At 52.3% G+C, this 250,555-nt stretch overlaps 3 protein-coding genes across 10 annotated transcripts; 1 reads left to right on the top strand and 2 right to left on the bottom strand.

Moving 5' to 3' along the window:
* The first annotated feature begins 57,517 nt into the window (after window positions 1–57,517).
* On the top strand, window positions 57,518–167,827 carry LOC144722577 (protocadherin Fat 1-like). 2 transcript variants are annotated; one of them, XM_078600775.1, is made up of 31 exons: window positions 57,518–57,578; window positions 91,112–94,421; window positions 118,377–118,691; window positions 124,809–124,870; window positions 125,452–125,766; window positions 126,669–126,879; window positions 129,742–129,828; window positions 130,673–130,812; window positions 131,023–131,298; window positions 132,230–132,440; window positions 133,616–137,208; window positions 137,990–138,253; window positions 139,205–139,442; window positions 140,299–140,519; window positions 141,509–141,662; window positions 141,937–142,170; window positions 142,460–142,849; window positions 143,379–143,593; window positions 144,768–144,905; window positions 145,439–145,582; window positions 146,081–146,278; window positions 146,811–147,329; window positions 148,076–148,358; window positions 149,117–149,266; window positions 150,487–150,641; window positions 152,125–152,346; window positions 152,770–153,013; window positions 154,071–154,230; window positions 156,043–156,590; window positions 157,171–157,305; window positions 163,667–167,827. In XM_078600775.1, exons 2-31 carry the CDS (start codon window positions 91,148–91,150, stop codon window positions 164,332–164,334), a joined length of 13,764 nt encoding a protein of 4,587 aa, XP_078456901.1. In that variant the 5' UTR covers window positions 57,518–57,578; window positions 91,112–91,147; the 3' UTR covers window positions 164,335–167,827. The 2 variants fall into 2 exon arrangements, with proteins under 2 accessions (XP_078456901.1, XP_078456900.1); XM_078600774.1 differs by lacking the exon at window positions 129,742–129,828.
* A 10,735-nt stretch (window positions 167,828–178,562) lies between these two features.
* On the bottom strand, window positions 178,563–200,081 carry LOC144722576 (F-box only protein 10-like). Its single transcript, XM_078600773.1, has 13 exons — window positions 199,476–200,081; window positions 198,391–198,752; window positions 197,944–198,116; window positions 197,179–197,314; window positions 196,463–196,724; window positions 195,566–195,715; window positions 193,890–194,026; window positions 192,815–192,885; window positions 191,615–191,767; window positions 184,001–184,297; window positions 182,641–182,951; window positions 181,372–181,556; window positions 178,563–181,066 (listed from the first exon to the last, which is right to left on the bottom strand). Exons 1-13 carry the CDS (start codon window positions 200,079–200,081, stop codon window positions 180,895–180,897), a joined length of 3,015 nt encoding a protein of 1,004 aa, XP_078456899.1. The 3' UTR covers window positions 178,563–180,894.
* A 7,979-nt stretch (window positions 200,082–208,060) lies between these two features.
* Window positions 208,061–250,122, bottom strand: TBCK (TBC1 domain containing kinase). 7 transcript variants are annotated; one of them, XM_078600772.1, is made up of 26 exons: window positions 250,001–250,122; window positions 247,517–247,741; window positions 246,843–246,915; window positions 244,997–245,111; window positions 244,090–244,163; window positions 242,369–242,495; window positions 241,418–241,478; window positions 240,164–240,225; window positions 237,861–237,922; window positions 235,974–236,107; window positions 235,078–235,231; window positions 230,090–230,189; window positions 229,525–229,574; window positions 228,384–228,513; window positions 227,777–227,875; window positions 225,498–225,560; window positions 224,064–224,190; window positions 222,254–222,304; window positions 220,756–220,839; window positions 218,592–218,677; window positions 217,915–217,951; window positions 214,164–214,325; window positions 213,157–213,326; window positions 212,215–212,435; window positions 210,492–210,651; window positions 208,061–208,917 (listed from the first exon to the last, which is right to left on the bottom strand). In XM_078600772.1, the coding sequence occupies exons 2-26, from the start codon at window positions 247,707–247,709 to the stop codon at window positions 208,807–208,809; spliced, it is 2,706 nt and encodes a 901-aa protein (XP_078456898.1). In that variant the 5' UTR covers window positions 247,710–247,741; window positions 250,001–250,122; the 3' UTR covers window positions 208,061–208,806. The 7 variants fall into 7 exon arrangements, with proteins under 7 accessions (XP_078456898.1, XP_078456891.1, XP_078456893.1 ...); XM_078600765.1 differs by having other exon boundaries at window positions 249,991–250,110; XM_078600767.1 differs by having other exon boundaries at window positions 249,981–250,051.
* Between the last annotated feature and the right edge of the window lie 433 nt (window positions 250,123–250,555).

Below are 250,555 nucleotides of genomic sequence, written 5' to 3'. Positions count from 1 at the left end.
ATAAAGCGACGCAAAGCAGGTAGTGGTGTCAATAAAGTGACGACGTGTTTGCGAAACAACGTAAAAGGGAGGAAGACGCGAAGCGAGGTATCACCCTCCACACTGCGCCCAGAGACATCGTGAGCGCAGCCAGCGTGGCGATGAAGATGCAGCGACGTGGAGGTGAAGCGACGTGAAGCGACGTGAAGCGACGTGGAGGTGAAGCGACGTGGAGGTGAAGCGACGTGGAGGTGAAGCGACGTGAAGCGACGTGGGGGTGAAGCGACGTGGAGGTGAAGCGACGTGGGGGTGAAGCGACGTGGAGGTGAAGCGACGTGGAGGTGAAGCGACGTGGAGGTGAAGTGGGGTGAAGCGACGTGGAGGTGAAGCGACGTGGAGGTGAAGCGACGTGGAGGTGAAGTGGGGTGAAGCGACGTGGAGGTGAAGCGACGTGGGGGTGAAGCGACGTGAAGCGACGTGAAGCGACGTGGAGGTGAAGCGACGTGGAGGTGAAGCGACGTGGGGGTGAAGCGACGTGAAGCGACGTGAAGCGACGTGGAGGTGAAGCGACGTGGAGGTGAAGCGACGTGGGGGTGAAGCGACGTGGGGGTGAAGCGACGTGAAGCGACGTGAAGCGACGTGGAGGTGAAGCGACGTGGAGGTGAAGCGACGTGGAGGTGAAGCGACGTGGAGGTGAAGTGGGGTGAAGCGACGTGGAGGTGAAGCGACGTGGAGGTGAAGCGACGTGGAGGTGAAGTGGGGTGAAGCGACGTGGAGGTGAAGCGACGTGGAGGTGAAGCGACGTGGAGGTGAAGTGGGGTGAGCGAGGACCGAGGCCGCTTCAGGAGCTGAGGTTTGCGCGCCGGGGTCAGGGGTCAACGGGCATTGATAACGCGGAGTCCGAGGGAAGATTTTTGCGGATAATCAATGAACGCGGTGCACCTGGAGGAAGACGACGTGGGTAGACTACGTGGAGCTGCGTGAATAAGCGCGGAGGCCGAGGCACGCGGAACGCTCCTCGCTCTCCCTGCCGCAGTCACTGACAATGAGCACGCTGACACCTCGCACGACGGCGCATCGATGAGACCGCGTGCGGGTCGCCATTGAAGGGTCAATGGCGCGCGTGAAGTTCACTCACCAAAAACCGCGAGCTTTGCCTTTAGGCGCAGACGTAAGCGGCAAGCGTGGCCTGTTCGCGTTCGCCAGACGGCTGCTGTCCCGGGTCCAGTTTCGCATTGGGCTGATCCAAAACACGACGCAGCCATTACCCTGGGGAGAGTAGACACGCACACAGCCGGGGGGGGGGGTTGAGATTGGATCGGTGTCTTCCCGGTGAAGGAAGGGACTTGGGAGTCTACAGAGAGGAATGTCAGGCGCCCGTAATTCGCACGCCGCCGAAGAGTGCAGGCCGAGTGTGAACCCACCCCTCCTCCCTTGGGGACGTCGGCGGGAGCGATCAGAGTGAGGTGTGATGTGATGTATAAATATATCAGTAATGCTGCGCCAATTTAGTTGTACTTCCGGCAGCCGCCACCGCATAATGTCTGGATGTCGGAACGCGTGAGCTGATAAAGGTGGGACAGTGGTTGACGCTGTGAGACCTGTCACTTGCGTTTGATTCCGGACCACGGCTAACGTGGGGGGCGAGTGGCTTCCGAACCTGCGCCAATTCTCCATCCTTCACCGAGCCACACAGACCGGCGTGGTGAAGTATGGTTAAAAAGCACGCACGATGACAGACGGTGGGGGGTGTGGAGGCATTCATCCAGCAGTGGATTGACAAAGGGCTGTAAATTGTGATTGAATATTGTTGTAATGTTATCACCACGATGTGAAGAAGTGACCGTCTCATCCAAGCCACTGGCCCGTGGCTGGCCCTCCCTGTCTCTGGCGGCCACGTGCTGGTGTGTTTGCTCCGCGCTAAAGTCGTGCGTTTGTCTATCGCAAATTCCAGACCCACGCTGGGCAAAGTTGGTTTGAGCTGAAAGCCCCCCCCAGTGTTTGGAATGACTTGCGCTCCGTCAAAAAGCATCGCATCAGTGAATGCGTTTACAGAGCGCTTATGGAATGCACTATGTAATCACAGTGGGTTGATGTCGTGTTTACACAAGGCAATGATGACTCCCTCTATTAGACCATTGTTTTACGTGCATGGTTAGTATTCAAGCCCTTCATTTCTTCCTCTAATTACAACGAATCACAAGCTCTTTGTCCGTCCTGCCACTATTTTTGTTTTACTCGGTAAGGTCCACTGAGCGGTGTTGCTCTTTTTCCTATGCTCGGTTGGTCACAAATGATCGCTCACCGAAGTGGCTTATCACGTGGAAATGTATAGCAGCCTAAAACTAAAAACGCATTTTTTTTTATATTGACGGAAAAACCCGAAGTCCCGGAGAAAAATCCACGCGACCGCGAGGAGAGAGACACGCAAACTCCAAATATACAGCAGCAAGAACGAACCCACGGCCTCCTGTATACGAGACGAGGTAGGTAACATCTCACCACTGCGGCACCCCATCCACTGCTGGATGAAGGCCCACGCCGTGCGAGGTGTGTGGTTTTACTTCACCACGCTGGTCAACGCAGGTCGGGTGAAAGGTCGATTCAGATGCCACTCGCCACTCATTTAGTGCTGGGAATCGAACTCGGGTTGCTGGATCCGCAGCACCGTGCGCCAACCACAGCCCCACCGCTCCTCCCACAGTTCTCAATTTATAATTGCATGACGGCAACGTTCAAGGAGATGCTCACATCTCCTTCAAACATGGACGATGCAAGACAAACACAGCAATGCGGTTGTGGCCATTCAACCCAAACTATGGACCACATCGTAAACACACAGAGACACGTAGGGATGCGTAGAGACACGCTGAGATACACAGGGACGCATAGAGACCCATAGAGACCCATAGAGGTGCATAGAGACCCAGAGAGATACACAAAGACTCATAGAATTACATCAAAGGCAAGTCACACGAGTGCGATTGTGGCCATGCCATTGCAATGTGCGCTCTTTCTTTTCCATTGGCGATCACTCGGACCACCTCGTGAGAGAGGGAGGGTCCACGCGAAGCACACACACGTGGCTATCCTCTGCGGTAGAGGCAACATTGAACGTTGTCTTCAGATGGCCTTGGTTGATAATAACCTGATTACTAAGGTTCAGTTGCATCGGACCAGCTGCGTTATACCGGCAATATGGGTCAATATTGTTACTGTTGCTCATGCGTAGTGTTGGGAACGCATGCGGTCATTCTGGAACAATGCTCTTCAATGTCGAGCTGCTGGCTTGGCTTATCGGCTTTGAGCTCATTCATCGTTTTTTTTCTACTTCCGATAGATAAGCAAACACGAGAGATGTCATCCATCGGGCGGTGACGCTGCCTGCAGCGGGAGCGCGTCCACCGCTCCTTGCGGTTCGATCCCAGAGGCCGCCCTGCTCACGGTGGCTAGGAGATGTTCACTACCTCGCCTGGTGTACAGGAGGTCGTGGGTGTGATCCGGACCCTGACGCCTGCTGTGTATGTGGAGTGTGCGTGTCTCTCTCTCATCATCATCATCACGGTGGCTAGGAGATGTTCACTACCTCGCCTGGTGTACAGGAGGTCGTGGGTGTGATCCGGACCCTGACGCCTGCTGTGTATGTGGAGTGTGCGTGTCTCTCTCTCATCATCATCATCACGGTGGCTAGGAGATGTTCACTACCTCGCCTGGTGTACAGGAGGTCGTGGGTGTGGTCCGGACCCTGACGCCTGTTGTATATGTGGAGTGTGCGTGTCTCTCTCTCATCATCATCATCACGGTGGCTAGGAGATGTTAACTACCTCGCCTGGTGTACAGGAGGTCGTGGGTGTGATCCGGACCCTGACGCCTGTTGTATATGTGGAGTGTGCGTGCCTCTCTCTCATCATCATCATCACGGTGGCTAGGAGATGTTAACTACCTCGCCTGGTGTACAGGAGGTCGTGGGTGTGATCCGGACCCTGACGCCTGTTGTATATGTGGAGTGTGCGTGTCTCTCTCTCATCATCATCATCACGGTGGCTAGGAGATGTTCACTACCTCGCCTGGTGTACAGGAGGTCATGGGTGTGATCCAGACCCTGACGCCTGTTGTATATGTGGAGTGTGCGTGTCTCTCTCTCATCATCATCATCACGGTGGCTAGGAAATGTTAACTACCTCGCCTGGTGTACAGGAGGTCGTGGGTGTGATCCGGACCCTGACGCCTGCTGCTGTATATTTGTAGTTTGCGTGTCGCTCTCCCCGTGGTCGCGCGGATTTTTCTCCGTGTCCTCCGGTTTTCCCCTCCACATTTAGAATCAACATCACGCGGTTAGAGTATTTGGTTACTATAAATTCCCACGTGATAATCCAGTTTGTTGAGCTATCATTTGTGGCCAGGTCGCTTCTGAAAAATAACTTTTTAGCTCAGTGGGTCTCACCTGGAAAAATATTTTTTTAAATCGTCTGGTTACATGACGTGGTTTAATGCTGCGGCATGTAGTTACAGTTCGACAAAGATGCCACCCGCCATCTGCTTCGATCCCGTGACGTCGTTCGCAAGAGTGGGCCATCGTGTGCTGGCGACACAGCCAACAAGTAAGGGTTGTCACGTAAACAGAACGCGGCCAATTCGTCACTAGTACAGCACACCGGTGTGTTGGAGAGCCAAGCCGCAACGTTTACAATCTGACATTTCGCCAGTAATTACAACTAGCTTCATCAGGCGACAGACAGATTTGTGGAGAACCCTTACTGTGCAAAGTGGGGGGGGGGGGGGTTACTGAGTCAACGTCCATTACGTGGGGAAACCCGTGCAGACTCCACGCAATCATTGGAAGGACGTAATAAACCATTTCGGATCTTAACTGATTGTGTTCACGTTTACGGTGACTTTCAGACCGCGTTCCACTCACTGGCATGGTGCAGTGTGCAGAGTAATGTATGGTGTCGTAATTGTATAGTAAATATATAGCAGTGTGATACACATTAGGGTGGGTAGAATAATACATAGTGTTATATTAAAATGGATAAGGCAGCAACTGCAGCAGCAGCAACTGCAGCAGCAGCAGCAACTGCAGCAGCAGCAGCAACTGCAGCAACAGCAGCAACTGCAGCAGCAGCAGCAACTGCAGCAGCAGCAACTGCAGCAACAGCAGCAACTGCAGCAGCAGCAGAAACTGCAGCAGCAGCAGCAACTGCAGCAGCAGAAACTGCAGCAGCAGCAGAAACTGCAGCAACAGCAGCAACTGCAGCAGCAGCAGCAACTGCAGCAGCAGCAACTGCAGCAACAGCAGCAACTGCAGCAGCAGCAGAAACTGCAGCAGCAGCAGCAACTGCAGCAGCAGCAGCAACTGCAGCAGCAGCAACTGCAGCAGCAGCAACTGCAGCAGCAGCAACTGCAGCAGCAGCAACTGCAGCAGCAGCAACTGCAGCAGCAGCAACTGCAGCAGCAGCAGAAACTGCAGCAACAGCAGCAACTGCAGCAGCAGCAGCAACTGCAGCAGCAGCAACTGCAGCAACAGCAGCAACTGCAGCAGCAGCAGAAACTGCAGCAGCAGCAGCAACTGCAGCAGCAGCAGCAACTGCAGCAGCAGCAACTGCAGCAACAGCAGCAACTGCAGCAGCAGCAGCAACTGCAGCAACAGCAGCAACTGCAGCAGCAGAAACTGCAGCAGCAGCAGAAACTGCAGCAGCAGCAGCAACTGCAGCAGCAGCAACTGCAGCAGCAGCAGCAACTGCAGCAGCAACTGCAGCAGCAACTGCAGCTCCCTTTGATGCTGTTAATCCTGCATAATGCACATGCATATGTAGTACTAATCACATTCCTGCATTTCCCATAAATATGCTCAATTCCTCTTGATATGCAAATTCCTTTGTCAAGACGCCCAGCTTATATATATGCTCCAAGCTCGTGTGCTGTTTCATTCAGACTCTGTCGCCTCGACGGACCTGGTTTTCACCTGAGGACGGCTGCTTGCGTTGTGGCCGAAACGTCGTGAGAATAATTGTATTATGTTTTATTTTTATTATTTTATTACTTCCCTTCTACGTGACTTTACCGAAAGAACCAAGAAGATTATTATTATTGTTCTTACACCACAGTTGTGCGAACAAACATTCTTCCGGAGAAAATAATTCGGCCACCGGTGAGGAGGAGCTTTATCGGTCACAATTTGATCGACACCTTGGCAATGTGGAGATAAAGTCTCTACGCACGTGACAATCTCGTCGGCTAGTGGAGGGTTTAATTAGAGGAATTCTGGGAGAGAAAACAGCTACCACGTGGCCTAACCCACGAGCAAATATGGATCTGATTGCATTGTATGTACCATGTGTTGAACTTCTTTCGCACCGTACGTTGCCAACCGTGGCTTTAAAACCCGAGTCATTCGTAGGAAAGACTTTGCTGTTGCAATCCCGATCGGCAGGTCACGTACGTTACTGACGTTCCATGCCACTCGGTCGCATCGTAGTTCCCTAACGTTCCTAATTGGCAGCAGTGTAATCAAACGTTGGGGACAATGCGAGGAACGCTTTGCTTCGAGTGCATCGCTGCAGCCCGCGCTGCTATTTATAAACGCACCCCGCGTCCGCGTGGCTCGCGTGTCCATTGTCTCGCACTTTAGGGACGGATCCTGCAGCGAAGGAGCGGTCCCCTGTCACTCGCGCGGCGCTTCCTCCCGCACGGGCTCCGTGAGCTACGGTCCCCACGAGGGGGTCGCCGTGAAAGTTGGAACTTTGCAGCGGCTCTGGCTGAGAACCGGGACTGCTCGAATCGCTCCCCGCGTTGAACCGCAACTCTCTTTCATTTTAATTTCATCGCCGTTTCTACCGCAACGGCGCTCCGCAGGCGGGGGTGGGCCACGCGTGTGGCCCTGCAGCCCAGCGCCGTGGGTGGTGGGGGCCATGGTTGGTGGGCCACGCGAATGTTGAAAATGAGCTGCTAAAATCTACGTCTTGGACCTTGACAGATTGATTCCGGATCTTCGTCTTATATATGTGTAGAAATATATACACGTGTAATTACACAATTGACGTTTTGCACGGATGCCGTCTCAGGGGAGTGCATGGGGGTCCCTCTGGGGTGAGGGGATTCCCAGGGGAGTGGGGGTCCCGCTAGGGTGAGCTGATGTCTTCTCGATCGTGAATCGCTCCGTGTCTGATTCAGTACAACGCCTAAACAAAAACGAGCCTCACATATGAGCGCTGTGGTGTACATCTCACGGAAGATTTAACCTCGCCTCGTTTAGTGTTCATCGTGCATATATTTTAATACATCTGAAGCTGTCCAGGGCAGAGCTCCAGAAAATATTTCATCCCTTCCTGCTGTGTGATTAAATGACTGCATGACAAATGAAGCCCTGATCCTCATCATCATCTCGCATCACACATTTCACGTTCAACTTGTCAAAAACGCAACACAATCGTCAATATGTAACTGGCAAAGTTACCTGGAAATGACACCGCGAAATGTCACGTGCGTTAGCGACAAATCCTCCGCGCGACGTTGACTTCAGCACATTGCCAGGCCCGGTGGAACACGCTGGCGGCCTGGGGCGTGTTCACGCGCCAGGGGTTTGGCGGGTCGTGCAAGACGCCTTCACACACAGCACTCCCAGTCCGCAGAGCCAGAGCGGGGCAGACGACGCAAGTCGATTGCTCGCCTACCACGTTCGCCGAAATCGACACAACACGGAGGAGTCTGTGGCACGTCCCAAGCTGAAGCGTCGTGAAGACACAAAACAAATGGAGTCACGCGATTTCACCTGGGCTCCGCGGAGACCAATAGAGACACAATTCCTATTCAGGCGACAGCTTCTTTGTCTGCGTTCAGACCTCATCATTCGCAGCGCTCTCTTGCGGCGCGGGCCCCTTCAATGTGACCTCAGGCGGCCCATCGGGCGCGCCCAGGGTGCTCGTTCCCGTGCCCCGCGCCGTCTCTCAGCGGCTCGGCGCTCACAATCCACTGGCTGCACACGCCCGCGCATGCTCGAGAGCGGCGGTGTCGCGGTGAGCGCTACGCTGCGCTACGAACCCGGCGAGCCGGGTTCGATTCCCGCTCACGAGCAACACCGTGACGATTATCTGAACCGGTCCCGGGCCTCCCTTCCCTAAGTCGACTCAGTCTCAAACGAGTACCCGGTGTGGTGTGTAAACATCGCCACTAGGGAGACAAAGGCGGTCGGGCGTGGTGTTGGCCACCCACCCCCTCGTGTGCCGTTCCGGCCTTCATAGGTGCTCGCTAACAGCACTTGCCCCTACAGTTTGTTAAGGCTATTTTGGGGATATTTGTCTGTGTACGTATTATGCGTTTCATTTACACCCGCGTGTAATTGCATCGGTGCGGCAGATCTGCTGTGAAAGGAACTGTGTGGACGGCCACACTGCAGCGTTGGGACGCGTCCTAGAGACCCAGTGGCGCGTCTCCGTCTCACCCGGAGATGTCCAAAGATGGGGCGAATCTCACCCCCAGGGCTTCGAGAACTCGTGTTTTATTATTCCACGTGTTTACCCAGAAAATTCTCACCCGAGTCCCAGGAGTAATTTTCAAGAGGGTCCTGCCAAGTTTGTCGCAGCAGGAGGCGATGTTGCTGCTACTGCTCTTGCTGCTGCTGCTGTGATCCCCGATTGAGTTATTCGCAATAAATGTTTCAGCATTGGGATGTGTGCGGCCAATACCAGTCACGTTGCGTCTCTTATTTTAGGCCGTGGGAGGAAACCGAAGAACCAGGAGAAAACCGCACGTAAAACGGGGGGAGAGAGAGAGAACAAAACCCCACGCAAAAACAAAGTCACCAAAGTTGGGAATCAAACGCATGCGCGTCTTGAGGCCACGCGTTGTTACCAACTGCGGCGCTCCAACCCTGCTGCCCACATTCGTGTGAACGCTTCACGAAGTCCGGCGTCTGCTGTGATGTTCACACCACCGCCAGGGAGCACAAACCATCATCACGCGAACTCCGGCCACCCTCGCAACAGCAGCGGCTTTTGGCCAACCATCGAACACAGACGGCGGCGACCGCATCACGCGCCCGTTCCGATGCGCTTCTGCGACCCGTCTGGAATGTTCTTCCTTCCGATATTGGGACGTCCACTGGGAGCTACGTACTTTTAAATCGTCATCATCGAGATTGGAAACGAATTTCTTGAGGACCAATTTTTTGTCTTTCGTTTGTTGTCCTCCTCGCACCGCCGATTAAGCACGGTGCGAAAGAAGTTCAACATCCACACACACCTCGCCACCTCGCCACGTGGAAAGCTCTCAGCGAGAGCGGTTATCTCTCCTATAACCGACACGACCAGTACACGCCTTACAGTATTCACATGTCACAGGAAGCAGTATAATTATATGGTGTCCATTATCTCGTGTGGTTGCTTTTTTTTCTCCAAATTGTATTGTAGGTGTCGATGTCTATTTTACGGAGGATGTTAAATGAATGAATGCTCTTTTGTGCCTTGTCCCCCCACCCACCCATCCCCAACTTTATTGCCGCTTATGAAAAATCCCAACACTTTGACTCGACTCTTTGTAACGTTCACCCGGCCTGGGGCGTCGGTGGCCGCGCGCTCACGCGCACGCAGCGGGGGCCGGACACTGCGCGAGACCCCGTGGCACTGAGTGAGTCACTGCGTGAGTCCCCGTGGCACTGCGTGAGTCACTGCGTGAGTCCCCGTGGCGCTGAGTGAGTCCCCGTGGCGCTGAGTGAGTCCCCGTGGCACTGAGTGAGTCACTGCGTGAGTCCCCGTGGCACTGAGTGAGTCACTGCGTGAGTCCCCGTGGCACTGCGTGAGTCACTGCGTGAGTCCCCGTGGCGCTGAGTGAGTCCCCGTGGCGCTGAGTGAGTCCCCGTGGCACTGAGTGAGTCACTGCGTGAGTCCCCGTGGCACTGAGTGAGTCACTGCATGAGTCCGCGTGGCACTGCTCACTCGGTGTGGGGTCCGCCTGGCAGGCGCGTCTCTTACTCTGCCGAGTGTGCACCCATCGCTTGTGCGCCCATCGCTTGTGCACCCACCGCTTGTGCACTCACAGCGCGTAACGCCGTCGCAGCACCCTCGTCCACGTGTCACAGAGCCAGTCGCACGATGCACTCGCGGGCGGGTTGCACGCCGAGGCTGCACCCGTGGACGTGGTCGCGTCTCGTTCCACAACCGCTCTGCAGGTGCTTGTCACTGCGCGGTCAGCAACAATTTACGTCTCCCGTCTACGGGGCCAATGTCGCAACGGTTAAGGGCGGCATTTTAAAGTAACTTGTGATGGGTACAACGAATTTCACTGTGGCGTCCTCACAAACTCGTGGGTGTGGGTTGGAACGCCAACTCTCTCTATGCTCTGTACCTTTATTTCACAGATATAAAAAACAAATGTATTCCACTTGGTCCTGGCAAGTTCTTGCAAATTCGTGGGCATTGATGGCTTTATACTTTTCAAACCCAATCATTTGCTGGTAAGTTGTGAAATTTTGCTGGCTGGTGGGAATGGCCATATTTTGCCCAACGCCTTCAGCTGGTGGTCTCAACGAAAACATGGTCACGCATTCAGTTCTTTTGAACCGGTGGTCTGGGCAAGGGTGAATGATTTTTGTACGTGCGACGCAAAAAACCTCACGCCACAGGCTCCCCCCTCCTACCCAGCGAGCTCCATCATCCTGTAGCGGAGAGGTCACGCTTAGGATTTACGCTGATACGGAACGAGGCGACCATTGATTAGAGAACAAACAATTATATTCTTGGTTCTTTCGGTAAAGTCACGTAGAAGGGAAACAATCAAATAATAAAAATATAAAACAATAAAATTCTCACGAAGTTTCGATTGCAACACAAGCAATCATCATCAGGTGTGAAACCCACAGCAAGACATTTTGAAAAAAGTGTTTTTCACACCTGATGATGATTGCTTGTGTTGCAATCGAAACGTCGTGAGAATTTAATTGTTTTATATTTTTATTATTTGATTGTTTCCCTTCTACGTGATGACTTTACCGAAAGAACCAAGAATATGAATCCCTGCAGTCACGAAAGCTTTAAATCAAAACAAGCAATTACTTCGAGACGTGGTGGCCGTGAATGCGAGGCGGGCTTGGGCAGGACGCATCGCTCGCACGGGGATGACGGCCGGTGGTCAAGACGAACGGTGGCGTGGCAGCCAACGGAGGGAGCGCGATCACCACGGGGAAGGGGGCGACGAGATCGGCTCGTTTGCAGAGTTAGACGGATTGATGCATTCTAACAAAAAAAGACGTGACGGATGGTAACGACTTGGTGGGGGGGAAGCTTCATCCAGCAGTGGATATATCACGCCCGTTGATTACGATAATTACAAAGCGAGTCTGAGATGTTCCAGTGACTCCAGCGACTGCTACAGGCGTCGCGTCAGGGCGTGACGTGACGTGCCATTCAGTTTGTGCGCATATCAAAATGAGACTGCATTATTTATATATTATATATCTTTTATATATCGGTTCCACCAGAGCACTTTGATTTCCACATTGGAGCGGTGCACATTCATGCGTTCTGTGCGCAATAATAATTATTAAATAATTCATGACTTGTGGTGCAAAGCAGATTAATTCACAATTCTTGACATCTCAATGTATTGACATGCTATGTTAATGTGAATTGCATCGTCTCTGCCCACAGATTGCTGCTCCACCACGCCGTTTCTTCCTCGCCACGTCCCCGGCGTCCATGCACGGGTGGGTATTGAGGGTGGGTATTGAGGGTGGGTATTGAGGGTGGGTATTGGGGGTGGGTATTGAGGGTGGGTATTGAGGGTGGGTATTGAGGGTGGGTATTGAGGGTGGGTATTGAGGGTGGGTATTGAGGGTGGGTATTGAGGGTGGGTATTGGGGGTGGGTATTGAGGGTGGGTATTGAGGGTGGGTATTGAGGGTGGGTATTGAGGGTGGGTATTGAGGGTGGGTATTGAGGGTGGGTATTGGGGGTGGGTATTGAGGGTGGGTATTGAGGGTGGGTATTGAGGGTGGGTATTGAGGGTGGGTATTGAGGGTGGGTATTGAGGGTGGGATTTGAGGGTGGGTATTGAGGGTGGGTATTGAGGGTGGGTATTGAGGGTGGGTATTGAGGGTGGGTATTGAGGGTGGGTATTGAGGGTGGGTATTGAGGGTGGGTATTGAGGGTGGGTATTGAGGGTGGGTATTGAGGGTGGGTATTGAGGGTGGGTATTGAGGGTGGGTATTGAGGGTGGGATTTGAGGGTGGGTATTGAGGGTGGGTATTGAGGGTGGGTATTGGGGGTGGGCTGCATGTCGTTGCGAGGGATGATCTCTGGATTATCTTCCTGTGATCCGTGACTTGGGGCAGACTTTGGGAGAACATCAGATTTACCACCTCGACTTAGGGCAAGGTGACGCGAACTCCACGCGGGGGGGAGAGCACGAAAAGCCGCGTCTCCTCCTCCTCCTCTGGGGGAATCATTCCACGGCCCCACGTGGCCATCGCCAGCATCGCCGGTGCGGTCTGCGGGCCTCACACATCGAGGAAGCGATGAGGATCCACCTGAAGAAGGTCGACGCGTCGTGGGTTTTTATGCTTTTAACTTTGATTTTTGTTTCTATCTACGTGACTTTACCGAAAGAGCCAAGAATATGGATCCCAAAGCAATGGCGGTACAAGGACCTACTCTCTGGGGACTGAGCGACATTCGGCGGATATGTGGCATTTGGAAAAAGGTCGGATTCGAGAACAAAAAATATATCCTGACGCAGAAGATTAGTGCTGGATACAGCAGTCACATTTTGCCAATGTGATTGGTGACTTTGATGCTTATCGTTGTATCGATAGTTAAAATTAATGTGCGATTGTATGGAGGGACGACTGCTGCGTGGTGTTGTCCTGGTGTGGTCTGGGAATGAGTTGTTGTTGTTGTTCTTGTTGTTGTTGTTTTTGTTGTTTTTGCTGCCTTGTCCAAGCGTGATAAATCAGACTTATATGAATACGTTATTTATTAATTATTTACATTTCACGCCCAGCTTATTTGTTTCTCTATTTTGCACTCCTATCGTGGGTTGGTTTTGTTTGTAACTCGCTGACCCGCCCCCACAGGATGTCGGTGAAAAACGCTTCATAGCTCATCGGATTCCCCCTGCAGTCTCGTTAAAGATTCCGATCGATTGTGAAGAGGATCGCGGGGTCGACACCGTGCACGTGTGCTGCTCTGGGATTGTTGCTCTGGGCGGATATGCGACGTCGCATATCGTAACAATGTAGTTTATTGTCGCGTGGTGAAAGGCATTTCGCCGTGGCCGTGCCCCGCAGGTCCACACTGTTGCTTCCCGAGACGGATGACGACCGCAGTGTTTTCCACTCTCGCTAAAGGGCAATGGCGAAGTGACTGATAGAGACGCGTGGTGATGGATTGTTACAATGCGGCGTAATGTTCCGTGGAAATGAGGAACAAAAAATAGTGAAAGATGATGCCAGCAAATCCAATCCATTCCCATCCACGTGTTTATCCATTTAGCATATTTTTTTTTTATAACGGAGCAGAGAAAATCTAAATTGTTCCGACGACTATGTGCTCCCATCTCAGCCTTTGCCGGTGACGTTCATGCGAGGAATTGTAAGACGTGCCTTAAGGACCTCAGCGGTCCATGCGCCTGGCCCTCTGAAGTGTTCAACTCCACCAATCTGAACACTGCGATAGTCCGGCTCAGTGAGTCTCTCACGGAGCCCCGTGTCAGAGGCATCGTTGCAGTTCAAGGAAGTGATGTCAACGTCGTCATGATACACGTCAAGTGTCCGGACACGCGCGTGAGCGATGAGCTGGTACCCTTTGCGGAGTGCAAGCGACTTCACAAACGCGGCGAGCGTGGCACAAGTTGCGTGAGTCGGAGCTGGGCACGCCTTATTCAGAAGGCGGAAGTCGCAGAGGACAACCCAGAGTGCATCTCCATTCGATTCCACATCTAAGTGCAATTATCATTGAAGGGAATTCCCCATCGCACGTTTGATGCAACCTAGTCACAATAATCCTCGTTCTATGGGAGTTTCCCAAAGAATAGTTTTTTTTGGGGGGTTAGATCGCGTACATATAAATGTGTCGTTAAACCCGCCACCACCCGACAATTAGTAAGGTTTGTCACGGAAACAAAACCTGCCAATTACTTGCTAATTCAGCACACCGGTTGTGTGTTGGAGAGTAAACCCACCACAACATTGACAATTCGAGTACCGTGAAGCTTCCCCGGTAATTACAACAACCAGCGGCATCAGGCGACAGCCAGAATTGTGGGGAAATCCTCCCGCTTCGGCCTTACATAGAGGCATAGGTGGGACAAAGTCATTGTTATGCAAGTCCAAGTCGAGTCGCAAGTCATCAAATTCATGACTCGAGTCTGACTCGAGTCCAAGTCACATGACTCGAGTCCACATCTCAGAGGTGGGACAAAGTCATTGTTATGCAAGTCCAAGTCGAGTCGCAAGTCATCAAATTCATGACTCGAGTCTGACTCGAGTCCAAGTCACATGACTCGAGTCCACACCTCTGCATAGAGGGGATGCAAGTGATGAGACAATCAGGCGCGAAGGCCAGAGGGGAGGGGGGGGGTTAATGTTCTGATATAAATTACAGTGGATATCAATTATTTGGTTGGGTTATTCACAGTTTGATTCTTGCAGTGATGTTCAAGGGCGAGGCGTTGGGTGGGGGGGCTGCAGGCTCCCGGCTGTTTCCTCCTCGCTGCCCCGCTGGCTGGCTGGCCTGCAGGCGCTCTTGCCGCCCTGGTTCCTGCCGGCTGAGTTCTCAAGCAAACCCGGACGGACTTGGGCTCGGAGCGGAATGTGCAGTGCTGGATTATACCAGTAGCAAAAGCATCATATGTAGTAGCTACACATGTAGCTACTACATATACATAGCTACACATGTAGCTACTACATATACATAGCTACACATGTAGTTACTACATATACATAGCTACACATGTAGCTACTACATATACATAGCTACACATGTAGTTACTACATATACATAGCTACACATGTAGCTACTACATATACATAGCTACACATGTAGCTACTACAAATGCTACGGGCACCGCACTTCCAAGGCCCCCCCGCGCTAAATGCTTTCAAGCAATCAATTCCGGTTCAGTGATTCTGCACTTGCTCCATTACTATAGTACTATAACGCCTTCAACTTTTATGAACGACTGGCTGTTTAAGGTTAGCGATTTGTCGTATTATCCGGCAGTATAGCAAATGAAAAAACACAATTAATTTACTGTGCAAGTTAAAAATTTGTGTTTTAATATTCACGTGGTTTTTTTTATTTAGGCCCCCTTTATAACACATCCCAGAGGCCCCGCAGCAGCTTCATGCGGCACGTGCACGTGGGAGGAGCAGCAGCCGGGACTCCGCTCCCTGCGGCAGCCCGAGGCGGCCTCCCAGCCCTGGGTGACGTCAGGGGCCCAACCACGGGGGGCCTCGAGCCCCCAGCAGCCGAGGCACGTCACATCTCCCGGATTGAAAACACACCTCGTGGCGCTGACACAAGGAGGCCAGTGTTCCTGCGACGTTGTGTTTTTTTAAAACACAGTTCAATAATGAGAATAGGTTTTCCCCTTTTTCTCTGGCAACAAAACAGGTGTTGAGATGTTAAAACACCAAACTGAAACCTTTTACGAGGAATCATGTCTGCATTAACCACAATACTTGTGGTCAGAATGCAAAGTAAATACGTTCTCTGATAATATTTGCATTGTCTTTGAAGTTGATTGGTCCACACCAGAGACAGCTTTCTTTTGAGCCTAGTCTCAACACGGTGTTAGACCAGAGGACGCCAAAAGGCGTACAGCCCAAAGACAATGCACTATCAGAGTAATGAGGGCTCGGGGTGAGCATCTACATCATGGGACCTCCTTTGCCAGTACCAACATATGAGAAGAGGCTTTCCCCTTTTTTCTGGCAACAAAACAGCTGTTAAGATGTTAAAACATCTCAACACCTGTTTTGCCAAAGGAGGTCCCATGATACAGTTAAATAATAATCATCTACACCAACCACCCCGCACCCCCCCCCCCAAACCCTCAAAACCCTGCGACCGGCCGGCATTTCATCGCCCTCCGACTGCAGCTCTCGGCCATCGGGGACGCGCTGCGCTCGTCGCACGAGGAGCCTCGCTCGCGGCGCCGTCATCACGCGGACACAACAATAACAACAACAACACCACCACCGCTGTTGCTGCGGCTAGCCCGCGGACACAACAACAACAATAACAACAACACCACCACCGCCACCACCACCGCTGTCGCTGTTGCTACGACTCGCCAAGCGCGTGGCCGCTGCACGGAAGACGCCCGCACCCATCGCCACTCAACGGCGACAACGCCAGATCAACAACAACAACAAACAACAACAACAAACAAAATCCACCACAGAGGCTGACGAATCGAGTCGCTTCGAGGGCGCAGCGGGTATGGGGCTGGGGCAAGCCACACCTGGCAAGAGGGAACATCGGGGCCTGTGGGCAGCCTTGGGTGAAGAACAAGGCCGTAGCTATGGCGTCAACATTGGGGGGGACCAAATCTTCCAGGGGGTCTGTGGGTCCCCTCCCCCAGAAAAAAACATCTAAATCTGAAAACGAATTTCCGACCATTTCCTGCCCTAAAATAAAATAAAATTCACTAACACAGAGGATGGACTTTTTATTTCGTTTTTACAATAATGTCTAATAGTGTATTGTATTTATTACATTGCTGTTTTTTTTCTTTTTTACCTTTTCTTGTTTCATTGTATGTAATGGCAGAGATTAGGGATTAATACAGTACAACCATAACCACAATCATATAAACACAAATCTATTTTATAGCAATATATTGGGGGGAAATATTTTGAGCACATTTGAATATTAGGGGGAATGTGTCCCCCCCAATATATATTATAATTATTACGGCCTTGGGTGAACACCAACCCGCACCCCCTCCTCGTCCCCAGGGCCCCTCCCCAAGACGACCCGCTGCCTCCACCGCCCCCCACGCCGCCGCTCATTGTGGCGCAGGGAAGGCGGCTCACGAGGATGACCCTCGCAGGAGACGGGGGGGGGGGGTCCGTCAGACGCCCCCCGGTGTTGTGAGCACACTCGGCCCCACGTCTCACTCAGGGAGCGCCCATCACGGCAGAATTCGCCTGAACGGCTGCGTTCGACACCACACTAAATAATAATTCTCGCCGTCGCGGAGAGTTTATGATGATGATTGCTTGTGTTGCAATCGAAACGTCGTGATTTGTTTCATTTAAATTTATTTCTCACTACGTGACGTTACCGAAAGAACCAAAGAGTGTGGATTCCTGCGGTCACGAAAGCTTCAAATCAAGATAAAGAACAACATTGAACATATTTTGGCTGATTCCAGTCCTACACGATGCAATGTATTCGTTTTTTTGTCGAGAATTTTGCGTGTCACGAGGATCCGTATCCTGCCGACACCCATCTGAGAGCTCGCCGGCATTGATTCGAGAGTCAGCTGATGAGACCCGGACTGTCGAAACCGGTCCAGAGCCTTTTTTGCTTCGACCGAATCATCGGCGCCGCTGAAATGTCCGACTCCCGCAAGGCAGTCGGGATGATGATGGGCTGTGTCTGTTTGTTGCGGAGAGACGGATAGGCGAAGGTGGGGTATTGTCCGCTTCTCTCTTTTGTTTCGGCTGAGCTGGAGGCCTTGTGCAGTGTGTGAAGTGTCCATGCTGCTCGCCTGCAGAATGGTTAACGCGCGCTATCGTAGACCAAGCACGCGCCGTCAACGCGAGTCCGACAACTTAGCGCTGCCGTGCCCCAGCGCAGAGCGACTGCGCGTTGCGTTAAATGCTGGTACACATGTTGACGCGTTTTCTGCAATGATTTTGTAGAGAATGTGATGGACGCATTGATGTTATTATCGAAATAGAAAGGTTTACAGGGGGCGGAGGGGGGGGGGGAGTTGCAGACTTTGTCTATATTATTATTCCAAGTGATTAAGAGCGAGCTGACTTGAGTAAACAAGGACTTGGCAGGAATTGACAATTAAATGACGTTGGCAAATGTACGAAACTTGTTGACATCGTGCCACGCATTGACTGCCAACAGCAGCGAGGTTGAGTGAGAATAATGACGACAGCAATTATCATCATCAGCCCTGGTCGATCTGCTGCTGGATGTCGGCGTCTCTCAGGGGTCAGACTGCAGGGCTGTCATGCCTCATCTCGTTTATGGCTTTATTTTGGTGATTTCGAAAAGTTGTTTGGTTTGGCCATATTTGTTTGTTGTAGTACGGAGTTAGAATGATGGCTTTAATCTAAGTTGTCTCGTGGTTGTTGTTGTTGTTTGAATTGCATCCCACTGGGATTTTTGCACAGCGTTGGTGTACGGTGCTTTTTTTCTGGAAGACTTTGCAGTTTTTTCCTGGATTTTCTTTTTGCACGTAGTTATATAGTCACTTTAAGATATTTGCTTGTTCATGTTTTTGTTTCATGTTTTAGTTTTTTGTTTGTTGCGGTTGCACCCGATTCAAGAGCCGAATGGCTCACAGGGCTATACCTAATAAATGAAACTGAAAACTGAAATGAATGTCTCAGTCTTAAGACTCCTTTTCAGGAGGGTCCTGCATTTGGGCCGTTTGGCCAACTTCATGAATGAATGGAGAGTTTGGGAAAAGCGAGAGGGAGCCGCAGTACCCAGAAACAAGACAACACCGAAACCCACGCATGGGAATAGAATGACACTGAGCGGTCCCCACAGATGGGTTCAAGATCCCACTTGCTGCTGGCAGCACAGATCAACATGCGCGAGATTCTGACTGTCTCATGAAGGTCGCTACAGCACCAATAACGGTTGTTACAAAGACAAAGATCCCCCTATAGCCTGAACATACTGGCGGGGCAAGTGCTGTTAGTGAGCACTTATGAAGGCCGGTAAGGCACTTGAATGAGGGGGTGGGTGGCCAACACCACGCCCGGCCACCTTAGTCTCCCTATTGATGATGTTTACACACCGCACCAGGTATTCATTTGAGGTTGAGTCGACCTATGGTCGGCTCAGGACCGGTTCAGGTTATCGTCACTGGTTTTGGCAGTGAGCGGGAATCGAACTCGGGTCGCCAGGTTCGTAGCGCAGCGCGCTAACCGCTACACCACCGCTCCCCACGGTTGTTACGCACAGACACACACAGACACACACAGACACACACACACACAGACACACACACAGACACACACACAGACACACACACAGACACACACACAGACACACACAGACACACACACAGACACACACACAGACACACACACACAGACACACAGACACACACAGACACACACACAGACACACACACAGACACACACACAGACACACACACAGACACACACAGACACACACACATACACACACACACAGACACACAGCAGCAGCAGCCACGGCAGAGAGCATGTTCCTGTCGGCAGTGCACCTCCCCACCCCACACGAGGTAACTATCTACATCTCAGTCGCACCTCGCGCGTGACGTTCACGCGAAAGAAAATTGTTCACAGGTCATGATTGAAGCGACGTCGGTGCGAAAGCCACGGGGTTTTTTTTTATTAAGCAGCAAAGCGTAATTGTTGCAGTGATTTTAACACCTAGTTAGTCGTAGGAGGCTTTCACGACCAACGTTATCCATAATAGGGGTTGTTTGGGTTAGATCGCGTAAATATAAATACGTCGTTAAACCCGCCACCACCCGACAAAGCCAATGAGTAAGGTTTGTCACGCAAACCAAACGTGGCAATTCGTTACTGGTTCAGCACACACCGGTTGTGTGTTGGAGAGCAAATCCGCAACATTTACAATTCAAGTGCCGTGGCGTTTCGCCGGTAATTACAACAACCAGCACCATCAGGCAGCAACCAGAATTGTGGAGAAAATCCTCCTCCTGATTCGCTCTTAAATAAAGTGGGGGGTGGGGGGGTGGAGGGGTGGGGGGGGTGGAGGGGTGGGGGGGTGGAGGAGTGGGGGGTGGAGGGGTGGAGGGGTGGGGGGTGGAGGGGTGGAAGGGTGGGGGGTGGGGAGGTGGGTAAATGTCATTAATTGTGCGACAATCAGGTGCGAAGACCAGGGCGGGGTGGGGTGGGGGGGTTAATGTATTCACATCAATTACCATAGTTATCTGTTATTGGTTGGGTTATTCACAGTTGACTGTTGCAGTGATGTTGAAGGGCGAGGCTTTGGTGGGGGCGGCTGTTGATGCCACCCGTGCCCTCTGTGGGCGCGGGTGCCCTCACGTTGGTGTACGGTGCTTTTTCTGCAATATTTCGCTGTCTTTTCTTGGATTTTCTGCTTGCACATAGTCACATAGTCACTTTAAGATGTTTTCTTGTTCATGTTTTTTGTTTGTTGCGGTTGCACCCGACTCAAGAGCCGAATGGCTCACAGGGCTACACCTAATACATGAAACTGAAAACTGAAACGCTGTTTGCGCTGCCGCCGCTGCAACTTACAGAGAGGCCTTTGCCGTCCCAGTCCTGCACGAGAATCGTGGAGGGCACACGGACTCACCCCTCGCTCACAGCGGCAGCAATGGGTGCTTGCGTAGTCCAGCTGGTGTGACAGGCAGGGCCTCCCAATGAAGACCGCACAGGCTCAATCCCTGATATCGGGTTGACTCGTACCGCTTGTCCTTCCGGGGTCAGAAAAAAGTGTGAAGAGGCCGCAACACTCGCGAGAGCGCTTGCAATAGCAGTGCTGTGAAGTTACTTGTCTCTGCCATATGAATATGGAGCTTCGAACACTGGCTCAAGTTCACGCATGGAGATGCACACCGCCAAACACTTTGAGCAGTTTGATAATCCTGACTGAGCGCCATATGTATAACTCAAGAGATAAGCTGTTGCAATGGGTAAACCAGTTGCATTACGCCACCTTCGCTGAGATCATGCGTCAGCATCAAATTGTTTTGGCCAAGCGTGCATTTTATTACGCGAGACAAGAATCGACGTGACTTCCATGAACGCGTTGTGCAGTTTGGTCGCACGACTCAAAGGGTCTCAGCACTGAGCCCTGCACCGTTCACAGCTTGTGGGTTCAAATCCAGGCTTCAGCCACCTGTGGATAAACTCGGCACTCAAGTGGAGTGAGCTGATGGTCTCAGCCAAGGCCGTAGCCATGGAGTCAACATGGGTGGGGACCAAATCTTCCAGGGGGTCTGGGGCTCACCCCCAGAAAAAAAAAATCTAAATTTGAAAACGAATTTACTGCCATTTCCTGCCTAAAATATTTTAAAAAATTCACTAACACAGAGGATTGACTTTTTATGTATTTTTTACAATAATGTCTAATAGTGTATTGTATTACATTGCTCTGTTTTTTTCTTATTTCCCTTTTCTTGTTTCATTGTATGTAATGGCAGAGATTAGGGATTAATGAAGTACAACCATAACCACAATCATATAAACATAAATCTATTTTATAGCAATATATTGGGGGGGACATTTTGAGTATATTTGAATATGGGGGGGGGGATGTGTCCCCCCAATATTTATAATGATTACGGCCTTGGTCTCAGCCCATAACACAACAACAACAACATCCCATAGCATTAGATTTGGTTCTGCTTTCAATTTGACACGAAAAAAATCGTCTTTTGAGAATTCAAATTTTCGATTTGACGATCATGCGACGAGGGTTGTCTGTGAGTGGCAGAGCGGATGGGAAAAAGCTGCCCCCAACAGTGTGGAGCAGAGGTCACTTAGGGCGCCAGGGTGGCGAGATGTTAACTACCTCGCCTGGAGTGCAGGAGGTCGTTGAATCGATCGCGACCCTGACGCCTGTATATGTTCTCCTTGTGGCCGAGTAGATATTTCTCCAGGCTCTCCAGTGTTCCACCATCACATTTAGAATCAACATCACACGTTTAGAGTATTTGTCCGCTATAAATGTCCACATGATGTTAAGCCACTTTTGTTGGGCTATCATTTGTGGCCAGGTCGCTTCTGAAAAAGAGCTTCATAGCTCAGTGGGCCTGACCTGGTGAAATAAAATTAAAAAAACACATTCCTGCGGAGGGAGCTGGTAGGAACGTTGGGTTGCTCGGTCAATGGCCAGGGTCAACGGCGGCGTGGTGTATTCCGCAAATATGCCCGACTGTGAGGGCGGGCACAAGCCGGCGTGAGTAGGTTAAACGTTGAGTTTTATAAGGGCACCACGGGGTGACCAGCCCCTCCCCACCCAGCCCCACCCCTCCCACCCAACACCCAGCCCCACCCTCCCCACCCAGCCCCTCCCCACCCACCCAGCCCCTCCCCACCCTCCCCGCCCCACCCAGCCCCTCCCCACCCTCCCTACCCAGCCCCTCCCCACCCTCCCCTCCCCCAGGTGGTTCCTACCAGTATAACTCGCTAAAATAGCCGTTGAAGAAGGGCCGTCCGAGGTAGTTCTGTGATACCCACTTCCGTGGGTCGATCTTCATCGCACGCAAGGACGCCGCTGCTCTCTGAGGGATTCAAACGGAGCGCACAGTCGGATAGAGCTGGAGAAAAATGTGATTTTTTTAAACCAGATTAAATAAAAATAACTAATTATATTTGTTTGTGTGTGCCGCGAAACGTTATTAACGGTTCGCAATGGCCTGGTTATTTAGTCACCATGTTGGGAAATATATCGACAACAGTAACTTTCTCAATCCTTACGTTACCAAATCCGAGAAGTAACTTTTGCTCCCAAAAACGTGAATTTATAATTGCAGTGTCAACCGAGACTCTACAAAGTTGCTCACTTATGAGTACTGACAGTTACTTTTAAAGCCACTTTAGCAAAGTATCAAGTGTACACACATATATCGAGTACTCACATCGTCAACCATGATCAATCCACTGCTGGATGAAGCCTTCCCCTATGAAGGTTTCTATTATAGGAGTTTTCAGATGTGCGTTTTAATGCATTAACAAATTAGCCGCACAACTTGAAAGTTAAGTTTGAATGAACTCTGTTTTGTTTAACTTTTCTAGAGCCTGTTAATGGTATGCAATACATGTATATTGTGTGTTCTGTGAACCCCGTGGAACAAATTTGAATAGCATAACTGTACAGCATACTCCTCCATGCAAACAGCGGTGTGTACAGAGCGGAGTTGCAATGTTTGCGTACTCGCTGAAAAATCCTTGATGACTCCAAACCAAATCAATGTTGAGTCATTTTGTGTTTTATGATCGCCAACGCCGAACCGCACTGAGGCAGCATGGGCCGGGCAAGTCCGGGCACATCCCGGGACCACCGCCCAATCCACCTGCAGACAACACTCCTCTCTCTCTCTATCACTACTACAAAGACAAAGACAAAGACCCCCCGTAAAGCCTTCACAGACTGTTGGGGCAAGTGCTGTTAGCGAGCACCTATAAAGGCCGGAGGGGGTGGGTGGCCAGCACCACGCCCGACCGCCTTTGTCTCCCTAGTCACGATGTTTACACACCGCACCAGGTACTCATTTGAGGCTGAGCCGACCTAGGGGAGGCCCGGGACCGGTTCAGATAACCGTCACTGGTGTTGGCCGTGAGCGGGAATCGAACCCGGATCGCCGGGTTCATAGCGCAGCGCGCTAACCGCTACACTATCGCTCCCCACTACACACCTACACACACCTACACACACTCACACACACCTGCACACAACAACAGCAACAACCGCCATTCGCCACTAAGTGGCGGTGACGTCACCACGACGCTTGTGCCAGGCCATGTGCACCTTGAGGCCACGTGAAGTGTCGAACGCCCGCTGGCAGGAGGTCACGGGGCAGACCCAGGTGCCACGGGTCGACTGACCGAGATGACCGAGATGACTGGCTGATGCACCACCTGTGCCCCCTACTGTACCAACTTGCTGTGCTTTAGCCACCCGGCGCTCCGCTCGTTGTTGTGAGCGTCGCTCCTCCGCCCTCCGTTGTTGTTGGAGGGCGACTGCCTCCAACTGCCCAGTAGCGTCCTTCACGAGCCTCCTCCACTGAGGCCGATCTTGACACCGATGGTACCAGTCATCGGCAAGTGCACTCAGCTCCACGTCCTCCTGTACCACATCACTCCATCTCTTCTCTAGCCCGTGCCGCGCCCGTTTAGCCCCCTCGATCCGGCCGAACAAAAGCTGTTTAGGCATGCGGTGGCTGGGCATGCGGGCTACATGACCCAGCCAACGCAGCCTTGCCTGCCGGAGGAGCTCACTGATGGGACTTTGCCCAGATCTTTCAAGGACTTGTGAGCTCCTCACACCTGCACACACTCACACCTACACACCCTACACACACCTGCACACACTCACACTTACACACACCTGCACACGCCTACATACACCTACTCACACATGCACACAACTACACGCACCTACACACACATGCACACACTCACACACACACCTACACACACCTACACACACCTACACACACCTACACACACTCACACACACCTATACACACACCTACACACACACACACCTACAAACACCTACACAAACTCACACACACCTGCACACACTCACACTTACACACACCTGCACACGCCTACATACACCTACTCACACATACACACACCTACACACACCTACACACACCTACACACACTTACACACACACACCTACACACACACACCTACACGTACACACACCTACACACACCTACACACACCTGCACACACACACACCTACACACACTCACACACACCTACACACACACCTACACACTCACACACCTACACACACACCTACTCACACCTGCACACGCCACGTCCTTCATACGCCCCTTGTCCCCCAGCTCCCAGCGGCTCAATTCCAGTCCCATCCATTCAGCTTCTCAATCATTTATCCCGTTCCTGTTGATTCCTGTGCGAGAATAATTGATGTCCCCGACCATTCGCTGTCCTCATATCACCTGTGCGCGAGTGCCCGAGTCACGGTGGTCTGCGCGCACAACTTTGTCTGGCCTGCAATGGTCTGGCCTGCCTGGGTTCTGGCCTGCCTGGGTTCTGGCATGCCTGGGTCTGGCCTGCCTGGGTTTTAGCCTGCCTGGGTTCTGGCATGCCTGGGTCTGGCCTGCCTTGGTATGGTCTGCCAGGGTCTGGCCTACCTGGGCAAGCCTGCCTGGGCAAGCCTGTCTGGGTCTGGTCTGCCTGGGTTCTGGCCTGCCTGGGTGTGGCCCGCCTGGGTCTGACCTGCCTGGGTCTGGCCTGCCTGGCCCCGCCTTCCTGGGTCTGGCCTGCCTGAGTTTGGCTTGCTTGGGTCTGGCCTGCCTGGTCCGGCCTGGCTGGGGCGCCCGTGCCGAGCCGGCGGGCACGCCTTGTGAAGTGCTCGTGTTGTTGTTGTACTCCCAGTCGGTTGGATGTGGCCTGGGGTGACACAAACACATCGCAGCGCTGCCGTTACGATTGAACGTTTTCAATTTCATTTGCAAATTAACTTTTCGTTTCACGTGCCACAGCTTGTTTGGTTGCAGCACTCCCACGATTAAAGGGGTGTTTCTTTTTACAGAGATCCACCAGCGATGGTTGTTAAACTCGAATGCTCTCTTACTTCAGGGGGATCTCATGACGGTGACTCAACTTTGTACAGCGTATTTGTGGTCAGTACGAGGTGGCAGAGTGGCCCAGCGGTGCTAAAAGGCCGAGCTGCCCCTGCTGTGATTCTGGTTTAGAATCCAGGCGGATGCCAATTGTTCATCCGTGCGGCGGTTTGACGGTCTCAGCCGATGAATGCACCAAAAAAGTCACGTACAATTTGCGTTTTAACTTAGTTTTTTTTTATCAATTCTGGTGATGGTTCTTAAGACATTTTGGATTTCTGTGCGAATGCACACGCTTTGTGGAGCACATGGACAGTTTAACGCTCGTGTGGATTAAAGAGGCCTATCCGTCCAGGTGACAAGATACTCATCTCAAGGTGCGATTCCGATCGCACAATTGGAATCCGACTGTGGTGGGGAAAACCCCCCAAAAACGTTGAATTAAAATCGCTGAAATACATCGTAGCCAACGCACGCGTAGTATGTGTTTGACGTCTGTGGTGAAGGCAAAGCTTCAGTGGGCAGTGCTCATCTCGATTTAACGGCCAGACGCAGTGGGGGACAAGGTCCACGTGCCTCGTGCGGGAGCCGGAGCCTGCGTGCGATAACGGGGCGGTCGCATGCCGACCACGCGGTCCGCACCGTCACAATTGGATGCTCGACTTCTGTAGGCCGTGGAGGGGTGATGGGCTGAGTCCTGGCTGGGGTTTTAAACGAATCCCCGTTTGAAAGTCTCCGCTTCGCGTGTTTTCGCACCTCTCGCATCCCGATCATAAAGTCTCCCCCACCAAAATAAAATCCCCATTCTCACAATTGCAGCGTTTTCTTTAAAATTTTCCAACATCAAACATTCAATTCGACTCGTCCCCTGAAAAAAGACACGTTATATCCACATGTCACCGCATCTAACAAATCAAAGGCTGCTGGTCCGTCAGGCGAGCTGCACCCCATGCGATGCAGTTATTCAGGAACTGCTAATGGGTTTTTTCTCCTTCATAATACACAAAGGCCGAGTGCTGTTTGTGCACGCGTCTGCGTGTTGTTTGTCACCTGTCGTTTCCGGCCTGCACTATTTTCTGTTATGATGATGATGATGATATCTATGGGACCCTTTTGCCAGTATCCAAGATGATTAGAAAATAAGAACAGGTTTTACCCTTTCTGGCAATAAAACAGGTGTTAAGATGTTCAAACACCAAATAGATGCATTTTTCAAGCAATCGTCTGCATTAACCACACGTACTCGTGGCAAAGGAAAATTGGCACTATTTGAACACATTTGTAGGATGGTCAAGAACAGGAAAATTAAAAGTGCGTTGTTCGGAAATATGGAAAGAACCAGGAAGAGAGGAATAAATAACAACAGACAATGGCTTGACAATGACGTAAGAAATTGGTGCCAGAAATATGTGGCCCTACTTGCGCACAGTGGCACAAGACGGAGAGGAAAGTGGAAACAACAAGTGACGACACGTGCAGTGGACACCTACGGGGCTATCTGCCCATGGATCGTGATGATGATGATGAGTGGCGGGGGCCAGTTTGTGCTCAGAACAATAGCTGTCGCTTGATGGAAGAGGGCTCTCTCAGACGAACACTGTCCATGCGTATACAAGAACACCCAGACGTGGCGTGTGCGCGCGCCTGTGCCTTTCCATGCATCGGTGCACGTAATGACAATCTCAAAGCTCCCGTTATCGCGGTGGCGACGTTCCTGGATAGGCGCAATCTCGCAAGAGCCAGGGTTATCAGGGAATAAAGAATGAATAGAGTTCCTCTTGTGTTTGGCTGTGGAAGAAAGAAACCCGCCACATTGTACCTGGATATCCGCCCTATCGCTCAACTGCAACGCGGTGTCGTCGGCTGCGCTGCTGCTGCTGCTGTGATTGGTGTATTGGCCGGGCATCAATGTTTAGGCGAATACTGTTTAGTTACTTATTTATTTTTCTTGTTTCCACAGTTGGTGTTTTTCCATCCTCGTAAAGGTGAACACAAGTTGAATTGTTTAATCGACTTCGCCGTGAGTGCAGCACGCCGCTGTATCTTGTGGGGCCGTTGTGGGCTGCTTACCTTGATTACATCGGCTGTGACTTGCACGCGAAGTGTGTGCGTGTTGTGCACACCACGGATGCCAAATGATGATGAGAGTGAATGTCTTTTTCAGTTTCATGTATTTGGTATAGCCCTGTGAGCCATTCGGCTCTTGAATCGGGTGTAACCGCAACAAACAATTTGAAGTTCAAGGCAGTCTTCAGCAGATTGCTAAAACACATCTGCAATGGCGGGTATGAGCGGGCACGCGCGCGTTCAGGCACAGAAGGGGGCGAGCGACCGGCAGCTTGGAGCGAACTGCACTCACTCGTTCAGGGAACGACGTCGCCACGAGTCCCCTTCGGCGGAGAGGCAGCCAGACGTGGAACGGGGTGACCATTTTTGTTATTGGAATTCTGGAGCAAACTCAAACGCGAATTAAATTAAGTAAAGGGTGCCCCTAGAAACAGATCTCCGAGTAGGTGAACCGTTCACTTGTGGCTGTGAAGCTGTTCAAGTGTCCATGTTGGATGATCTAAGGGCCCGCGTTGTCTGTGAACTTCAGTGACAGGCCATCGCACCGTGAAAGCCCGTCACATTATGGATGTTGTACAGCGCTTTGTCAACCCACCGCTAGTTTGTAGGTGCTCACCCCCACGCTGTGTCGATCTCGGGGAAAGTTTGACCATACTTCACCACGCTGGTCACGGTGGGATGGTGAGGCCAAGTTATTCCCATCAGATGGTGGATTCTAAACGTTATTCTGTTTATTGCGTCAGCCTCGCCACCCAACGACGAAGTTAAACTAAACATATTTTGGGTGTGGACCAATCAACTTCCAGGACAGTGCATATCATTATCATAACCAGATGTTTTCTTTTTGTTTGCATTTTGACTGCTTATGTTGTGTTTATTGCAAACATGATGCCTTGTATAAAGGTATCAGTTTTTGTACCAGTTGAAAGGGTAAAAACCTATTACTATATTTTGTTTTACCAGTTCAGAAGCGACCTGGCTACCACAAATGACAGCTCAGCGAAGTCGCTTAGCACGTAGACATCTATAGCAGCCGAACGCTCTAAGCGTGATGTTTTTAAATGTGGAGGGGAAACCCGGAGGACCCGGAGAAGAATCCACACGGCCACGGTGGGGCGACACGCAAACTCCAAACATACAGCAGCAGCTGTCAGCGGCCGGCATCGAACCCATGCCCTCCTGCATGCCAGGCGAGGTAGTTGACGTCTCGCCACCGCGGCGCCCCCTACACACGAAGCGATCGTCCCCGAGGGTCGCCGGGCACCGCCGCCGCACGCGACGCGACTCAGCGTCGGCGCGGGATGAGAGGGGGGGGGGCCGGGCGGAGTGACCCCTGGAGCCCCCCCCCACCCCCCGCATTCCACCTGCGGCCGCGGAATTTCACGCTGCCGCCCCGGCAGGCCGCCCCGCTTTGCTGGCTTTGATAGCTCCAGAGCAGGGAGTTTATATCCCCCGCGCACCTGCCATTGCTTTGTGTGTGTTTGGTCTTGTCCTCCCCCCCCTGCCCCGCCACCGATGGGCACGGTTGGTTGCGTACGGCGCGAAAAAAGTTCAACGCACGTACGTTGGGACGGTGGTTTGAATACGAGCGGCGATCACATACAACGGAAAGGGTGGCCCGCGGGGAAAGTTTACCCTCTCAGCGCCGAGGTCTTGAGACTCTCGCCGGCCCTGCCCGTTGCAAGTCGTTTGAGCATTACAGTATCTGCAATTACAGTACATTACAGTATCTGCAATTACAGTACATTACAGTATCTGCAATCAGCAGTATCTGCAATCCCTGGGCAGCACTGCGACACCGCCGCTTGCAGGCTCCGCTGTGGGCAGCACGGCGCTCGGAATGGACAAGCGCCGGTTTCGAAGGGAATCTCTTCGGTCAAGAAATCGTCCACGCCACACATGTGGTAAGAAGGCAGGGACAGCCTCCTTCACAGCGACCTTGGGATTTCTCTTGTCGGCAGCGACCGACCCGCATTCGGCACTCCTCAAAGCTGCTGCTCGAATCCTTCCTCGGATAGACGGCTCGCAGACTCCGTGGCACGCTTCGGGGGCACGAGGCCAACTCTGACTGCCAAGAGCGGAGGCTGTGGAATTCTCACAGGATGGGGCTGAGCCGTAGCACGCCTCTGCGAAAACCCCGCCGTTGGCTGCAGCGTTCATCACCGGCCACGTGATTTTCCATTTCGCTTGGCTCCCTTTTGACGTTGGCCTCTGAGACGAACTCATGGTGTTGTGAGCGGTGTCTGGGTCTTATTAAAGTCTCCTCCCGTTACACAGATCCTCGTGTGCGTCACTGCAACGTGGCCCGTTCCCAGTCACTGGATGATTTCCATCTTTGCCTCCAAGTTGAGGGCGACACTTCTCCTGTCGCTTGGTGGTCACAGTCAGTTAAAGGTTTTTTTAAAATCAAATATGCAAAAGCACAATACATAAATGAAACAATACGTCTCAAAGGAGATAAAACCAACTTCAATCAGGGTGTTGCTGCGATGTAATATACTCTGCGGGCGTTAGTCAACCCAGTGCTGGATGAAAGCCTCCCCGTGTCGCTTTGATTGTGGGAGCTGCTTGTACCACACTTCACCATGCCGGTCAACGCGGGTTGATGAAGGAGGTTCAGGATCAGTTCAGATGCCACTCAGATCTCACTCGCCACTGATGTTAGCGATGAGTGGGAGTCCAACTCAGCTCACTGGGTTTATAGGACAGTGCATAACCGTTACGCCACCACCCCAGCAGGAAGGAACCCCAATTAAATACGAACATCAACCATAACCTGCTCACACCGGCAGAAAACAAAGAAGTTACAAAACACAATCGAACCCGATAATTGGTTTTTTACCATTTTATCTGCCAACAAAACTGACACCATTTTTAGAAGGAGTCATGTTTGCATTGACCACAATACCTGCAGTCGGAATGCAAACAAAAAACACAACTCTGATAATGTATGTACTGTCCTTGAAGTTGATTGGTCCACACCCGAGACAGCTTTCCTTAGAGCCTAGTCTCACATGGGTTGGACCAGATGACGCCAAAAGGCGCACAACTCAAAGACAATGCACCATCAGAGTATGAGAGCTCGGGGTAAGCATTTACACCGTTGGAACCTCCTTTGCCAGTAGCATTGGGCTCAATGGAGGCCCGTCGCGAAGCGATTAGTCGTTGAGAGGGATTCGACTGTTGGAACCCCCTTTGCCAGTAGCAAAATAATATTTTGCTTCGCGACGGGCCTCCATTGAGCCCAATGCATTCGCATATCGACCCTGTCAACGACGGGCTGTTGTAGGTAGGTAAATATTAATGAATATCTTTATCAACCATGTTTATTGCAATGTTATGCGTGTATAATGCTGTTAGTATATTTATGTATTAATGTCTGTCGTTTAAATATTATAAAGTACTTTGTATGGGTGAAAAATGTATATCTTTCGATGCTATCGGAACGAATTAAGCCTTTAACGTGTATTTCCTATCCTCGCTTAACAACCAAATCACTTGACCACCGCTTCTGCGGAACCAATTACCGTCTTTAAGAAAAGGGGTTCTACTGCAACTAAAAAATATCAGCAATATTTTATTAACAATGGATAATAATAAATCTATGAGAGAGGGACACGTGGTCGCAACGCACGCGGGCCACGTGGCCACAATGGGGGCATCTCTCGTGGGAGCACCGAAGCCTCCTCCTCGTTTGAGCTCCGCGCCTCTGGATAGAAACCTCGATGATCAACTAAATAATCGCCGTATAAGTAAGGATGGTGTTTAATACGCGAACAATAACGATCGTGATCTCTACTTTCTCGAAGCGCTGTACATATAAAAATAAAACCGCACTTGCAAATATAGAGGTACAATCTAAGCGAAATCGAAAACCGAGAATAACAATGTCAACGACTACTCTCGAAATTCCAATAAAATGTATAACTATGATAAGAGCGAATAATAATCATTGCCGAGTAATCCAATCAGACAACAAAATAGCTTTTTTTTTTAAGCTTAAGTTACAAAGCAATACTGCAGTACAAATAAGTGAGTTTTAAGAGGTAATTAAAAAGTGAAGCCTACTCAAAATCCTCAATGGACCGAGGAAGTGCCACATTGAATGGCGCCACATTTAAGAGCGCCACCTTGCACCAGAGCCTTGCACAAAGCACGAGACAACGAGAATAGTTTTGGCACCGACCACGGACACGGGACACCGATAAGCCACCTTGTGTCATCGGGAAGGTCCATCTCGTGTCAAGCGTCGCGGGAAAAGATATAGGTTTGCATTCTGTTATCCGTGAGCATGGGTTCGCGAAACGGCCTCTCCTCTCTCCACGACGACGCGAATCGTGACGTTGTGTCCTAGCGGCCGTGTCGCGGGTTCCGTGAAGAAGCAGGCTCCAGGGGTTAATAAGAAGCACAGCCCGTGAGCTGCTCTGCTGCTGTGGATGTCGAGGGGCCTGGCTCAGAGGGCCGCAAGGGCTTATAACTGTGTGAGTTAATGCGCCCGTCGATTTTGAATGCGTGGGCAATTGTTGGGCGGGAATGAACGGAAAAAACAATTCCAGGTTCGAATGTGACCTTGAATTTTGCCGTAAAAAATTCGTTGACAAAAAATGCAATTGTCACGCCCTCGTGTACATTTGTTTTAGATATTCAATGCGCAGTATAAGGCAACCTTAAGTACACAGCCTCTGTTATTTTACAGCACGCTCACAGCGGATGACATTGTTTTCATTGCTCGGTTTCGATGCGGAGCGATAAGAACTGGCCAGGGCAGATTAGACGGCTCGACGGCTCGGCCAGGTGAGGCTTTTAGAAGGGGCGGGTTGGGAGGGGCCGCACCTCGACGCGGCCTGCGTTTATGGCATGCGGCGGAGGTCGCCAACCGGATTGGCATCGTCAAGTCCCCGGGGGGGGGGGGTGTTCATCGGCGCGTTCACTCGGAGGGTTTGAGAAAGTGAACTGTTTCCATCGCGGACAAGGGGCGTTTGAAATAGACGCACAATTGCGAAGGTAAACAGGTTCAGGCTGGGCTACCTCATCACAGAATTAGTGCAGACTGTTCTCATATAAAGCCGCGTGTTGTTTTCATGACGCAAATTGGATACAACACGATTCGTATATTAGGGAACACATTTGTTATAACGCGGATGCGAATTGGATATAACGCGATTGAGTGAATGGAACTCCGTCACGCGAGTCGGACTAAGCGGCCGTTACGGCTGCCTCGGCGTAGCATCGCACAAGGCAGTGGGATGCTGCTGGATGCTTCTAGACGCCACCCACGCGCCCTCAGTCTTTCTTCAGCCTACGTACGCATCTCACGTGTTGTCACGGGCTGTGCTTTACTCCCTATATTGTTTATTATAACGCGATTTTTCCACAACACGGTGTTCTTCAGGAACGCAACTGCAGCATGATAGGAGAACAAACTGTAATTGATTACTCCGCTAATTATTATTGAAATCATTCACTACGGCAGCTGGGATCTAAGCTGAATATTTAAAGCATTATGGCTAAGAAGCATCAGCTATCTTGGGGAGACTCTTTCTCACCCGTACCTGTTCAGATGTCAAGGTTCGTGGCATCGTCAGTCGTGCGACACTGGGGTAGCTTAGAACGGGTTTCCCACCTTCGGAACGTGGGGTGAGCCACCATCTGCAAATAATTATTATAATCAACCATTAAAAAGTAATCGATTACACATTTTTGTCGATTAATCAACTTCATGAAAATAATTAACATTTTTTAAGGCGCATTTTATCCGTCGATCCAAATGCGGAAATAAACAAGACCTGCGGGGCAAACGGCCGGAATCAGCGAAGTAAATGCCGATTTAAAGAGGTGAGTTTTCAAGCCAGACTTAAATAGCCCTAGTAACTATGATTGTCGTATTATCAAAGACAAAGCGTTCTATAGTCTAGAGCAGGGGTGGGGAACCTTTTTTCTGCCAAGGGCCATTTGGATATTTATAACATCATTCGCGGGCCATACAAAATGATCAACTTAAAAATTCGCCTGTTTTATTTGGTCAATCATTTAATTAACTCACCCCTAATGTGATGGCTGGAACTGCTTCTCTTTGGTGAGGCGTGTGATGTTAGCTGGTATCGATGATGTTGCTACTCGCAACTACTTTTCCAGGTTTGCTCCTAGATTTATTGAATTTCGAGTCCCGCCTGCGCTTGCCTTGGCAGGGCCAGATCATACGGCCCGCGGGCCAGACGTTCCCCACCCCTGGTCTAGAAGCTGCGCTGGCAAAAGCTCGATCACCCCAGAAACAGCGCCTTGACCTCGCAGTACTTAGAAGAAGGTGATCCGAAGCTTCCAGGGGAGCTCACTGGAGAGTAGTAGCGGGTCAGTTCCCATAGACATTGTGGGGCTAACCAATTGAGAGCCATGTCGGTCAGCAGTGGGATCTAAGTCCACTTGATACTTGACTGGTAGCCAGTGTCGAGACAAGGGAGCGAGTGTGTGATGTGCTCACAAAACGGTGTGCACGTAAGGACTCTAGAAGCCGCATTGTGAATGAGTCGGAGTCTAGCCCAGGACCTTACTCAGAATCCCGAACAGTTATACGTTGAAGTAATCGAGTCGGGAGAGCAGAAAAGCGTGGACCAGTCTCTCTGAGTCATTAGGTGACAGGAAATGATGCAGCCGGACAATATTTCTAAGGTGAAAGAACCAAGTTATATTCACCTGCACGTGCCTCAGAGGGCAGGGACCGGTCAAACTGAACACCAAGATTTCTGACCTCCTTTGATGGGCAGACATCGTCAGACGTGGCGATCCGATTTGCGACAATTGTAGAGTCGAGCCATTAAATGTGGCCTCAGTCTTGTCAACATTTAGTGCAAGAAAATGTTGTTGCAAGCAAGATTTCATAAAAAAAATTGATGACACGAGCAGCGCAAAAACTGCAATCGCAGAGTCAGAGTCTAACAGGACGTACATGTGTGTGTCATGAGCATAACCGTTACAAGGAAAGCCCACATATTATTGGTTCTTTCGGTAAAGTCACGTAGAAGGGAAATAATAAAATAATAAAAATAAAACAAAATACAATTCTCACGACGTTTCGGCCACAACACAAGCAGCCGTCCTCAGGTGAAGAACAGAGCTGTCGGAAAGACAGCGTCTTACAAGCTCTGTTCTTCACCTGAGGACGGCTGCTTGTGTTGTGGCCGAAACGTCGTGAGAATTGTATTTATTTGTATTTTTATTATTTTATTATTTCCCTTCTACGTGACTTTACCGAAAGAACCAAGAATATGAATCCCTGCAGTCACGAAAGCTTCAAATCGAAATTTAAAGCCCACATGTCGTGGCAAAGTGCCCAAACGAGCCATACAGGCATTTAATAAACTGTTTTATTTTACAAGGTAAGGCCCACTAAGCTACATAGCTCCTTTTTAGAAGCGGCCTGGCCACAAATGACAACTCATGATGATGATGAAACATGTCATACCGTGAAGCCTAAGCAACCGTTAAAGGAAACGTATTTCAAGATAGGAGATGTAATCAGACTTGCTGTTTACTTTCTAGGCTCACTCCTTGTGCCCAAACAGTACTAAACTTTTTTCTTTATTTTACCAGGTAAGATAGCTCAACGAAGTAGCTTATCACGTGCAAATTTATAGTAAGCACATACTCTGAACGCATGTTGGTTATAAATGTGGAGGGAAAAACAGGAGGAACCGGAGAAAAATCTACGCGGCCACGGGCAGAGAGACACGCAAACTCCAATTATTGAACCCGCGATCTCCTGCACACTAGGCGAGGTCGTTAACATCTCGCCTCGTGCCGCCCGGACCATCATAGCAACGGGCCAAGTCCACATCAAGTACATTTTTGCTGCTACATACATGGAGCCACTCCGGCACGAATGTGCCACTCCAAGCGCCAGATGCTTGCGGGACTCCATATCGAACCGATCTGACAGGAGATCTCGATTTGAAGCTTTCGTGATGGCAGGAATCCAGACTCTTTGGTTTTACGGAAAGAACCAAAGCGTACTGACAGGAGATGTAAAGCACATTGCGTTGTGTTGTTTCCACTTTCCTCTGTCTTGTACCAATGTGCTCAAGTAGCGGCCGCGTCTTTCTGGCACCAATCTCTGATGTCCTCGTCAAGCCGTTCTCTGAGGTCTTCCTCTCTTTTCGGTTTCTTTCCTTTTTCTTAACAACACACTTTCAAATGTTCATGCTGTTGTCCATTCTACACATGCGACCAAAGAGTGCCAGTTTCCTTCTCGCCACTGGCTGCATCATCAGGCTGTATTCTTCTACGTGAAATCGTTTTCACACTTCTACATTGGTCCCCATTTGCGTCCAGCGTAGATGCAGTGTCCTTCTGTAGCAATACATTTCTAGTGCCAATATCTTACAAGCTACATTTATTTTCCACAATTCGTGTATTTACAATACATTAAATGCCCAAGGAATGTCGCCTAATAACATCAGTGATTTTTTTGTTTGTTTTTACGTTGTGAAACAGAAAGGTGGTTTGTTTACATGATAAAACTGTACGCACAAGAAGTTAATGTCCACGTAATGACAAGCCACTTCGTTGGGCGATCTGTTGTAGCCATGTCGCTTCTGACAAAGAGCTGCATCGCTCAGTGGGCCTTACCTGGTCAAATCAACAAATAGTTCATAAATAATTACATTCACATCGTAAATCTTCCTTCAATAAATATCTTGAAACAGCAGATTAGTGCTGGACGCAGCCACATTTTCCAATGTGATTTGTAACTGTGATCATTGCCTGTGTATCGAAGGTAACATTTTAGTGTGCAATTGTATTGAGGGGCTACCGCTGTGCGGTGTTGTCTTGTTGTGCTCTAGGACTGCTGCTGTTGTTGTTATGCTACCTTGCCCAAGCTTGCATTTAGTGTAGAGAAACCGACAGGAATGTAAAAACTTTTGCAATTTGTACTTATAGAATGTATTTTTACTTATTTATTTTAGTGACTTGCTTACATTTGTAATAATCCTTCAGGAGACGGCTTCGGAATCGGTCCTTTTATTTTCACTTCACGATACACCTTGCTCACTCACTCTCCGTTGCTGGCAGACAACGGAGAGAGGACAGACCACCCACTAAGTCCCCGCCGCGCACGTGGCAACCCCCGGCCCCGTCCGCGCGTGACCCTGCTCTCCTCCTGCTCCAGTCTGCTCCCGATCGTTCTCCTCCCCTCGCTCTTAACACCTTCGTCACGTGGTTCCCCCAGCCAATCATCCATGGACAGCTCCGACCATTCTCGATGGTTCCCTGTCAATCCCGGGACCACGCCCCTCATCCGGCTCCCCATTAGCTGGGGCCCCGAATGGCTAAGCCCATCCCCCTGATGGCCTGTCATGATGACGCATGGGCCATGGTCCCTATCTCAACCCTTATTGGCTACAAGCAGGACCGGCAAGCCAATCCCCACGTGAACCCTCTGTGGCTGTTATTACATCACCCCCCCCCCCGGTGAAAAAAATTTAGCCGTCTCGGCTGGAAAAGGGGTGAAGAACCAATTCCGCAAAATCTTATTAGGGCACCAAGGTGCATTTAACAATTTGAGGGTGAACCAGCGTTTCCGCGCCTAACAACATTCAACAGTCACCCATAATAATAAAAAAAAATCACAACATACATTAGGGCGCCCCTGCAGCGCGGTAACGACAGGGAATTAGCAAAACGATCAGACGTTAACGAAACGGAAGAGATCTCGACCGCGTACGCGACGCGGGACCCTCTCCGCTCCCAGCGCAAGGTCGCTTTGCCTCCGGATGGACAGGAGGTGGCAGGCTCAAAGAAGAAGTCGGTTGTTGGTGCTCGGTCGCGTCCAGGGCGGGCCCCGTTGGAGGGGGGGGCAGCGGGGGCTTCCTCAGCCCTCAGAACCTGTTCATCTGCAGGAGGCACAACACAATCCCCCCTGGGATCAACGGGCGTATCACGCGGCGTAGTCGGCCCAGCAGAACCCGGCAGGTCAGCTATTGGGGATGAAGGACCGACGCGCGCATCAACATAGGGTTTAAGTCGCGAGGAATGAACGTACCACCGACGTTTGCCGTATTGAACACGGATACTTTGCGAGTTCCGAATATCTACGAGCGTCACAGGCCCCCGCCACGGCCTGTGCAGTTTAGGGGACGTGCCCGCCGGTACTTGGGGGCAGTGGAGCCACGCCAGGTCTCCCACCGACCAAGGCATGCGAGTGTGCGATCGACGCGCGTACCGTTCGTTCCTTGCCTGAGCACGGCCCGTCGCACACCGGGCGGCCTCTCGCGCCGCCGTTACTCGTTCAAGCGAGTCACGCACGTGGTCAGGCAGGGAGCGGGACGGTTGTTTAGCCGGCGTACCCAGTTGCACATCGATGGGTGGAACATTTTCACGGCCATACATAAAAAAAAACGGTGAGTATCCCGTGGACGTGTGCGGAACCATGCGGTATGCCGCCAAGACGCCTGGTATGTGCAAGTCCCAATCGGTTTGCTTTTCACTGACCGTGTGACAAAGCATAGCGGAAAGGGTACGGTTGAATCGTTCCACCATACCATCTGTTTGTGGATGGTATGGGGAAGTGCGAACTTTCTTTGTACCCAGCGCGTCACAAACTTCCCTAAGCAATTTAGAGGAGAAATTCCGGCCTTGATCTGTGAGCAGCCTTTCAGGTGCCCCCTTGTCCATGACATACCCGTTCAAGAAAGCGTCGGTGATGGACGCCGCCGTTTGGTCGGGCAGAGGCCAGGCCATCGGCCATCGAGAAAAATATTCCACCCCGACCAGAAGGTACTTATTGCCCCTAGCCGACGGGGGAAACGGCCCCAGAATGTCGAGAGCCACTAATTCGTTAATACGGGACACTTCAATGGAACGCAACGGTGGTACATAGTGGTTCCGAGGCGGTTTCCTTTTCGCACAGTCATGGCACGAGCGGACAAAATCATTGATGTCTGCCGTCATACCGGCCCAGAAAAAATCCTTTTGCATCGCGGCCACAGTCTTTTGGACACTGAGGTGCATCAATTTGTCAGCGTGCAGAGCACGGAGCAGGTCGTAGCGAAGCGAAGTAGGCACCACCAAGCGTGGTCGGTCAGACACCCCGTCGGTGCACATTAGCAATCCCGACTTACCCCGAAACATCTGCCACTTCCAGCCTCCCAATCGCGATTTCTGTTTCCCAACCAATTTACGTAGTGGAGACAGCGAGGCGTCGGCCTCCTGCTCGCGCAACCAGACCGCGTGCGGCAACCGTAAGGTGTCATCGGTGTCCACCGACACATGCTGGTCCTTCTCTTTCGCTTTCGCCCCTGCGTCGTCCTCATTCGCTATCGCCCCCATAACCGGGCAGGGCGACGTGGGCGGTACGGCGCAGCGGTGCGTGCCCGTAAGGCAAGTGCAAGGAGGAGCGGGCGGCAGCCTTGAGAGTGCATCAGCATTCGCATGACGGGCTCCCTTCCGGTACGTTATATCGAAGGAGAATTCCTGTAACGATTCCAACCACCGGGCCAATTGGCCTGACGGCTGATCTAATTTGAGGGAATATTGCAAAGCCGCATGATCAGTGCGGACTAAGAATTTCCGTCCATACAGGTACGGTCGGTACAGTCGAACAAAATGAACAATTGCCAAAAGTTCCCGCCTTGTCACGCAATATCGCGTTTCCGCAGGGGACAGAACCCTGCTGCCATACGCCACCACCCTCTCAACCCCGTCTTTGCGCTGCGACAAAACGGCCCCTATGCCGATATCACTAGCATCCGTATCAAGGATGAACGGCTGTGAAAAATCAGGGTAATCTAACGTAGGTGCCGTGGCGAGGTGTTCCCGAAGTGCCTTAAAGGAATTTTCTTCCTCCGCCCCCCATTTAAACCTTTGATTTTTGCCAGTCAGAACGTGTAATGGTTTTGCCAACGTCGCAAAGTTCTTAACGAAGCGGCGATAATAGGAAGCGAATCCAATAAACCGCCGAACATCACCCACTGAAGTGGGTGTGGGCCACTCACGTACACACTTCGTTTTCAGAGGGTCAGTAGATACACCGTCCGAGCTGACAATATGACCCAGGTAACGGACGGAGTGTTGCAAGAGGTGGCACTTCCTCGGTTTAAACTTAAGGTCAGCCGCACGCATTCTTTGAAAAACTGTCTCAAGTCTTTGGAGATGTTCCTCAAACGTGCGGCTAAAGACAATTATACCGTCCAGATATATGAGGCACGTTTCCCACTGCAGTCCCGCCAACACCAGTTCCATTAGCCGCTGAAACGTGGCCGGGGCCGCGTTCAGGCCCATCGGCAGCCGATTAAATTCAAAGAGGCCTTGCGGTGTGCGGAATGCCGTTTTGGGTTTTGACTCGTCATCGAGGGGAAGCTACCAAAAGCCCGAGGACAGGTCAAGGGTGGAAAAGAATTTAGCACCCGATAACGCATCCAATGAGTCATCCATCCTCGGTAAGGGGTATGCGTCCGCCACCGAGATTTTATTCAACCGGCGGAAATCAACGCAAAACCTCGTACTACCATCTTTCTTCTTAACCAAGACAAAGGGCGCGCCCCAAGGGCTATTGGATGGCGAGATAATATCCGCCGCCAGTAATTCATCTACCGCCCCACGCACGTGTTCCCTTTCCGCGGGGCTCATGCGGTGAGGGTGCATACAGACAGGTGGCGATGCACCGGTTTCAATATGGTGCGACAAAAGCGATGTGCGTCCGAGGTCCAAATCATTCCTGCTGAACACATCAGCGTACTGCAGCAACAGCGAACGCAAAGCGTTCCTCTGTTCATTAGACAAGGACGAATTCTCTCCGCATAAATCCGCGATCCAGCGTTCTTGTGAACGATCATGCGAAGATCCATGAGCAGGCATCCGCACGCGCGGCGGTTTCTCACAAGAGGCGAAATCGGTAGTGGCGTGAGCCAGCACCGATCCCTCCGGAACAACAACGCGATCAGGTCCTCCATTCAAGACTTGCATGAAAGGTGCCTGACCCGGGCGCACAATCGTTTGTGCCGCCGCCAAAGAAAAAGATTTCGATACGGAATTCGATGGGGATAACAGCACGCCTTTCGCACCCCTTCCCATTTGAAGCGGTTTTCGGTAACGTAGCGGAATGAGCATTTGCGCTCCCGATGGAACTTCCACGGTAGCCGCAACTACAACAGTAACTGCGTTACCTGTAGGCGCCTTGGCCAGCAGGGAAGGCAGGAACGCCATCCTACGACCCCCCGGCATTTCCAAACAGTCCTGGTCGAGCCGTATTCGCAACGGCATCCGGCGCAGGAAATCCGTCCCCAACAAGCATGGAACAGCTAGCGAGCGAGAAATCAATACAGGTCCTGTGGCGGTGATATTTCCAATAGCTATACTCACATCCACCTGTCCGCAGATACCATTGGCGGCAACACACGCATCATTAACCTTGCGTATTCTCGACGCAGGAATGGACAACAAATGGAAAATCACATCCGAAATGATGGTAGCCGACGCGCCAGTGTCCACCAAGATACGGACGTCAACGCCGTCGATGGTACCCCGTACCATCGACGAGCCCGACGCCGCAGCCACAATCCTGCGAGCCAATTTCTTCCACTGTGTCGCAGAGCGTGTCAATGGAGCAGAAGTAAAATTGGCTCTAGGAGTGTACGAATGAGTGCAAGTGGATGAATGATGTGACACGACCTGCCGGGTGTCCGTATTGTGCCGACTCGCCCGAGGTTGTTGCAGCTCCGCGGTAGGTAGAGGAGATGGAGGTCCCCTTGACAGAGGAGGCGATAGCAGAGGTCGGCAGCGGCAATCACGGGCGAAGTGGCCCCGTCTACCACACTTGAAACACGCGGCCGACGTCGGCCGGCGGTCAGACGACCCGGCCCTCGCACGTGGTCGGCCCGTGTAGTCGCCCCGCTGGTCGTGCAGCCGGCGGCCTGGAATCCTACGCGGAACAGCCGCTGCCAACATGTCGTCGTCGCCCGAGTCGTCGGAGCAGTGGACCACCAGTCGCGGAGACCACCCCAGCGGCGGCCCGTCGATCTCGGGTTTCCCCGTCCACGCCGCCATCTGGTCCCATCGCTTGATATTAAACTTAGCGTCCAGGCAGCGCGCCACCCACCGCGATGAAAGCGGTTCGTGGCCGCACACTGGTAGCGAGATGTTGAGCTCCTGAGACAACTCCAGCATGCGGGAAAGGATGAGTGGATCCAAATGCTCGGCCGTTGCGTCGGGGTAGGCGGCCATGGCCATCGCCATCAACGCCCCCCGATAGGCCAACGGCGATTCCTCCGGTGCCCGGCGACGCGACATGAATTTCCTGGTGGCCAATGTCGGCGGGTCGTAAAATTCTGCCATCTCTGTGAACGCATCCCGCAGTGTCTTCTTCTTGGACGCCGGGATGGCGCGGAAGACCCCCAGAGACACATCATCGAGCAGCGTAGGTAGCGCTGCCAGCGCTTCTTCCTCCGTCCAGTTGACAGATCTAAAAGCCGACTCGAAGCGCCACGTAAAAGCACTCCAATCACCTCCGGCGGTGAATTCTTTTATGTGTGGAAGGCGATGTCCACGGTGGCAGGCGCGCGCCGCGGGTGTCTCCGGCCGCCGTTCCCGCTCTCCGCTCGGTGCAGGCAAAATGGCGTCCGGCGGCCGCGTGGTAGCAGGCGCGCCTAAAATGGCGGCTGACGACTCCGACGCAGCCGCCCCACCCAAGACGACGGTGTCCTCCCGCGTGGCAGGAGCAATGGCGGGGCCCGATTCCTTAGCAGGACCCTTTCCCGCGGCGTCCAGTTGATCGGCGATCTGGCGACCAACGGCTGGTGAGGACGCCACCGCGGTCACCAAACTGAGCAGAATTGCGCGCAGCGACTCAATCTGCTCCGCCATCAGCCGCCATTCGTCTCTCGATCCCGCAGTAGCCGCATCTTCTCCCAGTCGGCGCTGAGAGGCGTCGAGGCGAGCATCGTCGGCCGGCGGCACCAGGGCTGTAGCTCCCAACAGCTCATCTTCGTCCGTCTCCGCCTCTTCCTCCGACAGAGGCACGGGCAGGTTTTTTTTTTCTGAGGTGTTTAGACATCTTGACGATCGTCCAAACAGTCACAGAATCACTTCTGACACCAATGTAATAATCCTTCAGGAGACGGCTTCGGAATCGGTCCTTTTATTTTCACTTCACGATACACCTTGCTCACTCACTCTCCGTTGCTGGCAGACAACGGAGAGAGGACAGACCACCCACTAAGTCCCCGCCGCGCACGTGGCAACCCCCGGCCCCGTCCGCGCGTGACCCTGCTCTCCTCCTGCTCCAGTCTGCTCCCGATCGTTCTCCTCCCCTCGCTCTTAACACCTTCGTCACGTGGTTCCCCCAGCCAATCATCCATGGACAGCTCCGACCATTCTCGATGGTTCCCTGTCAATCCCGGGACCACGCCCCTCATCCGGCTCCCCATTAGCTGGGGCCCCGAATGGCTAAGCCCATCCCCCTGATGGCCTGTCATGATGACGCATGGGCCATGGTCCCTATCTCAACCCTTATTGGCTATAAGCAGGACCGGCAAGCCAATCCCCACGTGAACCCTCTGTGGCTGTTATTACACATTTACTATACTTACATTTACTATACTTACATTTACTATACTTTGCACTCCTGTCGGTTTTTTTAAAATTGTTCTTTCAATTTTGTGACCCCCCCTCCCTACTGGACATCGGTGAAAAGAGCTTCATAGCTCATCGGATTCCTGCATTAGCCGCACGGCCTTCTGGGAGTGCGTGATTTCACAAGGCCGTGAGGCTGATGGATTGTGTAACATATCATTTTGTGGGTTTTTTCCCGGTGTGGTGAAACGGATGTGTTAAGGAAACAGATCGTCTGCATATGTATGTTATTATTTGTATTCTCCGTAATTATTCAGAGTTATGGATTATCCAATAAAGAATAGTTTTCCTTTTTCGCGCAGATCGTGAATGTTGGTTTCTGGACGCTTACACACAACGTGATTTGAGCGGCACCCAACTGCATGGCCGTTCTTAAGCATTGCGGGTCTGGTTTGTTCGGATATTATCTTACATACATTTATATAGCGCATTATTCCAAGGTGTTGTACCACAATTATACAATTGTACGTGAAATCATACTGGTTGACATAGAGAGCAGGGTTATTAAAATCGGCGGGGTAGTTATGGTGACAGGTGAGAGTGGTTAAGGAGGGGTTGGGGTAGTGATAGGGGGTAGTGATAGGGGTAGTGATAGTGGCTGGGGTAGTGATAGGGGTAGTGATAGGGGGTAGTGATAGGGACAGTGATAGGGGGTAGTGGTAGGGGTAGTGATAGGGGTAATGATAGGGGTAGTGACGGGTAGTGATAGAGGTTGGGGTAGTGATAGGGGTAGTGACAGGGGTAGTGATAGTGATAGGGGTAGTGATAGGGGTAGTGACAGGGGTAGTGATAGTGATAGGGGTAGTGATAGGGGTAGTGACAGGGGTAGTGATAGAGGTTGGGGTAGTGATAGGGGTAGTGATAGGGGTATTGATAGGGGTAGGGGTAGTGGTAGGAGTAGTGAAAGGGGTAGTGATACGGGTAGTGATAGGGGTAGTAATAGGGGTAGGGGTAGTGATAGGGGTAGTGGTAGGGGTAATGATAGTGGCTGGGGTAGTGATAGGGGTAGTGGTAGGGGTAGTGATAGTGGTAGTGATAGGGGTAGTGATAGGGGCAGTGATAGGGGGTAGTGGTAGGGGTAGTGATATGGGGTAGTGATAGGGGTAGTGATAGGGGGTAATGGTAGTGATAGGGGTAGTGATAGGGGCAGTGATAGTGATAGGGGTAGTGATAGGGGTAGTGATAGGGGTAGTGGTAGGGGTAGTGATAGGGGTAATGATAGGGGTAGTGATAGGGGTAGTGATAGGGGTAATGATAGAGGTAGTACTTGGGGTAGTGATAGGGGTAGTGATAGGGGTAATGATAGGGGTAGTGATAGGGGTAGTGATAGGGGTAATGATAGAGGTAGTACTTGGGGTAGTGATAGGGGTAGTGATAGGGGTAATGATAGGGGTAGTGATAGGCTTGCTCGGAGCTGGGGGCCGGGCCAGAGAGTAGCAGTAACAGCAGGATGGGCTCGGGGAGAAGATCTGGCGGCTGTCTTCAAGGGGTATCAGAAGCAGCTTCTAGCGAAGATGACCGCTTTCTGTGCTTCAGTGGGAGTGGGCTCCAGTGGGGTGAGCTAGAAGGAGCCAGGAGCGAGGGAGCGAGACTGGGCGCAGGGCGAGGAAGCCAGAGAGAGGGGCGGTGTAGATTGGCAGGGACATGTTTTTTGAGCTGAGGTTACACTTTTGAGTGTTGTGCTAAAAACTTGCCGAGCGGAGAAGATGTAAACATTCTGAAAACGAAGGTCAAAGTTAATTTAAGTGAGACTTTATTTCATTCTTAATCAGAAACTGGCAATGAACCAGGAGTGTACGTGCAAATAAAGCTCGTTGAAGAGATGGAGTTCGGAACACTCTTTCGTCCACAAAGAAACCCCTCACGATGCTATAATCACCGAGGACCGGCTTCTTGAGAGGCGTTTATTTGAAAGTGCGAGAGGACCAGCGGATAGCGCAGAGAAAGGTGCTCACACACGCATCGTGACCTTTGGAAATCAATGTCAATCGATGATCTGATGCAGTGTTCCCTCCTCGGCAGTGAGGGCTCTGTTCAACTGTGGACGGCTGCTGCTGCTGCTGCTCACGCTTGTCGCCGAGCACGTGGTCTGGACATGGCATTCGGCCCCTTTCGGTGCGCCCTGCTCTCTCCCATGATTGATATTTCTGCAACTATCCGACGCCCACGTGACGCGTCCTGCGCGGCTTGCCCCGTCTGGTGCAACGTCGCCTGACATTGCACCACTGCAGGGCGAGCGGTGAGGGGCCGTCCATAAATGACGTCACGCACCTGGGGGGGGGGGGGGGTCAGACATTTGTGACGATGTGTGACGAAGGGGGGGTTTGAGAAATCTGACGGCACATCAAAATGCGCAACTTTAAATAAATATAGACAACACGTTCCACTTCATTAAATAGACTTTTTAATCAATGTTTTTAAAGCGATTTGAAGCATGTTTTTTGGGGGGGCGGGCAGAGCTTTGTGACGTCATATTTGAGGGGGGGTCTAACTTTTTGTGACGCTGTGTGACGATGGGGGGGGGGGTAAAAAATCGCGTGACGTCATTTATGGACGGCCCCTAACACTGTGTAACACGATGTTTGTCCCAGGGTACTAAGTGTTATTTTTTAAAATTGCTTATGCCTCAAAAGTATATAAAATGGCTATTATTCCCCACAAACTTTGCTTTTGTGACCAGGACTTTATGTGAAGGAATGACACAAATGCACACCACGTTTTCTCATTGAAAATAGGTACATTTAAAAATATCGCTGTCCTGGTCACAAAAACAAAGTATGTGGGGAATAATATAAATTTTCTGTACTTTTGAGGCATAAGCAATTAGGAAATAACACTACCAAGGAACACATTTTTTTTGTTACACAGTGTTATTAAATAAACAAAATTATCAAACTAAACAATACAAACTAAACTATTAAACATGTTTCTATTAACACCAGGTAAGGTCCCCGACCTGCAGAGCTCTTTGTCAGACGCGCCTTGGCGATCACAAATGATAGCTCACCACGAAGAGGCTCATCGTCATCACGTGGAAACCTATAGCAGTTGCCAAATTACCTTAAACGCGTGACGGTGATTCTAAATGTGGAGGGGGGGAAACCGGAGGATCCAGAGAAAGAAACATCCATGCGACCACAGCGAGAGAAATTTTATTTAAAGCTTTCGTGACTGCAGGGATTCATATTCTTGGTTCTTTCGGTAAAGTCACGTAGAAGGGAAACAATAAAATAATAAAATTATTTTCTTATTTCCCTTCTACGTGACTTTACCGAAAGAACCAAGAATACACAGCGAGAGAGTTCGAGAACATGCAAACTACAAATATACAGCAGCAGGCGTCAGGTCGGGGTCGAACCCACGACCTCCTGCGCACCAGGCGAGGTAGTTAACATCTACTAGCCACCGTGATGATGATGAGAGAGAGAGACACGCACACTCCACATACACAGCAGGCGTCAGGTCGGGGTCGAACCCACGACCTCCTGCGCACCAGGCGAGGTAGTTAACATCTCCGAGCCACCGCAGCGCCCTGGCAGCGGAGTTCCCCCACCTCAGGGCGGGCGACATCAACCAGGCGAGATCCAAGCGGACATCGCCCATCTGGCACAGAGCTCCCGACAGTGGCCTCCGGTTGAAAACGAATTTCTGTAGAACTGTTTGTTGTACCCCACCCCTGCACCCTTCGATTAGCGCGGTTGGCTATGTACGGTGCGAAAGAAGTTCAACATACAGTACACGCGCGCACGAGGTGGCGCGCCTTACCCACGCGCGCGCGCGCTCATCAAGGCGAAAGTGCTTGAAGTCCTCAAAGCTGTAACAATCCGAATAGTGCGAGAGAAGACATTTACTGTAAATGTGGTTTTGTGTCTGTGTGTGTGGGGAACGGTGGTGTCGTGGTTAGCGCGCTGCACTACGAACCCAGCCACCCGAGTTTGACTCCCGCTCACGGTCAACACCGGTGACGATCATTTGAACTGGTCATGGGCTTCCTCTAGGTGGACTCAGCCTCAAACGAGTAACTGGTGCGGTGTGTAAACATCGCCACTGGGGAGACAAAGGCGGTCGGGCGTGGTGTTGGCCACCCACCCCCTCGTGTGCCACAGTGCCGGCCTTCATAGATGCTCGCTAACAGCACTTGCCCCAACAGTCTCTTCAGGCTATACGGGGGATCTTTGTATATGTCTCTGCAGTCGTTGGTGCAGGCTTGAGACCATCGATTAGTTTCCCTTGAGAACACGGATGTGATCACGAGGGGCGGCTGCCTCCTGCATTGGGAGCCAGGGAGTGAGCCGTGGTGGCTCAGCGCTCTGTCCACAGAGGCAGTCCGTGAGCCACCTGGCCGATGAAACAACACAAGGGGTAGAACGGGGGGGGGGCCTGATCCTCCTGTACAGCAGCGGCTCGCCATTGGGGGTGTGGGTTGATTTGAACACCCACTGACCCATGGCACGAGGTCACGGAAGTAAATTGCGCAGCGGTGCTTCACACTCTGGAAAAATAATTTTTAAACACCCATTTTTGAAATCCCTGAATGCTGGCAGGGATCAAACCTGTGTCGATCCCGCGAAGACTGGCACGGCGGTGAGATTGCCGACAGCCGCGTGGGCGAGCCGGCTATCTCGTCTCTACGAATGGGTGTGTTGGTGAATGTGTGCCGCTGCCGTAGGCGTGCATACAGCATACCCGCTCGTATAACAGCGATAATAATAATACTATCCTATCAAAGCACCGGTTTTCAATGATACCTTGAAAAAGGTCCACCGACAAAGCCAGCGCTTGGAACGAACGCGAGCACGCGGACTTTGCGACGCTATCGCGGCGTTATCGCTCCGCGCGGGTCTCGCTGGACGCGGTCTGCGCGCCCTCGCCGGTCATCGCCACTGAAAACTCCGAAACGCTCCGCAGGAAACTCGGCCGCACGCTCCCTGGGATTTGCTCAACTTACAAACCGTGCACGAGGACACATCCATACAGTTTTGTTTTAGTCCCATAAACTGCTCGGTTTTAAGCCAGGGCAGGCTAAACATGGCCTTAAGGGAATACACAAAACGATAACATCCTCAATCCCTCTCCCTCAAATCAAACGCAGCCTGGTGGGCAGGCAACGGGGGCTCGTAGACGAATCTGCTTGTTTGGATTTTTTTTTGGGCAACTCAAATCTGTTCAAAAATGCACATTCCGATTAATCCGTAACGTTAGCCTCGGAACGTAAGCCTCGAAATCTTCGGGCGCGGCGATGGCCCTTCCACCAGACCGTTGCAGCTACGTGCCATCTGCCGCGAGACATTGTGGGATCACGCTCCTCGTGGCGTGCGCCGAAACGGTTCTCCGCTGCATCTCCAATCGCCGCGCCTTCAATCGAATTATTAGTTTTTTTCAAGAAAAAAACATCCACCGAGGCCCCCGGCAATAGGAAGCGTGGGCTCTGCAGACGACCTGTTGCTGCCTGGCAGCGGCGCGGGAAACGCCGGCGCCCACGTGAATACAGAACCCTCGTCCCGGGGGGTCCGGATGGCCCCACTTACGAGTGAATGAGCGAATTAGAAGCTGTCTGCCCGCCTTGCCCATGGCACGGTCAAGGCTGCACAGACGCCGCTCATCCCCGTTGGTGGTCCTCGGCCAAAGGGGGAGGTTTCCAAACGGTCACAGCGGGGACCGCTCTGTTCATAGCACGGCCACTGTTTGACTCTGCCGGTGTATGGCGACTTGACCAGGTGGGCCCTCGGTCTGCTGACCCTTACAGCAAGTGGGCTCAGTGAACCCCGGACGGAATGTGAACTCATTCTCACAGCGAGGTGTCCCCTGCTCTGCCAGTCACTAAACTTGATAATGCATTCCGCAGAAGAGCGTGCCTTTGATAACGTGTCTTATCGCTGAATTTGCTTACTGTGATTCTTTTCAATGCATTTTTGTATTGTTTGTTTTGCCTAAGTTCTACAGTATAACAGCAACAGAATCTGTATTTATCCTGGAGGAGTCTCATGAACTATGAAGCTCTTTTTTCACAGGTGTCCAGTAGGGTCGGGTTAGCAAGTTACATCAACAAAACATATAAGAAAGGATACTATAAACTATTTTTATTTTACCAGGTATGGCCCACTTAGTTATATAGCTCCTTTTTAGAAGCGACCTGGCCACAAATGACAGCTCATGATGATGATGATGAAACATGTTATACCGTGAAACTTAAGCAATCGTTAAAGGAAACGTATTTCAAGATAGGAGATGTAATCAGACGTGATCTTTACTCCCCAGGCCCACTACTTGTGCTCAATCAGGACTGAACTATATATTTTTTTTTTATATTACCAGGTAAGATAGCTCAACGAAGTAGCTTATCATGTGGACGTTTATAGCAACCAAATACTGGAAACGCATGTCGATTATAAATGTGGAGGGAAAAACAGGAAGAACCGGGGAAAAATCCACGCGACCACGGGCAGAGAGACACGCAAACTCCAAATATACAGCAGCAGGCGTCAGGATCGGGATCTAACCCACGACCTCCTGTACACCAGGCGAGGTAGTTAACATCTCCTAGCCACCGCGCAACCACCCATCACAGCTGACATGGCCTTGCGGAAGCGCGTTCCCAGCTTGTTGCAGATGTTCATGGTTCAAGCCCAGCCGCCGCCCTGATTAATATTGCGGTGTGCATTCACCGGATACATATACGGTATAGATATATACGCGACACCGGCTTCACAGTACTGGCCTCCCAGCACGGCGCGGGGGGAGGGGTGTTGATGCGTCTTTCAGATGAGTCCACTGAGGTCCCGTTTGCACTGTGCACATCAATCAACTCTGCAAAAATTGGAGAACCCCCCCACATCATAACAGAAATATAGTGCAGGCTGGAAAGCCATCAATTTTAAGGAACAACATAGAAACGTACAAAAAAAAACACACACACTCAGCCATTGTGCATTGTGCACATCGACAAGAGGGCCGCAGTGCAGTTCTTCAGGAACTGTGTTGATGGCTTTGCACGGCGAGTTGCTCGACGCCGTCGCGTGCCGCACCGCCACGTGGGCAATGGCTGTCCGGCCCGTGTGGTGACGCCGGTCGCCACGTGACATTTATATCATTACTCTTTGGTTCTTTCGGTAAAGTCACGTAGATAGAAAATAAATTAAATGTTTGAATACGACGTTTCAATTGCAACACAAGCAGTCGTCATCAGGTAGAACTAAATTTGAGAGAGAGACAAAACACAGACACGGAGACACACAGACAGACACACAGAGACCCAATGCCTCTGTGTCGTGGCCTTAAATAAAGAGAGGGGGGGGGGCAGAGAGAGAGGTGGGTCTGCTGGTGCAGAGAAATTAGCATGTCAATGAGAGAGCTGTCTGGAAATCCACCCCAGGGCGGCAGGGGGAGAGAAAGACCCAGCAAGTCTGGTAAAGCCTGATACTTTTTTTTTATTATTTACACGCTTTTATTATTTAACCCACTGTCTGTTGTTGTTGTTGTCGTATCCTCAAATCTTGTAACTCAATTTTAACCCACTTCCCAATGTCGTATAGACTGCAAACTTGGTATACTTATGTAATATTAATGACAATACTATATTCTATAATTAAAAATAATATAAATATTTAAACCATCTTTTTTATATCTTATGTTTCGGCTTGGGTCTAATTGTCCACGCTCAACTCACGTTGGCTGTAAATCACAACAGTCCCTCACGTTATGGCAAGCCTCAGGGCCACTTCCTGGAGTCGTGGAGTTCTGCCATTACTCGTACGGTACATTTCATTAAAGCGTGTTTTTAAACAAAAGTATTTTTAAATATTACTTATTGATTATATCATTGTTGTTATTGTTCCGCTTGTTCACCCAGGATGGTCTCGCCGAGTCCCAGCACTATTTTGTTTCCAGAAGGCCCTGCAGTAGGGGGCGATGTTGCTGTGGGAGATTCAATAGAGTAATTTTCAGCATTTGGGATGTTTGGCCAATAAGCCAATTTACATTGTACGATTTATTTATTTTTAGCTGTGGGAAGAAACCGGAGAATCCGGCGGAAGCCCACGCGCAACTGGGGGGGGGGGCAGAGAAGGTACAAACGCCGCACAGAAAGGGCCCCCGAGTTGGGAATCGAACCCAGGTCCCTTCTTCTTCTTGTTATTGCGGGGCGAGAGGGCCCCCGTCTCGCGGCCGCCTGGTCGCCCTTCCTCAAGGTCACAGGGCGCGAGGCACGGCCCATCGAGAGGCTCTCACACACCACCAGAGCCGCGCGTCGTCAGAGTTGTCCACGAGGCCGATTTCACATGACACTTTGAGCCTTGAGGTTCCTCCCCACTGAAAATGTCCGCGTCTTAAAACCTGTAAATGGCAGCAAATTCGATTTCTCGCCGAGGTAAAACAACAACAAAACCCCCGAGAGGGTTTTTTTTATTATTAGCTGCCACCTTTTGCCACGTTTGAGAGCAGTTTGCGGGGACTTTAAGATAATTAATAGTAAATATTTTTGGGTTAGATTGCGTAAGTATAAATGTATCAAAACCCTCCACCACCCGACACAGCCAATTAGTAAGGAATTTGTCACGTAAACAAAACGCCAATTAGTTACTACTTCAGCCCACCGGTGTGTTGGAGAGTAAATCAACAACATTTACAACTTGAGTAGTACGACGTTTCGCTGGTAATTACATCCAGCATCATCGGGCGATTTACCAGAATAGCGAAGCCCTCCACCTGCTCCCGGTCTTAAATCGAGCAGCAGAGCGTCGTCATCACCTCAACATTTATACTTACGCGATCTAACCCAAAAACCTTTATTATGAATAATTTTGGTCGCGAAAGCGTGCCACGTGTTCAACTTTAAGAGAAGCGGCTGAACACACAGACGCACCGCGGGCGGGAGAGCTCCTGCGTTGAGAACCGAGACGCTCGCCGAGCGACTCAAACATTCATGCGGCGCCACAAGTCGCCAGGGGCTGATCGCGTTATCGTCACAACGGGCAATGTCCAACCGGCAAGGCTTTATTGCATCCGCAGCTGCGTGGGGCTGAACTCCCACAAATGTCCACCTGCGCGGTCACCCCGAGTTCGATTCCCGGCCACGGCTGATGTCAGTGGCGAGGATGATCGATACCCATTATCGATACCCATTATCGATACCCATGTCAAACTGACTCGGCCTGCCACGTGTTTACCTATCGTGTGGTGTGACGCCATCAGCTCTGCGCCTCTGGGGAGACAAAGACGGCCGGACGTGTGCTTCAGCCACCACCTCCTTAATTGGCTTAACAGATGTGAATGCGTGGTGGGTGCGTGAGCGTGTGATGTGTGATGCGCGCGTGTGTGTGTGTAAACGCGTGTGTCTGGTCCCAGCTGTGTGAATGTGTGTGCTGGTGTTTCATCAAACACTCCACCCCCTCGACTCCCCATGAGTGACGACGCAGTTGTGGAGGATTTCCCCCATACTGTACCTGGGCTGTGTCATCATTATTCATCTCACTCCGAATCAGTCCAGCGGCATTATCTATCCATCAGCCCCATAATGCTGTGTGTAAGCTACCTGGCCTATCGCTCCACACTACATTTCGAGTCTTCTTGTCCACAGCCCTGCCCCCTCCCTTATCTATGCTTGCGAAACATGGACCCCCTCTAATGGAACACCTGCGCCGGGTTGAAACACTCACGCTGGCCTGCTTACGATGAATTGAGGATCTCACAGACCTTTCAAAGATCTGGACACAGTCCCCTCTGGTGACCTAGCCCGCATGTCCAGCCACAGCATGCCCAAGCAGCTTCTGTTTGGCCGGATCGAGGGGGCCAAACGGGAGTGGCATTGGCTCGAGAAGAGATGGAGCTGATGTGGCGCAGGAGGACGTGGAGCTGAGTGGACTTGCCGATGACCGGTACCAGCGGTGTCAAGATCGGCCTATGTGGAGGAGGAGGCTCGTGAAGGACGCTGCTGCTGTTGCTGGGCAGTTGGAGGCAGTCGCCCTCCAGCAACAACGGAGGGCGGAGAAGCGACGCTCACAGCAACGAGCGGAGCTCCGGGCTTGTTAATCACGCAGCGAGGCGGCACAGTGGGGAGCAAAGGTGGCGCGTCTATCAGTTGCCTCGGAGGTAGTCAACCCATGGCACCTGGGTCTGTCCCGTGACCTGTTGTCAGCAGCGAGCCTTCAACACTCCACGTGGCCTCAAAGTGCACCTAGCCTGGCACACAAGCGCCGCAATGACGTTACCGCCACTGAGTCGCGAATGGCTGCGGTTTTTGTTGGCGAGTCCGTGTACGTTGTCCTTTGCGTGTGTATTTGAGATGTGACTGGACGTGTGAGTGTGTGATTGTTTATGAGTGGCTAAGTTTGTATAACTGTGTCAAATATGTGTGCGTTTCAGGGATGTGTGTATCAGGGATGTGTGTGTGACAGTGATGTGTGTGTCAGTGACGTGTGTGTCAGTGACGTGTGTGTCAGTGATGTGTGTGTCAGTGACGTGTGTGTCGGTGACGTGTCATGGATGTGTTCACGTTGATATTCCTGTTTGTGTGTGGAGGCCTTCATTAGCGCTCGCTAAGAGCACTTGCCCCACGAGCCCGTTAGGGCTACACGGGGGATCGTTGTCTTTGTTGGGAGAGGGGGTAGGGTAGGGGAGGGGGTTTGGTTGGGGGTGGGTGAGCGGTGGGGGTTGGTGAGCGGTGAGGGTGGGTGAGCGGTGGGGGTGAGTGAGCGGTGGGGGTGGGTGAGCGGTGGGAGTGGGTGAGCGGTGGGGGTGAGTGAGCGGTGGGGGTGGGTGAGCGGTGAGGGTGGGTGAGCGGTGGGGGTGGGTGAGCAGTGAGGGTGGGTGAGCGGTGGGGGTTGGTGAGCGGTGGGGGTGGGTGAGTGGTGAGGGTGGGTGAGCGGTGGGGGTGGGTGAGTGGTGAGGGTGGGTGAGCGGTGGGGGTTGGTGAGCGGTGGGGGTGGGTGAGCGGTGAGGGTGGGTGAGCGGTGGGTGAGCGGTGGGGGTGGGTGAGCGGTGGGGGTGGGTGAGCGGTGGGGGTGAGTGAGCGGTGGGGGTGAGTGAGCGGTGGGGGTGGGTGAGTGGTGGGGGTGGGTGAGCGGTGGGGGTGAGTGAGCGGTGGGGGTGAGTGAGCGGTGGGGGTGAGTGAGCGGTGGGGGTGAGTGAGCGGTGGGAGTGGGTGAGCGGTGGGGGTGGGTGAGCGGTGGGGGTGAGTGAGCGGTGAGGGTGGGTGAGCGCTATGAACCCCACCTGAATTCGATTTCGGGCTCTCGCGTCAGCAGTGGCGAGTGACATCTGACTCGGTGCCGGGCTTCCCCTAGGTTGACTCAGCCTCAAACGGGTACCCGGGGTGACGTGTAACATATCACCACTGGGAGGCAAAGACGGAGGACCGTAGATCCTGTGAGTGGTATGTGTAGACCCAGTGAGTGGGTGTGTGTAGAGGTGAGTGTGGGTGGGGTACGTGGGAGTGTGTGTAGAGTGGGAGTGTGAAGGGTGTGTATGTGTAGGGTGTGTGTAGTAGTGTGTGTGTGTAGTAGTGTGTGTAGGGTGTATTTGTGTAGGGTGTGTGTAGTAGTGTGTGTCGTAGAGTGTGTGTGTAGGGTGTGTTTAGTAGGGTGTGTGTGTGTAGTAGAGTGTGTGTGTGTGTAGGGTGTGTATGTGTAGGGTGTGTGTAGTAGTGTGTGTAGTAGAGTGTGTGTGTAGGGTGTGTTTAGTAGGGTGTGTGTGTGTAGTAGAGTGTGTGTGTGTAGGGTGTGTATGTGTAGGGTGTGTAGTAGTGTGTGTGTGTAGGGTGTGTTAAGTAGGGTGTGTGTAGGGTGTGTGTAGTGTGTGTGTGTAGGGTGTGTGTGTAGGGTGTGTGTGTGTAGTAGAGTGGGTGTGTGTAGGGTGTGTGTAGGGTGTGTGTGTGTAGGGTGTGTGTTTAGTAGAGTGTGTGTAGTCGAGTGGGTGTGTGTAGGGTGTGTAGTAGTGGGAGTGGGTGTAGTGTGTGTGTGTGTGTGTAGTAGTGTGTGTGTGTAGGGTGTGTGTGTGTAGTAGTGTGTGTAGGGTGTGTGTGTAGGGTGTGTGTGTAGGGTGTGTGTGTAGTAGTGTGTGTAGGGTGTGTGTGTGTGTAGTAGAGTGTGTGTGTAGGGTGTGTGTAGGGTGTGTGTGTGTAGGGTGTGTGTGTGTAGGGTGTGTGTAGTAGTGTGTGTGTGTGTGTAGGGTGTGTGTGTGTGTGTAGTAGAGTGTGTGTGTGTGTGTGTAGGGTGTGTAGGGTGTGTGTGTGTAGGGTGTGTGTAGTAGTGTGTGTAGGGTGTGTGTGTGTAGTAGAGTATGTGTGTAGGGTGTGTGTAGGGTGTGTGTGTGTAGAATGTGTGTGTGTAGGGTGTGTGTAGTAGTGGGTGTGTGTGTGTAGTAGGGTGTGTGTAGAGTGTGTGTGTAGTAGTGTGTGTGTAGGGTGTGTGTGTGTAGTAGAGTATGTGTAGGGTGTGTGTAGGGTGTGTGTGTGTAGGGTGTGTGTGTGTAGGGTGTGTGTAGTAGTGGGTGTGTGTGTGTAGTAGAGTGTGTGTGTAGGGTGTGTGTAGGGTGTGTGTGTGTAGGGTGTGTGTAGTAGTGGGTGTGTGTGTGTAGTAGGGTATGTGTAGGGTGTGTGTGTGTAGGGTGTGTGTAGTAGTGGGTGTATGTGTGTAGGGTGTGTGTGTGTAGGGTGTGTGTGTGTAGGGTGTGTGTAGTAGTGGGTGTGTGTAGTAGTGTGTGTAGGGTGTGTGTGTGTGTAGTAGAGTGTGTGTGATGGGTGTGTAGTAGTGGGTGTGTGTGTGTGTAGGGTGTGTGTGTGTAGGGTGTGTGTGTGTGTAGGGTGTGTGTGTGTAGGGTGTGTGTAATAGTGTGTGTGTAGGGTGTGTGTGTGTAGGGTGTGTGTGTAGGGTGTGTGTAGGGTGTGTGTGTAGGGTGTGTGTGTGTAGGGTGTGTGTAGTAGTGGGTGTGTGTGTGTGTAGGGTGTGTGTGTGTAGGGTGTGTGTAGTAGTGGGTGTGTGTGTAGTAGGGTGTGTGTAGAGTGTGTGTGTAGTAGTGTGTGTGTAGGGTGTGTGTGTGTAGTAGAGTATGTGTAGGGTGTGTGTAGGGTGTGTGTGTGTAGGGTGTGTGTGTGTAGGGTGTGTGTAGTAGTGGGTGTGTGTAGTAGAGTGTGTGTGTAGGGTGTGTGTAGGGTGTGTGTGTGTAGGGGGTGTGTAGTAGTGTGTGTGTGTGTGTAGTAGGGTATGTGTAGGGTGTGTGTGTGTAGGGTGTGTGTAGTAGTGGGTGTGTGTGTGTAGGGTGTGTGTGTGTAGGGTGTGTGTGTGTAGGGTGTGTGTAGTAGTGGGTGTGTGTGTGTAGGGTGTGTGTGTAGTAGTGTGTGTAGGGTGTGTGTGTATGTGTGTAGTAGAGTGTGTGTGATGGGTGTGTAGTAGTGGGTGTGTGTGTGTGTAGGGTGTGTGTGTGTAGGGTGTGTGTGTGTGTAGGGTGTGTGTGTGTAGGGTGTGTGTAATAGTGTGTGTGCAGGGTGTGTGTGTGTAGGGTGTGTGTGTAGTAGAGTGTGTGTGTGTAGGGTGTGTGTAGTAGTGGGTGTGTGTGTGTAGTAGGGTATGTGTGTAGGGTGTGTGTGTAGTAGTGTGTGTAGGGTGTGTGTGTAGTAGAGTGTGTGTGTAGGGTGTGTAGTAGTTGGGGTGTGTAGGGTGTGTGTGTGTAGGGTTTGTGTAGTAGTGTGTGTGTAGTAGAGTGTGTGTGTAGGGTGTGTGTAGGGGTGTGTGTGTAGGGTGTGTGTGTGTAGGGTGTGTGTAGTAGTGGGTGTGTGTAGGGTGTGTGTAGTAGTGTGTGTGTGTAGTAGTGTGTGTGTGTAGGGTGTGTGTGTGTAGGGTGTGTGTGTAGTAGTGGGTGTGTGTGTGTAGGGTGTGTGTAGTAGTGTGTGTGTGTAGTAGTGTGTGTGTGTAGGGTGTGTGTGTGTAGGGTGTGTGTAGTAGTGGGTGCGTGTGTGTAGTAGAGTGTGTGTGTAGGGTGTGTGTGTGTAGGGTGTGTGTGTGTAGTAGAGTGTGTGTGTAGGGTGTCTGTGTATAGGGTGTGTGTGTGTAGGGTGTGTGTGTGTGTAGGGTGTGTGTAGTAGTGGGTGTGTGTGTGTAGTAGTGGGTGTGTGTGTGTAGTAGGGTATGTGTAGGGTGTGTGTAGTAGTGGAGTGTGTGTGTGTAGTAGGGTGTGTGTAGGGAGGGGGAGCACGCGTGTGGGGGGTGGTGAAAGGGCCTCGCTGGCGGAGGTACACGCGGAGGGACACGGGCGGTGCTGCGGCCGCGCGAGCTTCGCGCGCAGGGATCTCGCTGGGAAAGTTTGGAGAAGAAGTCTTTGTGCGGAGCGACTCGCGGCGCGGAGCACCCAGCCAGCCCACCCAGCCCACCTCGCCCAGCCAGCCAGCCCACCCAGCCCAGCTCTACTCACCACAACATGTGAGTCGCGCCAGCACGAGTGGAGTCCCTGCGAGGGACACGAGAGAGAGGAGAGGGGAGAGAGACCGCGAGGGGGGATTGGCACAGACGGAGGAGCGTGGAAGCGGCGTGGAGGTTGGGGGCTGCAGGGGGACGGGACGAGACCCCGGGCAGAGAGACGGGGAGAGAGACGGGCAGAGAGAGAGGAGGAGAGAGGCGGGGAGAGAGACGGGGAAGAGGAGGTGAGGGGAAGAGCCATTGAGACGAAACGACGAAGTGGAATGTTTATAAATGGTGGGGTGAGGGATTAAAGAGGAGAGGAATGGGGGGGAGGGAATCGGAAGATGGAGTGATGGAATGGGAGAGCGAACGAGAGGGGGGCATGGTGAGAGAGAGGGGGGCATGGCGAGAGAGAGGGGGGCATGGTGAGAGAGAGGGGGGCATGGTGAGAGAGAGAAGGGGATATGTTAACTGTAGATGAATTTGAGGGGACCGAGCGAGCGATAGAAAATACAAAATCTCTGAGAAGAGGAACGAAAGTGAGCGAGGAGAGCGAGGCGGAGTTGGATTGAGAGTGGGAAGAGATTTGGGGAAGAGGGGAGAGGGAGGAGGGGGGACGCTGTCCCTCACCCATGTCCCCGTGTCTCTCTGTGTGTCTCTGTCCCGGTGTCTTCGTGTCTGTGTGTCTCTGTGTCCCCGTGTCTCTGTCTCGGTGTCTGTCTCTATGTAGCCTGTAACAGGCTGCAGGGGCAAGTGTTGTTAGCGAGCAGCACCTACAGACACAACACAGACAAAGATTCCCCGTGTAGCCTGTAACAGGCTGCAGGGGCAAGTGCTGTTAGCGAGCAGCACCTGTGAAGTCTACCGGCACTGTGGCACGCGAGGGGGTGGGTGGCCGGCACCACGCCCGGCCGCCTTTGTCTCCCCAGTGGCGATGTTTACGCACCGGACTAGGGTGATTTTGTGTTTACGCTGAGTCGACCTAGGGGAGGCCCAGGACCGGTTCGGACTATCGTTTCTGGTGTTGGTGGTCGCCGGGGTCGTAGCGCAACGCGGTAACCGCTGCACCACCGCTCACCACTCCTCACCACCTCCCTCACCACCACCTCTCTCACCACTCCTCACCACCCCCCTCACCACCCCTCACCCTTTCTCTCGTCACCACCTCCCTCACCACTCCCCGGTGCCTTCATGGTCACCCTCAGCCCCCTGCCCCCCCCCCCCAACGCTGCCCTCCGCTGAGTCCCCCTGCTCCTGCCTGAGCCCCCTTGGAACCAGCTCCTGGTACCCCCCCCAGGGCGCCTGACTGCCGTCTCATCCCCTGGTAGTTACCCTCGCCCACCCCCCCCCACCCAGACTCTCCCTTCTCATCCCCTGGTAGTTACCCTCGCCCACCCCCCCCACCCTGACTCTGCCGTCTCATCCCCTGGTAGTTACCCTCGCCCACCCCCCCACCCTGACTCTGCCGTCTCATCCCCTGGTAGTTACCCTCGCCCACCCCCCCACCCTGACTCTGCCGTCTCATCCCCTGGTAGTTACCCTCGCCCACCCCCCCACCCTGACTCTGCCGTCTCATCCCCTGGTAGTTAACCACGCCCACCCCCCCACCCTGACTCTGCCGTCTCATCCCCTGGTAGTTACCCTCGCCCTCCCCCCCCACCCTGACTCTGCCGTCTCATCCCCTGGTAGTTACCCTCGCCCACCCCCCCACCCTGACTGCCGTCTCATCCCCTGGTAGTTACCCTCGCCCACCCCACCACCCTGACTGCCGTCTCATCCCCTGGTAGTTACCCTCGCCCACCCCCCCACCCTGACTCTGCCGTCTCATCCCCTGGTAGTTACCCTCGCCCACCCCCCCACCCTGACTCTCCCGTCTCATCCCCTGGTAGTTACCCTCGCCCACCCCCCCACCCTGACTCTCCCGTCCCATCCCCTGGTAGTTACCCTCGCCCACCCCCCCCACCCTGACTCTCCCGTCTCATCCCCTGGTAGTTACCCTCGCCCACCCCCCCACCCTGACTCTGCCGTCTCATCCCCTGGTAGTTACCCTCGCCCACCCCCCCCACCCTGACTCTCCCGTCTCATCCCCTGGTAGTTACCCTCGCCCACCCCCCCACCCACTGCACGAACCCTCATGGCACCACCTCGCTTGCTGGCCGTGTTGCTCGTGTCCCTGGCTCGCACCATCCCTCTCCTCCATTCCTCACGGCCGACGTGGCTTGAGACGTGGGTTTGAGACGTGGGTTTGAGACGTGGGTTTGAGACGTGGCTTGAGACGTGGGCTTGAGACGTGGGTTGAGACGTGGGCTTGAGACGTGGGTTTGAGACGTGGGTTTGAGACGTGGCTTGAGACGTGGGTTTGAGACGTGGGTTGAGACGTGGGCTTGAGACGTGGGCTTGAGACGTGGGCTTGAGACGTGGGTTTGAGACGTGGGTTTGAGACGTGGTTTTGAGACGTGGGTTGAGACGTGGGCTTGAGACGTGGGTTGAGACGTGGGCTTGAGACGTGGGTTTGAGACGTGGGTTTGAGACGTGGGTTTGAGACGTGGGTTTGAGACGTGGGTTTGAGACGTGGGTTGAGACGTGGGCTTGAGACGTGGGTTTGAGACGTGGGTTTGAGACGTGGGTTGAGACGTGGGTTTGAGACGTGGGCTTGAGACGTGGGCTTGAGACGTGGGTTTGAGACGTGGGCTTGAGACGTGGGTTGAGACGTGGGCTTGAGACGTGGGTTTGAGACGTGGGTTTGAGACGTGGGTTTGAGACGTGGGTTTGAGACGTGGCTTGAGACGTGGCTTGAGACGTGGCTTGAGACGTGGCTTGGATTCTTCCACTTGCCTGCTGGTGTAGAGTTTCGGCCGATGTGAATTCACGGACACTTGTTACCGGAGTTTCTATTTTCACTACGTTTTGCCAATGTCTGTACAACACTTGTGTGTTCCTGTGCAGTTCTTATAGTGTGTGTGTGCTGTCTAAAGAGGTACAGACGTGTCCTACTCTCTATACGTGCCTGTGGCCGTGTCTCTCTCTGTAACCGGCACTACTGTGTGTGTGTTATTGTGCCTCGCTGAGTCTCACGACTCTCTTTTCAGGAGGGCCCTGTCAGGTTTTGACAGTCCAAGCGATTGCTGCTGCTGTGTATTATACCAACAGAATATTTTCTCATCCTGTTATATCTCGTGTGTGTCCCAAGGTAGCGCGCGTATTCGGGCGCTTATCACACTCCATACTCGTGTGCATCGTGTGTCTGTGTGTGTTGTGTGGCTGTGTGCGTCGTGGTGATGTGTGGCTGTGTGTGTTGTGTGGCTGTGTGCGTCGTAGTGATGTGTGGCTGTGTGCGTCGTGGTGATGTGTGGCTGTGTGCGTCGTGGTGATGTGTGGCTGTGTGCGTCGTGGTGGTTTGTGGCTGTGTGCGTCGTGGTGGTTTGTGGCTGTGTGTGTCGTGGTGGTTTGTGGCTGTGCGTCGTGGTGATGTGTGGCTGTGTGCGTCGTGGTGATGTGTGGCTGTGTGCGTCGTGGTGATGTGTGGCTGTGTGCGTCGTGGTGATGTGTGGCTGTGTGCGTCGTGGTGGTTTGTGGCTGTGTGCGTCGTGGTGGTTTGTGGCTGTGTGCGTCGTGGTGATGTGTGGCTGTGTGCGTCGTGGTGGTTTGTGGCTGTGTGCGTCGTGGTGGTTTGTGGCTATGTGCGTCGTGGTGATGTGTGGCTGTGTGCGTCGTGGTGGTTTGTGGCTGTGTGCGTCGTGGTGGTTTGTGGCTGTGTGCGTCGTGGTGGTTTGTGGCTGTGTGCGTCGTGGTGGTTTGTGGCTGTGTGCGTCGTGATGTTGTGTGGCTGTGTGCGTCGTGGTGATGTCTGGCTGTGTGCGTCGTGGTGGTTTGTGGCTGTGTGCGTCGTGGTGATGTGTGGCTGTGTGCGTCGTGGTGATGTTTGGCTGTGTGCGTCAGGGTGATGTGTGTCCATGCCATCGCGTCCGTTGCGCGTGGGAGAAGAGGGAATCCATCAGCTGTTGGCTCAGGTGCTCTTGAGCACAGGCTTGAGAGAAAGGGCACCCGCGGATTTCACGCGGCGCTCAAGTAAAATGTGGACAGATATGACCGGGTGTTAATATAGACAACTTCTATTTATATACAGCAAGAGTTTACTTGTGCACACTGCCACAGGGCATAGCGTGAGACGGTGCAGTCGTGAGAAGCCAGCGAGAGCCTGGCGTGTGCACGCGTTGAGCCAATAACCTCGTTCACTTGCCTATTTAAATGTCTTAAAAAGACACATACTGTATTTTCATGCGTGTCTAGGTCATTCGGTTACAGGGGACTTGATAATGTTGAAGCTCTCGGTTTTGATGACACCGCAGTGCGAGACGTGGCATAGTGTCAGCCTCAGATGTGCTCCCTAACTTCTGCACTATGCACACAATTGTCCGAGTGTCTATGCAGGACCTCGGATAGTACTCGAGATATGGACCATGAGACCAGCTATTTTATTTGTTAGAACCACCTGAGCTGGTATCACTTTCGCGGCTACAATTTCTTAATATTGCCAATAACGGTGAATTATGTGGCAAGTATTTGTGGTGAGTGGAGTTATCAATTAATCCACTCGTATTAACCATGTAAATATATCGATGGGACTCGCATTTCGCTACCTTGAGTGGTACTAATTTCAGCTCTGGCCCATGGACTAATGTTGCAGTGGCCAAATACTCTGCTGAGCAGGACTCTCTTGACAAGGTCCACGGTGGCGAGATGTTAACTACCGCGCCTGATATGGAGGAGGTCGAGGGTTGGATCCTGACCCTGACCCCTGTATATTTGGAGTTGCAATGCTCTCCCCGTGGTTACGTGGATTTTTCTCCAAGTCCTCCAGTTTTTCCCTCCGCATTTAGAATCTATGTGCGTTTAGAGTATTTGGCTGCTATACATTTGCATATGACAAGCCATTTCGTTGAGCTATCATTTATGGCCAGGTCACTTCTGAAAAAGACCGAAACAGCTCCGTGGGCCTTTCCATGGCTCTGCCAGTCAGAGCTGCTCTCCGTGCCGTGGGAAACTTGCTTGCATAGGCACACTTGCTGTCTTCAGAGTAAGCGGCTGTGGAGTTATTTTCTTTAGAGAAACCCCACTTTAAGTCTGTTTGCATGCCCCGTCCTTCCCGTGTGCCGTGCATAACACATAGTGGCATGCGTCTGTTTTTTGTTGCTACCTGCGCCACCTGGGTGGTCTGCTTGCTTGCAATGCGCCTGGTTTTTGTGCCGAGAGCTCTCCGCTCATCAACGACTCCCTCTCTCTGTGAGATGGATGTGGCCGCCGTTTATCTCCAGGCTTGACGACGCTCGTTATCTGTCCACATTGTACCGCGCTGTTTCCACTGCACATTCCTCCCGGTTAAAACATACATGAGGTTCATTATAATATGCTGAAAGTTCATAATTTATGTGTTTGAATGAGGCATTAAGCCCTCCTGTCATCGTGGTTTCCTTGCAGACCTCAAATATCTCTTGACTTTTTTTTTGTCAAGAGTTAAAGCTTTCTTTTGTCATGCCAACACTTGACCATGTTATCATTGAGTAGCTTGTAAACAAAATGCATTTAGGCATTTTAGGTAAGTACGTAGAGTGTTTGAATGCACGAATCTCAGAATGGTCTTTGGGTTTTAATTCATTATGATTGTTGATAGGTTTGTGCTCATCTGAAGATTACAGCAGATGATCACTTTGCCTGGCATCGTAACCTCCTTACGCAGACTGACAGAATCCAGCTGGTGGCCAGAATGTCCCTCATCTGTTTTTGATTATAATCCACTCGTCTTTGCGTATAATCCACCGGTCTTAGATTATAATCCCTCAAATCATTGAGGGAGTTTATGGCGAGCTGCATATGAACGTGGCAATGGTGCTGAGCGGTCTTCACGCTGCAGCATGTATGCCGCTTTAGTTCTGTACGCGTGCATGGCGCAGCGTTGGCTGGATTGGTATGCGCGAGTGTGAGAGAACGATTCCCACGGCAGTGAACTGTTGCACTCCCTACATGGCAGCGACCGCTGTGGTCACACTCGGGGCTTGTTCGTCGCTGCTGCTGCTGCCGCCGCCGTCGCAGACACGTTGTGCACGCAGAGATTCCCTGAAGGATTTTGCGCACACTGCTTCTGGAAAGATAGAACTTGGTCCCGTTGCGTGGTAGCCTGCCACGGTAAGGGAGAGCATCCGCCTGTGTTTGAAGTTGCCGTATGTTAGTGAGCAATATATGGGTTAAAGAGAGCAATCGAGAACTGTGATCTTCTCGTGCCCTATCTCCGAAACTGACGGAGACGCTTGCAGGAAAGGGAAAAGATCCCCGGTTGGTTTAGTTGTCATATGATAATTGGTTCTTTACCCTTCTATCTGGCAACAAAACTGACACCTTTTTACAAGGAGTCATGTTTGCATAGACCGCAATACCTGCAGTCATAATACAAACAAAAGAACATAACTCTGATAATGTGCACTGTCCTTAAAGTTGATTGATCCACACCCGAGACAGCTTTCCTTAGAGCCTAGTCTCATATGGGTTGGACCAGATGACGCCAAAAGGCGCACAACTCAAGGACAATGCACCATCAGAGTATGAGAGCTCGGGGCAAGCATCTACACTATGGGAACCTCATTTGCCAGTAAAAATATGATAATTGGTTCTTTACCCTTCTATCTGGCAACAAAACTGACACCTTTTTACAAGGAGTCATGTTTGCATAGACCGCAATACCTGCAGTCATAATACAAACAAAAGAACATAACTCTGATAATGTGCACTACTTTAAGGACAGTGCACATTATCAGAGTTATGTTCTTTTGTTTGTATTATGACTGCAGGTATTGCGGTCTATGCAAACATGACTCCTTGTAAAAGGTGTCAGTTTTGTTGCCAGATAGAAGGGTAAAGAACCAATTATCATATTTTTACTGGCAAATGAGGTTCCCATAATGTTAGTGGTCATATGTCCATTAAAACTGCATCTTTCAGTTAATTTGTGCCCTAAGAAATTCACACAAACACTGCTTGAAAATACAACGCATGTGAGGGCACCGTTCCCATCGTTGTGGAAGCCTCTGTGTGTATGTAGACGCCACCGGGCATTGCGTGCCCCGCTCGGGCGCGTCCTGGTGTGCAAGTGCCTCCCTGTGCCATCCCCACGGGGCCCTCCCGGTGTAGAGGAGTGGAGGCGGCCGTGCGGGAGAGTGCCTTCTTCAAATCACCTTTAGTCAAAAAATAAAATAAACTGAACTTTGACCAAAAAAAACAAATCGGGTATTTTTAATCCAAATAAAACGTCCTTAAACGGTTTTCCCGGTTGGAAACTTCGTCACGCTTCCCTGAGTTTCGTTTATGCCGTGGGTCGTGAAAACTGAAATTTCTCCAAAGGTGCTGTCGTGGCAAATTACTTACACATCCAACCGAGTTGCATTCTTCATTATCATAAATATGGGCTTGTGTCTCTACTGGGCTACTACAAAGTTCGTTGCTCAACACAAAGGGGGACCCTGCTTGTTTAGCTATGCAATTGGAGTAATTGTTTAACTGATGTTAATTCGACGTAATGTGCAGAGTGCCTGTTTGTTGTTGCTCGGGTACTTTATGAAACAGGATCAAAGGGTTGCTTTAAAATGTCGAGGCGGTTAAGGGGAATTGTGGCTTGTTCTGTGTGAAGTCTTGCAGATTTTTAAACGATCATTTTGTGCAAGTCTCGGGTTAAAGTGCCCCACATCAGAACAAATTACACTTGTAATAATCATCATACTTTCATTTTATATAGCGTCATTCATGTCAATTGCATCCCATAATGCTGTACAGTAATTATACATGAAGACCAATACCTAGATACAGCTGCTTCCAAGCAATAAAAACCCTACTAGCAATCAACATTTAATAATAAAGCAAATAAAGAAATGGCATCAAAACAAAAGGCACAAACGATACAAAAAAGTGATCACAACAGAGAAATGAGTCCATTAGGCCACATCCCAGATCACAATCCCAACCATTCCGACCTGAAGCCATAGTCGGATGCACACACAGGGTGTTGTTTCGATACATTCACGTGGCATTGTGGCTGACATTTCACTCTTTTTCTCAAGTCCCATTTAAAAGAAAAACCAACGACAGTGAGGTGATGATGCCATGAGTGCAGTGGGAACATGTGAAGGTGCCATTTTCAAGCCTACAGAGCTCTTTTTGTTCCATCTTTTTCTCGGTGTGTAAATAAATAAGTGAAACACATTTTAGGCAGAGTTTTGGCGGGTTTGACTGTATACACGCACACGTGGAAGCGCTACTGTGGTGTTGCGTACGTCCTCACGTTGATGCGTGTGCGCTGCTACTCGACAGTACGAAGTCCTCGCACAGATCAATGTGTGTGTGTGGCAGCGTCCTGCTGAGTGTACCATTGCCGTACGATCGCTTCGCGTGTAATTTTTGCCGCAAATCTACTGTCCTGTCCATCATACTCAAAGTGTTCGAAAATGTTTGGGACTGCCAATGGGATTATTAATCATGTGGTGTGGAAATGGTGATTGTATCTCTCGGCTAAAATATGTTTTAGTTTTAAATACGGCACAGTACAGGCGTCCCTCGCATAACGCGCGACATGTGTTCCTGAAAAGCAGCGCGTAAGTCGAATTGCGCTGCATGGAACCTATTTTCCCATAGACATTGTACATGTCATAAGGGGGGGGGGGGTGCATTACCGAAGAAAAATGTAGTATTTAATTTACTTAGTTTAGACCTGGATTCACAAAATACACATATATTAAATACTTAATGATAATAGTTTTATTCACATAAAAATATATTTAATGAGTTTAATCACAAAAAATGTATAAATAATATTAAAAAGATGACTACTTACAAAGATGACTTAATAAGATAACCTTCAGGGCTTATTGAATTCTTCCGTGGGCTGCTTGCAGCAGCAGATCCAAGATGGCTACGCCCAGCCCGTGACACTGGGGGCTGCCATGATGCGTTGACGCCATCACATTGAGATTCTAGTTGGTTAACCTGACACGTTTTTTTACTTTTAATGTTTATAATTGAAGATATATTTTTTAAACATTTCATTTAACAATTGTTTAGGTTTTTTCTTGAGTGCGTAACTGTGTAGAAGCAGGCATAGCTGTGTAGAAGCAGGCATCGCTGTGTAGAAGCAGGCATCGCTGTGTAGAAGCAGGCATCGCTGTGTAGAAGCAGGCATCGCTGTGTAGAAGCAGGCATGGCTGTGTAGAAGCAGGCATCGCTGTGTAGAAGCAGGCATCGCTGTGTAGAAGCAGGCATGGCTGTGTAGAAGCAGGCATCGCTGTGTAGAAGCAGGCATCGCTGTGTAGAAGCAGGCATGGCTGTGTAGAAGCAGGCATCGCTGTGTAGAAGCAGGCATCGCTGTGTAGAAGCAGGCATCGCTGTGTAGAAGCAGGCATCGCTGTGTAGAAGCAGGCATGGCTGTGTAGAAGCAGGCATGGCTGTGTAGAAGCAGGCATCGCTGTGTAGAAGCAGGCATCGCTGTGTAGAAGCAGGCATCGCTGTGTAGAAGCAGGCATCGCTGTGTAGAAGCAGGCATCGCTGTGTAGAAGCAGGCATCGCTGTGTAGAAGCAGGCGTCGCTGTGTAGAAGCAGGCGTCGCTGTGTAGAAGCAGGCATCGCTGTGTAGAAGCAGGCATGGCTGTGTAGAAGCAGGCATCGCTGTATAGAAGCAGGCATCGCTGTGTAGAAGCAGGCATGGCTGTGTAGAAGCAGGCATGGCTGTGTAGAAGCAGGCATCGCTGTATAGAAGCAGGCATGGCTGTGTAGAAGCAGGCATGGCTGTGTAGAAGCAGGCATGGCTGTGTAGAAGCAGGCATGGCTGTGTAGAAGCAGGCATGGCTGTGTAGAAGCAGGCATGGCTGTGTAGAAGCAGGCATCGCTGTGTAGAAGCAGGCATGGCTGTGTAGAAGCAGGCATGGCTGTGTAGAAGCAGGCATGGCTGTGTAGAAGCAGGCATCGCTGTGTAGAAGCAGGCATGGCTGTGTAGAAGCAGGCATGGCTGTGTAGAAGCAGGCATGGCTGTGTAGAAGCAGGCATGGCTGTGTAGAAGCAGGCATCGCTGTATAGAAGCAGGCATGGCTGTGTAGAAGCAGGCATGGCTGTGTAGAAGCAGGCATGGCTGTGTAGAAGCAGGCATCGCTGTGTAGAAGCAGGCATGGCTGTGTAGAAGCAGGCATCGCTGTATAGAAGCAGGCATCGCTGTGTAGAAGCAGGCATGGCTGTGTAGAAGCAGGCATCGCTGTGTAGAAGCAGGCATCGCTGTGTAGAAGCAGGCATCGCTGTGTAGAAGCAGGCATCGCTGTGTAGAAGCAGGCATCGCTGTGTAGAAGCAGGCATCGCTGTGTAGAAGCAGGCATGGCTGTGTAGAAACAGGCATCGCTGTGTAGAAGCAGGCGTCGCTGTGTAGAAGCAGGCGTCGCTGTGTAGAAGCAGGCGTCGCTGTGTAGAAGCAGGCATCGCTGTGTAGAAGCAGGCATCGCTGTGTAGAAGCAGGCATCGCTGTGTAGAAGCAGGCATGGCTGTGTAGAAGCAGGCATCGCTGTGTAGAAGCAGGCATCGCTGTGTAGAAGCAGGCATCGCTGTGTAGAAGCAGGCATCGCTGTGTAGAAGCAGGCATCGCTGTGTAGAAGCAGGCATCGCTGTGTAGAAGCAGGCATCGCTGTGTAGAAGCAGGCATCGCTGTGTAGAAGCAGGCATCGCTGTGTAGAAGCAGGCATCGCTGTGTAGAAGCAGGCATCGCTGTGTAGAAGCAGGCATCGCTGTGTAGAAGCAGGCATGGCTGTGTAGAAACAGGCATCGCTGTGTAGAAGCAGGCGTCGCTGTGTAGAAGCAGGCGTCGCTGTGTAGAAGCAGGCATGGCTGTGTAGAAGCAGGCATGGCTGTGTAGAAGCAGGCATCGCTGTGTAGAAGCAGGCATGGCTGTGTAGAAGCAGGCATCGCTGTGTAGAAGCAGGCATCGCTGTGTAGAAGCAGGCATCGCTGTGTAGAAGCAGGCATCGCTGTGTAGAAGCAGGCATCGCTGTGTAGAAGCAGGCATGGCTGTGTAGAAGCAGGCATGGCTGTGTAGAAGCAGGCATCGCTGTGTAGAAGCAGGCATCGCTGTGTAGAAGCAGGCATCGCTGTGTAGAAGCAGGCATCGCTGTGTAGAAGCAGGCATCGCTGTGTAGAAGCAGGCATGGCTGTGTAGAAGCAGGCATCGCTGTGTAGAAGCAGGCATCGCTGTGTAGAAGCAGGCATCGCTGTGTAGAAGCAGGCATCGCTGTGTAGAAGCAGGCATCGCTGTGTAGAAGCAGGCATCGCTGTGTAGATGCAGGCATCGCTGTGTAGAAGCAGGCATCGCTGTGTAGAAGCAGGCATCGCTGTGTAGAAGCAGGCATCGCTGTGTAGAAGCAGGCATCGCTGTGTAGAAGCAGGCATCGCTGTGTAGAAGCAGGCATCGCTGTGTAGAAGCAGGCATCGCTGTGTAGAAGCAGGCATTATGGAGGCATTTGTAGTGGATTGCGCTGGGAATGATAACGCAATGCAACCCGTGCAGATGAGGGGATCCGCACCAAATTTGCAACGGTAACTTAAACAAATAAATGCACGTAATTGTAATATACAATATGCAGCTAAAATATTTTAATTGAGTAAGGGTCCGGATTTTATTGACAAAAATCGTCGGTTGATGTTTTATTTATTACCTTTTAAAGCGGTAATTTGAACCTTAAGGCGGTACCCCCGGGGTACCATAGTACCGCGGCTCTTGCACAATGTCCGTGATGCAGTCACTTTTGGTCTGTTGATGGTCGACGATGCGGCAATCGACTCATCTCGACGAGCTGTACACGATGCACTATTCAAAGTTAAAATTTTCGATAACGGATTTTGTATGCTAATGTTTGGCGTTTCGACATCACGGAGTGGCACTGATTTCGGATTGATTGGTACCCCATTCGCGAAGTTAACTACACCCCTGGAAAAAATAGTGTCCAGAAATAAAATATTTTATTGCCTCGGCCATTTAGTCTTATTTAGTACCCCGGGGTACCGCCATAAGGATCAGTTGTGTGGTGGGGCATCGTCCACCTTTCTCCTCCGTGACCTTTCCGTGAGTTATAGAGTTCCCCACCCCCACCGCCCTTCCGTTCCGTCAATTTATTTTTAAACAAAACAGACCCTGTCATGATCGTCGCCTTAATTGAGAGCGATCGTATTATTATTATTCAGGCTGCTGGCCACGGGAGCTGGTGGCACTCATTATGCGCTGGCTTAGAACCAGCGATGGAGATGAGGCATGGGAAGTAAACATTCGGTATTCTAGAGGGAACCAGGACTCTGCATCAGCTTCACATCTTTAAGGAGGATCTGAGAGGTGACCCATGAAACATTGCATTTGATATTGAGTTAATTTTTTAATGAGATGTCTGGTCATATGTATGTATGTTGAACTTCTTCTGCACCGTATGTAGCCAACCACGCTAATCGGAGGTGCGGTGGAAGGACAACGAACTAAGCACAAAAAGCCGCTTTAAAGAAATGACTTTTCAATCTGAAAATGCGCGATCCAGTGACCGTCTTTATTTGTCAGGATATTAGCGAGTACTCTGGATACTGGCTACAATTCCCAAGCTCACGTGGCAGTAGATTTGAATTTTGGCTGACCATCGAACAAAGATGGTCACTGTAACGCGCGCCTTCGGATGCGCTTCTGCGGCCGTCTGGAACGCTCTTCCTTCCGATATTCGGAAGCCACTGGAACTAATTTCTTTAGAACTGCTTTTAGTGTTCAGTTTGTTGTCCTTTTCCCCGCACCTCTGATTAGCACGGTCGTCTACGTACGGCACGAAAGACGTTCAACATGCACACATGCAATACATACATTATCAATCGTGATCATCTTCGTCAGAGGCTTCGATTTAAGAGCGAGACCCGCCTGGCTCCCTGTGCCGACCACATCCTGCCCAGGGCCAGCAGCAACCTCTGCCCATGAGCGCTTGTCTCTGCCCCAGAAAAAAAGAGAATGCCGAGTTTAAGTTTGATTGCAGCAGCCGTTTATGTGTAAATGATTGACCGCAATGTTGGCTGAGGTTACAATGCACACGGGGTGTGTGTGTGTGTGCGCTGTAAATGTGCCGTCTGTCTCAATATGGGGTTTTTTTTTTAGGCAGCTGTGGTTTTGTGTTTGGGTGTCTTCTGCACACATGACGGTTCAGCAATTGTGTTCTCTTACGTAGCGTGAGATGCTTTAACGCCACGTATCAAAGGTAAAGTGAGTCACATTATTCATGTTGAATGCGGAAGCACCTTTTCAATGGGGGTATAACCGCAATGAAACGGCGTGGTTGTGTGTTTGAGGCTAGAATATTAGAATCCAATTAATGACGGAGCCTCTGCACCTGGTGTCAGCGCGAGGGGCTAGCCCCTCCCGCATCTCGTTTCTGTGCCCGGGAGTGCGCTGGGGCAATTGAATAATAATAGGGGCTGCACTTTCAAGTTCTCAGCTTATCTTGTTTCACCAGATGACCTGGGGCATTAGTCTGTCAATAGGGGGCGATGATTGCCACCTATAATTCCAAATCGAGTTATTCTCTGGGTAATTATTTGTAAAATACAAATTTGGACTCTTGACGCTGGCACACAACATTGTGCCGTTCCCGTTCTGCTGTAATGTGTGCAGATGCCTGCGCTAATGAAGGCGATAGTGGCCACGTCAAATAACGATTTGATTGACAACGGCCACTGAAAGCGGACGACGTGTGCGGTATTATTACGACGGCTCTTCCACCCGTGGTAATAACCCAGGGCGGCCGCTGGCCTCCAACCTCCGTGAAGCGCGCTCGTCGCTTATCGCGGAGCCGCCGCCGGGCCGCGTGGCCACTCGGGCACCAGTGGATGTTGGGGGGGGGGGACGTGAGCGCGCGGTGACGCCTGATTGGCGATGCACACCGCCGCTCTTTAACCCTCGCGCTCTGTAGTGTTTGTACGTGTGCGACGTGTCGAACTTCTTTCGCAGCGAACGTAGTCAATCGTGATAATCGAAGGGCTGCTCTGCCCGCACAAATGATAAATTATTCTAAACTTCACCCCAAGCTATGTTAATATTTTACAATTTATCCGCTGCATAAATTATGAATTATTCTATACGTTGTCCCAAGCTACGTACATTATCTATTCTTTATCCCAAGCTACGTACATAATCTATTCTTTATCCCAAGCTACGTACATAATCTATTCTTTCTCCCAAGCTACGTTGAGACGTGAATTTAAAATGCGTCGGATGAATACAGCATAATTATAGATATTTGCTCCCACGATATAATTAAATGCCAATTATCACTCTTACTCTCACTGAGAATAGCTTGCGTTTCATCTCGTGTGCCGCAATGAGCGGCGAGCACGCCGGATTGCAGATTTTGAGCAGAGCCGCTATAAATTGTTGATAACCATGGTCGCAGAGGAGCGAGACAAAAAAAAAGCGGTGATGAATCAGGCAGGGCCTATTTATAGGCGGCAACAAACCACCCAGGGAGGGGCTCTCTTCTTTTTGGTGTTCTCATGAAAATAAACGCGGATAAAATTGCGGTGCTCGGCGATGAGGGCCCCTCGCGGGGTCGCTCGGCACTCGATCACACACGGACTTTGAAGCCGCCCTCCGCCACGCGGCGTTCTCGCTGAGCAGCAGAGCCGTCCTTGTTATCCGCAGGTGTTTTTTTATTATCAATGAAGGTAGCCGACAGGTGGTCAACAAGCCGCCGCCGACGGCCTTTTGAAGAGCCCGGCTCCGAGGCTGTGTTGCTACAAAGCGAAGAAGATTAGCGCTTTATAATTGGCGTCATTTACTGATGCGAGGCTCGGGTGTTTGGGCAGCGATGCGTGCCGAGCGGCGAAGGCACAGACGGTGAAGGAACGGTGTGGCACTCGCTGCCTGTGGCTGGCAAAGCGATCGCGAGATGCCGCGGGATCCGCGTTGACGACGTTGGGTCGGCGTTTCCCCCGCGCGGAGTTTGAAATGGCGAACGTCGCCGAAGGGGCGCTGCCCGGCCTGATCGGGGTGACCTTGAGTGGCGGAGGAGGCCCGAGGCGGCGGAAGCGAAGGCGGCGTGTGTGGGCACTGCACATTCCACGCAGCCGTGGACTTAGACCCACAGCTGTGAAAGAGGGTGGCCATGTTTCGGATAAAGATTACACATTAACTTTATTGCCCTTTAAACCAAAAGGACATAAAACCTTAGGAGGAAACGCCTCTTCCCCCCCCCCACATCGTGCACCACGGTGGCAAAATGTTAACTACCTCGCCTGGTATACAGGAGGTCGTTGGTTCGCCTCTGAATTTGGAGTTTGCGTGTTCTCCTCACTGTGGTTGCGTGGATTTTTCTCCGCCTCCGGTTTCTCCCTCCAGATTTATAAAACATGCTTTTCGAGTATTTGGCTGCTATACATTTCCATGTGATCAGCCACGTCGTTTGAGCTAGCATTTGTGTCCAGGTCGCTTCTGAAAATGAGCTATAGGCTCAGTGGGCTTCAACTGGTAAAATAACAAAAATAGTTGAGAATGTTCGAACCCCGTTGTGCTGTGTGGAGTTGGCCGCTCTGCGGTACTGTGCGCGGGCGAGGCATTGCGAGCATTCGCGTCTTCAGGGAAGGTTGCTTTGCAGTCGATTTAAACACGGGAACGGTCGTTGCAGGGGTTCCCAACGGAGACCCCAGGGGTGCGGGGCTGGGTGCTGCGGATGGGCGCACGCACGGGCTCGTTGATCCCCGCGTTTGTGTGGTCGACCGCGGCTGCCACGGCCAGCCTCTGGTGGGGTTGGGTGGCTTGTTTGGTGAAGAGAAAAAAATTCGCCATGACATTCGCTCGGGACCTTAAAGACAGAGGAGAGCGGCGACTTGGCCCGGGCGTATTGTTGTCCGGCCCGTTTTGGGTCAAAGTAAAACAGGAAGGGGGAGGGGGGGCCGTCACCTGGCCAGGTGCGGCATGTGTCTGGCCTAACTGGGCTTGCCCGCTGCGCGTAGAAGAGGCCCCTTTGTGTGGTGCTGCCGTCCGTCTGGGTGTGCGGGGGGACTCTGCCCAAGCCTGGGTCAGTGTGCTGCTCCCATTCGCTTCGCCTTTGTTAGCCTAAATGTGCCTCATAAATGTAGGGTGTCTAAACGGTGCCAATAGAAAGCCATGGAAACGCTAAATGTTCTCGCTCCCGCCTGGGCGGTGCGTGGCGGCGCTGGCAGTGTTTGTGTCTGTGTCGTCGTCACCCGTCTTTGGATAAAACGAATCGTGGCACCAGAATTTCCTGATTATTATTTTGTTCCCCAGGCTTCTCAGTTTCACCTGGGATTATTCCGCTGCTGAAGAGGGGGGGGGTCATGGCTGTAGTGCTCTATAGAGTGTGGGTTGGGGAACGGTTAGCGTGGTGGTTGAGAGGAATGTCACCGACTGTTGGTTTAAGGGAACTCGGCCTTCGCTTATTATTCCAACTGTATTTGAGTGTAGACTTGTAGAGTCGCTTATTAAGTTCAGTTGTCCGCTTGGGTTGCTCATTTTTTACCGTGCAGATCTGCCGGAAATCTAATGTTTGCTTTATGAATTGTGTGGCCCTGGTGCTATGGTTTATTGGCTGGAATGGCTCGTGAAGTAAAGCAACGGGAGGGTCAGCTCTCCATATCGCTCGTCTCTCGGCACCACCGAGTGAGACACCGCGAGTGTTGCCCTGTTGATGGACTGTTCCCCACGAGAGTAACGTGGAAGTTTTCCGCTTTGGCCGAATGCCGTTGGGCCATCGGGGCCCACGGACACGTTTTATTGCTGGTGCTGCCCGTGCCCCTGCTGGGCGCGGTGGTGGCCCACAGTTGGTGTCCTTGTTTGCTCGGCTTCCCCCCCCCCACTGCCTACAGAGAGACGCAGCCTCCCACGCCCCTCAACAGTCTTCACAGGGCTCTCCCCCCCCCTCTTATCACCGCCAATAAAAGCGATGCTCACAGTTCACACTCGCGCTCTTTTGATCCGGCCGGATGTTTTTCACAATTTTTGCTTGCACTTAGTTCTGACCTCCTTTTAATAAAAGTAACGCTTACATGGTCCGGAGCGATCTCTTTTTAAATCCTTTATATTAAGTTAATTTGCTTGCTTGCTTGCGCGCTTACGACCGTGCAAATCTTTCGGTCGTTTTTTAACCCACTTCCCGTGATCCAATCGAGCTGACATTTTGCACACAGACTTGTGCGTGACAATTTATTTTCGTGAAAAAAAAATTCCAAAATTTTCCACTTTTTAGGGGAAAAAAAAATGTCATATTTTATTTAAAATACCAATGTGATAAAAAATGAAACTCTTACTCAAGAAAAACAGAAATGAATAATAAAATAAAACCGATGCCACGCATATAAAGGATTTATAGTGAAAAACTTTGTTTTTACGGGTTAATTTTTTTAATGAAGTTTGTTGAACTCAAAAAATGTCACACGTCCGCCAAAAGTTCACGGGGAAGCGCCAAATGCGAGGGCAGTGCTTTGTCGGTGGTAAGGCCGCCATGAGAGAGTTGTGATGGGGACTAGGGCGTGGAAAGGTTTGAAAAGTGGTCGTTGAGAATAATCTCAGCTGGTTCAAGATGAGCAAGAATGTGAATATTCTATCCCTGGAGCACACAACTAATACAAGCCAGGAGAGTAAACGTCTGTGTAGTATCTATGTTGCTGTGCAGAGGGCTCCAGAAATGCATTGGTAACATCAAGTGGAATGACCTTTCGACAGAACGAGGCTTTGCAAGACTGAGAGCAAATTGGAGACCCATGGCTTACACACCGCTGTGAAAGAGATGTAAACACGCGGCTAGATCTCTTATTTGTTGAACGGGCAAGTCGGCTTGGTTCGGAGAGGAAGGTGCGTCGAGGGGTCGCATGCCATGCTCTTTGGAGACGGACGGGAAGAGGGGTTCAGGAGGTGTTCAAACACCAAAATAGGTCATTGTTGCAAGGCACCAAGTCTGCATTAACCACACACGCTTCTGGCAAAACATGCAATCAAACAGGCTCTGATAATCTATGCATCGTCATTGAAGCTGATTGGCCTGCACCGGAGACGATGCAAGCTTCGGGACACTTATAGCTCGAGTCGAGCAGCCATATCTGTGGGACCTTTTTCGGTTCAGTCTGCCGCCCACTGCACGGGTTTGCCCACACACAGGACGCTCGCATATTTAGCGAGCGGTTGGTGGGATTCTGCATGGATGCGCCGCCACGCGGGCCTGCGTGCCCACGATGGTGATTCATTCCAGTCCCCCAGCCGACTTGGACCAAGAACAGACGAAGTCCCACAGGATTGCCATGTAACACCCCCCCCTCCACCCAGGCCTGATTGAGCGATGCCTCAAGTGAACGCGCTGTTGGTAGCCGCCATCAGAGACCGCCCCACATATGCCCTAGGCCGCTGCTCCGGAGCGCGCCGACGGAACGATGAGCCCCGCTCGCTCGGCGTTGCTGCGATTCGTCGCGCCGAGTGGAAACGCGATGTTCCAGCCCAAATCTTCCCCCCAACCCAGGTCGCCGCCATAGAGCTGCGCTGCGGTGGCTGGGAGATGTTGACTACCTCGCCTGGTATACAGGAGGTTGTGGGTGTGATCCCGACCTTGGCGCCTGCTGTATATTTGGAGTTTGCGTGTTCTCCCGTGTTAGCGTGGATTGTTCTCTGGGTCTTCCAGTTTTTCCCCTCCACATTTAGAAACTTGAATTTTAAGTATTTGGCTGCGATTCATTTCCACGTGATGAGCCACTCCATTGGGCTATCATGTGTGGGCAGGTCGCTTCTGATAAAGTGCTACATAGCTCAGTGGGGCCTCACCTGGTAAAATAAACTAGTTAAATAGACAGCATCTCGGTTACATGGCGCGTGTTTATGCTCACCGGCGCGCGAGCCTCACCCGTGCGCACACAGGGGGCCGCGTGAGCCTCGCGGTCGCCATGGCGATGACACGGCGGCGACGGTGGCGGTTTTGGTCGAGCGTGACCTCGCTTTGACATCGGCGCCTCCTCTACCCGGGCGGATGGACACAACCACGCACGTCGATACACGAGTAGGAAATCGTCACCGTCCTCCCTGATTGGCCTTGTCATGTAGAAATCCACCTCGCGCCTGCTGAACAAGCTTATCTTAGCGCTCCATCTCCTCAACGGACGTATCAGAATGACAACTCCAATTCCTTGCCTGCCGCTCCGGCATTATTCTTTACCACGGGCCATCGTCCATTACCGCCGTGACGCGGCCTGCCCAGACCCGCTCGTTTCGATGATGTCATGAACCTGCGTCTCTCCGCTAATCTATGAGTTCTTCTTTTTCTCTCTTTGTGGAATTTCAAACACGCTTCTGCCCGTGCTTTTGTGTGCGCTCATCAGTTTTCATTCAACTCATTCTGTGTCTCCGAACTGTGCGTCACGGCAGGCACAGTGCGTACAGGTGACAACATTTCCTCTGTAGGACGTGCACCGTGGTACAGAGTGCCGGTGGCCACGGTGGGAGAGGACGACCGCCAGACGCCAAGAGCCCAAGGAGCACAGGCGGGGAAATTTGGGAACTAGTTTGGCAGCATTGGTTGCTGCGTTGGGTCTGACCCTGAGCAAGGAGAGAAACATTCTGTCGGGAGCGTGGGTGGGTGGGTGGGCGGTGTTGTTTCTTTGGCCTGGTAACGATTTCAAATAACTTTACATCGACTCCTGGAATGCACAGCAAGGTTTACTTGGTGGTGGTGGTGCACACATGGGTCAAAGGGTGAGGGGGGGAGCGTACGCCGCCGCTGTCCCAGCGATATAACCGTGGAACCGTGTTCCAGGAAAGGAGAGACGGGGATTTTTCTGGGCAGCAAATTGTTGACAAACTCCGACGACAAACGTGAGACGTCGAAAAGGCGAACTTTGTCGGTTTCAATTTGAGCGAAGATTTCTGAAAAATTTCCCCAGCAGCTCTTCCGATAGTTGATTTTGCGGTAGTCAACAGCAATACTGTGGATCGGGATTTATCAACACGTCCCGCTCTGCATCCGTTCGCTGGTTACAATCGGACTTTGGGCGGTGTATTTGTGCGTCCAATGAACAGTTGCAATGCTTTGGGTACGATGTTGCGCAGCTCTCTCTCTCGATCGCGACGGTGATGCTTGCGCTTGCATTCAGCAGCCGCTTGGCTTTCGGTGCGGTAGCGGCTTCAGTGCCATGAGAGGCGAAGGCTTTCCGACAGGAGGTCGAGAAATGATCGAATATTATTGCAGCCTCTACGGGCTGGGGAAGGGCGGTAATCGCATCAGCTGCTCCTCTACCGCATGCTGTTAGATGGTGGCTGTCACCATGCGCCCAACGGCATTACGTTACTGTCGAGCTCCGTCCACAGAGGTTTGCCCCCCCCCAATGTCACTGGCACCAGCCAGTGCCGAGTTTGTGCTTCGGCAGGCCTTTGTACGCCAGATCAATCCGTCTCATCTGTAGCCAATCTGCAGCGATGCCGTTTGGTTCCTCCCTGCGCCTTTCAGCTTCTTGTGCAATGCTAACTTAACGGAGAAGCAATGGGGTCAGCCTGAACGTTTCAACCCGGCGCGCATTCGCGATTCTCAGAGTCGCGATTGCAGCCTCGTAAACAAACGTAGCTTTGTGCACACAGAACCACCGAGGGCCAGGGAGCTCCGCACGGTGTTGCCACCTCTGATTCGGTGGCTCTAGTGCGCACGCCGTGCACGTGAACGCGCACACACGTGCACACACACACGCGTTGTGAACGCGTGCCTGGTCGGGGCAGGGCTGCGGCTACACGCCTTCGCGCGTGGAAGCCCTCCGGCGCGGCCGGGGCAAGATCGGTTTGCTGCCATCCTCCGGCTTTTGTTAATCAGTGGCATTGTTTAGGCGTACAAAAGATCGTGGCCTCAGAGGGGCCGCGAGTCAATGGGCGGCCATCAGCCTCCGTCGCCATTGAATGCGGCGCTGTCCTGCGCGCATTGTTCGCGATCATCACGAGTGCTCGTTAGCTGTAATAATCGCTGAAAATGGCCGTGACCTCTTTTCATGGAGGGGGAGCGGTGCTTTGATATAATGTAGATTGATGTACGTCACTTGGAACGTGCTGCTCATTAGTAATCGTCGGCTTCATCTGTCCAATTACATTTTATGTCTTTATTTAATCTGCTCGCTTGCAAACGGAACTTTATGAAACCTGGCAGCGCGCATGCGACTTGAGTTTCGCGTCCATCAGTCGGAACGTGTTCGCAGTATTTTATGTGCCGGACTGCTGATAGAGCCCTTCCTGTGGATGCCATCGAACGTGGCTGCGACGTACTGGCCAAACATGCAATCGCTGTCCGAGGTGCAGGGATGTCAAGTGAACTTGTGAGACAAGACATTCATGCTCCTGCAATGCTGGTTTTTACCTTTGAGCGGAAATGGATATACTGGTCCAACGTCAGTTAGGTCGCAAAGTTGCACCCAAAACTCTGACCCAGTATGGCAGGTTCACAACAACGAGTGCCTTGCCTTGTTCACAACAACGAGTGCCTTGCCGTGTTCACAACAACCAGCACCTTGCCTTGTTCATCGGCGGCTGTCAGTGGAGAGCCGAACCCTGACCCCTTTCCGTTTGTTAACAGAAATTATTTGCGGCGGCTAAAGTGCTTCCACTCGAGGAGCTTAAATTGACAGCGATGCAAACCTGCAGCAATTAAACAAACATCCAAAAAAAAGCAGAGCCCTTGGTGCTGTACGGAAGAGCGTGTCGCCAGCAAGTCCAACACGTGCCGCGTGTGACGAGCTTGCCTGAGTCGGCTCTTTCACCAAGCCCAAGCGCGGCCATGCCCTCGTCCACAACGTGAAGCCGCGGCTTTGCCAAACGAGGCGCGCCGCACATTGCTGCACAGTGGGCGTCTCTTGACTTGTCTCTCCTGCTGCTGCCCACTGCTGCACGAGGGCACATAGAGAGAGGTTTGCTGATCGGCAGCAGTGTCGCACAGAGCTCATCTCGGTTATCTGGTCACATACGAACAGGGACGTGTCACTGTGGACGTAACCCTGGGGCGCTTGCGCTGAGCGTGTAGCAATGCATCGCAGCATCGTTGATTAAGATCGATTCCTGCACTCGCGAATCATGCAATACGACAGCCAATTATTTACAACAGCGCTGTGAACTAAAAGCAGAAAGATATTAACGGGGCGATAGCAATGAGACAAAAGAATCGCAACCCCGATTTGGAACCTCATATTGTGACAATTCATCTGGGGGGGGGGGGGGGGGTGAACGGTAGCAGGCGTACTTGGTCACACGCACACACGTGTACGCACATTCACACACGTGTACGCACACGCGTGTATGCGCACACGCGTGTGCATGGTGGCGAGCGCCTGGGTGCCACGCCGCGGGAGAGCGCTGCTCTCGTGTGGACGCTGGGCACGGGACGTCGCGCCAAGACGCGGCCACGCGGCGCCACGTCTGGCAGCGCCACGCGGGAGCGTTGATTGTCACCCACGGGAGGCGAGGTCGAATTCTGAAACGGGGGGGGGGTGGGGGGACCCAGATGTTTTGACTGAACTCCCAACACCACATTCCACTTAAATTATGTTTGGTTAATTACAGGAGCCTGTTACACAATGTTACACCGTTACACAACGTTACACAATGTTACACCGTTACACACCGTTACACAACGTTACACAATGTTACACAATGTTACACAATGTTACACCGTTACACAACGTTACACAACGTTACACAATGTTACACCGTTACACAATGTTACACAATGTTACACAATGTTACACAACGTTACACACCATTACACAATGTTATACGATGTTACACAACGCTACACTGTTACACAATGTTACAACTTTACACAACGTCACACAATGTTACACACCGTTACACAATGCTACACTGTTACACAATGTTACAACGTTACACACCGTTACACAATGTTACACCGTGGACGGTAGAAGACGTGAGGTGCGGCTCCTCGTGGCCGTTGCAGGCCGCAGCTGCGATCACTGCGGCCGTAGTCGCCGCCAGTCATTCTCCACCGGCTGTTCAAACTCCGCTCCTTTGCCCGTTGAGAATCCCACCGTGTGACTTGGGGCCAGGAAACTTTTGATTCCGCACACCCGGGCAGCTTCTTATCAATGTGCGTACAATTCTCCGCATTGTTCGCGTGCTTTCATTCAGCCGACCTTCAGGCCAAACCTAGGGCAACGGTGTGGCTTTGAGCTCTCCTTTTGCCATTGTACAGTGAGCTCATCATTGTGAGGGAGAGACCAGTTCGAAACCCCAGGAACGTCCCAAGAATTCGTACGGATCACAAGCACCACCACATACGGCCGAGCAACTCCCCTAACTCTACACCTGGAGAAGGCTGGAATATTAGGTGTGGACATGAGATTAGAATATCTGTGCTCCCCAATTCACAATCTGAATTCAGCAGCACGGTGAAAGTATAGTCAAACTACCCCCCACGTCACCTGACCCGTGCGGGTGGTAGCTTTTCTTCACTCAGCATTGGATTGACAAAGGGGCCGCTGCTTAATGCATGCGTGAATTAAGTGAGGGATCCCGTGTGGGTTTAAGCTGGGCAATATATGTGCAGAAAGCAAACGGACGCGCATGCGAGGTTTTATCCTGTTTGAATTGGCTCGAGCAGATGGGCAGTTGATCCTAATTCCCATCGGCCCTCGCTTCGTTTAGGTCAGGGGTCAGCAACCTGAGCCTCTGGAGCTGCACGCGGCTCTTTAAGGACTGCTTCGTGATGTTTCGTGTTAAGGACCGCCGCATCGTATTCACCCACACCAGTGCATTGTGGCTCTTGAAATATTGAGGTTTCTTTCAAAGAAATTTGAACAAAAAAATATCTCCTTGTTATTCTGGTTGCCGATCCCTGGTTTAGATGGTGGCCGTGTGGGGCCTGGGCACCGGCAACGCCAGCGCCTAACGTGCCGTCACAACTGCTGCTGTGGTGAAGCGGCACTCGCTACGGAAAGAATGCGAGCGGGATCCCAGCCGGCCCTTAACTCGGCCGATTATCCTCACAGGACCTGTAAAATACGTGGAATTTGCTTTTAAACTAAGAACTAAACTGTGAAGTTTTTATTTATTTTACTAGGTAAGGCCCACTTAGCCTTGTAGCTCTTTTTCAGAAGCGACCTGGCCACAAATGATCGCACGACGAAATTGGCTCGATGTGGAAATTTACAGCAGCCAAATATGCTAAACGCACGTTTCTAAATATAGAGGGAAAAACTGGAGGAACCGGAGAAAAATCCACGCGAACCACAAGGGAAGAACTTGCAAACTTTAAATATCCAGGCATCAGTCAGGATCGAACCCACGACTTCCTGTATACCAGGCGAGGTCACTAACATCTCGCCACTTTTGCCACCCCCCTTTGTCTTCCACGCGCCGGCTCACGGACCGGCAGCTCCGAGAGCAGGCCTGTGGATTGTACGCAGATTGGAGCCGTGATGCACCCGACACACCAGCTGGTCTGGACAATGAAGTATCGGCAGAAATGGCAGTGCATCGAGTGCGTTTGATTTGTTACGCGTATGATCTCGTGTCGCCACTTCCCTGGCTATCTTACATGATAGATCAGTGGTGCGTGAGCACAGCGGCTGCAACAAGAACAAAAGACAAAAATATCAATATTTCAGAGTAAGAGTGCCTGGATCCTTGAGGAATATTGCACAGCTAACAAACGGGGTATCTATCGTAAACGAAACGCACGCAAATTCAAGCCTTCCTCTCGCATAGCCCATATTGCCATTGACTTGTAGCAAATCGCAAGCACAGGTTTAATGTTTCTCGTTAGGCTTACGAGCGTAGCCGGCCACCCTGCTACCGCTGCTGTTTTTGACACCGGGCAAAGCAAAGTCCACGGAATGTGTGGACCTCATGAGGGTCCCCGACGGCTGCGTGTCCCGCACGGACATTCCTCGCTCACGACAGCCACCCAAACCTCCACTCATTCCAATCGGCTTTTTCTTCACAAGAGACGTCGTGGTTATCAAGATTCACAGGTCATGGCTAATACTATACGAATTCGGCAGACGCAATCGTAATATTGACATGGACTAACGAACGTGTGTAATGCCCAGCCATTCTCACGGATCCTTTCATTCGCGTGTATAATGAGTGTGTTTGACCAAAATCGTGATAGTTGTTACTTTACAAAACAAGTTCTGTGAGTCTAGAATGCTGTCTTCGTTGGATACACATGCCCCATGCATCAGTAGCGAACGCTGTTCATCACGGTGTGGCTCGGTTTAATGTCTATTTTAGTTTTCACACGTTTATTCCTTTGTGTTTTTTTCCTCTTTCCGAAGTTGTTATTTTGGTTGCGGGGGATGGTTTACTACGTTCTCGGTGCCGGTAGCCCGAGCGCCGAACGGTTTCTCAAGTGCCGGTCGGGGTTCCCCGAGAATAGTCGAGCTGCGGCAGCAGCGGCACGAGAATAGCCTGGCCACGCCTCGGTGCAAAAGGCCTCCGCGATCTTCTCGGCCTCGCGACGTGTGAACGCGCTCGCAGAGTCAATGGCTGGGAGCCGCCATGGCGCCGCCACCGCCAGCCCTGGCCCGGCTGCAGGGGAGCGGTGCGAGGAATTCGAGGCATCCGCCGTGCGCGCCGCGGCGGTTGGGCACGGTTGAAGGGGCGGCCCAGCTGTTGCCCCTGCACAAACGGTCGCACGCTGCCCCGCGCGTGACAGGGGCGGTAGGGGCGGCAGCGAGCGTTGTCCTCTGGTCACGACTGCTGCCAATGCTGCCTTTCAGTTTGAGTTTATTACTGCAGGAGGGTCCCAGTGAGCCCGAAAGCCCGAAATGCCGGATTCCTGCGTTAACAGCTGACGCGACGTAAACTTGGCGAAACCATGCCGCGTGTAAGCGGACGCGTGACGAACCGCACGCTTGCGCTTGTTGGTGGTATTGTTTACCGCGCGGACCGTTTTGTGGTGAAGACTGCGGCCACTTCCATCGTGCGTCTCCCTCCTGTCGAATGTCCACGCTGCCCCAGCACGTCCCGCGTCTTGATTCCCAATCCCTCTACATCCTCCCATCCACGCCCCTCACCCCCGTACGCTCTGCCTTCACCCCTCCCACTTTTCCGTTTTGGCCCGCGTGCGTTAAATCCGATTCGCGTTTTTAATCATGCTGTCATTGGCTAAACCGCATAATCGTTTACAATGCAGAAGGTTCTTCCTTAATTGATGCTGTTAACAGCTTTTGGGCTTGGCGGTGCAACGTTTATAAGCCGGTGCTTTAGGAGGCAGGATTTGTGGATCGTGTAGATTCCCTCTTGAGCTGCCACAGTCCCGTCCTGCTGGGCTGTCACAAGGCCAGGAGGCGCGCGTGAAGCACAAATTGGTTCTCCTCTGAGTTGGAGTGATTGAACGTTGTCATCTCGTGTGAGCGAGTTCCGTAGGCTTTCATCCCACGTGCAAAACACGTTGAGAATTCGATTGTTGACACATTTGAATGTGGCGCCGCCGTTGGCGAGGTGTTAACTCCCTCGCCTGGTATGGAGGACATTGTGGGTTTGATCCCGACCGTGACGCCCGTCTGTTTGGAGTTTGCATGTCTCTCTCCCTGTGAACATGCAATGATTTTTCTCTGGGTCCTCTGGTTTATTCCTCCACATTTTGAGTATTTGGCTGTTATACATTTCCACACGATTAAACCACTTTGATGAGCTATCATATCAAGCTACATAGCTTAGTGGGCCTTACCTGGTAAAATAAAAAAAATAGTTTAGTTTCATAGTTTTAGCTTCGAATGTAGGAACCTATTCGTGAAAGTATATCTGTGCTTGGCAAGGCTTTCCTGGATATTCAACGGACCATTGTCATGATCTAAAAGAGAAAAATAGCACAAACTCTCCCAGGGACGTGTGTTTGCGCGAGAGATGGGTTCGCTGCGGAGCGTGTGGCTGCGTTCACCAGTGCCTCACGCCGCCGCTGCTGCTGCTCTCTCCGTTTCGTGCAGCTGGACGTCGTCACGATCCCCCCGTGCCTCTTTCCCGTGGGCCATGTTCCGGTGTTCCTTTGTGCCGTCTTCTATAAATGTGGCGCGCACGATCGCGGACGATGAGCCGTGAATAACCCATTTCGAAGCGCGTGTGCCACGCCCGATTTCACCGCAGTGGTCATTCTGCAGTTTTGCGCCGTCGCCCTCGGTTCCCACGGCTCCCGTGGGTTCCGTGCCAAGATGAGTGCCGCCGAGCTCTCGGACTTTCACGGAGCCGGCGCTTCAAACCGTTGCGGCGGTTTCGCTGTTTGGGGCGAAATAACGATTGAAAGGGATTATCGGCTCACGGGCTCCCTGGCAATCGTGCGCATTGCAGCAGTAGTTGAGCTGACCTCCGTGCTGCGGCAGGGTGGAAGGGCGCCGAGTGGGGTTATCGGCTGGGGCCCCGACGGGGCTTCAACCCTTGGAGGGATTTCCCTGCAGCGCTCGGGCGCCCTTCACGTCTCGGGCGTTCAGATCGAGCTTGGCGCGCGCTCCGCTCCGCACGCCGTTATCAATCGATTCAATCAACAGCAGACCACAGTGACGTGAATTGTAATGGTTTTTTTCTCTCCACGCACTTAATTTGAACAATCCTTGACGAATGGGTTTGTTATTTGTTGTTACTTTCGTTGTAACAAATAGCAACGTGCGAGCGCATTGGGTGGGAGCTTCGCCCCCCTCCCCCCCTCACGTGGAGCAGAGCGGAGCTGCGGCGGCGCTAGTGGGGCACGCGCTCGGCCCTCGTAACACCACCGCCGCCACTCCCCGCTGTGTGGCGGCCGCGAGCATGTCCCGGTGGGAACGGTGAAGGCTGCGGCCGCTCCCGGCCCTCTTCGCCAGCGCGCAACCGCGTGCAGCGGTGGCGTTCTCGGCGGCCGGGCGAAGTGAAGGCCTGTGAAGCGCCGAGCTCCGTCTCGGGGTTCGGTGGCAGTGTTGTCGCGATGCGTTTCGTCCCTCCCAACTGGTGCGAAGGAGTGCCTTGAGAGGTTGTTGGTCGCCCGCATCTCACTCGGCGAATGGCTTGGAGACGAGAAACTCGGCCTGCGTGGCAGCGCCGCGGTCAAGTCGGGTCACCGGGGCCGACGGCTCCGGGACTCGTGGCAGTCTCTGTGCTGCGTCAGTGGGCAGGCTGGGACTTGATGAACACTGTTGAGTGATTTGGGTGAGGAGAAGCTGTGCGTGTAGTTTTACATTCGTAGTCTGTTTAGAAACCAAAAATCCATGGTACCTAATTCCTGTGGTATTTGCTTCTCTCGCTGCCTGTCCTTGGGTTCTCCCACTGTACTCGCCGTGGTTGCCCACCGTGGACGTTCTTTTGCCTGACACGCCCAGCAACTGCACAGATTACTCGGTGTCAACAACGCGTGCGCTTCAACCCCCGTGGTGCTCGCCTCGAGAGGGGAGGCGGCGTGAGGGAGTGTAGCGAGCGAGGGTGCGCCAGTGAGACCGCGCGCGATCGAGTGTCCTCTACGTCGCTCAGCGGGCTGCACAGGCTGCACGGGCCGGCCGCAGCGCTGGAACCGCAGGTGCCGTGTACGCAGCCGCGGTGATGGTCGTGGTGCACTCGACGGCCCACGCTGCTGCCGTAATCTCCCCCCACGTGAAAATCTTCAAGTCGGGCCTAGGCCGATCAAATACCTCTTGTGTCAAGTAACTTCATGTTATTATTTATTCTAGGCTTGTTTAGCCAGGAAAGCCTCACTTAAGCTTTTCGCGGGCCCTTGCCAAGTTTTTTCATAGCAGGGCAGTGCGATGTTGCGATGTGAAATCCCAGTTGACTAATTTTCAGTTAGCTATTCTGCATTGGGATGTTTCCACCAATGCCCGTTACATCGTATGATTGTTTTAGCTCGAGAAAGAAGCCGCAAAATCCAGAGGAAACCCGTGCGCAGAACAGGGGAGGAGCCTTCAAACTCCACACAGAAAGGCACCCGAGTCGGCATTCGAGCCGTCGCCATGCCGCCCAAGTCACGGATGTTCCCCAACTCTCTCGCGCCGCGGCGGCGTAGCTCCGTGGCCGTGCCACGACATAAGGAGTGGCCGCCGGTTGCTGTCGTCGTCGTGGGAGCTGCTTCGGTGGCAGCGGACGAGGCGGCGAGACACCCGAGATGGACTTATTGTGCCGCAGGAAGCGGAGCTTCGTGTTACCGTGAGAGTCCGACGGGGGAGTCCCACCGGCAGCGGAGCGTGTGCGTTCGCACGCTTATCCCGCTACTCCCGCTGCTCCCGCAGAGCGCCACGCCGTGCGCGGTGAGCGTGGCGGCGGAGGCGGTGACGGCGGGGAACGGGGAGGCCGTGTCGGTGGTGTGTGTCTTGCACAAGCGAGTCGCTGCTCCGCTAAAAACAAACTCCTCGTCCCCGAATCCCCCCCCCCCCCACCCTTACGTGGACACTTCCGAATGGCATCTACCAACCCGTAGTTGATGATGGATTTGTGATCGTAATTTCTGTAATGCTCCTCTTAGAACGAAAGTAGAGGTAATATTTGTGTTGTTAAGACGTGGATGTTTGTAACGATACATATTGTTGCATAGTTATTGTTAGTTGGACCCTGACAAAGGGTCTACAAAGCTTCTGGCTTTTGGGCATCGGCACATGCTGAGCATGCTACGTATTCGGGAGCAGATGGGGTAAGCGATGTCTCGAGTCTAGAACAGGGCATTGCAAGAGACAGTTGCGGAGTATACTGAATCGGGAAGAGCGGTTGGGAGAGGTGGGTCGTGTGGTGGCTTCTGGTAACAAACGGGGAAAACTCGGCCCGGATTTTGGGGCTCTATCGGACTGGGCCTTGGGTCTCGGGTGTCGGTGTGGTGGGGTCGCATCAGCATTCGCCGTGATAGCCACTAGATGTTGAGATTGATGTGCAAAAAACAGTTTTTTAGCTGCGCTATTGTGGTCGTGATCATCTTTGGACATCTGTGAAAAGAGATTCATAGTTCATTGGATTTCTCTAGAATAAAGATTCTGATTCTTTTTGTAAATATTAATAATTCACAACTTTTGTAAATCCATTTCTGGATGAAGGCCTCCCCACGCCACGTCAGTCATAGGGGTTGTTGACCATACTTCACCACGCTCGGCAGTGCCGGTTGGGGAAAGGGGAACAAGGAAGCGGTTCGGTTCTCACTCGCCACTGACATCAACCTTGGCTGGGATCGAACTCGGGTCACCAAGTTTGCAGTTTTGTGTGTTAACCGCTGCACCGCCGCTCCACCACGGCCGCAATTAACGTTGCGTTGTTATGCCTGGCGTCGGGGGCGAGTGTACTTTGGCTTCCGTTGTTCAACTAGAGACTGGGTGAAGCGGAGCACCAGACACACAAAGTCTGCCCACTGCTCCACGATGAGTTTGATCGCCGGCTTAGTTCAGTGTAACTTGCCGTGTGGGACATTCCCTTCCCTTGATTGCCTCTTTACTGACAGAAGCAGGGTAAGTGAGTCAATAATTAAACATTGATTAAAAATGTCAAGCGTGATTCATGTCCCATTCCATTTATATTAACCGGTGGTCCGGCGTGAAAAGTGACACGCAGTTTCCTGCCCGCGTTGTCATCCCGCGCATTTTTTTTCTATGAGAAAATTTCTCAAGCGTGTTTGACGGCATGGATGGGGTGGTGGGGTTGTGGGTGTGCGTAGGAGCGTGCGATGGGGTGGAGAGGCACTGGGGGTCGGGGGAGCGGTGGAGGAGCGCCCGCCCGCCCGCACCCGCCCACGCTCGCCCCCGGGCACTACGCCGGTGTTTCCGTTAGCGTGCGCGCCACGACACGCCCGCCACCATCACCCGTCCATTGCAAAAGCCCCATGTCTATTGGAGTGCGTTTGTTTGGTTGTACGGACGTGGGGCTACTGAGCTGCTGTATGTATGCACTGTGCAAGCCTGCGGTTACCCATTGTCGAGTTGTACTTGATTGTCAGATGCAGTGGCCCTGCTGATCCACCTGGCCGAGAGCGGAACTTCCCGTGAGCCGCCGTGACCTGTTTTGTTGAGGGGGCTGCCCCCAGGTCTCCAAGGGTGGTGCAGGGTGACCAAGTACGCAGCACCGGCATCTCCACGATCTGGACTCTTGGCTGATCTCATCGCTCGTGAGATGAATCGACAAGCCCGCCTTGGGTGTTTTCATTTTGGCACAGATCATCGGGGGTCCTGAACGAGATATTCTGCAAGTCGGCTTACTCGCACGTCAGTCATCGGCCCCCTACTGCGAAAACTTGGCGGGATGGTCCTGAAAAAGAGTCTTGAGACTCAGACTTTTATGAGTAAACAAGTTTAAATAAAATAAATGATACAAATTACGTGTTTTCCAGTACAATTTGCGGATAACAGGAAGTTGTGCTGACACGACACTGCTCTCATCTGCAATTTCGTTTATCCGGCCACATTATGGCTTAGAAGAGATGTCTTTTGTTGCACTTACGGAGCCCTGTAAGTGCACCGAAGTGCGTTAACATCGCATGCCACCATGCTCATATATTTAACAGCCTTCGCAAAACAAGAAACGCACGCCCGCTAATTGCCGCAATCAATTTGGCATTGCGCAGCGACCGTGCCGCATGGCACGGCCGCAAATTTAAAACGTCGCCGTCATCCGGCGAGGGCCTCAACGGGAGGTCCGTTGGTGGGGTTCTCTTCTTCCCACGTAGATTCACGAAGAAAGGGGTCCGTAAGAGTTTTGTACGTCTGCCATTAGCGCATAAGTGCTGGTTTTTATCTGATTTGTGGGTTAGTGTTCCACCCATCTCCTTTGTTAACTTCCCTGGTACCTGAATGGCGCGCGAGAGGCCAGGTGTGAGACTCGGAGGAGTGTTGTGCAGTGTGCGTGGGTGCGTGTGATCCGCTTGTGGGGAGCGCCAGTTCAGTGGTTAGCGCCACAGCGCTACGAACCGAGCGACCAGAGTTCAATTCCCGCTCGCAGCGAAGATCAGTGACAAATTTCTGAACTGGACCTGGGCCCTCCCCTAGGTCGACTCGGCCTACATCGGCACTGGGGAGACAAAGGCGGCCGGGCGTGCTGTTAGCCACCCACCCCCTCGTGTCCCATGCCGGCCTTCTTTGGTGCTCGCTAACAGCGCTTGTCCCAAAAGTTTGTTAAGGCTACACGGGGGGATATTTGTCTCTGTCCGTGACCTGGTCTGCACAGGCTGTGAGAGTGCCTTTGTGCTGACAGAGCACGCCGCTATGGGTGAATGGGAACAGGTGGCGCGTCCTGCCAGGGCAGCCATTGTCGCGCTCGCGCTCCCCGTGCGGATCCAGTGAATGAGGAATGAGTTGACACAGAGCGGGGCACCGCCTCCCACCGCGACACGCTGGCCCGTGGGAGCCGGGCGCGACCTGACACGTTACGTTCGTCACCTGGTGTGGGGGCGCTTCAATTTGTGGGGGAACAGCTGAACGATTGTAACGACGAGGGAGCCGTCGCAGCGCTGTCATTTATGCAAGCAAATCGATTCTTGGACTGAGCCGCCGTAACAGCTCCCCATCTAAATCTCATTACCGCCGCAGTGCTGAGCAGTAGAGGCGTTGTGGTGGCGCATGGATTCATTGATTCATATTGATCGTTATGTTCGTGGCACATGCATCTGATTATATTGTTTCTCCATGTGTATGCTACGTGCTATGGATTCCTGCGACCAAGACGTTGCCTCCTTTACATTTGTTTCCATTACGGCCACACACACGGTGTTACCGACGAACGTGTGGTGACCGTTTGTTGAATCTGAATATTTATCTATACTGGAGGAATCCGATGAGCTGTAAAGCCCTTTTCCACGGATATCCGGAAGTTGGACGTTGCATCGCCAATGGTGGGGCGCCGCTACGAGCGGCCGCCGTGGTTGTGAGCGCACGGGCGCCGTGCCCAGTGGAGCCGGGGGATCGCCTCCGCCCGGTGTGAATCCCTCGCGCGTCTTGTCGCAACCCCCCCCACCCCCACCCCCCAGCTTCATACGGACCGCAGGGAATCTCGTGGGATGATGCTGCACGCCGCTCGCAGGCGGCCCTCTCGAAAACCGCCGTTGTGGTGGCACGCATATATAAACCCCGCGCACACACAATATATATGTGTTGAGTGGTGGAGGAGTGGTTTGGCACGAGAACCCCCAACATGTTAGTTTGATTCCTGGCCAAACTTAACATCAGTGGTGAGTGTAATTAGAGCTAATCCTGTCCTCCTCCTGCTGTCTTCTCCAACCCACAATGACCAGCTTGGTGAAGTGTGGTCAAACAACCACCACGGCCGACTCGGCATGGCGAGGCCTTCATCCAGCGTTGGATTGACAACAGGACTGCAAGTTACGCTGCCTGCGGGAGGATTGATGATGAATACTCCAAATCCATCTGCCTGACCTTGCAAAAATAATAGACTCGGGCCGACGCAAAGTCAGGGGAATATGTATCATCTTTTGTTGTCCTAATTAAATTACACGCAAATCTGTATTCACTACATGGCGAGTAGCTACGTGTTAATGCGCGAGACGCGAGCGTATTTGGCGACGTTCGGGTGGCCGCGTCTCACAGCGCATTTGTTTCCGCAGGCGCTGGCGGTGAGGCGACCTGCCGGGGTTGCGGCGATGGCGTGGGGGCCGGCGATGCACGTGCTGCTCCTCCTCTCTTGGCTGGTGGCGCTCGGCGGGGCGTGGCGCGCGGAGGCGCCCGGCTCCGCGGTTCCCCTGCGCCTCCAGTTCACGCGGCCCGTCTACAACGCCACCATCTACGAGAACTCCGCCGTCAAAACGTACGTGGAGAGCCGCGAGATGATGGGCGTCCCGCTCGGCGATGCTTCGTGGGACGTCAAGTACAAGGTCGTGTCCGGCGACGACGACCACTTCTTCAAGGTAGAGGAGTACACGGTGGGAGACTTCTGCTTCCTGCGAATCCGAACCAAGGGCGGGAACGCGGCCATGCTGAACCGCGAGGTGAGCGACCGGCACCTGCTCACGGTGAAGGCCACGGTGAGGAGCGAGAACCTGGAGGCCTGGACCAAGGTCCTCGTGCAGGTGCTCGATACCAACGATTTGCGCCCGCTCTTCTCTCCGACCTCGTACTCCGTGACCGTCGGGGAGAACGCCCCGCTGCGCACCACCGTCGCCAGGGTGACGGCCACGGACGCCGACGTCGGCACCAACGGCGAGTACTACTTCAGCCTCGGGGAGAGGACGGACGTATTCGCCGTCCACCCCACCACGGGCGTGGTGATGCTCACGGGCCGGCTGGACCCCGAAGTCCGGGTGTACAACCTGGAGGTGCTGGCGGTCGACCGTGGCACGAAGCTGTACGGCAGCGGCGGCGCGAGCAGCGCGGCGCGCCTCACGGTCCGCGTCGAGCGCCGCAACGAGCACTCCCCTGCCGTGTCGGCCGCCGCCACCCTCGCGCCGTCGTCCGCGGCCGCCGCCGGGGGCGCCACCTACGCCGTGCTGACGGTGACGGACGAGGACGCGGGCCAGGCCGGGGAGATCGCGTCGGTGGCCGTCGTGGCGGGCGACCCGCTCGGGGAGTTCCGCGTGGTGAAGGCGCCCGGGGCGCACGAGTACTGGATCCAGGCGGACGGGGAGGTGGACTGGGACGGCCGCCCCAACGGGCGCAACCTCACCGTGCAGGCCAAGGATCGCGGGCAGCCGCCGCGCTTCTCCGCGGGCAAGGTGGTGACCCTGCGGGGCCCCCGGGGTCACGGGCTCGACGCTCGCTTCGAGAAGAGCGAGTACAAGGTGCACCTGAGCGAGTTTGCGCCGCCGGGCAGCCAGGTGGCCCTCGTCCGGGCCGCGCCCCACAGCCCGAAGCTCCGCTACCACCTGAAGGCGAGCAGCGACAGCGCCAGGTTCGAGATCGACGCCCACACCGGGCTCGTCACCTGCGCCGCCCCGCTCGACGTCCTGCAGGCGGAAGTGTTCGAGCTGGAGGTGACGACCAATGCCGGGCTCGCTTCCGCGAGGGTCGTGGTCAAGGTGAAGGACGAGAACAACCACCTGCCGACGTTCAAGCACTCGTCGTACAAGGCGGTCGTCAACGAGAACGTCCCCGTGGGCAGCAGCGTCGTCAGGGTGCTCGCCACCGACCTGGACACTGGCGACAACGGCTACGTGACCTACAGCATCGCCAACCAGGAGCCGCTGCCCTTCTCCATCGACCCCTTCACGGGGGTCATCAGCACGGCCGACGAGCTGGACTATGAGGTGATGTCGCGCGTCTACTCGCTGCGCGTACGCGCCTCCGACTGGGGCTCACCGTACCGCCACGAGGCGGAGACGCTGGTCACGGTCGCCGTCGGCAACCTCAACGACAACCGGCCGGCGTTCGAGCGCGTGGCCTGCGTCGGCACCGTCCCCCGGGACCTGGAGGTGGGCGAGCACGTCGCCACGGTGTCGGCCATCGACGCCGACGAGATGCAGCTAATCCGCTACGACTTCGTTTCCGGAAACGAGCCGGACACGTTCGCGCTGGACCCGTCGTCCGGGGTGGTGTCGCTGCGGCGGCCGCTGACGGACGCGGCCGGCCACGGCAGCTACAGCCTGCGCATCCGAGCCACCGACGGAGAGAACGCCGCCGGGCCCATGTTCATCAACCTCACCGTGGCGAGCGAAGGCAGCGTCCTGACCCTGCGGTGCCAGGAAACCGGTGCGGCCAAGGCGCTCGCCGAGAAGCTGCTGCGGACCGGCCGCTACCGGAGCGGCCGCCTCGGCGCGGAGGCCTTCGGCGACGTCCACGGCGTGAACTGGCACGCGCCCGAGTTTGGCGAGGGGTTCCCGTCTCCGACGAGCGTGCCCGAGGACCTGGCGGTGGGGGCCACGGTCGCCACGGTCACGGCCACGGACGCGGACGGCGGCTTCGACGGCAAGGTGGTGTACGTCATCTCCGGTGGCAACGACCACAGCTGCTTCTCCATCGAGGGCGACACGGGGCGCGTCAAAGTGCTCTTGCCGCTGGACCGGGAGCAGAGCGACGCTCACACGCTCAACATCACGGCTTACGACCTCGGAATTTTGCAAAAGTCATCGTGGAGGCTTTTGCTGGTCAAGGTTTTGGATGTGAACGACAACCCTCCCGAATTCCTCCAGCCGGCGTACTCGGTCACGATCCCGGAAAATGCCGAGCAAGGAAAACAGGTCATCCAGGTGGAAGCCGTGGACAGGGACGTCGGGGACAACGGGAGGGTGACCTACCGTCTCCTCACCTACAACGAGCAGTTCGAGATCGACGGCGAGAGCGGGGTGGTGCGGGTCGTGGGCCCCCTGGACAGGGAGACGGTGAGCGTCCACCACCTGACGGTGGAGGCGAGCGACCGCGCCGAGCTGGACCCGCGCCTCTCCTCCACGGCGACGGTGGCGGTCTTCCTGGAGGACGTCAACGACAATCCGCCCGAGTTCGTGCCGCCCCATTCGAAGGTGCGCGTGCGCGAGGACCTGCCGCCGGGCACCGTGGTGGCGTGGCTGGAGACGCGCGACGCCGACCTGGGCGCCAGCGGGCAGGCCCGCTACTCGCTGCTGGACGACGGCGACGGCGCCTTCGAGGTGGACAAGCTGTCGGGCGTCGTGCGGCTGGCGCGCGAGCTCGACTTCGAGAGCCGCGAGCTCTACAACCTGACGGCGCGCGCCAAGGACAAGGGGCGGCCCGCGTCGCTCTCCGCCACGTGCTCGCTCGTCGTGGAGGTGGTGGACGTCAACGAGAACCTGCACGCCCCCGAGTTCTCCAGCTTCGTGGCGCGGGCGTCCGTGCGCGAGGACGTCGCGATCGGCACCGAGGTGCTGACGGTGTCGGCGCAGGACGGCGACGCCGGGCGGGACGGAGAGGTGCGCTACTCCGTCCGCGATGGCAGCGGCCTGGGCGTGTTCTCCATCCACCCTGAGACTGGTGAGTGAGCGCGGGCGCCTTGCGAGATGATGACGACGAGGGCGGGCCCCGGCCCACGTGCGCGCTGACCAGAACTCGTGCTCGCACGAATGAACGACGGTGTTTATTGAAGGAAATTACCGCTGCTTGATGGACATATTTGGCCTTGTACCATGGTCCTCGGGCAATTTACCTTGACCACAGTGGGGGATTGTTCCCATTATTGCCTTGGTGTTTGTTCGCCTGTGTGTTTGTTCCCCCTGCGTGCGTGTGTCACCGTGCTTGCTCGTGCGTTGAGTGTATTACTGCCGATTTGTGAGAATTTGTCGACTGTATATGCTGTCAAACACAAGTGAGCGAACCATCACTGTCGAGGTGGCCGTAGATTGCCGTGCGGTTTTTGTTTTGATGTTAAACTGTGCCGCAAGTTGAAAATCCTGATTGTCGATGTGCATCCACTTCTGAAGGCGTTCTGTCACAAAGCAGCACGATTAGAAGCTTTTTGCTCACAAAATGTGTACTTTTTAAATCCTTTATATTAAGTTTGCTTGCTTGCTTGCTTGCGTGCTTGCTTGCTTGCTTAGGACCGTGCAAATCTTTCGCTCGTTTTTTAACCCACTTCCCGTGATCCAATCGAGCTGACATTTTCCACACAGACTCGTTGTGACAGACAATTCATGTTCGTGAATTCCCAAAATTTTACACTTTTTAGGCAAAAAAAAAATATTTTACATATATTCAAATATAACTCATTCATCGCTTTGGCTGAACGTCACAGTATAAGAGCCCAGAGCGTAACCCCTCCACAGGCCGTGGCGGAGTAGCGCAGTTGGTAGCGCCTTCACTTCCCATGCTAAAGGTCGCGGGATCGATCCCCGCGTCCTCCACAGGCGAATATATTTTTAAATCCTTTATATTAAGTTCGCTGCCACGCATATAAAGGATTTATAGTGAAAAACTTTGTTTTTACGGGTTATACTTATTTAAGCGTTTTAACTTCAAAAGCTCAATTGACCAAAAGCACAGCTGGACTTCAAACCGTATCATTCTTTCATGTGAGTTGTTAAAAAAAAATCTTAAGTTTTTAAATGCGGCTTTGTTTCTATCGTCCGCACAGCGGCCGCTGTTGAAATATCCAGGGGTGGGGCACACCCAGCGACGATCCGTGTCTTTGACGTTGCTGATTTATGGAGGGGAAGGCCTCGCTACGAATCACGATTTTTTTGTTATAAATGAGCGTTAAACGTTCACCCGGCGCTCGCTGCATTCCAGTCGTTCCCGCCTGTGCTCACTCCCAACGGTTTTTTATTTTTGGGGTGCGGCCGTGCTGGAGGTGTTAAAATCTCGCGTTTTGGGGGGGAATGCGCTCTGCGGCTTGGCCGCTCTCCACCCCGTCTCGACACCGCATGGCGATGATGGAAACCACATTACTGTTTTTTTATTTTAAAAAATAATACATGTACTTTTAAAAGATCCAATTCAAAACGTGTGTGACCTACATCGGTGCCAAACTCCGATTCTTACGGAGCAGATGTGAAGAGCTGCCCTCTGGTCGGCAACAAAGGGGGGGACGGTCGCGCGCACACGCACGGTGCGCCGGCCGACACGATCTCGTGCTCCATGTCACCACGCGGCGACGTGGCCCGTTCCGCCCGCAATCCCACCACGCAATTCTACACTAAACTATAAACTGTTCAAAACTTTTTTTTTCTTTTATCAGGTAAAGCCCACTCGGCCATATATCTCTTTTTCAGAAGCAACCTGGCCACAAATGATAGCTCAACAAAAAGGGGCTTATCACGTGGACATTTCTATCAGCCAAATGCTCTTCAAACACGTGTTGTTGTTTTTTCTAAATGTGGAGGGAAAATGCGGAGGACCCTGTTAAAAATGCACACGACCACGGGGAGAACACACAAACAAACTCCATATGTATACGGGCGTCAGTGTCGGGATCGAGGCTACGATCTCCAAACACATGCTCAGTAATACAGGGGCACACCTTCGGTGGCACTGATCGAGCAGCGTGCAGTGCCTGAGCGGAGTTGGGTTGGATTTCCTCAGATATCCTATTATTAGTAGTATTATTATTGACCCTTGTTTACCCAGGAAAGCCTCACTGAGTCCTCAACGTTTTTAATGAGGGTCCTGCCAAGTTTTCGCAGTTGGGGATGACATTGCTGCTGCGTGTAACCCCAGCCGAGTATTTTTCAGGAAATGTTTCCGCATTGGGACGTTTGCCCACCGCCAGTTGCATTGCGTGGGGTGCGACAGGGATGTCCTCTGACTCCCACATTATTTAACATTTATTTCGACTGCGTAGTTCGTGAAGCCTTCAATAGCTGTACCGGGGGAATTTCCATTTGGTACAGATATAATGGGAGGCTGATCGACGCCCGGGTGCGATCAAGGGATGGCTCCCTATTGGTCAACCACGTTATGTATGCCGATGATTTGGTAATAGCTGCTCATTCAGAAGAGGAGTTGGAGACGCTGCTGCTGAGACTGGAGCGTGCCACTAAGAGGTGGGGCCTTACCATCAGCCCCACCAAAACTAAGCACCTGCCTGGGTATTTTGTACCATCGGACACTCCACCCCCACAACTCCCAATTGGTGATGGGGCAGTTGTGGAGAGAGTGGAGAGTTTCCCATACCTGGGCAGTGTGCTTATGACCGGCTCCAGTTTATCAGCAGAGGTCTCACTCCGAATCAGTCGAGCGGCAATATCTTTTCATCGTTTGCGTAACGCTGTGTGGAAGCTACCTGGTCTGTCGCTCCGCACGAAGCTTCAGGTCTTCTCGGCCACGGTCATTCCCTCCCTTCTCTACGCTTGCGAAACGTGGACCCCCCTAGTGGAGCATCTTCGCCGGTTGGAAACATTTAGGCTGGCCTGCCTACGATCCATCCTGGGTTTAACCAGGCTGGATTGTGTGAGGAGCTCACAAGTCCTTGAAAGATCTGGGCACAGTCCCATCAGTGAGCTCCTCCGGCAGGCAAGGCTGCGTTGGCTGGGTCATGTAGCCCGCATGCCCAGCCACCGCATGCCTAAACAGCTTTTGTTCGGCCGGATCGAGGGGGCTAAACGGGCGCGGCACGGGCTAGAGAAGAGATGGAGTGATGTGGTACAGGAGGACGTGGAGCTGAGTGGACTTGCCGATGACTGGTACCAGCGGTGTCAAGATCGGCCTCAGTGGAGGAGGCTCGTGAAGGACGCTACTGGGCAGTTGGAGGCAGTCGCCCTCCAACAACAACGGAGGGCGGAGGAGCGACGCTCACAACAACGAGCGGAGCGCCGGGTGGCTAAAGCACAGCAAGTTGGTACAGTAGGGGGCACAGGTGGTGCATCAGCCAGTCATCTCGGTCATCTCGGTCAGTCGACCCGTGGCACCTGGGTCTGCCCCGTGACCTCCTGCCAGCGGGCGTTCGACACTTCACGTGGCCTCAAGGTGCACATGGCCTGGCACAAGCGTCGTGGTGACGTCACCGCCACTTAGTGGCGAATGGCGGTTGTTGTTGTTGTGTGCGTGCGTGTGTGTGCGTGCGTGCGTGTGCGCGCGCATGTGTTTTTAAGCTAACAACGGATGGATCTTTGACACCAATAACGGACGCGAGTGTGTCGCACACGCCGTCGCGTCCGTCACACACCTCGCCTTGTGCGTGACACTCGCATCTCCTCGTCTTCTGCTGTCATTCAGCTTCCCCAATGAGGCATAGCTTCGAACGCGGTGCACCACTCTGCCTGTGTCCGTGCCGGTGAAGCGGAACGCGCACTGTTCACACTCGCACTGGGGAATTTCCTCTCCGCTTCTGGAAATGCTGCTTCTTTGGATGGAGTTTGTAACTTTGGGTTAACAGGTCACACTTTAAAATGAACCTAAACTAAAAAAAACAAATTCACCACCTATGGCCAACTGAGCAGTGGGCTCAATGAACCCTGGCCGGAATGTGAACTCATAATCTCACAGCGAGGTGTCCCCTGCTCTGCCAGTCGATCTACGTCACTATATTATTGATAATGCTTCCACAGAAGAGCGTGCCTCTGATCATGTTTCTTTCCACCGAATTCACTTTTTGTGATTCTTTTCAATGCATTTTTTAATTAGTTTTTTTGCTTTTTAAGTATTACAGTATAATAGAACCAGAATGTGTATTTATATTGGAGTAGTCTGAACTATGAAGCTATTTTTTTACAGATGTCCAGTAGGGGCGGGTTAGCAAGTTACATCAACCAAAAAAAATAATAAAGGATGCTATAAACTCTTTTTATTTTACCAGGCAAGGCCCACTGAGCTATGTAGCTCTTTTCAGAAGTAACCTGCCCACAAATGATAGCTCAACGAAGTGGCTTATCATGGGGAAATTTATAGCAGCCAAATACTCTCTTGATTCTAAGTTTGGAGAAAAATCCACATGACCACGGGGAGATAGAGAGACATGGACTCCAAATATATTCGGGCATCAGGGTCGGGATCGAACCTCCTGCATTCCAGGCGAGGTATTTAACATCTCGCCACTGTGGCTCCCTTTGCTGATGAGATGCAGTAAAGTCAAAACTGGTCCCAGGTTGCATTGCTTGAGCAAATGCAATGCATCTTGTGCGATCAAACACCTTAACATTTACAAGTAAACGCATCTCAAGACGCTAAGCGTGAGATGGGACACACACACACACACGCTGTGACCGTAGGTTATAGAGAAGGATGTGGGTGATGGCTGGGACAGCACGTGACTGAGGAAAAGGAGGAGAGGCCTACAGCGTACGACAGGTCACATGGAGGTCCTGTGAGAGGGGAAGGCGGAGGAGAGAAAGTTCCGGAGGCTGGATTTTAGTGCAAGGATAGAGCCACGAGTCACTCCTTAGGTATCGTTAACTGCGAGGGCTGTAGCCTGATGGCTAAAACGCGATTTGCTTATGACAAGCTCGGCAATATCCCTTGCCCACAAATCTATTGTCAAGCGGAGAGCGGTGCGTTGCAAACTCCTCCATGGTGGGGCCCAATCACTGCTGCTGGGCCCAGGGGTTCTCCGAGGTGGCCCGTGGTCATGCTGCGCGGGGAGCGGGAAAGCCGGTGGCGTGGGCTGCTTCCGCGACTTGGTCGAGCGCGAGCGTCGGGCTGTGATCGCACGTGGCAGGAAACTGGGTGTGCAGCGGATGTAGGCCCAGACAGTGTTATGACAGGCAGGTAAATGGTGCGTGTCAAAACCGTTAACGTTGTGAAGCGAACGTTCTGGCAAATTTGATTCGTGCGGTTTCTCTGCATCCTTGCCTCCGCCGCCCACCGGTCGTGTCTTTAATCCCAACAATTAGCAACTCCTGTTAGGGTCACGGAAGGTGATGCAGAGAGAGTTCTTTGGTGCGGGCACTCTGTGCGCTTTGTGCGCCGTGTGCCCGCCCCTGCCACCTTACTTCCCCCACCCACTGCAGATTTTGTGGTTCTCTTGCCTGATGTGGCTCGCGCAAATGTTAGAACTTTGTTATAATTCTCGTTTAAGTAACAAATATTCATGCCATGTCAAGAAAACAAGTCAAGATTTTTTGTTGTTGCTACATTATATCTGCACGTGACGTTTGCAGCATTTTCAGGACAAGGGTCGTTCAGTAATTGCTGATAGTTGTCAGCTGATGTTTTCCGCCCACTAATTGGCGCCCTTGTGGGCACGTGACAGTCCCAGGTGACGACGACGCTGCCGCAGACCGCGGCCCATTTCCCAGCATTGGATTTTTTTTATTCCGCGGCTACTCGATTGGCACTGGCTTACGCCGCTCTCTCATTAGCGTCAGCCAGTCGCGCGTAGTCTGACGACGGCCCCCTTTGCTTGGACTAGGCCTAATCAAATAATTCGTTGTGAATATTCATGGCTGGGTCGCTGGCTCCCCTCGAGCCCGCTTTGACCACACGCTGCTGCCAGGGCTCGTGCCGCTCTCACGCAGGTGGCCACATCGACGTTAGGCCCCTGAGTTGACCACTGCAGCCACAGAGGCACATTTAAAAATGTGCCCACTGCAGCCACGGACACTTCAAAGTTTGATGTTGAGCTCTGGTCATAAGCGGCCGCTGGCACCATTCCTCATATCGGACGGTTACCACCGAGACTTTAAGTTGGGGCCGAGCTGGTGACACAGACTGATTCTGTGCCGTGCCAGGGGGGTCGTGACCCACGGCAGCTAGCGGGGACCCCACGGGCGATCGCTGCTCACGGACAAACTCTCGACGGACGTGTGCCGAGTTTTCTTCCTGGTTTGCCAGCAAATTTAGCAGGACAGCGGCACCCGCCGCCTCCGTTGGGCAGACGCGCAGCAAAACGGGGTCCACACAATCACGAGTCCATGTGAGAAGACCATTCGCTCAAAGCACGCGCTGCCCAGAGCCATGGCCCCCCTTTGGAGAGGCGACAGATTCCAAACGACCGAGCGTGGCTCTCGCGTCCTCTTCGTACCAGAGTCTGCGAGCACCCCGGCGTCCAGCTGACGAGCGCTCCTCTCTCTCTCTCTCGCACCTCGACTCCCTGCTGTGCGATCTGCAAATTTACCTCCACGTTTTTCGTTTTTGCCGAACCTCAGGGCGAGCGCCGTTACACCCCCCCCACCCGTCCTCGCGGGGCGCTCTCTCTCGCGCGGGGGAACAGCGCTCGCATTGTTCCCGCTAAGCCTTTGACGTCGTTCAGGTCTGGGTGCACGGCGTCCGGGATCACCGGCGGCCCGCACGAGCGGCCCACACACGGTGCAGCGCCCGGGGGGGGGGGGTTGTCTGCGTTTTCAATCGGGAGCGCGTGCACTACCGGGACATTCCCATACAGTCGCCTTTGTCTGTGCAGTAATAGCGAGAGAGAATTTCTGTAAATAACCGTGAGTGACAGTCTCATTAGAGCGGCACGGACCAGTGGTTTTTTTGCAAGGGCAGCATCAGCGTATTGGCAACGCCACCTTGCCATATTTAGTAATCGGCTCTCAAATAACACCTGGAAGGAAAACGCCGGGAGGCAAAACACCGTGCCCACGGCACCGTTTCCGTGGCCCTTGCAGATAGACGGGTGACTAACGGTGAGGACCCAAGGCCTGTTTGGAGCATCCGATTGGTGAATTCTGACTGGCTGTGCAGAGAAGGGCCTTTGCCGTAAACAACTGCCTAATGTCGAAAATAAATAATCGGACGATACGTCTCCTTCATGTATCTGTCCACTTCAAATATATTACGCAATCCATCATCCCCACGCCATTCTGGAAGTGAATCATTTCGGTAGCATTGATTCATTACACGCAAACTTTGGACCCATTTCGACATACATTCTCTCACCTGCAGAGTCAGGCTTGCCTGAACCAGTGCTGGAGAACAGCCAGATATTATAGGCAAGGACTCTCTCTCTCTCTCCAGATATGGGTCCTAGTTTACAGTTATGTATATGTTTCTTTTTGAAGGAAGTGAAAGCTATTTTCAGTTTTGGTTCATACACCACTGCCAATTATTTTTTCATGGATGTATTTGTACTTCAAATAACTCCGATGATATAGCAACACATTTAACTCGGATTAGCTTGTACCGGGACACGATGAACAATGGGTTTAGCGAACACACGGAAAAGATTTGCGATGCGGTGCGCGGCGCATGACAGGAAGAGTCGGCCGCCTTACTCCGTTCATCTCCACATTTTTCGGGGGAAGCGAGGGGGGGTGAAGCCGCGCCACGCAACGAGCGGCTCCATCGCTCGGCCTCGCAAAGCCCGGTGCCCTTTAGGTGGCATCGTGGGATGAAACCCCCCGGTGCCAGGTGGAGCCCTCCCTCGCGTGCCCTCGACGAGGGCCGCTCGCAGCCGTCGGCGTGGGCAAAGCGCAGAGGCGCCCGGCGCCAAGACGCCTGCAATGCGGGGACCAACCGCCTCGCCGGCCCAGGGTGCCGTTTTCGCTCCTGCTCGTCGCGTTTCCGTGCGTTGATGCCACGCGCTGATATCGCGCAGAGCTGACGCCGTTGTTGCCGGCGTGCTCGTCACAAGTAAAGGCATCCTCGTGTTAAAGGCACATTATCAAAGGGTCCCACGACTTGAATATGTACACTTGTCTAACCCAGGTCTCCCTTGAGAAGAGACTCCTGCAGAGTTTGTTTCTAGTTAAAGACGAAAATTTGACTTCAACTCTGGCTCAGGACTCCGTAGGGATGAAAAACAGTGATAGCAATCAAACCGAGCAAAAACAAATTGCGCCATGTCCGTGTTTATCTTTGCCTGGAAATGACGGATTTTCAAGGTGTGGTAAATGCTTGAGCCTGCAATAGTTGCTAGGTGGTCAAGGGGAAATGCAAAGTTCAAATCAACAAATCTCTAAAAATGCAAACAACCTTGCCATATGATCACGGGGGTCGGCGTGCTCTCGCGCTGAGAGAAAGTTCCCCGAGTAAAAACACGTTGGGAGGGCTCGCTGAGGGTTTCTGGGTAAACGTTAAAATTTTTTGTGAACACGGTTTCTCAGGCTTGAGTTTCAGTGAAGAGGGGGTGGCAATCATCTTCTTGGTTTTTGGCACTTTTAACATTTTTTTTAATTGTAATGTCAATTGTTTACTGTTCACTTGCTATATAACAGTTACATTTTGATACGGTGCATGTCTGTTCACTGTGAAATGTAAGTGCCAAACGCTGCAGGCCGTATGTTCAGACTGGAGCCGTGGCACTGATTCAGCCACGCTTGAGCTCTGCCCGCTGGTGGGATGCGGGGGGTTTCAAGCTGGGGAGACTCGATGAGCGACTGGGGCCAGGCGGCTATCGGAGGACGTGGCTCTGGGTTGAGGGGTGGGGATGGGTCAGGGGGGGAAGTTTGGGGTTTACTGGGCACAGGTGTCAGCGTTGCAGGGTCACAGGTTAGAATATTTGGGGATTCGGGGTAGAGTGTCAGGGTTTAGGAGCGCAGGGTTATAGGTTAGAGGTTGCGAGCGTTGGGGGTAGGGGGGTAGTATTCATCACTACGCTTGGCCCAGTGTGTAGCTGCGCGGATTTTCTCTAAAGCACAGCGGCGTTAAAACGGTCTGTCATTATCGCCGCGAGCACGCTTCGGCCGCACGCTGTTCCGCGCGGCCCCGACGAGGTGCGGCGCTTGCCGCCTCCGCGGGCTCCTCGCTGTGAGGATTTTTCCATGGCCCCTGCCCCGTGCCCGCTCTGGCGCGGCTGTGGCTGCGATGTTCTGCGCCCGAGGTTGTGAGCGAGGGCTGCGTCGCCCCACTGGGAGTTTGCCCACACGGCTGCTGCTGCCGCTCCCCGCGAGCATCGTAGTGAGTGGATCGGAGAAATTTCCACGAGCTCCCATGTTGCCGTAGTCGTGACTGCATATCTCTCTGGTTCATGGGTAGGGCTGGATTAAGCCTCTGCACCTTCCTGGACACATGAGGCAGATTAGTGACACTTGTGTCCATCAATCAACACTCGAACATTTTCAGATTTTAATTCCCTCGTGGCTTTTAGTGATTGAAGTTAGCAGCAGCTCACGGTCACTGCATTTTATCCATTCATAAAACATTTCCACGTGTCCTTGGTAAAACTGAAACATAACATTTCCTAATTTGAAATTGCGTTTCATATGGTTGAGCTAGCAATGGTACTGAGGTTTGGGTTGGGCAAAGGGTTGGGACGAGGGACAGGGCCACGTGTGTTAACGTTATTGTTGAGATTAAGGTTAGGGTTCACTTTTAGGGCTGATGTTTCCGATGGCCTTGGTGTTGGAACTATCGCTGAGGCTAAAATTACATTTGGGGATGGAATTGAGGCCAACGTTCGTTTGCTTTTGTCATCGTTGCAGGCATCTAGAGGAATCTTCTTTACACTCTCACATTCGCAATTCCCGTGTGCAGAAGTGAGGGATTGTGGGTAGCGTGTCTCCAGATAGTCAGGGGGCAGGGCTAGAGACTCCGTCCCCACCTCACAGAGCCGCCTTGGCACGCGTGCACAGCCCTGACGGGAATTGCTAACGTAAGAATGTCCGGAACATTCCTGGAGTAGCCGACAATGACTACCAAGAACCAGTCTATATAGTTGGGTTGGTGCTGTGGCTAGCACCAAGAATATCAATTATTAAAAACAATTTTTTTGTAATTTACCAAGTAAGAACCATTGAGCTATATTGCTCTTTTTCAGAAGCGACTTGGCCTCAAATGATAGCCCAACGAAGTGGCTGATCACTGGAAATGTATAGCAGCCAAATGCTCCAAACACACGTTGATTCTAACTGTGGAGAGAAAAAAAAACCTGAGGACCCAGACAAAAATCCACATGACCACGAGGATAACATGCAAACTCCAAATATACAGACTTAAAGGTTGGGATCAAACCCACGACTCTTTGTATACCAGCCGAAGGAGTTAACATCTCAAGAAGTGGTTTTGTATGTATTGAGTGTTTGGGTTTGGGGTGTCACTGGGGTTATGGTGGGAGGCGTTTCAGTGGTTTTACTGCTGCTGGGACTAGAGCTGCCTTTGGTGTTCCGATACGATGTTGTGTATTCTGCTTCTGTAGCACTTGTCAGCATGTGCAATGCTTGCGCAGCAGCTACAGGAGAGCTTGCACATATCGGTCATTGTCACATCAGACAATCGGTCTGCATCCGACGCTCGGGGTCCCCCGGTATATATGCGTCCCCGGCTTCAGGAGGTCTAAGGTTACATTCCGTTATATTCCCAGTAGCCACAGTCAACTGTTTAAAACCCGCTCCATTCTAATTTTTCAAACGATTTCTTTTTCACAATTCCACCTTCGGGCTACGAATGTTTTGGAGACATCTGCGAGCACTTAGAAGGCGTGCGAGGGCACGAGCCCCCGCGATGGGCTCGTGCCCCGCCCTGCCGTGAGCGGGGGCCGTGTGCCCGTGCCAGTTCGGCGGCGGTGGCGGCGGGCCCCGTGGCCCTGCCAGAGTAAACGCTGGGGGAGAGGGGGCGGTAGGCCCTCGACCTCGACGATTGCAAGTGGCAGTGGGTGGAGGCCGAGGTGTCCGCTGGGTTCGGGGGCCATGGCGTGGCCACACGGGCAGCAGGAGCTCGTTCCCGCTTCGAGCGTCAACTCGGGCGCCTTGCTGCTGCGTGGAGTCTCGTGGGGTTTCCTCCAGGGTTCTCCGGTTCCCTTCTGTAGCTAAAGAAAAACCCCATTCAATGTAATCTGTTATTTGACAAAACATCCCAATGCTGAAGCATTACCTGCAGGTTACTCAATTGGGATCACACGCAATGGCAACATTGCCCCTTCCTGATGAAAACAAGGCGGGACCCTCCTGGAACTCGGTGAAGCCTTGTTGGGAAAACAAAGCAGAGATCGATAATGATGTGTGGAGCCTGCAGAGATCGATGGTTAATTCACCTTTTGTAAACTTACACGTGCCAGTTAATTTGCTGCGTAGGCATGCGTTGACAGTTGTGCGTGTGTTGTGGTTGAGGGTGTTGATGAGTGGTAGTTACATTTGTGATGTGTAGTGATGGTGGTGGTGGTCATACTTAGTGGATGGATCACATTGTGTGGTAGCTGTCTCATTGTTTGTGAATGTGGCGGTTGTGTGTTGTGACTGTGTGATGGTTGTGTGTAGTGTGACTGCGTGTGGTGGTTGTGTGTTGTGTGATGGTTGTGTGGCTGTGTGATGGTTGTGTGTTGCGTGATGGTTGTGTGTTGTGATCGTGGCGGTTGTGTGTTGTGACTGTGATTGTTTTGTATTGTGACTGTGATTGTTTTGTATTGTGATCGTGGCGGTTGTGTGTTGTGTGTGTGTGGTTTGGTGCTGTGTAGATGTGGGAGTTGTGCTCATCCCATAATTGTGTGTCTCAGCTGCCGGCTTTGATGTGCTGTGCCGGCATGCGAACAAGGCGCCATTCATTGGCTTGGCAGCTGTGTTTGCCTGCAGGCTGCCGTTGAGAAAATATTTGGCCTGCGAACAAGATCGCAGCCTTCAAACGCCTCGCTGTTTACCCGCTCGACGCTCGGCCCCTGCGGCGGCCGGCAGCGTCGTCCCTGCTTGTAGGAGAGAGGGGGCGTCTGGGAGGAAATGTCTTGTTCCGTCTTCAATTGCTGTGGAACCTTCACCGGATTACAGTTGATTGAGCTGGGCCCAATTATTACATCTCCCCGATCTTTACAAACTTCCTTAAATCATTGAAAAATGGGAAGGAACCTTTGGAGGGGTTTTTTTGTTTGCGCGTGTCGATGATTTTCTATAATTGTAAAATGGTCCAACTTTTAGTTTGGGATGGTTCATGCGGTTTGCGTGCGTTGCAATTGAGGCTTTGTGGACGTCACCTTTGTGCTCTGCATCGACTTGACAGTCTGAAGGCCGTCGTAGCGCTCTGCCTTGACTTGCCGATATGACTGTGGAAATGTTCACACTATCGACTCGGCCTGTCTCTCTGTTCTATTGTTAGCGTTTGTTAGCGAGTGACGCGGCGCCGCGTGGGTCGGCGCCTCCACCACTTCCCCACAACCCCCGAAGGTCCGAACGTCGGAGTAGGCGGTGTCCAGGGACTGGACGGGCCGGGTTTCTACGCTCGCTTCACGTTGGAAGCAGTGTTTCACCACAGCATTCAAAGTATTAATTTTAAAAATGTGCACGGTAATATTTGTATCGTCTTGTTCTCTCATAACACCTCGTGTTGTTTTCATAAGGCGAATTGGATATAACACAATAAATGTATTGGGGGAACAATGTTTTTTCTAACGCGGATGAGAGTTTGATATAACGCGATTGAGTGAACGGAATTGCGTTGCGAGAATAGGTTTTCCCCTGTTTTGTTGCCAGAAAAAGGGAAAAACCAATTTTCATATTTTTAGTACTGGCAAAGGAGGTCCCATGATGTAGGAATAAGCGTTTGTAAGGCTGCCTCGGCGAAGCATCGCACAAGGCAGTGGGATGCTGCTGGATGCTTCTAGATGCTACCCACGCGCCCTCAGTCTTTATTCAGCCTGCGTAGGCATCTCACGCGTTATCACGGACTGTGCCTTCCCCTGTATTTCTGCTATTTATTATAACGGGATTTTTCCGTCGTGCGGTGTTCTTCAGGAACGCAACTACCGTGATGTAAGACAACAGACTGTATTAATATTGTAATTTATGTATTTATAGAATGTTGTTTTGTTCCCTATATCCTCTTAAAAGTTCGTTATTTTTGTTAAACAACTGGTGCATATTTACGACCGTGAGTATGGCTTCCGTACCGCCGCTGCTGTTGAAGCACACCTTAGAGTTTGATGTGTTTAGGATATTCTGATCACTCTAGCTCTACAGCTAATAAGTGGCCTGCTGCTGCGGCTGCCGCCGCCACCGCCTTTGCGCCGTGGGTGCCCGAGGAAGGAAAGAGGGTTGCTATTAAAAGTGTGAGATCCTTGGGGGGTGGACCCGTAGGTGGTGACATGTTGGGAAGGGGGAGGGAGCAAGTGTCACCTGCCGTCCCCTCCTGGCCCCTTTGCCCTCCGTCTCCATTGTCTGGAGGCACTCGTGGTTGCAGTGAGCGCCTCGCTTGAATGTAAGCGACAGTTTGATTGCCTAAAGACAAAGTTTTAGCCGTGCTTCTGCTGCCAAATAAATTCGTTTCGGATGTTTACACGCCGCGTGGTTTAGGTGGTAGCGGTCATGCGGCTTTTGACCGTGGATTGTATACGTGCATGCATATATATAAACACAGTGTGCGTACAAACACACACACTCGCAAAGACAATGAGACTTTTCCAAAAGCATCGTTGCGATCTGAAACGGTGATGATTGATCCGCTGTTGGATGAAGAGCTCCCCCTAAGCCGTCGCCACCTCTCACGGTTGTGCGCCGCAGCAATGTGGGTCGCTGCTGAGCGCGAGCTGATTTCACCGCTCCGTGTCTCTTTAGTGGCACGGACGTTGCACTCGCGGTGTTGTAGACTTCGGTGTTTGAGATATTTTGACGTGGTCATCGAGGCGGTCGTGGCCCGCTCGTGTCATGAACCGCACACCGCGTGGAGCTGCTGCGTTCTCGTGGCGACCCCCGGTCAAGGGATCCCCTGTACTGTCACTTTACCTCTTCGTGCCACCACTTAATATTTACTATCACGCTTGTTTACCCATGACAGCCTCGCAGAGTCTCAAGGACTCTTTTAGGAGGGCCCTGCCTAAGTGTTTTTGCAGTCGCGGCTGACGATTGCTGTGTATAATCCCAATCGAGTAACTTGCTGCGTAAGTTTCCAAATTTTGGACCTTGACCCTGGCACACAATTGCGCCGGCTCTCGCGAATGACGTAACGAGAGCTTTGATGTCCACTGTGAAGCAGGCGGCACGTAGTTATTTGTACGGTAACTACACACACCACCACAGCATTAACCGGGGCGGCCGCTGAATTCGAACCGTTGAATCTCTGCAGCGAGCGGCGAATGCGCTACCGCTGGGGTCGCGTCACCGCTATCGTGAGGCCTTGTGCAGCGGTGAACTCTGGAAGGGGTCACTGATGGACAGGGCCAACTGCATGGTGGACCCATCCTACGGTGTTTCTCACCGGCTACCTGCATGGCCCTTTCAGTGTTCTCCCGTGTGTGTATGTGTGGCCCCTCTCTGGACATTCTCGATTCCTGCCTACACATTCCGTGGAGAGAAAGTGGCTGGCCACCTTCATCCGGGGCCCTCAACGAAGAGTGCCGTGATGGTGCAATATTGTGATCTAACATCACAATGGGATATTTTTTTTGCACAGTTTAGTACGCAGCATAAACAAATGGTGCTTTTTCTGGAAGATTTCACTGTTTTTGTAGGGGATGTTTCAATTTGCGTACAGTAAATTTTTAATGTATCTTGTAATTTAATTGTTTGTTGCGGTTGCACCCGAATCAAGAGCCGAATGGCTCACAGGGTTATTCCAAATAAATGAAAACTGAAATCTTTCCCGGGCAAGTGTAGAGTCAAGTGCGGGACAGGGGGGAGGGGTGAATATTATCTCTGTTGATGGGTCTGAGCCAGCAGTGGAATTTCCACATTTCCGTGCTGGGGGGGGTGGGGTTAATCCCTCTCAAGTATGGCCACTGTTTACTTCCACGTGTTGATTTCCACTTGCAACCTCCCAGGTCCGATTCAAGGCTCTACCGACAACACTTGTAGCGCCCTGCCTGTACCCCTGGGGTGGAGGTTGACTGTTTGAAGTCGGGGCTGTGTTTGCGCGTTACTCGTCTTGCGTAACAGACCGAGAGAAATCGGGAAGTGACATGCCCCCGATCACGCGGTTTGTAAACGGTGCTCTGTGCGAGTGAGCAGGGCGCTCCAGCACAAGGGATTCGTGCACACACACACACGATGAGAGTGAGGCTAAAAGAGTGTCTGTTGTTGCACTGCAGTCGAGCCATTGCCTAAAGAAAGCCTCCGAACCAAGGCAGTTCAGTAGAACTTTGCTGAAAGGTGTATCTACTCGAGGTTCAAGTTTTTTTTTGTTTTTAAAGACAGGATTTGTAATGGAAAGTAATTCAACGTTGATACAAAGGCCCACGTGGAAAGTCTCCAGGTCCATTATGCCGATAAACTCATGGCGGCGTGCAGCCAAAACGGGAGTCTCGGGGCGCAGCGTCACTCGGAGCCATGCGGAGGTGCCGCCATCGTCACGAACAAGATGGCTGAAGTAGAGGGCTTGGTCTAGCCCAGGAGTCGCCAACCAGAGTAACAAGAAGATAAAAAAAATAATCGAATTCGGTACAAAACGTAATATTTCAAGAGCCGCAGTGCACGTGAATTCATTCATACACATACACAAAGAGAGACGGAGATAGAGATCCCCCGTATAGCCTTAACAGACTGTTGGGGCAAGTGCTGTTAGCGAGCACCTATGAAGGCCAGAACGGCACACGACGGTGGGGGGGGGGGGGGTGGCCAGCACCACGTCCAGCCGCCTTTGTCTCCCTAGTGGCAATGTTTTTACGCACCACACCAGGTACTCATTTGAGGCTGAGTCGACCTAGAGGAGGCCCAGAACCGGTTCAGATAATCATGACCGGTGTCGGCCATGAGCGGGAATTGAACCCGGATCGCCAGGTTCGTAGCGTAGTGCGCTAACCGGTACACCACCACTACCCACTCCCCCCACACACACACACTTGCACACACACACTTGCACACACACACACTTGCAGACACACACACTTGCACACACACACACTTGCACACACACACACTTGCACACACACACTTGTGTTATGTCACGAAGCAGTCCATAAAGAGCCGAATGCGGCCGCAGAGACGCAGGTTGCCGGCCCTTACGGCCGTGATGGAATTGTCTCGAGGTAGAGTGTCAATATTCACGACAGATTTGCTGTACCACCACGTGACGGGTCACCGGCACCAGTGAAAGCGACGTCAGGCTTTTGAAATTGTTGATCATTTATACAGGAGTTAAAAAAAAATCTCCGCCTAATGGCTGTGGAGGCACGTGTGTATTGCGCGCCCCTTGGCTTGCGCTGGCACGACACGAGCGTGTTCTTACTGGAATGCTGCTTGCTCAACTTCGCTTCTCCGTCTACCGGATTTATATTTGACTCGTCCACGCTGTGTGCAGCCACGATAGCTCACGACACGCGTCTTCCTCCGCACACCACTCGCTCCACTTCCTCCCTTCATCTCTTTTCCCAAATGGCCACAGCCCTGCTTGATCCAAGCAACGTGCGGATATTGTATTATCTGCTATGTTCTTTCTTTCTGGCCACCTGAGACCTTTCTTGTTGGCCGTATTATGTCTTTAGCCTTTTGAGTATTATGTCTTTAGGCTTGTGCTTTGCAACACCATGTTTTTTTCCCCCAAAGAACGTCGTCATATCCAGCAACATTTAAGATTCCCTGTAATTCTCGCAAGCCCCTCTGCTGATTAGCTACACACACTCTCTTGATCTCCGTGGATCTAATTGCTGTCAGAACTAAGGTCTGCGTGTTCCTTTTTTGCCCGCGTAATGGTTGTTTTTAATCATGGCTTTTCCTGTGGGAAATTAAGCCCTAATATAACAGCACAACCGTTTGAATCATGCCTCATGTTCTTCTGTCGTCTGCTAGCTTGATGATTTCCCTCGTGGTATCAATGTCAAGACTTTGGCAGGTAAATATGAAGGTTTAAAGTCCATACATTTTGTGATATTAAGCTCTGACACGAGTGTAGGCCTCTTTGAAGTATACTTTAATGTCTGTCAAGGAGGCTACCGATAACATCAGACTGGGCACACTTATGCCTAGCCGCGCGTAATTAGTTTGTTAGCGAATTGTGACGTGCGGATAATCCGTCGCGCGGATAATTGGATTGTGCGCGATTGGGATCAAAGCCGAAATGCATGAATTTGACGTCGCACCGTGGGCCCGGGTCACCGTTGAGAGGAGGACGCGCGTTTTCTGGAGCCGCTCGAGGTGGCGTCCGTTCCACGGAGGGCGACCGACCGCGGCGCGCTGCTCGGTGCCGCCACCTCTGCTGCTACTGCCTGGGGTCATGGAGCCTCCCGCTGGGCCACGTGCCCCCCTGCCCCCCCCTGCTCCCCCCCCTCCCCCTCCCGCCCTAATTGGTGCCTCTCGCATTCACGAGGGAGAGAAGAACCGCATTTTAAACAACACGAGCATCGCTACAAATGAGCGTGAAGCGTACACCAGAGTTCACCGGTGCGCGCGTTAGGCACGGTTATATCCCGACGTGATTTATCTTTCAAATGAAACTAAATCATCGTGAATGCGTCTCTCGGAATTTTTCCATTAATGTTGGCTTGCCGTAGAATTCAATGCATTTTTCACTGCATTTAATGTGTGTACTGTGCTGTAGAATTCACTCGGGATTTGCACAAGCCTACGTTACGTGTACATTTACCATTTATATTTTCTGACAATCTACGGAGCAACATCTAAAATCTCCATAAGGTAATCTGAATACTATGTCGTGTGTAGTTACATTTTTGTGCTTATATCTTTTTTGAATGGCAAACATTTTACTTTGTTCCATAAAGCAGTTGAAATGCACTCACCCGCGTCTAGGGTGAAAGTTTGCCGGTGATGGAGCATTGGCAAGCGGAACGCTCCGGGGCCAGTCGTTTACCGCTAATCCATGGGCAGCTCCTCTCAACACCCACACGATGCCTTGACGCTTGGCTTGAGCTTTGCCTAACATAATTCACAAGCTGGTCAACTACAACTGCATTGGCTTCTACTGCGTACTATTCATAGAATGGTCACCGACACACTCCGGACAAAGACATTAGAACACCGCTCCAGTGTCCAGCACTCGGGGAACTTGGCTAATGCATAACATTTATGTACGTTTGATGTATACGTTTGATGTACAGTACAGAGTGTACTGTACAGTACAGAGTGTACTGTACAGTACAGAGTGTACTGTACAGTACAGAGTGTACTGTACTTTAGTGTGCCGCGACCACCCGCTGCCAGTTGGTCAGTGCTAAAAAGAGTTCCATGCTTAACACGATGGCAACTTTTTGTCAACTTTGCTAAATAATGGCTATGGCCAGTGAGTGTTTATCAACCCGGCTCTCCATATCGAGCTTGGGATGGCGTTCGTTAAGGTCAGCAGGCACGTTTCTCACCAGTTTTGTTTATATTCGCGAATTAAAAACGACGACATCAATTACCGACCGCGTGGGGTAATGGTGGCACGGTTGAATCGTGGCTGAAAATGAAAGCGACCCTCACGCAGTTGTGCTTCCACTTCCTCGGCCGTGCTCGTAGCTAAAGAGCGAGAAGAAAGGGTGCGGAGAGTTGATAAAGGCCGCGGGCCGTGGCTGCGACGGCGCAAATGAGGCGTGCTCGGTTCAGACGGTACAAGCAGCGCTTCGAGCAGTCCCCGAGTCGGAGAAAAGGCGCGCTCCGACGGGGGAGCGGTGTTCCTGCTGCGTGTGCTGAAATGCCATTGAATGATCTGCAGGTAACTTTGGACGTATTTGGCCGACAGCGGTCAGATTGTTTCCGTTCGCTGTGGGAGGAAACCGGTGAACCCAGCGGGAACTTGCAGGACAGGTTGGGGGTGGGGAGGAATCACTTACAAATGCCACACAGGTTCCTGATTTGGGAGTTGAACCCAAGACATTCTTGCTGTGAGGCACGAGTGTTACCTCTGCGCCTCTCTCTTATATTTAGCGTATATATTATTTTCTGCACGTTAACTATTTTGGGGTGTGTTCCATGGGCTGTTGTGACATTGCTGTGCACGGATCCGATTTTCAGGCCCTGAGCTCCAAATGTTTATGCACAGTAGAAATACAACACTGTGGTGTCGGGATTTCAGGTCGGACAAAAGTTCATGGCACTTGACTTGGCATCGTTCTTTTGGAGGTGGCGTTGGCTCAGCCTTGCTGGTGAACGTGTCTGTACGCAGTTCATGTTGACTCTGTGCCACATTGGAGGTTATTGGTGCGGAGAAGCAACGGTTGAGATCAGAAGGCAAAGCCACGTGGATCCGGCTGCATTAGATTGGAACGTAGAATTTTGTGTCTCCATTCACCAACCGCTGACGTTGACTAAACAAATGGCGACTGAACTGTGTCCCAGTGAGGACAGAACGGTTGATGACTCGCATAGAATGTCATTGACTGCAGTGGCGAAAGCTTAAGGGCCAAGTTTTGTACCTAACCTACAAGCTGCCCAGAATGAAACATTAGGGATGCTGCTTTGGCAGTGGTGTCAATAAAACTAACATTCATCTGCTCGAATAACATCAGTCTACTCGTAGTTAACTTAATTACGCCAGCTTAAAAACGTCAACCCCTTGCCCGTTTGCCGACAACCCCTCCTCGGCTGCTGTAGACGCCAATTCCCAAAAATGGGTCGGCAGGATGTCGACCGGCCTCGCGAAATCCGGCGTGAACACGAGCGACATTAAATCCGGGACATCCTCACGGCAAACCTAACTGCAGCACGAGGCCCGATCACGCGGCTGCGCTGCTCGCCCATTCACTCGCGGTGCGTTGCATTGCGTCTCGCGCCTGCGGATGTTTTTCAGAAGTTGATTTCGCCATCACACAAACATTGGCTCCCACACATGTGGCCGCGCTTGCTGTAATCCAAACGTAATGTCATTTGACGTGCAATAAATAAGCCAATAAACCAGCTGCCTAACGGAGCAGGCTTTGACGCGGATGCCTAATTGGTGCCATGTTTATAGCCTTTGCAGCAGTCTGATCTCTCTTCTGAAATTACCATGACCGGCTTCTTGGCATTAATAGGTCAGATTTACTCTCCAATTGACTCCAAAGAGATTGTAAGTGCGATATTTGCGGACCTTACAAAAGCCATTTGCCGCTGCAATTCGGAATGATCCATAGCATCCTGCCTAAGGCATCTGCCATCGCAAAACGTACTCATGACTCAATTCTGCGAATGACGAGAAAACCCATTGCATCAGAAAAAATAGTTCAGGCTGGAAAACAACTGGATTTAAAGACTCGTAAAAATGTGCACTGCATGTGCAAAAGCTATGTGTGTTTATTTAAAACTTGTCGTACTAACAGTCGAAATGTAGACGCTAATTGGTACAAATATTGCCGGTCCCGCACCTGTGCTGAAGGCACTTCAGCGGTGCTGTTTACAGGGTGAGTGGGGGTGCGGGGTGAGTGGCCGTCTGAGGGATGTGCAGTCCAGAGGCGGTTGCGATGCACGCTCAAGGCTGTGTCTCGTCTAACGTCGAAACAAACGCGGGGCAGGTGGTGAGCGGAGTGCCTCGTGAGTGGAGCGCCATCCCTATGTCCTGCTCGAGCCGTCGGTCCGGGGCACGGAGGAGGAGGCGCAGGCCTCCAGCCCTGGCTCCGTTACAGCCATCGTTGGCAGCTCGCTCGGCACGCTTCGTCTCATTGATGGGGTTTTGGGGCCGTGACCTTTAATCCCTGGGTGTCGATGCCAATTCTAAGCCGTGTTACAGTGAGGCTCATTGTATATAGCTTAGTGGGCCCTTACCTGTGGAGATGACGGTGTTACCTCTGTGAAGTTGGTGTTTTGTCTCTCTCTCTCTTACCATTACCCATGAGCATTCTCACTTTATCTTGACTGGCCTCGGGAAGCACGGCCCGTGCTCGTGTGGGGTTCTGCACCACCAAATGCCCCTTTGGCACCACCCAAGATCACTTCTCCTTTGCGGTGAATCACTATCCTTGCCCCCCCAACAAACTAAACCATGTTTTTGTTTACCAGGCAAGACCCACCACAAGTGATAGCTCAACAAAGTGGCTTATGTGTAGATTTATAGCAGCCAAATACTCTTAAACGCATGTTGATTCAAAATGTCGAGGAAAAAACTGTCAGGACCCGGAGAAAAATTCACACGACCACGGGGAGAGAGAGAGACACGCCCCAAATATATAAAGCAGGCCTCAGGGTCGGGATCGAACCCAGGTCCTCCTGCATACCAGGCGAGGTAGTTAACATTTTGCCCCCCCCCCCCCCCCCCAATGCTGGAGGAGCTGGAGCCAGGTGTGGTGGCGAGCTTTGCTCTCGGTGCTGCCAAGGCTCCCCTTTGCTCCCTCGTGCTTCACGGCGATGCCTGTCGACAAATGTAGCTCATGCCAGCTCTGCCTGTAGTTGTAATAGTCGCCCATGGCGTGTGTGTGGATCGTCCGCAGTGGATGCTGTGTAAACATCACGAGTGGAGCTGTATTTACATTTGGCTGTGTATGCTGCTAAACACGGGAGTGGTGGATCCCTCGTGGTGGATCCTCGCTGAATGGTCAGGTTTGCTGGCTTGTCACTTGCTTTTATCACCCCCCTCCCCCCGTAACTTTTCAAGATGCATGAGCTACCACCAACCAAAATCTTAACGTGCACCTAAAACTGTACCAACAGTGGGCCGCCCTCATGTCCCTTCAGTTGGATTCTTCCAAATTGAGGTCCGGTGTTTGTCATTTTCTGACTTATTGGTGCCCATGGATCGCAGCTCTGCATCTCTCGGCTTCTGCGGGGCTGTGCACAATGACCAAATAGGAATCTGGGGGACAGAAAAAAATATTGACCTTTTACCAGCGACCAATAAATTTCTCCAAAAGCCGAGCAGATTGCGCACCAAGGACAGCTGGGGCTTGCGTGGGTTTCTCTTGCCGTGGGGGTCGCGCCATAAACAGCGTGATTTAGGGGGCTGCCGTTAATCGAGTTTGTATGGAAATTTACACGGTTCATCGTCACCGTGGAAATGTGTAAGTGGAAGGCCTCGGATGTCACACCAGGTGCTCGCTGTATGTATGCATATTGAACTTCTTTCTGCTGTGATCGCACGAGCGGCAGGCTTCACGTGTCGATGGGATTTACGTTCCCTCAACGGTGCCGAGATCGGACCGGGATTAGGCTCGCGCTGCGCTGGCTGGCAGAGAGCTGTTGACCGGCTCTTGCGTGCCGTGACAAAGGGCAGCTGGCGAGTTTCGTGGTGGTGCTCGGTTATTCAGGGGGACGGCGCGCTGGCAGTCAATCACACTGCAAAGAGCGAAGGGGCCTTCGGGTTTCCTGTCGGCGGGCGGGTGGAAAGTTTGAATATCGCTTTGCGTTATTCCTTCCGCACTTGTGCTGCTCGAGTATAAGATCCACGTCAGCTTGAGATTGATCACTGCGATCCGTGCGGTGTGCGACCGTCAGACTGAGGGGGTGGGGGGGGTAGGGGGTGGAGCCCTGTCGCTCAGGTGGCTGTTACCTGCCATTTTTCCCGAACCGCATGCAATTTAGTGATTGACTTTCACGGGAGGGTCAACTATACCGTGTCTATTCCAAATTAAATCTCAAGGCTTTGCGCACAAACGGTTGAGGTGCTGCCCGGGTTGTGCGTCGCAGGTAATAATTAACCTGTGCCGCACGTGCTTATTAAGGGATCTAAATAACTATGAACGCAGAGTGGAAGCCTGGGGGTGGTGTGGTGGGGGGAGGTTGCCATCCGCGGAAACGCTGGCATGACATCCTCTGTGTGTGTTCGTAACGGCCGGCTTGCAAGTGGGGCCCGGCACAATAGCGGCGGAATCCTTCCGTCGGTGGCCGTGGAAACTGAATCGTAATGGGGTTTAACTCGCCTGTCGTTGAATGCAAAAGAAAAACAAAGAGTGTACATTTGTTTCCAAAGGTCAATGCCAGAGGTCAGGCGGTTGCCTATTTAGCAGTAAAGTTTAGAGCAGAGCAAATGTAAACCAACACGCGAGGTTTCTTTGCCGCGTGTTTACTTTGGCTCGGGCCCCGTTTTAAACGAGAGCGCCCCTAAATCTGCCTCGACGTCCCACGCAGTTTTACGTGGACGGTGACTCCGCTGCGGCCGGGGCGTGCGCTCGTGCAATCCGCCCCTCCTGTTGAGCCGATCTCAGCGGCCACCGCTTACTCTCCCTCATTGAGGACAGTCGTTTTTGTGAATCGAGCGAGCGGGGGGAGCGTGAGCCGCAGTCAGGCTCTGGGTGCCGGGAATCGAGCGGCGTAGGAGGCGGCGCGGGGAAGCTGCCGACGGTTTTTCACCCCAGCGCCAAGCTTTAGAACGACCGCATTTTTATACGCATGCTGTGTGTTTTAAATGAATAGTTTACTGTCTTTTGTGAAGTTAACTTGGTCGGTTGTCATAAGTAATGCATTTTGGATAATCTGATTAGCCAAGTGCACACCATCTCATTTAAGTTGTTTTGCTGACTAAATGAACCGTTCTACATCCGGCTATTGTGAATAAAACTTGGACTATGGCAGTATTAAGTAATTGACTGCCTGTGGTGAGGTGCAGTGCACCATGAATATCAAGTTCCCAGCAGTTCACATTTTCCTTAAGCAATTGTGGCCGGGCGGTGCTGCGACCACACAACACTTGACGCTTGTCAATTTAAATCCCATTCGGGTTACCCGAAAACATCGTTACTCCTGGCCGTGTAAAACAAGAACCGCTTTGCGGGAAGGCAACTGTGGAGGTCGCCCTGCGCCGAGACCCGCGTGTGCGAGACCCGCGTGCGCGAGACCCGCGTGCGCGAGACCCGCGTGCGCGAGACCCGCGTGCGAATGCCGTGTGTGCGAATCCCGCATACGAATGCCGCGAACTCTGTGTGTCGCGCAGGCGTGATCCGCACGGCGGAGCGGCTGGACGCGGAGACGCGCTCGCGCTACTGGCTCAGCGTGTTCGCCGTGGACCGCGCGCTTGTGCCGCTCGCGTCCACGCTGCACGTCTTCGTCGAGGTGGAGGACGTCAACGACTGCGCGCCCCTCACCGAGGAGCCCATGTACCGCCCCGCCGTGCCCGAGAACTCTCCCGCCGGCCTCGCCGTGCTGCAGGTCCGCGCCAGCGACGCGGACGCGGGCGGCGCCGCGCCGCTCTCCTTCCGCATCTCCAGCGGCAACCCCCAGGGATTCTTCTCCATCGACGCCCGCACCGGTGAGCTCCACTGTCGCGTGGCGCATCTCCTCCGTCGCGCGGTTGGCTAACGTACGGCGTGAAAGAAGTTTGACATGCATGCGTGTGTCTCCTGCATCGCATAGCATGTGTGTCTCCCTCCATCTAATAGTGCCGTGTGTTTTTCCCTCCATCTAATAGCGGTGTGTGTGTCTCCTGCATTGTATAGCGTGCCGGATTGTGCGGCACGGCGTGGGAGCTTCATGGCGACACGTCCACCCACATTCACCCCCCCCCCCCTCCTCTATATAACCGCCATATAATGGTCTGTCTTTCTCTAATAAACTTTTATTTTTATAGGGCGATATGTCACTCCGAGCTTGCGCTCCTATCACAGGGGTGTTAGAGCGATCTATGCGAGGCACAGGGGCCACTTTGGCTGACTCAACGTTAGACCGACGCCTGCTTACGGACACCGGCTGCATCGTCCGCATCCTGACCAGCTGCGGGGCGAAACGTTTTGTCAGCTCGTATGAGAAGAGCCCACAGGCCCCAAGTGGCAGGCGCCTCTGTGTGCGTTCTGCCACAGGCTGCACTTCAGCTTGTGTGCGTCCCCACAGCCCCCACACTGGAGTGGCCCAGTGGCGGCTCCGTGTGTGTATCGTGTGACAGCCCCTGCCAGACTCTCTCGGCAGAGGAGAACTGCAAAGCTGCAAAACGGGTATTGCGGGTGATGTTCGCATCCACTCGCCCCCCGCTGCCCCGCGGCCCCCTGCCCTCGCAAGACCTCCCGCTGTGGCGTTTGTGGACGACGTGATGGGGGGAACCAAGAGAGGAAGGGGGCGGCGCACGTCCGCAGACCCTGGCCGATTGTGTCGTCAGTAGAGAGCACTCTTGCGTAGTGTGGGTCACACACACACAGAGCACATCCATTATTACGTTGCTGTACTGACAAGAGCAGGTGCACTGTGGCAGTGACTTCTCTCCGCGGAGACACGAGGGTACGGCCCGGCCATGGCGCTCGGTGGGGGGAGGCTCCACGCCATGCGAGTCCCAGCGACGGCCGGACCGCCGCTCCGGAGGAGAGCGGTTATGGCGCATGGCGGATGCATTCCTAGAAAATGTCATCGCCGTTAGTTTTCCCTGTGTCATTGGAGTCATGCGGCGAGGAGACGTCCATGATATCTTAAATATCACCCTCGAGACTTTTTATGTATGTTGAACTTCTTTCGCACCGTACGTAGCCAACCGTGCTTATCGGAGGTGCCGGTGGAAGGACAACAAACTAAACATAAAAAGCAGTTCTCAAGAAATTAGTTTTCAATCTAGACGATTTAAAAGTACATAGCTCCCAGCGGCTTACGAATATCGGAAGGAATAAGCGGTCGGCAAGTGAAGCTGAGCACCCAGCAGGATAAGGCCCAGGGGCAGTTCGTCGCCTGCAGCGTCCCCCGATGTTCATGCCTCGCTGCGCAGCGTCTCCATCCCGCACGCCCGTGGCACGATGCCTCACGGCGGCTCTCCTTTCGTAACTCGCCAGGATCCCGGAGAATTGTTTGCGGCACGCCGCAAGCTTCTGAGCAGCTGATTTCCCATTGATTCCCCAGGGGATTTCATTTACTCCGTGGATTCGTCGTGAACTCTCTCCAGCTCAGATGACACCCGGCACTGCAGTGGCGTTGCCAAAGCATTTCGTTGACTTAGCCTAGGATGAGAGTCTTAATAGAGGCTAATCCTGAGAACATTTGAGAGGTGGTACTATAAACTAAAACCATAAACTATTTCTATTTGACTAGATAAGGCCTACTGAGCTACATAGCTCTGTTCAGAAGCCACCTAGCCATAAATGATAGCTCAACGAAGTGGCTTATCACATGAAAATGTATCGCAGCCAAATACTCTAAACACACATTGATTGGAGGGACAACCAGAGGACCCGTAGAAAAATCCACACGACCACTGGGAGAGAGAGACATGCAAACTCCAAATATACAGGCGTCAGGGTCGGGATCGAACCCACGACGAGGTAGTCAACGTCTCCTAGCCACCGTGGGTTCTGCAGCAGAGCGCTGTGGGGCATGCGATTGGGCGTCGTCGGCCGAGGGATCGCCGAGGAATCCACGCGAAGACTCGGCGGGTAGTGGCGCCGTGACGGTGTCGCTGGACGTGCCGCGGGGCATTTCCCCTTCGTCAAAGCTCGCGCCGCCGCCGGCGTGCTCGGACCGTGCGCGAAGCCATGGGAGTCGTGGGCGGCCCGGTGCAATTCATGGAATTTGACCGGCCCGTTGATGACGATGCCGGTGGTGGTCACTGCTGATGCAGTTTTTTCTGACACATTTCACCGCATTTGGCGGAAACTTGCGATTCGAAGATTAATAACGAGGTCATTGCCGTCAGTACTGATTCCAACTGGGCAATACCGCGGCGCAACATTCGTCCTGCAAAATTTTAATCTCTGAATTCAGGTCCCGGTCGGAGGTGAACTCGGCGCATCGTCCCTCCAGCAACTCAAGTTATGGTCGCCCTACGGAGAGGCTGGGCTCCACTGTGGTGGGAATGTGCGATTTCCACCGCTGCTTTGAAGCCACGAGACAGAGGGAGATGACGAGGACCTTCGGCAGACAACGATGGACGACTGGGGGTCGTGTCGCCCTCATTTTCAGCCAGGGCGTGGCAAAGCAGCGCTCTTTTGTCCAGATAGAAGGGGCTAAAGGAGCGCGAGGCACGTCTCGAGAAGAGGTTGGCTGATGTGGCACACAGGAGGAGACCCTGTGTCGAGTGCATTTGCCTGCAGCTAGAACCAGCGGCATCTGGATCAATCAGTGTGGGAGAGCAGCTGCGTGGTGTCTGTTTGAACAAACCATCTTGGACTGCTGCTAGTGGTAGCTGTAAAATTGTAACGTAGTTGAACTTCACTTGCAGTGGTGTAGCAGGACGATGTGGAACATTTGACTGCTCTGATGGAGCACCAATGCTGCCATCTAAGTAAAAAGTGCACAGTGAGCCAACATTTTTGGGTTGTGGCTCTTCTTCAAAGCGCCAAACATTCTCTTGTATATTCCCTCCCAATGAATACTCATGTGCTTTTCATCGTTGAGACGTATATATTCGCGAAAGGAGAATCCTTTGTGAAGTATCACTGGAACAACTGCATTCCGTTTGTGGCCGGGCTGATTTCACACGGAGGGTGAATCACGGGCGGGCGAGCTGTCTCCGGAATTAAGCCAACGGGGCACGGGGAAGAGGGAGAGAGAGCTAACAACAACAACCGCGATTCGCCACGAAGTGGCGGTGACGTCACTACGGTGCTTGTGCCAGGCTATGTGCACCTTGTAGCCACGTGAAGTGTCGAACGCCGCTGGCAGGCAGGAGGTCACGGGGCAGACCCAGGTGCCACGGATCGACTGACTGAGATGACTGGCTGATGCACCACCTGTGGCTCCTAGCCTCCCGGCGCTCCGCTCGTTGTTGTGAGCTTCGTTCCTCCGCCCTCCGTTGTTGCTGGAGGGCGACTGCCTCCAACTGCCCAGTAGCAGCGTCCTTCACGAGCCTCCTCCACAGAGGCCGATCTTGACACCGCTGGCACCAGTCATCGGCAAGTCCACTCAGCTCCACATCCTCCTGCGCCACATCACTCTATCTCTTCTCCAGCCCGTGCCGCGCCTGTTTACCCCCTCTATCTGGCCGAACGAAGGCTGTTTAGGCATGCGGTGGCTGGGAATGAGGTAAACACGCACGCACACACACAGGGGCGTTGGTAACACTTGGCTAAAATACACTTACATTCCCACTCTACTCTAATCACTCTCGGTATGCCAAAGCCATCTTATTCCCTGCCAAAGGAATGTGGAATTTGCACCACTCACCCAAGGCACTTGAAATACCGAGGCTTCTTACCACCACACTGCCAATGAGCCTGATGCCTGCATCCGGGCAAAAGCACAGCTCCGAGAGTAACGCGTGGGGCTCAATATCGAGAGTTATTATCGATGCCCGGTTCATATACCAGCAACCATCTCGAGATATTAATAGGAATCTTTTCAAGGCACAGCATTGTGAAGTGTTCTTGTTGGCTCGGCGTGCATTATTTAGGCTGCCTTCCTTCTCTACGCCTGTTGATCTGAAAAAGGACAATTCCCCTCATGCCATCTTAACGCATTTTTTTTTCATTCTTTCAACACGTCGGAGGAGGCAAACGACGAAGTGCTTAAGCGTTTAATTAATGATCACAAAGCTCTACTTCTGACACTCGAATGCTACAAACGTGAGTTGTCGAGCAGGATCAAGGCCGGCGGTGTTGCCCGTTCTGGCTGCGAGAGTCGAGGGTTTGAGGTCGCGCTGCGGGGCTCCTCGCGCAAGCTCGCAACGGAATTCAACAACTTCCGATGTTTCCTGTTTAGAGGCGGCAGGGCTGAGACGCGCCGCGGCGCCCCCTGCGGACGCCACCCTTGGCGCCGGGCCCCAGGAGGAGCCGGCGCGGCCTCGTTGCCGCATGCCTGCGCCCGAAACGCGATGGGGGCTGACGGGAGTGGCGTGCTCGTGGACGTGTTCCAGGCTCTGAAACGCGATCGCACTAAATTATCGCACAACTCGAATCGTGGGTGGCGGGGGGGCCCTTTCAAAAAATTCAGTTCCACGTGAAATAAGTTCCGCTATCACCTGCAATTAATTTTCTTTCTGCCTCTGACCCTGGTTTATTTTGAATGAGCCTTGCATTGGCAGATTTGGATAATTCCCGAATGGCTGCTTTGGTGGGTGGCAGGAGGCCGGAATGCCCAGAGGAAATGGCTACAAGCACAAACGTGTTCAGGGCGTCTCTTGCGCGATGGAATCTGCAAGATGCGCTGAACCTTCGCTTCCGAGAGCGCTTGATTGCAGCCGCGTGTCTCCACGTCCGGCAGACAGCAGAGATGTGGTCCCGGCATCCGAGGTGCCACCTGTGGCCCTAAGAAGGGAGCCACGGCTGGGAAATACGAGAGCTCAAGAGCCGGGCAGAGAGGCGCCACATCCTGAGATGTGACCCCTGGATGCGTGAATGTTGAAATTCAAGGATAGAAATGCACACGGCTCCTCATGGGATGTGCATTTCATTGCAGCGGCCTTTGTCATCGTTGAGTATTGGTACATGCCCGGTCGGCTTGATTCAACAGGAGACTGTCATGCTGCACCCGTTTTGATTTATGTGCAAGCCTGTTGTGTCAAAGGGCTTTGATGTGTCAAGGCACATGGAGGAGTGCGTGTGTTTGCACGCTTACCTTGGAGTTGTACGGACAGTGGTGTAGCGATTAACACAGTCATTACTTCACTGCGGTCCGAGCAACGTGCTCGCTCAAATCTCTAAATGACGAGAATACCAATATCAGCAGCGAACTTTAATTCAGGCTTGTAAACAAATATATTTAACAGATTTTGTATATGCAGCGCACACCTCATTGTTAGTTAATCTCCGCGCATAAGTGCAACAGATTATACACATACGTTGTAGTGTTGCACCTGTGTTTGTACGGCAGTTTTATTTTACAAACGGCGTCATCCCAATTTCGACGTTTTGGCGAAGAGCCGTGCTGGCCCGCGTGAGTGCGAGTCGGCCGGGGCGTCGTGTGGCCACCGGCCCCGGGGAGATGCCGGCACGCACGGCGGCCCGTTGCTTCCCCTTACCGATACCAGATGGCCCACGCTCGCGCTCCGTCAAGAGGTCCCCACTCCACGGTCGTGATCCGGTGCACCTATTTATTGCAGCGTTAATTTGTATTTATTTAGTGTCGTAATGAGTGGCCGAGCTAAAAACTGCGCTTGTTGCAATGGGGAGCCAAAGTTGAATCGTGATGGCTGCCCACGTTCGTACTCGGAACGTTGGCTGTGCTGCCTCTGCTCTGTAGCCTGCTCGCTCTCGCGTATTTCCAAGTGGCGCCGCCTTTGCAAAATAAGCGGTGCTGTTTGTCGCGTCTCGATGGGTTGATTTTGTCTCCTGGTTAAATAAAGGATGGTAACGACGACGACTGCGACGCTGACAATGTCGTAAAGCAGCTTATGTACCACACCTCCAAGGCGCAAGCTGTGCAACAGTGCCCCCAAGTAGACTAACAGGGAGTCGCCGTGTCTGCGTCGAGGTGAACGACGTGTAAGCCGCGTGCGCTGCCGCTCTGTGTCGCCTCTCAGGTCTCATCTCCACCACCGCACGCAAATTGGACCGGGAGCAGCAGGCCGAGCACGTCATGGAGGTTCGATCGTCCCACACTCCGCCTGCCGCCCAGTCACATGGCGCCACTCCCTGCTTCTTACCGCACCTGAATAATAACAGCTGCGAATTAAAACGCCCCCCCCCCCCCCCCTATTTGCACGGGGCCTTGTGATGCGATTGCATTGACACGCTTTACGAATCCAACCGGTCTCCTACCTGTTTCTGCGTGCACTTTTGTGGCCAAACGTGTGTGTGTGTGCGTGCGTGAACGTGTATGTGTGCCTAGCCTGGCACAAGCACCGTGGTGATGTCACCACCACTTAGTGGCGAATGGCGGTTGTTGTGTGCGATAGTGCAGCAGTTGGCGCGCTGCGAACCAACCCGGCAATCCGAGTTCAATTCCCGCTCATGGCCAACACCAGTGACGATTATTTGAACCAGTCCTGGGCCTCCCCTAGGTCGACTCGGCCTCAAATAAGTACCTGGCGCGGTGTGTGGCCACCCACCCCCTCGTGTGCCATGCCGGCCTTCATAGGTGCTTGCTTAACTGCGCTTGCCCCAACATTCTGTTAAGGCTACACGGGGGTCTTTTCCTTTGTCTTTGTGTGCTCGTGTCGGCAGGTGACGGTGTCGGACCAGGGCCCGTCCCCCCGCTCGTCGTCGGCGCGCGTGGCGGTGCGCGTCCTCGACGAGAACGACAACCGCCCGGCGTTCTCGCAGCGCGTGTACCGCACACGCCTCCCCGAGCGCGAGCGCAGCCGGCGCCGCGAGCCCGTGTACCGCGTGTTCGCCTCGGACGCCGACGAGGGCCCCAACGCCGACCTCTCCTACTACATCGAGGGCGGCAACGAGGGCGGTCGCTTCTTCATCGACCCCACCACCGGGGTCGTTTCCACGGCGCACCCCTTCCAGGCCGGCAGCCACGAGATTCTCACGGTGAGAAGAAGCCGGGAATGAGCGGGAGACTCGGCCGCCGTCCGGAGCGCTGCTGGCGGGGTGAGGGGGGGGCACCTTTGTCTGCCCAGTGCGAATGTTCAGGCTGGACGTCGACTTCAGGCTGAGTTGCCCACGGGGGAAGCCAAGGCCAGGCTCTTGATTCTATTTTCCGCTCGCACTGTATTGTTTCTGGAGTTGAAACCCAGGTCACTCGGATTATAATGTAGTGTTGCTAACCACTGCACCGCTATTCCCGCACAAAGACCAAAGATGACAACGAGCGAAGGGGGGTGGGCCCCGGTCGGACACACGCACAAGCGCGCACAAAGATCCCCCGTGTAGCCTCAAGGGACTTTTGGGGAAAGCGCTGTTAGCGGGCACCTATGAAGGCCGGCACGGTACACGAGGGGGTGGGTGGCCAGCACCACGCCCAGCTGCCTTTGTCTCTTCAGTGACGATATTTACACACCAAACCAGTTACTCATTTGAGGCTGAGTCGACCTAGGGGAGGCCAAGGACCAGTTCAGATAATGTGTTGGCCGTGAGCTGGAATCGGGTCGCCAGGTTCGTAGAGCAGCGCGCTAACCGCTACACGACCACTCCCCATTGCATCCACCAATAATTCAGCCGTATTTTCTCAGCGCGATCACTGCTCATGCAAACCAGTGACTGGTCTCCGCGTCGAGGCGGTGAGCCGAGGCCACGGCCAAGTAAGACGCACGCTGCCGGACATTGCGCCGCTTCGTTCAGCTCGGAGTGGGGGCATGAGTCTGATAGGAGGTTGAGAAGCCATCGCTTGCTGCGGTCCTGCTGCTGCCGTTGCTGCTGCCGCTGCCGGAGGCGAGTTTCCCTCCGCCGCTCGTGACCGTGCCTCTCGTGCCGTACCCTCGGTGCCCCCGCAGGTGAAGGCGGTGGACAACGGGCGGCCCCAGCAGGTGGCGCGTGCGCGCGTCCACATGGAGTGGGTGATGGTGCCGCGGGCGTCCAGCGAGCCGCTGAGATTCGACGAGCCCGTCTTCAGCTTCACGGTGCTGGAGAGCGACGCGGTGAACCACATGGTCGGCATCGTGTCCGCGCATCCCCAGGACGTGCCGCTGTGGTTCGCCATCCTCGGTGAGCTCCTCCGCACGGCGGCGAGACCGGAAGATCCGTTGCCCTCGCCTCCGATGAGCACGGTTGGCTACGTACGCTACGAAAGAAGTTCAACGTGCATACGTATGCTCGCCCACAGCAGTCCGTTACTGCTGTTGCGCACCTCGGTGTGGCGATGTTTTTGTGGGGTTGGTGGGTCACCTGGGGACGCGGGCTGCTGTGCGTGACACCAACGTGCTGAGTGCCCCTGTGGGGGTGGTAGAGCCGGCCGTACCATGCTTCTGTGGGTCTTGCCCACAAGAAAATAACCCAAACGTTTAAAACACAACACTCCTGTGCATCCATACTCTGTGGTTTTTTCGGAAAAGTCACATAGGTATAAAATAAAATAAATGTAATCACGACGTTTCGATCGCAACACAAGCAATCATCATCAGGTGGGAAAACCACAGCAAGAATAATTTTTTGCTGAAGTGGGAGAGAGAGTTGGTGTGGTAAGAGGTTATACAGGCAATGAAGGGGGAGGAGCAAGGGGGGGGAGAGGGAGGGGTGGGGGGAGGTTCTGCGTGGTGTCGTAGTACCTGGTGGAGTATGGATCCCTGCAGTCACGAAAACCTCAAATCGAGATACTCGTGTGCATTGTCTGGACGACTCACTGAATTAGCAGCGCAATTAACAGCACTGATAATTTGCTTCGAAAAAGTATGAATAGCTCAAACATTGTACTGCCGAACTTTAACTTAAATCGTGCTCTTTGGTAAGAAAAACTAAAAGGATCACTGAGCGATCCTAATCAGACTGAATGTGGCAAGGCGATTGAAAACGTAGTTCTAGATTGAAAACTAATTTCTTTCAAACCGCTTTTTCTGTTTAGTTTGTTGTCCTTCCCCCGCACCTCCGATTAGCACGGTTGGATACGTACGGTGCAAAAAAAAGTTTAAACGACATGCGGTGCACTTACATCCTGACACCGTTGAGTGGGGTGGTGGGCGGGCAGTGAGAGAAAGGAGGAGGAGCGGTGAGCCGGAGCGAGGAGGGGGACCGCCCGCTCCGTCGACGCCACCAGGCAGCTGCGTTTGTCACCTTTGCCAAAATGTTTAGTTCAACCGTGCCTCTCTTCAAGTTGCAGCTCGCTCGCCGTAAGTCTCGCGGCAGCCGACTGGGGCACGAGCCACCACCTGTGCACAGCGGAGATTCCGAGAAGTGTCGTCGGGGTCGTAGAAGACGCTTTGTCTCCGGCCTACCGGGGCGACGGTGCTTCTCGTGATCGGAGCCCTTTGTGATGACCCAGTGATTGAGACACAATGCCCCCCCCCTTAGCAATGGAGACTTTGGGGATACAAACTAAATTCATTTAATTGGTTACAATTGACGGATCTATATATATTTTTGTCAGATGCGTTAAGACAAGAGAAAAAGCTAGTTATTAAAATCTATAATTATGTTTTTATTGTAAATGACATCATTCAGAGGGCATGGGCAGGACATGCCATGGCTGGTGGGGGGCAGGGAGGAAAGTGGTGGGGTAGATGGGGGGGGATGGAAGAGTAGGGGGGTAGCAGGGGTAGGGGAGCTGGGGTCGGCGAGATGGGAAGGTAGGAGAGCTGGGGGGTAGGGGAGCTGGGGGGTAGGGGAGCTGGGGGGTAGGGGACTTGGGGGGTAGGGGACTTGGGGGGTAGGGGAGATGGGAAGGTAGGGGAGCTGGGGGGTAGGGGAGATGGGAAGGTAGGGGAGCTGGGGGGTAGGGGAGATGGGAAGGTAGGGGAGCTGGGGTAGGGGACTTGGGGGGTAGGGGAGCTGGGGGGTAGGGGACTTGGGGGGTAGGGGACTTGGGGGGTAGGGGAGATGGGAAGGTAGGGGAGCTGGGGGGTAGGGGAGATGGGAAGGTAGGGGAGCTGGGGGGTAGGGGAGATGGGAAGGTAGGGGAGCTGGGGTAGGGGACTTGGGGGGTAGGGGAGCTGTGGGGTAGGGGACTTGGGGGGTAGGGGACTTGGGGGGTAGGAATGTGGAGCTCGGCAAGCAGTACTGGGCGTTTGTCTGGGCGTGAGTTTGTTCAGCAGACTCCAGGAGGGGTGGGGGGGGGTCTCTGTCTCATGGACCCGATTGGTCGGCTGCCAGCGGCCGGGGTGCGGTTGTTGTCAACTGGCTTTTCACATGCGTGGGTGTGGGAGATGGCACCATTGTGAGCGTATTTACGAGCGCCTTCTCAATCTGGGGGATTGCATCGTAAATACCCGAGATGTGCGAGAATTGAGAGCCCTGCAAAGGCCACGCGGTCGACGGTGTGAACTAAACAAGGGGAGAGGTGGGAATCTGGCCCAGCTGTAGCCCAGCCCAGCTGTAGCCTAGCCCAATGCAATCGGTCATGGGGAACGTGCGACGAAACGCCTTGGTACGGAATGCAGAATGAGTCCGCGTATTTGTTTATCATTAAGAGAAGAGTCAACAGCGGCAGGCTGGGGTTAGTGCAAGGCTGAATTTCTCCCTGAGTGCTTGTGTGTCTGGCCTACGACAAATCAACAAGGAGCTGCCTGATCGCATCAGATCTGGGAAGCGAGGCACGGTTGAGCCTGCCCAACGCTTGAATGGGTGACCAACACCAGGCACACACGTGATGTTGTAGGCAGGACACAGTGCAGCAAAATCCACCGTTACACCCCTCCCACGTTTACGCCCATCGCCATCGTCAACTGGCTCTCACCAGCACGGTGAAGTATGGTCAAATAACCCCACGACCCACACACGGTTTTCCCCGCAAATGCGAGCGTGTGTGTGTGTGTCTAAGCATCTCACCCGGTCACTTACCGCGTTCCACGCTCCTCCCTCCGCTGGCTCTCTGCTGCCCCCTCCCGCCCTCTCGCTGAACGACACGGACCGCCACATGGGGCCACCGGGCCAGAGAGCTCTTCCATATTGTCCAGTTGTCCTGTTCCCACTCGTGCGTGGCGCAAGCTGCCCGTGCGCGTGCCGGTAGCGCTAAGACGTGACGGTGCGGCTCTGCCCGCGTTTACCGTAGAGTGTGGGGGAACTCTACGCTCCATCGCTGGCGCCGCGCTCGCCCCAACGCTGGAGCCGAGGGTCCCTTGTGAGAAAGCGGCTGTGGCCGGGCTGGGAGCTGATGTTGTTCTACTTTTACATTTGATTTGTTACGGATTAAAGTTTTTTTTTATCAAGTGTGCCACGTCTCCAAGAGTGAGTTGACGTTGGTTATCGGTAATATTTTTTGCTTTCATCAACGATGCCATGGAACGACATGGTAGTCCCATCCCTGACCGTTAGCGCATGTTGTGTGTTTGTTGGTAGTGCGCTCTGTGTGGCGAGATGCTAATTACTTCGCCTGGCATACAGGAAGTTGTGGATTCGATCCCGACCCTGAAGCCTGTATATTTGGAGTTTGCATGTTCTCCCCGTGGTTGCGTGGATTTTGCTCCGGTTTTTCCCTCCACATTAAGAATCAACATCACGCGTTTAAAGTATTTGCCTGCTATACATTTACACACGATGAGCCACTTTGTCGAGCTATCATTTGTGGTCAGGTCGCTTCTGAAAAAAAGAGCTATATAGCTCAGTCGGCCTTGGCTGGTAAAATAACACATATTTTCAATAGTTTATAGTGTGTGTTAGCCATTGGAGACCAATATACAAGCTGTGTGTAGCTTTGTGCGCAAGGAGCGAGTGCGATGCTGGGTTACGCGCACGCGGCCAGCTTGGTTCCGTCATGGGTGCGAAGCGCGATGCCGCTGCCGCCGCCGCTGCCACCGCGATCCAGTGCCCGCGGTAAGGGGAGGCGTGCGCCGTGCCGCGTTGTGCCCAGGCGGGAACGTGGACAGCCGCTTTGACGTGGAACGCGGCACGGGGACCCTGGTGGTGGCGAAGCCGCTGGACGCCGAGCAGAAGTCGCACTACAACTTGACGGTGGAAGTGACGGATGGGACGCGCGCCCTCGTCACACAGGTGGGCCGCACTGCACAGGGCCCGTCGCGGCGGGCACGGGGGTGCGGGTTTTTACGGAAATGTTATCGTTGTCATCGCGCTCGCCGGGTCCCTGAGACTCTTGGTCAGGAGGGTCCAGGTTTCTTCGCGGCAGGGGGCGATGTCGCCACGCTGCACGGAGTCCCGTGCGCACGGCAACGGCTCACCGGCTCGCGCCGCCCTCGCCCTCAGATCTACATCAAAGTGATCGACGTCAACGACCACCGGCCCGAGTTCTCCAGGCCGCTGTACGAGGCAAGCGTGCGGGAGGACGTGCCGCCCAACACGGAGGTGGCGCGCGTGTCGGCGTCGGACGGCGACGAGAAGGACCGCCTCATCTACACGCTCTACGGCAGCGCGGAGCCCGCCAGCGCCCGCCTCTTCCGCCTCGACCCGGCCACGGGCGTGCTGTACACGGCCGAGCCGCTCGACCACGAGAGCCAGCTCCGGCACACGCTCACCGTCATGGTGAGGGCGGCGCCCGCTGCGTCCGCGCTACCCCAAGGGGTGATCAGGTTTACAATGGTGGAGGACAAGGCGCGTGTCTGTACTGACATGCGTACAGAACCCGGTTCAGTGTGACAGACGCCAGGACTTGAAATTGACTCGAGACGACTCGAGTCAATGTTGACAAACGGAACGCATCATCCTCAATTAGTGGCATTCTCCAGCGGTACAAACTTTGGCAGTCTTGGCAACGTGATGCGCGGGGAATCTACGTGTACACGCACCTGCGTTGTGGTGAAGTGCGATGAACTGTGGAGTGTCTAGTCGGGGACACACATTTCCAGCGTGTCTACCCAAACCACTTGCACGTGTCCCGTGAGCGCGGTGCACCTTACCACCACGTGTCCCGTGACCTCCTGTGACCTGTGAACAGGACTTGGCCGCTTCCTCATGGCCCTGCGCACCGAACGGGCGGTGGGAGACAGATGTGGTGTGCCCAGTGTGTACGCGTGGATAATAGTGAATAATAATTTAGAGTCGTTACGCGTCGCACGGCAAAGAGGGAAACCGCAGACGAGCGAGAAGGCAGGCGGCAGGCAGGCAGGCGGTGAACCAGTGACAGCAATTGGCCAAGGTCTGCGATTCTCTGTATGGACGTATTAGCGGTACACCGGTGCAGCATAAGACACCGGTCATTGTAAAACGGTTTAAAAAATTTTTTTAACTGACATTCTTCTTCCGACTGCAAGCAACATCACTGATTCTGATGCGTACCCCGCAAGATTTTCCGACCGGGGGTCGCAAATTGTGGGGGAAAATAACAAAAGTTAACGCGGAAAATTTGTGGGGTTTTTTTTATACTCCCACGCACCGCCGGTTATACCCCCAATGCGTTCATATGTTCAGGTTTTTAACCATCAAACGAGCACTGACCGTGACTCCGGCTGTGCAGGTGCGTGACCAGGACGTCCAGACCAAGCGCAGCCTGGCGCGCGTGCTCATCACCGTGCTGGACGCCAACGACCACACCCCCGAGTTCACGCTGCGCACCTACCAGGGCTGCGTGTTCGAGTCGGCGCTGCCCGGCTCCGCCGTGCTGCAGGTCACGGCGCGCGACCGCGACACGGGCGACAACGCTCGCCTCTCGTACGCCATCGAATCCGGTGAGCGCAGCAAGGACTCGCCGTCCTCCTCACCGCCACCACCAACTCACCGCCATCACCAACTCACCGCCACCACCAACTCACCGCCACCACCAACTCACCGCCACCACCAACTCACCGCCACCACCAACTCACCGCCACCACCAACTCACCGCCACCAACTCACCGCCATCACCAACTCACCGCCACCACCAACTCACCGCCACCACCAACTCACCGCCACCACCAACTCACCGCCACCACCAACTCACCGCCACCACCAACTCACCGCCACCAACTCACCGCCACCAACTCACCGCCACCACCAACTCACCGCCACCACCAACTCACCGCCATCACCAACTCACCGCCATCACCAACTCACCGCCACCAACTCACCGCCACCACCAACTCACCGCCACCACCAACTCACCGCCATCACCAACTCACCGCCACCAACTCACCGCCACCACCAACTCACCGCCATCACCAACTCACCGCCACCACCAACTCACCGCCACCACCAACTCACCGCCACCACCAACTCACCGCCACCACCAACTCACCGCCACCACCAACTCACCGCCACCACCAACTCACCGCCACCACCAACTCACCGCCACCACCAACTCACCGCCACCACCAACTCACCGCCACCACCAACTCACCGCCACCACCAACTCACCGCCACCACCAACTCACCGCCACCACCAACTCACCGCCATCACCAACTCACCGCCACCAACTCACCGCCACCACCAACTCACCGCCACCACCAACTCACCGCCACCACCAACTCACCGCCACCACCAACTCACCGCCACCACCAACTCACCGCCATCACCAACTCACCGCCACCACCAACTCACCGCCACCACCAACTCACCGCCACCACCAACTCACCGCCACCACCAACTCACCGCCACCACCAACTCACCGCCACCACCAACTCACCGCCACCACCAACTCACCGCCACCACCAACTCACAGCCACCACCAACTCACTGCCACCAACTCACCGCCATCACCAACTCACCGCGACCACCAACTCGCCACCTCGTCACTGCCACGCCTCACCACAACCACATCACCGCCTCCGTATGGCCACCGCTTCCTCACCACCACCACCACTGCCACCTGTGCCCGGACGCTCGACAGGCGGCAAGCAGCGACGGCTTTTGTCTTCCTGGCCGCAGGGAACACGGGCGGCGCCTTCAGCGTGGACCCCGCACTGGGCATCGTGTCGGTGGCGCGGGAGCTGGACCGCGCGCGCCTCGCCCGCTACCGCCTGGTCGTGCGCGCCACGGACAACGGCGAGAGGCCGCTCGGCTCCACGGCCGACGTGGAGATCGAGGTGACGGTGGCGAGCAACGCGCCGCCGCGCTTCACGCGGCCCGTCTACGCCGGCGAGGTGGGCGAGGCGGCCCCGCCCGGCACGCTCGTTGCCGTGGTGTCGGCCTCGGGCCACTCGTCGGTCGTCTACGAGATTCGGGACGGCAACTTCGGGGACGCGTTCGAGGTGAACCCCAACTCGGGCGCCGTGTTCACGCGCCGCGCCCTGAGCCACGCCGCGCGGCCCTCCTACCTCCTCGTCGTGCGGGCCGCTGACATGGCGGGCGCGGCGGCCAACACCTCGGTGTCGGTGCACGTGAGGGACGAGAACGACCGGCGGCCGGCGTTCGCCCGCCCAAGCTACGGCGGCCTGGTGGCGGAGGACGCGCCGCCCGGCAGCGCGGTGCTCGACGAGACGGGAGCGCCGCTCGTGGTGCGTGCCGCCGACGGCGACGCCGGGCGCAACGCGCTGCTCGCGTTCCGCATCGTGGAGCCCGCGGCGCGACGCTACTTCGCCGTGGACGCCAGCACGGGGGCGGTGCGCACGGCCCGCGGCCTCGACCGCGAGGAGAGGCACGCCTTCGCCTTCTCGGTGCAGGTGCGCGACGGCGGGAGCCCCCCGCTGCACGCCGAGACGCCCGCCCTCGTCACGGTGCTGGTGGTGGACGTCAACGACTCCCCGCCCGAGTTCACGAGCCCCGTGTACGACGCCACGCTGCTGCTGCCCGCGTACCGCGGCGTCGAGGTGCTGACCGTGTCCGCCGTGGACGCCGACGCCTCGTCCAACACCAACCTCACTTACTTCATCGCCGGCGGAAACGCGGCGCAGAAGTTCGCGGTGGGCCCGAGCAGCGGCGTCGTCACGGTGCAAAACGTCACGGCGCTCGAGAGGTTCTACGATCTGACCGTGCGCGTGACGGACGGGAAGTTCTCGTCCTCCGCCACGGTGAAGATATCCACGGCCGAGAGCAAGCCGAGCGGCCTGGCCTTCACGCGCGAAGTCTACAACGGCCTGGTGATGGAGAACACGACGGAGGCGCAGCTGGCGGCCCTGGTGACGGTCACGGGCAACCGTCTGAACGAGCCGGTGTTCTACCGCCTGCTCAACCCGCGGGGCCTGTTCGATGTGGGCCGCACATCGGGCGCCCTGCGCAGCCTCGCCGCCGCGCCCCTCGACCGCGAGGAGCGCGAGTGGCACGAGCTGGTGGTGGAGGCGCGCGACGAGCGCTCGCCGCCGCGCGTCGCCCGCGCCGTCGTGCGCGTCCGCGTCCTCGACGTCAACGACAACGCCCCCGCGTTCGTGGGGCTGCCGTACTACGCGGCGGTGCGGGCGGACGCCGAGCGGGGGGAGACGGTGCGGCGGGTGACCGCCGTCGACAGGGACGCGGGCCCCAACGGCGAGGTGCGCTACGCCCTGCGCGACGACTTCGGGCGCTTCGACGTCGACGAGGTGACCGGGGACGTCCGGCTGAGGGAGGCGTTCTCGCCCGACGGGTCCTACGAGGAGGAGTTCGCCCTCGTCGTGCGCGCGGAAGACGGCGGCGTCCCTCCCCTGTGGACGGACGTCGAGGTGGCCGTGCGCGTCGTGAACGAGGCGATGCCGGTGTTCGAGAAGCCGTTCTACCGCGTGAGCGTGCCGGAGAGCGCCCCGCCCCGCACGCCGCTGCTCAGCGTGCAGGCCGGCAGCCCCGACGGCTTCCGCCTCGTCTACTGCATAACCGACGGCGACCGCCTCGGCCAGTTCTCCGTGGACCTCGGCACCGGCGTCCTGAGCACGGCGGAGCCGCTGGACTACGAGACGCGGGCCGCCTACCGGCTGGCGGTGCGTGCCACCGACTCGCTGACGGGCGCCCACGCCGACGCCACGGTGGACGTGCTGGTGGAGGACGTGAACGACAACGCGCCCGCCTTCGCGCTCGACTCGTACGAGGTCGTCCTGTCCGAGGCGGCGCCCGTCGGCACGCTGGCGCTCACCGTCTCCGCGGCCGACGCCGACTCGGGCACCAACCGGGCCGTCTCCTACCAGATCGTGGACGACCCCGACCGCGCCACGGAATACTTCCACGTGGACCCGAGCAGCGGCATGGTGCTCACGTCGCGCCGACTGGACCGCGAGCTCGTGGCGGAGCTGCGCTTCGCGGTGCGCGCCGTGGACGGCGGCGTTCCCGCGCTCACCAGCGACGTCCCCGTCACGGTCGCCGTCGCCGACTTCAACGACAACGCCCCGGCGTTCACGCAGGGCCTGTACGAGGCGACGGTCGGCGAGCTGGTGCCGCGCGGCCACCCGGTCACGCGCGTGCTCGCCCTGGACGCCGACGCCTCCGACGGGGAGCCCCTCGCCTACGGAATCCTCTCGGGGAACGAGCTCGGCTGCTTCGCCGTCGACGCCCGCTCCGGCGTGATCTCCGTGTCGGCGCCCGGCAAGCTGCGGGCGGACGCCGTCCACGTCCTGAACGTGACCGTGTCGGACGGAGTCCACGCCGCCGCGGTCCGCGTGCGCGTCGCCGTCGCCGGCGAAAACCTGCACGGGCCCGTCTTCGAGCGGCACGCGTACGAGGTGGAGCTGGCGGAAAACTCGCCGGTCGGCACCGCGGTCGCCGTGGCGTCGGCCACCGACCGGGACGCCGGCGACTACGGCAAGGTGAGCTACTCCATCGTCAACGACTTCGCGGGGAGCAGGTTCGGCGTGGGGGCGGACGGCCTCGTCGTGACGACGGAGAGCTTCGACCGCGAGAACCTTCTGGAGAGGGTCATCGAGATCAACGTGATGGCCGTGGACGGCGGCGGGCGGGTCGCCTTCTGCGTCGTCAAGGTGATCCTCACCGACGTCAACGACAACGCTCCGCGCTTCCACGCCGCCGAGTACAAGGCCGCCGTCCCGGCCGACGCGAGGGAGGGCGCCTTCGTCGCGCAGGTCACGGCGTCGGACGCCGACGAGGGGAGCAACGCCGACGTGGCGTACTCCATCTACGGCGAGGACTCGGGCGGCGCGGAGGAGGCCCTGCGGATCGACCCCGAGAGCGGCGCCATCAGCTCTTCCTACAGCCTGGTGGGCCTGGAGGGGACCCGCCTCTCATTCTTCGTGCTGGCGCAGGATGGCGGGCTGCCCTCGCTCCGCTCGCTCGTGCCGGTCTACGTGGAGGTGCTGCCCCCGGACGTCGCCATCCCCCGCTTCGCCGAGTCCTACTACTCCTTCGCGGTGGCCGAGGACGCGGCGCCGGGCACCGAGCTGGAGGCCGTCAGGGTCGTGGGTCCCGAACGCGTGACCTACAGCCTCGTGTGGGCCGCGGGCGACCGCGACGGCGGCGGCGGAGACGGCGCCCCGTTCGGCGTCGACGCGACCACGGGGCGGCTCAAGCTGGAGAGGCAGCTGGACCACGAGGCCGCCAGGTGGCTGCAGTTCAGCGTCGCCGCCTCTCGCTCGGACGGGGAGCACGACGCCGTCGCCGTGGTTCAGGTGGGCGAGACGGCGCCGGGCGCCCGGCGCTGGCGCGAGGTTGCATGCCGACGCTCGCACGGCGTGGCTGTCGGCATCGTGGGCGCAGATGGGAGATGGGAAAGCTGTGACGTCAGCGCGAACACCGAAATCGAGCTTGCAAAAGCAGTTATTGGAACCCTGTTTGAAATTGTCAAAAGGTGAATCTGTAACTCGGGCTGCAATGGGGAAATATATCTTTTAAAGATACAATTCAACACAACTCATATTTACAAGATGTCTTAATGCGATTGCATCTGAAGGTACAGTAGGGATACATGCCAAAACATACTTGATAAAGTAATGCTTACGTTAAATAAATAGGAATAATGCTGGACGTAGCGCCGGTTCCTGCCCGCATGGTTCAAAACTTAGTAACTGGGCACGTGACACATTCACACACACGCCACATGAAACCCTCCCCGGAGTTGGAGAACCCCGGACCACTTGCTGTTGTCCAGTTAATTTAGCGCTTTCCTCATCTCACCCATGGCACGGGACAATTGAATTCCGCTCTCGTTGTGCCCAGGCGACATCATCTGGGTCTTATTATTTACAAGATAAAGCTTTTACAATTTTTCTCACTTGTTGACTGCTCAAAATCCACAGCCTCTCTCTCTCTCTCCCCCTTCCCTATACGTCGTGAGGTGGCGAACGGAAGAGGGAATCGGTGACCCGTAGCCTGGTCCCCTTCCGCCGTGCTGCGCCGCAGAGCGAATAACGCGACCTTCCCCCCCCCCTTCTCCCCCTCTCGCGCTCGCAGGTCAGCGTGCAGGTGAAGGACGTCAACGACAATGCGCCGGCTTTCGAGTCGGCGACGTACGAGGCGTTCGTCATGGAGAACCTGGCGGCGGGGACGCGCGTGCTGCGCGTGCGCGCTCGCGACGCCGACTCGGGCCCCAACGGGCAGGTGTCCTACTCGCTGGGCGAGGCCGCGGGGCCCCTGGACGACGTGGCCGACACGTTCGCGCTCGACGCTGACACGGGCTGGCTCACCGCCCTGCGGCCCCTCGACTGTGAGGCGCAGGTAACGTCTGTGGGCGGACCCCCGTGACCCCCGGGCCCTGGGCTTGGCCCCAACAACGGCCGTTGCGCCGCTCCGTAGGAGAGCGGTCGTGGCGCACGGCAGATGCGCTCATTGACGGTTTAATTGCCGTCAGTTTCCCCTGTGGTGTTGGAGTCGCGCGGCGAGGAGACGTCTTTAATATCTTTAATATCTGTAACAGGTTTCTGGGTTAGATCACGTTACGCGTTATGTGATCTAACGCAGAAACCTCTTATGGATTATATTGGTCGCAGGCTCAAGACTTTGCACGCATGCGTGTATGTTGCACTTCTTTCTCACCATACATAGCCAACTGTGCTAATCGGAGGTGCGGGGGAAGGACAACAAACTAAACACAAACTCGAGTCGGCCACAGGTCATCTCACCGTGCGCCTCCATTTCTAAAGAACTGAGTTTGCAGTGCCGCAACGCATCGCAAGCCTCTCGCTGTGTTTCGGTGGCACACTGCGTCAAGAGCAAGGCTCAGAATTGGCGAAGCGCTTTCAAATGTGCGTTTGTAGTCGAGTCTCGATCGAGCGTGTGGCGCCCTTCTTCATTGGCAGCCCAAAGTCAGCGCTGGATATTTCGACAATCCCATGACGGTGCCAGTCGTCTCTCTACAGCTCTCGTTTTGTTTACGCTGGAGCGACGACGGACCAATTCGTTCGCTGCTGGTTTGCCCTTTCTGCCAGCTGAGTGTTTGGGAGAATATCTCTGACGCATGGCACCGCAGAGCTACAGCAGAGCGCTGAGTTGGGCCTATTCTCACACCCCATCGATCATTCTGTGCGTATTCAGATCCGGGAAAAGTGAACGTTGGGTAAAGAGCCGCGTCCTCACCGTGCGAGATCGTTTATGCAGCTATCGGTGATGGGGCTCGTGCCGGCGAGAATTGGGCGCTCACTCCCCCCGCCCGCGGTGTGCTCGGTGCAGGCCGAGTGGCGGCTGGAGGTGGTGGCGACGGACCGCGGGGAGCGCGTGCGCCTCTCGTCACGCGCGCTCGTGTCGGTGCGCGTGGCGGACGTCAACGACAACCCGCCGCGCTTCACCGCCGAGATCTACCGCGGGTCGGCGCGCGAGGATGACGTCCCCGGGGAGGTGGTGGCCATCCTGAGCACGAGCGACGCCGACTCGGAGCCGCGGAATCGCCACGTCTCCTACTACATCACAGGTGAGACACGTCGCTTGTACGTGTGTACGTTGAACTTGTGTATGTGTGTATGTACGTTGAACTTATTGTGTTGGTGTACGTTGAACTTGTGTGTGTGTGTGTATGTTCAACTTGTATGTGTGTGTGTATGTACGTTGAACTTGTGTGTGTGTGTGTATGTTCAACTTGTGTGTGTGTGTGTGTGTATGTTCAACTTGTGTGTGTGTGTGTTTGTACGTTTAACTTGTGTGTGTGTATGTTTAACTTGTGTGTGTGTGTGTGTGTTTGTACGATTAACTTGTGTGTGTCATTGTACTTCGCACAGTACGTAGCCCACCATGCTAATCGGAGTGAGTCTCACCATTTGCCACGTCACTCACCACATCACTCACCACATCACTCACCACATCAATCACCACACCACTTATTATCACATCACCAATGAGTCTCCTACCAATGATGAATTTGCTGCAGACCGATTGACCAGTGTATAAACACACAGCTGGAGAATAGAATAGAGAGTCTCGCGTTTATGTGAGAGCCGTGGGTCTGAAGAAGTTAATCTGAATATTTTATTCTCGCGCACCCCCACGAGTCCAGTCCGTGACGAGTGCGCCGCGCTGGTCACATTGGGTGACGTTTAACTGGCTTTAGTCCGTAGCAAAACTGTCTCGAACTCGAGAACAGGTCACAAACGTCAGCCGCCGGTAACTGGGTCCAGGTCTTCGGGCCAGGAGACCCCTTAACTGCCCTGGGCGTATCGCCCAAAAGGGTGCAGAAGAGAGGGGCGGTTTTTATTCTTGCGTGTACACCCGGCAACTGGAGGCACACGGTGAGATGAGCTGTGGCCGACTCGTGCCGTGTGCCGGGCGCCCAGACGGAGACCCCTTGGGCCACTTCGGCATCAGCGTGGCGCAGCGGCAGCAGCCGCACCAGCAGCAGCGGGAGGCGCAGCTGTTTGTGCGGTGGCCGCTGGACCGCGAGCGGCAGGACACGTTCCTGCTCAACGTGACGGCGACGGACGGTGCCTTCAGCAGCAGCGCTGTCGTGGAGGTGCGCGTGCAGGACGTCAACGACAACCGCCCACGGTGTCAGCAGGTGAGGCGGCCGGCCGGTGTGATGCGTGGGGCACGCACACACACACCTCTACACACCGCGTGGGGCACACACACACACACTGCTCTACACACCGCGTGGGGCACACACACACTCCTCTACACACCGCGTGGGGCACACACACACTGCTCTACACACCACGTGGGGCACACACACACACACTGCTCTACACACCACGTGGGGCACACACACACTCCTCTACACACCGCGTGGGGCACACACACACACACACTGCTCTACACACCACGTGAGGCACACACACACTGCTCTACACACCACGTGGGGCACACACACACACACTGCTCTACACACCACGTGGGGCACACACACACTCCTCTACACACCACGTGGGGCACACACACACACACTGCTCTACACACCACGTGGGGCACACACACACTCCTCTACACACCGCGTGGGGCACACACACACACACACTGCTCTACACACCACGTGAGGCACACACACACTGCACTATACACCGCGTGGGGCACACACACACACTGCTCTACACACCACGTGGGGCACACATACACACACACTGCTCTACACACCACGTGGGGCACACACACACACTGCTCTACACACCACGTGGGGCACACACACACACACTGCTCTACACACTACGTGGGGCACACAAAGACAATGGCAAAGATCCCCCTGTATAGCCTTAACAGAAGTGCTGTTAGCGAGCAGCACCGATGAAGGCCGGCACGGCACACGAGGAGGGTGGGTGTCTCCCAAGTGGAGATGTTTACACACCGCACCAGGCACTCATTTGAGGATGAGTTGACCTAGGTGAGGCCCGTGACCGGTTCGGATCATCGTTACCGGTGTTGGCCGCGAGCGGGAATCGAACTCGGGTCTGCGGGTTCGTAGCGCAGCGCCCTAACCGCTACACCACCGCTCCCCACACGCACACGCCGCTCTAGACGCCGCGCGAGCGCCCGTGTCTCTGCCCGCGCCCACAGGCCGTGTACACGGTGTCGGTGCCGGAGGACGTGGCGGCGGGGCGAGCGCTGCTGCTGGTGCACGCGAGTGACGCCGACTCCGGGGAGAATGCGCGTCTGCGCTACTCGCTGCACGGCGCCGGCGCGGAGCGCTTCCGCATCGACCCCGACACAGGTAACTGCCGCCGCCGTCTTTACGTCTTTACGGGAGACGCAGCCTCCCCAGAGGCACGAGAGGCTTCATTGTTTTCCAGAGTGTTATTTATTCATCACCTCCTTAAACTGGAAATCCACAATCTCGGGGGAAGGAGGCGGAGCAGAAAGTGGACCCCGCGGCAGCACCCGGTAGACAATGATGAATGGGTCTCTACCTCGCCGTGCTTCGCTGCGCGTGAACACAAACCGGTGACCTCCACGCTGCTGGCTCCGCGTGCGTCTTGTGCTCGCAGGTGAGCTGCGCTCGCTGGCGCCGCTCGACCGCGAGGAGACGGCCGCCTACTCGCTCACCGCCCGCGCCACGGACGGGGGCGGCCTCTCCTGCCAGGCGAGCGTCCTCATCCGGCTGGAGGACGTCAACGACAACGCCCCAGTGTTCACGACGCCGCTCTACTCCGTGAGCGTGTACGAGAGCACGGCCGTGGGCACGCTGCTCACGCGCGTGCAGGCCACCGACCCTGACCGAGGTACGGCCGCCGCCGCCGAACCTTCGCGCTCTCCACCGTCGTCATCTGCGTTGATGACGCGGTTGTGATGATAGTTGCCATTTTTGTTCCATCCCGACCCTGATGCCTGCTGTATCCGCGTAGTCACGTGGAATTTTCTCCGAGTCCTTTGGTTTTTCCCTCCACATTTAGAATGTACGTGCGATTAGAGCATTCGGCTGCTGCTATACATTTCCACATCATAAGCCGCTTCATTGGGCTATCATGTGTGACCGGGTGCGGCGCCCCGTCGGTCTGCCCCCGTGCGTAGGCCTCAACCGGAAGGTACAGTACTCGCTGGAGGAGCCCGGAGACCCCTACTTTGAGATGGACGCCGACACGGGCATGCTGAGCCTCGCGCGCCCGCTGGACCGCGAGCTGCGGCCCTCGCACCACGTCACGGTGGTGGCGCGGGACGGCGGCGCGCCGCGGGCGCTCTCCTCCAGCGCGGCGGTCGTCGTCTCCGTGCTGGACGTCAACGACAGCCCCCCCACCTTCGAGTTCTCCGAGTACTCGGGCAGCGTCCCCGAGGACGCTCCCACGGGCACCGAGGTGGCGGCCGTGCTCGCCGTGAGCCGCGACGCCGGCACCAACGCCGACATCGCCTACGCCATCGTGGGCGGCAACGAGCACGGACGCTTCTCCATCGACCCCCACAGCGGTGAGCGGCCTCCGTCCCTTCCCCACGGCGGAGGGGGGGGGGAGGGAGATTGGTACCGCGCAGTCACCGACAACTTTTCACCAAACGCTTTCACTTTTATCCCGTGGCTAAAATCTGTCGCTGCACCCCGGGACAAAGTGCAGCAACGAAGCGAGGCATCCTGGCTCGGGGGACGTTCACGTGGCGGCGGTTGCGGGGCGCTGCGTGCCCGTCCCGACCTACCTCTCTCTCTCTTGCGCTAACTTGGTAACGTTGTATAATACTAACGGCGCCCAGTGGGCGGTGACACCGATGGTCAAAAAGTTAATTTTGCTACATCCAGCAGCCACTGCTGTACAGTCGGCACCTGTCCCCCACGGCCTCCTCTTACAGGCCCTCTGGTTCAGCCAGCTGGAGCAGCTGCCCCGGATCATTCACTGCGAGAGAATCCTCTCCACGGTGATGCTTGAGCTGGTGGTCGCGCTGAGACCCTGGTCCTAGCGGCGTTCCTCACCGCGCCCTGACTCCGCTCCGCCCTCCCCAACCACAGGCATCGTGGTGGTGGCGGAGGAGCTGGATTACGAGGTGCAGAGGGAGCACTTCCTGACGGTGCAGGCAAGCGACGGCGGCACGCCCTCGCTCAGCGCCGTCACCACCGTCTCCATCAACCTCACCGACGTGAACGACCACGCGCCGCAGTTCGGCCGCCGCGGCTACAGCGCCGTGCTGAGCGAGGACACGCCGCCAGGGACTGCCGTGCTCACGGTAACGCGCCCCACCGCGCACGCCCACTCGGTCGCTTGCCCCAACTCGCTCTCGAAGGGTTCCGTGGGTGCGGCCTCCGTTACTCCAGCCCAGCAACGGGAATATTTCTTGACTTTACCGAAAAAACCAAAGAGTATGGACCTTTGCAGTCATGAAAACTTCAAATCTAGAACATCTGGACTTGCCATCCCATTAAATAATAAAACTGTTTGTTTACTTATTATCCGTTTTATTTACAACTTACTTTTCGCAAGCTATTCATTGTGCACGGTTGCACTTTAATTTGCTCCGTCAGTGTTAGCCGCTGAGGTCGGTGATGGCTTTCTTTCTTCATTCCTGCTCCGTGCCCCTTGGTCCCGTTCCCATTCTGCTTTACTGTGCACTGATGCACTTCTTTATTAATATGTATGAATTGGGCTGATTTCCACATAGAAGGCATCAGAAATGCATTTTCTCGTCCGTTCTGGATGCCTGAGATTGGCCACATTCTCCCTGGCTGGAATAGGCAATGTTAAGCTAAGCTAAGCATCGCCAAAGCCCAGCTCATCTCAAATCTCAACAAAATCCCATTCTATTGCACGCATTTTTTATGGAGGAATCCATGACGCAAATGAATGGAGAATTTACTATGGGAATTGGCCATTGAATGATTATGATTCCTGCTTGTCTATACAAATGCATGTGTATGCATGTGTCTTAAGTGCATGTGTGTAGTGGGGAGCGGTAGTGTAGCGGTTATCGCGCTGCGCTACGGACCTAACGACCAGTGTTCGATTCCCGCTCACGGCCAACACCAGTGACGATTATCTGAACCGGTCCTGGGCCTCCCCTAGGTCGACTTAGCCTCAAATGAGTACCTGGTGATAAAGGCGGTTGGGCGTGGTGTTGTGACCACCCACCGTGCTATACGGGGGATCTTTGTTGTTGACGTTATATATTTGAGTGTCCGTGTATATGAATCCTTGTTTGTATTATGTACATCTGTGTCTGTGTGTACATGCGTGTACTTGTACATGTGTCCTACGTGCTGACCTGGGCCTGTCCCTCGACCCTCCTGCCGGCAAGCTTTTGTCAATTCACATGGCCCACGAGCGCACCTAGCCCGACGCAGGCGTCGGGGCGACGTCACCGCCGCCGAGTAGAGCATCGACGTTGCCTCTCTGTGTGGCTCCAGGTGATGGCCGAGGACCGCGACGGCCCCGACAACAACCGCGTGGCGTACTCGGTGTCGGGCGGGGACCCGGGGGGACACTTCGCGCTGGAGCCCGGCTCGGGGCGGCTCTCCGTCGTCAAGCCGCTCGACCGGGAGACGGTAAGGCCCCGCTGCGGGACCGCCACTCGGCCATCTCGGCGGCCCTCGTCGCGCCACCCACGCGCTGCACTTGCTCGCGCGCGTGACGTGCGAGCGCGTGACCAAACGCACGATGCGTAGGAGACGCACGGTCTGTTGGTCCTGGCGGTGATAGCGTGTGGTGCGCTCGGCGCTGCGAGGTGTCCCGGGCTTGCGGTGGTGCTTTGAACGATCGCTGCGGTTGCCCGGGTCGCTCGCTAACGATGTGCGATGGTGGAGCAGAATGGACTCAGAAATGGCTCCATTGTCGAACGTGACGTTTTGCAACATTTAGAGACTGCGGTGGCGCCCCTTGAGTGGTGCACAACACTCCGATTGCAGCGCGTAAAGCTGCCCTGACAGCCTCGCAAAGGGCCCATTGCTGTTGACTTTTGGAGCTGTGCTCTTCTTGAATTCTAATCGCCGGTAACTCCCCTCCCCTCGCCTCCTCTCCCCTCGCCTCCCCTCCCCTCGACTCCCCTCCCCTCCCCTTTCCTCCCCTCCCCTCGCCGCAGGTGTCCGGATTCGCTCTGACGGTGCGCGCCACCGACAGCGGCACCCCTGCCAAGTTTTCCGAGGTGACGGTCAACGTGGACGTCTCGGACGTGAACGACAATGCGCCCGTCTTCGCGCAGTCCAACTACAGCATCGTGGTGCAGGTGAGGGCCTCGGGGCCTCGCGCCAGGGTGGACTGCGGTCCCCCTCGGTGGTGGCGGGAGGATTCGGAATCCGGCACTCTGGAGGCCGATCGTGTCCCGTTAGCTGAGCTTCGGCGACATAAAAAAAACAAGATTTTTGTATTGTGCCAGTTAAGGCCCACTGAGCTGTATGGCTCTTTTTCTGAAGCGACATGGCCACAAATGATAGCTCAGCGAAGTGGCTTATCATCGCGTGGAAGTTTACAGCAGCCAAATATTTTTATTGGGTGACGTTAATTTTAAACGTGGAAGGAAAAACCGGAGGACCCGGAGAAAAGTCCACGCGACCACGTGGAGAGAGGCGCGCAAACTCCAAATATACAGCAGCAGGCGTCAGGGTCGGAATCGAACCTACGACCTCCTGTACACCAGGCGAGGGAGTTAACATTTCACCACATTCAACCCCCGAGCGTGGCGGCCACCGGCGCTAACGCCGGAGGGACGTTTGCGGGGTTGCAGGAGAATCGGCCGGCGGACTCGAGCGTGCTTCAGCTGCTGGTGACAGACCTGGACTCGTCGTACAACGGACCGCCCTTCGCCTTCTCGCTGCTGCCCGGGGACCACGCCGGGGCCTTCTACGTGGACGCCCAGGGGACGCTGCGCACCGCAGCGCCGCTGAGCCGCCAGGAGAAGGCCCACTACGCGCTGCTCGTGCAGGTGGGGCTGCCGCCGCCGGTTCCGCTCGGGAGGTCGCGTCGTTTCGTGGGTCTTGTGGCCGTCGGGGTTTTACGAACATTAAATTGAACCAAAAAAAAGTAAACGCTAAGAAATGGCAAAGTTGTTCAGGTGTTAAAGTAGTGTTGAATTTACCCCGAAGATTTTCTGTTAAGAACATTGCAGAAATCATGTCATGTCATATGAAGGAATTCTTTAAGAAAAAATCTCGCACATTCCTCTTAATCCTACCAGATGGCTACATGGCAGGGCTTTATAATTGGAAGGGAATAAGTTCAAATCCCGGTCTTGAGTCGATTCAGTCCATCGCACTTTAGGGTCACAGCGTGAGGAGTCATTCGTGATTGTGCGACATGCAGAGACGCGTCTGTGGTGTCGGGATGGAATGTTTACCCTGGGCTCGGGAGACCCCAGTCTAAATCAGCACCACCGCTTGCCCGTGTTGTCATTATACGATGACTCAATGATAACCCTGAAGCTAATCCTGACCCTCTAACCCTGTACGACGTTGCAGGCGGCGGACAGCGGGCGCCCGGCGCTGTCGTCGCGGGCGGGCGTGGAGGTGCGCGTGATCCCGGAGAGCGTGAGCGTGCCGTCGGTCGTGCCGCTCGAGGTGCTCATCGTGGCGGCCGAGGAGGCGGGCGGCTTCGCCGGCGGCGTCCTCGGCAAGATCCACGCCACCGACCTGGACGTGTGGGACGCGCTGCGGTATTCGCTGGCCGAGGAGCAGCCGCCCTTCGCCGTCGGGCCGCTGGACGGGAAGCTGGTGGCGCGCGCGCCGCTTGCACCCGGGCGCTACCGCCTGCACGTGGCGGTGAGCGACGGGCGCTTCTCGGTGCCCACGGAGGTGAGCATCCGCGTGGAGGCCGTGTCGGACGCGGCGCTGCGCCACGCCGCCCTCCTCCGCTTCCGCGCCGTCTCGCCGGAGGAGTTCGTCGCCGGCTACGCGCACAACTTCCAGCGCGCGCTGCCGCCGTTGCTGGGCGCGCGGCACGCCGACGTGCGCCTGCTGAGCCTTCAGCCCGACCCACGGGTACGCACCACGCACGCACCACGCACGCACGCACCACGCACTCACCACGCACGCACCACGCACGCACCACGCACGCGCCACGCGCTCGCTCACTCGCTCAGACCCGTCTTCGTGCGCACGTTCCCTACGGGGAGACGCAGGCCACAGCACACCGGTGGCTCTTGTAAATGACGTCGGTGGGGACCTCTGCTGTGTCCCAGCCTCCGTAGCGAGCGTTTGAATGTTTGTTGATGAGAGATAAAGAGTTGAAGTCACCATCGGGAGCACTCCAAGGGGCCTGTGATGACTTCTCTTGAGCCGCTGGCTGATTGTTTACATGGCACGAGCTCTTTTTCACTCGGGTCGCATCTTCACAATAACATTTGACTGTTACTGCTGCTCACAAAAAATTCCGTGCTAATATGAACATTGGGTAACATCTTTATTCATAGTCTTGAGCTAACAGCGAAAATTTCATATTATGGTAGAGGCCAGTCTATAGTGTTTTGAGCTGTATTCATTTATGTCAGTTTATAATATATCTGGGGCATGTACACATAAATGTACAATATTTATTTACAAATAATCACTTGTAAATAGATAATAACTTGAAATCAACACCAACAATCGATAAAATATGTGACTGGTCCTCGTCATAGGAATGTGCAAAGTTAATCGCTGCTCTTGAGTCCACACGCAGCCTGTGGTGGTCACCGTCATACGCTGAGCTCGCTGACGCCGGGGGGGATGGGGCCTGGGCCTTGCAGGGTGACCTGGACGTGCTGTTCGTGGTGGAGCGCCCGTCCGGCGGGGGCCTCCTCCCACAGGCCCAGCTGCTGCAGCAGCTCAACGGCTCGCTGGGGGAGCTGGGCGACGCCGTGGGCCTGCGGGCCGCGTGGCCGCCGGCGCTCGCCTGCGACGGCTGCGCCGCGGCGCTCTGCCGCGAGTCGGTGGCGCTGGACTCGGGCGGCGCCGTGCACACCTACAGCACTGCGCGGCTCAGCCTGGTCACCCCGCGGCACCACCGCACGGCACACTGCGCCTGCACCGGTACTGCTGCTTCGTCGCTGACCATCCCACACCCTACACTACCACTACACTCCACCACCACGACACGCAACCACTACACTGCACAACTACACTCCACCACTCCACCACACGATTGCACTGCTCCACTAACACCACTGCATTACACTACACCCACACTACACTTCCACACTACACTGTACCACTATATCACGACACTGCACTACTTCACTGCACCACTATACCCCACCACACCACTACCACACTACATTGCACCACTCCACTACACCACGGCACTATGACTCCTTTTCAGGAGGATCTTGACAGGTTTTTGCAGTAGGGGGCGATGGTGCTGCTATGTAATTCCAATTGTGTAATTTGCAAATACATTTTCAGCTTTGGAATACCGGTTACATTGTGTTTTATTTTAGTTATGGCAGGAAACCTCTGAGAACCTGGAAGGAACCCCATCGCTGAACAGGGGCAGACCACAGAAAGCGCCCGAGTCTGGAATTGGACCCCGGCCCCTTCTCACGCAGCACAAGTGTTATCACCGCGCCACCTTGCGGCTCAATCTTGTGCAACAATTGATCGGGAGTGACATGAATTGTCCGCGATGCCCGGGAGAGGGGCGGCGTGACGGCTTGACCCTGCCGCTTCGGGGCTCTCCGTCACTTAGACTCTGAGCCGTTGCCGCCGCGGATTCCACACCGCCCCTCGTCGCCAGGGCACGCGATCGCTGTTGACCCCCCTCTACCCCCTACCCCCACACCCCCGTGCAGGAGCCGCGTGCGCGGATCCCCCCCACAAGGCCCGCGACGGCGGCGCGGCGCCGTGCGACGCGGCTCCGTGCGGCGAGGGTGAGCGGTGCGAGGACGCGGCACTGCCCGGCGGCTTCCGCTGCACCTGCCTCCCCGGCCGCTCCTGCCAGGGTGAGCGTGCGTCCACGTGTGTGTGTCTACGTGTTGACTCAGCCTCAAATGAGTACCCAGTGTGTGTGTGTGTAAATGTCGCCGCTAAGGAGATAAAGGGTCGTGGTGCTGGCCACCCACCTCCTCGTGTGCCGTGCCGACCTTCATAGGTGCTCGGTAACAGCACTTGCCCCTACAGTCTATTAAGGCTATACGGGGGATCTTTGTCTACGTGTGTGTGTCTATTTGGGGAGTGGTATCGTAGCGGTTAGCGCATTGCGCTACGAACTTGGCGACCCGAGTTCGATTTCCACTCACAGCCAACATAATTGACGATTATTTGAACTGTTTCTGGGCGTCCCTTAGGTCGACTCAGCCTAAAATGGCTACCTGGTGTGGTGTGTAAATATTGTCACAAGGGAGACAAAGGCGGTCTAGCGTGGTGCTGGCCACCCACCCCCTCGTGAACCGTTTTGGCCTTCATAGGTGCTCACTAACAACAGTTTGTCAAAGGCTATGCGGGGGATCTTTGTCTTTTTGTGTGTCCACGACTGTTTCTATTTGGGGAGTGGTGTTATAGCGGTTAACGCACTGCAGTATGAGCATGGCGACACAAGGTCGATTCCCACTCACGGCCAATTATCTGACAATTATCTGAACCGGTCCTGGGCCTCCCCTAGATCAGCTCTGGGTGTATAGGTCTGTGCGCATATCATACTGTATTAAATACAACTTTTCTGGCTGGATGACCTGGGTGGATTCCTGTCTGGCTGAGTGCCACACTCCCAAGTGCGCGTGCCCGCCGGTGACGTCACCGCGCACAGCTGTGTGATGACGTCTTCCGCATCTCGTCACGTGCATCCCACAGTGCTGAGTCAGCTTCCACCCACCCTATCGTGCTATCGTATCATCATACTCTCACGATCATACCGAGGAGGAAGTTGAGGCAGGGAGCGAGATGAGGGAGAGAGATAGCGGTGGGAGGAGGAGGTGGAGAGGAGAAGGGCAGCGAGAGAATGAAAGGGCATCCAACGGAGAGCAGCGGAAAAGCAAAACGGAACTTGACAGGGAAGTGAGAGAGAGAAACAGGGAGAGAGATGGGGGGGGGGGGTCGGGAAGTGGGTCAGGTAGTGGAGGGACGGAGGATTTGAGGAAGCTAGAAACCGAGACGAAGCACGTGTCTGTGTATATTCACGTCTGTGCGCTTCTGTGTGTCCCGCCGTGTGTGTGCGCGCGGACAGACGAGTCGGCGTTGACGTTCAGGGGCAGCTCGTACGTGCGCTACGCGCTGCGCGACGCCAGCGCCGACACGCTGCAGCTGTCGCTGCGGCTGCGCACGCACCACCCCCACGGCGTGCTTGTGTACGCGCGCGGCACCGACTACGCCGTCCTCGAGGTCAGTCCCGGACCTCACCGCACAGTCCACTCGCTTGTGTCATATTTAAACATTACACGTGTTGTATTTGTAGTGAACGCAATGATCGATATTCGTGTTTGAGTTCGGCAACGTGGTGGTAGTTTGATACCAGCATTTTGTCGTCAGCCCTCCACCACCCGACGAGATTGTCGCGTTGACACACATTGTCCGCACGTTGCCAATGTGTCGATCACATTTTGACCGACAAAGCTGCTCCTCGCCAGTAGCTTGGGAGGCTGAATTCATCATCGACACACGGCGACGTTTCCCTCCAAGCGCTCTGAGCTTCATCGGGCAGCGACGAAGAGCCGGGGTCTCTCTGGGTGCTCAAAGTCGTCCCGTGTGCATAAATACAATGAACAGGACAAATCAAAATAATCCTCGTCGTGAACACAAACGCTTCGCAGGCGAAAATGTCTCTAGTTGTTTTTTCTTATTTGTTGTGCTTTCACACCACCACTAATCCCTTGATATCCTCCTCACTTCTCCCAATTGGCAAAACATCGCCTTGCAAAAAAATACCGGCAAATTACTCGGCTGGGAATGCACAGAGAAAACATCGTCCCCTACTGTGCAAATGTGGCACAGGGTTCCTCCGGCAAATGAGTTGTGAGCCTCGGTGAGGCCTTCCCTGGTACAAGCATGACGATACTTTTAAAGTCATAGTAAAATTATTTGGGCGCGGCAGTGGCGAGAGATGTTAACTACCTTGCCTGGTATGCAAGAGGTCGTGAGTTAAATCCCGACCTTGACTCCTGTTTATATGGAGTTTGCAACGTTCTCCCTGTGGTAATGTGGATTTTTTTCTCCAGGTCCTCCGGTTTTTCCTGCAAATTTAGAAACATGCGTTGAGAGTATTTGGCTGTTAGAAATTTCCATGAGATAAGCCACTTTGTTGAGCTATCATTTTTGGTCAGGTCGATTCTGAAAAAGAGATAATAGCTCAGTGGGCCTTACCTGGTAATAAAAAAATAATTTCGGCGTAGAAAAATGTATTTACTGCCAAGATCATTTACCTCACACCCCCCCTCACCAGTCTTAAAGTTCCCAAACACCGTTCCGTGTATTTGTGTATACGTGGATTTACAAGCGTGTATGTGGATTTGTGTTCGTGTGTGTGCGCTTCCTTGTGTGTGAATATGAGCGGTAGTTTAGCCATTATCGCTGCGCTGCTCTCTGAACCCGGCGACCTGAGTTCGATTCCCGCTGACGACCAACATCAGTGACAAATCCCGGGTCTTGGGCCTCCCCTCGGTAGATTCAGATTTGAATGAGTATCTTGTGCGGTGTGTCGTAAACACCAGCACTAGGGGAGACGGAGGAGGCCGAACGCGGTGTTGGCGACCTGCACCCTCGCGTGCCGATGCAGCCTTCCCAGCTGCTGCTCGCTGTAACGGTGCTCGCCCCAACAGTCTGTTCAAGGCCGTACGGGGGGGGGGGGTCTTTTTCTTTGTGCGTGCAGCTTGTGGACCGCATGCTGCAGTTCCAGTTTGACTGCGGGAGCGGTCCCGGCGTGGTGTCGGTGCGCGTGCCGGTGAACGATGGCCACTGGCACTCGGTGTCGCTGGAGGTGACAGGGAACCAGGCGCGGCTCGTCGTCGACACGGAGCACGAGGCGCGCGGCACGGCCGCGGGGACGCTGCGCTCCCTCAACCTCGACGCCTCGCTCTACCTGGGGGCGCGGGTAACCACCGCTGCACGGACACACACACGGCACGGGACACACACGGTTTGGGTACCACACAGAGTATAGGATACACACACAGAATGGGTGTCAATCACATACACACAAGCAAGGGACACACACAGCATGCCGACCGCACACACACACGGCATGGGTACCAATCACACAGTACGGGACACACAGCATGGTTACCACACACCACACACAACCATAATAATACTACGCGACATCTGCTTCACAGTGAACTTTAAAGACCCCGTGATGTCATTCACAAGTGTAAGCCATTGCGTGCCGGTAATCGCCGCCCCCTACTGGCACGGTAATACCCCAGGACACTTACAGAAGAGTATATCCTTGTGTCCATTCTTTCTAAACTTGTTACACGAACTAAAGTTAGACTTGAACCCCATGACCCCGCGTTAGGTCCGAGCGCCGATGGCGAAAGTGGGCGTGAGCGGCTCCGTTCCGGCGGCGGAGGCCGGCTTCCACGGCTGCCTGGACGCCGTGGTCTTAAACGGACAGCGACTGTCCCTGGAAGGCGAGGGGGCGCAGGCGCGCGTCGAGGAGGTGCGCGCCGTGAGCCGCGGCTGCCTCGTGTCGCCGGAGAACGCCTGCGCGGCCATCCCCTGCCTCAACGGCGGGGCCTGCGTGCCCACGCCACACAACGGTACCGCAGTGCGAGCGTATAACTCGGCCCCCAGTTACTCAATCCCCAGTGTGTCCTGCCTGTGCTTCATCGCCCATTCATTTGTTCACATCCCGCTTGATTGTTGGCGAAAACGTGCCGATGGCTTCGTCGCCAGCAATGGGGCGAATTGCCAGCGTTGACAGGTTTCGTGGCCGCTTCGTCCGTGAGAATGCACGGCGTCGCGCGTCCAGGGCCGGACGCTACGAATGGGGGCGACTGGGAAGTTAAACGCAGCCCTCGGTTTCGAGGCATCAACTCTGGCCGTGACCGAGTGCGGCAGCGCGTGCTCCATCTCTGGTCACGAGGGTTACATTTAAGGCTTCGTTCTCACTCGACTATTTCCTGGAACACGGCCGTTGGAGTAGGGATAATTATTGGCCTTTGGCACGACGGTTAGAATGCAAGATACACCCATCCATAGTGACCCCCACAGTGACCCCCACAGTGACCCCCACAGTGACCCCTGTATCGCCAACCTACATCCATCTCGATAAAACCAGGCGAGATAGATGTGGCGTGCCGAACTAATTCCCGAAAGAGCGCTCCGGACAACACTGGGTTACATCGGACAGCACTGGGTTACATCGCACTTGCAGAAGGAGTCCATTCTGTCAGAACATCTTTCCTCTGAGCGGTGGTAATTAACCTGTTTTTGGATTCATGTTTGTATTAACCTGTTGTTTATTGGATAGGTTGCGTTTAAATTGTGTGAATACCCAAATCAGAGGGGAATCTCTTACAGGGTGGGGTTATTCGATGTAGCTGAACGTGCGGCCATGTAATTTCGGCTGTGACCGACCGGCCAGGCAACGGCGATCGTCACTTCCTCTTGTTAACCTCTTCGATACTAACGAGAGGGTAAATATCGATGTGGGTCGATTAGTACAGTTGGCTACGTACGGTGCAAAAGAGGTTGAACATACGTGCGTAGCAGGTGCTCGAGCGTCATTAGTCAGCTCCGGCTGCTGTGCAAGTCGTCGTCGTTACGCGCCGAGGGAACCCCTGGGTGCTCCGCTGTGCCTGTGGCCTGCCGCAGGGGGCTTCCATTGCCGCTGTGCGGGCCGCTTTGCGGGCGCGCGCTGCGAGGTGCACACGGAGCCGTGCAGCTCGGACCCGTGCCAGCACGGCGGGGCCTGCATCGCCGCCGCCGCCGGCGGCTTCCTCTGCCGATGTCGCAGCCTCTACACGGGCTCGAGGTAGCGTCGCGTCGCGGTTCACGGATAGAAACAATGATTCCCCCGTCTAGCCGTTAACAGATTGTCGGGGCAAGTGCCGGTGGGGTGGGTGGCCAGCACTACATTCGATCGCCTTTGTCTGCCCGGTGCTGATGCTTACACACCGCGGCGGGTACTCGTTTAACTCTCCGAGTCGACCTGGGGGAGGCCCAGGACCGGTTCAAATATTCGCCCCTGTTTTTCGTCGTAAGCGGCAATCTGGTCAATGGATTCATAGCACATCGTGCAAACCACTCCCTGTACTACAGCTCCACACTGCATTACAGTTCACACACGCTCTTGTCTCGCGCGCGATCCACATGGGCAACATCGGCACTATCGTGCAGGACGTTACTTAAGAGTCAAACTCTGAAGCACATTCCAAATGTGGAAAACTGTTGTGAGTTCATACAGTGTGAATTTGGAAATTATCGAAGTCTCCATTTCATGTAGAACCAAATATAAGCGTACTTTTTTATAGAAAATGAATTCCACAAAGCCTCCTGCAATATGTATCCAGGTGCATGAAAGACACGCTTCGTAGAGCTTCTGTTCAACCAGAGTAACAACACGGTGGACGCAAGCAGCAGTCTCCACGTAGCTTGACCGATAAGCGTTGTGAGGTTATCACACCCAGTGTCAGCATCGATGATTGTGATGACAATTATTCACCCAGAAAAGCCTCAACACGGAAACTTCCATTCAGAGGAGGGCCCCTGCGTTATTCAGATTTTTGGCCAATTTCACGAAAACGATTGCTTGGATTTTGGATCGTGGGGAATGACGCTCCACACTGCCACCCGCTGGCCACCTCGCACCCCACGCAACCACATCCGGCAGTGACCAGGCTGCTCAAACCGCTTAGCTTCCCACATCCCATGATTGAAGGAGAATGTGGGGGTGATTTGCCTCGAGAGACTTGATTTTTTATTCTACTACCGGCTCACACCAGCGCACAGACACATGAGTACACAGACACACAGTGGCATGCACAGACAGTGGCATGCACAGACACAGAGTGGCATGCACAGATGCACTGTACTACTTGTGTGTGTCGGCTCAGGTCACCAGCCGTTGCCGCTGGAAGGGCAGCCGTAAATATGCAGCGTTATGACGACCGCTTGTGTTGCGATCGAAACGTCGTGATTTGTTTTATTTTATTTCTAACTCCGTGTCTTTACCGAAAGAACCAAAGAGTATAGAGTATGCAGCGTGTTGTTTAAACATTCAGTCTGAACTTCACTGTGAATCAGTTGAGCTACGCACAACCTGTTGTGCTTCTTAAGCAGTTTAAACATTCAGGTAGAGCTCCTCCTTATCACGTTCACAGCTGCCGATTGATCATGGATGATGATGATGATGACGACGACGAAACAACGCAACTACGTGGCCATTGATGTTGTGTGGTCGTATAAACTTTTGCCTGTAAATATTTTGCACTTTACTTTTTGTGAGGGAGGGGGGGGGGCACTCGTGGGTGTGTGCACTGTTGGCAGCAGCGCGCCCCGTTCGAGTTGTTGGCTTGGCGACGTTTCTGTCGATGCAATTTGTGTTGGGCAGTGTTCCTTGAGCTTTCCCACCCAAAGGCCACCTGTGTAAAAAAGTGACTTCTTTCGTCCCATCCTCTTTTACTTCTGTGTAAATACAAATTCTGATTCTGACATTATCCACTGATCGACCAGCGGATAATATAATTACCAATCTCTAAGCGAAGTTGAGAGCACGAGAGGTGTTGCCCGAGGCTGGCGCCCCGCGCGCGCATGTGCTTGACGCCTCAGCGTCTGCGCGTGCCAGGTGCGAGCTCCTCGCGGACCTCTGCGCGAGCGACCCGTGCGAGAATGGCGGCGCCTGCCGTAGCGTCGGCGCCGCCTTCAACTGCAGCTGCGCCACGGGCTACAGCGGCGACTGGTGCCAGCTCACGCTGCCCAGCGTCTACCCCACCGTGAGCGTGGGCTGGCAGGAGATGCTGGGCCTGGGCTCGCTGGCGCTGCTGGCGCTGCTGATCGTCGCGTTCGTCGTCGTGGCGCGCAAGTGCCTGTGCGGCCGCCGCCGCTCGCCGACGGGCGAGCGCAAGGAGGAGCCGCCCCCCGTGCCCGTCCGGCCCATCTCCTACACGCCCAGCGTGCCCAGCGACTCGCGCAACAACCTCGACCGCGGCTCGTACGAGGGCGGCGCCGACTACCCCTCCGAGTTCTCGACGTTCAACCCGGACTCGGCGGGGCGGGCGCGCCGCGGCGTCGCCGTGTGCAGCGTCGCGCCCAACCTGCCCCCGCCTCCGCCTTCGAACTCCGCGTCCGACTGCGACTCCATCCAGAAGAGCATGTGGGAGTTCGAATGCGAGGGTACGTAGCCCGCCCGCGCATTTATCCCCCCGCACCTCGAGTGGAATCGCCTTCGCGGGTTTGCGCTCGTTTGCGACGAGTCGGATCGCGAACGTCGGCCGTCGCTCATGTCAATTGGCGTTCCTCAGCCGCTGGTGGAAATTCCACTCTCGGACGGCCGGTCTGCCATCGAGCAAACAACGTTGACTTACCATTACACGATCCTCATCTTATCTGCAATACCCTTGCACAACATCGTGGTCCCACCTTCCAAGTGGTACGAAGTTAAGGGTCTCGTGAGTCGATGGTTTCTCCAGACCTCGCTGATTGAGGAAAACCCCTCGGCAGGGTCCAGCTTGTGCTCCTCCTCCTGCAGAGACAACTCTCCCACACCACGTCGTGACTTGGTTGCCAGTGTTATTATCCAAATGATTGTGACACGCCTCTTTGCACGTTGCTGTATGTACCACATGAGCGAGTTCACTGTGCAAGGGATTGCACGATGGGTGTGCCGCTGGGTGTGTTGTGAATGCCGAGTGGTTATGAGGCTGTTGTGAATACCGCGTGGGTGTGTGCGCGTCCCCCCCCCCTCATTCTGCAGGCAAGCTTGTGGACGGGGAGCTGGGCCTGGGCAAGGAGAAGCTGGGCTCCTCCTGCTACCCGGCCTACCCGTGCCCCACGCTGCCCGAGGGCCCCTCGCTCGCCTCGCTGCACTCCGACACGTGCGACGATAACGGTGGGCGCCGGGGACGTCGGGGGCGGGGCGGGTGGCTGGCGCGCGGCGGTCTCGGCGAGCACGGCCGACGTGCGCCAGCGAAGGGCGCTGGGGGGAGCCCCAGGGCCTCGTGGGGGGGGGGGGGGGGGCGCGGGTCGGCGCAAGGGGGGAGGCGCTCGGGATCCGGAGGGGGGGTAGAAAGCGAGCGGAGTCGCGTTGGACAAATTCGGCCGCTGGGGCCGCGGTGCAACGACGAATGTTGGGTGCATTTTTAATTCTGAGGAATCGGCTCCTGTTGGGAGAACGACCGCTTGTTTGCGAACGGGGCACCATCGCTCAACCCGTGCTGGCGTTGGTTGCTCGCAACGCCAGTCCTGGTGAGCGGTACGGCAGTGAATGGAGTGCAATGGGCTCGGGTAGGGGTGTAGCGATACGTCGGATCTTCATCGTTTGTAAGCTCACAATACGTGCATTCACTCCTGCCTATAAGAATCAACGTTGGCAATTCCCACTTAGCGTGTTCACGCAACGCCTTTAAACATCGCCACGTAGCGTATGGACGGGTTCACGCAACGCCTGTAGCTCCTCGAGGTGGCTACATTCACTGCAATGTTTAAAATAGAATCGAATCGTAACCCTGAATTGTGAAGATTGTCATTGAACGGCAGGGCAAATCATGATGCTCTCCTTGCCTCCTCCGTGTCTCCGAGAGGTCATCATCAAGGCCGTGGGGCTGTGAGCCGTGCTCCCAATGTTGTGCTGCGTTTTATGAAAGATTCCTCCTCATGGCGGACAGGGTGGTGTGGCGATCACAATCGCGTTTCATAGCAAGAAGGGCATGGATTTTATTCCTGATTTGGATGCCTTTCTGAGTTTGTATTTTCTCCCCCAGTTCTGCAATGGGTTCCTTCCAGGTTCTCCCGTTTTCCCCCAAAAGCTCAAAAAACGTACAATGTTATTTTCGTTTCAAATTGGCAAACGTTGATGGATTTACCCACATTTTACTCAACCCTCCTTCACAGGCGAACGCCCTTTGCTGAGCGTCGCACCGAGTAACCTTGTTGCCGCACAGAGACTGCTGCCAATAGGGGCGTCTGCGCTGTGAGATGTGTCGTTACGTCAGAGAGAGAGAGAGAGCGCGTGGGGTGAAACCAAATTAATTGATTCCTCCTGTCCATGGTATAGATGCAGCACTGTCGTGTTTATCTCCCCAGGGAGGCCCTGGCTTGAAGCCGGCGAAGGCTGACTTTGGCATCTACATGTGGTGCCCGTGCCAAGGGCACTTTAACTGGACATCTGTGAAAAAGAGCTTTATAGCTCATCGGATTCCTCCTCCATTAGAAATATTCTGATTCCTACGTGCCGCCATTGACGGCGCATTCCCTGTGCACGGGTGTCTTCATTCGAACGGAGCGCGTGTCGTGTCTGCCCACGTGCACGTTAAATCCCAACTCGGGGTCGTGGCACCGTGACTATGTTTAATAACGCACTCGTATGTGCTCACTCATAAATGAGTGTTAGTTGTGTACGCCCTTACCCGGTGCCGCGGACATGCTCCGTCCACGCTGCCTCTGAGCGAGCGACGCTCGCTCGAGAAGGCTTGCTCGGATGCCTCGCGTCACTCGGGGCTTCTTCTACCGTTGCCCAACGTTGGGAGTCTTAACGCTGTTCATTGATTCCCAAAGCTGCCGTTTGGATTAAATCTTCCCACAAATCTCACAAGGTGAAATCTTCAGCGCCGTAAGTTACCGCCGATGAGCGCACTCCAGCCTGCGTAGGTTCACTCTAAGAAATTGCCACGTTGAGGGCGTTAATCTTTAAATGAACACGAGTACACTCAAGGGGGCAACGCCACGTTTTTGATAACCAGAGTATTTGTTAGAGTGACGAGGAGCTGCCTCATCGTGCCTCAGTGACTCCTCCCCCTGCACCCCCACCCAGCAAGAGCGCGCGGTGCGCCCTGGTTCGAAGCCGTGGCGGCGGCGGCGGTGCCGGCAGGGCGGCTCGCAGACACACAGGGCCCTGCTGGGCTTGGCGCCCGCGGGCGACGCTGTTTTGGGGAACGTGGAAAGTTAAACGGTGCACTTATCTTGCGGCAGCGTCGTCGCCGGTGACGACACTGCCGCCTGTGTTTCTGCAATAGTTTGGTTGGACGGTGTCACGTGATCATCAAGGCGACGAGGCTCGACGTCGCCGATTTCTTTCTGCCTCTGGTCATGGAATGTTTCTATCAGATAATCGCATGGACCTGTCTTTCGTCACCATCATTATCAGTCACGATCAGTCCACTGCTAGATGAACCCCACCGTAATCTCCCACAGTCCTGCGGTGTACTAATCCACCCAGCAGCTACGGTGGCGAGATGTTAACTACCTCTCCTGGAATGCAGGAAGCCGTGGGTTCGATCCGCCCCAGGGTCACGTGGATTTATCTCCGGGCCCTCCAGTTTTTCCCTTCGCACTTAGAATCAACATCACGAGTTCCTGTAATGTGTGTTGACTCAAAGTATGAAAGGGAAAAAACTGGAGAAAAAATCCACGTGACCACGGGGCATAAGATGCTGCTCTCCATTCCATGCGATGCGCCACTTGGTTAGGCTGTCCTCTGTGGGCGGCTTGCATCTGAAAGAGAGCTGTGTAGCTCAGTGGGGCTTACCTGCTCACGAGCTGATTTCACCGCTGCATCACCACGGTAGACGTCCTCTCAGATGCGTCCCCATTCCTCGGCTGTCACTCCCTCGTCATTTCTGACGGTCGCCCGTCATCACGCTTCCAGTGACAAGACTTGCGAGCGCATTTTATACACGGACGTGGGCCATCCGACCTCGGCAAATTCCTCCTGTGTTGCAGAGCTGAAGCAAGAGAGAGTTGCTTTCTTGAGCGTAGGACGTGGGACATTTTGAACAGTGCAAGAAACAACAACACGTGCAGGAAATTTGCACCGTTTAACTTGGTGGGGCAGAGCGTGGAGCAGGATTGGTGAACACGGGAATCTAAAATGCAGCCTGGCACTCGGGCCTGTGGCACTTTGTGTGCACAGTGGCAGTGTGTGTGTGTGTTTGTCTAGAGCAGTGTTTCTCAAACTCGTTTGGCCCGAGGACCACTCGGCCTCCCACCCCTGGTGACAAAACACAATCGCTTGTCTCGCTAAATAGCAGTACGACATCATTCATATTACCGGAACATTAAAAAGTTTTTTTTTACGCAGCTATGAGGTTTTTTTTTTTACGGGGTGGCATTTAGATCTTAGGGTTCCGGTAGTTTAATCAAGATAGTTTACCTTAGTTCATTTTAAAATAAAATGTAATTCAAGTCCGAAACAAAAATGAAAAACATTGTCATTATTTCCAGATCAACCTGCATTTGATTCACAGCCCCACGGACCACTTGGAGGTCTGGGGGACCACACTCTGAGAGCCACTGCTCTAGACCGATGTGTGACGTACAAGGGCCGCTTGATGACTGCAGAGCTCAGCGTTGGCTCTGTGCGCTACAATGACTGCATCGCCCGCTGACCACTGTGCCAACTCGCACTTCCTCCCCCAGTGTGTCGCGCTAAACGCTCGGGCCTCTCCCATCTCGTGACGGTGAGCCCCTTCGCCACTCCCCAGGGTCTCAGGTTGCACCGAGCCTGGCACAGAGGGAGAGGCCTCCACCACCACCGCCGCCGCCACCTCTCGTGGTGCGGAGTGAGCTACGATTCCCGCAATGAGGATTTGATTGCTAGCCACGGATAACGTAGTTGGCAAGTGGTGTCTCAACCCGTCCTGACCTCCTCTAGGTCGCCTCGGCCTTTAATGAGTAGCTGTTGTGGTGTGTGGTGCTGGCTACACCGCGCGCTCGCCTGCCGTACAAGCCTCCATGAGTGCCGGCAGGCAGCGCAGTCTGGCTGTGTGGTGAGGCGTTTGTCTGTGTGCGTGTCCGTGAGAGAGTGAGTGCGTGCAGCGAGTGTGCGCACACACAAGCGTGCCTGGCTGCACGTGCGCTGTGATGTGTTGGTTGTGTATGTGACCCTTATTCGTGGATGTTATTTGTTCTGTTCTAGGCATGTGTATGTGTGTGTACGTGTGTTTAGTGTCGTATGCTCGCTAATTAATGAGTACTAATTGATTGATAACAACTTAGTATGTAGGGGACTGTAGAGAGAGTTGTTGGCACCGGCTCGTGATGTGGCAACACGGAGTCGTCCTCTCTCTACGAGAGAGAGTAACTCTGTGGTGCATTAAAAGTTTAAGTTATTGTTATTATGATTATATGCAGGCTGAGTGTACGGGCATGCTCTTAGCGCGTTAGTCAGTGCACTGTTAGTGTCCGTATCATTGGCGAGTTTCTCGTGTGTGTGTGTGTACGCAACGGAGTGTGCATGCTCGTCATATGATATCCTCTTCCCATCTGCCGTGGGCGCTGCTTTATCCTCCACTGTGAGCAGTTTCACTCTTTTACCGATTCACGGCTGCAAAAGCCAAATTCTGCCAAGCCACTGGCCACAGCGGTGCCAAGGCACTCATTTTAAGTGTAACTTGTTATCGGTGCGTACGCCACAGTGCAGGTGCATTGCATTGATGCAGCGACGCTGCTGCAACACGGTGCATGCCTTCTCATTTGTGGCTTTGTTGAGCGGGGAGATGCCGTTTTGTTGTTGCTTGGCTCACTGCTGCCTCCCGGGCCAGGACTCGCTGCTGGCACGCGCGCGGTGCTCGTGAACGTCTGCTATAAACCAGCGTATCGGCCTCTTGAATTTATGTCACCGTAGAAAACAATGACCGCTCTAAGAGCCCGCTGTAACGGTACTCGCTGGAAAAGCTGGCCTCCACATTGGAGGCATACAGAGGCCCTTTTTGGCAGTGAAGGAGCCACTGGTGGATGTTTTGCAGACATTAAAACAACGAGGCTGATTCTGGATCCCAAGCCCATAACTTGTGCTCTTATGTGTCACCTGGGGACACCATTTGGGTCAAATATGTCTGCTTTATTCCAAACTTGACAGCAGAACAGAGCTGTTAAACATTTTCTTTTTTTTCCAGAGCATTAATTACCTAATTTATAAACTGATGGAAAACATGCCTTAGCCCCAAGGCCCGCCGCACAAAGCAACAGTATAATTTACATTTTGGCATGATATTGAGTAGGCCAGTTATTAAAGGCTTGTTGAAACGATCTCGGCTTATTGAATTAAATGTTGGTTTTTTTAGAGAGGCCGGGCGCTGGTCGTGGCTGCTGTTACCGTGCGATCTTGTTGTGCCGTGCGTGCGTGGTGCCGTGCGTTCTTGCTGTGCTCGTGCGTGGTGCCGTGCGTTCTTGTTGTGCTCGTGTGTGCGTGGTGCCATGCGTTCTTGCTGTGCTCGTGCGTGGTGCCGTGCGTTCTTGCTGTGCTCGTGCGTGCGTGGTGCCATGGCTGCTGTGGCCGTGTGTTCTTACCCGTGCTTGGCTGGCCGCGTGCGCGCGTGCGTTTGTTGGGCGACGCTGCCCCCCCCCGCGGGTTGATGCGGTGCACTGACGGTGTGCGTGTGTCCCTCCCGCACGCCGGCCGGCCTTGTGCCACAGCCCCACGTCTCCAGGCAGCTCCAGGTGACCTCCGGCTTCCTCTCACTTCCTTTCGCTTCTACTCTTCAGCCCCATCGCTCGGGGCCCACACTCGCAAACCCTGATCCACTTTGCAAACCTCCTTCCCCTCGCTCGCGTGCCCTAAGGACCCTGGCTAGCTTTGGCCAATTGTGTTGCGTGCAGTAATCAATGACCGCTTACACTTGCAATATGGCGAGGTACAAATACAGGCAAGTTTGGTTAACCGTGGTGTGTGCGGCCGTGAACGTGGACGATTAGTCAAGGTGTACTGGAACAAAAGCTACATATCATAAAATCGGCTACATTGGCAAATGGTGAAGAAATATAGACATCAACATTTACTAATTTTAGGTTGCAGTGGTGAGGAAGGGGACGTCTCTGGGGCCGTGATGAGACGAGAGGGGGCTTGGCAAACATTTGCATCGCTGGCCGTGACCGAGAGGTGGAGAGGGAGACGCGGCAGCGAGGAGTGGTGGTGGTGGTGGACAGAGAGAAGTGGTATGGTGGGCACGGACAAACGAGGGGCGGCATGGGACCGAGACGGAGATCCCAGACTGAAGACCCCCCCCCACGTTGTGAATGGTGATGGTTAATGATGACAGATGATGATGGATGGTGATGGATGGTGATGGATGACGATGATGATGGATGGTGATGGATGACGATGATGATGGATGGTGATGGATGGTGAAGGATGACGATGATGACAGCAGCGCCTCCAAGCGCATTTCATGACTGCGCTGCGCGGGTGCCGAATCGCGTCGCCGTGGCCTTGACCGCGTCCGTGCCACCCGCTTGCGCCCTCCCGTGTGATGCAGGTTACCACTGGGACACATCCGATTGGCTCCCAGACAAGCTGCAGGACATCGAGGAGGAGATTTGCCACTACCCGGCGGAGCTGCCGGGCTACTCGGGACAGGACGCGCTGGAGCACGACTACTACGCGGGCGGTTACGACATCGACAGCGACTACCCTCCCCCGCCGGAGGAGGACGACTACCCGGAGCACACGGGCAGCCTGCCCCCCCCGCCGCCCCCCAGCTACCGCCTGCCCGGCGGGCCGGCCGCGGGCGGCGGCTCGTGGCCGTACCGGCCTCCGCCGGGCGGGGCGGCGCCGGCCTTCGACCCCGCCTACCCCGGCTCGTGGCCCACGCGTCCCTACTGCGGCTACGGCGGCGGGGGGAGGGCGGCCGTGGCGCCGCCCCCACGCACGGACGGTGGGGCGCGCCCCGCCGCCCGTGCCCCGGCGCGGCGGCCGGCGCGAGGGGACGCCGGAGGCGCGCCGTGCCGCCCGTGCCCCGAGCGCTTCCGACCGTGCCCGCCCGCTCGCACGTCCTTCTCGGACGTGTCCGCCTGCTCCGAGCCGCGCGATGACGCGCCCGACCCCGAGGACTACGAGAGCCTGGCCGAGGTGCGGCTGGGCGACGTCTACATCCCGGACATGGCGAGCGGCGGCGGCGACGGCAAGCAGCACACCGTGGTGTGATTGCGGCGGTGTGATGACGCCGCGACGCTCGTGCTTTGCAAACCAACCCCAAGGGCTGCGATTGGCAGAGGAGGCCAAACGCACTTTTCCAGCGAGCCCAGTTCAGGCGTGGCCAAGTGGCCAAATTCAGTTCATTGAAAATCTCGTTCGTGTTTGAAACAACGTTAACTTTTGCAGTTTTTTGTTTAAATGGTAAACATTTTAAATCAATATTAATCGGTCAATCTGGTGGTGTTACCATATCTGATCTGGGCCCTCAGGAAGAGTGGTGCTGCTCTATCCCACATCTCACAGATTTGTCTGTCGCCGTGACTCCACGCACGCGTGCTACCGCACCAGCATTAGGGTGTTGCATTCTATACGTCGCCACAGCAAATCCATTGGGAAACTAATTTAATATTTTCATCATTTCTGAAAACATTGCCCAAACACGTGTACTGGAACATGCAGGCTCGGTGTTCCTGCTCAGCGAGTGGTCAAGGTGGGTGGCTTTGAATTGCTGTACGGGGAGGGAGGGGCGTGTCTCACACGTGTGCATACACACGCGCACACCGCACGGTGCCAAGTGTCACCCTCGTAACACCACCTCCACCCCATTGCCTCGCAGTAACGCGGTCCATCTCCCATCGCACCCTGTAAATGTCACAGCGTTGCATTGATGCTTCGTGTGTGAAGCCTGCACAATATCCCTCCCCACGCAAGCCCCCGGTGCAACGTTTGATACACCAGCCTCTCCCGTACACCCCTTTCCTCAACTCTCGTGGCCGCGTTGGAATGGAGCCCGACCCGGATGAAAGGGGGGTTTTTCAGTCGGCACATCGTACCAATGAATGTAGTCCAAACCTTTCACAATCGACACAGCACACAAGTCTTTTGAAAGCTATGTCGAGAGCCGTGGGTGCATGGTGGGAAGCACAACATCCATGCGGTTACCAAACTGCACTGCACGACGTGGATTGGTTGCTGCCATCGGAATGGTCAGAAACCCGAGGATAAAGCTTGATGATAAAACCGCAAGCGCCATTCTTATACTCGATCGATAGGAACGTCGTGGATGCGAGTCTAATCACTTTATTGTCGTAGGATGAAGAGTCCCACGCATTTCCTTCACATTTGGTACAGTTGTGTTATTCCAAAAGTAATTAAAAGTGACATTGCTGATGAAGGGCCGTGGGCTCGGCGGTGTGAGCCGCCGCGGTCGTGCGGGATTGAGGTGCGACGAGTCCGAGTCTCGGTCGGAACGCCGTGCCCCCCCCCCCACCCCCCACCATGGTCCGTCGGGCCTCCTGCCACAAAGACGACGGCCGCGCGGCTTTCCGATTTTAGCCGCTCAACCTCCTCCTGACGCAGCGCCAGCTTGCCGCTCGGTGGGCCCGTGCATCGGGCATCCTGATCACGAGTTTGCGTGCGACACGAAGAGGTGGGGGGGGGGGGCTCCTTGCGTGATGATGTCCGGGTGGTCATTGATGCGTCGCAGCGGGGTAAATCGTTCGCGCTGCGATTCGAGTCCAGCACCACGATCTCAACTCTGACGCGGTCACATTTTACATTGCCAACATCAGAACTGGGATCTGCGTTCGAAGTGGTTGTTAGCCCCCTTTTCACGTCTGTAAAAATCAAGTGAGGATCCTCTAAGCCAAAACAAGTATTCTGCCCATGTCTAATTTTCCGTGAAATGCAAGCTTTGTGCCCAGCTTTTCAAACAGGAAACACAGAGGTGTGAGATCCCTCTGACAGGCGAGCTGACATCTACACAATGATCGTTCTCGTACAAAATTGGCAACGGTCCTATAATTGCACAATTAAAAACACAGCCAGCTTAGCTGCCCATCTAAAGCGACGTTGGTGTGCATGTGAGGGCTGCAATCCTCCACCCACAGCCGCCTCGAAGCGTCAGTGACTTGTTAAGTAGCTTTTGAGATGGTCGTTTCCTCCGTTCAGGTTTTATAGTAATTCTCATTGGATCTGATTGCCCCATTTCCTTAACGGGATCATTGTGAGTGCAACATTTGAAGGGGGGCGGATGTGGAAACTGAGCTATTGAGATGACGCCAAATGATCACATGCAAGCGTGTGATTTTTCACCAACGAAATACATGGGTTTTTTTTGGAATGGGATTGTTCACGGATGTTGAATTTGGGTTCCTAAACCTCTCTACAAGCTGGTAATGCTGATTCAACTGTGAGTCCGACAGATGGCAGGTCAAATTCCATACCAATCAATTTCCTTCAGATGCTGTTATTGTGCTCGTGTGACGTAACCAGATTCACATGGGGCAGTGATAGACAGAATTCAGCAATGCCATATATTTATTTTTTATTTGCGTTTCTTGCAAAAATGACAAATATGAATGCAACCTTTTTCAAGCCTGAAGCATTGGGAAAAATAATTAACTTGTTGACATTTTTACTCCCATTCTTATGTTTCCTAATCTTTGGAAAAGACGTCCCATCAGTTCCTATCGTCTGTACCTTATGTAAGACCACAACGCAATAATCGCAGCATTAATCGACATTGCAAGCGGTGGTGTAGACTCTGACGGTCGCGGTTTTCAGTTCATCCTTTCAGTTGTGTGTTTTGTTTTAGTCGCTGTTCTTTGTATTAGTTAGCTGCTCATCGAGAAGCAACGTTAAAATTGAAAACACGGTTTTTTTTATTTTCATACATTCCCAAAGAGCAATGCACCGGTAATGGGTAAATGTAATTTAAACAACTTCCCAATGACAACCCTTGGACATTAGCTGTACTAGCGTTCGGAGTTTGTGTGAACATGCATCACCCAACGAGAGGAGTGGAGCAATGAAGCTGTGGCTGTGGGGTGGGGGGCTGCCCGCGACGAGGCTCGCACTGCCCGGCCGTGGAGTCGTCGGTACGAGCTCTCGTCCCCAGCACTGTGTCCGTACGAGGGGAACGAGAGCGTGGTGGCGTTTTTATACATTTTTTATTTGTACGTTTTCTTTTTACACGAGTTCCACTCACCCTTACAATTAACAACAACAACAACAACAAAAGTGATGTTCGTATCGAGGGTTAGGGATTTGTCCGTTGTAATTTTATGCAGGTTTTATTATTCTTAAAGTTAAACCACTCATCGTATTTAAGCTTCCGCCGTGAGGGGCCTGCGATGCCCCCACTCCCACACCCCCCCGCGTGGCGGGGCCCCGTCTCACACACACTCACCCAACACTCACCCACCACTCGCCCACCACTCACCCACCACACACTCACCCACCACTCACCTCCTCCGAGCCTCTTCCTGCGTTCTTCCTAATTGTGACAAATGTGAATCGGCATTTCCTTAAGATATTTTTGTTTCTAAAAGTTAGACTTTAAAATTTTCAATTTGTGTTTTTTTTGAAGATGTGAATATTTGAAAGGCAGATCTTTTTTTCATAGGCAGATGACTGTAGCGTCTCGTTTTTACAAAAAAAAGGTTTTCTGCCCACGCCTCCCCCGATTATCCTCAATGTAAAATAAAAGTATTGTAACTCATCCGTCGATATCGCTGTCGTGTTTCGTGCAAAGTGGCCTGTGGCTGCGCAATGCTCCGCCGTGTCCCTGTACAAGCAGGCGGTGTTGGGGGGGGGGGTTTGCAGGGGACGCGCTCCCCGTTGTGTTGCCGCGCCACCTCGGCATTTTCCAAGCCCCGCTTCACCTCCACGTGACCGATGAGTTGTGCAAACATTAATTTTATCCGCCATCGTGCCGGATCTCGAGGTTTTCTCGCTGTAGGCGAGGCTAGAGGCAGGGTGGTGAAACACTCGTTCAACTTGGGTCAACATTCTCATTCATGGCTTTGGGGTGCTACGGTGGCGAGATGTTAACGACCTCACCGGATATACAGGAGGTCGTGGGTTCAATCCCGACCCGGACGCCTGTATATTTGGAGTTTGCCTGTTCCCCCTATGGTCGCGTGGATTTTTCTCCTGATCCTCCAGTTTTTTCCTTCGCATTTTAGAATTAACATGCATTTCGAGTATTTGGCCGCTAGAAATTTCTATGCGTTGAGCTGTCATTTGTGGCCAGGTTGCTTCTGAAAAAGAGTTATATAGGTCAGTGGGCCTTACCTGGTAAAATAGAAAGTTTCTGTAAAATTGTCAGGAAAGATACACGTATTCACCATGGAAGTGGAAAATGATGGCAAGCTACCATTCCTGAATGTTTTGATCGGGAAGAGACCTGATGGCTCGTTGGGACACTGGCTACAGGAAAGCCACCCACACGGATTCCTATCTAAAGCCTGATTCCCACCACCATCCAGCCCAGAAGAATACCCTCTTGAAAACACTACACCATAGGGCTCGTTGCATCTCCGACCAGCACCACTTAGCCAGTGAGCTTGAGCACGTATGCCAGGCTCTCAGGAGGAATGGATATTCTGACCGCACAATTCACAAAGCTGCATCCCCCAACCATGGGTAGAGAACCATCTGAGGACCCAATCAAAGCCATCACCTTGCCATACATAGCAGGGGTCACCAAAAGGATTTCCAAAATCTTGAACAAACACAAGATCCAAGTTCGGTGTAATACATTACCCAAAATCCCTGATTTGATCCCATCGGTGAAGGATGCGATTCCGGACATGCAATGTCGTGGTGTCTATAAGCTGAGTTGTGTCTGCGACAGCAGTTACATTGGTGAAACGAAGCGACATGTCTCAGACCGGGTTCGCGAACACAAAGCGGATTTGAAACACGGCAGAACCAACACCTCGGCGGTGGTGGATCATTGTTTCAACGCTGTGGGCACACATGACATTGTTTTCTCCGAGACCAAGTTGCTCTGCAAACCCTCGGGCTACCATCAGAGATTTGTTCATGAAGCCATCCAGATATACAAACACAGACAAAGCTTTAATCGAGAAGATGGATTCAGATTGAGAAATCATTGGAAGGACGTGATAAACCACGTCAAGTTTTAACTGCTGTGATTCTCACTCTTACACCCATGCTGTTTTCGTTTACTAATTCAAGCTCATTGACATGCTAATTTATCCAGCCCCCACCCATCCCTGCACGCTGCACCACCCCCCCCCCCCCCGTGCCTATAAAAAGCCACAACAGCAGATCATTATTTCTCACCTAATGATGGACGCTTGTGTTGCGACTGAAACGTCGATTATTTTTATATCTATGTGACTTTACCGAAAGAACCAGAGAGTAAAGATACACGTATTATAATTTCTGCAAATCTTAATTTGATATCTTGATTATAAGATGTCCAAATAAAATGTAAAAAAATGTGAGTGCAGTATTAGTCTATGTGCCAAATCGTAGACTCAGATTGATGAAACATGAAGCTCAACCTTGGTATTTTCAATCTCAGGTCTAGAAAATGTGTTCATGGAAAAGTGCCGGTTTCAAAGTCGACAACAAGCATGGCTTCCGTGGAGAAAGTACCGACACGAAGCCACTGCCGCCACTGCCAGTTACTCTGGACATTTACAAGTCACCTCCAACTGAAAAGACCAACACGGTTTTGTAGCAGTGCCGGATTAAGCTAGTGCGGGGCCTGCAGCATATGTTATAAAGGAGCCCTAAATAATAATAAAAACACGTAAATATTAAAACACTAATTTTTTTACTTCCAGAGTAAAGTAATTGTATTTTTAATTTTCTATACAGCCAGATGATTAATACGACAAATCGCTAACCTTAAACACCCAGTCGCTCGTAAAAGTTGAAGGCAGCATAGTACTATAGTAATAGAACAAGTGCAGAATCACTGAACCGGAATTGATAGCTTGAAAGCATTTAGCGCGGGGCCCTTGAAAGTGCGGGGCCCATAGCATATGCTACTTTTGCTCCTTGGATAATCCGGCACTGTTTTGTAGCCTCCTCAACCTGGACTTATGAGCCACCGCCAGTGTCAGAAGGCCTTGTGCGTTGGGTAAGGTGCGTGGAGTGAGGAATCAAAATATACCCTACATAAAATCTTGACTTAAAGCTTTCGTGACTGCAAGAATTAATGGTCTTTGAGTCTTTCGGTAAAGCCACATAGATAGAAAAAATAATAACATCACGACGTTTCGATCGCAACACAAGTAATCGTCATCAGGTAAAAAAGAGGGGGAAAGCTGCTGAGGCAGGCTGTTTATAAAGGTTTAGAGATGGGCGGGGCAGCTAATGTTAATGTAAGAGAGGTCTCCGGAACCGTCAGTAGGTCTACCCCAATCAAAGAGCTGTTTACAAAGGTTTAGAGATACTTGTAAATGTAAGCACGGAGCGAGCTAGGAAACAGCCATCGCCACATGGAGGTGGAAAAGGATGGCAAGCCGCCATTTACTAACACAGCTAATGGTGGCTGTGTTAGTGAATGTGTGGTGCCACAACCGCAGAACAACTCCGCAAGCGCCGTGACTCCCTCATGGCCCCCACACTAAACACACCACCCGCACGCAGCGCACCCACGTAGTGTCCTGGCGGGGCGTTGCCTGGCACATCAAGTTTTAATCCGAAGGTCCCCAAGGGGGAGAGTCCCACGGTTTCCCGGTGCCAGGGGATTGGCCGACCCCCACAGGACAGGTGACATTGCGGTGCCCCTCAATTGGCTTAAAATTGTATGGGCGCAAAAAGAAAATGTTCCCTGGGCCAACCACAATGAATTATACACAACATTGGGGGGAGGACGGAGGGTGGAATATTAGACATAAAGAGCAGACCCTAAGACGCGAACTACTGGGCACGGGAAAACAATGAGGGGAGCAAGGAACCCTGAGCAAGGGACAATGGGTGGGGGCGTAACGGACGCTCCAGGTGAGGGCGGGGCATCAGTTGTAAATCGAAAGGTGATTGGCTGCGCGACGCGACGCCCCCTGTGCCTTTGAAGTTGAGAGTATAAAGGTGGGAGCCCCGGGACGATTGGGGCATTTGTCTTCAACCTCCGGGTCATCACGACCCACTCGCTGTCTGCCGTCCTGCCTCTTCAAGCCGCTCACAGCATCCGTGTGATGCCAGCGAGTGCTGCTGCGAAACAGTGATTGGGCAAGTCTTCTCTCGTCCTCCTCACTCCGACTCTCGCAGCGTCCGTGGGACGCCGCGAGTCCAGTTTCAAGGTACATGGTAGGACGTTCGAGTAGCTGGCTTCATAGGCAGAGTTACGCGAGACCCTCCTCGCAAAATATTCCTCCTCCGGGTAATGCGTATTGGTGCCATCAATAAACTCTAGTACAGAATATCGGTGTAGTGTGATTTCTGGGTGTGTGGGGAGAACCTCCGCATAGCGTCTATGATCTGTGTGTGGCGCGTGTGCGTGGGGAGACGGGGTGCCCGGCGTGAGCGTGAGCGCAGGGCTGCAGCGTGGGGGTGGTGCGAGTGAGTTGAGCGTGAGGCGCGCAAGGCGCGTGTACTGCAGCATTTACGGCCGCCGGCGTTTGCGCGTGCTTGTGTAGTGGTGGTATTGACGTGCGCCGACTGTGACAGTGATGGATCACGGGGCGGCGCGGGGTGCGGGGTTGGGCACGCGTTGTGGGCGTGGTGTGGACGCGCGCGCCGGGAGTGACAGATGACGGGGCGGCGCGGCGTGGGTGGTGAGGCACGATGAGATGTGGGAAAAGAGGATCGTAGCCAGCGCCCAGCGATTGGTCGAATAAGTGGGTGCTCGCAGCGACGTCCGCAGGTGGGGTATAAAGGGGGACGCGCGAGAGCACTCGGGGAGAGTTACCCAGTTGAAGACCCGAAGACGGAGCTGAAGACCTAGTGCCCCGAGACCCCTAGTCCCGCCGTCCTTGTGGGGACCGGGGCCCTGTGTGGCTCGGAGGCGAGGCTGTGGGACCCGGGGTCCGACGCCCCCGTGGGTCGGGCTGGGGACCCACAGTCGAGACGGATACCCCGGGCAGGGAGTGTCCCGAGTAGCTCAGTGGCGTTAGTCGCCGAGTAGCTAAGTGGATGTTGGTCATCCGAGTAGCTCAGTGGCGTTAGTCGCCGAGTAGCTAAGTGGGTGTTTGTCACCCGAGATACTAAGTGGATGTTGGTCATCCGAGTAGCTCAGTGGGCGTTAGTCGCCAAGTAGCTAAGTGGGTGTTTGTCACCCAAGATACTAAGTGGGTGGTTGTCACCCGAGATACTAAGTGGGTGTTTGTCACCCGAGATACAAAGTAGGTGTTAGTCACCTGTGAACGAGTTTGATAAAATAAAGAGTGTGTTACCCGTGAAGTCGTCTCCCGCCGAGTTACTACATTACAACTGGCGTCAGAAGTAAACCTGTCTTCAAGAAGTATGGACACGAGGAAGACTACCCGTACCCACGAGCGAGGTCGGGACGACGACGGCGTACCGGGGACACCAACCTCGGGAGGAGAGGACGAGGAGTGGCCGCCGATGCAGCACCTCGCGGTGATGGCCGACGCTCTGCTTGCCTCCGACACCAGCCTCCAAGACGCACACTCCCGGTTGGCGGAGTTGCTGCTCGCCGCCGCTGCAATCTTGGCGGAGATCTCCGTTCCAGCGGGCGAGAAAACGGCTGCGGGGTTGGAGGAAGGAGCGAGGCTGGCGGGATCCCGCCAAAAGGCGCTTCGCGCCAAAAGTCTGGAAGTTGCCGCCGTTTTTGGGGGGCCGCCACCGATTGGCGGGAAAGACGGACGCCACGTGGCCGGACACCTCCGCGCAGCGCAGCCCACGTCATCAGCGCGCGCCGGAGCCCTCCATTTTGCGCCTGACAACCGAGCCGACATTTTACACAACTACAGCGGAGCGCGGGAAAATCTCTCCGACGTCGACGACGATCGGGTCCTCCAGCAAAGATTGCCCGCGCTGTCGGCGTTCAAGGCGGATGGGGGCGACTGGGGAGCCTTCCAACGAAGGTTCCTCGCTCATCAGGAGATGTCGGGGTGGTCCGACACCACTGCCCTGCGTGCGTTGCCAGCGATGCTTGACGACGACGCGCTTGCAGCCTTCACATCTGCTGCAAGGTCGTCCCGCTCTACGCTCCAGGCCGCACTACACCTGATGGCGAAGGTGTTCGGGCCGCCCTCCACGTGTCGCCACCAGTTCTACGATCGGCGGAAGGTGGCTGGAGAAACGACGCTCGCCTATCGCACGGCACTACTCGCCTTGGCGGACGCAGCTTTTCCCCGCATGGATAAGGAGGGGAAGGACGCCATGGTGACGGAGCAGCTGCTGGTGTTGGCCCACGAGTTGGGGGTCCCCATCAATGTGGCGGACGAGATGGATATCTGCTCCCTGGCGATCGCCACGAGCATTCACGCGTACGAGGTCCTCAAACGCAAGCCGGGGGTCGCCTGCAAATGACTGGGGAACGCGGCACTGGCCGCCACGATCGCCGAACCTCAGCCAGCTGTGGATCAGGAGCAGGCCTTCGCTGCATCGCGTCCGGGGGAGTGGAGAACGGGAGGTCGTTCGCCCACGCGTTCACCCCGCAAGCTGGAGCAACCGAAACCTACGACGTCCGTCGTCTGCTACAACTGCGGCCTTCGGGGTCACGTCGCAGCCGGGTGCCGGGCCCCGCGTCAGCGCGCCACGGGACCACGTCGGGACGACGACCAGGGCCACAAGTCATCCCAACAAAACCCGGTGCCTCGGGCTTGACGGCTGCTGACCGTCGGGAGCCTGAACCCCGGGGCACGCACGGGTCCTCGATGCCTGGCCGATGTCTTCCTGAACCGCCGGCACCACCGGACGTTCAACCGCGTCTGGTGCCGTACGACGGACCGGCAAGGCGGACTCGGGCTAGGGCTCAACAATTTTCATGAAGACGTTTTTTTCTCTACACCGAGCTCGCCCGGTGTTCCCCTCTGCCGGGGTATTGTCCCGTTGTAGGGACGCTCGGAAAGAAGGGGACACCGCACGAGTCGAAAGAAAAAAAAAAATTTTGTCCATTTATTTTCCTTTCTGCATACACATTGCTATTGTCACTCGCCGGTTTGTATATATTGTTCTATTGTCGCGGTGGCATTGGTTGATGGTTGCGGATGGTAGTGTTCGCGTCGTGTTGTGTTGTTACGTTAGTTGTTGTTCTTGTTGTTGTGTTGTGTTACGGGGCACACAGGGCGGTTTGTATATTTTTATAGCAGCCGGGTCGGCTGCGAGCTATGTGGTAGGGGGTGATGTAGTGGTGGTATTGACGTGCGCCGACTGTGACAGTGATGGATCACGGGGCGGCGCGGGGTGCGGGGTTGGGCACGCGTTGTGGGCGTGGTGTGGACGCGCGCGCCGGGAGTGACAGATGACGGGGCGGCGCGGCGTGGGTGGTGAGGCACGATGAGATGTGGGAAAAGAGGATCGTAGCCAGCGCCCAGCGATTGGTCGAATAAGTGGGTGCTCGCAGCGACGTCCGCAGGTGGGGTATAAAGGGGGACGCGCGAGAGCACTCGGGGAGAGTTACCCAGTTGAAGACCCGAAGACGGAGCTGAAGACCTAGTGCCCCGAGACCCCTAGTCCCGCCGTCCTTGTGGGGACCGGGGCCCTGTGTGGCTCGGAGGCGAGGCTGTGGGACCCGGGGTCCGACGCCCCCGTGGGTCGGGCTGGGGACCCACAGTCGAGACGGATACCCCGGGCAGGGAGTGTCCCGAGTAGCTCAGTGGCGTTAGTCGCCGAGTAGCTAAGTGGATGTTGGTCATCCGAGTAGCTCAGTGGCGTTAGTCGCCGAGTAGCTAAGTGGGTGTTTGTCACCCGAGATACTAAGTGGATGTTGGTCATCCGAGTAGCTCAGTGGGCGTTAGTCGCCAAGTAGCTAAGTGGGTGTTTGTCACCCGAGATACTAAGTGGGTGGTTGTCACCCGAGATACTAAGTGGGTGTTTGTCACCCGAGATACAAAGTAGGTGTTAGTCACCTGTGAACGAGTTTGATCAAATAAAGAGTGTGTTACCCGTGAAGTCGTCTCCCGCCGAGTTACTACATTACACTTGCACTCGCGTGCGTGTTTACACGGCGCGCTTTACGCAGCGCGTTTGCACAGTAGAAATCGCGTTAACGGTGAGGCGTGCCCCATAGTCCTATCCCCGCTGTTCCGCTAGCCATTCGCCTCTATTTGCACAGCGGATTAAGGCTTATCCATGGGGGGGGGGGAGGGGGGTGCACATTCATACCGCCGCCGTTTCTGGTGATTAGCGCTCGGCGGGTAACCAGAACACAAGCAGTGAAAATGCAAACAAAAAGAGACAACTCTGATAATGATATGCACTGTCCTTGAAATTGATTGGTCCACACCCGAGACGGCTTTTCTTAGAGCCTAGTCTCCACTGGTGTTGGACCAGATGACGCCAAGAGGCGTACAACTCAAAAACAGCGCACTATCAGAGTATTGAGAGCTCGGGTTAAGCAATTACATTGAGACCTCCTTTGCCAGTAGCAAGATATAGTTTTCATTTTGACTGCATGTGTTGTGGTTATTGCAAACATGATCCCTTGTATAAAGGTGTCAGTTTTGGTGCCAGATAAAAGGGTAAAACCCTATTACTATATCTTGCTACTGGCAAAGGAGGTCTCATAACAGATTTTATGGCTTACCAAAATCCATAAAGAAGGTACACCACTCCGTCCTATCGTCTCCACCATTAGCTCACCCATCTACAAACTAGCCCGATTTCTGTCTGAGACCTTGCAACCATTCACTGGTAAGACCACCTCAGCTGTACTTAACTCAACTCACTTGATATCTTCAATTAAGGACATCTCACTATCTCCAGGTGATTTGCTTGTCAGTTTCGATGTGGTATCTTTGTTTACCAAAGTTCCTGTGCCTGACACCATTGCAATCATTGAAGATTTGGTCCAAACAAGGACTGAATGCTGATGTACCGGCCATGGTTAGACACTGCCTCACCAACACTTACTTCACCTGGAATGGAACATTCTACAAACAAGTTGAAGGTACCCCAATGGGTTCTCCAGTTGTAGCCAATGTTTTCATGGAGAAATTAGAGACAGATGCCATCCAGGCATCCACCCTATGTCCTTCCTTGTGGAAGAGATACGTAGATAATACGCTCGTCATCTCGCCACATGGTCTACCAGCTCTGGACCAATTCTTCAACCACATCAATTCCATATGTAGTGGCATCGGGGGATGGCACTGCATGACACATAAGACCGGCCTGTGTGTGAAGCAGGGGACACGCTGCTTACACCACACACATCACGGCAGTTGTGCGACATTGCACTCCGTGTGCAGGGCCAACCCTCAAGGCTAGGGGGCAAGAGCACCTGGAGCGGCGCAGGGGTGACAAGGGGCAATGGCACTCCGGATGAACCCAGAGGGCTAGTGTGGGGCTGGGGGACCCCGGGACCGGTTCCAGATGCCTCGGGAAGGTTCGAGAAGGGAGGCGTGCCTAGGGGCGGAGGAAGCCCCGGGACCGAGTATATAAGCCGGACGCCTGAACAGGGTCCGTGGGTTGTTGTTGCTCACCTGAAGACATGGAGACGTCTTCCTGAAGAAGAAACTGAAGACAAGACCTAGACTCGAGTCGGTGTCCCGGCTTGACAGCCTTCCCCAGTTGTGTTAGGGCTAGTTAGCGCGGATAGATTACCTCCCTAAGTTACCTGGTGGAAGGGGCAGCTCCTACCCCTTTGTGTTAGGGTACATTGTAGTAATAAACGTGTTGCCTCCAGAGACGCCTCGCTCTCCACTTATACCCACTACATATACACCCAGCAATCAAATTCACCATGGGGGTGGAAAAGGATGGCAAGTTACCATTCTTGGAAGTTTTAATCGAAAAGAGATCCGATGGCTCAATGGGACACTGTCTACAGGAAAGCCACCCATACGGATGCCTACCTACAACCTGACTCCCATCACCATCCATACCAGAAGAATTCCCTCATCAAAACTCTTTACCATAGAGCTCGTTGTATTTACGACCATCACCACCTATTCAGGGAACTGGAGCACGTACACCAAGCCCTCAAGAAGAATGGATATTCAGACTACACAATCCGTAAAGCGATCACCCCAACCGTTGGGAAAGAAACATCTGAGGACCCAATCAAAACCATCACCTTGCCATACATAGCAGGGGTCACCAAAAATATTTCCAAAATCATGAACAAACAGGAGATCCAGGTACGATTCAACACAGTACATAAAATTTGTGAATTTATCCCATCTGTGAAGGATGTGATCCTTGACATGCAATACCCCGGTGTCTACAAACAACAAAACTTTACCTCCCCAACCAAGCCTTCCACAGCACAAGTGTGCAATCGCAGATCACTAACATGGCTGCAGGGAGTAGCAAAAGACCTAGCATTCTAGTGTGGAGACAGAAGTCTGCCTACATGAAATTAATCATGGAAATGGTCAGCAAGTGTTGGAGGAGTCGAGGCATCCCAAAGTCAGTGCAATGACGGATCGGGCCATCGTAGAGATCTCTGGATATAGGTAATCCATTAAATATTAACCTGTGAAGATCATAATACAATCGTGATTTACAAACTGCAAGAGGCCAAGCCTGGGAACATTTTCACGAGGACCCAATGGCAATTTAAGTCACCGTGAAAGTCCAGCATTAAGTCAATCAAGTGTCCCAACAATCTAACATGTCCCGAATGGGTAGCAGTAATGTCACATTTAATGGCAGGAAAATTATCCCCATAAAACCCATGCTCACTTTGCACAAGACGGTACTCAGTTTAACAACCTCCAGCGCCCTAATACGTGCTACGTATGTGTAGTGTAATAGCGCCGGCTGGTGCCTAGCAGCGGCAACTGCAGTGGACAAACAGTACACACGCCGGTGAGCATATAGACGGGTGTGTCGGGAGGGCGGAGGAACTGGGGCAAGGGTCACGGAAGACCCCATCTGGAAGCCCCTGGAACCTGCTAGTGGATTCGAGAAGGGAGGCGCGGCCAGGACGGAGCCAGGCCGCGTCGGGAGCATAAAAGCAACTGAGAGCGGGAGCTCAGGGCTACCGGTCGCCGTCTTCGTCGCTGCTGTCTTCGCGAGATATTGAACGGCCGGACAGTTGTTGGCTGTCTCGGTCAGCGCCATCAGTGTTACACGGTCAGGTTTGTGTTTTGGCTAGGCTAGACGACTAGGGAGAGTGCGAGGACGAACCTGTGAAGTGTGAAGGTGTTAATAAAGAAGGTGCCTCCTGGAAACCCTGGTCTCCGAATCACTGACACTACATATGTATGCATGTTGAACGTCTTCCGCACCACACGTAGTCAACCGTGATGATCGCAGATGTGGGGTAAGTACAATAAACTCGACACAAAGCAGTGTAGGATGTTTTTACGGTTGCAATATTTCACGAGGCGGAATGTAAAAATGTTTTATTTTTTGCCCAATTGTGCCACAAACAGCACACTTAAAAAATTCATTTTTAACGTGTTGCCATTTATAAAACTAAGTCGATGTACCCACAATCCTCCCAAATACCATCCTAAACATGAAGTTAAACAGTGAAACTCTTTTAATATTTATGTTGCTTGCGACGGTAGTCACGTGGAGTTCATAACGCGCCGCTCTAACATCGGCTGTGAAGCGGAGAGCGAGCTCGGGTTGTGTTTGTAACGCACGTAGGCGGGAGTCGATTGGAGCATCGTCCTTTCTTTGGAATAAATAAATAAAAATTCTGGCAGTGGTGTGCTAGGATTAAAAGTATGATTTAAAATGAGGAAAATATATTAAAGTTACGTTACCTAATTCTTCATGCTTTTTTTTAGAATGTCTATTTGTGTCAGCTTCAGCAGGCTGACATTCTTTCTTCACACATTTGGCCTTCGACAAGCTCCAGATCGGCGAGTCCTGAGCGCCTCCTTAGCTCCCCGGTAGACGATTGAAGGCCGGCAGCCGCACAACGCCAGTTCCTTTCCGCTAGGACGGCTGTGCTGGGGCCGCACGCGCCGTGGAGAACACCCACAATCACCCGGGCCGAGACGAGTTGCCCCAAAGAGACGTCCTGTTTTACTTTTGCCAATATTATTCTGTTTATGATGGTTTAATTTATCTAGGAAAAAATACTTTACACTCTTAAAACAGATTTCACCCGGAAGTCGCAAAGTGCTGTACAGGGCTAAAAACTGAATTAAATGATTCATTAAAATAAATAAAACCGAAATAGCACGCAGGCTCGTGATAGCAGCACTCCACCAAGTAAAATTTAAAAAAACGGCATGTGGGATTTGAATAAGCCAAGACTGAGCGTAACGATTATCTGGTGGAAGGAATTCCACCAGATTTTGTAATTTTCTCTGCGATTTCCAGCCATTGCCACCCCCAGCCTGGGTTGGACACCTGTGAAACACAGCTTTGCAGCTCCATCGGGTTCTTCCAGCGAGACGAGAATGTCTGTGTCTGCAAGCAGTGCCGGGTTATCCTAGTAGCAAAAGTAGCATATGCTACAGGCCCTGCACTTTAAAGAGCCCCACGCTAAATGCTTTCAAGCTATCAATTCCGTTTCAGTGATTCTGTACTTGCTCTATTACTATAGTACTATTCTGAGTGTTTACGGTTAGCGATTTGTTGTATCTGGTTGTATAGCAAATAAAAAAATACAATTATTTTACTATACATGTAAAAAATTTGTATTTTAATATTTACGTGTTTTTTTATTTAGGGCCCCTTTTATAACATGCTACAGGCCCTGCATCAGCTTAATCCGGCACTGTCTACAAGACGACACCTTCGCACGCTAAGCCAGACGTAAGGGCACCAAACGGAGCTCTGGGTCACCGCCAAGAAACTCCGTGGCCCTCTCCAGGAGGCGGGGTGGGAGCTGCCACTGGCCAAACAACTCAAATTCCCATGTGCTGGTGCTGAACTGTGATCAAGACTTCACCACTACCGAGTGTGTTGACGGCCGCTGTGATTAACCGGGTGCCACGTGAGTAAGAAGGCCAAAAGTGTGGGTTGAGTGGAATCGCATCCTTAGGTATTTCTTGGTACACAACATTAAATATATTTTGTATTGTGATTTGCTGAAAACGTAATGTTACGCAACTATTGCAATACAGACACAAGAGTTCATTCTATGTTGCAACGTGTCAACATTTGCAACATGACGATTGATTCAATCAAATCGATTCTTATACTCACATTACATGTGTATCACACCTGATTGCAATTTATGTAAATTATATACAAATTATACATTCATTTTACCTTCGAGGTAACGGAGTAAACAAAACTGTACAAAGGAGATGCAACAAGAAATTAAATGGTAAAAATTATTTTAAAAATAAAATTTAAAAAACCCGATTATTAAAAAAATCAGAATCTCAAATATGACCAATCACCTGCGGGGACAATCGTTTGCCGAGTAAAGCTACACCAAAGTAGCACTGCTTACGCTAGCTTACACCATCACGTACAGAAGCTGTTACAAATGGAATTGTAAATGTTGTGGGTTTACTCTCCAACACACAAGCGGTGTGCTGCTGTACTCGTCACGAATTGGCACGTTGTGTTTATGTGACAAACCTTACTAATTGGCTGTGCCGGGTGGTGGCGGGTTTAACGACACCACATTTATATTCACGCGATCTAACCCAACAAAAACCCCCTCTATTATCGAGTTACAAATGGACAGTGTGCAACTACGTGACCCGCACAGAGAACATCGGCGCGGGACCTACGGCAGCGTACCCCCCGTGGCTACAGCAGGGTGCACACGCTGCTGCCTCCTCCAGAGCAGCCCTGGCTCACGCCGCCACCCAGCCGGGTCACCATGGACACGGAGCGGGGGCCACCGGGCCGCTTCGAGGAGAGGGGGTGCGGTCGCGGTGGAGGCTCTTCCAGACGGCCCCAGCGAGAGCCCGGCTCGCACCTGCACACGCGGGGGGGGGACACGCGCCGGGGACAAGCACAGCAGCGGCAGCAACGCGGTGTGGATCAATGCGGCGTCTAAAAGTCAAGACGCTCGACAGAAACCGTGGGCTTAAGCCTGAATTAAAACTGGGGCAGGGAGTCAGACAGCACAGGTGGGATGCCCATTAAGCTTGCTAATAGAATACAAGTGAGGGTGCTGTATTGAGCTTGCTGTGGTCTGACGTGCGAGGCGTCTCCAAGCAAGCAGGCGGATTCATTCATTGCGGGGATGCTGCCTTGAGACGCGTGCGCGCGAGCACTCACCCTGGCGCAGGGAAAGGCACCATTTCATTGCCCTGGATGAGCACGTCGCCCGCGCTGCTCAGCTCGATGTGCAGCGCCTCGTACCCCGTGCTCTGGAAGAGAAGGTTGGCCTGGATGGTCCCGCGCGTGCGTTCGAACACCGCCATCGCATAGCGGTGAAGGGACAGCACGCGGTTCTTTAGCACCTGCGAAAGACAGCATCCAGAGAGCGCGGCCCAAAGGCAAGTATTGCACGTGACATTTCAATAACTTGTATTTGCCCTTCATTGTCCAGTGCAGGTGTTGGCAGCGTTTGAAAGAAGAAGAACCATTTTTTTTTACCACGCAGAGCTGCTTGTGCGCAAACACAGCAGCAGGTATACATATGACAAATTCTGACTTAAATAAACAAAATAGGTGATGGAATAAACAAAATAGGTGATGGAATAAACTGCGTCTTTAGTTCCCCCCCCCCTTTAGTTATGCTTTAACAATACAGTTTGACTGTTGTAAAATCTGTAGTCACCAAGACATTCCATAGTGACCCATTTCCTGCCACATTTAATACATAATTTTTACGTTAATTTTTGTTTAAGATTTTCCTTTTTTTTTACCGCCGGCTGCCCCACAAGAGAGCAGCCAAAGAGCCGCACGCGGCTCTGGAGCCGCAGGTTTGCCGACCCCTGGCCCAGTGCACCTGCTGCTCGACGCGGCGTAGCACGCGAGTCAAAGGGGACTCCTCGTGCGTGCTTCATTGCTCATCTCTGTTGGCTTCTTCGTGGCCCTGAGGCAAGTGGATGAGTAACCACAACGTGGTTCACATTTGACTAACATCAGAAGGATGATGATTTCCATCACAGATAAAATAGTTAAAAATCGTAAATCCCTCATTCCACAAGACCTAAATAGAATATTTTACTAAAATAATACTCAATTGTTTTTGTTTCTAAACCACACTGCACTGCATTAGTTTTAGCGACAGGATGGCAGAGTGGTTCTGGGTTCGATTCCTGGCTCAGGCACCTTGCTGTCAGTTTGTATGTTCTTCCCCTGTTCTGCATGGACCTCCGCTGGATTCACCAATTTCCTCCGAATAAACACATGCAATGTAACTGGTATTGGCCAAACATCCCGACGCCGAAATTTACTCAACTGGAATTACACAAAGCGACAACTCTTCATGCTGCAAACACTTGGCAGGAATCTGCCGACTCTTAAAAACGTCGCGTGACTGGATAAACAATGTCCACGATACGCAAGTCCATGGCAAGACTGCATGCGACTGCCCACCAGCATGCGTGCATCCTGGGCCAGACGCAGGCCACATCCACGACTGGTAACGACGTCGTTCTCGATGAGGCTTCCCTCGCCGCAAGACTCGATGCCGTGCCCGGTGTTGTGGTAGACGCCGTTGCCCTGCAGCTCCACCTTGCAGCTGGGCCGCACGCTGACGCCCCCGCGGCCGTTCCAGCTCACGTTGTTGCTGGCGATGCGTGCCAGCGCCGTGCTCTTATGCACGGCCACGCCGCACTCCTCATTGCAGTGCAGCGCGTTCCAGGCGACCGTCAGCGACTCGCTGCTCTTCACGAACACCCCTGCCCCTGGAGGCGACGCAGCGTTGTAAACATTTTACACCGATTTACGAGCACATAGGCTTGGCAGAGCACGTGCAATAACAATTAGTTCATATTTCAAAGCAGTCATTGTATCTTTGAATGTAAATGTGATATCAACCAAAGGTCGTGTTTAGTATTCTTTAATTTATTTCTGACACAATCTGAAAATACAGCACTTGGGAGAGGTTGGTGGATGCTGATTATGTGCAAGGCTGAGAGAATGGAGGTGGAATACGAGAAGTAGTCCTCTACGTTCTATCAGCAATGTCAACATACACAACCATCACATCACTCGGCCTCCCTCCACCCACACTCGACAGTCATCGGGTGCAGGATTTTTCAACGAAGGAACGTGGCCTTCATGGTGCCACGTGCCGACAAGCCACACGCAATTGTGCAACGCATGGCAGATACTCTTAGGTTTTTTTTGGTAAAGTCACGTAGGTTATAAATAAATAAATAATAACATAAATACTACAAATTTATAGAAATAATAATAGAAATAAAATAATAAATCACGACGTTTCGGAGGCAACACAAGTCTCCGTCATCAGGTGGGACCGTCACAGCTAGATTTACTGTATCAAGCGCTTCAAATCTAAAACGCATGGCAGCTTCGGCTTACCTTACAAAAACCCAAAATGTATTGAAATCTTGCCTTTTTCATTTACTTCTGAATTCCACAAAATATACAAATTTCACGCACCTCCGATTAGCACGGTTGGCTACGTACAGCCAAAAAGAAGTCCAACATACATACAGCCAGGGCCGAATTAAGGCACGGGGGCTTTAGGGGCTGCAGCCCAGGGGCCTCCGCCAGCTGGAGGGCCTCCAGAGATGAAGTGAGAAGTTATTTCACTTGTGAATGCTGAATTTTGTATTTGTGGTTAGCCTTGCAAAAATAAATAGAATTTTCTTTAACTTTGTTTTTCTTTTGAAAATATTACTCGGGGCCTCACAGTACCTGTAGCCCAGGGGCCTACACAATCTTAATCCGGCCCTGCACACAGTACATACGTAGAGTTATGAAGCACCTGCGTTGTAGAGCATGTTGTTGTACTCCAGGATGGTGGTGGTGATGGCCGCGTGGCCACCGCGCCGCTCCGCCTCCTCCAGCGGGTCGCCGTCCCCTTCCCAGCTCAGCAGCTCCGCGTCGTCGCCATGCGGGCCCTCCCCTTCGGCGCGGTACAGCGCCTGGCCGCCATGCGCCTCCACGGGACCTTCCTTGCGGCAGAAGACGGCGGCCCCGTGCAGGCCGTTGTGCGCGATCACGTTGCCCAGAACGTGGGGTGTGCCCGACGCCATGATCCACACTCCACAGCCCTTGTTTTCTGCAGCATAGCGACGCACGCTGGTAAATTTAACACGCAGTGGCAGGCTTTCGCGACCAATATTGGGTTAGATCTCGTGAATATATAGACGCGTCGTTAAACCCGCCACCACCCGACGCAGCCAATTGGTGAGTTTTGTCGCGTAAACAAAACGTGCCAATTAGTTACTACTTCAGCACATTACCGGTGTGTTGGAGGGTAAACCCACAACATTCATGGGTGTGACAAATAAGAGAGGCACTAAAAATGAGACGATATACGAGTCAGACATCGGGGACGTGAGATGTAAAATTCAAATGCGTCAAACAATACAATCAAGACAACAAAACAAAGAGAACAATGCAAACGAGACGGACAGCAAACGAGACGGACAGCAAACGGGACACAATACGAGACACAAGTGCAACAGCCCTCTCACTTGTGAAGTTTTATCGAGCGAGTACCTTTCCAAATATGTGCAAACTGCAGTTAACTTCACTTTGCCTATCGTTCCCCTTGCTTTCACAATTTACCCCAATGTTTACCGTGTCCTAAGATACGGTCGCATTGTACGCTCTTTATAAAGTCAAATTATATCGGTAAACATCATCTCAAGCTTTTATGTACAGCCTGTGCACATTTGATGTCACCGTAATGTGTTTCATGGCCAAGAAATTTGAGGTTTCGGAGTTTCACGTCCGCTAACGGTTCACCATTATATCCAAACACCGGTTGTAGTTCTGTTCTTAATCAAATGGCAGGCTCCTGGCTTGTGCATGTCAATAAACGTAAAAGTATCCCCATACTAAAATAGGTTGGGCAGGGCGTATGACCTTTGTTGGCATACGTTCCAGCCCTGTCAATGTAAGTGGTAGGCTGCTGAATTTCAAAGGAAAAATTGTCATTTTATTTTTCACAACATTAAACTAAAGCGATTTATTATTCGTTTTGAAAAGCAGGTGTGCGGTAAAAAGGTTTCCAAATCTGTGTGCTATTGCTTAAATTGGAAGGGCACCATACTTGTTTGACAGGGTCAGCCTGCCAGCTGGTGGGGAAGTAATACTACACTCGTAGAACCTGACGGGGTTCGGAATGCCTCACTATTTTTACCACCTAATTGCAGTTCTTTCTCCAGCTCTTTAATGTTCTAAACGTGTCACACGTTTTTCATATTAACTTTCTCCTGCTGCCGTCTCTCGACGATTATGCTTCTTTTTTTTATTGGCAACCAAATACTAAATGCAGTGCCACTCTCCGCCCTACAAAAGCCATGACTTGTCACCATTTAGTTACAAATTGATTAAATAATTATTGTTTTCGACTCATTTGTACGTCCATTATTCACTGTCGTTGTCCTATGGGTTTGACCTTCCACAAAGTCCATGGTCCACCCTAAACCGCATCCACTGCACAAACCATAGCAGATGTGGATAACTGACACACAAATGGAAAATGAAAAACTTTCTCGTGTGCAACTGTGGTCATCCAGAACAGGATGACCGTAACAACGTATGACGGCGCAATGCCCGATGCACAAATACAACGGAGGCATCACAGCGATGCACTCCGCTGCTTCTGATGCGGTTATCTGGCTTGCCCGCCTGAATGTGAAATTGTAGTTGTTGTTCTGCATCTGCATCAGCAGCCATACAGAAGAAAGGGAGGTGGAAGTCCCCTTCCCCCCGTTGTATTCTGACACGTCCCCCCACGCGGTCTTCCTGGCGCTCACCCCGGACGAAATATGGAGACCAGGTGGCTGGTAAATACGGCACAAGTAAAAATGGCACAATTTGAAAACTAGGAAAAAATAAGATGCGAAGCTTTCATGACTGCAGGAATTACTCTTTGGTTCTTTCGGTAAAGTCACGTAGAAAATAAAATCTAATAATAGAACACTACATTTCGGTTGCAACACAAGCAACCATCATCAGGTAAGAATTAATGATAAAACACAGACACGGGAACAGCGCAGGCAGACACACATGCAGAGAGAGACACACACAAAGACACACCGAGCGAGACGCACACCAATGTGTTGGTTGCTTGTGTTGCAACCGAAACGTCGGATTATATTATTATTTAATAAAAAATTTTACGTGACTTTACCGAAAGAACCAAAGAGTAGGAAAAAATAGCACAACAAATACTCATGAGGCTAAGGGTTAGTCATCTATTTCATGCAGATCTGTACATAACTGTTGGTACAGTACTTTTAACTGTTAGCAGAATACGTAGAACTGTTAGTACAGTCCCGTTTAATTGTGCCCTGGTTTTCACCGGTGCCATTTTAATCGAAGGCCGTAAAGACCAAGCTTAGCTGCAAAAACACCCCTCGTGATCTCGTGATCTCGCTATTCACCAACAACAGCGCCACTAGACTTGTCGAGTTTCAGTAAGGAAATGCCTCATCCCAAATGACAAAGTCCATCTGGGCAACAATGCCAAAAAAAAACTGAACTATTTTCTTGACTTCAAGCTTTCGTGACTGCAGGAATTCGTACTCTTTGGGTCTTTCGGTAAAGTCACGTAGATAGAAAATGTATTTTTAAAAATCACGACGTTTCGATCGCAACACAAGCAATCGTCGTCTTCAGGTGCAAAAATACAGCAAGAGAACTGCTGAGGCAGCAGAAATATAGCGGGAGAGCTGCTGCAGGAAGAGGTTATAGAGGTTTGAGATGGGTGCAGCCCAAGGGTAAGTGGGCGGGGCTAGAGATAGAATTTGCATGTAAATGTTAAATCGGAGAGCCTGAGATACATCACGACTAAGGTGCTGAAGAGGCGGCCATTGTATTGCTAGAGATTAGCATGTCAATGTGAGACGGCTCCCGCAGCAGCGGCTGTGTTCATGAGAAGATTGGCATCTCAGTGTCCGAGAAGCGGGCACAACGCCACCACGTGGGCAACAACAGCTGCGGCGTTGGCCGCTGCACTGTGAGAGACCAGCATGTCAACGCAAGAGAACCAGCGCAACGGTGGCCGTGCCAGAGAGACATTCAGACTATTAAACAACGAGGGCCACCACCACATCGAGGAAAAGGGAAGAGCGGCTATGTTAGTGAGACATTTAGCCTGTTAATGTAAAGACATTTAACAAGGTAATGTAACTCAGAGAGTCGGAAATAACTGCTAACATCGGTTGGGAGGATGGAAGCATCACAGCCAGGTATGACTTTACCTAGTTAATAACGTCCTTCCAATGATTGCTCAGTTTGTACCCATCTTCTCGGTTGAAATTGTGTCTGTGTTTATATATCTGGATGGCTTTATGAACAAATCTTTGTTGATAGCCAGTGGGTTTGCAGAGTTCCCTCGTCTTGGAGAAATCTATTCATGTGTGCCCAGTGTTAAAACAATGATCAGCCATGGCCGAGGTATTGGTCCTGCCATGTTTCAGATCTGCCTTGTGCTCACGAACACGGTCTGAGACATGTCGCTTAGTTTCCCCACAGACACAGCTTAGTTTGTAGACACCGGGGTATTGCATGTCAGGGATCACAACCTTCACAGATGGGATCAGATCACGAATTTTATGTACTGTGTTGAATCGGACCTGGATCTTGTGTTTGCTCATGATTTTGGAAATATTTTTGGCGACCCCTGCTATGTATGGCAAGGTAATGGTTTTGATTGGGTCCTCAGATGGTTCTCTCCAAACGGTTGGAGTGATGGCTTTTACGGATTGTGTAGTCTGAATATCCATTCTTCTTGAGGGCTTGGTGTACGTGCTCCAATTTCCCTGGCTAGGTGGTGATGGTCGGAAATGCAACGAGCCCTATGGTGTAAAGTTTTGATGAGGGATTCTTCTGGGCTGGATGGTGGTGGGAGTCAGGTTTTAGATAGGCATCAGTGTGGGTGGCTTTCCTGTAGACAGTGTCCCATTGAGCCATCTGGTCTCTTTTCGATTAAAACATCCAAGAATGGTAACTTGCCATCCTTTTCCACCTCCATGGTGAATTTGATGGCTGAGTGCATGGAATTGAAAAATTGGTTCAGTGCTGGCAGGCTATATGGCCAGATGACAAACGTGTCATCTCCGTATCTCTTCCACAAGGAAGGACGTAGGTTGGATGCCTGGATGGCATCTGTCTCAAAAAAGTTCATTAAAACATTGGCTACCACTGGAGATAAGGGAGAACCCATTGGGGTACCTTCAACTTGTTTGTAGAATGTACGATTCCAGGTGAAGTAAGTGTTGGTGAGGCAGTGTCTCACCAGGGCCGGTACATGCGCATTCAGTCCTTGTTGGACCAAATATTCAATGATTGTAATGGTGTCAGGCACAGGAACTTTGGGAAACAAAGAAACTACATCGAAACTGACAAGTAAATCACCTGCAGATAGTGAGATGTCTTTTATTAGAGATACCAAGTGAGCTGAATTAAGTACAGCTGAGGTGGTCTTGCCAGTAAATGGAAGCAAGGTCTCAGACAGAAATCGGGCCAGTTTGTAGGTGGGTGAGTCCAATGGCGGAGCCAGGATTTTCAGGTAGGGGGAGAACCCCTCCAGCAATGACAAATGATAGGAGTTGTTAGTAGGTAAGGACTTGTCCCTTGCTTTTTATTCCACGTGTGTGCGGCGATGGCGCAACCATCGATCGAGGGTCGAATTCGAACCGCGTTGTGTCATCGGCATCACGCTTGCTGAAGGTGAATGCCTTCAGGGAAGTCGTGTACTGTATGCGCAACTGCACACAATTCTGTGAGTCACTTATAACTGCTTTGCTGTTACTTATTGCCAATTATGGACCCAGACTATTGTCCTATCATCTCATAGAGTCTCTGGCACGTAATAATATGCTACAGAGTGGCAGTGGGGGTCACAAAATGACAATTTATTACTAATAAACCCCAATTATCAGACCGAAATTAGAGATTTCGATCGGATCATTGGGGGGGCACGTGCCACCCCACCCCCCCACTGGCTCCGCCAGTGGGTGAGTCAATGGTGGAGACGATAGGACGAAGGGGTGTACCTTCTTTATGGATTTTTGGTAAGCCATACAATCTGCGTGGTCTAGAAGCAGAGGGTTTTAGAGAGAGCTGCTTGGTTGGTTCGATTCAAGAAGTCGAATCAGTCATATTGTTGGTTTTCGTAACCAGGCGGTTGGTAGGATCTCTCTTGATGTTGGTATAGTTGCCTCTTCAGCACCGTAGTCGTGAGGTACATCAGGCTCTCCAATCTCACATTTACATGCAAATTCTATCTCTAGCCCCGCCCACTTACCCTTGGGTTGCAGCCATCTCAAACCTCTATAAACTTTTTCTGCAGCAGCTCTCCCGCTATATTTCTCCTGCCTTAGCAGTTCTCCTGCTGTATTTTTTCACCTGAAGACGATTGTCGTGATTTTTATTTTTCTATCTACGTGACATTACCGAAAGACCCAAAGAGTATGAACTATTTTCCACAACACGCCCGCACAGTTGTATGGCACCCACTACACTGTTCCACAGAGTTCAAGGCCCAGGTCATTGTGGCTCCTCACTCTGGAGAACACGTGTAGTCGCCACGGCATAGCAGGAGCAGAGGAGGCCCAGGGTGCACGATGGCTGTGAACTTGCACTGTATCTGTGTCTCCTGTCTCTCTTTGTCTCTGTCTCACGCTATAGGTATCTTTCTGTATCATTAGATCTCTGTGTCTCACTGTCTCACTTGGTCTATGTCGCTCTGTCTAACTCTGTTGATGTCGCTCTCTATCACTCGGTCTCTGTCTCCCTCTCGTCTCTTTGTCTCCATCTCACTCAGGCTTTGTGTCTCTGTATCACTGTCACTGTGTCGTTCTGTCTCACTCGGACTCTATGCCTGTCTATCGCTGTCACTGTGTCTTTTTGCCTCTGTGTCTCACACCGTCTCTGTATCCAGTCCTCTGGTCAAGCGCTGAACTGACACTTTTACACTGAGCATGTGAGGCCGTGCCGCGTCAGGCGCTGGCACACGAGGTGAAGGTGCTCCAGATGTTGCTCGAAGAAGTTGGGTAAAATGACATCATCGATGTACACATAGCGGCAGCTTCCCAGGAGTCTCCGCAGCACCTCATTCACGAGTCTCTGGAAGGTCGCACGATCATTTTGAAGGCCAAAAGGCATCACTCTAAATGACTATAACCCTTCCTCAGTGACAAAGCTGGACCTGGGTTGGCTTTTTCCATCTAGTAGAATTTGTCAAAATCCTTGCCTCATGTCCAGGGTGGAGAAACAAGTGGCTGCTCCCACCGAGATGAGTAGGTCCGGAATATGGGGTCACGGGTAACTATCTGGGGGCGTTACGGAGTTTACCTGATGGTAGGCCACGCAGAACCACCAGCCTCTATTTTTCTTGGCAACCAGGATCACCGGGGAGGCCCACAGTGATCTACTCTTCCAGCATCTGGGAAAATTTCCCCCCTGATGAATTCCCTCTTCTGGGCAGAATACGCATATGGTCGGGAGTGGATGGGCAGCTCGGACGTCACCCACATGCAGCGTTGCAGTGTCCTGGTGCGCCCGCGTCTTCTCGGTGAACACATCCAGATACTGTTTCAGCACCTGTGGTAAACCTTCCCGTTGGTGAAAAAAGATACAAGTTGGTCGTCTTGATTTGATCCGGCAGCAGTAGGGGGGGGGAAGTCACGGAGGGTGTTTCCTTGGGTCCTAACAAAGGGTACATGCCGCCAGCTTGGGAACCACAAAGAAGGTCCCCACGAAGTCCTTCCCGGCTATGGGGATCATCGAGGAATCAGTCAGACACAAATGTGCCACTGGTTGCCTCTCGCTTTTCGCCTCAATACCCAGGCATTGAAGGGGTCCTGGGCTCACCAGGCCGTGAGCGAGTGATGAGCGGGGTGGCCGGAGGGGGGGGGGGGGTGGTGGCAGGAGGGGTGCAAGGAGGAAACAAAGGCAGGGGCCTGGGGCCTGAGAGGCCTCCCAGCACCACCGCTCGACACACGCACGGTTTTGTTCTTTCCCCCCACCGCCCCCATCGCCAGTACGGTCAGACAAGCCTCTTGGACTGACGAGGCATGGGGAGGCCTTAATCCAGCAGTAAACTGGGAAAAGGCCATACATATATGGCCCTGTGTTGCTTATTCTTAACTCACGATTTCATGCCAGTATTGTCAGTGTAAGAATACATTTTTATTAATAAATTTATTAATCATGATATATATATATATATACTTATGAGGTATATAGGTAGAGCCTCACACTGTGTATAGTAGTATAATGTAATTACGAAACAGGGAGATGTGTGATGGAGCTCGATTGGGATTTCAAATATCAGAAAACCAAACTGGAGAAGTGCTTCATGAGTTCAAGAGGGCCGCAGGCCTGGCAGATGCGACGCTGAATGAAGTGCACTCACCACAGATGCTGTTGCCTTCAATGAGTCCTCGGCCTCGCTCCCCAATCACCACGCCATCGCAAGCGCTGTGGCAGATGAGGTTGTTTCTGAGGACCGGGTCCCCTCCTCTGCGAATGTCCACACCGCCATGCTGGTTCTCGTGTATCAGGTTACCTACCAATGCAGAAGTGCGCGCGGTCAGCCGCGCTGTCTCGCTTGCATGGGGCACACGTGTGTCCGCGCCCTGCTCGAGGTGCCACCTTACCTGGGACGATGAAAGTGGGCAAGGGCACCGATAGCTCTGACATTGTAAACGTTATCAAAATGAAGGATGGCTGATGGTTATTGCATGCAACGTCAGTTCATGCAAATACATTTTATTTTTGTAATCGATTGATCAATTTTTTTTTTATTACTGGAAAGATGAAGTCTTCAAGTGTGAGACTATCTTGCATATGAGACAATCCTGATCTCTTGAGTTCTTACTTGGTTAAACACAAAAACTTCAACTTGACAGTTGATCCTTAGCACAGATGAATACCATTTTGTGCCTAATAATATATGCAGATGCCTTTTTTACTTCTATAAATAAAATGTGCACTGTTTCCATGGTAATATATAATCTGTAACAAGGTGTAACATATTTCAGGCGTTTAATAAAATTGTCTCAAAGCTAGCCCTATACTGCTTGTGCAGTCGGTCTCGAGTTTGCGACAGTACTATTTACGATCCAAATTTACACATTTACATAATGCCGAAGTCACTTTGAGTTGGAGCTTTTGTTACTCTGAAGTGTTTTTGCAGATGTTTATCTATTAAACCCTGCTAAATATTGCTGAGAAAAAAAACACATTGGCAAGGGATGTTTCTACTGTCAATGGGAATATAGGGTCTGATTTACCACGATCTGCTTTACAAAACACGTGGTTTCCAGGAACACATTCTAATGTCGTAAAAGCGGGGACCGCCTTTATAGTAACACAGAAATGAAATGCCTCAACCGTGATAGTTCTCAGCAAGAATCAAGTATGAGGCCTAAATGATTGTTTCCATTGTACTCCCCATTGTCCGCAGGGTGAAGTGTCCTGTAATGATGGAAAAGAGAACAGCGGAAGAGCTTTACCTGTGATGAGGCAATGGAGCGGTGAGTGGTGATGAATAATTATTCGTATGTCACCTGTGATGGCGCAACACATGCCGGTGTATACGGAGATGTATCACCTGTAATGAGACCCAGTCCATTCTCATTCACTGCAATCCCAGCTGCCAGTCCTTGATAAATGTAATTGCCACTGGAGGAGAAAACACAATCGCTGTAATCAGAGGACACACAAGTTTATCTTTTCATCGCATATTGGACCAAAACATTTTCTTTTTCTAAAGGATGTTTCCAATATGTTTTTATACACAGAGTACATAGATGACCAGCATTGAAATTAGGTCAAAGCCCATTGACACAAAAGTCTATTTTTCTAATAATAATATGAGTCACAAAATGAAACAAATGTAACACAAGTTCAATCGGACAAATCACAGGAAAAACAAAATGAAGTAAATACATATTAAACATTATATAGGGTAGCACTTTAATTTTGTTCATTCATTTTAAATGAAGTATAATTTTAGGTGCAATTCAAACAAATCATCAAGGATTTGAAATAAGAGGAAAAAAGCTAATATGTATATTAAATTGACTTAAGAATAGACTATGCATAACAATTAAAAAGTATCGAAATTCTAAACATACTTCAAAAATACCTGCGTTTGTATCGTCTTAATTATCCAATAGCTTATTAAAGTGAAGCTGGTACCAGCCCATCCTACAGATGGTGGCACTTTTAACGATAACCTTGAATAAAACCGCATTTCATGGGTGACCTGAGGCCTCATTAGGATTTTGCACTCCATGTTCGACCTCATCAAGGTTGCATGAGCAACCTTAAGACATTAATGCATTTGTTCCATCTATTTTGCTCCCAACTCAAATGTCCACGTGACCAATGTGGACACAATTGACCATTAGGACAAACACAAAGCTACTTATCATGTTACACTCATTTTTCTTCATAAACAAAATATTTTCTCAACTCTGTCAACTAAAAAGATCGTACCGTGTAATCGCCAACGGTAATGTAGAAAATGAACAAGGACAGTTACTCTCGGCAAGACACTTCTATTTCAACAAACGCGCTCGCACACAGAACACAGGCTGAACGCAGGGCAAGACATGAAGAGACAAAATTCGGTTTTCCAGCCGAGACGCCAGACAGGAGAGAGAGAGTGGTGGCAGCCCCACCTGACGAGCGGGTTTCCACGGTACAGGATGCAGATCCCTGCCTCGCGATTGTTGAAAATGAGGTTGCTGCGGATGATGCCCCGGCCACCACCCATAACCAAGATTCCTGTGCGTTGTCCCCCATGGATGCGATTACACTGCCTCGCACAAGAACGCTCTGTCACGACCAGGCACTATTTAGGAGGCACTCGGGCAGTAGGGGCAGTCCTCAAATTACGAACGGGTTCCATTCCTGAGACCCCATTCGTAAGTCGAACACAATAATGCAAGGCCGTAATTATAATAAATATTGGGGAGGACACATCCCCCCCCAATATTCAAATATGCTCAAAATGTCCCCCCCAATATATTGATATAAAATTGATTTCTGTTTATATGATTGTGGTTATGGTTGTACTTTATTGATCCCTAATCTCTGCCATTACATACAATGAAACAAGAAAAGGTAAAAAAGAAAAAAACAGAGCAATGTAATAAATACTCTTAGACATTATTGTAAAAAAAAAGTCCATCCTATGTGTTAGTGAATTTTTTTATATTTTACGCAGGAAATGGCAGGAAATTAGTTTTCAAATTTCGATTTTTTTGGGGGGGGGAGACCCCCAGACCCCCTGGAAGATTTGGTCCCCCCCAATATTGACTCCATGGCTACGGCCTTGCAATAATGTACTGTATTTAAATGCACATACGGTCAGCGTTATAAATGTGTTACGGCTAAACAAAAAAGGGAACCATTGTTAAGCTCACAAATAAGAAGAAATATCGAACATTTGCACGTAACACTCTAAACAGTTCCGCGGTTCGGTTCGCAAGTGCGAATTCACGTTCGCAAGTCAGATGGTTAAAAAATAAATATCTTGATAATTGGTTTTTTACCCTTCTATCTGGCAACAAAACTGACACCTTTTTACAAGGAGTCATGTTTGCATAGACCGCAATACCTGCAGTCATAATACAAACAAAAGAACATAACTCTGATAATGTGCACTGTCCTTGAAGTTGATTGGTCCACACCCGAGACAGCTTTCCTTAGAGCCTAGTCTCACAAGGGTTGGACCAAATGACGCCAAAAGGCACACAACTCAAAGACAATGCACCATCAGAGTATGAGAGCTCGGGGCAAGCATCTACACTATGTGAACCTCATTTTCCAGTAAAAATTTGATAATTGGTTTTTTACCCTTCTATCTGGCAACAAAACTGACACCTTTTTACAAGGAGTCATGTTTGCATAGACCGCAATACCTGCAAATGAGGTTCCCATAGTGTAGATGCTTGCCCCGAGCTCTCATACTCTGATGGTGCATTGTCTTTGAGTTGTGCGCCTTTTGGCGTCATTTGGTCCAACCCATGTGAGACTAGGCTCTAAGGAAAGCTGTCTCGGGTGTGGACCAATCAACTTCAAGGGCAGTGCACATTATCAGAGTTATGTTCTTTTGTTTGCATTATGACTGCAGGTATTGCGGTCTATGCAAACATGACTCCTTGTAAAAAGGTGTCAGTTTTGTTTCCAGATAGAAGGGTAAAAAACCAATTATCATATTTTTACTGGCAAATGAGGTTCCCATAGAATAAATATCTTACGGAAGCTCGTTCGTCGAAAGTGCGGCAAGTGGGGGTGACCACTTGTAGTTGGGTTATTGAGGAGCCAGGTGGGCATGAGGGGTGGCGCCTACCAGTACGAGGGGGTTGGCCGCCTTGCGGATGTCGATGGCTGCCTCGCCGTTGGAGTGGATGTCGTTCTCCGCAATGACACCGCCAGCGGAGAGGCGCAGGAAAACGCCCGACGCTCGGCAGTGGTGGATCTCGTTACGAAACACGAGCACCTGTGGAATGCGCCCACAGGACAAACACGACAGCAGGAGACCACCACGCAGGGAATCACTCCACGCATAGCAGCGAATCGGTGTGGGTTATATTCAGATGGCGTGCACAGCAGACAGCACGAAGATGCAACCACATATTCAAACTAATATTCTGTACGTTTAAAATGTTGCTTTATAAATTTAGATTTATATAATTACTTTTAAATTAAATATGGATTTGATGGTTAAAATGTTAGCATTACATTAAGGTATTCTATTTTCTGTTATATCCCGACTCCGCTTGAAATGGCTCTTATATGGTAATTGAATATGACAAAGATTTTCACATGAAAGCGAATGTTCAGAATCCCATTTGCAGCAGATTGCAATCAGGAGGCACGAAGCCTGGTCCCAAAGCGCGGACTTTTCCATTTTTGTAAAAGTAGTCCCTCCACCTTTGGGAAGCACTCCAAGAGAACACATTAGTGTGTATGTTGAACTTCTTTCGCACCTTATGGAGCCAACCGTGCTCATCGGAGTAGCTGTCATTAGGATGACAGCTCAGGCCTTTCTTACAGGAATTCCAAGTATTTTTTCAGATTTTCTCTGTGTGAAAATAGAACATTTCTGGGATTATTTTTTTTTGTTGCTTAGAATTGGTATTCCTTCAATTTTATAAGAGGCCCCCAAATGATAGCGATGGATTCCCAGTCTTTCCCTGTGGTAAGCTGCATAAAGAAGCTATGATCCAGCCATGTAACAACCTACCTTGGCATCCTGCAGACAGCGGATAGCTTGGTGGAGGTGGCGAAAGGTGTTGTGCTGGAGACGCACATGGGCATGTGTGGAGGACAGCACGCCTCCTCGCCCATCCCGGAAGAGGCAGCGCTGCACCACACAGCCCAAGATTAGACGCACCAACAGGCGGGCTTCCTTCTCCGTGCGCAGCTCCTCCTCCAGGCTCCGAGGGCCTACCTCCTCCATGCTCAGCGAGGCCCCTGCCCCTGTCATTAGGCTCCCCACCGGCAATCTGCGCACGGCACACGCGCACACCCAAAGCATCAAGACACTCTTAAGCCCCCGCTGTTTAGTCACTCGTGAAATTTGGGAGTCATTCAGCGCCGGCAGTAAAATGTTCCAGTAAAGTCACGTTTCCTGCAATTTATTTACTGAAGCAAATTGTGTAAGTCTATCACGGTGGTAAGGACAGGAGCACCCGTACAACACAATATGGGCAGCCAATAAGAACACAGCGGTGCATTTTTACTTTACTGAGGTAGCATAATGTCAATTTTTACCAGGAATTATACCAACATTTTTGTTACATTTTTGAACAAAACTCAGATTGTTTGAATAGTTTTCACACGTTACGGATATTATAAAAAAAGTATGGAATAGTTCGTCGAAACTTTTGTTTCTAACAAACAGAATCAGAAGTTTATTTTGCAAGAATGCAACGAAGGGCATCAGAGTGTTGTCGTGACCTCGTGAGTAGGTGCGCAAACTCCTTGTAGTCTTCCTCCTGCTCCGTATCTCTGCCGCTGCCGTCCTTGAGAAATGCCCCCTCGCTAACCGCTGGGGTCAGCGCGTCACCGTGGTGGTTGCCATCACGGTTCATGCCTGGTACCATGCGTCATGATATTTACAAATTTACAAGAATTAATGGATAATTTTTAATTCACTATTATCATTACATTTTAATGGGTTTTCAGAAATGTAAGGGTATTTCATTCAATAAACCAGGGATGTTACAAATAATCACCAGAACGTGGCTGCAAAAAACACAGCCACATTCATTCGACAAAACAGGATGCACATATTGCTGGTGTCACTGTATGTGGCCTTGATAAACCATCCCGCAAACTCCGATTATCCTCGCAGCGGCATTTGGCTCACCATCGAACAAAGACGGTCACTGCATCGCACACTGGAAGATACGTTTCTGTGGCTGTCTGGAATGCTCTACCTTCCGAAATTAGGAAGCCACTGGAGCTATGCATTTTTAAACCATCTAGAATGAAAACTCATTTCTTTAGAACTGCTTTTTGTGTTTAGTTTGTTGTCCTTCCCCCGTACCTCCGATAAGCACAGTTTGCTACGTATGGTACAAAAGAAGTTCAACAACATAGAAACATATGAAACATCAACAGCACAAATTACTTTTTCTCACAGCTACATTTGTTTCCTCTGCCAGCGCGCACACACACCCCTGCCTGAAAAGAACATTGCTTTTTTTTACGCAGCTTTACCATTGCAGAGGCGGTGGGCCTTTGATGAGATGGGGTCTGAAAGGCCCGCATGTGCAGTCCCTGACACACAGTTCTGACCCTTGTGGCTGACGTTCCAGCAGCGTCCTCCCATCCGCCCCAACGCCTTGCTCCCCTGGCTGTGATGCGTGGCTCCCGTGCCGTCTCCTGCCTGCCTGCACGCGCAGGAACATCCAAGGCACACGCAACGCACGATGCGCAATCGTTTTCTTTACATACGTTAACTTACACCAGGAGATCCACTGCAGGAATGTATGCTATGCAGTATAAAATAGAGTCCAATATTTCACTGACACACGTGACATACCTTGGCACGCTAAATAAGTAGCAAGAGTCTCCAAGCAATATACACGTCATACTGGACCCTAGATTCCCTTGAACCTCGGTGGCAAAAGGAGTGGAGAGGGGGTAAGATGATTCGACCCTCACCCTGCTGTTTTGTCGCTCTGCGCGCTTTCTGACTTCTTGTCGAAGCCGAGATTCAGCCAGTCCAGCGCGGTGTCCGCTTCCAGCAGGCCACAGGACTGCGCCAGCAGGTCGGCACGCAGCGACGCAGCCAGGTGCTCGTAGGCCCAGTTATGGTCGGTCGAAGGGAACCCTTCCACTGTCAAAGAAGCGCCCTCGCTCCCAGAGAACTCGCAGTTTTCCACAGCGGCCAGTGCAACGGCGTGCAGGTGAAGGCCGGCCTGGCTGAAGCTACAGAAGCGCAGGTGACACGTGGCCGGAGCGCTCACCTGCACCTGCCCGTTCTCCAGGTTGCACGTGTCCATTTGCATGTGGCCCACGCTCGTCTGCGCCGCAGGAATAAGAGCACCGCAGCTTTGGGTTATTGTGCCAGTCACGGCGCAGTGACAACCGTTCAGTTATTGCGCTGGTAATTCAATACATAATAGCGGGTGTTAAATGCTCTTGTTTGTGGAGGTGGAAGTATTTAGCAAGCAACGTAGAGTGTGTGAGATAATAGGCAAGGTGTGATCAATATATAGACATTTGTTGAAAAATGAAGTTACATATTTCCATATATACTGATAAGAAGAGATATCTGGTGAAGTAACTGTAAGGGGAGAGGAAATTAAAAGTAAAAGCATGAATACTACATCAATAAGGCAATTTCCTAGATATGTTAATCGATGGAAGAGACTGGAATTGATTAACGATGGGTTTCATGGTTGGCAAGTGGCTTCATGATTTAGCTTTAGCAACTGAGTGCATTACAGCCCTATTGATAATGACATGGCAATATCCGTTCAGCCAGCACCACTGAAACTCGTGTATCTAACCACTTCAACCATATTAAAAAGGGACGTAAAGCTACAGCCCTTGTGTATCGTGTTCAATTTCACGATCATGTATCGCTCAACTCTAAACATAAGTCCTCCATTAATCTGCAGATTCCTAGATCTTGCGGTGCCTCCCACGGTTGGCGCACGTTCTCATTTCAACCAGCTTGAACCTGGAAGGAGGAATGAACGCATTGTAAACTGCGCGGCCCACTTTTAGAATCCCCGTCCCACCTTGTAGATGATGGGCGTGAACCAGGCCTGCATGAGCACGAGGTTGCAGAGGCGTACGGTGGGGCACTGCTGTTCAAAGCTGACGAGCAGCGCCACCTGGCCCAGGCTGCCCTGGCCCACGATCTCGACGGGCGCCCGCAGGACCACCTCGCTCTGCTCCTCGTAGACGCCCGGTAGCAGAAACACGCGGCTGTAGGGCGGCACCGAGGCCAACGCCACCCGCAGGCTCTCGTAGTCGCCGCCGGGACCCACCCACGCGCTGCGACATTCGGGCCGCTTGCGGAAGAAGGGCCCGTACAGACAGCCGGTGACATCGACGGTACTCCAGCGGCTGTCGTGGCGGCGCCACACGCGGTTGGCGAGGAGGGCCCTCCGCAGGGCCTCGCGCCACGACGGCGGCTCCAATTCCGGCCGCAGCGGCCAGTTGGGTGGGCGACGGCAGGCGTGAGGCGAGCCCAGGTACAGCTGCCGCCAGCGCGTCTTGTCCAAGCTGACGACGAGCTCCCGCCACGTGCGGCTCACGGAGCTGCAGCGGCCCAACTCGGGCAACTGGAGGTAGGAGAGGATGAGACGCCACAGCTCCAGCGGAAGGCGGCCCACCTCCATCACGAAGCTGCGACGGACAGAGCAGGGCAATGATTGTCGAACATCGACCACCGCTGGTGGTCGCCAGCGAGACCCAGGGTGGCAGGGTCTGCAGGGATGACCCAAGGGATTTCACAAAGTTACAAAGCGCGTGCTGGAGTGAGGGGCTCGGGTGGTGGTGGTGACCAAGACCCCAAGTATGGAGAGTGGAGCCGGAGGGATGCCCACGGTGGGGGGGGGGGGGGGGCTCACTCTCGAGGGTGGGGGTGGACCTCGGGGGGGGGGGGGCTCCCTCTCGAGTGTGGGGGGTGGACCTCGGGGGGGGGGGGGCTCCCTCTCGAGTGTGGGGGGTGGACCTCGGGGGGGGGGCTCCCTCTCGAGTGTGGGAGGTGGACCTCGGGGGGGGGGGCTCCCTCTCGAGTGTGGGGGGTGGACCTCGGGGGGGGGGGCTCCCTCTCGAGTGTGGGGGGTGGACCTCGGGGGGGGGGGGGCTCCCTCTCGAGTGTGGGGGGTGGACCTCGGGGGGGGGGGCTCCCTCTCGAGTGTGGGAGGTGGACCTCGGGGGGGGGGGGCTCCCTCTCGAGTGTGGGGGGTGGACCTCGGGGGGGGGGCTCCCTCTCGAGTGTGGGGGGTGGACCTCGGGGGGGGGGGGCTCACTCTCTCGAGTGTGGTGGGTGGACCTCGGGGGGAGGGGCTCCCTCTCGAGTGTGGGGGGTGGACCTCGGGGGGAGGGGGGGCTCACTCTCTCGAGTGTGGGGGGTGGACCTCGGGGAAGGGGTGAAACGGAGTCACGGATTCCCCCCCCCCCTGCTCGCGTCGCCTTCGCCAATGTGGGTAGTTGAAGCTGTCGCCAGCTCCAGCTCCTGGAGAAGATCGACCCCCCAACCCGAGGCTGTCGCCACTACGAAGATCGCCCAGGGGCTGCTGGGCAAGAAGCCCTGGCTGGCGGGGGAGCGATGGAGTGCGACATCAGCACCGACCCCAGCTGCTGTCGGGGGGGGGGGGGGGCACTGATTGAACAGATGTCCAGACAGGGCCGAGAGCTTCGTGACAGAGTCGAGCGGCGGCCGTGGCGGCACTGCACAGGTTGAGCCGAGGGCTCCACACGGCCACCCAGGACGCGAATCACCACGGCTCAGCGGTCCACTGACCGCTACCCATGAAGCACAATGCACACCCGAGTCAGCACTGTGTAATAAACACGAGGAGTCAGTAAGCTCTTTTGCCGAAGACTTGGTCCCATTAAACTAAAACTGAGAAGGGGGTCGATTCCGCAGGCTTCCCCGCTCATGCTGCTGCTGCTGCTGCCGCTGTGAGTGGCCGGGCCCCATCGGAGTCAACCCGTGGCGGGCACTTTCGCTGGGCACAGAGATGAGCGTGGGGACGGCGATCACAGAGACGGCGGCGAAGCGGCAACGACGATGCCGGTGTTGATGATGACGATGATTGATTACGGTTATGGTAATAATCTGACGGCGGTGGTTTATGGTAAGGTGACAGTGAACTTGATATTCATGATAACGGTAATGGTGCTGGTGATGATGGTGATGATGGTGATACTGGTGATGATGATGGTGATGCTGGTGATGATGATGGTGGTGGTGATGATGATGATGGTAATGCTGGTGATGATGATGGTGGTGATGATGATGGTGATGATGATGCTGGTGATGATGGTGATACTGCTGGTGATGATGGTGATAATGATGATGATCATGGTGATGATGATGGTGGTGATGGTGATGATGGTGATGATGATGATGATGGTGGTGATGGTGGTGATGATGATGCTGGTGATGATGGTGATACTGCTGGTGATGGTGATGATAGTGCTGGTGATGATGATGATGCTGGTGATGATGGTGATGATGGTGGTGATGATGATGGTGCTGGTGATGATGGTGATGATGATGGTGCTGGTGATGATGATGGTGATGATGCTGGTGATGATGGTGATGCTGGTGATGATGATGGTGATGATGATGATGGTGGTGATGGTGATGATGATGCTGGTGATAGTGATGATGGTGATGATGATGGTGGTGATGGTGATGATGATGGTGATGATGATGATGGTGACGCTGGTGATGGTGATGATGGTGGTGATGATGCTGGTGATGGTGATGATGGTGATGCTGTTGATGGTAGTGATGATGGTGATGATGATGGTGATGATGCTGGTGATGGTGATGATGGTGGTGGTGATGGTGGTGATGGTGATGATGGTGGTGATGCTGATGATGGTGGTGATGTGCTGATGGTGATGATGGTGGTGATGCTGATGGTGGTGATGGTGGTGATGGTGATGATGGTGATGATAGTGATGCTGGTGGTGATGATGGTGGTGGTGATGGTGATGATGCTGATGGTGATGATGGTGGTGATGCTGGTGGTAGTGATGGTGGTGATGGTGGTGGTGATGATGATGATGATGGTGGTGATGGTGATGATGGTGATGATGCTGGTGATGGTGATGATGCTGGTGATGATGGTGATGTTGGTGATGATGCTGGTGATGATGATGGTGATGCTGGTGATGATGATGGTGGTGATGATGGTGATGATGATAATGGTGGTGGTGATGATGATGGTGGTGGTGATGGTGGTGATGCTGGTGATGCTGATGATGGTGATGATGATGCTGGTGATGATGCTGGTGATGATGGTGGTGATGATGATGATGGTGGTGGTGATGATGGTGATGGTGATGATGGTGGTGGTGATGATGGTGATGGTGGTGATGCTGATGGTGGTGATGATGGTGGTGATGATGATGGTGGTGATGATGATGATGGTGGTGATGATGATGGTGGTGATGATAATGGTGGTGGTGATGATGATGATGGTGATGATGGTGGTGATGGTGGTGGTGATGCTGATGGTGGTGGTGGTGATGCTGATGGTGGTGATGCTGATGGTGGTGATGCTGATGGTGGTGGTGATGATGGTGATGGTGGTGATGCTGATGGTGGTGATGCTGATGGTGGTGATGATGGTAATGATGGCCTCGCTTAACGGGGCCATTACCGTGGGGGGAGGAGAGGACGCGCAGCATCCTCGGGCCCTGTCACCATGGAGACCGCAGCGCTCATCGCGTGACGTCACTCTCCAGAGCTCATTCGGTGACGTCACTCTCGTAGCTTGTCGTGTGACGTCACTCCCTGTAGCTGTTGTGTGACGTCCCTCTCCGTAGCTCGCAACGTGACATCACTCCCCAGAGCTCATCGCGTGACATCACTCCCTGTAGCTCAGCGCGTAACGTCACTCCGTAGCAACCAACGTGACGTCACTCTCCAAAGATCAGCGCGTGACGTCATAACCGGATTTGAGAGCGCGCCGCCGCTGGTTGACGAACCTGGCGGGTGACGTCACGCCGCGGCTGCTGCCGCTCTCGGCCCAGCAGGTCTCGCGCCAGGTGCGGACCCCGTCATAGAAACGCGGAGTTTCCACCGGCGAAGATGAGGAAATGTGATTTTGATTGTCGCCGCATCGCGCGCGTTTCCTTACGCGCGCGTGGGCGTTTTAACAGGATGGTCCGACGTTTCGCGCTGATCACTGCGACGGGCATCAATCAGGATGAGGATTCGATTTATGAGGTCCTGTGTGAAACTAATTATTACGAGCAAAAATGTACGAGAGAATCAATAGAGAATGAGACCAAAATAAATTCAACCGAGCAGATCTCGATATAAAGATATAGATAGAAACGAATTATAAATAAATAATGATATTTGTGACGCAACATGTAATTGACCGTATTGAAGCTCGCCAAACGTGTCAACCCTAAATATTAAATCCTGATTGTATTACCCCCAGAGCTCATTTAACTAAATTAATTGATATAAAACACCAACTATCTCGATCACCACTTCCTCACTCCTAATCCCCATACGAGTCAATTTAGTTCATGTTAACTAGAATCACAAGAGCATTACAATTCCAGCTTGATTATATAATTAAGGATTTTTAGCAATCGCTAAAAAAATTATCTAACCTGCCAATCACAAGCAATCAACTAGAAAACACTAATTAGATCACGTGCATGGCCGCGCCGATGACACCACGGCACCTGAGCTGTCAACGACCTGCTGATGCTGGAGTTCTCTCCAACACAAGCTGTGTGCTGAAGCAGTCAACAACTTGGCACGTTTGATTCACATGACACTTTGAATTGGCTCTGTTGGGTCGAGGATGGTTTACGACAGTGGCGGCTCCTGCAACATATCTCAGGGGGGGCAAATGTCTGGATGATTTATAAGGATAAGGTCCACCCATGCAAAGGATAAATTAACAGCTTAAGCATGTAAAGGCAACTTCACTTCTTTAATATTAATGAAAAATAAAGTGACTCTTACAATACATCTTGTTTGTTTCTATACTCACTATTAATACAATCCACTCAAGTTTCTTTTATTAAAGATTCCACTAGGTGGCGACAAATAATATTGTTGGATGCAACGTGCTTACGTATGATGACGTAACCACGTTAGTGCGAGCCCTCCCGGAAGCCATAGAGAATGCATTGCAGCGCCCCCTGTTCGAAAAAAAACATCTTTGAATGTAAGTCTGTGGGACCACTCTGGGCGATTCTCAGCCGGAGTGAAATCGCCCAAAAAGAGGCAGTACCCCACAGAACGTGACATGACGCTGATTGGACTATATCCAGAGGCACAGTGACGGCTAGCGTGACTCTGTGGTTGAATGACATTGGTGGTGCGTCGCCCAATCGCCCTAATTCAGATTCCAAAGAACACAGGATGAGATGTTACTATCCTTTGTGCAAGCACTTCCAAGAGTTCATGAACAGTGAGCCTGGTGAAATTTGGGGAGCGCATCGTCAGTAGTGAACCTTTGGTTCCTAGGGTGTTTCGGCCTTTCATACTATACACCCTCCCCAAAGGCGGCCAGCGACAGGGTGATCAATCCTACGCTTGCGTCCCATTCCCAATTAGTCATAGGAGTTGCCTTGTTGTTGATAGCCAACATCCCATGGGACTGAAGAAACCGCCCCTGATGGTAGGTTTTTTACCCTTTTAACTGGTACAAAACTGACACCTTTATTCAAGGCATCATGTTTGCAATGACCACAACACAAGTAATCAATAAAGCAAACAAAAAGAAGCAACTCTGATAAGGATAATAATATGCACTGCCCTTGAAGTTGATTGGCCCACACCCGAGACGGCTTTCTTTAGAGCCTAGTCCCCATTGGTGAATAAAGGTGTCAGTTTTGTACCAGTTAAAAGGGTAAAAAACCTACCATTATATTTTGCCACTGGTAAAAGAGATCTCATAGTGTAAACCGCCCCTGGTTTACGACACATTCGTACACAACCTAAGCCAAATGAAACCTATTATGGATCAAGCCTTATTTTCGCAACCACATCAACCGAGGTTTTGCAAACCAACATTAATGTCTGGATGAGCCAGCTGGTGCTAATCCTGGTGGCACGATACAAATGTACCCCTTTGAGCTTCAGCAGACGCAGCCAGATTATCGGGTGTTGCCACAGATCAAGTATAAATAATATTTATAATGGGAGTATTGGTTAATCATGTTTTACATTAGATTGTAATATATTATAGAGATTGCAGGTATGGAAAAATATTTAGATTTTTTTTTTACCTTTGCATGTTTCTTATTTGACGTAGCTTACTGTTCCTTCACTTGGCATTTCTCGTTAACCTTGACAAACAGGTTATCAGTTTGTCTTGATTCCTCATGCTCGTGCATCCCCGTATCTGACTCCCCTCCCTTTTAATATAACGCTTGTTCTTAAGGTAATCCTAGTGGGACTGTTTGTAAATGGCTTTTGTTTTATTTAGGTTTGTGAGATCATGGATGAATGCATCTTGTCCATTGCCCCACTTCAGTTTGTATTAGTTTGCCATTATGGTGATTTGAACCAGCAACTTTCAGACTGAGGTCACCTCTCCTCGCTCTGAGCCGTGTTTTCTTACACATCCATGGGGCCTCGGATTGTGCAGAGGGCTGCACAAAACGCATGTGGCTGTGTGATTATAATCAACACAATTGTGCAAAAAGTAAATTGCGGGACTTGAACCCAAGCTACGAACCGTGCTCTGTGGCCTTGGCGAATACAGATGGAGTGTAATAGCGCCGACTTGTCCAGCAACGGCAGCTGCGGTGGACGAGCAGTACACACGCCGGTGAGCATGTACACGGTGTGTGGCAGGGCGGAGGAACAGGGGCAAGGGTTATGGAAGAGCTCATCTGGAAGCCCCTGGAACCTGCTAGTGGGTTCGAGAAGGGAGGCGCGGCCAGGGCAGAGCCAGGCCGCGCCTAAAAGCAGCTGAGAGCGTGGCTGGCGGTTCTGGGAGTGGACTCATCTTGTCGTCACTAGATATTGCGCGGCCGGATAGTTGTTGGCTGTCTCGGTCGGCGCTGTCGGTGTTACACGGTCAGGGTTGTGTTAAGGCTAGGCTAGACGACTAAGGAGAGCTTGAGGGCAAACCTGTGAACCTGAAGGTGCTAATAAAGGCGCTCCTGAAAAACCTTGTCTCCCGCTCCGCTGTTACTACATAAGTATCGCTTAGGTTATGTCTTGTTTAATATTGTGGTTTAAAATGTATCTTGTTATAAAATACCTAAGCATCTGTAGGCCACCAACATTTTTTTTAACAATATTAAACAAATGAACAGTTAAGAAACCATTTCAAAATGTGAACAAATCCTAATAACGTGGATAATTAAAGTCACACTTTGGAAATGATTTGGCGAGAATTAAGAGACCCGGTACTTGGGAATAAATTCACGGAGGGTGTAATTATACGGAAAGGATGTGCCGACATTGGCCGGGGGGTGGCCTGGGGGGGGGGAAATCTTCGGGATGAAAAATTATGTTAAATTGCCGCACGCCGTTGGTGTATATGTCCATCCTCCAGCATGACTATGACTGATGTGGTGTCGGCTTGGGAAGCATCTCATGTTCCAGCCAACTGGTCGAGAACAAGGTCCTTCAGTTCGCTGAAAGCCCGGGGAATGAAGATGGACACCTGGGTGGCTTAAGCAGTAGCTCTCACCAGACTCGGCAATGCCTGCATGTCTGTGAAGGATTCGAGTTTGATGCTTCTCTAACGTGTGATCTGGTTGATACTCTCTCATAACTTGTATGCATGGTAAGGCCCACTGAGCTATGTAGCTCTTTTTCAGAAGCCACCTGGCCACAAATGATAGCTCAACGGAGTGGCTTGTGTGAAATTGTATAGCAGTCACATACTCTAAAAGCCTGTTTCTAAATGAGGGGAAAACCAGATGACATGGAGAAAAATCCACGCGGCCACAGGGAGAACAGGCAAACTCCAAATATACAGGTGGAATGGTTGGGATCGAACCCACGACCTCCTGTATACCAATTCTAGATTTGAAGTTTTCGTGACTGCAAGGATCCATACTCTTTGGTTCTTTCGGTAAAGTCACGAATGTGAATTTTTTTTTTTACCAAATTGAGTTATTTTTATTACATTTTAATTTAGTTATTTTATTTTATTATTTTTATTTTCACCTACGTGACTTTACCGAAAGAACCAAAGAGTATGACTCCTGTATACCAGGTGAAGTAGTAAACATCTCGCCACCGCGGGACACTCAATTAAGGCCTCGTGAGGTTCAGAAATTAATTCCATATTTTTCCGCGTACAATTATATTCCCAGTGCATTACCATTATGGTGTGTAGAGATGAGTGTGTGTCATCTTGTCCTGGTCACCTGACAATGGAAGCAGCCACACCTTGGACTAGTCACAGGGACAGAGAGGTATGGGCCAGGTGGGGAATAGAGAACTCCTCTTGTCTTCAGGTGGGGGATTAGACGATAATATCCATAAATTGACTCAACTTATTCCCAGGAAAAAATTTCACATGACGGATTTGAGTGATTTGCGATGCGACTCCACTTTTAACGTATTACCAATTAATGCATGTTTTTTCTGAACTTGTTTAATATTATATTACAATTAAGTAACACATCACAATTTATATATTAATCATTTGACTTCTTTATTTTATGGAAATGGATGCCCACGTGATAAACCACATTGTTTATATTTTGTTTGGCATATTGGTCAAAGGATTGCTGCCCATGAAGTCAATATAAAATGTACATCTGTAGAGTATATAACTGCAGTGTAAAAATAACGTTTTCTGGTCCCATCTCATGTTAAGCGATTTCATGCCAAACATCACGTTACAACCAGAAAATATATCAAGGCAGCTAACCAGTCAAGAGTGCTTCAGCAACGGTTCTGCAGCATCACGTCTGTACCTCCTAAGACACTGACGTAGCAGTGATTGTGCTACAGCACTCCAGAAAGTTAATTTGAAGTCTTTTCTTCTCAGAGAAGATTCAGACCTGAGTCAGACCACCTTGGACACACTGCCTTGATACCTTTATAAAACGTGAGAGCGTTTTGTTTTTTTTGGCTTCCGTGTTCCTTGAATGAGGTACAAGAAATCATCATCAGCCATGGTCAATGTACTGCTGGGATGAAGGCCTCAACAGTCTTCCTCCATTGCTTTATAGAAAAAGTAAAATAAACCATTAATCATGTTTATATATAATTTAAAGTCATAAAGCCTCCACAAACCATCCCCTAACCCTCACCACAAGCCTTGGAAACGACACCGCAAGTCAGATGGATCCCCAGATGTGGGTCAAAGGTCGGCGAATGATTTGTGGATGGGTTCAGGTGGACATGCGGGGACCGGCTGCGAGCTGTGAGCACGCTCAGATCTGGGGAGAAGGCACGGTGAGCATCCCTGCCAGCTTCATCTTGCCAATGCCTCCGTCAAGCACGCACACTCGCGGGAAGCACAGCGTCACCAGCTTTCCTGCAAACTGGAGCAGATGAAATACAAATAACGTGAAACTTAATATTTAACAAGCACAGCAGCAGCCATTGTCTATCTGCAATCCATAATGCTCTCAGAAGCTAACTGCATAGCTCCATCTACGCTTTTAAAATCCTCGAAGATGTGTTCCATGATTAGGGTGGTGATTGTGTGAAGGTAAGGTATAGGGTGGCAACTGTGCGTGGCTTAAGTAGTATGTATGCAGTGGCGGCTCCTGCAAAATCTCTCAGGGGGGGGCAAATGTCTGGATGATTGATAAGGATAAGGTCCACCCATGCAATGGATAAATTAACAGCTTAAGCATGTAAAGGCAACTTCACTTCTTTAATATTAATGAAAAATAAAGTGACTCTTACAATACATCTTGTTTGTTTCTATACTCACTATTAAAACAAACCACTCAAGTTTATTTTATTAAAGATTCCACTAGGTGGCGACAAATTATACTATTGGATGAAACGTGCTTACGTATGATGACGTAAGCACGTATGATGACGTAAGCACGTATGATGACGTAAGCACGTTAGGGCGAGCCCTCCCGGAAGCCATAGAGAATGCATTGCAGCGCCCCCGTTCGAAAAAAAACATCTTTGAATGTAAGTCTATGGGACCACTCGGGGCGATTCTCAGCTGGAGGGAAATCGCCCAAAAAGAGGCGGTACTCCACAGAACGTAGCATGACGCTGATTGGACTATATCCAGAGGCACAGTGACGGCTAGCGTGACTCTGTGGTTGAATGACATTGGTGGTGCGTCGCCCAATCGCCCTAATGAAGAAACCGCCCCTGTATGTATGACTGCAGCGTGTAGGGAGGGTGTAGTGATAGCGTGTGGTGTATGGGACAGGGACGTGCGGTCAGGGGAGGCAGAGCCTCACCTGCCATTCTCCAATGAAAATAGCTGTTACAAAAAGTACAAAATAATAAAATAAATATTAAGCTTTTTCCACTGATCTGTGTTATAAACGTCATTTCTGTACGATTCCAATCGTTTTTATAATCAAAAGCTCCGCTGCCAATACAGGAAGAGACGAGAGGTGAGGCACCTCCCCTCTGATTGCGCAACCCTTCAGTAACTGAATGGAGCGCGAGCAATAAGCGCGTGCCTGTTACTATCTCAGTATGTCACCAATGTAATGTTTGTAGACCCCTTCATTTCATGTCCTCGTCTTCCATACTCCAGGTAACTTATTTCACGTTTGTGTATAAAGATATTTAGGCTCGCTGGTCTCGTCATGAAACTTCAATGAAAAAGCACCAGGGGAGGCAGCTATCACATCTGCCTCACTGAGGGGGGCGTGTCTAACACGCCCCCCTCAGTGAGGACACGCCCCCCTCAGTGAAGGCACGCCCCCTCAGTGAGGCCACGCCCCTCGGCGAGGCCACGCCCCCTCCGTGAGGCCACGCCCCCCTCTGTGTGTGAATCTGACACTTGCCAGTGCCTCCCCAGCCATTGACCTCAGCGCACGTCACTGGTGTGGGAGTGTGCAGAGTGGCGACTGGGTGGCACGTGTGGGCACAGTGTGGCGACCGCGTGCGGCGCGAGGTCGCGCACACGCACCTCAGCCGCAGCGCTCGCGGTGTGTCCGATGACGACGATGACACGGCCCCGGTGTGCGTGCAGCGTGGATGAGGAGGAGCACGGCACCAGGGTCCCCTCCGGGGAGAAGGCTGATGCCTGCGGGATATTCACGCTGCCTGTCACGTGTCCACGGGAGAACCTGGAGGCACGGTTAAGGAAACACCCCTCCGCAGGCCGACGACACGATGAGCATCCAACGGGGTTTAGAGAAAACGCCCTCGGGAACAGGGCAATGGATTTTCGCCGATGCGTCAAATGTCTATTAACGTGAAAAATAATGGACGTTAATTTACTGTCCTTCATTGGAAAGGAGCCCCATGAGATGATATTTTTACAAGGGAGAACCGAGCACATTTAGTTTTGGTACATCAGTTATTTTTCTTATGCAATATGCTTTCGTCATAAAGTTAAAGATTTCGCCCATAACATCTCAATACCTCCGATATATACTTTACAGAAGACGGCGACTCGTAGCATCCTCCACTCGACATTGTGAGCAGTGGCATGAGTCTATCCACTTCATTCAAAAGGGCGCATTGAAATATGCACTGACCACAAGGCTACCCACAAATCACCTGGGTCCTGTGACTTCTCCTGTGGAGGATGACAGCCACTGCACAACCTGGCACATTCCCATCATGTACTTTATAATCACACATAAGTACGATGATAAACATCAGCAAATATAAATATGCACATTCTTACACCGTCATTTCAAGAACTTAACTGAATCTTCCATAGTGTGTACATTTCACATAAAACATGGGAATACCAAACACCATGAATACAACTACGAAAGGTGGGCAAATGTCTGAGCATTAGCTTCAGAATACTCATTGAATGAAACAGGATGGTATATGTTACAAATATAATTTACTTTGGGTTCCTTTAACATTTTCATCTCTGCCCTCAGACATGCACACATGCTCCCATACAAAGCCAGGAAAACACATACATGCACACATTCATACAACGAATCTCCTGCTCTTTAAACTTTAGCTGAAAACCTAAAACGTCTATGGTCCTCCGATCCCAGTTTTTGTTGTCCGTGTGCGTGGAAGGCAAGCAAGCTAAGGGATAACCTCACCCAGGCATAGGCACCAAACGTCCTGCTTGTTACGCAGAATACATTTTACCCAGGCACCGTGTTTATGCTCGCAATACTTGCCTGTAAGAGATTCGATTCGGAAAGTGCTAGCAAAAAGCTGGATTTGGCCTGAACATAAATCCGGATTAGTATTCATCCAATTCCTATGCGGTGAGGAGTCTCCTTTGGCACGAGTTTCAATTGAACTGCATTGCTCCACCCCCTCCCCCATCCCACACAGCCTTGCCTAAGCGTTATGAGCGAGGAGGCCGTAAGCAGCATCTGGCAGTACACCAGTGCAGCATAACACATCGGTCCTCACACAACAGTCCAACAATGTCACTGTTGCCCATGGAGCAGCCAATCGTCATCATGGCTGGACGCTGCTGTACAGCAACACACTGAAGCTTTGTGTTAGCTGCTCGTAACATCCGTTTTCCGACTGCTTCGACATCACGAGAACTGACTTTGAGGAGCACCCCCGCAAGATTTTCGAACCGAGGTTGCGAATCGTAGGAAAATAAACAATTATTGCGTAAAAATTCGCTTTTTTTTTATACCACGCACCACCGGTGTACCACCAATACGTTCACGTGCGCCGCTGAGGCAGGATACTCCTCGGCAGTGCGCACGTCCACGGCCAGCAGCTTGGGCTTGCTGGCGCGGAGCTTGCGGCCCGGGCTGCGAGCTGGACCCGAGGGCACCGGCGTCATTTGGGTCGCGGGGCTCCGCGAGGCAGACGGACCCCGCAGCTCGCACAGCTCGATGAGGTCTTCGGCAGAGATGCGTGGACACGTCTCTTCCTTGAGCTCACTCAGGCGCAGAGGCTCCCGCATCTGCACGCGGATGGGAGGGGAGCGATGGGAGGAGCAGACCAGGGTGTTCCTCTCGTCGAGAAAGGCTTCGCTTATTTACACTTTCTATTCGGCACATGTTACCGTCATCCGATTAGCATGGTTGGCTAGGTACTGTTCGAAAAAAGTTCAACATATGTACATACATTACAGTAGGACGGCAGGCATGACTAAACAGTGTTCTATCCAGACAACGACAGCATATAATAAAATCATAAACTGCATCTCAGCACCGGAGCATCCGAGTTATGAGCTCAGCGACAAGGAATAAGAATACACACGTACATGGGATATATTCCTTAACCTTAGAACAGTCTTAAATAGCTGAGCCAAGAACGGCAATGACCTGGTCAAGCCCCCCTACCCCAAATCCCTTCCTGTCCCCCCCCACGGTCTGCTCTTATGAGTCCGGTTTGCCTAATACCGTCGATGCCCCTGGTAATGCCGTCCAGAACGTCAGGATGTTGCAATGTATGATGTGAGGATGTGGAATAAAACACATTTGATTTTTAAAAAAACAGACTGCATTTTCATAGGCTCGCACACACTTCATACCTATGCACAGGGGTAGTAGGGTTGTTCCAAAACAGGATGGGCATCGATTGGCATTTTCCCCCCAAAAAATCGCGTGTGGTGCAGCGTGGCATGCACCCGTGTTGCGGTACTGCAGTGTGGCGAGCGTGCGCGCTGTTCACTGTGGCACCAGCTCAGTGCGGGGCGTGTCCTGAGCCTCCATGGAGAAGACCGCCCCAAACTTGTGCGTGGGCAGAGCGGCGGGCCTGTTGTGCTGCGCATGCTGTCGGTACGTGGCGCTCTTGGGCGTCCAGCAGAACAGGCTGACCGACTCCCGCACGCAGCGCTCAATGTCGATTTCTGAAAAAGTGGCCATGTTTTAGCAGCACGTCCATGGGAAGACGGAGTCCTACCCAACATGCACACATTGTAATTAACACCAGCAGCAATTATGCATGTCATAAAAAATATACGACGCTTTTTTTTACCCAGGCAAGCTTCACTGGGTCTCAATACTTTTTCAGGAAGATTCTGCAACTTTTTCCAGTTGGGGGCGATTTTCACGTGTGCAATTCCAAGTGAGTAATTAGCATGTAATTGTTCAGCAAATGGATATTTTGGCCAAGAGTGTTTACATTGTACGTTTTTTTTTACCGATGGGAGGAAACCAATGCAGAACAGGGGGAGAAAATACAAACCCCACACAGAATGGTGTACGAGTCAAGAACCGAATCCAGGGTCCTCTTGCTTGGAGGCACAACTGTTATCCCCACACCACCCTGCCACCCAATACCAACATTACACCAAAGATGGTGAGGTCTTGCCACATACTGGGAAAGTAAATGACAAAAGGAGATTTGTGTTTGCTGTTGCTGGCAAATGATTGCTGGCCTGAAGAGTTGAATTAAAGTACATGTCTCCACCAGTGCCGTGGTATAGGATGTGCAGTCGGTGGGGCGTACTGTAGCGCACCAGTGGGCTGCAATATACCCGCGGCCCATACAAGTGGCATGCAGCAAAGCGTGGAAGTTAACGCTACTGCTGTAGAGCGCAAGAGACTAATCCCTGCTGGAGGGCAGTCTGCGCTGTAGGGAGTACAAGGAGGTGTAAGGTCCTTCAGGTGGAGTCTTTTCAGCGATGAGTCACCAAACTGGGTCTTCAGTACTCTACGCGAGTCGCGGTGCTGCAACTGCACACCTGGCAAGTCGGAGAAGAGCAGGATGCACTCGTTGAATCCGCTGAGCAGCAGGCGCGCGCGCAGCTGCTGCAGCACGGCCACAGCCACGCAGAGCGGGAAGGCCGAACTGCCCAGGAGCAGCGTGTCCCACAGGTGGAACATCTTGTGTAGCGGGAACACGTCTGCGCGCCCACACACAGCGGCGCACGCCGTGCTTAAGTGCCGAGCGGCGACGTGGCCCGGCGGTAGGGCGTTCGCCGCTTGTTGCAGAGGTTCGTGGTTCGAATCCAGCAGCTGCCCTGATTAATTCTGCTGGTGTGATAACCGTAGAATAAACGCATCTGCTTCATAGCAGACATTCATGATCCTGCGAAGTCGTTTGAAAAGAGTAGGCCATTGTGTGCCGTGTCATGGTCCAAATTTTGCAAACATTTTTCAAATTACCCACAAATTACTCAATTGGAATATACATCGCGATTAATTTCCCTGCATGCGAAATATTGGCAGGACCCTGCTGAATAAGTCATGAGACTCAAAATAGGCTTTCCTGGGTAAAGACGCGTAATAACAATAACACAAAATGCCTTCATGGCATCATTGTAAAGTGTGACCTCCAACCTTAATTTGGGTAAAGGAACACTGCCTGAAACATTACCCTCGTGTGCATTGCTTCTATTATGAGGCAGCATTAGTAATATATAATTACGTTCGGTACATTCAACAAAAATGAAGGTCAATGTCTCAGATAACCAGGCGAGAGCCCTGATAGACTCATCTCCTTTATATTGAGGTCTGTGAATGCACTGCTAAGCATGGGCTGCTTTTTACTTTCCAGGTATGCTGGAGGTGATTTCTAAAGTTGGCTTTGGGCGATGACACAAGCACACAAAGGAATCTTTTTTTGTTCATATGGCAAGGTCTTTACTATCTACTTGTAATCATAATGATATACCATCTTAGTAACGCCCTGTAATAATTACTGGCTGGCACCACACAAATGTAGTTGATTAAATTGTGTATTTGATTCGTTGAGTTAATCAACTACGCATCCCAGTCTCCAGCTGACTTTAACCAGAGACGTTCAAGGGGGCTAATGGTTGACAGGGGGGCACAGGGCAATTGGGATCACATGAGGGGGGGGTCAACACTGAGGGGACAAATAGGAGCAGGTGCCTATAACGGCTGTGTTTCCAGCCAAAGCTATTGAGTACATGGGATAAGTCTTATCTGCAGGTATTTCTATCAATGGACAAATGTGCTTGCGGGCTGGGTCACGCGAGCCTTTCGTTCCAATCTTTATCAAATTTCCCCAAGCACTGTAATGGTTGGAGAGGCCAAATATAACGCCATGGCAGAATTCCACAGCCCTCGTTGATATTCTTTGGTTCTTTCGGTAAAGTCACGTAGATATTTTCATTAAAAATTTTGAGCCGGACGCCATCCAGGCATCCACTCTACGCCCGTCCTTGTGGAAGAGGTACATGGATGACACGTTTGACATCTGGTCACATGGCCGACCAGCTCTGAACCAATTCCTCAACCACATCAATTCCATACACCCAGCCATCAAATTCACCATGGAGGTAGAGAAGGATGGCATGCTACCCTTCTTGGATGTCTTAATCAAAAAGAGACCAGATGGCTCAATGAGCCATTCTGTCTCCAGAAAAGTAACCCATACTGACACCTACCTAAAACCTGATTCCCACCACCATCCATCCCAGAAGAATTCCCTCATCAAAATGCTACACCATAGAGCTCAATGTATCTCCGACCATGAACACCTAACCAGTGAACTCAAAAACGTACACCAAGCCTTCAAGATGAATGGATATTCGGACTGCACAATCCGTAAAGCTGTCACCCCAACCGTTTGGAGCCATCTGAGGATCCAATCAAAACCATCACCTTGCCATACATAGCAGGGGTCACCAAAAAGATTTCCAAAATCATGATCAAACACAAGATCCAGGTCCGATTCAACACAGTACATAAAATTTGTGATCTGATCCCATCTGTGAAGGACAAGATTCCTGCCATGCAATATCCCGGCGTCTACAAACTAAGCTGTATCTGTGGCAGCAGTTACATTGGGAAAACTAAGCGCCATGTTCGTGAGCATAAGGCAGATTTGAAACACGGCAGGACCAATACTTCTGCCGTGGCTGATCATTATTTTAATGCGGCTGGCTCACATGAAATAGATTTCTCTAAGACGATGGAACTTTACAAGCCCACTGGCTATCAACAAAGATTCGTTCATGAAGCCATCCATATATACAAACACAGACACAATTTCAACTGAGAGGATGGTTATAAACCGAGAAATTATTGGAAAGATGTAATCAACCACTTTGGGTCGTGACTTGATTTGTGTCGTTTTCTTGTTGTCTTGCCCCAGGGCACACATGCCCCAGGGCACACATGCCCCGCCCACTTCGTTGCGCCGCAGGAGCTCTTGCTCTTGTGCCACGCCCATTTTTTAAACCTTTATAAACGGTTGCCTTAGGTGACCATCTCCCTCTTTCCTCCTGAAGACAATCGCTTGTGTTGTGATCGAAATGTCATGGTTTTTGTTTTTATTTTATCTTGATTTTTTATTACTGAAAGAACCAAGAATAAATCTACATTATAGACTGCCAGTACGCTCACTCAGGTTAAGAACCAGGCTACAGTCTACATTATAGACTGCCAGTACACTCACTCCGATTAAGAACCAGGCTACAATCTACATTAATGGTTTTATTTATCATTTTTATTTTTCTATCTACATGACTTTACCGAAAGAACCAAAGAATATGAATTCCTGCAGTCACGAAAGCTTTAAGTCAAAATTTAGCCCTCGTTGAGTTTGTAAAAAAGAATAGTGATTCACATCCACAACACACATTGTAGAGCACAGCACCGTTGATCAAGAGAGAATGTACTTTAGGCCATCCATCATCTCTCCCAGAAATAATTGAAAATCTATAGTAAAGGGAAAATTAGTTTTTTTGCATACATGTGTAGTGGTGGTGTTGACGTGCGCCGACAGTGATGGATTACGGGGCGGCGCGGGGTGCGGGGTTGGGCACGCATGTGGGCGTGGTGCGGACGCGCGCGCCGGGAGTGAGGGAGTACGGGGCGGCGCGGCGTAGGGGATTGTGCGCGCTGACACGAGGTGAGAAAAGGGGATCGTGGGCAGCGCGCAGTGATTGGTCAAATGGGATGGGTGCTCTCAGCGACGTCCGCAGGATGGACATAAAAGAGGACACGCGGGAGCACTCGTGGTTGTTGTTAACCAGTTGAAGATTGAAGACGGAGTTGAAGAAGTAGTGCCCTGAGACCCCTAGTCCCGCTGTCCTTGTCAGGACCGGGGCCCTGTGTGGCTCGGAGGCGAGACTGTGGGACCCGTGGTCCGACGCCCATGTGGGTCGGGACTGTGGGACCCAGAGTCGAGACGGACACCCCGGCTGGGTGTGTTCCGAGAGGCTACGGGGCGTAAGAGCCCGTGTTGGTGTAGCCAGGAGAACCGTGTGGGTTAGGCTGGTGTTAGCCACCCGTGTAACTAAGTGGGTGTTGGTCACCCGAGTAACTATAGCTGGTGTTAGTCACCCGTGTAACTATAGTTGGTGAAATAAAAGAGTGTGCTACCCGTGAAGTCGTCTCCCGCCGAGTTACTACACTACACATGTACCAAGTACAATACTCTATATCGTAGCAAGTAAAAGAGTAGAAAACCCAAGCGAAACTAAGAGACGGGGGGAACGCGCACAAAGCGTGTGCACTCACGTGTGAACATGGTGAGGAACCAGGGTATGGCGTAGAGCTGCAAGAGATGCACCACATCGAGAGACACATCACGCCAAATCAGAAACACACCACACCGAGCCAGAAACACACCACACCGAGTTGGCACCATCCTTGGCTCACAACTCGTGCTGTGCGTGAAAGCGGTCCTGTCACAGCGGAACACAGACCTCAGTCGCACCACAGTGTGAGAAGTCATATCACGGTTGGCATAGGAAATGGAGAGATTCCACAGTAAAAAAAAAATTACATGTAATAATTAGGTTTTATTTTGGCACGCATTAAAACCCATTGGGCTATGCATTCTCATTTTCTATTGGGGATCTCGTCACAGCATAGATATCTTATTACGGCAAAAACAAAGTGTGAATAAAGCTATCCAGAAACTACACCTGCAAATAGAAGCGGGCCCAAAATATCTAAAATGTCGCAACCTTTATTATTCTACACATGTATATTTGAAGAGTCTCATTTTATTATATTTGTATGTAAGAGAATAAACCCACCGTGGGGTTGTCCAGTTGTGTCAATAAATAACCCTGTTGTTTATGAAACGCTGCACATGAAACTTTTCTGGCCTAGCCCATACGCAGATAAACATAGCACACTGAAAACAGTTCGTTCATGATTCGGAAGATGAGGGCCAATGAGCGACTCACATCTGGGATGAAGCCGATGCTGTTGAGGTGGTTGTTGAGCTCGGGGTCGTGGAAGGCAATCATTTGGGAGAACACCTTCAGGTACTCTGCAACAGCAAGCGCCCAGCCACCGAAAGGAGACAGAGAGGAAATTCACCACGTGGTCTCACAAACCATCCTCACAGGGAAGTATTCTGGTTCTATTGCGTGCGGAAATATACGTTTAGGCACCAAATGTCGACGTCTGCGAGCCACGAGGACACTGGAATACAGCAATCCCTCGCCAACCGCGGTTTTGAGTATCCACGCGTAATATTACATCTACCGTTTTGCCATCCACGGTGTACAGTTTCGCGTAACCACTGTTTCTCGCCGCCCGTGATTTCTAATCTCCAGCCGTGTTCAAGCATCCGCCACCAGGGGTGGATCAAGCACCTATAACCACGCTGGCCCGCGCACAGTAGTCGTCCGCGTCGATCAGTGTTGTGCAGCGGTCGTCAGAGCGCAGTGCTGTAATTTATAGCTGGTGAAAGTGTAGAGGCAGGCCCCGGGTTACGGAAGGGTTAGGTTTCCGAGAAATATTCGTAACCCGACTTTTCCGTATGTCGGAAACTGAACAATTTTCCTCCAAAATCAAGATGAAATCTCATAGCCGGAAATAGTTGCATCCTCCCCTATCCAACTACCAGCTGGCTTTCTCTCAGCACTGCATCACGCTGCCGTCCGTTTTATATCGCCATCTGTATCGTATCGCTGTACATACACTCTGCACTTCCTATGATTCTTTCATTTGATCGAATATCTACCCTAACACTACCCATAATTACACTAACGGAACATATACTGTACTGTGTCCAATTGTTTATGAATACCATGAAGCATAGAAAACAATTAGGTAATGCTATGCAAGGAAAAGAGATGATGTGGCGCGTGTTGAGTCTACTCAGGGTTACAATGTAACAAGTGTGACTCGAAGTGCTCTTATAGCACACCACCACCACCACCTTGGGGAATGCGTGGCCCTGCCTGACGCCTCGCTCCGCGGTATTCATCCGCAACCTCACCGCTCTGCCCGATTTGCGCCAACGTAACTATGCAAACATTTATGCATACAGGATTGATCTTTTTATTTTAATGATTTATGGGAGCATTTCCGTAGTCGGATTTCCGTAAGTCGAATCTTCCGTAACCCGGGGACTGTCTGTACTGTAATTATTGTACAATACAGTGAACTATCGGTTTAATGGACTAATCGGGGGAAGAGGTGTCTGTAGAATCCGATTGTCAGTTAATGGTCAAATTATGTATTGACTCAGGGAGGAGGACGCCCCTGCCATGCATAGTCCCATGGGATGTTGGCTATCAACAACAAGGCAACTCCTATGACTAATTGGGAATGGGACGCAAGCGTAGGATTGATCACCCTGTCGCTGGCCGCCTTTGGGGAGGGTGTATAGTATGAAAGGCCGAAACACCCTAGGAACCAAAGGTTCACTACTGACGATGCGCTCCCCAAATTTCACCAGGCTCACTGTTCATGAACTCTTGGAAGTGCTTGCACAAAGGATAGTAACATCTCATCCTGTGTTCTTTGAATCTTACTTACTGGAAGTACAGTAATGATAACTATAAAATATTGTAATGCTTTGCAAATTAAACAAAATCAACACATTACACAAGTGTAATAATGCCTTTACATTAATAATACAGTAATACATTACAATACCGTACTAATACTCTAATACAGTACTGTACATTCACACTTTCAAACATGATTTGAGTGGCGGATACATGTAAAGCCTTGGTATTGTAACGCAATACCAACCCGTTGTGATGAAACTGTTCAAGCGGCAAGCAATCACTGCTCACCTTTGTCGCGATGTTACGTATACAATACGGTACAATGTTCTTAAAGACCAAAGTACTGTAAATGTATTGAGAAACCCTTTTTACACTTTTGTTTATCCTATTTTGACCTATTTTAAACCAAAAAAACCCACGTGTAGTATAATAAATATCATGTACCCATTTAGGGAAAGAAGCGAATATTGACCGGAACGATTTCCCAATTACGGAACTTAGTCCGTTGTTTGGGGAAAAGTCTGTTGTTGTCCGATCTTCGGACAAAACTCTAATTCGTGTCGCCGCACCGAGCGACAAGTTAAGTATCAGAGAAGGGGTTTACCTTGTATGACGTTCGAGTTGTCCTTCATGAAGAAGTTGTGCAGGTATTTGGGAATGAAAGCAGACATGCAGGAATAAGCCAAGGCTGCAGAAAAAAAAAAGCCGCGATGTTTGTCACCACATCCGCCGATACAATCAGACAACAAAGCACGATCATATGAAAAGTTACACCGAGGCTAACGCAATTAGTGTATGTGTAGTGGGTCCAGACGTTGTTCCTTTTAGAGGCAACACATTTAATTGTAACACAAAGGGGTAACTGCCCATTTACCAGATACAGCCTAGGGTGGGGGTGACCACCCAGCTAACTACTCTATACAGAGGAGTTACCGCTACAAAGGGTCGGACCCTCTCACTCAGGTCCGCGACCACGTGGTTGCCTCGTAGGACGTAGAGCTTCCGTAGAGCTTCAGCTTGTAGAATGCAGCGACCCCGGTCCCTCTCAGGGACCCGCCTCATATCCCCCCATGGGTCGGGGCCACCCCGTCCTTGGCCCCGCCCCCTTCAAGAGCGTTCCAGCTCCCTCTCGATCGAGAGCTCTCCCCGGACACGTGATCACCCCCCAACCCCCCCACCTGGGGGCCTCTCTGTGGACACTTCACATAACGTGTCTGCGGGGTCAACCAGAGTGCCATGGCCCGGGGCAACCCTGCCCCTGGGCTGACACTCTCCCACTCCCCCTTGTGGGAGCCCCCACCACACGCTATGCGTGGTGCCCGCGCTATTCTAGCACTCACCAAGCCCCGCTAGGGCTGGTACTACACCCGCCTACGGGGTGTACGCGATGACAGTGCATCGCGTGCCGCGGCCCTCTCAGGCGGGCACCATACATCTGCATTAAAACCCATGACACATGCATACTCTAGGAAAGAAAAACCTACGCACCCAATGCATTGCTCTAACTGCTGAGCGTATTTCTATGGATGTATGCTGAACTTCTTTCGCACCGTACGTAGCCAAACATGCGCATCGGAGGTGCGGGATACAGTGGGACGCCCTGCACACCAAGGAAGCCGCTGTTCAATTACCAACGTTTCTAAGGAAACACCACGTATGCTCTCCTCTGCGAGCCATCGCCCCCCGCCATAACATCACCGCACAGAATAAGGATTTGTTTTAGGTAGAGTAGCCCTCTACGCTGCGTCTCAGAGCGCTTTACACACAATGAGTGACTTACGTTACATTTAAATATTAAAAGCTGTACCCGTGGGCACAAGGTGATTTAGCAAATTACCTGCAATCAGGCATTAGAGTGTGTCAGTCGAGGGCGATGACTGCTGCTGTCATCCCAATTGAGAGAAGTTTTTTCTGCAATCCATCGCTTTGCCACTGTGTCCTGTCACTTCACTACCCTCGCCATCCCACCATGTGCTCCACAGCGAAATATCCCACCATGTGAAGCTGTGGACTTGCAATTCCTAGCCCCTATATATATAAAATATCACATTCCATGAACCGTGGGTAACCCGTAGTGCAGCAAAAACATTGGCAATCCACACCTTCATTGTTAAAGTTGAGGTAGAGAAACGGGGCGCAGAGCGAGTCAAGACCTGCAGAGACAGGGGATGAGAATGAGCTCGGCACGCCCAGCATGTAGATTTATTCAACGCACACAAAAACGCATTGCGCGTACACAGGCCCTGGGATTGAGAAAACTTCGGCACTATCAGTGGGATGACAACACTTGTGCAACGTTGCTCGCTTTAAAGTGTGATCGATTGCATGTGTCCTAATGAATATATTCAGTATTTTACATAGGGCAGTAATTAATTTATCGTATTGTATTAAAATTACTTTCACTTAAGAAACAAAACACACATTAATTTTCACCCTTTGTTGTTGTTGTTGTCGCCTCTATTTCACCAGGAGATTAGATAAACCGAGACGCACAAAACTGGGTCCCCTCTTTGGCAAGGGTGCCAACTGTTTGAAGGGCAAAAGTGACCGATCACCAAAGTGGTGTGTGCATCTCCTCAACATACCAAGTGCTACATGGGAGCTCAACATTTAAATGTGTAACCATGCACTCCAGGAAATACAATCACAGAAGCCACTAGAGGGTTGAGCATCCGTGGGAGAGTTTAGGGGGATGGCACTGTGGTCTGAGTCGTGAGGGTGCCAGTACAAATCCCAATTGCGGGTTGTCACTGACCATCATCTTTCTCAAGGACTGGTAAAATCAGTACCCCCACAGTGGTCGTCCAATGGAAGAAACTGGCCGAGTGCCATGGTAATGTGGAATTTCTTTCACTTGCTCAGGGCCACACATGTATACATGTGTAGGACTTGAAATATCACACGCCACGCGTTGTTGCTAGGCAAGCGAGCAGAGTACAGTGGGAGCATCTGAGGACACGGTTGTTGTTGTCGTGGCATTAAGGGGGGGTCGTTAAGAGACGCGACAGGTGTTAGGGGTGACGGAGGACGCAGGCCGGTGATTGGTCAGGAGGGTGAGTGGCTAATGACCGGCGCCGGCCTGGCGGAAATAACATGGTCACGTGAGGCTGGGGGCCTGGGGGCGAGTAGCAAAGCGGGGGATGGAGTAATTGATTGGGACTGATTGGTGCGGGGATAAAGGGCACAGCGTAACGGAGAGACGGGAGTCTTGGTTGGGATTGGAGCTGGAGTGGTTGGTGCCCGGGACAGAGACGGAGCAGCAGTGAGCAGGGATAGATACGATAAGGATAGAGAGAGCACAGTGTACGGTAGCAGTGGATAGAGAGAATACAGTGTACGGTAGAAACGGGGAGACATGGAGTGTTGTTAATGGCGGGTTGTGCATCGGAGCGAATGGAGAGACACGGAGCGATGATGAGGAGGAAGTGTGAACTCTACGCGTGAATAAACGAGACGAGAAAGACAACGAGAGTACGAGTCCTACACATGTAAGGTAATGCACCACAAGCAATATTAAGCAACAGACAGTATCTTGCCAAGAGATTCATGTGTGTGTAAAGCAAAGTCCTGTGTACAACGCCCTGCTATTAGACCAAGGGTCTGTGCGTGTGTGTGGAGGAGGCTCGTGAAGGACGCTAATGTGCAGCTGGAGGCAATGGCCTTCGAACAACAAGTGAGGGTGGAGGAGCGGCGCTCACAACAACGAGCGGAGTGGTGGGCAGATAAAACGCAGCAAGTGGTGCATCTGTCAGTCATCTCGAGTAGTCAAACAATAACACCTGGGTCTGTCCCATGACCTCCTTCCAGCAGCAAGCCCTCGACAGTTCACATGGCCTCAAAGTTCACCTAGCCTGGCACAAGCGGCTGCTGTTGCTGCTGCTGTTGAGTGTGTTACACATAGAGGTGGTGCACCTTGCCAGTAGACCAGGTGTGGGTGGGACAGAACCCAGGCCTTGAGGATGCGCTTGAACTTGGCGTGACCCTCGGGGGAGGAGAGCAGCTCGTTGTACTGGTGGCAGCGTGGGATGTCCACCTCAATCTGCAAGCAGCACACACACGTGCACACACGTGCACACGCGTGCGTACACACGCACACACACGTACACACGCACACACACACGCGCGCGTACACACGCACACACACATGCACACGCGCTATATGGGACGCGCACAGCACACCAAGCACGATATGTATACAACAACAAAAACAACCACACATTACGCACTCATTTCAATGCTGGTGGCAGCCCATTGAAATTCAAGGCAGACGTGTAAAAGAGTACAACACACTATTAAGAGGTAGGTGATACATATCAATGATTAACTATTTTAGCTTAAGCTTCAGTTAATATAATGCTATCCTGCTGTAGCCTTGTATATGCACGTGTAGTTAGAGTGAATAATGCAGATGTCAATCACCGGCCCAGACAAATTAGAATAATATAATTAATTTATAGTATTTAATTTCAATCTGATTGGTTATTCCAGTGAGATCATGACATCTATTTAAGTCAGGTGAGGTGACACAGTGATTCTGACTTTCTAGTGATTTATCTTAAGATGTTTACTAAACATCTTATCCCATTGATACATTTGGCTGTGAGAATTGTTGTTAAACTTGTATTACCGAGACAACCGAAACAATCATAATTGGCGCTTGTATACGTGACAATAGAATTGGATTGGCTATTTATGAAGGATGTCACAATATAAATTTGGCTAGATCATTGCAGCCTAAACCAAGAAAAATTGAAATGTAGACTGATAAAGCAACAAATTTTATAATTATTCATTGTATTCATGTGTTTGACGTGTATTATTTTAAAAATCTGACAATACAAACATCTGTGATAAATCGTCAAAGAGATCAAACTCTGTGCGATCTTATTCTCCAGCCACGGGCTTCTGGAGCGAAGAAATGCTGCCGTGGTTTAGCACGGTTGGCTACGTACGGTGCGAAAGAAGTTCAATATACACACATTCTGATGACGTACATGTACATTATCGAACACGTAGGGTCATGAAGAAACACTAAGGCCATGCTGGAGGGCATATGGCACAGTTTCGCACCAGCTATCATAGAGTGTGGTTGTGTCGCTACAGTTCTCTGCGGTGAGTACAATGTCTTTAAAAACAGCGGTACTATGCTGCACTACATTTAATTAATGCCAACCGCTTGTGAGTTCCGAGATTCAGAGGTGAAAGGGGAACCCACCCTGCAACTTGCAGATGTCTCGGAATGGGAAAGGTTAATAGTAGTTGACTTTGTAACTTCTACTTCGTGAGCTTGGTGAACTAAAGGAGGAGTGGGGGCATCCAAGACTGGAAGCGTAGAGCGATTCCCACCTGCCTGTCGGTCTGGATAGCGGTGTCCTTGTCAATGGAGTCGTACTTGGCTTGGATGTCTCCCTGCACGAGACAGGAAATTGAACGTACAATCCCATAAGTGAATAAAAGCAGACTACTAGCAGGCAGCACGGGACTTACGTAATGTACCGGCAGACATACGCGCAGTTACCGTACTCTGTGCGGGGGTCAGAGTTGGTTATGCTACCGTCACATCACAGGGAATTAAACTGCCAATCACAATAGCTGATGGTGGGGATAAAAGAGTCGATCCATTTCTCAATTACAATTCTTTCAACCGTGATAATGCATGCATGAAATGGTTCACATCAGAATGGATAACTCTTTGGTTCTTTCGGTAAAGTCACGTATAAAGATAAAATAATAAATTAAATAATAGCATACGACGTTTCGATTGCAACACAAGCAATCATCATCAGGTATACATGAAATAGCAACAAAAATCTAACCATAAAACTATAGACAGACATATAAGCAGATAGATATCACCAAGATACATAGAAAGAGTAACAGGCACAGAGAGGGAGATCGTCTCTGTGGCGAGGCCTTAAATAGACAGAGGGGGGGGGCGGGGGCGGAGAGAGGGAGGGGTTAGAGAAAAATTAACATGTCAATGAGTGTGGCGACACGTGGTCAATTACGTAAGCTTGAACATTAGGGAAGAGGGAGAAAGAACACACTAAATTAAATAACCTAGCAAAATATCGAAATGTTATGTAATACAACACAGAGATGCGGTCAACACACAATTAACGCATAGCCTGGTCGTTTACGTATTTCAAAGATTGCTAAGTTAGAATTTAAGTGTGAAAATTCCAAAGAAAGACAAAACATAAAACAAGAGGAACGGAGACACACAGACAGAGCAGAACATAAGAACGACAAAAAACGAGTGGAGACAGAAAAATACACTAAATACACAGGCAGAGAGAGAAAACAAAAAACCCAGAGAGAGAGAAAAAGATAAACTTGAAACTTCCCCGTAGAAGTGGTTCAATCTTAAATTTGGAGCTTTCGTGACTGCAGGAATTACTCTTTGGTTCTGTCTCCACTCGTTTTTTGTCGTTCTTATGTTCTGCTCTGTCTGTGTGTCTCCGTTCCTCTTGTTTTATGTTTTGTCTCTCTTTGGAATTTTCACACTTAAATTCTAACTTAGCAATCTTTGAAATACGTAATCGACCAGGCTATGCGTTAATTGTGTGTTGACCGCATCTCTGTGTTGTATTACATAACATTTCGATATTTTGCTAGGTTATTTAATTTAGTGTGTTCTTTCTCCCTCTTCCCTAATGTTCAAGCTTGCGTACTTGACCACGCGTCGCCACTCATTGACATGTTAATTTTTCTCTAACCCCTCCCTCTCTCCGCCCCCGCCCCCCCCCCTCTGTCTATTTAAGGCCTCGCCACAGAGACGATCTCCCTCTCTGTGCCTGTGTTACTCTCTCTATGTATCTTGGTGATATCTGTCTGCTTATATGTCTGTCTATAGTTTTCTGGTTAGAATTTTGTTGCTATTTCATTTATACCTGATGATGATTGCTTGTGTTGCAATCGAAACGTCGTATGCTATTATTTAATTTATTATTTTATCTTTATACGTGACTTTACCGAAAGAACCAAAGAGTAATTCCTGCAGTCACGAAAGCTCCAAATTTAAGATCAGAATGGATTATTTATTATTTATGTACATCATGTGTAAAGTATATGCTAATTTAACACGTAGGCTTTCGCGACCAATATTATTCATAATATAGGTTTTTGGGTCAGATCGCGTTATTTATAAATGTGTCGTAACCCTCCACCACCCGACACGGCCAAACAGTAAAAAAATGTGTCACGTTTTTCAAAGGACAAAATTATTCACTTCTTTAGCCCACCGGTGTGCTGAAGAGAGAATCAACAGCATTTTGAAATTTGAGTAGTACGACGTTTCGCTGATGATTACAATCAGCTTCATCGGGCAAGAATGGTGAAGCTCTCCTGTTGCTTCCGTTCTTAAATAGAGCAGCATCAGGGTGACGTCATCATTTAATTCAATTCAATCTGGTGAGGTGATATTTAGGCTCATAGATTAAAGAAAAGTGGACAAACCCGACTGAGAAATTAATGGTATAAAAAATATAAATAAATCTGGAATTTAATCGCTGGGAGATCAATTGCTAGTCAAAGCCCATACACGATAGCTGACGTGAGATATGTGCTGTGTGATCGGTCACTCGAAGCTTCCGTGTCACTGGAAAAATGAGTTTGGAAACGACCTCGACGCCGAGGATAGTGGCCCAGATGAGTCCACGCAGCAGCGGAGGGATGTCCACGCGTGCCTCCTTCCAAATGAGATCCTTGCGGTGCGGGTACGCCTACACACCGCAGCAACACCGAACGCAGTGCAACCACCAAGCCGAGTCGAGGTTCAGATGAACTCAAAATCAAACGGTTACCATTCAGCCAGTTCAAAACGGTCTCAAAAGGTTCAGTTCCCGTGAACCATTTAGTAAAAAGCAGTCTGCAAATGGTTAAAATTTTCATATTAGCTCAAAAATAGCAAAATTAAGAAAGACAGAGTAGGCTACACCATGGGATTACAGATAGCAGCAACATCGCCCCGTTCTGCGACAAGTTGGCAGGACCCTCCTGAAAGAAAGTCTTGAGACTCGGTGAGGCTTTCCCAGGTCAACAAGCATAATAAAGATAATGATAAAGAATGAGAAGAATTCAACCCGATGGAAATGTTACAACCGCGATATAAGAAATCCTGACGCTAAACCGAACGAGGATTGGATGGCATCTCGTGGCAGTTAGCTGGGGATGTAGCTCAGTGCCACAAAATTTACAGAGCGCCCTGAAACAATCGTTTTCATGGGGCACCTTGAGGAGTCGCTGGAAGAGGAGGATCCGGTGGAGTTGGTGTTCCGTGTCCTTCTCTCGGATCACCAGCGGGAGACTCGCCGAGCCGGCCAGGTCATAACCGCTCCCTGAGGGGGTGAGCGCCACTCCTCTGGCACGCACACAGAGGCAGCCAAACACACACACACCGTATATATACACAGATAAAGACGAAGATCTCCCTATAGCCTTCGACACTGTTGGGGAAAGTGCTGCTAGCGAGCTGCTAGCGAGCAGCATTGCACCAGGTACTCATTTGAGGCCGAGTTGACCTAGGGGAGGCCCAGGACCGGTTCAGAGAATCATCACTGGTGTTGGCCATGAGCGGGAATTGAACTCGGGTGACTGAGTTCATAGTGCAGCATACTAACCACTGCGTCAACACTCCCCACATATGTACACCCTTCCATATATTTACATACATTCACAAATATGAAAATGCACATATATATATGCTTGTGCACAACCAATTAGTTAATTTAAGCAGGAGAGAATCCAAGAGGCCAGGATGAGTCTCATCTGCAAGAGTGACCCAGGGCATTACGCTGCCAGTAGGGAACGATGATTGCTATGTATAATCCCAATTGAGTAATCTGCGCGCAATAAAAAAAATGTAGACCCAGATGCCCGCCGGTACAAAATAGCCGACTCTCGCGAATTACGTCTGCCCATCTCCAACATCTACTTTGAGGCAGACGGCACAGAGTATTATTGTGGTGAACGCACCGGCAATAATAACCGGGGTGGCCGGGGGATTCAAACCGCGAACCCTGCAACAAATGTGGCGAGCGCGCTACCGCTTGTTCGCGTCACCCGCCGTGCGGTACTGCGATGCAAAATCCATGATTCACGAAAACAAGAATCGTTTCCCGGGTTTCAGAAGAGACTCGCTCTATTAAAAAAAATTTTATCAGACCCATTTATATTTCACCATATGGGTTCCATTCATTTGTGATACACGGAGTGTGGGGAGATGGACCGACCCGATATTCAACAAAGCGGGGGGAGCTTCCCATTAACTTTTCACCAGTAGCGTTCAGTCCCGGCCATGGAGGCTATTGCTAGTGGTAGTGACTTGTGGCAATGGCTTGTGCTGTCCGACCCCGCTGTGTTCAGTGCTTACTCATCCTCCAGCAGGGGGTAAAAGGTCTCTCCCGGCACCTCCTGCAGCCTCTGCAAACCATCAAAGCAGCGGGAAATGTTTAAAATCATTGAATGTATTGGGAAAGATGTATTCTCACCATCATCACAGTTATACCGTCAACATGAACACCATCATCACCAATATTCGTAGCAATATCACCAGACATTCTCGTAAACAGCTATACGCTGCGCGTGCTACGTAGCAAGCGCTGCGCGTGCTTCCCCTGTGCTCCGTAAAATTGCTTACCTTTCTTATACTTTATACTCCGAAAGTTTTTTTTTTTATATTGTTCGTTGTGGCTTTCTGACATGCCCCTGCTGGACATCTGTGGAAAAAGAGCTTCATAGCTCATCGGATTTCTCCAGGATAAATATTCTGATCCCGATCACCTATGTCATAGCCGTCGTCTCTCCATCGTGGATCGCTACAAACCTGCTGCGTGCCGGTGCGTTTACATATCATCGCACGTTGGTTATTGTTCATGCGCACTGAACGAAGGGCGACACTCAGCAAGTCGAGTCCTGCCTTTAGGACTTTGACGCACATTGCGAAGCTGGGCAAGGGACAGCGTGATGGTGGTGTCGTTGTACAGGAAGCTGTAGTCCCTCGTCTGTCCAAACATGTCCCCGTCCTCCATCACCACACTGCAATGCGCACAGAGGGGTGGACAATTCGGTGGCCTCAGAGGTCAGCGTGTTTAGACAACATTTCATCATCGCCAACATCTCATCACTCGCCAGGCGCTGGTCGCGTGCCAATAATATAATCCAGCACGCTGGAGGCAGCTGGGTTGGTGGATGGCACAAATTCGTCAAACTCCCAAACCCGGTGGGCTGAGATCGCCCTCTTCTGGCTTGTCAGGGTATGGCAGTACAGCAAGTGGATTATTTCATCTGCACAGGGTAGGTTACTCCATACTCTTTGGTTCTTTCGGTAAAGTTACGTAGGTATAAAATAAATCACGACGTTTCGGGCGCAACACAAGCATCCGTCATCAGGTGGGAAAGCATGGTCTGCTGCTGAGGCAGACTGTTTTAAAAGGTTTGAAATGGGTGTAGCCTAAGGGTCATATGTTACTCCACTCACACGTGTGGGTTTCCGCCGGGTACTCTGGTTTCCTCTCACATGTATCATCGTTCATCAATGGAGTTGATCATTCCAATATAGTGCCACAGAACTTGGGAAATTGTTGGCACTGGTTCTAAGGTGCCGTGGTGGCTAGGAGATGTTAACTACCTCACCTGGTATACAGGAGGTCGTGGGTTCGATCCCGACCCAGACACCTGCTGTATATGTTTTCCCCGTGGTCACATGGATTTTTTCCGGGTCCTTTGGTTTTTCCCACCCACATCTAGAATCAATATACGAGTATTTGGCTGCTATACATTTCCACGTGGTATGCCACTTCGTTGAGCTATTATTTGTGGCCAGGTCGCTTCTGAAAAAGAGCTATTTAGCTCAGTGGGCCTAACCTGGTAAAATATAGTGAGTAAATAGTTTTACTCTAGCTGCCTTCCCTCCTAATCTTTGGTGGGGCCCCGCACCTCTGAAGCTTAGGAAGTACTTTGCTCTCTCCTCCATTTAACCCGTCACGTTCGTGACCACCACCTCGTAAACGTCCCTGTCCCACTTCCTTCCAGGTCTCAAATCTCGCTCTGCCCCACCTGACATGCGTCTCTTCTTCACTTCCCCGCTCCCCAAGGATGCAGCACGTGCAGCTTCACAATAACCACCAACACGACTCGTGATCAAAACATCTGCACATTAGTTTAGTGCGACGGTCACATGCACCTCAACTGCACCTCAACTGCTATGGTTAATGTATCACCTGCAAAGCAGTGTTCTGCATACCATAGGAGAGACATAGCAGATGCCTTAGGGGTAAAGGTTTGTTGAACATCTCCGGTTGGTTTACCTTGGGTACATCTAAAACAGTGTCTCCTCACTACACCAGTGGTGACCAGAATACCAACGACATGGTCTAAGCACACGATCACTCTGGTCTTGAGTGAAAGCGAGGCTCACAGGTCAGAGTGCTTAAAATGTTCCAGTTTTCTCTGGAAAGTGCCGTGTAAAGTGTGGCAATAAGGTCAAGCCCTTGGCCCTCTCTCTCCCTGTCTGCGGCTGTATATGCACGAGGCTCGATATGGTTTATTTTCATGTTTCTGTAACACGAATTTTTCAACATTTTATTTGTATGCAAGCACTACTTATTGTCCACCCTGTTCGCATAAAGTTCTGGCGTGATTTTCGCGTGAATAATTTGTTGTTTTTGCTCCTGTTCAGTTTGCACGTTCCCTCCACCCTGCGATGTCCTGTAACCGCCTGCCACTGCCGACGGCCTTGGGCTGCGGTCGTCCTGGTAACCGAGCTGCGTAGCTCGATGGCACTCACCGGCTGAAATAAAGCCGTCCGTCTCTCTGCCCAGAAGAAGGGTCATTGAAATAAAATGTTTGTTCAGTATACGGTAAGGCCACGACATCCGAGAGGGTTCTCTTTTTGAAAATCTGCGCGAAAGTAGAATTCGTGAATGTAGATACTTTACCACGTTTATATATGGCGGGAAACAGGGGGCTAGGTTCCTGTGTCCGACTAAACAAATACCGGAGAACATTAAAATGTTTCATATTAATCCTGTACGGTACACATAAATAACATCCATATACTTAATTAAATTGTAAAATAATACAAATAGATCATAATACAACATAATATAACACTCGAACAGAAAAAGCTTCAGCATGTGAAGCGTCGCACAACTGCTAGAATGGCTTGGATGAGCACATGGATCACAATCCGCTACTGTACTGCACAAGTACAGTACCCCTCCCCCATGGTACAATGTTGCCAAATCGCGAATAGTGGAATAATAAAGGTGCGAAAGTTAAACAAGTGTAATGAGTGACGTCCGCGACACGTCGTGTACACTGTAGAGGGTACTCTTCTTTCTTCCACGTACGGGCACAGCGCAGGCAACGTTATCAGTTTTCTCTCCAAGTACACACTGAAATATTACGTTCTACAGACTACACACACGGTTGATCACACGGTGGGTTCCGCCCGTCCGCTCCCGGTCTCGCCGCTGGCTGACGGCGTCCCGGGGAGGGCAGTGGAGCTCCGCAGGAGATCCGCCACGTGGCTGATCGATGGAGAGAGATGACGACGAGCAGCGACGCAGTCCGGACCCAAGACTCCACACACCGCCCCCGAGTCCTCCTCCGCCTCCGCTTATATTGCCGCAGGCACGCCTAGGCTCCGCCTCCTGTCACGCCCTCTCGTGGAACTTTCTAGTCGGTTCTCGGAGTTTCTCGGCCGGCCCCGCCCTTCACCTTTGGCCCAGATACCTCTCCCTTTGGGGATTGGATAATGTGTATAGTGGTGCCTGTACCCTTTTCCAACCAGTAGATGTCACTATCTCATTACATAATAAAAAAAAGTAGTCGTCCCCGCTAATATTCAATACGTGCAGCATAAGATGAACAATAAAGAGGTGTAAAAGAGAACTCATGACATGTGCCTTAAAGAGCGGGACAACGCGTGGAACAAATAGCCCGCAGTACAAGCGAACACGGCGAGAAGGGGATATATAAGGGGCACGACGGAGGAAGGGAACAAAACGATGGCGTGCAGCGTCCCCCTGTCTCCGATTCCAGGGCGGAACCGCAGCAGCGATGTCCCCCACCGAAGACGCATCGCCGGCCGGCACCACCACCACTTTGCTCGGCGCCCATCCCTTTCGGTTCCCCGTCTCGGCTGAGGTCCCCCGTCCACGCCGCCATCCGAGACCCAACGCTGTAGATTATCGTGGGCCTGAAGACACCTGGCGGCCCACCGGAACGTTTGGATGTCTTCGTCACACACAGGTAGGACCACCGCAATGTCTCCACCAGTCCCAACATTCGTTATATGACGATCGAGTCGAGGGCCTCCGGATTCACGCCAGGGTAAGCAGCACCCGCTAACGCCAACAGCGCGCTGCGATAGGCGTTTTGGCTTTCTCTCGCCTACGTTGAATAAATTTGCGTCGCGTGTCGGAAGGCGGCTCGTAGACATCCGCCATCTCAGCATAAGCACCCCGAAGAATGGACTTTTTCTCGGCAGGAATAGCTCTAAAGACCGGGAGAGCGTCGTCGTCCAAAACAGTTGACAGAGCGACCAGCGCCTCCTCCTTCGTCCAATGTACTGAACAGAAAGCCACCTCGAATTGCCAAGTGAAGGTGCTCTAGTCGCCGCCTGCCGCGACGAATTCTTTAACTTGAGGAAGTCTTCGAGTACGATCGGTTACGCTCCGCACATCCTTAGCGGCGGCCGCCGTGTCTTGTGCACCACGCATCTCTTGTAAATGGCGCGCCTAGGCTCCGCCTCCGGCCACGCCCTCTCGTGGAACTTTCTAGCCGGTTCTCGGAGTTTCTTGGCTGGCCCTGCCCTTCACCTTGGCCCAGATACCTCTAGTGGTACCTGTACCCGTACTTCCCTTTTCCAACCAGTAGATGTCACCATCTCATTTCACAAGTATAGTGGGTACAAACTAGAGGGAGACTTCTCTCTTGGAGGCAACACGTTTATTTTCCAATAGCGATACAGAACACAGAGGGGTACGGCCCCTTCCACCCGCTACACTAGAGAGGTATATCCTCCTCACTGGTGTGCCTGAAACATTCGTGACTAATGTCTATAGGGTCCTCCTATAGCCAGGCTGCTCGGACCAGACCCAGCCAAGGTCCTTGGGTCCGGATCTGGCTCCTTGGTCTTCAGGGCCATCTTCAGGGCAGCCTCTTCATCTTCGAGTGGACGACAACTCACTCCGCCCCTAGCCACTCCTCCCTTCTGGAACCGTCTAGAGGGGCCTGGAGTGTGACGTTATCCCCCAGCCCCCCTCTTGGGGGTCTGGGGTCTGTACCTCTGGTCCCGAGCTATCCTGGGGGTTACCTTGGCCCAACAGCCTCACTCATCTCCATCAGTCTCCCTTCTGCCCCCTGTTTGATTGGAGGCCGTGATTACAGGCTGTAAGTAGTGGCAATCGCACACAGCGCACAACAATGCCGCTACACAAGTATGCAAATATCAAACCGCAAATAATCGAATTTTTCTAAAGAAAAATCCACAAATTAAGAGCTTTTCCTGTATATTTTTCTTTTGTAATGAGTATCAATAATGAATAGGACGTTTTTTGCTGCTTATTTGTGATATAAACTACTTGTATTTAGTGTTCATTTCCATAGTTTGTTAATCGCTTAGAAACATTTTTTTATCCTGGAATACAGTACAGTGGCGACATGCATTGGCAGTGTCTGCTGACTAGACCACAGAGGCAATACGTGAAGCCAGTGTGGATCAACGTTCGAAGGACACGTACAGCGCAAGCAAACAGCAATAACAAAGACCTCCAACCCACGTGACAAGTGAAACTCATAAGAACACACCACTGACTACCAAACTCCCTGCAATGGTACAAGAGGCCACGGGGCTGCCCTGACACCAGCCTTCATTACTCTCCAATCCTCACACAGCCTGCAAGCCTGAGACTCTTACTTGGGCAGGGTGCAGATGGGTGGTTTCGACTTAATGATGCCAGAGTTGGTCAGCTCCCTCTCCAGGTCTCCACCTGCCAGCGCCCACAGGTAGTACACTTCGTCCAGAGTCCTCTCTGCCAGACGGTCATCATCGTCCTCGTCCTCCTGCTCCTCTAGAGTCGAAATACAAAGGTCCCCCATCAACACTATAGCCTTAACATACTGTTGGGGGAAGTGCTGTTAGCAAGCACCTATAAAGGCCAGCACGGCACATGAGGGGGTGCGCGTGACCAGCACCACGCCCAGCCGCCTTTGTCTCCCTAGTGGCGATGTTTATACACCGCACCAGGTACTCATTTGAGGCTGAATCGACCTAGGGGAGTTTCAAGACTGATTCAGAAAATCATCACTGGTTTTGGCCATGAGCGGGAATAGAACTCGGGTCGCTGGGTTTGTAGCTGACCAACAGAGCGTGGTGGTGACGTGCTGTCGCCGTCATCAGCTCAAGGAGGTTGCAATGGGTGTGGAACGTGTGCATGACAGAGGAGCGCAGGTTGGTGAGACAGGCACTAGAGTAGCACATGGGTTAGCGACCAAAAGGAATATCTCATGCCAGGTGGTAGAACACTGGAAGAGCACACCTTGGAGGTTGAATGTTAACTTTGTAACAACATCTACGGGCTCTAGCAGAATAAAGCTCTGGTAGAAATGGGATAATTGGCGATGATGTCTAATTCTTTTCAATCGCCACAGCCCAGTGCACTATATTTCAACACCGCTACAGTTCCTCCCAAAGCTCGTAATCTCCGCAGTGCCGAACACGCCCACAGGACAAAGTGCGCCAGCTGGCTGTGCTTCTGCCTAACAGCACGAGGATGTCACATGGTAGCCCAGCTCCACCAGGTGCAAGCTCACCAAGTGGAGACAGCAGGAGGTCTTCGCTGCGCAAGCCGGGGGAGAAGAGGGTGACAGGAGGCCTTGGCGACGGCTCCATTAATGACGCCACCTCGGAGAAGACGGTGCTCGACAAGAGCTCAGCCGCTGTCGGCCTGTCCAGGCACAGCCAGACGCAACGGGGGCTCGGTCAGCACAGCTACAGCATGTGATGCACAACCCCACATTGGAATCAAAGATGGCTCGCTCTATGAAAGTGATGGTTTTCACAGCTCGATGTATGATAAATGTTCTTAAAAGCTGCTCTTTCAGGATGGCCTCTCATGTTGGAGGATGCCTCTAACGTGAGAGGCAAAAAGAGCAGCACTCGCCATGGCTATTCCAAAAGAACAACTTTAAAGAGCACTGGATCACTCTATCTCATCTAATTCTCTTTACCCTCAAATCCAAGCAGGATTCCTCCCATTCTACTGAAACTGCCCTCCTCACTGTACAGAATCATAGAGAAAACTCTGCCCATGCTGGCCTCTCCTCAATCCTTATTCTCATCGATCTCTCCTCAGCCTGCGATACAGCTGATCACCTCATGCTCCTCACCACCCTCTCTCCAGTCTCGGTCTCTCCTGCACACCCCTTTCCTGGCTCCAGTCTCATCACTCGACATCCACCTCCCCTCCCTCCCCCATCACTCACTGCTGGGTGTCCCCCAAGGGGCTGTCCTAGGTTATTTGCTATTCTCCCTTTTCATCTCACTACTGTAAGTTGTCGTTTCTTCATCTAACTTTCCCCATCACTTCTTTGACAACACCCGGATTGTCATACTCTTAGGCTTTTTCGGTAAAGTCACGTAGGTTAAAAATAAAATTCATAGAAGTAATAATATAAATAAAATAATAAATCACGACGTTTTGGAGGCAACACAAGCTTCCATCTTCAGGTGGAACCGTCACAGCACAACCTGAATACGAAAGCTTATGTTGCCTCCGAAACGTCGTGATTTATTAATTTATTTATATTATTACTTCTATTAATTTTATTTATATCTTTTACCTACGTGACTTTACCGAAAAAGCCTAAGAGTATGAATCCTTGCAGTCACGAAAGCTTCAAATCTAGACCCAGATTGTCATTTCCTTTTCCTCCATGCCCTTGTCTGCCCTTGCCTCTTGCGTTTCCGACAGCTTCGTCACAGTTCAATCCTCTAAGTCATACTACTACCTCTCCATCAATCCTACCAAAACTGAAATCATTTTATTCCCTTCTCCCTGCCCCAACCATCTCATTCCCTCCCATCTCCCTCACTCCTGTCTCCTCTGCTCGCAACCTTGGGGCCATCCTTGACCTCTCCCCCTCCAACCGCATCTCTGCCACTCCCCGTACTTTCCGCTTTCACCTATTCAACATTCGCAAAATCCGTCCCCTCATCGCTTGCTCTGTTGCTAAACCCCTGGTTCACTCCCCCGTGTTCACTCAGCTCGACTACTGGAACTCTCTTCTTCTCGGCCTTCCTGCCCACGCCTTCACTCCTCTCCAACAGCAGATACAACATGCCTCGGCTCGGATAATTTTTAACCTTACTCTTTGTTTTTTTCGGTAAAGTCACGTAGGTTAAAAAAGAAAACAAATAAATTAAATCACAATGGGGATGAGAGGTGCCCTTTGCTCAGTTCACTATACACAACATCAAATGGGGTTTTAGCCATCATTGGTTGGACGAATAAACAATTGTGCACCCCATTTGAATAAATATCTACAACGGAACATCCAGATTGAGATGGCATGAAGGAAGACAGGTAAGTCGGGAAAGGAGATTCGCACAGACCAAAGTTATTCACAGTGACAGAAGATGCTTTTCAAAAATGTAACCATATACCCAGGGGAATAATTGTGAGTTTTGTGTTTAAATACCTCATTCTCGGGGAAAACACGAGGCACTTTCCCAGCAAACTCCGCAGATCTTCGGGAAGATCCTGGAACACGGCACACGTCAGTACTGTATTGCCAACAGACAGCCCCAAGGACCTGCAGACATTCTCAGATGAACAACAGTTTCTCCGTGCATCCTCTTCCAGGTGCTCTGTAAGGACCTTTGTGTGGCAACGGGTCGCAGTTCCGCACGTCTCTGTCCCAACGTTGTCTGGGTGTATCACCACAAATGTGATTTAGTAACGCCTGCGAGTAATGAGATGTGAACCATTTGACAGCAATGGGCAGCAGGGTGGCAACGCAGTGGTATCACTTGTGCTCACAGCAAGAAGAGGTCTATGTTCGACCCCCGACTCGGGTGCACTTCTGTGTGGAGTTTGTAGGATCTCCTCCTGTTCTGCGCGAGTTTCCTCCGGCTTTTCTGGTTTCCTCCAATAGCTAAAGAAAAACATTCAGTGTATGATTTTGGCTAAAAAATTCCAATTCTTTAAAAATCACACAGCAGCAACATCACCCCCTTCTGCAAAACAAATCTTGGCAGGACCCTCCTGGAAAAGAGTTTTGAGACTCGGGCTTTTCCTGGGTAAACGAGCGTAACGACAATTATATAATAACTCCATGTACTCGTCTTCTTTCAGAATAAAGCCACGTTTTTGCACTGGCTGGGGTATGGCCATGCACGAGTGCCACGTGGGTAATGCGGGCCGTGAGCATTCACGATGTCACACAGGTGCTTCTCCAGCGGTGGCGGCTGTATGACTCGATCAGCAGGCAGAGGGACAAGGAGGGCACTGCCTAACATCGTAGCCCACTGCGAGCGAGCGGGATGAGCCATTCAGAGCAGACTGATGGCGAGGGGCTCCGTGACTGCGGTGAGAAGGCCCAGAAGAGAGCGGCCATGGCACGGTGCGGTGTGATCAGCAGAACTGACCGCAATGACTCAACTGAACGATGACATAATAAATGAAGTATTATTTTTCTGAGGTTAGTGATAAAGTCAGGAATACCGCAATACATTGTCACTATGGCTGATTTTTACAATTCGGGAAATTGAGGCCACTATCGCCACCACTAAGCATCGTTCTGAAGCTTCCGTAAACAAAAACTCATGGTAAGCGCACGGCAAGATGCCGAATGGCTGTCGGAATGTTTCCGGATAAGCGAAGGAAGATTTGTATTGCCGTCTATGACAGATGCCGGTAAATCAAGCATTCAGGATGGTAAGGTGCTGGATAACAGAGCTTTTGCTGTATACTGAAAATGTGTTTAGCTACAGGAGGAAACTGGAGAACCTGGAGGAAACTCATGCAGAAGAGAGGAAGAACAAACTCAACAAAGGCGCCCAAGTCAGGAATTGAAGCCTTTGAGCTACGAGGAATAATGTCTCTGCAGGCCCCCATTCAATCGCCAGCATTCTCATCCTCTTGCTGTCAGTCCTGCATGTGACTGCATACACATACAGATTGAAAACTCAAATTTTTTTTCCAGATTTTCCAGATTTAAAGCTCATTTATTTAGGACTGCTTTTTGTGTTTAGTTTGTTGTCCTTCCCCCAGACCTCCAATTTGCATGGTTGGCTACTTCCTGTGCGGAAGAAGTTCAACATACATACATAGAGGCATACGTCTTACAGCGCTGCCTCTTTTGGCACCGTTTCCTGATAATGCCCTTTGTCCTGGAGGACAGTTCCTGCACGAGATTCCTGCGCGGAAAATTCCTGCGCAAGAATCCGCAGCGCGCGACGCTCCCTCTGTTCTCCGAGCCACGTGCCCAACCAGTGAAAGCGGCGAACGCTGCCGTTGAGCCAATCAGCACCCGCCTCCGCCCACCAGCCTTGAATGCTTCCCGCGGAACGCGTGTTTACGCAAGCTCCGACCGAATGGACCGGTAAGTGTGTAACTTATTTTATATTTTTTATGTCATCATCATTAATAGTTTAAATTTTCATTTATAAATTATCTAATTTGTGTATAGCATCGTTATGAAGGCTATTACCGATGCCCTAATGAAGGCCTCACATATCACTAATAGCTAAACAAAAGCACTGTCGGTAATGCATGTCCACTGGAACCATTCCTATAGCGCTGTTTCGTATAGTGCTTTTGCATAGAATGCATCCTGAGCGCTATAAGAGGTATGCCTGTCTTGACGAATTCCTCACACAACTTTCTCTACTTTACTTGTACTCATATCGAACAGTGTCGGGCAGTGACCGTGCTGGATATATGGGGTTGTCTGTATGTACTGCTTGCAAGTCGAGCAAGAAGAGTGCCTAGGCCTTGTACCTCAGCTGAGTGGGAGCCGCCGTGAGTGCGCAGCATCGCAGCCACCACATCATGCTCAGAGCCTGCAGGCGTCACACACAGGCGTCACACACACAGGCGTCACACACACAGGCATCACACACAGGCGTCACACACACAGGCGTCACACACACAGGCGTCACACACACAGGCGTCACACACAGGCGTCACACACACAGGCATCACACACACAGGCGTCACACACACAGGCGTCACACACACAGGCGTCACACACACAGGCGTCACACACACAGGCGTCACACACAGGCGTCACACACACAGGCGTCACACACACAGGCGTCACACACGCAGGCGTCACACACGCAGGCGTCACACACACAGGCGTCACACACACAGGCGTCACACACACAGGCATATACAGATACAAAGACATGCCCAATGCAGGCTCAGACAGCAAGCAATAAACACATCCCTTTCATGTTGTGTTTGAATTGATGGGATGGAGCATGGTATGACCCTTCATATTGTAAATTCCTCTCCAAGACCTGACAAAATGTGTGTAGAATACAATTGCAAGAGATATATTATGTTGCTGGGTGGAAAAAAATTGGGTAGGGTGATTAAACTCTTTCCAAATCTTAAATCCTGCTGCAGTGAGTGCGAGGTTACTCTTGATCCACCCACAGTTCTATTAACCGACCATTTCTCAAACATTCATTCTGGTCGTGACAACATCTGGGAAAGGGTTCCTCTTACTTTAATACTGTCCGAGGTGCAACTTCTTGTGAGTCAAACACAACCATAGAGTCAAACAAAGACCCCCGTGTAGCCTTAACAGATTGTTGGAGCAAGTGCTGTTAGCGAGCACCTATGAAGGCCGGCACGGCACACAGGGGGTGGGTCACCAGCACCACACCCAGCCGCCTTTGTCTCCTTAGTAGCAATGTTTACACACCGCACAAGGTATTAATTTGAGGCCGAGTCGACCTAGGGGAGGCCCAGGACCAGTTCAGATAATCGTCACTTGTATTGGTGGCTATGAGCAGGAATCCAACTCGGGTCGCTGGGTTCGCAGCACGCTAACCACTACCCTAACGCTCCCCCGATGGAGTCAAACACAACCGATGAGACACAACCATGCTGACCGAGGATGCCCGATCCCACCGTTCTCACTCGGCGACACAGCAAGCGACCGACCATCACGATGAGTCTCCCCATACAAGCAACAGCCATTCTCACGTTCCAGTAGTAAGCAAAACCTTCAAGAATAACCACCTAGCTTTACAATCGCCTTCATCTTCTCCGCGATGCTCGCTCTGGGCCACAGTTTTTCACCCTGTAACACAAAGCCAGTCATAACCGTCAGTGACAACTGGATACATTGGCTTGGTATGAATCTTTTTCATTTTGTGGTTCATCCAAGTTCCTACTTTATATTCACAGAAGTGACCCTTGTTTGTGTCCCGTGCGTCTATATGCCTATGAACACGGCTGACAGTCCAGCAGACACCGACCTAACGCAAAATCCAAGTTTTTATTTTATTTAGTTTTTTAGTGATTTGTTTACCTTTCCTATAATTTTCAATCATATAATGTTGTGGATTGTTTATTATTGTAAGTTTCTGTGAAAAAAGAGCTTCATAGCTCATCGGATTTCTCCAGGATCAATAAAGATTCTGATCAATACAATCAAAGCAAGGCGAACACTACCCAGGCCACTCGGCATAAGACCGCACTCGGCCAATTTACTGCACGGGAGACACCACGCAGAGTGACACTGCTGATCTGTGGTGCTCACATTTCGCTTTTGTTTTACCAAAATATTTAGTTGCATGTTCATTACGCCGATCCATATACATATCAATTGTTTTTTTCTTGTAAACACAACTTGTATACATTGTGATAAATGAGGATTATCTAGGCAAAATGGACGTAATTAATTAAAATCAAGATATGTGTAAGGTAAATCTGATATCACGGTTGTGTGTCAGTGCACTCTACACCCAGTGAGCTGGTGTGCGTGTGAGCTCACCAGCTGAACAGAAACAACGCTCACCTCCTGGTGAGCTGACGCGTGTAAACTCCCCAAGTGCACAACAGCAATGCTCACGACCTGGTAAACTGGCGTGTGTGTGTGAGCTTAACAGCTGCATACAGCAGCGACACTCACCACCCGGTGAATTGGTGTGTGTGTGAGCTCACCAGCTGCACAGCAGCAACACTCACCAGCCACAGCTGTAGCAGGATGATGCCCAGGGACCACACGTCACTCTTGGGACCGATCGGAGCCCGTCTCTCCCCGTGCCTCGCAGGGCCTTGAGCCACCACCTCCGGGGCCATGTATGACGGCTCACTGCATCCATCACCATAGACACAAAGATCCCCCGTGTAGCCTTAATAGACTGTGGGACTATGAACACTCACAACAATACCAATGCCTGCCATTCGCCACTAAGTGACGGTGACGTCACTACGGCACCTTTGCCAGGCCAGGTGCACTTTTAGGCCATGTGCAGTGTCTAAGGCTCGCTAACAGGAGGTCACGGGATAGACCCAGGTGCCATGGGTTGGCTGACTGAGATGACCGGCAGATGTACCGGCTGTATTCCCTACTGTACCAACTTGCTGCATTTTAGCTGCCCGGTGCTCCGCTCGTTGTTGTGAGCGTCACTCCTCTGCTTTCCATTGTTGTTGGAGGGAGAATGCCTCCAACTTCCCAGGAGCGTCCTTCACGTGCTTCCTCCACAGAGGTCTATCTTGACACTGCTGGTACCAATCATCGGCCAGTCTGATCAGCTCCACATCCTTTTGTACCAAATCAGCCCATCTCTTCTCTGGCCCATGCCATACATGTTTAGCCCCCTCTATCCAGCCAAACAGAAGCTGCTGAGTATGCGGTGGCTGGGCATACGAGCTACATGACCCAGCCAATGCATCCTCACCTGCCGGACGAGCTCACCGATGGTAGTGTGACCAGATCTTTCAAGGTTCTGTGAGCTCCTTACACAATCCAGTCTGGTTAAATGTTTCAAACTGGAGCTGATGTTCCTTTACATAGGCTCAATGTTTGGCAAGCATAGAGAGAAGACCTGGATCTTCATGTGGTGTGTTAGGTCAGGTAGTTTCTAGGTAGCATTATGGAGTGAGACCTCTGCTGCCAAACCGGAGCTGGTCATTAGCACACTGCACAGGGATAGAAACTTTTCTACTCTCTCCATAAGTGCCCCATCACTCATTGAGAGTGAAGGGGGGGACTATTTTATGACATAAAATACCCAGGCAGGTACTTTGCTTTTGTCAGGCTGATGGTAAGGCCCTATCTCTTAGTGGCACACAACAAGTTGAGCGGTAGCAAACCAAATTCCTTCTCAGAGTGAGCAAAAATTAACAGATCATGAGTATACATGACTTGGATGACCAAGAGAGAGCCATCCCGTGTGCACCGAGTACATACCGTCAATGACCCGCCCCTACTGAACATCTGTGAGAAAGAGCTTCATAGCTCATCAAATTCCTCCAGTCTAAATAAAGATTCTGATACATGTGGATTTCCACAGCACACACACAGGCAGGGTGCTGTGGCAGGTGGCTATAATCCAGCGCTTTAGAGACTCTTGATGGATCACACAGGGCATGAGACTAAAGGCGGAGTGGCAGCCAAAGAAGGGAAAACACCCGAGAAGATGCCAACGACACAGATGGAGTGATTGAGTCAATTAGTGTGCAGGTGCGAGATGGACTGTTGGATTGCAAGACTGTGAGGGATGGTGATGGGTTGGGGAGGCCTTCGTGCAGCATTGGAAGAGATCTTGGCTGATGACGAATTAACAATTAAACGGATTCCCTCGGTACGATGGGGATCTGCGTGTCGGAGAGAGGTGGAACTGGTGGGGCCCAGCTGGCGCCGCCCCGTCGCCCGTAGGGTGCACGCGGCAGCGCGAGCTCACCCGATGGGGAAGTCCACAGCTGTGCCACCGTTGGTCATGTAGTAAATCCCAAACTTGGCCAGCTTCACGTTTCCCTGTACACAGCAGGCACTGCGATTAACAAAAAACTCATTATAATTATTTACATTATTTACATATGGCAGGAGCAAACATTGATGACCGTACTGTACTGATGTGTCCTAATGACGACAAAAAACGTGTCTACACTTGTCTTTGTTTCTCTGCTGCCCATCGGGAGGGCCACATGTTCTCAACTCTTTTGAGTCGGTGGTCTAACAACAAGATGGCCACACGTTGGGGCCTGGTGGTTGGGATAAGGCGGACATCTTCGGGACACGCAACGCACATCTTTGTGTGCTGTTAAATATATTAGTTTTCTGGCCTGCGCACATTTTTCTGTTGTTAGAGATTATAATTATTTCTCAAGTTTTCTGCTGCAACAGGCACACCATCCATCTGAATAAGAGAACTTGCGTCTGTCATGCATAACGGGAAGGGGTGAACAAGATGAGCTGCTTTTCCTTTGCGGTTTCTCTCCCAGGACGATAACTCCTAGACTGGGCACGAGGCCACGCCACAGGCTCCATAACGCCAGACGTCTGGGACTTCATTGCAGAAATGCCAACGCTTTAAAATGCAAACAATCATCATTAATTTATTCTTTAAAAATATAAATAATGTGCCTGGGTTCCAAAAACCACAGCCGACTGGCATAGAACACGTACCACTGAGACCAAGCCATCGTGATATAGCTCACGAACGTCCACCTGTCGTTCCCTCCAAACCGACGGTGTTACGACACGATGAGGGAGAAGGCCATTGCGGACCTCATAGCTCTGAGAGCACGCTCTGGCGTTGCTGCACTTAAAGAGTTTGAGAGGCCTCCATCGGAGGAGAGGAGCCCGACCTGCATGGTGAGGAGGATGTTGTGTGGAGATATTGCGGCGTGGTCGATGCCTCGGCCATTGAGGTTCTCAAGGCCCTCCAGCACTTGGTAGGCAATCTGCATCAGCTTCTGCGTGCTGAGGGAACGCCACACGCACGTGCACAGAACCAAGACAAACAAAGTTCCCCCGGATAGCCTTTAACAGACTGCTAGCAAGCACCAACGAAGGCCGGTATCACACCCGTCCCTTATTCTAGCTCCTGCGGAGGACTTCTCGGCGCTTCATGCCTCGCCCGTCGCCCCCACTGATGTCCTCTTCTTCCCCCCCGCCCCACCCCCAATGTGTGCAGATACTACCCATATCTGACAGGGGGGTGGGTCCACTTTCTATAACTTTTCGATTAAGGCCTTGTGAAAGGCTCTTATAATTTAGTCGACGGACAAACAGAACTCCGGGCTTTTATAGTCGAGGATCACAATCAGACGCCACCTATTGAGGTACAACTGAGGGATATTCCTGTTCGATGTATGGCCAGTGGCCCTTCGATATTCTTATCTACGAACTGCTTGTGAGGCAGATTTGGCCGCAACTAACGATGCTCAAAAGGCTAATGAAAGAATAAGGGCCATATTTATATAACGGAACCCTATTTTAAAGTTGGCGATCGTGTTTGGTTAAATAGTCACCACGTTCCAGTAGGGACCTCGACGGAATTACAGAGGCCTTGGCAGGGCCGACTGAGTGCTTCGTGCACATTGCGTGCAAGTTCAATCAGGTCGCCGACGTTGGAAAGTGCAGGCAACTCGCCGAAAGTCTTATGGTCATCATTCTAACCTCATCCCCTTCATCTTCACCTGTTCATTCAAATACATGGCTTATGCTGGAGTCTGAGATGTCTCAGGCTGCACAGGTGCCTGAAGGATCGTCTGTCTTATTAATAATATACTTTCTACAGAAATCTCTGTGAACGTGACATCAATAGTTAGCGCTCGTTATCGTGGCCGCTTTATAACAAAGCGCCGTCAACACAACATACACGCTGCGCTTGCCTGGCTTGGGGGTGACCATTTGGTGGTCATCCGTGTCTTGTATTCATTCGTTACCATTGTACGATTCACTTCAATTAAACTAATCTGTGAATCGTATAGATTGTTTAACGTTGTATGCTTCACATCTGTTAAACTAACGTTAGTCAATTATACAATCCAGCCTGACAATTCCTTAGAAACACAGTTTTAAACTAGTGTGTTTAAATATTTTAAACTGTTTATATTCGTGAAATATTAAAAGCACGTCTTTCTTTTTAGAGGAGAGGGGATAATGTAAGGATGCTAAAAGCACTCCTTGTCAGAAAATCAAATATTTAACAACAGTTAAAATTAATAGTTGAATTTTTATTATTTTATTATTTCCCTTCTACGTGACTTTAACGAAAGAACCAAGAATATGAATCCCTGCAGTCACTAAAGCTTAAATTCGAAACAGTTAAACCAACAATAATTATGACGTAAGTGAAAAACAGATGTAACAATTATCGTGGACCTATTATCGTACAATATATACCGTGGTATCTCAATCCTAGTGGGTTTTCCTGCCAAATCACTTCAGTAAACCACTGCAGTGACATCACCAAGGCGATCCTCAGAGTGATTCTAACGTCTATTGTACGGAGACTCACAATCACGTGGTGGCCACGAGAATAACTCAACGATGCTGGTAAAGTCCAATGTTTTAGTTGGTTTACGGAAACGTTACTTGACCTCAACATTAACCATTCCAAAGGAAGTTGAATTGGACGTATGTCGAATCGGACGTATGTAGGTGTTTTGAAAAGGCCAAAGCGTGCAACCCCATTGGAAGCCTCACCTGAGCCTCACACCTTCACTCAGGATCCTTTCCACACTGTCTTCATGATGCTCCAACACAACCATCAGGCGTTCTGGAAACAAAAGGCAGCACATGGGCTCAGCTCCATATGAAGTTTCACTATTAAATGTGAGACCGTTTCAGCACATTTTAGTTGCTTTAAAAATACCACTTATATTTCATAAAAGACAAAGAAATAGAAATAAAGTTTCCGAGTGGAGCCTGTAACAGCCTGTTGGGGCTAGCACTGTTAGTGAACATCTATCAAGGCCGGCACAGTACACAAGGGGGCGGGTGGCCAGCACCACGCCCAGCTGCATTAGTTGCCCAGGTACTAATTTAAGGCCGAGTCAACCCAGGAGAAGCCCAGGACCAGTTCAGATATTAATTACTGGTCTTGGCCGTAAGCATAAATCGAACTCGAGTCGCCCGGTTCGTAGTGCAGCGCACTAACTGCTCCTCACCTTGTTTCATCATTCACACATTCGCACAGGGGAAGAAACCTTTATCCCTGTGATCAACCAGAGACCCGTATTCTGGGTTGTGCTACATTGTGGTGGTGATGTTGTAATGTGGTTGTCAATGGGAACTTGCTTTCCTTTTTTCTGTCTACAGACTTGGCGTTAATGTGAACATCTGACGAGCAGAATCCCATGTGTTAACACACCACATACCGTGCTTGCCCCGGGCAATGTCCACATACTGACAGAGTCGTGGGTGCGTGATCGTCTTCAACACTTGGAAGCGACCCAAAATCTTGATGGAGTTGGGGGTGAGAGGCAGGCCATTGCTCCCACACACGTCGTTGGGAAGGGGTGAAGCGAAGAAGGTGGAGGCCCCGAGCTGAGCAGTCCCCAGGGGAAACATGTCACCGGCGGCAGACCCTCGCTGGCATCGGCCTGAACAAGACATCAGGTGGTGGGCGTAACGTCACCTATTCTCGCCAACCTCATGGCACACAAGACAAGGGTTCACATCAACAGTAGAAGCTGCAACAAGGCAATGGGCCGCCCTGCAGGATGGTTTTATGACAACGGTGATAACGGCAAATTCGTCTTTTGTTATCATGACACGCATCCTGCCCAAAAATAAATGTAACAAACTGAGTACACATTTTAACGATGAACAGTTTACTGTTTTCCTAATAATGCTACGTAACTTGTGGATACAAAACAAGGACTTTCAAAGTCAACTGTTCATATCATTGGTGGCAAGACCACAAGAGGTGGCGATGGACAGAAGCAACTTTCTCTGCACATTCTCAAGCGGAAGCGGCGGTGTGACAACAACCCCGGCCCGCTTGCTGTGTCCACCAAGCACAGAGGGGCTCGTACGGGAACCCCCCACGTGTGTTGCGGAGTAGACCTTCTGCTGCTATTTACTGACGATTTGGTGGGGGCTTTTTCAATAACACTGGTGGAGAAATTTCTGTAACAACAACCACATTAACCAGGCCTTCTAATCGCACACTCAACAAAGCATTCGCGCTGCTAAATAAACCACATTCAGTGACAAGCCACACGTTGATACATCTGCATTGTGAGAGGAACATCGCAATCATTACCAACCTGTCGGGTCCCCACTCTCTCTCGTGTTCACTCGGTCAACCACTCGCTAGTTCACCAATCAATACGCTCACTCACTCACCCTTTCACTCACCGACCCACCTACTCACCCTCACCCCACCCTCACCCCCCCTCACCCCTCCTCACCCTCATCCCCCCTCACCCCACTCTCACCCTCACCCCTCCTCACCCCCCCTCACCCTCCGTCACCCCCTCCTCACCCTCACCCCCTCCTCACCCCCCCTCACCCTCCGTCACCCCTCCTCACCCTCACCCCCCCTCACCCCACTCTCACCCCTCCTCACCCCCTCACCCCTCCTCACCCTCCCTCACCCTCACCCCACTCTCACCCCTCCTCACCCCCCTCACCCTCACCCCCACTCACCCCTCCTCACCCTCACCCCTCCTCACCCTCACCCCCCCTCACCCCACTCGCACCCCTCCTCACCCCCCCCCTCACCCCTCCTCACCCTACCCCCCCTCACCCCTCCTCACCCCCCCTCACCCCACTCTCACCCCTCCTCACCCTCACCCCCCCTCACCCCTCCTCACCCCTCCTCACCCTCACCCCCTCCTCACCCCCCCCTCACCCTCACCCCCCTCCACCCTCACCCCCTCCTCACCCTCACCCCTCCTCACCCTCACCCCTCCTCACCCCACTCTCACCCCTCCTCACCCTCACCCCCCCCTCACCCTCACCCCACTCTCACCCTCACCCCTCCTTACCCCTCCTCACCCTCACCCCTCCTCACCCCCCCTCACCCTCACCCCTCCTCACCCCTCCTCACCCTCACCGCTCCTCACCCTCACCCCCCCTCACCCCACTCTCACCCCTCCTCACCCTCACCCCACTCTCACCCTCACCCCTCCTCAACCTCACCCCTCCTCACCCTCACCCCTCCTCACCCTCACCCCACTCTCACCCCTCCTCACCCTCACCCCCCCTCACCCCACTCTCACCCTCACCCCCCTCACCCCACTCTCACCCTCACCCCCTCCTCACCTCCCCCTCACCCCCCCTCCTCACCCCCCCCCTCCTCACCCCCCCTCACCCCTCCTCACCCTCACCCCCCCCTCACCCCTCCTCACCCTCACCCCTCCTCACCCCCACTCACCCCTCTCACCCCCCCCTCACCCCTCCTCACCCCTCCTCACCCTCACCCCTCCTCACCATCACCCCGCCTCACGACACTCTCACCCCTCCTCACCCCTCCTCACCCCCCCTCACCCTCACCCCTCCTCACCCCCACTCACCCCCTCTCACCCCCCCCTCACCCCTCCTCACCCCTCCTCACCCTCACCCCTCCTCACCCTCACCCCTCCTCACCCCCCCCTCACCCTCACCCCACTCACCCTCACCCCCCCTCACCCCACTCTCACCCACCCCTCCTCACCCCTCCTCACCCTCACCCTTCCTCACCCCCACCCCTCCTCACCCTCACCCCCCCTCACCCCACTCTCACCCACCCCTCCTCACCCCTCTTCACCCCCACCCCCTCCTCACCCCCACCCCTCCTCACCCTCACCCCTCCTCATCCCCCCCTCACCCCTCCTCACCCCTCCTCACCCTCACCTTCCCTCACCTCCCCTCACCGTCTCGCCACTCCAGCCGCCTCGCAATCCCCACAGGATCGCGCTCCCCGGGCGCCGCGCACCCATTGGCCAGGGCCGTCACGCGCTCGAGCAACGCCGCGCTCCCATTGGTCACCGCGTGCCGCCGTTGCCCCCCCCATTTGCCGGTGTCACGTGGATTCCGGGAGCGCGTATCACGTGACCTGGGAGGGGGGGGGGTTGGAGGGGCGGGGGTGGGGTATAAATGATTAACTTTGTTAGCTAAATGCATTAAATGTAGACGCAGGTGTTACATAAAATACCTTCAACACGCAGCAACGTTCAAACGTGTTATTATGTTCAGTACGATGATAATTAAACAATTTTATAAAATTTGCGGTTTTATATACAAAAACCCCCATTGCAAGGACCGTCAAAGACAGGGGAGGCGGTGTGAGTGGTGTGCTTGTGTGAGGGGGTCCCCTCAGGGGCCGTCCATAAATGACGTCACGCGATTTTGGACGATTTTTGACCCCCCCCCCCCCTCGTCACACGGCGTCACAAAAAGTCAGACCCCCCCCCCTCAAATATGCTTCA

The sequence above is a fragment of the Lampetra planeri genome, chromosome 15 (assembly GCF_965212315.1).
Source record: "Lampetra planeri chromosome 15, kcLamPlan1.2.h2, whole genome shotgun sequence".
Taxonomy (NCBI): domain Eukaryota; kingdom Metazoa; phylum Chordata; class Hyperoartia; order Petromyzontiformes; family Petromyzontidae; genus Lampetra; species Lampetra planeri.
The sequence above is the reverse complement of the archived record's forward strand: the minus strand, read 5'-3'. Positions and strand labels throughout refer to the sequence as shown.

Coding starts and splice junctions, on each gene's coding strand:
- LOC144722576 (XM_078600773.1), bottom strand. CDS start 200,081: ATGGAGGTGGGCCGCCTTCCGCTGGAGCTGTGGCGTCTCATCCTCTCC. Junction 198,753..199,475: donor TCACGCCCATCATCTACAAG/GTGGGACGGGGA, acceptor CCTGCGGCGCAG/ACGAGCGTGGGCCACATGCA. Junction 184,298..191,614: donor TGAAGGCAACAGCATCTGTG/GTGAGTGCACTT, acceptor GCTATGCTGCAG/AAAACAAGGGCTGTGGAGTG.
- TBCK (XM_078600765.1), bottom strand. CDS start 250,066: ATGGGTGCGCGGCGCCCGGGGAGCGCGATCCTGTGGGGATTGCGAGGC. Junction 235,232..235,973: donor CCTCCTGCTGTCTCCACTTG/GTGAGCTTGCAC, acceptor TTTCGACTCTAG/AGGAGCAGGAGGACGAGGAC. Junction 224,191..225,497: donor CTATCCAGACCGACAGGCAG/GTGGGAATCGCT, acceptor TGCTGCTTGCAG/ATTGAGGTGGACATCCCACG.
- LOC144722577 (XM_078600775.1), top strand. CDS start 91,148: ATGGCGTGGGGGCCGGCGATGCACGTGCTGCTCCTCCTCTCTTGGCTG. Junction 140,520..141,508: donor ACCGCCCACGGTGTCAGCAG/GTGAGGCGGCCG, acceptor CCGCGCCCACAG/GCCGTGTACACGGTGTCGGT. Junction 146,279..146,810: donor ACTACGCGCTGCTCGTGCAG/GTGGGGCTGCCG, acceptor ACGACGTTGCAG/GCGGCGGACAGCGGGCGCCC.